Source organism: Pipistrellus hanaki (assembly GCF_964339955.1).
Source record: "Pipistrellus hanaki genome assembly, chromosome: 1".
NCBI classification, from domain to species: domain Eukaryota; kingdom Metazoa; phylum Chordata; class Mammalia; order Chiroptera; family Vespertilionidae; genus Pipistrellus; species Pipistrellus hanaki.
In genome coordinates, this window is record NC_140503.1 from 152,617,877 (window position 1) to 152,901,193 (window position 283,317).

General features: G+C 38.4%; 2 protein-coding genes across 11 annotated transcripts; one reads left to right on the top strand and one right to left on the bottom strand.

Annotated features, from left to right (window-relative positions):
• Positions 1-13,597: 13,597 nt before the first annotated feature.
• Positions 13,598-42,698, top strand: HPGDS (hematopoietic prostaglandin D synthase). Of its 8 annotated transcripts, none has more exons than XM_084897283.1 (6): positions 13,598-13,772; positions 26,270-26,411; positions 29,668-29,760; positions 30,612-30,721; positions 35,167-35,265; positions 39,251-42,698. In XM_084897283.1, exons 2-6 carry the CDS (start codon positions 26,279-26,281, stop codon positions 39,413-39,415), a joined length of 600 nt encoding a protein of 199 aa, XP_084753409.1. In that variant the 5' UTR covers positions 13,598-13,772; positions 26,270-26,278; the 3' UTR covers positions 39,416-42,698. The 8 variants fall into 8 exon arrangements, with proteins under 8 accessions (XP_084753409.1, XP_084753411.1, XP_084753415.1 ...); XM_084897285.1 differs by having other exon boundaries at positions 13,625-13,772; positions 35,167-35,296; XM_084897284.1 differs by lacking the exon at positions 13,598-13,772 and adding an exon at positions 18,647-18,825.
• SMARCAD1 (SNF2 related chromatin remodeling ATPase with DExD box 1) lies at positions 41,855-133,767 on the bottom strand. 3 transcript variants are annotated; one of them, XM_084897074.1, is made up of 24 exons: positions 133,597-133,767; positions 132,645-132,898; positions 114,073-114,220; positions 108,481-108,649; positions 104,606-104,672; positions 98,795-98,898; positions 86,545-86,646; positions 85,273-85,354; positions 83,443-83,828; positions 72,429-72,628; positions 63,191-63,281; positions 61,323-61,422; positions 60,335-60,394; positions 60,157-60,232; positions 55,766-55,901; positions 55,101-55,238; positions 52,434-52,529; positions 52,219-52,336; positions 51,871-51,992; positions 49,413-49,601; positions 48,207-48,325; positions 46,914-47,096; positions 45,868-45,977; positions 41,855-43,197 (listed from the first exon to the last, which is right to left on the bottom strand). In XM_084897074.1, exons 2-24 carry the CDS (start codon positions 132,832-132,834, stop codon positions 43,136-43,138), a joined length of 3,048 nt encoding a protein of 1,015 aa, XP_084753200.1. In that variant the 5' UTR covers positions 132,835-132,898; positions 133,597-133,767; the 3' UTR covers positions 41,855-43,135. The 3 variants fall into 3 exon arrangements, with proteins under 3 accessions (XP_084753200.1, XP_084753201.1, XP_084753199.1); XM_084897075.1 differs by lacking the exon at positions 133,597-133,767 and adding an exon at positions 133,231-133,445 and having other exon boundaries at positions 98,795-98,895; XM_084897073.1 differs by lacking the exon at positions 133,597-133,767 and adding an exon at positions 133,231-133,445.
• Positions 133,768-283,317: the final 149,550 nt, after the last annotated feature.

Below are 283,317 nucleotides of genomic sequence, written 5' to 3' on the forward strand. Positions count from 1 at the left end.
TGTACTCTGCTACATCGGCTGGTTTGTTGCAAAGCTCTTCTCTTGCCAACCTTGGCAAATATTTATGGGCAAAGTGTTCTCAAAATACCTCTTTTCTTGAAAAGGAGCAGTATATTTTCTATGCGTTATTTTTTTATTTTCAAATTTCTCCCCTTGTTGTAATTAGCTGAAAGGATCACATTGATATTTGTAGAAATCCCTCACAACACTATTAGTCAGCTATTGTGCCATACTGTCGCATAACAAAATCTTAGTGGCTAACAGCAACATTTTAGTATCCTCATTCATAAGCATGTTGTAGGGCAACTGGTCTAGCTTTGCTTGAGACTTTCTGTATTTTCATTCTGGGACCACTGGCTACTCAGAGCATTTCTTCTTACAACAATGCACAGGAATACAAAAGGGAAAATCAAACTGCAAGTATACTTTTGTTGTTGTTGTTGTTGTTAATCCTCACCTGAGGATATTTTTTTCATTGATTTTTAGAGAAAGTAGAAGGACAGGGTAGAGACAGAGATAGAGAAATATTGACGTGAGATAGACACATTATTGGTTGCCTCCACGCACATGCCCCAGGGCCAGGGATCAACTGAGGTACATGCCTTTATTTGGAATAAAACCCGGGACCCTTCAGTCTACAGGCAGATGCTCTATCCATTGAGCAAAACTGACGAGGGCCCAACTGCAAGTATATTTACACCCGCTGGTTGTATCACATCTGCTAGTATTACACTGGGCACTGGAAGTCACACAGCCAAGTCCTAAACAAATGGTGAGAAAGTATACTCCAAAGCAAATTGTACAGATTTATGTCCAAAATACTTACTGTGGGGGGAGAGGAGACATGGCCAAATGAATTAAAGAAGGTCTCTTGTCCTCTTGCTTTTGCCTGAATATTGTCCTTATTTGCACGCAGAGCCAAAGTGACGTTTTCTTCTCTAGCACATACTCACACGGAGATTAAATTTACCAATAAAGCAACAAATTTATCATCACCAACATAATGAATTTTGTCCCCGCACTAACAAATGTACTTTTACTTAGAAACGTTAACAAATATCTCTACAAGAAGGAGAGAATAAAATAGAAAAAGAAAGAAAAAGCAGAAAAAATTTTAAAGAGAAAAGTTATAAGGCAATTCATTTTATTTTATTTTTTTAAATATATTTTATTGATATTTCACAGAGATGAAGAGAGAGGGATAGAAAGTTAGAAACATCGATGAGAGAGAATCATCGATCAGCTGCCTCTTGCACACCCCCCACTGGGGATGTGCCCGCAACCAAGGTACATGCCCTTGACCGAAATCGAACCTGGGACCTTTCAGTCCGCAGGCAGACGCTCTATCCACTGAGCCAAACCGGTCCCGGCAAGGCAATTCATTTTAAATGCCTCTGTTTCATTCTCTTTTAGAATTCTCACTTTAAAGAATTTTCATTCTATTTTAGAATTCTCTCTTTTATCTCTCATGGGCCTTAGCATTCCACATAGATTGTAAACCTTAGCATTTAACACACTTTGTCAGGAACCCAGGTAGCAGATATTGTGAGACTAGAATAGAAGGAAAAGAGATGTGCAGCATAATTGACTGAGAGCATTTTCAAGCAGTTTCCAGCATCCGGGCCTGATCAAGCCGGGCTTTCTGAGGGTCTTCCCACCTGGGGAAGCGTGCTCAAGGGTGGTGGAGGAATAGCTTCCCAGTTGCTGCTCAGAGGCTATCGAGGCTGGAACACGTTCAAGAATGTTCCCCAGCTGAAACCGGTTTGGCTCAGTGGATAGAGCATCGGCCTGTGGATTCAAGGGTCCCTGGTTCGAATCAGGTCAAGGGCAGGTACCTTGGTTGCAGGCACATCCCCAGTAGGGGGTGTGTGGGAGGCAGCTGATCAATGTTTCTAACTCTCTGTCCCTCTCCCTTCCTCTCTGTCAAAAATCAATAAAATATATTTAAAAAAAGGATGTCCCCCAGCCTAACGTCATCTGAATTATACTGGGTGACATGGCTCTTCCCCTATTTGCATATCATCCTTACACAACATTTTACGGTGCAGAGTTTTTCTCCTCTGTACTTTTGTTTTTGATATACTTTTTCTATTTTACTTAACCTGCCTTAAAAAAATGCTGGCTGTGGCAAATGAACAAAAGCTATGGCAAAGTTTTTCCTTCTAGATCTCCTCACAAATTCATGCCCCCACCCATCCTACCAATTCTTCACTCTCCTCCCCTAACCTCAGCCCCTTTCCTGAGGGATGGCTCAGCCCAAGTATTCCTATGGAGAAAGCAGGAACTTTCCAGATGAGAATATGCAAATTTCTATTTAGACTACCTGGCAAAGATTGGTAAAAAATACAACAAATTTTAAGCTCATTATTTAAATGAGTAGAAATCATATTAAAAACTATTAGCCAGAGCAAAACTTTGATAAGGGGATAAGGGGTTTAGAACACATTAGAACGAGAGAAAAACAGTCTCAGAGAAAATGACTAATGGGGAAAAGATAAGCAGCTCTTGGTAAGATTGGCCAACATTGTTCAGTTAATTTGTATTTCTCAATTTAATTTTATCTATTTGCAGATCTAGGGGGAAAAAGTGAAAGTATTTATACCAGCTATATGAAATTTCAAGTTCATAAATCTAATAAAACAATGAAGTAATTAGACTTGTAAGGAATGTGCCACCACATGTCTCTCTTTCTTCTGAAGAAACATCCCTCTGTGCAGAACAGTTGTAAAAAGAATCTTTGTGAAGTAGCAGAGCTGAATTTGAGTACTAGAATCACTAGTAGCTGTATGACTCTGGGTAAGCTACTCACTCTAAGTCTTAATTTTCTCATCCAGGACTAACAATGTCTGCATTACAGACATGCCGTGTGCCGTAAAGCACCCTCCAACTATCCCTATTAAGAAATAAGCATGTTTGAATTAATTTCCTCACTTTAACTTTTTATGGAAATTATTTTCCAACACCACACGTTTATAAGAAAAATATTCAATAATTAGAATTCTCAATTTTATCTCTGATATCCTACAAGGTCTCTGTTTTCCCAAGATACCCTCCCCTCCTTTGCTTTTGAAGACAGAGGTTGGTGAGGGTTTGAGAAAGGGCAGGGCAACAGAGGTCCAGTGATTTCGCTGCTGACTTTTATCACTTCCCTTGTTTTTGGTTCTGAATCTCACGGACACTTTTGTGGGACTTGAGGCCCTGGTGTCTCATGGGTTCTTTAGGGTTATTGAGATGGCTTCTCCTCAGTGTATGTCCTCCCCACTTTCAGGAAAACTTGGGTCATAACTGACTATATGAGTTCCATCAAGTGCCGCTCTTCCATTTGCCAAAATGTCTTTCGAAATGTATCTTACTGTCTCCCCTTTCTCTTTATCCTGCTAACTGTACCTTTTGCGTACTTTTACTTGGTTATTAGTAGGGCTTGGAGATATTACCCTGTATTGTGAATATGTCATGCTAAACCAGCTTAAAATTTTGGAAATTTAAACAATAGGATTTAGACAAGATATGAATAATAAGAAAGAGAAAGCAATTTTTCAAATGTTAAATGAAGGTTGTATAAGAATTGTATCCTTTTGGTTTCTGGAGATCAATTCATATATTTAATTTGAGCGTTTCCTCCATATAATTCTTAAGACAATGCAAGAAAAATCTTTTTTTAAATATATTTTTTATTGATTTCAGAGATGAAGGGAGGAAAGAGATAGAAACATCAATGATGAGAGAGAATCATCGATTGGCTGCCTTCTGCACATCCCCTACTAGCAACCTGGGCATGTGCCTGGACTGGGAATCACACTGTGACCTCCTAGTTCATGGATTGATGCTCAACTAAGGAACCACCCCAGCAGGGCAGAAAAAAATCTTAAATACTTATTTTTTCAAAGCACATTTTCAGGAATTTTTGTTATCCTTATTCTTTGAGTTCATAAACAGAGCTTAATAAATAAGATCCAGAGAATGGGAACTAACATAAGACTACACACTCAACTGGCTTAAGTTCAAACTTTACTTTTTGAAGTTCAAAGGGTGTTAAAAGATGCCTTTGGCTTTGATAGAAGATAAAAGATGCCTTTGATTTTTTTTTTTTAAAGAATGCAATACTTTGCATTTGTAAACCTAAAAAAGATGAACCGTGATCAGCAGTTGAATCCTGGTAGCTCATGTGTGTTAGAGCCTTGTTCTCTTAAGCTGCGTAGCTGAAGGGCGCTTCTTTCTGACCTGGTGTTTAAAGACAGGAAACAAATAGAAATTTGACATGGGGGGAGGAGGGGGGTAGGCTAGCACCGTATCCAATGAAATAAAAAACAAACACTTGATTTTGAACATTTACAAACATAGTATCATATGAACATGAAGTTTAAATCAATATAATATACAGTTTCATATGAATTTCTATTTATTTGCCAAAAAGAAAGCCTGTGCTTCCCAGTTGGGCTAACAAAATACCTGCAATTAGAAAATCTCCCTTAAGGTAAGGTCTGCTCTCCTTGGTCTGGCCATTACAGAAGTTGAATGAGGTCACTCAATATTTCATGAACCGCTAAAACCAAAATATCAATTCGTTAGAATGTACTAAGAAGTACAGATGCCAAATAAATCACAAAATTCTTAATAAATTGTCTTTCCAAGTGTTGCATCAAATCCCATGTTATACGGGCCATAGAAACCATGTTAATATTTAAGATGTATTCAGTTCTTTTCAGAATGACAGTTGTTAACAAAGAGCATCCTATCTGTAATAATGAAAGTGTAATATGCAAATTGACTGAACAACTGAACAGCAGAACAACTGTCAGGATGACCTCCCAGGCAACCACACTACGACATGCACTGGTGCCAGCCCAGCTGAGGTGAGTGCAATGCGATTGGTCAGCAGGTTCGCCATCGCCCCACCATCGCCCCACAGAGAGAGGCTCAGGCCACCCTCTGTGGGGTGATTATTGAGGGGCTCTAGGGAAGGGGGGGGGGTGGCAGACACGGGCAGTGACAGACCAAGGTGCAGAAGGGAGCGGGGCCATGAGGCAGCCAGGCCAGGAGGTAGCCGGGGCTGCAGAGGCCTACCTTTGCACAAATGTCATGCATCAGGCCTCTAGTATAATAAAAGGCTAATATACAAATCAACCAAACAGCAGAATGACCTGTCAGTATAACACGCACTGACCACCAGGGGGCAGACACTCAATGCAGGAACTTACCCCTGGTGGTCAGTGTGCTCCCACAGGGGGAAAACTGCTCAGCCAGAAGCTGGGCTCACACTGGCAAGCTCATTGGCAGTGGTAAGCTGCCTCTGTGGCAGCACTAAGGATGTCCGACTGACGGTTTAGGCCTGGGGAGCGGGCCTAAACTGTCAGTCAGACATCTCCTGAGTGCTCCCGGACTGCAAGAGGGCACAAGCCGGGCTGAGGGACACCTCTGAGCTCACAAATTTTGTGCACCAGGCCTCCACTGATCAATAAAAGGATAAGTCTTTACCGAAAGGAGCATTTCACAGTCTCTGACAGCACCTTCTATCTTTTTTTCCCTATGTTTTATTGATTTTTTTTTTTTTACAGAGAAGAACGGAGAGGGTTAGAGAGTTAGAAACATCGATGAGAGAAAAACATCAATCAGTTGCCTCCTGTACACTCCCCACTGGGAATGTGCCCACAACCAAGGTACATGCCCTTGACCGGAATCGAACCTGGGACCCTCGAGTCCGCAGGCCGACGCTCTATCCACTGAGCCAAATCAATCAGGGCAGCACCTTCTATCTTAATGACAGGAACCTGAAAATTGTCTTACAAATTTTTTTTCTTTTTAAGTATTCTTACCCGACCCCAAAAAGCACCTGTCATCAAAGCAAATCTTGCCCAGCCGGTTTGGCTTAGTGGATAGAGCATCGGGCTGTGGACCAAACGGCCTCAGGTTCGATTCCAGTCAAGGGAACGTTCTTAGGCTGCAGGTTCCTCCCTGGCCCGGGCCCTGGTGCTGGTGTGTGCAGGAGGCAATCTATGTGTTTCTCTCTCATCAATATTTCTCTGTCTTCCCCTCTCTCGTCCACTCTCTCTGAAAATTAATGGAAAAAATATCCTCAGGTGAGGATTAAAAATAATAAACCACAAAGTTTCTTTCTTTTTTCTTTTTTTTTTTTTTTCTTAAGGAAATCTTTATAGTGCTGGTACTAGTGTTCAATACATGTTGGTTGCATGAATGTTAATCAGGCTATAATCTCATGTTAATTACTCATTTATGTGTATACTTTTCATTCCTTGATTAAACAGAAGTACTTGATGGAAGCAGGTTGTTCTTTGAAAGAAAGAAGAAAAAAAAACTTTGAGAGGAAATCAAATGGATTTTGAGGAAGGAAGCAAATGGGCAAAAGCTCAAAACCATTCTAGAAAAACAATTCTAGAAAAAACCATTCTAGAAAAAGCTGTGATCCAGCACTGTTGTGTCTGACTGATGTGTTACATGGGCCATAGAAACCATGTTGATATTTAGGATGTATTCAGTTCTTTTCAGAATCACAGGTACACATACCTTTTCATTGGTGTTCACAGATGACAAATTTATTTTCTATTTTTTTATATCTTCACCAGAGGGTATTTTTTCCACTGCTTTTCAGAAAGAGCGGAAGGCAGAGAGTAGGAGAGAGAAGGAGAGAGGGGAGGGGAGGGAGAAACAATAATATGAGAGGGACACAGCCACTAGTTGCTTCCCACACGCATCTCAACTGGGGGTAGGGAGTGAACCCAAAACCCAGGTGCATGCCCTTCAGTGCCAATGCTCTCACTGTTAGGGGCAGAAATAGAATATTGGGGGCCAGCTACAATTATAAGAAATATTAGTCATGGTCTGTTAACCGTGATGGTTCTGTTCTGACTAGAGAAAGAGAGAAAACACATTCTAGCCTGGCTGGGAGTTGCACGCCCTGGGACCTGCAGTCCATCCTTCTTCAGAGAACTGCCTGTCATTATGGAAAGATTTACAACCTCATGGCTGAAACAACCGAGTCCCAGAGGCACCCACTCTTTACAGCCCTAGTCCCTATGGCCTGTTATCTGGTCCCGAGGCATTGAGAGGCGTCCGCCCTCTGTGACTCCCGCCCCAAGCCCGCATGACTGGTAACCTGTAATGATCCTATCCCGTCTACTTCCCCATGCCTGTAATTCCTACTTCCCCATGCAGTCTTTGTCCTTCTACCCAGCATAAGCAGCTGGCTTATAGGGAGAGACAGAGCAGATTTTTGTGGATGACCTGCTGCTCTCCCATACTGTCGGCATTATTGTTAAAAAAAAAAAAAAATGCTCATTTATGATTCAGTCCTGCCTCTGCTTAATTGGCTGAAATAGCCACAGGCAACCTGGACCTCTTGGTTGTCTGGCTACAAACCACTGAGCTACACTGGCCAGAGCAGAGATGACACTTTTTTTTTTTTTTAAATCATTTAATCATTTAATTCCTTGAAACCTCAGGCCTAGTGACAATTCTGGATCTTTTTCCCAGACGATAGTGGTTCATTCTAATTGAAGTCCATGGATCCTTATGAGCTATTGAAACTGTTTCCATCCAACAGAACGTACTGCTGCCAGAAAGCACCATTTCCAGCCTTGGTGGACTCAGTCCCAGAATTTTGGAAACAGCTGATAGTTTCTCTCCATCTGGCTCAGGCTCTTGAAGAAGCAAAGTATTCATGTCACTGTGGACGAGAGGGGCCACATGCTGGCCTGACAAGCTCAGGGGAGGCCTGCATGGCAGTCTTGCAAACTCAGAGACCTAAAGAAACCACAAAGGATGTTCTGAAATTAAACTTTAACTAAAAGCAGTTACGGTGGGCAGTGACGTCCTAGGCCAGTATCTTCACTGACAAGATCAACCTTTGCCTTAACTGAGCCTATCTGTCATTTGGCATCTATGATAACATACCCTTGAAATGTCTGGGTAACTTGTAACTTCTCTTTTTCTGGAGCCCCTGGGACACAACCAAATGTGGTGGACACCAGGACAGATATACCTCACATTCCTTCATTATCATGTCAGTTGTTCCTGCAGCCACCTAAGCATGTGTCCATCATTTCACTTTTTATCCAGTCCCACGGGTTTCCCACCGCTTTGCTTTATCCCACCTCATTAATCCATCTCCAATGGATTTCACGTAATCCATCTCTGTCCCTCCTTTGATCGCAATGTATAAATACAAATGTAACCTGCCATTCTCAGGAGCATTATCTCAATTCGTTGAGGTTCTGCTTCCTGGCATATGTTGACATTTTGGCTCAAATAAACTCTTTACAGGTTTCAATGGTTTGATTTTGTGTGTGTGTGTGTGTGTGTGTGTGTGTGTGTGTGTGTGTTTACGTTAACATAACAAAAATGTATCTTAAAGGCCAGAAAAATATTTTCTTTAGCGTAAGTTTATTCATTAGTTTCAGGATCTTTTTGTTATTTTGGTATAAATGATAATGATTTCTTCTTTGTTTAAACAATCTATTTTTTTAATCTTCTTGTTTAAGTCTATTCTATAAAGGATTGAAGCTTCATCCCGCTTCTGCAGTCCTCTCTTAGAGTTCTTCTTTCGCCAGAGCTCCGTGTCCCTTACAGCAGATGTTCCTCGCGTCAGCAGAAACAAGATGTCCTTTGTTCTAAGCAATTTCCTCTTTGCATTGCAGGCCTGCCTGAAAGAATTTTGCCAGAGATCCTACATGCTTGATATGAAGGCATGCAAAACCAATTTCTCGAATAAATGGTGAAAAAACCTGCTCAGAAGAAATAATTTAGATCAGAAATGTACTTGATGTGTCTTGTCAGGCTAAAGAAAGTTACACATATATGTCAATATCAATCACTCTTGAATATTGGATCTGCTGCTTGTTGGTTTTGAGACCGTGGCAAATTAAAGCATTGAGTACCAGGTCCAGGAGCAGCACAGATAGCAGGGTTTGCTATTTTTAGTGCCCTGTAGTCCTGGAATTTCTCTGATACTTTCTTATTCTTCAAAACCTTCTTTCTAGACTTCATGAGGAAAACACACCCCTTCAGATTTAATGTATTTTCAAAATATGCAAAAAATACAAATACACAAATCATTTTAATAGGTACACTTCGGTTGCTTGCCTTCTTGATAACTTCTGGGAAAATGCTTTAACCTTGCCAAAAATGTCTCCTAAATTACCCTTTTGTCTCCATTACTCCAGTGCTTGTAAAAACGAAGTCTCTGCTGTGGCCGGGAATTAGCAGAGAGGATGGCCTTCCGTTGACCTGAGTGTTTCGTCTTTGTTACTAGATTTGAGGACAAAACTCTGCCTTTGGACTTAGTTTTTAAGTAAAACAGCGAAATGTTTTAGAGGTGAGGGGAAGGGGGCGGGGTTATGTCACTGAATAATAGAACAGAATGTGACTTCAGAGGTAACGAGGCCAACTCTCCTGTTTTCTAAAAGCTAAGGCTGAGAGAGGAAACGAGGCTTTTCTGGGTCAGGATAAGGAAAGGCTGAGGTGAGATTCAGTACGTGGTCCTTTCTCCTACTGTGTATGATATAGTGATACTATAACAGTAATCGATTCTGGAAAACTCTTACCAAGTTAACTTACTCTAATACTGTGTGCAGGGGCCTGATGTGGCAGGGATCTCCCTTTTCCGCGTCCCGCATGGAAAGAGAGATGAACGAACCGGTTCTAAGTGGAGGTGGCCAGGGATTGAGAAATAATAGAAATAAAGAGAGAGGACATAGAAATAGATTTCCAGCTGGGACCTGGGAGGGCTGCTGACCTCCTCTGCTGGAGAGACAGACTGATGACCTCCTGAGCCACGCAGCACATCCATTTATTCTCCAATCCATCAAGGGGGTTTCACAGGAAAACAAGGAGCCTGGGAGAGCCCAGGTTCCACCCACTCCTTCCTCCTGGACAAACACAATCCAGGAACTAAGAACATCTCTGCACTCCCAGGGCGGGAATGCAACTGACATGACTCCGCCAATATCCCAGGCCCAGTCAGCAACAATCTAAAGAATGTCCAGGCGTCTTCCCATTTGGCCCTCTACACTGTTAATGTAAAAAACCCATTGAAACCTGTAAAGAACTTTTGTGAGTTTGAGCCAAACTGTCAACATATGCCAGGAAGCAGAACCTCAACAATTTGAGATAATGCTCCTGAGAATGGCGGGTTACATTTGTATTTATACATTGCCATCAAAGGAGGGACATAGGTCGGTTACATGAAATTCATTGGTGATGGATTAAGGAGGTGGGATAAAGCAAAGCGGTGGGAAACCCCTGGGATTGGATAAAAAGTAAAGTGATGGACACATACTGAGGTGGGTGTCGGAATAATTAACATGATAATGAAGGAATGTGTGGTATCAGTCCTGGTGTCCACCACATTTGTCTGTGCCCCAGGGGCTCCAGAAAAAAGGGAAGTTACAAGTCAACCAGACATTTCAAGGGTATGTTATCATAGAAGCGAAATGTCAGATAGGCTCAGTTAAAGTAAAGGTTGACCTTGTCCGTGAAGATACTGGCCTTGGGCGTAACTGCACACCATCACTGCTTTAAGTTAAAGTTTAATTTCAGAACATCCTTTGTGGTTTCTTTAGGTCTCTAGTTTTCAAGACTACCATGCAGTCTCCCCTGAGCTTGTCAGGTCAGCATGTGGCCCCTGTCATCCACAATGCTTATTTTTCCTATTCTTTATTATTATTATTGTTGTTGTTGTTGTTGTCGTCGTCGTCGTCTAAAGTTTTACATTTGTCTTCTTTTTCCCCAATTGACACCCTCCCGGCCACTCCCACCCCAGGCAAGCCCCCACTGCCCCAGTGCATGTGCCCATTGGTTATGCTAATATGCATGCATACAAGTCCTCTGGGTGTTCTCTAACCATCCCCCCTCCCCTACCATTTGTCTCTGGCTCTATTCTTGTTCATCAAATTATATCCCACATATGAGTGAGATCATGTGATATTTATCTTTCTTTCTCTGGGTTATTTCGCTTAGCAAAATGCTCTTCAGTTCCATCCATGCTGTTGCAAATGGTAAAAGTTCCTTCTTTTTTATAGCGGATTTTCCCCATTCTTGACAGAAGAGTGAAAGTGAACCCATGAATAAGATTCAAATGTTTGAGAATTCATACATCCAGAAATGTTTTCATGGCATGCCCTAGTCCAGTGGTCGGCAAACTGCAGCTCTCGAGCCACATGCTGCTTGCTAGCCGCGGTTTGGCGCTCAGTTGACTAATGACTTTGCTGACCACTGCCTTGGTGAGTTACATAACTGCATTCAAGGACATGCACACCATTTGCGATGTTACTTTGTGGGAATTAAATGAGACAATGTATGGCAAGCACTTTGCTCAATGCGTGGCCCATAGGAAGCAGTTAGCAAACATGAGCTAATTCATACTACAATTACTTGCTTACATCTGGGAGTCCTCTTTCAGCCAAAGAGCTGGGCAGAAAACATTTCCTCACAATTTTGGAGATAATTAGTGTATCCTTCTTCACAGCATTTGGGGAGTCCAAAAAATAAAAATTAAAAAATAGCATGGTCACCATGGAAATCTGGGGAAACAAAGACACTAAAGATTTGCAAATGGATTTCAGTTCCCTAAATAGGTTGGAAGCAGAAAGAGACACACATTCCATTTCCTGCCTTGTCCATCCAGTTTAAATACTTTCTCGCTCTGGTATCTCAAAAAGCTGAGTTTAACCGTGAAGCCCTTTGAAGAAAGCTCTGTGGGCTTCTCCCAGAGACTTCCTTCTTTCTCTCGCAGCAGAGCAGCTGGCCAAAGCGGCAGTGGGCTTGTCTGAACACTTCCCCTTTACCGAAGGAAACAAACAAAGAGGAACTACATGTGGGTTGTTTTTTTAAAATATATTTCTTTTTCTATTATTAAAGAAATAGGCCATCGCCACTAATATTTATCAAGCAGAAACCACCTGCCAAGCAATGCACTGAGTGCAATAGTTTGTCCAACCAAAATTCCTGGGAAGTTTACCTAATTTCCCCATATCTCTCTTTCCTCATCCATAAGATGGGGATTAAAAATGATTCAGGGAAGAGCAAGAAGAGTTTTAAAAATATATTTTATTGATTTTTTACAGAGAAGAAGGGAGAAAGATAGAGAGTTGGAAACATTGCTGAGAGAGAACCATCGATCAGCTGCCTCCTGCACACCTCCCACCGGGGATATGCCTGCAACCAAGGTACATGGCTTTGACCGGGACTGAACCTGGGACCCCCAGGTCGATGCTCTATCCACTGAGCCAGACCGGGTAGGGCAAGAAGATTTTTTTTTTTTAATGTAACTTAAAACTCAATGAAAGTTAAAAAAAAAAAAAAAAAAAAAAGTGTTAACATTGTATAGCTCCAAATCCATTTGCATCTGATAGTGACTTACTGAATCTATTTGGCAGGTAAGGGGCTGTCATTATGTCTTTGTAATTACACTTTGACAGATAATTACACTATTTCCATTTCGCATGTTTACAATACGTGGTGTGCACACAATTTATAAAGTTTAAAGCATGTGGAAATAGGAAATACTGCACGGCTGATTGGATGCTGCTGCTGCCTGGGAGTATAATTTTCTGAAAGTTGAAAGCGGCCTGTCATTCAATGCTTCATGGACAAGCTATGAGCCCCGTGGTGCACAGAAAGATCACTGGATCTTTTCACTGAGCCATCCTACTAGTCTAACTGCAATTAATTCCTGCACTAAGGAATAAGAAAATGCATTTAAAAAAGATTGCACACTTGTTACTAACCTGTATAAGGATTATCAACAAGCTGCCTTAGCTGGTTTAGCTTAGTGGATAGAGCATCGACCTGCAGACTGAAGAGTCCCAGGTTCGATTCCAGCCAAGAGCACAGGCCCAGGTTGTGGACTCAATCCCCAGTGCAGGGTATGCAGGAGGTAGCTGATCAATGATTCTCTCTCATCATTGATGTTTCTATCTCTCTATCCCTCTCCCTTCCTCTCTGAAATCAATAAAGAAATATATATAAATATTTTTAAAAGATTACCAACAAGCTATATCAGAATATCCCATTCCAGGTTTACTTTAAACAATATGACTCTTTGGAGAAGTGAGTATAAGTATCAATACAATATACTAGCAGCTAGGAGACTTTGTAAAAATTGAATTGTGGGGAAATACACATTGAGACCATTCATTGATTAAATATGTATTAATGTCGACAATGTGCTCTGCACTCCCCCGCCCCAAATCGGAGGACACATAGTAAACTAAACAATGAACATGCTACGGGGCAGACAAGCGAAAGACGCTGTGCTGTCAGGCACTGCCCGAAGGAACATGCAGCAGGTGAAGGATGAGGTGCTGGGATGTTCCGGGAGGAGGTGGTGAGCCGAGGATCCTCCCAACAACCTACTGACTTGAAGAAGCCAACCACGTGCACATCTGTAAAGAGGGTTTCCTCACACCAACATTTGCTCATTCTCCAGGAGCCCGTGTGTGAGACTTTAAAAATAAATGGGCAATCCTTAGCAATAGGCACACATCACACCGTTATATTTGACTTTACCGCCTGTAGGCAAATCTCTCTTTGGTATACACAGAGATCCTATAAAATGCCACGAATAGAGAGCTCTTTGCAGGCTTGAACTGATTGGCAGGCATATTTTATCTAAGAAATGAAGAAGGAGACTTAGGTGGAAGTAAGTCACTTCTGCTCTCATTGGTTTGTGACCCTGAGCTGCTCATCATATAAACCCAAATGTCAGTCACAGAGGAGGGTGAGAAAGAATCTAGAGACTCCACGGAGACACGGCACAAGTAAGTGATCTGATCGACCTTCTCTAAGATAAGAAACGAGATCCCTTTTGCTGTTGAAGGTTTTAGTTTCATATTCTCTGTGTGGTGGAGTGACTATCTTTTCTCACCACTTCACTTGCTCCACAGCCTCTCTGTGTCAGTGGCCGAGTGGAAATCAAAAGGCAATTTCTAAGAGAAATACAGGTACTGGGTGGTTTTAGAAGATTTTTAAAAGATCCTTCAAGTGGGTTTTAACATAGGAAATGCTGTCAATACCCGAGGGGAAAAGCTTGTCCTAGTCCCAGGTTTGTGAATTGTTCCAGAATTTTCCCAAGTGATGTTTTCAGTGTGTGAAGCAGTAGAGAAGGTCACCGTTTTCCTTCCTTCCTTCCTTCCTTCTTTCTTTCTTTCTTTCTTTCTTTCTTTCTTTCTTTCTTTCTTTCTTTCTTTCTTTCTTTCTTTCTTTCTTTCTTTCTTTCTTTCTTTCTTTCTTTCCTTCCTCTCTTCCTTCCTTCCTTCTTTCTTTCTTTCTCTCTTTCTTTCTTTCTTTTTTTTTTTTTTAAAGGTGTAGGGGTTTTATTCTTCCCTATCCCCATGTAAAGTAGGTATTATTTTTATTAGGAAGAAGGAAGATGGACATGTGTGGGCAACGTTGCTGTGGCTCTGTCGGAAGGAATTAGCGTTAATACTGAAACCTTCTCAGCATAGTGACTAGCACACGGGGAGTGCTCAGTAGCTGTTGGCCATGATGATGACAGGTCTTTCCCCCAGGGCCAGACAGGGCAAGAGAGGCGAGTGAGGCAGTCAGGGCACACAGTGCAAGGGGCACTTAGTCTCGGGGTTGGGCACACGCTGACCCTGCACCTGTTGGAGACCGAGTACCTCCCTAGAAGGAAGGGCCTCTCTCAGGCAAGAAAAAAAAAAGTTCAGGTATTTTATTTATAACTAGAGACCTGATGCACGAAATTTGTGCAAGGGGATTGGTCCCTCCCTCCCCCCCCCCCCCCCACCACCACAGCTGCTGCCTCTGCCTCAGCCTCTGCCACTGCAACTTTATCCAGAAGGTTGTCTGGAATTACATCAGGTCTAATTAGCATATTATGTTTTTATTATTATAGATGTTTTCTATCACTTTAAGGCTCATTTTATTGAAGTGTCCCCGTGATTTGCCAAGAATTGAATTCTATCATCAGTTGGTTTCATACATCCTTTAAGGCATTTGCCTCAGGCCGGAAATTGGAACTCACAGTTCCCAAAGCATATTTTAATTATTCCTCGTGCTTTGGATTTCATGTGAGGCAAGTGTTTAAAATGATTGTTTAGTTGGTCTTTGATAGGAAAATAGATGTCTTGACTTGCTAATTAAAAATTAAACATCTGGTATTTGATTCAAATCCATAACTTACTCAGTTAACAAAAATTTTTATATTTCTCTATTGTCCCACAATTTAACTCCAACCTGGCAACTTTTCCAGAACAGAACTGGAAATGCTCAGGCACACTGGGAATGAGGGAAATTAGAAAGCCTTACCACCAACTGTTAATGGGTTTCATGTCAATATGTGCAAGAAATTCTCACGCAGACAGTAACATCTCATGTGATTGCTGTCTGAATACAATTGTTGCATTTCAAAACACTGCAGTCTAGTCAATGAGAGTACATACATTATGCTCTGATTATTACTGGTCAAGTTTGGTTGTAACAAAGAACAGAGGGCAAATTCACAAGCAATCTTTGTTTTTATACTAAAAACTCAGAGGCATAAAAAAAACACTAACATAAAACTGTATCTCCAATTCCCAAGTATGTTCAAAGTTGCTTTTATTTAAAACTAAGAGCTCGCTCATGTAGGCCAACACTTTCATGAATAAAATAAATTAGGGTAAATAGCATTTAGATTCTGGATTGAACTGTAATATGGTTAATAATCCCTTACTTGTAAGTTTTCTATCCATCAAAATTACTCCAAAAATCCTATTTCTTTTTTTCAGTTACCTGCTGAAATCTTAATGGGCACAACCATAATAATTGAATATTAGTCTCCTTTGCCAAAGAGTTACATTTGTTGTGTTTTGTTGTTTGTTTGTGGTTGTTTTTTGTTTTTGTTTGTGTGTGTGTGTGTGTGTGTGTGTGTGTGTGTGTGTGTGTTAATCCTCACCTGAGGATATTTTTCCATTGATTTTTAGGGAGAGTTGAAGAGAGAGGGAAAGACAGAGAGAAACATTGATGTGAGAGAAACACATCAATTGGTTGCCTCCTACACATGTCCTGACCAGGGCCTTGGCTGGGGAGGAGCCTGCAGTCAAGGTGTGTGCCCTTGATTGATATCAAACCTGAGACCCTTTGGGCCACAGGCTGATGCTTTGTCCATGAGCCAAACTGGCTAGGGCCAGAGCGTTATATTTGGATTGTGGTCACCTTTCTGGCACAAACACTAGAATTTTTTAGACTGTTTCACTCCTCTTACAACAGTGTACAGAATAAAATATTGGCTTAGTTAAAACAAAATGGTTTTTATTATGATAAAAGTTTATTTTATCAACCTACTGCTACAATAAACTATCAAAAACTACACTGAAATGTACTATGGTAATATGAAGTACAAAGAGCTACAAAGCTAGTAGAAAGACAGAACTTTTCAAAAACACTAAAATATTTAATTTCTAAACTAGTTTAGCATATATTAAAGGTAAATCTTCTTTTGCATTTAATGGCTAAATTCATATGCATTCATATGTGAAAGTTTCTATCCAGGGTATTTACTAGTCATTATTCATATGGTGTGTTTTTAAGAAACTATGTATCTTGTTTTTTCAAAGAGAATTCTAAGGGGGCTTTTTATTTGTCTGCTGAATCAAGAACTTTACATGACCTTTTTTGGAATAGAAAGAAGGTAGTGGTTAGTTTTAAGACTAAAGGAGTTCTTTAAGCACAAACAACTGTTTAACTTCCTGTTTCTGTATCATTTCAGGAAATAATATGCAGCTCTCCCTATCTATTGGGATTCTTAACACAGAATGACAGTGGAAGGACTCAGCAATGAAGCTAAGAGGAAATAAGAGGCCAGCGCAACACTAGAATTTGCCTAGGCCAGTCAAATCATAGTTAGGTCTATAACCCACCTGGGTGTTATTTGCATATATTATGTGAAGTTGGAATCTGATTTTCATGTATTAGGTGAAGTTGGAATCTGATTACTATGTGTATTTTTCCTCCTTTGTCTCAGAGCCATTTGTTGTTGTTGATAATCCTCACCTGAGGATATTCTTCCATTGCTTTTTAGAGAAAGTGGAAGGGAGAGGGCTAGATAGAAACATCGATGGGAGAGAGAAACATCTATTGGTTGCCTCCTTCACATGCACAAACCAGGGCCAGGGATCAAGCCTGCAACCAGGGTACGTGCCCATGACCGGAATCCAACCTGGGAACCATCAGTCCATAGGCTGATGCTCTATCCACTGAGCCAAACCAGCCAAGACGACTCTGAACCATTTGACTTCATCCCTTTGTGTCCCCACTGAAAATGTCGTATCTGCTTTGTGTTATCGGAGGTTCTGTTTTGAGATGCTATGCAGATCTGTGTGTCTAAGTCCTAAACAAAGATCACATTACCTGAATTGCAAGGTTTTCTATATGTCCTGCCATCTGGCAGGTCCAGTCCTCTCCTTCTCTCTTCATTTATCTCGGCTACTTGGTCCTTAGCATTTCCATTTGAAATTCAGGATCAGGTTTATCTTGGATTTTTGAATATAGACAATCATTTTGATTATAAATAAAAATAGTTTTTATCTTCTTTCCACTCCTTACAGATGCTATCTTAATGAATTAACCAGGCCACCTGGGACTATGTTGAATGGTAGTAGGGTCTTGTTATTCCTGACATTAAAGGAAATGCTTCTATTTTGTTTTCCATTATGTATGATGTTTGCTCTGAGGTTTTTGTAGAGACTATTAGGTTTAGAAAGTTTTTCTCTATTTTCAGTTTGCCAAGAGGTTTGTGTTTTGGGTGTTTTTTTTTTAATAGATTTTTTTTTTAACACAAATGAATCATTAATTTTTGTAAAGGGTTTCTTTGCATCTATTGAGAATATGATTTACAATTTTTATAATTTATTACTGTTGTTTATTATACAGATAGATGTTTTGGTGATGGCATATCTTCCATTCCTGGAATAAATGTATCTTGTCATTATATTTTATTTCTCTTTACACTCTACTAAATTTGAACAGCTAATAAGTTATTTAGGGTATTTATATCTCTGTTTATAAGTAAGATACATCTATACTCTTCCTCTTTCAATATATCTTTGACTTTTCTTAATTTTTCAATTCCCTGAAACTACTTGTAAAGGACAAGAATTACCTTTTCCTTGAAAATTAAGTAAAATTCTCCTGTAAAATCATCGGGGCCCTGTCTCCTTGATGGGTGTGACTAATTACCAATTTGGTTTCTTTACTGATTATTGTTCAGTGCAGGCTCTTGGTTTCTTTTTTATTTGTTTGTGTTGATGTATAAACCTCTCAAAATTTCTCCACTTAGATTTAGTGACATAAAGTTATTTGTAGAGGTAGCTTATGATTTTTAATGGTCTGCTTTACCTGCTATGATCTCTTTTTTATTTGTAACATTAATTATTTTGTGGATTTTCAGATCTTCTCCTCTTAGAGGCAGCAATTTGACCTTTTAAGACATATTATAAAACTGGACGCCAGACCCTAGTTTCAAGAGCTACATCCCTTAACCAAGTGCTGAAAGAGGGGCAGCTGTGGGTTCAGCAAAGCCAAAAGCAAGCCCAGAGTGCAGAGCTTGCAATCCATGTTGCAGCTGGGCATAGTTCAGCATCCAAGCTAATTAAAGTCCATTAGTTCATTGTGTGGAGTCCCACGTGGCCGTGAGTCATGTGGATGAAGGGGGGCACAACCCCCTGCAACAGGAGTCAGGAGCCCAGGCAGCACACAAGAGAAGAGAGCGTGCTCCTTTGTCTGGAAGTTTAAATATTCAGGCTTCGCGCACTTGCAGTGGCCACACCCATCCTGGCCACTAATCTGTTTCCAGGTGTGAGTGGGAGACAGGTAGGCACCCTTCTATGTTACTCAGATCTTACTGGGCATGTGTCTCAACCGCCTTTGTCCAGTCCCTTCCCCGCATTGAGCAGCAAGGAACAGACTGGAGAGTGTCAAATGCAGCTTTTTGGCAAAGACGTGTGAATGGCCTGCCTCTATTCTTTGGTCTTCTCTTGCTCCTTCCCTGTTAACTAATAACCAGATTATTACAACGGCATTAATACCATGTGCCAGCACCATATTTTACACACAATAGGTTCGTCACCATTTTACTGGTCAGGAGACTGAATCTAAGAACAGGTGGCTTGCTCAAGACCATTCAAGTAGTGTCAGGAGTGGCTCCAAAACCATACCTTGCCTTCAACCTTGATCTTGTTCCTCACTGCATCCTTTGGTGGGGGCTGGGATAGGTTTTACCGTTGTCCTTTTGGTCCATTATCTTTATGAAATAAAGTCTTTTAATAAAGTGAGATTACTGTGACAATGCTAAATGCAACAAGGGGGGGTGGGGATATATTATTCTAGACACTATCCCTATTTCCTTATCTATTTTCATTGGCCATAGAAACATTTACTTAAAATTCCTAAAGCTTTACAAGCTATTGAAAGGATTTTTAATTTTTTTTTTTTTTTTTTTTTCAGAGATGATCACTGTTTAATACATTCAGATATGTCCTTTTAGATTTTGAAATCTTTTGACAACAGTTAAAACAGCACATAAATGATACAAAGTGAAAAGAACTCAGTACAGGTTATATCTACAATGATACTGAGATGTAAAGTTATGTATACATTAATGTGTGTTAAAATAAAATATACAAAAAAATGTTAACAGGTTTATAGGATTAGGATGATTATGATTTTCTTTTCTTTTCTTTTCTTTTTTTTTTTTTTTTTTTTTTTTAAATCAATCTTTATTGTTCATATTATTACAAAGGTTCCTCATTTCTTCCCCCCTCCACCAGGTTCCCACCCCACCCTCTGCCCCCTCCCCATCCCCCATTGTCCTCATCCATAGGTGCACAGTTTATGTTCAGTCTCTTCCTCCCTCCCTTTCCCCGATAGTAAATCCCTTTTCAGATAGTAAATCTGTTACTTAGCATTTTCTCATATCAATAATACCTCCACATGCCCAATGATACACTTCACACAAAAGACATTTTCAAATAGGTCAACCAGCCTCATCCAGGCCCCACCCAAGGCACTCACAGATCAACACCCCAGCGCTATACTAACTCAACACATCCAGATCTAAGCCTTCATCACTTGATTCAGCAGACCCTCAAGTTCCCGCAAAAGTTTCCAGCCATGTCTGAGAGGCAGCCGTGGGCAGGTACAGGCGAGGAGCGAGCTGTTTCGGGCCTGGCTGCTCCGGGCCTGGCCTCTGTTGCTTTGGTTCGTTCCACAACCAGCTGCTCCGGGTCTGGTCACTGCCGCTCCCGACCTAGTTGCTCTGGACTTGGCTGTTGCTGCTACAGGCCTGGCCGCACCCGACCCGGCTGCTCTGGGACCGGTTGCTCCGGTCCCAGCCGCTCCGGGCCTGGCCGCTCCCAGCCTGGCAGCCACTGCTCCTGGCCTGGCCGCACCAGACCCGGCTGCTCTGGGCCTGGCCGCTCCCAGCCTGGCAGCTGCTGCTCCGGGTCTGGCCGCTCCCAGCCTGGCAGCCGTTGCTCCTGGCCTGGCCGCACCAGACCCGGCTGCTCCGGGCCTGGCCGCTCCCAGCCTGGCAGCCGCTGCTCCTGGCCTGGCCGCACCAGACCCGGCTGCTCCGGGCCTGGCCGCTCCCAGCCTGGCAGCCGCTGCTCCTGGCCTGGCCGCACCAGACCCGGCTGCTCCGGGCCTGGCCGCTCCCAGCCTGGCAGCCGCTGCTCCTGGCCTGGCCGCACCAGACCCGGCTGCTCCGGGCCTGGCCGCTCCCAGCCTGGCAGCCGCTGCTCCTGGCCTGGCCGCACCAGACCCGGCTGCTCCGGGCCTGGCCGCTCCCAGCCTGGCAGCCGCTGCTCCGGGCCTGGCCGCACCAGACCCGGCTGCTCCGGGCCTGGCCGCTCCCAGCCTGGCAGCCGCTGCTCCGGGCCTGGCCGCACCAGACCCGGCTGCTCCGGGCCTGGCCGCTCCCAGCCTGGCAGCTGCTGCTCCGGGCCTGGCCGCTCCCAGCCTGGCAGCCGCTGCTCCTGGCCTGGCCGCACAAGACCCGGCTGCTCCGGGCCTAGCCGCTCCCAGCCTGGCAGCTGCTGCTATGGGCCTGGCCACACCAGACCCGGCTGCTCCGGACCTGGCTGCTCCCAGCCTGGCAGCTGCTGCTCTGGGCCTGGCCGCTCCCAGCCTGGCAGCCGCTGCTCCAGGCCTGGCCACACCAGACCCAGCTGCTCTGGGCCTGGCCGCTCCCAGCCTGGCCGCCGCTGCTCCGGGCCTGGCCGCACCCGACCCGGCTGCTCCGAGCCTGGCCGCTCCCAGCCTGGATGCTCCGTGCTTGGCTACTGCTGTTCTGGGCCTGGCTGCTCCCAACCCGGCTGCTCTGGACCGGGCTTCTCCGGGCCCAGCCACTCCGTGTCTGGGTGTTCCTGGACTGGCCACCCTGGGCTTGGCCGCCTCTGCCTCAGGCCTGGCTGCCACTGCCCCAGGTCTGGCTGCTCCAGTGCTGGCCGTTGATGCTCTTGCTCTGGCTGCTGCTGCTCTGGGGCCTGGCCACTGCTGCTCCGGGCCCAGCTGCCACTGCCTTGTGCCTGGCCACTCTAGGCCTGGTCGCCGCTGTTCCAACATTCTGTCCCTTTTTTCTCTTTTTTTTTTTTCTTTTTAAAAAAACAAAAAAACAAAAAAACAAAACAAAACGCATTTATGTTGCAATGTTGGCTGGTGCGTTGAGTTCTGACTTAGTCTTTGATTTTTCAAGATCTTCTTTGTATTCTTTCTTAAGTAATTTTACTATCATTTGCTCTCACTTGATTTCTTCACATTGAGAACTTCTTTGGTTTCTTCCTCCTTGTCCTGGGAGCTCAGCAGGTTGGCCTGTGGCACCCCTTTGTTCTCCGCGGGCTCCCACGCTGCTCCAGCCTGTTGCCGGGGTCGGCGCTGCCCAGGAAGCAGCCCCCATCCTTGGCTCCGTTGCCAGCGCTCAGCAGTCGAAGGCTCAGGGGCACCCCCCCCACTGGGGGCCCCGTCGCCCGGCTCCTTGCTGGCGCCCGGCTGGCCGGTGTCCGGCAGGGGCTCCTGCTCCTCGTGGCGTTCCTCCAGTCTGGAGCTTTCTTTCTCCCTCCCACTAGGGGAGTCCAGGATCAGAGTCAACAGACTGTCCTCTGCGCACAGTGTGTGCGACTCCGAGGGCTCGGCCTTTTGCCGCGCTCCCAGGACTCCACCTCACAGCTCCGTCTCCCCCTGCCCGAGCCTGGGTCCCCAGGGACTGGCCCAGACCTGGAATTCTGGGCGGTCTGGACTGAGGCTCAGAGCTGCCGCCGGAGGCTTTGTTTGTTTCTTCCGGCTAGGGTAATCCAGCATCAGAGTCAACATTCAGTCCTCTGCGCGCCATGTGCGCGCGACTCTGGGGGCCCCGCATTTCGCCGTCCCCCGGGATTGTCTCCCCCTGCCGGAGCCTGGGTCCCCAGGGTCTGGCCCATAACTTGGGGCTCAGTGCTGCCGGTTCGGGGGTTCAGCCCAGGCTGGGGGTTCTATTTCCTTCCTACTAGGGAACGCCAGGCAGCACCCAGCCCTCTCCTCCTCTCCGGCTGCGACCTCTCCGCGCGCGTGCGTGCGAGCGTGCAGCATGTCTCCGTACCTTAGGCTTTTTTTCAGCTTCTCTGATTTTCCTTCTGGTTTTCTCCCTCCTTCCTATTGTAGAGTTTTCAGTCAGTCGACTACCTGTAGCTCTGGGCAATGTCCACTCTACATTTTAGTTGTATTCCCTTGAAATTGTTGTGAGCTGCTGCGGCTAGGTGTATACCCAAGCAGCCATCTTGGATCCTCCTGAAAGGATTTTTAGAATCAGCAAATGTTTCCAACTGCATTTACCTTTACTCATTTTGTTGTTGTTGTTGTTGTTATAAAAATGAGCACATATACCCTGAAAAACAAAAGTCTTCAATTTTGGGATTTGTAGCTGTAGAAATCAAGGAGACAGACTCTTGTTCAGTAGAAAATATAATTATGCAAGTAACTATAAGAATGTGGTGTGCCGGTACAGCTTCATTAATGAGTTCCGACTGTTGAAAGGATGTTCTGGAAGGAGAGATAAGCAGTTGTCAGATGTTCACAGACCTGTGCCAAATCTTAGATTTAAAGATATATTTGCAGAGAGGTGTAGATAACTCCCATCTCTGCCAAGAGTTCTAAAATATCTTCTGTGCAATCCGGAGACAGAGAGGCATTGATCAGATCATCAAACCTCAGAGGGAAGGTAGGGGAGGGTGAGGGTAGCGGGGAGAGATCAACCAAAGGACTTGTATGCATGCATATGAGCCTAACCAATGGACACAGACACCAGGGGGTGAGGGCATGAGCTGGGGGCCGGGGGGGGGGAGGGGGGGGGGGATAAGGACACATGTAATACCTTAATCAATATTGATTTTTTAAAAATAAAATATCTTCTGTGCTTGAGTGAAACGAACTATAAAGTAGCATAATGTTGCAAATTAACAACAATACAATCCCTTTGTTTTCATGCAGAATTGAGGAGTGAGACACTGATTTTTATGTGGCATTTGACCAAATGAGAAAAGGTTACATGTTTACATCTTAATGTTGACCATAATGGGCATATATGAACCTATATGTACATATAATGTTTATAAGAATATATCATTTATTTATTTTTGTGGAACCCTTTACCTAAGACAATGAAAATCAATTTAAAAATTGTGTAAAATGCTTTTCAAGTAAAAACTGCAGCAAAAAATGACATTTTTCCCACTCTGAAGAATTTTTTTTTTGGGGGGGGGCTTATTTTAAGATTTAAAACTAATAGATTAAAGGATTACAACAATTATGCTTTTTATTTCCTAGATAATAATTTTTCCTTTATGATTACATAAAATGTTTCCTTTTATCAGAAGGATACCTACTATTTCACAATTTTCATTTATTTTTTGTGCTCTCACACTTTCCCACTATTTGTTTCTAAGCTCAGCATTTCTTTTCTTTTTTTTCTTTTTTTTCTTATATATATATATATATATATATATATATATATATATATATATATATATATTATTGATTTTTTTACAGAGAGGAAGGGAGAGAGATAGAGAGCTAGAAACGTTGATGAGAGAGAAACATTGACCAGCTGCCTCTTGCACACCCCCTACCGGGGATGTGCCCGCAACCAAGGTACATGCCCTTGACCGGAATCGAACCCAGGACCTTTCAGTCTGCAGACCGACGCTCTACCACTAAGCCAAACTGGTTTCGGCTAAGCTTGGCATTTCTAAGAGACTTGAAAATAGTCTCATTATTCTGATGGGCAATTCCTTTAGTTTCCCAGCTTTGAACTCCCTATGTGCATTCTTTCCCAAAGGAATTCAGGGCTGTCCGTGTTGGAATATTTATAGTTGACTCCAGTGAATTCCTGTCCACAGAGAACATTCCCTCACATATTGAGACGTGTGGCAAGCACTGCCTTTCACTTGGGTGGGAACTGGATGGCTAACGGGATAGGACAGGACACAGAATGACCAGGGGGATGTTTTAGCAAGGAGCACCCCTCCACAACCTCTACACATGGGAAACCCGGGCCCAGGGAAACGATTCCTTAGGAAGCACCATCCCATCATTTCCTGGGCCCTGAGGGGGTCTAGACAGTCAACCAGACCACGCTTTCCCGTCGTCCTCCCCACAGATAGATACCTTGAATGCACGCGCCTAAAAGATGAACTTGGTGATCTAGATTTTTATGATTTGTGTTTGACCTTTCATTTCATGTGACTTCAGATGGAACTTTGAGGCTTGAGTCAGCTTTTCTTTTTATCTAACAGTCTAGTAATATCATTGAAAGATTTCCTTAGTAGAGAATAAAATGTTTAAACACACCAGCTTAGTAAATAATTGTTACTTATGATTTTTATTTATACAATTATTATAATTATTATTTTTAGTGTGCTCTATTCCCTCTAGAACCAGTTCAAAGTTATTGTTATTATTAAGTAATAATTATTAAGCATGTAGCATTGTTCTAAATGCTTTACATGTATTAATTCATTAAATCCCCAAATCCATATTACTATCTTTCTCTTTAAAAGGTGTGATTTAAAATTCAGTGAGATTTTGTTGGCTAGCTCAAAAATACACAGTATCTACATGAAAGAACTGAATTTCAAATGAAAATGTTTCTAATTATTATACAATTACAGTACAGTCTACTATTAGTGCTTAAAATAATTAATTGTTTCAATACAATGGAAATGAGCCTTGACTGGTGTGGCGCAGTGGTAGAGAGTTGGCCTATGCACCAAAGGGTTGTGGGTTCAATTCCTGGTCAAGGGCACATACCTGGGTTGCAGGTTCATTTCCTTGGTCAGGGCACATGCTGAAGGCAACCAATTGATGTGTCCCTCTCACTTCAATGTTTCTCTCCCTCTCTATTCCCCTCCCTCCCACTCTTTCTAAAAATCAATGGGGAAACTATTCTTGGGTGAGGATACAAAAATAAATAAATAAATAAACAATAGAAATGAAATTATACAAATCATAAAAAATACCACAAAATTATATAATGACATGCATCTAGCCAGTAGAGCTAGTATTAGGAAACTCTCTGAAATATAAGGAAAGTTTGCTTGCTTTCTTCCTTGCTCCTCTACAGGGGGAATGGAGATACATGTTCACCATTGTCCCATCCCAACAGAGGTCCCCAAGATGGGGTATGTTTGTAATGGTGCAAGCAACCCAAGAAAGCCAGCAGCATGGATCAGTAGGAAAGAAAAGAGAGCAATGTTTCCCTAAGCCTTTGATTCCCAGAGGGAAAAGCCATGGGTGAGGGAAGAGGGGTGAGAGGTTGGCATGGCTGGCTCATGTTCCTGCTGGGTGCACCCTGCCCCTTCCATCCTTACCCAATTGTCCTCACAAACTCAGCTGTGCCAACAAAGCAAACAACAAACCAACTGTCAAACACCATCTATTACAAGGGACTAAAGGCAGGGCAAAGACATCTTAAAATGAAGAGTTCTGACTCCATCCTCTGAAGGTTGGTGGGCAGATACCCTCTTACTCAGAAGACTTTTAATAATAAGATTAAATTTGGTTATTTCACTGGAATGTTCCAGCTAGTTCTTAAAAAGAGTCATGATGTTATTTCAAGTCATCCCCATATGTTACTAGGATAGTGATTTATAATCATGGTTTTGAAATATCTTTTAATATCTCCTGTTATCTCAAAAGATGCCATAAAGTTTTCAAATTTTCCCCAAAGAAAAATGTTGAACATCTCTAGAGGGCTGTAAAAATAATCCCTCCATTTTTCTCTTTCCAGGATTACACAATGCCAAGCTACAAACTCATTTATTTTAATATGAGGGGGAGAGCAGAAATTATTCGTTACATATTTGCATATTTGGACATAAAGTATGAAGACCACAGAATAGAACAAGCTGATTGGCCTAAAATCAAACCAAGTAAGTAGCACAAATAATAGTTGATGAAAATGTGGGAAAAATATGTTTCCAGAATGTTTTCTTTCTTCAGGGAAATGAAAAACTAAAGAATTTTAATCTCACATAGCTTTATATTGAAAGAGCAGTGCAGGCAAGCTAAATAAATGCTATGTGACCCAGAAAACTTCGTATTCAAGGAGAATATACTAACACCACAGAAAGAGAATATAAAGATAAACCAATATGAAATTTTGTCAGAAGAACTGAAATGAGGATACTGAAATCACTTTTTTTTTTTTAATCCTCACCTAAGGATAGTTTTCATTTATTTTTAGAGACAGTGGAAGAAGGAGGACAAGACAGAGAGGAAATATTGATGTGAGGGAAGCACATTGTTTGCCTCATGCACCAACCCCAACCAGGGCCCAGGCCCGGAAGGAGCCTGCAACCGAGACATGTGCCCTTGAGTGGAATCGAACTCGGGGCCTTTGGTCTGCAGACTGACACTCTGTCCACTGAGCCAAACTTGCTAGAGCTGAAGTCAATATTCTTGATAATTAGAGTTGCTATGGATCTCTATGCTTTAACAAGGGATCAGATGTGCCCCTCTAACAGAAAATGAAACTCAAAATAGCATAAGTAATAAGAATAATGACTTGTATCACAAAACTGAAAATCCAGAAGCAGAACAGGCTTCCAAGGATGGCTTTATTCATTTTCTCCTTAGCGTGTTGGCTGTATCATGTGGCTGGTAGCCATGTGCTTACTGCAATTCCAGCCGCACAGCCTTGAACGGCAATGCTCAGAGGATATATTAGTATGGGAAAGAGTAAGAGAGAGAACTGCTTCCTTAAGTGTTCCCAGAAGAATAAAGAAAAACTTTCCCAGAAGACCTCCGCAAATTTCCCATGTCTCGTTGGCACAAATTGAGTCACATGTCCTTTTCTGAATCAGTCACTGGCCAAGAGGATGATGGGAAGACCCTGAGAACCATTCAGCCCCCCTCTGACGTTGGGGATGGAATCAATTTTTATGAGGCATGTGACTCTATAAGAGAGGGTGGATATGAAAACAAAACTGGGATCTGTTTGATCAGAGAAAAGAGCAGATGGACAAATCGGTCAAGTAACCCAATCAAAACATGCTACTTAGCATTGAGGACAATGGGGAAGAATTGAAAATATAACATTTAACAAACAACAGTGTGTGGTTCTCAATAAGTAAGTCATCCTGTAGATGTTATCTAGAAATATCAAGTACTAATTATGTCTAAAGTCTACATATTTATGCTGGATTATTATAAAATCACATAAAGATGAAGTTGAAGAAAATAACTCTTGGGTCCTTGAAGACTGTCTGGCACTTGATAAATACTTTACAGCCTCTATTTCATTTAATTTATCTAGCATGCCTACATGGGATATATTATTTTAATTCCATAATTGGGATAACTGAAACACACAGAGTTTAGGTAATTTTTCCAAGTTCACAGCCCTAGCAATTTTCAAACATAGGTCAATTTAATATGATGAACCAAGTTTCTTGTACTAGATAATGTTAACCACAATAATACTATGATAAATGGTATGTGAACATTAAGTATTGCTACGTGCTTTTTGGAATTATGAGTTTCTTAAAAGCTACTCTTTTCGTTATCAGAGAATTCTTCTCCAGTGGGTTAGAATATTTTGTTTTCTGTTTTTATGAAAATTTGCCATTAATGTCCAAACGTTTCTTCCAATATCAGGATTTTTATATGGGGTTTTTAATTCTATGGACATAAAATAGGTGAAAATTAACTCCATCACTAAGTCAAGAGATAGAGATAATACATTTAAAATGCCACCTTTTAGATATGTTTTTAGATTTTTCTTTTAGTGCCTTATAGCCTATTTTGCCTTAACTTTTCATTGTTAATGAAAATGGAATTGCTGCATTTTCTTAATATTTTAAAATATATTTTTATAAAGTTGAAAAGGATCTTAAAGTTTATGATAGTTAGGATATAGTTTCAAGTAACAGACACTGAACTCAAAAGTGGTTTAAAGAGGATAAAATTTTATAACATTTGCATAAAATCCCACAAATATACACTAAAACTCTTTTTAATATATATGGGAAAGCAATTAAAATAATAAAATAGTTATAATTATATAGTAGAACTATTTTTATTTATCTTCATTTTAGAAGTTTTCTATAATATATATTGCTTTCTGACAAAAACATAATAGATTTGATAACAATAAAGTAGGGCTTACAGGTTAAATATTAATATGCTATCTGCTATGAGTCTGTCCTATGTTTGTACAAATATGCTTGCTGCCTTACTATATACTTCAAATAGTCCCTCATCAAAAAGAGAATTTTGCTAAATTCCTTACCATAATTCACATGTAAGTCAAGCTTCCATATTATTCAGACTATGATTTTATTTTTATTTTCTATGTATTTTATTGATTTTTTTTACAGAGAAGAACAGAGAGGAATAAAGAGTTAGAAACATTGATGATAGAAAAACACCAGTCAGCTGCCTCCTGCACACCCCCCACTGGGGATGTGCCTGTGACCAAGGAATATGCCCTTGAGCAGAATCAAACCTGGGACCCTTCAGTTCACAGGCCAACACTCTATCCATTGAGCCAAACTGGTTAGGACTCAGACTATGGTGTTAAAGAATAATTAATGTGATCGCTGATTAAGGCCTCAAAAATTAATGAAGCTTTAAAAGAAAGGTGTTTTTTTAATTAAGTAGTAAGCATATGTAAGTATATGAGATAATGCATGTATAATATAGAGTTTTACTGTATACTTGGGTTTTCAACCTGGTTCTGTCATCAACTGTATAGAAGGTCTTTTAACAAACAACTCTTAAAAAACAAAACAAAACAAAAAAAACAGCCGAAACCATTTTTGGCTCAGTGGTAGAGCGTCGGTCTGCGGACTGAAAGGTCCCAGGTTCGATTATGGTCAAGGGCATGTACCTTGGTTGCGGGCACATCCCCAGTGGGGGGTGTGCAGGAGGCGGCTGGTCGATGTTTCTCTCTCATCGACGTTTCTGGCTCTCTATCTCCCTTCCTCTCTGTAAAAATCAATAAAATATATTTAAAAAAAAAAAAACCTTGTAAAATGTAAAGATTCCACTAGAGGATGCTCAATAAATATTCAATAATTCCATAACTTTAAGATCATGTCTTATTTCCATAATAATCAGTAAAAGAAAGGAGAATTGTAATAGATTTTATTATGGAAGTTGATTCTTTTCTCTTTTTATTTGAAGCTCTTCCATTTCGCAAAATCCCCATTTTGGAAGTTGATGGACTTAATCTTCACCAGAGCCTAGCAATAGCAAGATACTTGACCAAAAATACAGGTAGTATATATATATTGTGTTTTAAGATTTTAAATGACTGAAAAATATATATATATATTATATTTATTAAACAAGTTTATTTTTTAACCAAAAATATGTATATATATTTACACTTTATGTTGCACTAACACATATTTCAACAAATGAAATTCTTTGGAAGTTTAGAAGAGATGGAGATTCCTTCTGACTATGAAGATTTGACTTTGAAGTGAAAATGACATTTGAGTTGAGCTTGAAGGATCCCAAGTTTCAGGCTTGATCCCCAGTACCCCAGTGATTCTCTCTTATCATTGATGTTTCCATCTCTCTCTCCCTCTCCCTTCCTCTCTGAAATCAATATATTAAAAAAAAAAAAAAAAAAAAAAAAAAAAAAAAAAAAAAAAAAAAACTTAAAAAAAACCTGTCTGCAAAAATGAAAACAACTACTTTTGAAAAATAAATGAAAATTAATATACTCGTTATTTATTGTAGTATTGCTTGTATTAGCAAAAGATTGAAAGCAAACCTAATCAGCTCAGGGTAAATAAAATGTGGCACTTCTACTAACGGAAGTTCCATGGAGCTGAAAAAAGAGCAAGGACACCTTAAGTGACGTGTAAGGAGAAATCATTAGGACAAATGGGAGAGGCACATAAAGAAACAATGAAATAATATAAAAGAAATTAATAAAACAAATTAATAAAAAATATGGTATAATAGTTGGTAACAGAAAATAAGATGGATAGGGGCAAGAGTGCAAGTTAGTCTTCACTGAGTACTGTTTTGTGTTGTTTTGAATTTTTGAGCTATATGAATCTATTGCCTACTAAAAAAGTTAATGTTGAACATATTTGTGGGCCTCTATTCTACAGATTTGGCTGGAAAAACAGAACTGGAACAATGTCAAGTTGATGCTATTGTGGACACATTGGATGATTTCATGTCACAATTTCCTTGGGCCGAGAAAAAACAAGATATAAAAGTAATGTGATCAGTTTGCTATTACTGTTATTAATCAGATCCACTTTGTCAAACATGATGTTAGGTGCTTTTTTAAAGTCCCTTTTTATCAGAGTTAGACAAACTTATAGCTTAAAAATGTCAAATTATATTAAAAAGTTTCAAACAAAGTACAGTGATTCTCTCCCCTACCCTTTTCACAATAACCTCTAAGAAACAACACTCTTTTTAATCCTTTTAGATGTTGCTCTAGGATTTTCACATCTCCATATATCTATAGGATATATAAAAGTGGCTTACTTTAATTGACTTATTTTAGATTCTGTGGACATCTTAGTATAGTAATAAGAATTTAAATCTTAGCCCAGCCGGCATGCTCCGTGGCTGAGTGTCAACTTATAAACCACATGGTCACCATTCTATTCCAGATCAAGTCACAGGCCTGGATTTCAGCCTTGATCCCAGTGTGGGGCGTACAGGAAGCAGCCAATCAATGATTCTCATCACTGATGTTTCTATCTCTTTCTCCCTCTCCCTCTCTGAAATCAATAAAAATATATATTTTTAAAATAATTTCACTCTTACACAATCAACCTCTCTGCTTCCTGTAAATTTCCAATCTAAATATATAAAAGCCTAATATGCTAATTGACCATTTGACCATTCAACCAGTCACTATGATGTGCACTGACCACCAGGGGGCAGATGGTTAGCTTGACCAGTAGGTTAGCTTACTGCTGGGGTCCTGCTGATTGGGACTGGGCAAGACTGGCCAGACACAGTCCTGGAGCACTCCTTTGGTCCCTCCTCACCCCTGATCATGCATCGGTGTGATCCCTCAGCCTGGCCTGTATCCTCTTACAATCTGGGACATCTGAGGGGATGTCAGAGAGCTAGTTTTTGCCTAATCCCCACAGGCCAGGTCAGGGATCACACTGGTGCACAAATCTGTGCACTGGGCCTCTAGTATAGTTATAATTTAAAAAATTATATCAGTATCTCCATGTAAACATACAAAACTGTGCATCGTGGTATAGTTTTTTAAAAAATGTTATTATTGATTTCAGAGAGGAAGGTAGAGTGAGAGAGAGATAGAAACAGAATCATTGATTGGCCACCTCCTGCACTCCCCCTACTGGGGACTGAGCCCACAACCTGGGAATGCGCCCTGACCAGTAATGAAACAGTGAACCATGCTGGCTGGGCCATAGTACACTTTGATAATATTTCCTTTCTCCCTTTTCCTCTTCAAAGTTAGTAATTGTCTTTTTTGCATTTGCTTTATTCTTGTTAAACCTTCCCATACTATTCTGTAACCTACCAATATAGTTTTCCACAGAGTCAGTGATATGATAATCTATTATTCTCATTATTTTCCTGTTGATATCTGGCCAGAGCCTCTGTAGAGCTGACTAGGTTTTCTGCACAGCTCTCATACTTCCCTTCACTGCCATCCCAGGGTTGTCTTTCTTTTGAGTTGGGGTCCTGTCTCTTGGATGCCATCCTCTGACTTTATTTCCTCTTTTGTTTATTTGGGGCACATACTCTGGTTCCAAACCTTGAAAATGAAGGTTTGATGACAGGAGATATGACCGTAGATAGTATGGATATGTCCCTCTTTTGTGTCTCTGGTTTGGTTGCTCTAAACCGGTGGTCGGCAAACTGAGGCTCACGAGCCACATGCAGCTCTTTGGCACCTTGAATGTGGCTCTTCCACAAAATACCATGGCTTGGGTGAATCTATTTTGAAGAAGTGGCATTAGAATAAGTTTAAGTTTTAAAAATTTGGCTCTCAAAAGAAATTTCAATCGTTGTACTGTTGATATTTGGCTCTGTTGACTAATGAGTTTGCCGACCATTGCCCTAGCTACCCAGTGCACAGTTGTCTCATCCTGAGATCTTTCTCATCTTGGATTCTTCATTTAATCCTCTTCAGGGCCTTGTTTTTGTGGAGCAATCTTCTAATAGCTTACTGAGTATAGGGAAAAGTTTGTGACCTTAATTGTCTAAAAATGTTTTTATTTCATCTTGATACTTGATTAAAAATTTGACTGGCTATAGAATTCTGTATTGAAAGTAGTTTTTCTTTAGTATTTGAAAACATTTAGCTATGGTCTTCTAGCTGTTGAGAAGTCCGAATCCAACCTAATTACCGACCTTTTGTATGTGACTTTTTTTCCTCTAAAGCTTTTTGTTCCACATACCAAAGACTTCACTGATTGGCAGTCTGTCAACTTATGGGCTTTCCCTTATATGTTTCTCTATTTGGTACCCTTCCGTGGCCATGTCACAGAGGAAAATGTTCTTTGCGTGTTTATGGTAAGGGTATCTTTTGTATTAGAATAACAATTCTCTTACCACCTACCTCAAAAAAATATTTCACAGGATGCTACCCAAACACATGAATAAATTATATGAAGGGAGAATGTGTTTCAGAAATATTGCAAAGAGCTACAGACTGTCTGATTAATAAGCAGAACCTGGCTAGTATACGATGAAACTGCATAGGTCTTGTGTATTTTATCCCCTAGTCTCCTTGTAGTGGATTGTACTGCTGCCATCTTGTGGTCAGATAAAATTTTCAACAGCAGAATATTGCAGTAAAGATGGATGATGAAAATAGTTCTCTTATTCCATGTGCTTTAAAAATCTATCAAATACACATAATTATAAGTGTTTTAGCACTGGTTGCTGGTGATTCAATTTACAATTTTAAAAAATAAATTTAAATTTAATTTGAAAGAGAAAAAATGTCTCTGGACATTGGTCACCCTGATAATCCTTGATCTTACCACTAGCATTTCTTTGGTAATGCAATGTGTGTTTCCATTTCCTCATCTGGAGAACAGGGGCAGCGGTCAGATGGAGGATGAGCAGGCGTGAAGGGATGCTCGTGGCGCATTTTCAATACTAAGTGGTTTTAGTAGTGTGGATTTAAAAATAATGCTTTGGGGAAATACACAATCCTCTCTAATTCCTCTAAAAGCCATTTGATGGGATACTATAGCAATGACTTCTCAGGGTGAAGAAACGCCTCATAACTCCCTGGAGGAGGCAGTAGGACAGTACAGAGTCCACCAAATCGAAGAGTGGCTATCTAGGCTCTATTAGAAAATGCATTTTAAAAAGTGCTCACTTGGGAAACTGCACACCTAGAATGTCTGATCAAAGTTCATCTTCTTTGTTATTTTGATGAGTATTATTTAAAATAACTTCAAAAAATACTAATGATTATCCTGTTTGGTTATTCATTAGACTAAGATGACCAAACACATAAAGAGAACCTGGGCTAAAGGAGAAGTCAATGGCACAGAGATAAGATTCTTATTTGGTACTGCATATACACAGTCATTGGTATACCTTACTTGTGGACATGCACATTAGGGAAAGTAACAAAATTACCCAGGTGAGATTCAGGAGGTTTAGGAAAGCTGTCCAGCAGTTACATCCCACTCTGTTTAACTCCTTCTGGTTTCTAACTATTCATCTTTCCAACTGATGCTGAGCTGTGCTGAGCTACAGGAAGTGTCTGCCACCCAGCTCTGGGCCCATTGTGTCAGCTCAGAAATTCTGTGTAAGAGACAGAAGAATTCACACTCTTTTATTTAAAACTATGGATATATTAACCACAAAGAGAGAATGTTATGTACCTAAGTGATATAGACCAGTAAAGAATATAAAATCAACATAATGATTAGATATCCACCTTTAATTTGTAAAATCTGGAAAATATATATAAATATGTAATAACTAGAGGCCTGGTGCACAAAATTTATGCACAGGTAGGGGGAGGCTCCCTCAGCCCAGCCTGCACCCTCTCACAATCTGGGACCGCTGGTTCCTAACTGCTCACTAGCCTGCCTGCCTGATCACCCTAACCCCTCTACTGCTTGCCTGCCTGCCAGATAGCCCCTAACTGTTCACCTGCCTGTCTGATTGCCCCTAACTACCTCTGCCTCAGCCCCTGCCACTGCAGCTTTGTCCAAAAGGTTGTTCAGTTGTCTATTCTAATTAGCATATTATGCTTTTATTATTATAGATGCTTTTGCAAATTATACTCTGCAAATATAAGGCATTATGTTACAGCAATCCATATTACCTAAGTTATGATGCCAGGAAGTAAATCAACAAATTGGTAAAGTAGTTATCCACTACCTGACTTACCTTAGTAAAGGCACTCCGCCTCCCCCTCCTCTCCGGCTCCGTCCTCTCTGCATGCCGCGTGTCTCCGTACCTTGGGCTTTTCCAGCTCCTCCGCGCCTCCTTCTGGTTTTCTCCTTGCTTCTCGCTGTAGAATTTCCAGTAAGTCAACCTTCCTGTAGTTCTGGGCAATGTCCGTTTTATATTTTAGTTGTATTTTATTGAAATTGTTGTGTGCGGCTGTGGCTAGGTGTTCACCTGGGCGCAGCCATCTTGGATCAGTCTCTTCCTATTTTCTTAAAAGTGATCTTTTTATTACTCTCTTAGGAGCAGATGTTTAATGAACTACTTACATACGATGCACCCCATCTTCTACAAGATTTGGATACTTTCTTAGGGGAAAGAGAGTGGTTCATTGGTAACTCTGTGAGTATGTTTTACAGCTTAAAAAGTACAAGTAAGTATATATAAATAAAGATATATATATATATATATATATATATATATATATATATATATATATATATATATTCTTCATTTATTTGTGAAGATAAACCAAAGATATAAAAACTTATGGGGGGGTGGGGAGAAAATTACCCATTAGGAGGGAGTAAGAGAGCAGAGATAAAAGCTAACATTTTTTGGTAGGCTTAATTTTGAAATCAATAACTAAAATATTTCATATAATTATATAACAATAATAACAAAAACATCTTTAAAAGTTATCACTGCAAAGTGAAACAAATAAACCTGTGTCAGATTGAGGTATATAGTATGTAAGTACCTATGTATTCTATTAGTGAAGAACCACTTTGAAGAATAGAGCTTCAAGCCCAGCCAGCATGGCTCAGTGGTTAAGTGTAGACCTATAAACCAGGTCACAGTTCAATTCCCAGTCAGGGCACATGCCCAAGTTGTGGGCTTGATCCCCAGTGTGGGGCGTGCAGGAGGCAGCTGATCAATGATTCTCTTTCATCATTGATGTTTCTATCTCTCTCTACCTCTCCCTTCCTCTCTTAAATCAATTAAAAAGAAAACTAAGAAAATATGAAGCTGTAGCTGATTTGTCTCAGTGGGTAGAAGGTCAGCTCAGACTGAATGGTCCTGGGTTTGATTCTGGTCAAGAGCATGTACCTCCATTGCAGCCTCTATCCCAGCATGCAGAAGGCAACCAATCGATGTGCCTTTTTCTCATCAATGTTTCTCTATCTCTCCCTCTCCCTTCCACTCTCTAAAAATCAATAAAAAAAAATATTCTTGGGTGAGGATTAACAAAAAAGAAATAGCATAATATGAAGAACACGGAAATTTGACTATATATGCTATTGAGAACCTTTCACTATGGGAGAAAGAAGATAGAGATATAAGATCAATAAGGTTAAGTAAACATTCTATTTCTGAGTGTAAACTATATGCAACAGTATATACTCATGTTGTACTTTATCTTAAGATAAAGTATAAGAAAAATTCATTTAGTATCTCTTTTTCAACAATGACCAACACAGTTGTCCTGGCCACCCCTAAGCCTGAGATTCTGGTCTTCAAATACTGAAGGAACCAGGGCTTCTTGGAGAAAGGCTCATTCTCAGTTTGGGACAGGAAATGTAAAAGATTAACTGGGAATTCCTTGTCATACCAGAAGGAAATAAATTCTCAAAGCCAACAGGAGTTGTGTCCAAAGGTCTCAGAAGTCAACCTGAAGAGGCTCCTACTGGCCAAAGATAATTCAAGCTGCAGTAAGAATGTTAACTGCAATGGACTGAAACAAATCAAAATGAATGAATCCATGAGTATGACCACCACAACCAAACACACAGACATATACAACCCCCCAAACCAAGTTTCACTGGTTACTTTTAGAAGATTCTACAGAGCCAAATTATTATTATGAAAACAAACAGAAAAGTGGGAGGTTTGAATAAAACCAGTTGTTGTATCTCAAGATAATAAAAATTGATGGCCAAATTTGTCTTCATAAAAACATTTTAGTCAATAAATTAGGAGAGATTAAAATAAAATATCACTGCCCTAGCCAGTTTGGCTCAGTGGATAGAATGTGGGTCTGCAGACCAAAAGGTCCCAGGATCAATTCAGGTCAAGGGCACATACCTTGGTTGCAGGCTCCTCCCCGGTCCTGGTCAAGCCTCCTGCAGGAGGCAACCAATCAATGTGTTTCTCTCACATCGATTGTTCTATCTTTCACTCTCTAAAAGAACAATGGAAAAATACCCTTGGGTGAGGATTAACCAAAATAATAATAATAATAATAATAATAATAATAATAATGAAATATCATCATCGATGTTTCTTTGTCTCACCTTTTCCCTTCCACTCTTTCTAAAAAATCAACAGAAAAATATCCTCAGGTGAGGATTAACAACAACAACAAAAATAAAAATAAAAAAGAAAGAAAAGAAAGCAAGCTACTAGTCCACATTTGAACTTCACTTTTTGAGCCAAAGTAATGTCATCCAGATTCGTTTCTAGTCACAAAGGGGACAAGGATATAAAAAAAGTATACAAAAGTAGGACCAGCCTGTCATCATCATGGTCAATCTTATAGTCAGACACCTTTATTTTAAATCATCTGATGTGATACAATATAATGTGTGTTAGCCAGAAATACTAACTTAAAACTATGAACTCTTGCCTTGGCTGGGTAGCTCAGTTGGTTAGAGCATCATCCTGATACGCCAAGGTTTTGGGTTTGATCCTGGTCGGAACACTTTTAGGAACAATGAATTCATAAATAAGTGGAACAACAAATCGATGTTTCTTTCTCCCTCTCTAATATAGATAAACTAGAGTCCTGGTGCACGAAATTTGTACACTCGGGGCTAGGGGGGGGGGCATGTCTCTCAGCCCTGCCTGTGCCCTCTCACAGTTTGGGAGCCCTGGGGAGATGTCCGACTGAAGGCTTAGGCCTGCTCCCTGATGGCTTAGCACTGCCGTGGAGGTGCGAGAGGCTCCTGCCACTGCCACTGCACTCGCCAGCCATGAGCCTGGCTTCTGCCTGAGTGGTGTCCCCCTGTGGGAGTGCACTGACCACCAGGGGGCAGCTCCTGCATTGAGCATGGTCATTGTGCATCATAACAACTGGTCATTCCACCGTTTGGTCAATTTGCATATTAGCCTTTTATTATATAGGATACAAATTAAAAAACAAACAATAAATTCCATAGGTATAACTTACACCCTATTCCTTTACATTCTGCAGTGTAAAAGAACAAGGTAAACAAGGAGATGATCACACAAACCATGAAGTAAGGACATTGTATAGGACTAGTGTGGAATCCTAACTAATTCAGTGATTGAAAAAAAATGGTGCTGTTCTAAATTAAAGGGAGTTAAAGGACACAACCAGATAAAATGCATGGTCTTAAAATGGATTCTGCTTTGTCCTATGAAGAACATTTTGGAACAGATGGAAAAGTATTGATTGTGTATTAGATAAGATGAAAATATAGTCAGAGAGATGAAGATTAATCAAGTTATAAGAGTATGTACTGTAAGATCTCATCTTTCTAAAAATGCACACACACACAGAATACCACCTTATATACAGAAGTTAATATTAGTGCCCTCTGAATGTTGGGAATATGGTGTTATCGGTAATTTTCTATCATACACGCTATTGGACCTTGAATGCCAGATTCTTGAGTTTCAATTTCATAGAAATGAGCACTGAACTCAGTACAAGATCAAGCAGATGGAGTTTATTGAAAAGAGTTTGTGCACAAGGGATTTGATCAGAAAAAGAGAAGTTCTTGTAAATGGTTAGTTTGGCATGGATGCAGGAATTGGGAATGAGGATGTGGTCAGTTGTCCCACAAAGGTCATCTGGTGGCAGTTGATCCTGGGGTAGTCAGAGGATGTTTTTTGTTTAAAACATATTTTTACTGACTTCAGAGAGCAAGGAAAAGGGAGAGAGAGCTGGAAACCAATGATGAGAGAGATGCTCGGCCCCCTACTGGGCATGTGCCCTGACTGGGAATTGAACGTGACCTCCTGGTTCATAGGTTGATGCCCAACCATTGAGCCACACCCACGGGGCCACAGGATGTCTTCCGTGGTCAGTGGGCCCATAATAATGCTTGTACAAACATTCCAGTTACCATGTACTTGACAAAACAAAAATTTTGCAGACTATGATGTTAAGAAAGGATGTTATCGCCATACAATCATTCCTTTAAGGATGTGGTTAGGTTAATTTTAACTACATAATTTTACTGAAGCCAGGAAGTCATAGTCAGGCCTGTAAGATGGAGTTCAGATGTGACCCCTATACTGTCTCACATACATTCCACTTTTGTAATAACAAAAGATTACTTTGAATTAAAAACAAAACTATTTTTTAGATTAAGAAGTTATGCTTTTACATTGACGTGGAAATTTGTTTCCTTTCAATCAGGTAACTTGGGCAGATTTCTACTGGGAAATTTGCAGCACTACCCTTTTGGCCTTGAAAGCTGACTTGTTGGACATCCATCCCAGGCTGGTGGCATTACGGAAGAAAGTCCAGGCCATCCCTGCCATTGCTGACTGGATACTTCGAAGGCCCCACACCAGACTCTAGTCTAGGGGTTCCTGCTGCCTCCAGGAATGACTTGGCTGTTCGCTCCCACCAGATAAGAAGCTACACCAGCCTGTCCCCCCTCCCCCACTCCATCAAGACTCCCATTTCCCATATTCTGTTTGAAAAGGAAAAAAAAGGACATTTAGTTGTCAGTATCCATACCCCCACCCTCCACCCCTCCACCCCCCGACAAGAATACTTAGAACACTTATAACCGAGAAAAAATAGTTTAAGACCTCACCTTGCACCAGTTGTCATGCATTAATTTTGGCCACAATAGCTTATTAAATAACACATCCCCCCCTGAAAATGGTTTGGATTTCAGTTACCATGGTAACTGTGAGTAACTGTATTAAGTATAAACCCTGTTGCTAGCTCTTCAGCCCACAAATCTCTATGTAAAAAAGATGCACAGCAAGACCATGACCAATGATGTCACTTCATTCAGTCTGTTAATGGTTGGTCCCTGCACATCTGTGTTATTCACCTACAGACAATAAAGTGTTGTTTATTGGCTGCTTGTTTCTCTGTGATAAACCATCTTACAAAAGTGGGTAATTGAATAAGGGAACTCACTAATGAAGATGAAAATGAAATATAGTGGCAACCATACTTTGGTAAAAACTGCTGTTTGAATTTTAACCCTGCTAAGTCTGGCTCCTGCCTGATTAAACACGGAATACATACCTCAGCTTCCAGGTGGAGACCTGGAGGCTAAGGCAATTTTCCCTTGCCTGGGACCAGGACCACAGGAGATTGATTCCCACTGACTCAGTAGCTTCAGGGATAGAAACTGTAGATAACCTTTAGAGACTAACTGCTGAGCTCTGCTTCTGTGTTATCGGCTAAAAAGATAAGGCCACATTCCAATGTCCAGCAGGATGTGACTAGCAGCTACCCTGCAGGCTAACCCCAGTGTTTGGAACATATTCTTTAGGATTTAGAATTTAGAACAAAGGAAAATTCCTGTGGTTTGAACCTTTAAAAGGGACTGCCTACCCCTGAAACGGTGCAGTTGTGTGGAGACCACCTGCATGTGGTGCTCTTGCGGCTGTCCTGGCCAGATATTTCAATAAATCCTTGCCTGCTTTTTTTTAATTAATCATCAGCCTCCGGTGGTCTTATTTTGAACCCAGGTTTTGACTCCACAACAGAAAATGCAATAAAGAAATGAAAGTGAAACAATTTTTGGACTGGAACCGGATTCTTTGTCCGCTGGAATCGAAGAATGAATCCACGAATAGAGGCTAGTATAGCAAAGGCATTTATTATACAGCAGAGATTATTGACAAACAAGTACAGACTCCCACGTGGGGAGGGGGGGACGGAAGGGTCCCACCGGCTTCCTGTTTTCATTCTATTATCCCATCTGCAACCTAAAGTAAATGTCTCCTCAATGAGCAAGTGAAAGAATATGAATGATTCAGAGCAGAAATTGAATTGCATATTATAATCAGGAAAAAAACAACAACACATACTTTGGTAAGAGTTAAAAAAATCAATTTAATTTCATGAACTATTTAAGGGTCTCACTTAAGGTCACACAAATAGTAATCAAATCTCTTGATAACTCCCATTTAACCAATATACAATAACACCAATAACTGGGAACAATATTAATGTTTCAATATCAGTACTTTCTGGCATCAATTTAAGACTATAAGCGTCAGGAATATAATTGTGAAAACATATAAAGTGTAGGTCTTTCCATCTTTGCGTGACGTACTAAAAAAGGCTGCTTCAGTTGGTCAAGATATTACTCCAGTAACCATGGCCTCATATACTCCCTTTACTAATCAATGGGTTGTATTTACTGACATCAGCCAAATGAAGGCACTCATGAGAACAGATCCCTACATAATAAATTCCAGTTTATTAAGAAACAGACAATATAAAGCATGTAATATGACCTAATTTGTGCTCAATATTTTTATTTTTAAGGGTAAAGATAGGGTTAAAAACTATTAAAAAGGGTGTGAAATGCAACTTAAGATCACAAATATTTTTATTAGGCCCCAGACATAATAAAGCATTAGAGGGAGAACCCAACTACATTTCATTGAAGATAAAAATATGGTTTTAACAAAAGAAATAGCCTCTCAATGAAGATACATTAATACAAAAAAGTTATGAGAAATCTATTGTAATATTTTAAAAGGTAATATTCTTAAAAAATTGACAATAATTTGGGTACTGTGATGCAGGAGGAGCCAGTAATATTTTCCCGATTCCTTTTAGTCCCCATACTAAAATAAACGGAATATCTTTAATATACCATCAAGATTGGGTACGTGTACTGAGCCATGATTTTTCAGAGTCCACAATATCTGAAGAATCACTATCAGAGTTTCATTAGCCTTCTAACTACAGAGGACTGTATTACCCTAGAATCTTAGCAAGTCAGGATGCCTGGAAAGTATAATCTCCAATTAACAAATCTTTGATTTATAAATAACTTTATTTATAATGGTATTTACATAATAAAAACAAAACACATGAAACTCAAGTTATACAAAAAAATTTATGTGTAATAAAAACAGCAATATAGACTGACAGGCAAAATTTTAAAGAAAGACTTAATAAAGAGTTAAATATCAAGTAGACAACTTTACTTCTAAGTTTCACTTTGTCACCCACACTGAATTGGAATTGAAAAATGGCTCTCTTCAGGAGGTCCTGTACTGGAATTTCTGGAACCTGGTAAATCATACTTTATAAGAAGGTAAAGGTAATGACCTATTTCCATGCAGTACCTAATGCTTCCTTAACATGAAGTCACATTCAGTCTGCTTTGAAGTGAAATAGCCTGTTAATCTGTTCTGCCAGGCTAGAAAAAAATGTCACCAACATTTTGCTGATGTGTGGAGATGTGGCAGAATAACCACTATTTAGAGAGTAAAAAGAACTGGAACAGAAATGACTGGGCAACAGTTTCAAGAGAAGCAAAAGCCAGGAGAGGGAAATCAATGAAAACATGCACAGGAATGGGCAGAGTAATATACGCACAATTAACGCAGTTGGGAAATGAACAGAAGGAATTAATTATTCCATGGAGCAAGATAAGGGCTTAGATACTATTCACTGGAAAACAACTTAGTGCCTAGCCAAATGTATTTAACGGAAGTAGTTGGGAGGACCTGGGGTGTAAGTATATGGAATGCCACCTTTAAATTCAGGTTGAGTTCTTGTTGACAGTGGTGAACATCTGCTTCAAATAGCAATAAAATGAAAGCTATATAATCTATACAGCTGTATTTTTTAAACCTAACGTAATAAAAAAGAACTTCAAATAAGACAAGCAAAAACAAGACATAAGCATTGTCAAATAAGGCACATGTAAAAATCTACACACATTATCCAGTGAAAGACAATATATATATATTTGGAGGTAGAAATAATTACAAAAATACTGACATTTCTAAAGCATTAGCATATTTGTTACAAACAATCACCAACTAATCCCCATTCAGAAAACTGTTTTGTAAAATGATTATTCAACATCTTTACGACTACATATTTGTGGCTTTTATTGAAACTTTATATGTGAGCTTCGGGAGAATTCAGTTAGTGGCAAAAAAGTTGTCCATACTATGAGAAATGTAATATGGAAATTATAAAAAGTTACAAATGTTCACAAACCCCATGGTCATCATAATGTAAATGTCCTTGAATGCACCAAGTTGATATTTCCTCATCGATCAGGAATTCACAATTCTTATTTCATAGGCCCATTGACGTTTTGAGTAATGTGGCTATATCTGCTGGCATGCTTCCTTCGTCTCCTGCAGGTTAGAAAGTAGCATTAAGAGTTTAATAAAAATACTTTTTAATATTTCATAAAATATATTCTTTCTCTCCAATTTTTGCTACTCTGGTGAATTCCTAATCATCTTTCAAGGCCCCGTTTGCTTCAGTGGCATTTTCTGTTAAAATATTTCCAAATATGTCTGGATGGTGTGGCTCAGTGATTAAGTATCCACCCATAAACCAGTCACAGTTAGATTCTATGTCAGGGCACATCATCAATGTTTCCATCTCTCCCTCCCTCTCCATTTCCTTTCCGCTCTCTGAAATTAATAAAAATGTTTTTAAAAAATCTCTTCGAATTCCTCTGTACATTAGAGCTGCTTCCTCTGTGCTCATGCTCCTATTGACAGTATGGCATCACAAACTATGTTGCTGATTTGATATCCTATCTAACAAAAAAGTAATATATGCAATATGTAAATTAATCATCACTCTACTACACCCACAAACCACGCCCACAAGCCAATCAGGAGTGAGTATGCAACTTAACACAATCAAGATGGCTGCGGCCATGGAGAGAGCAGGAAGCTTGGGTTTCCCTGGTAATGGAGGAAGCCAAGCTTTCCGCACACCCTGGCTGGCCTAAGCCTCTACTCAAGGCTACAAAGTTTCAATTATAGAAGATAAATAAATCCCAGATACCGGGGCCTCCACTTGGGTTGCCGGGGTGTGTGTGTGTGTGTGTGTGTGTGTGGTGGCAGCCAGCCTGCAAACCACCCAGGCCCCCGCACTGGCCGCCCCACGGAAACCCCCACCCTGATCTGGGACACCCTTCAGGGTAAACCAGCTGGCCCCACCATGCCCCATGCCTCTATCCTATCTAATAAGAGAGAAATATGCAGATAGAGCATCACAAACAAGTACACACAAGATGGCTGTCACCATGTAGACACAAGATGGCCACCACAAGAGGAGGGCAGTTGGGAGGGACCAGGCCTGCAAGGGAGGACAGTTGGGGGTGATCAAGCCTGCAGGGGAGGGCAATTGGGGGTGACCAGGTCGGCAGAGGAGGAAAGTTGGGGGCGACCGGGCCAGTAGGAATGGGCAGGTGTGTGTGTGTGTGTGTGTGTGTGTGTGTGTGTGTGGGGGGGGGGGGAGAAGGACCAGGCCTGCAGGGGAGGGCAGTTAGGAGCAAACGGACGACAGTGGAGCAGTGAGGCATCAATCAGACGGCAGGAGTGGTTAGGGGGTGATTAGGCTGGCAGGCAGAAGCAGTCAGGGGCAATCAGGAAGGCAGGCATGTGAACAGTTGGGAGCCAGCAGTCCTGGATTGTGAGAGGGATGCCAGATTGAAAAGGGTGCAGGCTGGGCTGAAGGACACCCCCCACCCGTATGGTAATACATTTCAGTGTAGTAATTTGATAGTTTATTGAAGCAGTAGGTTAATAAGATAAACCTTTATCATAATAAAACATTTTAACTAAGCAAGAATTTATTCTGAGCAGTGAAACAGTCTAAAAAATTCTAGTGTTTGTGCTAGAAAGGTGAAATAATCCAAATATAATGATCCCAGCGTGGGACTGGGCCTCAACAAGCAGTCGGACATTCCCCTCACAATCCAGGACAGCTGGCTTCCAACTGCTCGCCTGCCTGCCTTCCTGATTGCCCCTAACTGCTTCTGCCTGCCAGCCTGATCACCCCCTAACCACTTCCCTGCCGCTTAATTGATGCCTAACTGCTCCCCCGTCACCTGTTTGCCCCCAACTTCTCTCCTATGCTGGCTTGATCGCCCCCAACGGCCCTCCCTTGCAGGCCTGGTCCCTTCCAACTATCCTCCCCTGCTGGCCATCTTGTGTCCACATAAGAGCAGGATCTTTGACCACATGGGGGAAGCCATCTTGTGTACTGGAGTGATGGTCAATCTGCACATTACTTTTTTATTAGATAGGATAGAGGCCAGCTAGTTTGCCTTGAAGGGTGGCCCGGATCAGGGTGGGCTCCCTTGGGGTGTGGGGCGGCCTGAGCAAGGGGCCTATGGTGGTTTGCAGGCCAGCCACGCCGCCCAGTGAACCAAATGGAGGCCTTGGTATCTGGGATATATTTACTTTTTACAATTGACACTTTGTAGCCTGGAGCGGAGCCAAGCCTCCTGCTCACTCCATGGCCAGCAGCTATTTCTGTTTGGATTTGTTTACCTTCTATAATTGAAACTTTGTAGCCTTGAGTGGAGGCTTAGGCCAGCAAGGGAAGGCGGAAAGCTTGGCTTCCTCCATTGCCAGGGAAACACCTCTTTCCTGCTCTCTGTGGCTGTAGCCATCTTGGTTGGGTTTATTTGCATACTCGCTCACATTGGCTGGTGGGTGTGGCTTGTGGAGCGGATTGATGGTTAATTTGCAGATTACTCTTTTTATTAGGTAGGATTATAGATACAATTTTAACTTATTTCTGGAATGTTTTGGTGTCAGAGATAAGGAATAGAATAGACAGAATTTTCCAAAATCAAAGTGTTTATTTACATCAATTCTGGCAAAATTATCTTAGTTATTGCTGTACTTTTGAAATGAGTATCTCTCTTTTCTCCTATACCATCCCTAAACTGTATGCCAGTTAAGTACACCAGATCATCTTTGTTACCCTTTTGTATTACTAATTTGTTGTATTTCCATATAAATAAATACTGAAGTTTCTGCTTATAAACAACTTACCTTCATCTACTGTGGTCATATCTTGCTCTAGTTTCAATTTCTGTTGGTTAATTTTTAGCATAGACTCTTCAATCGTTCCTTGGCTTATTAATTTTATAACTAGTACTTCTCTAAATAATAAAACATATGTCCATTGGTTAATAAATATAAAATGTTTAGATACATATGAACTATATAAATCATCTTAGAGTTCTATAAGAATATTTTTTAAAATGTGTAACAAATATGTACATAACTTTGAATTTCTTTATTCAAACTACTTCAAATGGACGTTTTCTGAGCATGTCACTTTCAAACATCCTTTCTTACTAATCCAAGAGAAGTGAGAAATAATTTGTACTTTAAGTAGTACTGGGTTTACAACAATCAGTTCTGGGTTCAGATAGGTAATCCCATTTTAAAAAGGAACATGCTTTAATTATTAGATTCTAAGAAATAATTACATGGGAGGTTTGAACCCCACAATAGGTACTGATCCCTATTTGGTTTATAAATGAATATATCAAAATGTCTTGGAAATACTGTCAAATACTCTACAAAGAAAACATTGTCTGCTGTTTATATGTGAAAGTAGAGTTGAAGTGTAGGTATTTTTTCACCTCTACATATGGTCCTATGTATGACCAATGTCAATATTAACATCACCTAAAATATCTACAACTCAAAGAATCTATTTCCTAAGAGTAATTGGGTAGCAAAAGTATGTATATTACCAAGTCTATCTGATTCTTAAATGGTCTAACAAGCAAGTATTTTTAATTATAAATCATTTCAAAGGCACTGGCTCGTTGATAATACCACCTTTTTATTAGGTACAGAACTATTTGGGTTGGGGTGGGAGGCTATTTTGTTTTAAAAACTAGAAATTGAATAGGTTACACAGTGAAGTTCATATTCAACACTGCTGCTATAAAATACACAGCAGCCATGCTTTGATAAAAAATATACAAACTAAGTCAGGACAGCTGACAGACTATATTCTCATAGTCCATACACAATAAACTTGCATTTTATTAAAAAAATAAATTTCAACTGAAAATACTTACTTTGTCTGGCCTACCCTATGGCATCTATCTTCTGCTTGTTTATCATTGTAAGGGTTACAGTCAATATCGTGAAGTATAACAACATTTGCTGAAGTCAGGTTTATTCCTAAGCCACCAGCTTTTGTTGACAGCAGAAATACAAAGATATCCATATCGGTATTATACTCATCAATTAAATGAATCCTGTAGGATAAATATATTAGGTTATATCTCACCCAAAGGTATAAAACTGAAATGAAAAGAATCACATCACATGAAAAATAAACTTGAAGATGTAAATGCATGGTTTTTGTATTATAGCTACATTACCTGCAACTATATTATTGAAAGATCTTCCCAATTCATCAACTTCTTTTCTATAACATTTAGCTCTACTAATTCTTACTTAATTCAACTATTCAGATTTGATTAATTCCTGAAGGACTATTTTGTCCTTTGTTTAATGATTCTGGCTTCTCTGAATTCTACATAAGGCTTTTCAATCTTTAACCTTCTCCAAAGTCTGTCAACTGCTACCTACTAGTAGACAATGTAAGTATGAACTGAATCTCAAGATCAAGCTGTACTGGTGTAATCTCTTTTAGCATGACTTCCTCACTGTAATGCAGAGGGGTAGGGGAGGTGGGGGAGGGAATTCACTCTGGCTGATAAAAAATAAATCAAGCCGAAACCGGTTTGGCTCAGTGGTAGAGCGTCCGTCTGCGGACTGAAAGGTCCCAGGTTCGATTCCGGTCAAGGGCATGTACTTTGGTTGCGGGCACATCCCCAGTAGGGGGTGTGCAAGGGGCAGCTGGTCGATGTTTCTCTCTCATCGATGTTTCTAGCTCTCTATCTCTCTCCCTTCCTGTCTGTAAAATATCAATAAAATATATTTTAAAATAAATAAATAAATAAATAATGCAGTTAAACACTCTACAAAAAACATTCCTTTTTTGAAGATAACCATTTTTAACCTTTGGAAACTAAACATAACTTACTCTTAAAATATGAAAGGCCAAGATTTTAAAACAATTTTAGTTTACAGATGCTTTAGACTTTGATTTTTTAAAGAGAAAAACACTACTAAGTATACAATTATAGAACTGTTTCAAAATATACTTTCATGCAATTCAGACCAAAGAAAAAGAAAAAAGAAGAACTGTTCCTCATCTTTAGGTAATAACTGGAAGTAACTACATATAAGACTCAAAAGCAATACAATTCTATCAAGTGTTCTAGACATTTAAAATGCAAATATTTAATCTAATTTGAGGGTAAGGTGGATAGAAATTTTAGAAGGTAAAGTATACCAACCTTTCAGAAATCTGAGTCTTTCCATCTAATCTGAGGTACCTATGCTGATGATGTTTTAAAAGAGCCTCTAAAATATCCAGCATCATGGTAAATTGGCTAAATAATACAACTCTATCACCCTGTGAAAATACATATATGTATTAAATACATGGGAAGAAAAATATAAATATCTACTGTTCAACTGCTTCTTTAATAAAAATCAAGTAATCATAACTAAGGTAAAAATCTTATCTTAGTTTGTATATAAATTAATTTCTAAACTTAAGAACTAAATTCAATTTTCAGATTTGATTTATAAGGACAATAAGTAGGAGTGGCTACAAAGTACTATTTGGATTGTGATCTTACAAATTTAAGCTATTTCACATATAAACTGTAGTATTACTTAACCATTTAACATAATATCAATCATGCAGATTGAGTGTTACGTATGAAATAATGACAAGATTCTTTTTTAAAAAACACCAATATAGACATGTTCTAATAACTTCTATTTTTCTTTTGGAGGTTCGACTGAGGAAAAGTAATCAGAAAAATATACTCCTATATACCGTGGAAATTCCTTATCTGCAGGGAATACATTTCAAGATCCATAGATGCCTGAAACCAGGGATAGTACCAAACCCTACATATACTGTTTTTCCCTCTACATACATACTTTCTCACTTAAAGGAAGCACTGTACAGCTTGTCTTTGTCATATTCAAATTACTAGCATCACTACTCTTGCACTTTGGACCATTAATGAATAAATTAAGGGTTACCTGAACACAAGCACTGGGTTACACAGCCGTTCTGATAGCCAACAAATAGATGTGATAACTGAGAGAACTACTGAGTGACTAGTGTACATAGTGTAAATATGCTGGCATATACTGATTCATGTCAAGGCAAGACAGCACAAGATCGCATCACAAAACTTACAATAGTGTGCAATTTAAAACTTACGAATTGTTTATTTCTGGGATTTCTCCATTTAATATTATTGGATCATGTTTGGCTTTTGGTGACTAAAACCACAAAAAGCAAAAGGGCAGATAAGGGGGGGAACTATTGCATCTTCCCCAAATGCTCAAAATACATATTTCTAAAAGACTGCAGAACAGACAACGGCTAAAACTTTAAGAAAATCAAATCATGCCAGAATTGTCTTAAGAAGTTTAACTAATAGGGAAAACACAAAAGGAGTAGCATTCTTCTTTAATACCTTCTCTTTTAGTTCAGACAAAATGCGTGCCAAAACTCGGAATTTTCCAGAATCTAAAATCAAGTCCATGTCTAACTGGAAGTTATTAATGTGCCGATACTGTTTACAAAGTACATGTAATTCAAAGTCTGTCATAACTTCCATATCTTCAAAGATCAGGTCAGGGTTAGCTTCACAATGTGTAGGTTCCTAAAAGCAAAACATACAATACACATACTTCAAAATTAAGATAATTTATTGTTCATATCTGATAAAATATTTAAATCATAGAAATTTTAGGACCATAGTTGTAACAAAGAAAACCAATATTTTTTAGGTACAATAATTGGGGGAAATTCCTATATTTTAGAATTACATAATGAAATATTTACAGATGAAATAAAATCTGGAATTTATTTCATAATAATCTTGGGGAAGGGACTAGATGGAACAACAGTAGTGATACCGTTGTGCAATGCTGGTGGGACTGCATAGTGGTTTAAATAACCATGTGTTTAAATAATCACAATAACACTATGGACAACAATATGGAGATATATCAAAAACTAAAAACAGATCTATCATACAACTCAGTAATTCCACTTATGGCACTTATCCGAAGAAGACAAAAACACTAATTTGAAAAGATATATGCATTTCTATATTCAGTGCATTATTATTTACAATAGCTAAGATATGGAAGCAATCTAAGAGTCCATAGATGGATGAAGAAAATGTGATACATACGTACAATGAATATTACACAGCAATAAAAATTATGAAATCTTGCAATTTGCAATAACAGGGTATTATGCTAAATGAAATAAATCAGACAAAGATAAATACCATCTGGTATTACTTAGATGTAGAATGTAAAAAAACATACAAAAGAAAACAAATGAAAAAACAAGAACAGAATCATAAAAATAGACCAAATGGGCAGTTGCCTGAGGGGAAGGGGAAGGGAGAATGGTTAAAAAAAAAAAGGGGGGGGGGGGGGGAAATATAGTCAGTAATCTTATATAATAAAGAGATAATATGCAAATGGTCATTATGCCCTCATAATCCATCACCAGGAGGCGAAGGGGGCAGGGCCTCGATGCGGCGTGTGTGACGTGGAGGTGAGGCCCAGTGGCTTCATACAGCGAGGCCTGGGGGTCCCAAGACTGCGCAGCATGGAGGCAGGACCCCCAATGGGTGGACGGGGCCTACCTCTTTGGGGTGATCAATTGTGGACTCCTACACTGTGAGAGGGCACAGGCCTGGTGGGGTGATCCACCCCCGCCCCCCACCGTCTGGAGTGCATGAATTTCATGCACTAAGCCTCTAGTGATGTAATAAGTTTGTGGTAGCAAATTATAAACAGTATTAGTGAGTGATCACATAAAATATAAAAATGTCAAATTACTATAAGGTACACTTGAAATTAATATAACACTTAAATAAATAGATAAAAAATAAACAGAGTAGTGTCATTCCAGATAATAATTGCAGAAAACGTGTGAAGGTTATATGGGCAGAGGATTTCATTATACAATTCTCTCTACTTTTATATGTTTGAAATTTCATAGTAAGTTTAAAATAATAGTTTAAAAAAAAAATCAAAACAAATGGCTGCTGCCCAGCCAGGGGGGTCAGAGGTTGAGTAATGACTTATAAACCAGGAGGTCAGGGTTTGATACCAGAAGATCAAAGATAGATTTCCAGTTGGGCATATATCCAGGTTGCAGGCTCAATGACCAGTGTGGAGTATTCAGAAGGCAGCCAATCAATGATTCTCTCATTGTTGATATTTCTAACTCTCTCCCTCTCCTTCTCTGAAATCAATAAAAAATATTTTTTTTTAAAAAGAAAAAAAATATATATATATATATTTTTTTTAAAGCAAATTTTTTTATAAAAAAAACTTTTAACAGGAGAAATATGAGTAGTTGCTAAAGAAGAATGAGGTAAAAAAATAAAGAGTAATGGTTAAAACTATATACAAAATAAAGGATAAAATGGAAAAAAAAAAAAGAAAAATTACTATGTAGGTCATAAAATCTGAGAAATCTTTTGGTAAAAAAAATAAATAAGTATATTATGAAGACTAGATCAAGAATTGGCAAACTTTTTCTGCAAAGGGCCAGACAGTAAATATTTTAGATTTTGTAGGCTAAATGATCTGTTTGGCAAACATTCAACTCTGCCCTTTTATTGAGAAAGCAGTCACAGACAACACCAAAACAAAGGCTGTGGCTGTTAGAATAAAACTTTATTTGTCCCTCTGGAGATAGTTGGCTGATTCCTGGTCAGTCCTTAACTTTTATGTCTCCCAAATTATCTTGAACTTGGACTTAAAACAAGTTTTTTTTCTTAAATGTGGTTAAAGGGTTAATACGCTTATTAGGTTCAATGGTCTGACTTTTAGCCTAACAATTTAACCTCATGTTTAACAGTGGTAATAAAGCTTAGTGTTAGCATAAGATGGAATCTTTACCTTTAGCATAAGCTGGGACATTTCCTTGAGTTTTTCAGCTGTGTAATATTGGCGATGTAATAAGGGATGATTGGCCATTTTTCTCAATTGCATCATGACATTGCACATTTCTGTGTTTTTTTCTGTGATCCAAAGAGACAGATTTTTTAAAAATACAAAAAAACAAGCTGACAGCTGTTTGTTGAAATATATCTCAATGCAAAGAGCTAAAATTATATTTCAATGCAAACAAAGAGCTAAAAAATTAACACTAACTTAAAAAAATGAGTGAAGCCCACTATGAGTAAACAAAATGCAGCCCTAGGACAAGATCATTTTTCACGAAAAATTATGAAAATCAGGTTATACCCAAGTTATTGATAGACTTTTTCAATTTGCTGAAAAGACCCAGGTAGAGTTGCTCCTGATTCTCCGACATGGGACACACCTCAATCTGGTCCTTCTTGGGGGGCAGCTGCTTGAGAACCTGAGCGAGGAAACCAGTTTAAGTAAAACAATCAGATAAAGACGAACACAGACTTTTAAAAATCAATCATAATAAAAAATATGCAGAGAAGAGTTACCTCATCTTTTACTCTTCTGAGAATAAATGGTTTTATAATCTGTTTTGCGTGTGCTATTCTCTCCTTTTCGTATATACTTTGCTCATCTGCTGGTTTCTAAGTAAAATAAGAACATATCCTTTTAGAAATTATATTCATTTAAATGGTGACAATAACATTATACAACATGAAATTTTTGTTTTGCATAGAAACTCCATTTATTTAGATGGAACTTCACATTTATATTATATACTTCTTAAAGCTACATAAGTATTTTGAGATTTCATGACATGTAAATTGTATATTCTCCTGAACTGCTCTAAGTTCACAATGTTTTCAGAAGTCATTAGCTGATGAGTTGTTACTGATTACCTAGAGAACATAATGAAAATGTGTGTGCGTGAGAGAGCCCAGGGCGACAGCGCCGAGCCGGGCAGAGAAACTCACAGCCTCCCTGCCTCTCTGGCCCAGGCTTAGGGGTGAAGCCACCAGGGCTCCTTCCCCTTCTCAGCCTCCCTCCAGGGTCCCTTTAAGACAGGGCTGGTCCTCTCCTCTCCGAAGTTAACCCCTCGAAATCCCAGTGGCCCCCTCGGCTGCCAACCCGGTGGGTGGAGGAGGCGGGGGAGCCAGGGCAGGGGAGAGGGTTCGGAGGTCTGGGAGGGAGAAGAAGACAAGGGAGCAGGGAAGGCGGCCACGAAGTGGAGTGGAGCTGGTGAGGAGCCCTTCCTGTGCCAGGCGGACGGAGCCAAAGCCGGGAGCCCGGAGCTGGGGGGAGGGCCGGGGACAGCCCGGCCCTGCCCCCTCCCCCTCTGTGTGCCCAGCAACTTCTGAGCAAAGTTTGGCAGAGATCGCGCGGAGCCCGAGGATGGGCAGGGTCCCGCTGGCCTGGTGGCTGGCTCTGTGCTGCTGGGGCTGCTTGGCCCCCAACGGTGAGTGATGGGGCCTGAGGGGCAAGACCACCTGTGGAGGGGCTGGGGGAGGCGGGAGAGGAGGGGTGGATGGCAGGTGGTCCAGAGCTGGCTCAGGGAATTTTCTTGGAACAACAGAGAGGGAGACAGGGAGACCTGGAGACACAGAGACAAACCCAGAGAGGCCCCGGGGACACAGCAGGGCTCTGAGAGAGGAACAGCGGGACAAGAAATAGAAACTAGGAGAGTCAGAGACAGAAGAGATGCACACCCTGAGAGACAGACACCAAGGAGAAGCTGAAGGCAGGGGTTGGTGCTGGGCTTGAGTCGGGGCTCTGGGGAGAGGCTGAGACGGGGGCTTCCAGGAAGGAATGTTCCAGAAAGGAGTACTCAGAACGACAGTGGGATGGCGAGGGCTTGCCACCCCCCCCCCCCCACACACACACACACACACTTGTCCCTGCCCCACCATTGTCTGTCTGCTCCATCTCTGGGACGAGGCTCTGTCTCAGGCTCCAGCTCTACCATCTCAGTGCCTCTCCCTCCCTCTCCCTCTCCCAGTCTCTGCCTTTATCTCTCCCTGTCTCTATCAAAGTCACTGCCACCACTCCCACCCCCCCACCCCCAGGGTATCTCTTCATCTCTCACCCTCTGTCTCTCTCTGGTCTCTGATCCTTTCTATCTCTGACTCCCTCTGCTCAACTTTTCTCTGGCTTCTCTCCCTGCCATCTCTCCTTTTCTCTCTCCCTCCCTTCCCCTCTCCCTCTCCTTCCCTCCCTAATAAAAAAAAAAAAAAATCGATAAAAAAAAAAAGTGTGTGTGTGCGCGCGCGTGCACGAGAGAGAGAGAGAGAGAGAGAGAGAGAGAGAGAGAGAGAGAGAGAGAGAGAGAGAGAGAAAGAGAAAAGGTGAGATGTAGGGTATGAGAGAGGTAAAACACTTGTATTTAATTGTGGAAAACGACCCTAAAAGAAAACTAGTACAGGTGATGCGAATCATGTGATCTAAAAGAAAATGGGCATAGTTATTAGTCAAAACTGGTTAATTTTGAAGAATTAAAGAAATGTGGAATTTTATTCTAAAATGTAAAGGTATCCTTCATATCCTATGAACTGCTAGGTCATCAAGTGAGAAAAAATTCATCAGTGAAAGTTAAAAAGGCAGTTAATTGTAGCAGAAGACTATCATAGAAAATGCATGCAAAATATGTTATGACAGAAGAATTAAGAATCTATATTAACATTGCTGTATGAAAGAACTTAGGAGTTTTTGAAGACTGTATTGTGCTTTTTCTAAGCAATCAGGAGAAAATTAACAAGATTTTCATCTAAACAAATTTCTTTATTGTAACTTTTAGAAACTGTTACTATTGTATTTGTGAACTTTTATTTCAAAACGTATGTTGCAGGATATGAATTTTCCATCTTTGCCTACTTCTAAAGTTTAGCCATTTAAAAAAATGCCAATTTTCCTGACCAAAATTTTAATAAAGAAAAAGCAATGATCAAAACTTTTCCCAAATATTATACATCAGAGCCTTCCACTAATTTAGAATTGTTATTCTTCAGAAAATTAGCATGATAAAAACCAAAACTTTTAGACACAGATTACAGAAGTCACCAATTCATTTCTCAGTGGGTTTCGCTGATTTCTCAACTTATCCAAGAATAGGATATTGACTATTTAAATTTCAAAATGAAAACAAGAAAAAAGACAAAATAGAATAACCTAGGTAAAACACAAAGTAACATATTTGGGAGAAAATATGAATTTATGCTTACTGTCTTAGAAGAAAACATCCTTCGTATTTCACTTGTGCTACTACTAAACATGTGTGGCATAACAAAATTCAACAGCGACATGAGTTCTAATAGATTATTCTGTACAGGTGTGCCTGTGAGCAGCAAACGGTTATTTGCCTGTGAATGAAGGTAATTAAGATTAGTTGGTTTTTTAAATCATTGACACATCCTTATTTGTCTACCCTCCTCAGTGGTGGTGGGAGGGGATTAATACCATTATTAATAATGTAACTTTCTCTAATGAAAGATGAGTAATTTAAAAAATTATCATCTATTGTAATTTAAGGCAGAATGAATAAAACTAATGGTTTCACTTTTTAAGTAGGTAACTTACATCCTTAGATCACTTTACGAGGTAATGAAAATAGATTATATTTAATATCACACAGGACAGAGATGGTAAATAGAGGTTCATGAGCTATGAACGGTTTTTACAATTTTAAAGGGTTGTAAAAAAAAAAACAAAAAACAAAAAAACAGCAAAAGAACAACAGAGGTTAAATAATCCACAAAGTACTAAATATTTCCTTTTTTGGCCCTTTACAGAAAAAGTTTGCTGACCCCTGATATAAAATACTACTTACATTAAAATACATAATATGTAATGTTATCTTAATTGGAAAAAGTCACAAACACTCTCTTACATTAATGGTCATAAGGTGCTGGTAGCGAATAGAGCCCATATTCTTCAGCATATGGCCCTCATCAAAAATTGCGTAATTAAGTTTTAGTCGTCGAAAGAGACTACGGTCATCAGAACTGCTGATTGCACAATTATACCTGTCACCAAAAGAAGAGAGAAATCTCTAGGGTTATACCTTTATGAGCCTGGACACTAGTAAGATTTATTGCTTTGTACAATTATTTTTATTTATACACTTTTAATCACTGGTATCTAAAAGATACCAATAGCTGGTGCTCAAATAAATACTAATGTATTGTAAATTATCCAGTAATTATTGATGTACATGTAACCAAGTTTAAAATAGGCCAGGCCAGTGTGACTCAGTGATTGAGTGTTGACCTATAGACCAGGAGGTCTAGTTTCAATTTCTGTTCAGGCACAAGCCTTGGTTGCAGGCACAATCCTCAGTGGAGGGTGTGCAGAAGGCAACAGATCAGCCGAAACCGGTTTGGCTCAGTGGATAGAGCATCAGCGTGCGGACTGAAAGGTCCCAGGTTCAATTCCGGTCAAGGGCATGTACCTTGGCTGCGGGCACATCCCCTGTGAGGGATGTGCAAGAGGCAGCTGATTGATGATTCTCTCTCATTGATGTTTCTAACTCTCTATCCCTCTCTCTTCCTCTGTGTAAAAAAATCAATAAAAAAATTATATATATAAAAAAGGCAGCAGATCAATGATTCTTTCTCATCATTGAAGTACCTATCTTTCTCTCCTACTCTGAAATTAATAACAAAACAAATTAAAAAGCCTCCAGAGATAGTTATAAGAAAATTTAAATGTTATACTGCAATCAGACAACTTCTGCATACCTAGGAAGAAGCCAATTTTGGTTTAATGTATATGTAATCAGCACTTGTTGTACACTTCACTTCATTAATTGTTATATTTTAAAAATCAGCAGAAAAAAGGACATTAAGATATTTCTGTTAAGAACATATTACTATATTAAACCAGCACATTAGATACAAGAAATAACAGTTAATAGCAACTACAAGAGTATATAAAAATATTTTGAATGAATTACTATTATTTTTTTAAATATATTTTATTGATTTTTTACAGAGAGGAAGAGAGAGGGATAGAGAGAAACATTGATGAGAGAGAACCATTGATCAGCTGCCTCTTGCACACTCCCTATTGGGGATGTGCCCGCAACCAAGGTACATGCCCTTGACTGGAATCAAATGTGGGACCCTTCAGTCTGTAGGCCGATGCTCTATCCACTGAGCCAAACTGGGTTTCGGCTTGAATGAATTATTTTAATCATGGCCTTCTTAAAATACATAGTTAATATGACAGCATTAAATTTTCTACTAGATGTTTATGCCAATTAGCTATTAATGGTTAACTTATTCAGTTATATTATTCATCCTTATTTCTAACTCAAAATTTTCACTGAGATTGCATTGCATTTATTATTAATACTTGCAAGATAGAAATATTATAAATTATTTTGGTGGAATACCGTAAATGTTACTTTACTATTATTTTTTAAAGAAATGCTTTTTATTTTTAAAATTTTATTTAAGTACTAGAGGCCTGATACCTGAAATTCCTGCACAGGGAGAGGGGTGTGCCCCTTAGCCAGGCTGCACCCTCTCCAATCTAGGATCCATCGAGAAATGCCCGACTGCCTTTTTAGGACCCATCCCAGTGTGGGATCAGGCCTAAATGGGCAGTCGGACATTCCTCTCACAATCCAGGACTGCTGGCTCCCAACTGCTCACCTGCCTGCCAGCCTGATCACCCCTAACTGCTTCTGCCTGACAGACTGATTATCCCCAACCACTCCCGCCAGCCTGATTGATGCCTAACTGCTCCTCTGCCGGCCTGATTGGCTCTAACTGCCCTCCCCTGGAGGACTAGTTGCCCCTAACTACCCTTCCCTGCTGGCCCAGTTAGTTACCCTCAACTGCCCTCTCCTGCTGGCCCACTTGTGGTGGTCATCTTGTGTCCACATAGTGGCAGCCATCTTTGACCACATGGGGTGGCCATCTTGTGTTGGAATGATGGTCAATTTGCATATTACTCTTATATAGGACGAAATTTGTGCACGGTGTGGGAGGGTCCTTCAGCTCAGCCTGCACTGTCTCCAATCTGGGTTACCTCTCACAATCCAGTACTGCTGGTTCCCAACTACTCGCCTGCCTGCCTGCCTGCCTGATCACCCTCTAACTACTCCCCTGCCAGCCTGATTGATGCTTAACTGCTCCCCTACTGGCCCAATTGCCCTTAACTGCCCTCCTCCACCAAACTGGTCACCCCTAACTGCCCTTCCCTGCTGGCCTGGTTACCCTTAACTGTCCTCCCCTACAGACCTGGTCCCCCTTAACTGCACTCCTCTGCCGGTTCAGTCACCCCTAATTGCTCTGCTTTGCCAGCCTGGTCGCCCCCACCTGCCCTTCCCTGCAGGCCTGATCCCCCCAAAATACCTTCTGCTGCAGGCCTGGTACCCGCCAACTGCCCTTCCCAAAAGGCCTGATCGCCTCCAACTGCCTTTCCCTGCTGGCCAACTTATGGTGGCCATCTTGTGTGTTAGAGTGACAGTCAATTTGTATATATCCTTTTATTAGATAAGATTGTTGGTATATAATACTATGTTAGTTTCAGGTGTATAATATTTTTATATCTTACAATGTGATTACCTGCTAATTTTAGTAATCATGTCACTATACAAACTAATCACATTAATAACTATATTTCCCTTCACCTTTTTTACCGATCTCCCTAAACAACTCCTGACAATAATCCCTCTGCTATTTTTATGAGCCTGTTTTCATGGGTTTTTAAAGATTACACACATATGTGAAACCATATGGTATTTGTGTTTCTCGATTTGATCTATTCACTTGGCGTAATACTCTTTAGATCTATACATGTTGTTGCACAAGGCAAGATTTCGTTTTTTTAAAATCTTCACCCAAGGATATTTTTTCCATTTATTTCTAGACAGTGGGAGGGAGGGAGGAAGGGGAAAGAAACATCTACATGAGAAACATCAATGTGAAAGATACATCAATTGTTTGCCTTCCTTATGAGCCCCTAGTGGGGCTGGGGAAACCTGCAACTTTGCCTGGGAATTGAATCTGCGGTCCTTCAGTCCAAGGGCAGTTGTTTTAACCACTGATCAAACCAGCCAGGGCAGATTTCATTCTTTTTTATTGCTGTGTGATATTTCATTTTACATGTACATATATACCACGTCTCTTTTATCCATTCATATATAGGTAGACATGTAGGTTGCTTCCAAATCTTGGCTATTAATAAATGATGCATATTATCTTCTCAAATTAGTGTTTTTATTCTCTTTGGATGATAACAGCAGTGGAATTGATAGGTTATAGAGAAGATCTAATTTTTTAAGGAATCTCCAGTCTGTTTCTATAGTGACTACACCAATTTGCAGTCCCACCAATAGTGTATAAGGATTCCCTTTTCTCCAAACCCTTGCCAAACACAGTTGATTGTTGACTTTCATTTTAACTTGTGTGAGATAGTATCTCACTGTGGTTTTAATTTGCATTTCCATAATTGATTAGTGATGTTGAGAATCTTTTCATGTCCTTTGTTCATTTCTTGTCATTGAGTTGTATGAGTTTAAAAGTTACTTTAACTTACAGAATATTATAACAGCACACTTGCAATCAAGTAGACAAAATCTTTTTATAACCAGCCAACCAAACAACTAATGTACTACCGTGTTTCCCGAAAATAAGACCTACTTACAGGTTTCCTTCTGAGTGACATATAAGGCATCCCCCCAAAAATAAGGCCCCCCTAGGCTCTGTCTCAGAATGCTATAGCTAAATATGAGAGATTTGGTCCACTGATTCTGAAAGAAATGGAGTCACAAGAAATTCACCAGGAAATTCAGGAATTGGATTGTTATGATGATGTTCCAAAAGATGATGACATGATGGTCATTGAATAAATAAGTAAATTCTTGATACTGTAGGATTCACAGTTTGTCTGGTTTGTGTTGACAACTACTGTACTACCATACCGTATACAGGTAATAAATTTCCTTTATTTTCATTTAACAATAAATGTGTACCGTATTCTTCTTCATGGAAAAATAAGACATCCCCTGAAAATAAGACCTAGAGCATCTTTGGGAGCAAAAATTAATATAAGACACTGTCTTATTTTTGGGGAAACAGGGTAGCAAAAAACTGCTATCTTGCTTTTATACACGAAACTGAAAAAATGCCTGATCCTCATTGTAAGTAATTCCATTATTTTAGTTGCACAATTCTTAGCATAAACTTTCCTTCATATTAATAATATTTTTTTTTTAAACTTAGAAGCTAGACAAATTTTTTTTCAAAAAACTTTTTTCTCAATACTTACGTGGTCACAATTACATTGTATTCTTCATATTTACTATGAATGTTATATCTTATCTGTTTACGTTCTTCTTGAGAACCTAGAATTTAAAACAACATGCATTTTGATTGTACTTACTGTACTTTACTGTATGTTAAAATATTAAAAATTTTTAAATTAAAGCAAAATTACATATTCTTACCATAGTAACAGAGCACCTTCAAAGTGGGGCACCATAAATTAACTTCCCTTAACCAGTTATCTATGAAATAAAAGATATTACTTGCATCTGCTACAACAGGATATGTGTATGAAATAAAATTAACACTACAGTTTGACAAATTTTACCCAGAAATTATTTTATAAAGTAATACAAGGTGATTTTTTTTTTTTTTAAATTACAGGACCTTCCCAATTTATTCCTGATGATTACAACTGTTTGATATGGCATCAAATAAAGGGCAGAGAACCAACCATTGTATTTATAGGTGATTAATGATTTGCAATTTAAAGAAATATCATTTTTGGTTACATTCATACATACATTCCCTTACTCTATTCTACATTCAATCAATTGATTAAGAATGTAACACTAATTTGAATGCGGATGAACTGCATGGTTTCTGACACAATAAATGTTTAATTATAAATTTAAATGCACTTAATTTCTCTTAGTTATTCATCAAAACAATTTATAACTATTATGAAAACTAAATTTTATCAAATGGTCTTTGATCTATAATAATTGACTTACATTTGAGGTTTTATTCTTTAAAATAGACTTCTAGTACATTCACTCACACACATACACACACACATACACACACACACACACACACACCACACCGAGACCACAAAAATAAATATTTATCTCCACAAACTAAGAAATCAAACATACACACTTTTCTTCTCCCTACGTTAAATAGGATATAGTTAAGCCCTAGCCTGTTTGACTCAGTGGATGGAGTGTTGGCCTTCAGACTAAAGGGTCCTGGGTTTGATTCTGGCCAGGACACATGCCTGGGCTGTAGGCTCGATTCCCCTGAGTGGGGGGCATGAGGGAGGCAGCCCATCAATGATTCTCATCATTGATGTTTCTACCTCTCTATCCCTCCTCCTTCCTGAAATCAATAAAATATGTTTTAAAAAATAGTATACAGTCAAGTATGGTTGTCCACAACACTACAAACCTATAGTTGACGCAGGAACAACGATCAAATGAGGACCTTTATTACCCTCCTGATAGAGGTATGCCAGAAATGCAATGGCTTGAATAGTTTTTCCTAGGCCCTAAAATTCAAAAGACAATATATGAAATGTAAAGATAAACAAACAAACAACAAAAAAAAACCCCAAATAAATACTGGAAAATACAAAGAAAAAATATATTTCTGGTTTTGATTCCCTATATTGCAACACTATGAGAATTTCTATTCTCAGTTCTCAGTTCGTAATGAGATAAAAGAAACAAATATCCAAGGGAAATTGTAACTTAGTTTAATGTGCAAGATGTATCCTAACTTCTAGTTACTATATGACATACATTAATATGGAAGACCTTTGTAGTGCATATAAAAGATATAACTTTGGTTAACTATTTATATAAAGCAAACATTTAATACACACTAGATAGACTAAGGACAATATTCTAATGACTAATTAAATATATAACCTATTACTCAACAATTCCACCCCTAAGACCATATTCAGGATATATGAGAGAGTATTTCCACAAAAAGACCTAGGTAAGAACGTTCATACTAGTTTTATTATAAGAGCCAAACACTGGAAATGACTTAATGCCCATCAACATGAGAATAAACATGTTATAGCATACTTATACTATGGACTTCTATATGCCAATATAGTAGCTGATACATGTAAATACTCGAATGAATCTCATTAGCTTTGTATCAAAAGAACCAGAAATAAGCAGTATAATACCACATGGTTCTATTTATATAAAGTTCAAAATTAGAAAAAACTGATATGGTGATAGGTGTCCAAATGGTGATGGTAATAAAGGAACTTTCTGAGATGATTAAAATGTTGATCTGGGAGGTGATCACACAGGAGTACATATATGTAAAAATTCACTAAGGCGAGCATTTGCATGTTTTATTGCAGCTAAATTACATATCAACTAGAGGCCCGATGCATGAAATTCAAGCAAAGGGGCGGGGGTTGGGGGGTGTCTCTCAGCCCAGTTTGCACCCTCTCTAATCTGGAACCACTTGAGGGATGTCCGACTGCCCATTTAGGCCCCAATCCTAGCAGTCAGATATCCCTTTCACAATCCAGGACTGCTGGCTCCCAACTGCTTGCCTGCCTGCCTTCCTGATTGCCCCTAACCACTTCTGCCTGTCAGCCTGATCACCCCCTAACCACTCCCATGCCAGCCTGATTGATGTTTAACTGCTCCCCTGCCAGCCTGTTTGCCCCCAACTTCCCTCCTCTGCCAGCCTGGTCACCCCTAACTGCCCTCCCCTGCAGGGTTGATCACCTCCAACTGCCCTCTCTTGCAGGCCTAGTCTCTCTCAACTGCTCTCCCTTGCAGGCCTGGTCCCTCCCAACTGCCCTCCTCTGCTGGCCATCTTGTCTCCACACGGGAGCAGGATCTTTGTCCACATGGGGGCAGCCATCTTGTGTGATGGGAGTGATGGTCAATGTGATTTGGGAAAGTACAAAAACTCAGACATCTAGTAAAATAGTGGAAATGATGTTGATGAAGTTCTGATAAATGTATGAATTTATTTACTAACAAGGTCAGGTATCTATGATACATTTTAATTTTAAAGGCAGCTATGGAAAAGCGCATACAGTACAATCTTATTCATTAGTTTGATAATCAGATAGACAATAAATCCATATTCATTTGGGGTTGGGGTAGGAAGGCGGCTACAGCTAAGACAAGCAATAGAAAACTAGGAGGGGTTCAAAGGGATATAGATACTGAAGTGAGGGAAGTAAACTACAGTAAAGGGGAAAATTTCAATTTTTTTTTAATGACAGCAAGGATGTCTTTTAATGAAAAATCCTAGAAATAGTTATTACTTACCATTTCATCAGCCAAAATGCCATTGAGTCCATGTTTATGTACCAATGCCAACCAATTCAAACCAACCTTCTGATAGGGTTTGAGTGATAAACTGATAAAGAGAGAGTTACCAAGAGTTATACATTTATACTTCCATTAGTTTTTCTCACATGAGATTTAGATTTACAATGCACACAAAAACTGAAATACTAGATCTAATCTTACCTTTTAATTTACTGTTATGAACTATATATATATGTACTTAAAAAATCAATACAAAATATAATGGTTTTTTTCTGTCTTGTCAAATTTTATTCTGTATTTGTTGATTTATTTCTTCTGGCAATAAGAATTAAAAAAATATTCCCATATTTGATCATAATGTAATGTCAACAAATTAACTAAATAACTGCAATATTAACTATAATAACATTTCTAAGTTAATGTTTATGCTAAAAAATGGTATCGTACTGATTTGAATTTTAGTACATTAAGAAACTTAAAAGTATGAAGACAAAAATGCATGTGCATAATTTGTCTATCTCACTTATAAGCCTTTTCTCATTCTCATTAGGACGGCATACAACACATCTAACATGAAAACCTAGAACAAGGCCATGCCCCCCATTCTTGAGCATTTTATCCTGTCCTCTTTAATTTCCTGTTACACACATTTTATCACATGGAAAAGCTATGGAAATAAGTATGGCAAAATATACAATTAATGGGTAGATTCTGAAATCAAGATACCACTACTAGAAAAGGTAAAAGACATAGGATAGAATGATAGCCTTCTTAAATCAGAATCTATGTTTCAACAGTGGGGGATTACATCCATAAAACATTTTTTATTTGAAAAAAATTAAAAGTATACGCAGGGGGAAAATCAGCAGTATTGCTAAAATCTTTATATTCAATAGTTCATTTTAAAGTTCATTATTTTTTGGACAAAACATTTTTCCTATGCTGCTCGCTACAAAATAATAAATACAACATATCATAGATATTTTAACTTCCAGATCCAAATGAATTCTTTCTACTACAGTAATGATGAGAATAAGTTCCAGTATTGGAATGTTCACAAATTTCAGACACTTTGCTATGGGCTTCACATGCATTATTACTTCATTTCATCTACATTATAAAGTAGGTGCTATTATCATCTCTATTTCCCAGATGAGAAGTTCTCTGGAACTCAGAGAGGTAACTTGTCCAATGTCATGTAGCTAACAAAACCCATGTGTGCAGTGGCAGAGCCAGTATCCAATCTAGGACCGATCCAGTGCTCAGTTCCTAACTATTAAACAGCAAACATGAAAGAGTTTTCTCTCTCTCTCACTCTGAACCTCCCTTTCCCGCCCCCCCCCCCCCCCCGACTCTATGGTCAAAACTGAGGCCCCTTGTTATTTCTGAATCATTCACAATGCTTAAATCATCCTATACACATGCCATCAAAGTGATGAAACGTGATGAGGTCAGCACACTACTTCACTTATAAATATATTCAAAGGTAAACATGCTACTCCAATGTAAATCACAAAGAGCCAAAAAATAATGTTAACAAATAAAAGTTACTGAATTTCTTCATTATCAACACATGCTGAGAAACAAGTCTATTAAAATATTTTTCACGCCGGCACCGGTTTGGCTCAGTGGATAGAGCGTCGGCCTGCGGAGTGAAGGGTCCCGGGTTCGATTCCGGTCAAGAACATGTACCTTGGTTGTGGGCACATCCCTAGTGGGGGATGTGCAAGAGGCAGCTGGTTGATGATTCTCTCTCATCGATGTTTCTAACTCTCTATCCCTCTTTCTTCCTCTCTGTGAAAAATCAATAAAATATATTTTTTTAAAAATATTTTTCACTACACATAGAACTTTAAAAAATGATGAGGAAATTTAAAAATATACTAAATAAAATTTTTCATTTCAATAAAACTTTTTCAGCCACAATCACAATGCAGTTCTGATAGCTGTTTTGATTAGGACATTTAACTACTTTTGAATTATTTGTTTTAAAAGTATAAGTATTGGGTGGTGGGCACACAGTGCAATATACAGATCTTGTAACATAGAAACCCATATACCTATGTATTTGTGTGTGTGCAAATATATTTGCTCCTTTGTTAAACTTATCTAAATTACAAGTAGGAGGATCCAAGATGGCAGCCGATGGGACAGTAGGATGCAAGAGTGTGTGTGAGTGATAGCGCAAAACTAGAGTGCATGGATGTGCAGGAAGTGTCTGTATTTGTGAGTGAGGGACAGCTATATTCCACAGAGACTGTTGGGAACTGGCGAAACAGGCTTCCCTGGCCAGGTAGTCTCTACTACTGCTGAAATCTCTCCCAGTGCGGCCGGCTCTGTCACACAGACCATGCCATCTTAAAGGGGAGGGCAGCCGTGATAAGAAGCCCAGCCTTATCTTCAACAGGGGAGACATCGGATACCTCCCGGGACCTTACAAGCAGCTGCCTTAGCTGCAAAACCACAAACACCAAGACTCCAATCCAATCTCCCTGGCCACAGGAGCCTAAGAAGTTTGTCCAGAGGGAAACAAACTGGCGCCAAATACCAGGACTATCCCTGTGCCTTCCCACAGAGCAGATAGAACACCTGAATCGAAAAACATCCACCTGGAATTAGCAAATTAAACACAGCTGGTTGGGCAATCTGTGGACACAAAGATCAGAGATCGCCTAGGACAGTAGTCAGCAAACTGATTAGTCAACAGAGCCAAATATCAACAATGATTGAAAATTTCAACGACTCAAAAGTACAATGATTGAAATTTCTTTTGAGAGCCAAATTTTTAAACTTAAACTTCTTCTAATGCCACTTCTTCAAAAAAGACTCACCCAGGCCGTGGTATTTTGTGGAAGGGCCACACTCAAGAGGCCAAAGAGCTGCATGTGGCTCTCAAGCCACGGACCTAGAGAGAGCTCTGCCTCCTCAGATTTAGTTGGGTGTTCGTTGTTTGCATTCACCTCAGTGCTTGTTGTTTGCATTTTTTTTTATTAGATGTTGTTTTTTTGAGTTTTTCCCCCCATATACATATATTTCCCTCCCTTCTTTTCTTTTCTCTTATGTTTTTTTCCTTTTCTCAATATAATTTCCCCCCCTCAATATCATTTTTGCACTCTTTTCTCTCCCTTAATTGTCTTTTGACTGGTGGTCACCTTTAATTGGAGTTTTTGGTGTCTGGAATACATTTGTATTTGGTGCCCCACGCGTTATTTCTTGTCATGTTGCGCCTTTAAGTCAACCCAGGAAAGAGAGAGCTACATAATCAGACACCTTGAGAGGAGAGAACATGGGAAGACAAAGAACCAGCCTGCACACAAAAGAAAAGGAGGAACCACTGAAAAAGGAAGAAAACAAAATGGAGGCAAGCAGTATGTCAGAGAAAGAATTCAGAGCAAAGGTTATAAGGATGCTGAAAAAGATGAAAGACAAATTCAATATGTGTAAGAAACAAAAGGAAATGAAGAACCAAAAAAAGAAAGAAAAATGACATTGCTGCAATAAAGAACACAGTAGAAAGAATCAACAGTAGACTAGAAGAAGCAGAGGACCACATCAGTAAGCTAGAAGAAAGAATACTCAAGCAAAACAGAAACTGGAAAAAAAAACAAAAACCCTTAAAAACAAAAAAGGGGCCGAAACCGGTTTGGCTCAATGGTTAGAGTGTCGGCTTGGGGACTGAAGGGACCCAGGTTTGATTCCGGTCAAGGGCATGTACCTTGGTTGCGGGCATATCCCCAATAGGGGGTATGCAAGAGGCAGCTGATCGATGACTCTCTCTCATTGATGTTTCTAGCTCTCTATCTCTCTCCCTTCCTCTCTGTACAAAATCAATAAAATATATTAAAAAAAAAGGGGGGGGGCGCTAAGGGAACTTTGGGACAACATAAAACAAAACATCTAAATCAGGGGTCTTCAAACTACGGCCCGCGGGCCACATGCAGCCCCCAGGGGAGTCTGATCCTGCCCGCCAGGTTTTTTGGGCAGTGAGCGCAGCCAAGGTGTTACAGTAAGAATTAGTAGTTCATATAGTCCGGCCCTCCAGCTCTCTGAGGGACCGTGATCTGGCCCCCACTTTAAAAAGTTTGAGGACCCCTGATCTAAATAATAGGGGTCCCAGAAGAAATAAAAAACTTGTTTGAAGAAATAATGACAGAAAATTGGGAAGTAGAAGAAACTCACATAAATACAAGAAGCTAACAGAGTCCCAAACAAGACCAACTCAAAAAGACTGACACCAAGACACATTATAATTAAAGTATAAGCACAGTGCACAAATTCAGGCATGGGTGGGGGCTTGGCCAATCAGGAAAGAATGAAACTGGGCCTGTTGGGAGGAGAAAACAGGGGGAGAATGGCTGGCCAGCTTGGGGAAGGGCCTGCTGGTGACTGGCTGGGCAGGCCCCACCCATGACTAGGGCTGGGGGCTGATTGGGGTGGCGTTTGGCTGTGGGTGGTGGGCTGGTCAGCCCCACCCCTGTGTGGGGGCCAATCGAGGGGATCTGGCTGAGGGAAGAGGCCTTGGGTCAATCGGTTAGTGAGAGCTGATTGGGGTGGGGAAGGCTGGGAGAAAGGGGACTGCAGGCAGTTGTCCAATTATACTCAATTAATATTTGACAAAGAAAGCAAGAGCATACAATAGAGTTAAGACGGTCTCTTCAATAAATGGTGGTGGGAAATTTCATCAGATACATGCAAAAAAAAAAAGAAAGAAAGAAAGAAAGAAAGAAAGAAAGAAAGAAAGAAAGAAAGAAAGAAAGAAACTAGATCACCAACTTGCACCATACACAAAAATAGATTAAAAATGGCTAAAGGACTTAAATGTAAGATGGGAAACCATAAAAATCCTACAAGACTCCATAGGCAGCAAAATAGCAGACATATCATAAGTAGCAATATTTTTACAAACACAGCTCCAAGGCAATGGAGACTAAGGAGAAAATAAACAAATGGGAATACATTAAAATAAAAACCTTCTGCGCAGCAAAAGAAACCATCAACAAAACAACAAGAAAGTCCCCTGCATGGCTGAATACATTTTCAATGACATTGCAGATAAGGGTTCATTCTCCAAAATTTACAGAGAACTCATACAACTTAACAAAAAGAAGATAAATGATCCAGTCAAAAAATGGGCAAAGGACCTAATAGACACTTTTTGAAAGTGGACAAACAGAAGGCCCAGTGACATATGAAAACATGCTCAAAGTCACTAATCATCCAAGAGATGAAAAAATCAAAACAATGAGCTACCATTTCACACCTGTCAGAATGGCTATCAACAACAAATCAACAAAAACAAGTGCTGGCAAGGGTGTGGAGAAAAAGGAACTCTCGTGCACTGCTGGTGGGAATGCAGACTGGTGCAGCCACTGTGGAAGACAGTATGAAGTTTTCTCAAAAAGTTAAAAATGGAACTCCCATATGACCTAATGGTCCCACTTCTAGGATTATATCCCAAGAAACCAGAAACACCAATCAGAAATGATATATGTACCCCCTATATTCATAGTAGCACAATTTATAATAGCTAAGACTTAGAAATAGACTAAATGCCCATCAGCAGATGAGCGGATTTAAAAACTGTGGTATATCTACTAGTACACAACGGAATACTACGCTGCTATAAAAAAGAAGGAAATAGTACCATTTGCAACACCATGGATGGAACTGAAGAACATTATGCTAAGCAAAATAAGCCAGTCAGATAAAGATGAATATCACATGATCTCACTCATTTGTGGGATATAATGATCAGGGTAATTTGATGAATAGGAATAGATCCAGAGACAAATGGTGCGGGTGGGGTTGGGGGGTTAGAGAGCAACCAAAGGGCTTGTATGCAGGCATATTAATATAACCAGCGGACACAGACGCTGGGGTAGTGGGGGCTTGCCCAGGTTGGGAATGGCTGGAGTGGAAGGGGTCAATTAGGGAAAAAGGAGACATATGTAAAACTTTAGACAATTAAAAAAGAAAAGAAAGGTAAGAATTAGAAACAACAGGAGTACATACAATGTGTTAAATCTGAGTTTAAAATACAGAAAAATACAGGGCTACAGAGCCTGGTTTGAAGTAGTTCATATGAAACAGATCAAGGATGTTAATTGACCAAAGTTTTATGTCCCATGAGTGTAACAGCACTGCCGAAAATACTGCCACAACATTGGTGTGTATCCAAACTACTATCGATAAAATATCTGCATCAACATAGTATTTTGAGTTAGTCAAACCACACCTACAATATAGATTTGCATTCATACCACTGTCAAATGGTTTCATAGCAACTGTGTAGGAATAGGACAAGGAATCATTCTGTCAAGTTGAGGGACAACAAGATCAAAAGAATTTTGTTAAATTTAGCCCAGAAAGACAGGACATTTTATATTAAATATTGATAAATCTCTTCAGTTAAAACAGTTTAATGAATTTTAGATAAACAGATGGCTACATATCTATGATAAGAATAAAAAAGAGCATATATTGAGTTTTTTATCTTTTTTCTCTCATATATTTTAACTTTAGGCAATTTTAGTTTTGACATTTTAAGATAAAGATTATGAATGCAGTGATTTTGATATACATATGAAAAATCTTATTTTTCCCTGCAAAGATCTTGATTTTAATGAGGAGTTATGGTATGTCTGTATTTCCTTGATCTCTAAAAGTCATTTTCCATCTTATATAATTCATATAAACTTGTAATAGGAAAATAAACACAATATATTTTTGCTTCAAAGTAAACTTCACTACAGAGATTTTGTTCTGTTAAGGCAGCTTATTCATCAGCACAGTCTAACATTTTCTTTTGTGCTAATAAATCCTTTCCAGAGGCAAAGACTACTTCTTGATGCCTGGCTAGTGTAACAAGTAAAATTGCTTGTCCAATTCCTACCTTGGCTAAAAACAAAAACCAAGACAACAAATTTCACCCCCTAAAAGTGCATCTATAAATATTCTATAGAGAATATCTATAAAGGTTTTTAGATGTTGTACCTTGGACTAGATCCAATAAAAAAAAACCTTTTTTAAAGACTACTTTTATCATCTATTAAATATTCCATTAAAAATCCTCAGTCTAATGGAAAGGGCAATTACAAACAATAGGACTTTGTAAATGTGGATTTAAGAAAAAAAAAATTTTAAGTGATGCAATAAAGCACTTGATTTTTAAAACTCCAAATTATGATAAAGTAGACTCAACTGGGCAAGTCTTGTAGAGTGAAGAACTCCCCATATCCAATGCTGTAGAACAAGAAGGACCAGCTCCAACTACACTTTTAGGAGATGAATTTGCTGACTTGACCATAGTTCTTTCTATGCAACAGAGAAAAGAGCTTCTTTGTGGGAACTGCATCACGTTTCCCTACACACCATCCCATAGCACCCTAGAAGTCACAGAAAAGATTGTAGCTTACTATTAAAGGCCAGTAACCACACCTTGACTTTTAATTAACCAGAGATCAGCATATATGCTTTGATCATGAACTTAGAACACTACAAAAAGAAGTAAATAAAATCACCAACTAAGGTAATTAATTTTAAGGAGATCCTAGTCTTTTTTTTTTTTAAATCCTCACTCCATGATATGTTTATTGATTTGAGGTATAGGGGAGAAACATTGATCAGTTGATTCCCATACACGCCTCAACCAGGGATTGAACCTGCAACTTGGGTATGTGTCCTAACTGGGAATCAAACCTGCAACATTTTTGGTGTACAGGATGACATTCCAATCAACTGAGCCAACTGGCCAGGGCCCTAGTGCTAATCTTATTTAAATACCTATCAGATATATACTGAACAGATGTACCTCATAATTCATTCTAACTACTATTCTCTGATTTTTGGAACTTAGATTGTTTTTATGTTTTTGCCACCTATAAATATCATCACAGTAAATAATTTTGCACATTTTTAAAAAAGGGAAATATTCTGAACATTCTGAGTTCCGGAACCACTCACTTAAAACTTAGGGTTTAGTTTTTGCAAGAATTGTAACAAGGTATTTACTAAGAGTTAACAGTTTAGGGGAACAATCTTTCCTTATATAATTTATTTAATAAAAGTGCCCTTTTCATTTTTGATGTTGTTCTACCCTAAAAAAAAAAAAAAGACAAATCTGGGCTATTGAAAGCATTTAAAATATATAAAATAGATAGAGGATATTTTAACCATTTCATTTTATTTATGATTAAAAATAGGCCCTGGCTGAATAGCTCAGTTTGTTAAGTCATCCATATACACCAAATTTATGTGCCAGGTCAGGGCACATATAAGACTCAACCAATCCCATCTAATAAAAAGGGAGTATGCCAATTTCCTGTCACACCATCGCAAAGATGGCGGCACCCATAGCCACAAGATGGCGGTGTCCAGCCCCCTCAGCCCTCCTCTCCCCAGTCCTTTCAACCCTGTGTGTGTGTGTGTGTGTGTGTGTGTAGGGGGTGGCAAATAGGCACTGCAGCCGGACCCACCCTAAGCCCCCCAACCACCCAGGGCCAGCCCAAGGTGCAGGCAAGCCTCAGATGGTAGCGGCCCAGGGCCGCCCAAGGCTCAGGTAACCAGGGCTGGCCGAGGCTTGAACTTAGGCAGTGGCAGCAGCAGAGGTGTGATGGGGGCATCACCTTCCCCTGATCACTGGTTGCCTTCCGCCCCTGAGGGCTCCTGGTCTGTGAGTGGGGGCAGGCCGACTGAGGGACCTCCCTCGCAATGCATGTATTTTCATGCACTGAGTCTCTAGTAAATGCATAATAACTAAGTGGAACAACAGATCAATATGTCTCCCTCTCTATCTCTCATTCTAAAAATTAAAAAAATAAAGACATTAAGCTAATACAGGAATTTTTACATTGATGCAATTAAGCAGCTGATTTTTTAAAATATTAAATTATGGAAAGGCATATCTAAAACCACCTTTTCAGTGTCTGTGATTTAGAAATTATCTGTATATGTAATCAGACAAGAAAACCTAGGTCACATATGACCATGATATTTCCTCTCTCTAATTTATGGTATGATGGAGTAAAATATCCTAATTAGGGGAAGGAGGGAAGTCAATGGAAAGCAAATCACATAGGTGTATGTGCTATCTAAAAAACTTTGGGCTTCCCTTTTAACGTTATTAATTTTCATATCACTTCCACATTTAAGTTCCCTAGGCATATTATAGAAATAAATTTAGAAATTTTATACAACTGTAGTGAAATAATGAATAGGTGTGTACAACGAATATTACCTTTGATTCAAAATAGAGGGTTGTTCTGTGTTCCATCCACCTCCATTTCCAGTGAGCATGGTAACTTGTTTCGTCAATTTATTTGAAATGTCTTCACATTTGTTCATAAGCCTTATAACTACATCTCTTTCTTGGATCAATGTTTTACAGTGCCATATCAAATCTTCTGATAAGCCGTTAGTTTTGGACATCTTTGTGAACTATGGCATAAAAAGAAAACAAGTTAACAGTTCAGATCTAGTAAACAGAAAGCCAGTATCATTTTCTTTCTTTTAAGGAAACAAATTTAATTTAAAAATTTACTAATGACCTTAATCAAACGCTAAGAAAACCTGATTCTTCATATTTACATTTATATTTATATTTCACTTTGACAACCTGTAACCTCAAACTTAGCACACTGACATACAATATCTTTCTCCCCAGAATGCACAATTCCATACTTATAACTGTGACCATAGTAGCAGTTTTCTTATAATGTCTCAAGTTTTGTCTTTAAAATCTCAGATTCACCTTTATTACCAAAGGTAATAACACCAAATGTAATAGCTGCATACCTAATCTCTAGCCATTTTTTCCCCTTCCTATGACTATGACATATTAGTAAATGATTAATCTTCCTAAAACATATTTTCCCCTATTTATCATCAGTACAATCTCTAAGCTTTTAAAACTCCAATTATTTGTTGTCACTTGATATTCCACTCTTAAGCTTAGACTATTAATTGGAAAGATAATGCATGAATCAAAAGTTAACTATGACTGCCAAAACTGGTTTGGCTCAGTGAATAGAGCGTTGGCCTGTGGACTGAAATGTCCCAGGTTCAATTCTGGTCAAGGACATGTACCTTGGTTGCAGGCACATCCCCAGTGGGGGGTGTGCAGGAGGCAGCTGATCATTGTTTCTATCTCATTGATGTTTCTAACTCTCTATCCCTCTCCCTTCCTCTCTAGAGAAAATCAATAAGATATTTTTTTTTTAAATTAACTATGACCAATTCAATAATTTGATAGATTTTCCAAAAATTAATTTTAATACACCTGTTTTAGTAAGAATTTCTTTTAAAATGTATTTCTACTTATTTTTCTAAAGGACACAATGAATACTGTATAATGTAAAAGCTATAATAGAATTAAAAATTTTCCTAATAGGTAGTTGAAAATATATATGCTGAAAAACATTACAAAAATCCTTAGTGAAAGGATTAGAAAACTAAATAGCTATCTGAAAGCTAGGTGGGCAAAAAGAAAAAAGTCCACAATCCAGAATGGAATATAGAAAATTAAGTAAAATCATCTGTTAGGATAGAACCACACATGATTTTGATTCATGTCAATCTTATTTAGCATATTCTTTCATATTACGAATCACATTAACAATTCTAAATAATCTTTATGAATTTATTTCTAAATTCACAGAGAATCTCAAGCAATAGAGATTAAATGTTTGTATGATATACTAAGATAATTTCATAAAAATGCAGTTTATAAAAATATACGTTTTTCATATCTAACCTAGAATAAGTTGGCAAGGAAGAAAATCTCTAATCTATTTGAAAACCAATGTACTGCAGAGTTAAAAATAAAAATTGATTATTTCACAAAATGGTATTGTGAAATATAAAGTTATTTGCACACTACTTTACATTTTCACAAGGAAAACATTCATAATCACAATGTGACCTCCCACTTCTCTGCTTTCCAGAGAAAAGCAGGATATATGAGAATCAGTGACTTAAAGATTTTAAGGGGGTTCCATCAGAACAAAAAACCATCTCATGCCTACTGACATGAGTGCGTGTTTGTGAAAGAACCAACACAAATAACTATGAAATACAGAAAGAACATGTATTCTGTACTTTTTTATGTGCTATAAACTACTAGATGTCTTTTATTCTCTAACATTAAGTCCTCATGGCAACTACAAGATCAGTCTACCAATTTTGGATCAATAAAGTGAAGCTTCAATTTTTAAGGTGACAAAGATAAGAGATTCTAAAATCCATTTTCTTTTCTTTTCACCATAACTAGTACCTTCCTAAATAAAATTTAAGACCTTATAGTTAAACAAAAAAATTTTTAAACTATAACCAACTACCATTTATTATAGCAAGTACTACCCTGATTGGTGAAGGTATCTGGTATGTAGACACAGTCCCTGTCCTCATGTGGTTTATGGTCATCAGAAAAGACATGCAACAAATAATTTTAAGTGTTAACAAGTGGTATTATAAGGGAGACAACAAATTTAATGGGCACTTTTTTCACAAGGAGACTAATCAAATCTAGAATCTAGGAAGTCCTTTCAGAGTAATAAGCTCAGAAATAAGAACCATTTTGATTCACAGAAGATCAATTCATTAGGACAGAACCTAGAAAAGTAAGAGATAAGCTAACATTACAAAAAAGGAACAACCAGACACTAGTGTCTCCCGATGAAACAACACAACACCAACCTTGTAATAGTGCTGGTGGGAGCATTTAACCTTTCAGTTTTAACTTCACAGAAATTCACTGGTTCAGAAAAACATGTTTGTGCTAAATTATACCAGAGAGGTTTAACCAGAAGTCTAGGAAGTTATAGAACAAATGATCCAGTTTTTTTTCCCCCACCAAAGATACTACAGGAAAAGAGATAGGTGGATAAAGAACCTACAGATTAAAATAGTTACAAAGGCCTATCAAACAAGCTTAATATGTGAACCTTATTTGGATCCTAATTCTAACTAACTCTAAAAAAATAAACAAAAAAATATTTATAACATTTATGAAATAGTAATTTGAATATTTGAATGGGTATTTTCTAATATTAAGGAATTATTGATGACATTAGGTGTGACAATGTTACTATGGTTTTAAGGGATAAAAAACTTTTTTGAGTATGCATTTGAATTTTTAGGAATACAAACTGAATTCTGAAATCTTTTTACACATAGTAAGAGATGGAATATAGGTAAATAAGATCAGACATCAGCTGGTAACTGAAGCTTGTGATAAACACATGGGAGGTTCGTTATACTATTCTAATTTTTATGTTTGAAATTCTCGTATGGCATTGAAGTACAACAGTCGAAGTTTCCCACTCTTCCTCCCCTAATCCCATACAAGCCAACCAACATTAGAGATGATCCAAATTACTGCTGCTAGTTTAGAATTTAGGTCTATCTGATAGTGAGCGATATACTACACTGTCCATGAATATAAAAAGTAGATAGTTTTTCAAGGAGAAAGTTTGAATGATGAATCTGATAGGATATAGTTCAGTTATGCATAATAATGAAGCCAAAGCATTAGAAGTGTAAATAAAACGTAAGTGTATTTCTCTGCCATACAAATGAGGACCAGAGGAAGGAGTTCAGATACGGTACAGTAGTTCCAAATCAAGAATTCTATTTTGCCGAAACCGGTTTGGCTCAGCGGTAGAGCGTCGGTCTGCGGACTGAAGGTTGGATTCCGGTCAAGGGCATGTAAATTGGTTGCGGGCACATCCCCGGTAGGGGGTGTGTGCAAGAGGCAGCTGGTCGATGTTTCTCTCTCATCAACATTTCTACCTCTCTATCTCTCTCCCTTCCTCTCTGTAAGAAAAATCAATAAAATATATTAAAAAAAAAAAAAAAAGAATTCTATTTTATTCTTCAGTATCCTTAATATGTGGTTCTCATTATCACAATAACATCTCAACCAACAGGAAGAAAAGATCCTTAAAGAACATTTTTCAAAAATTGTAATATATCGCCGAGACTGGTTTGTCTCAGTGGATAGAGCGTCGGCTTGGGGACTGAAGGGACCCGGGTTCGATTCCAGTCAAGGACATGTACCTTGGTTGCGGGCATATCCCCAGTAGGGGGTGTGCAAGAGGCGGCTGATCGATGACTCTCTCTCATCGATGTTTCTAACTCTCTATCTCTCTCTCTTCCTCTCTGTACAAAATCAATAAAATATATTTTAAAAAATTGTAATATATTTATATTTACATCCTATTGGATAGAACTTTGCCAAATTATCTACCACAAGGGAGGCTGAAAAATGTAGTCTTAATATATTGTGGATAATATGACCAGCCATAAATCTGTTTAAAAGCCCTAAGGGAGTTAAAAAAGCGAGAAAAATGGTTTGATCAAAAAAGTTTCACACAATATGGCTAGAACTGATATTGGAAGAGAAGCAGAAAACAACAAGTGCATATACAGCACTTCCAATGTAAAGTATTGTGGATATCTGCAGCTAACATTTTCCAAGAGCTTAGACTTCCATATGGGACAGTACCATAACTATAACCACTTACAGATGAAAACATAGAGAAACAGAGAGAATTTGCTTAAGGTTATATAATTACTAGAAAATGTCAAAACTGGGATCTAAAACTAGGCCATCTAGCTCCACTGTATTATTCACCCACCCCATGGTAAGCCCTTACAAAACCAAGGGAATAAATGAAAAGATGTGCGTGAAATTCAGAAACAAGAGATCAACACAACAGAGACAACAGGATTCCTTAGTTATCAAGGAAATGAGATCTCAAGGCCACAGCTGATCAGCTTGCCTATAACACAACAGTCTAATTCAGGGCTGGTCATAAGACACTAAAAGATACTTCCTCAAGAATATAAAACTGACAGGATATCTGAAGTATCTAAAGACTGAAGGTAAATTCAGACAGCTGGGGAGGAGTACAGAGTTGAAGTAATAAGTATACAGAAAACGAAGCAAACAGAAAAATCAAGGCAACAAACAACTAGAAAAAACAAAACAGTAAGCATGGAAATAAAGCAATTTATGTAGTATACTACATGGCTCAGCAATGAAAAGCATTTACATAGTCATAATGTAGATACTAAAAAAAATCTCTAAGATTGCATATTAACTTATATTGGTAGGGTTGGGGAATAGGAAATGGGCATGAGGTGAGATAGATAATGAGAAGGGAGCTAATCCTACATTAATATTATGATTTCTGTTATGTCAGCAGATAAGGCCTGCAACTGAAAAATAAAAAATAGGATTATGTTTTTATGTGTGTTTTTTTGTATTAGCTAGGAAAAGTGAAAGAAGTTATCTGTAGTATGAAAAATAGACTGGGGAGTGGAATAGATATGGATTTTGGGGCAGTACAAGCCTATTTTTTTTTAACTTGTTAATCTAAATAGATGCATAAGCCTGTCTGACATGGTTCAGTGGTTTAGTATCAACTTATGAACCAGGAGGTCACTGTTCAATTCCCCAACAGAGAACATGCTTGGGTTGTGGGCTCGATCCCCAGTATGGGGTGTGCAGGAGGCAGCTGATCAATGATTCTCTCTCAATATTTGATGCTTCGCCCAGGCTGGCATGGTTCAGTGGTTGGGCATCAACCTATGAACCAGGAGGTCATGGTTTGATTCCTGGTCCTGGGCTTCGGTTCAATCTCCAGTGTGGGGCATGCAGGAGGCAGCCAATGAATGATTCTCATCACTGGTGTTTCCATCTCTCTCTCCCTCTTTGAAATCTGTATATACCTATATATAATATACAAAGTGGCCAGATTATGATCTCTGAATGCATAATAATCTGGCCACTCAGTGTGTGTGTGTATGTCTGTATATGCTTGGCGCCTGTGTATGCAAATTTATTGCCATCTTTGTTGTGTTAATTTGCATACCACTCCTGATTGGCTGGTGGGTGTAGCATAAGTACAGTCAATTTACATTTGTCCATAATTAGGTAAAAAAATATATATATATATATATGTATGTGTGTGTGTGTATATATATATATATATATATATATATATATATACACACACACACACACACACACACATATATATATATGAGGCCCAGTGCATAAATTCATGCATGGGTGGGGTCTGGCCAGCCTGGACAGGAGAAGGGGACATGGGCAGTTGGCCGGCCTGCCTGCTGGTCGACCTCCTGGTTGAGGGGACAATTTGCAATTAGCCTTTTATTATATAGGATACACACTGATTGACCAGATTATTATGAGTTCAGAGATACACACACACACACACACAAATACACAACAGTAGCACTGCGCACGAATCCATGCACCAGTAGCTCTCTGCGGGGCCTGGCTGCTCTGTGTCTGCTGCCCAGAAGCTCTCTGTGGCATAAGGCCCATCCGTGCCCCAGCCTGGCCAGAGGCACATCCACAGCCAGGCACAGAATGCTTGCCTTATCACTGTGGTGACGAAGAAAGCATTCCACCCATCCGCTCATGCTCCCTGCTCTGAGCAGACACCCCCCATGGACTAGGGTACTCTGGCAGGGCTGAGAGGACTGGGCGCTGCCATATTTGTGATGGAGTGATGGTTAATTTGCATATTGCCCTTTTATTAGATAGGCTATACATATTTGATGTTTCTATCTCTCTCCCTTCTCTGAAATCAATAAAAATACATACATAAATTAAAAAGTATCAAAATACTTTTTTAAAGCCCTAATTTTTTTTCCTTTTAATTATTTTTATTACTCAAAAAATTTGTTTAGCTTTTTGATTCTGTGTTTGTGCCTTCAACATTTTCATAATGATTTTCTGCTCCTCAATAAAGAAAGCGTGCTTCATCCAGTCATGAACACACTTGGCACACATGGAACCACCACAGGCCCTTTTTTCCTCTTAGACAACCTCATTAGAACTTTAGGTCTCACAGCATGGACTCCGAAAAGTCGGCCTGGGCACACACCACATGCAGATTTGGGTGCTTTCCCAACCATCCTGGTATAAAGAATTGTATTACCAGGGGTTTGGGACAGCCTAATGTAGGCTAGCCTCTGACAGTATGTCAAATGCTGGACCATGGTGAATGGAAACCACGGTCTCCAGAAGAGGAAAAAAAAGTGAAAACCCTAATATTTAATTCCACAATTCCTTCACTAAGTACGTGTGTATGTAGGAGGGAGTGGGGGTGGGAAAGGAGGTCTAAGAACACCCTTATTATTATTTTACTATTCTTTGAAGACATAAAGCATTTAACAATTCTGTAAGTTAGTTAGCTTTACCAAAAAATTTTTAAAGAAATACCAAGTATTCTGTAAATACAGGATCTGCTAATAAATCTAAGTTATTAATGACATAGAAATATGATCCTATTTACATGTTAAATATAAAAATGTAGGTATAAATAGATGAATGCTAAGTAATTAAGTAGTGGGTATTTTTGTTAGAATTTTTATTAAATTTAACTTTCTTCCTTATTCTTGCAAGTACTCTTTCAATTTTAGACAAGGAAAACAAATTATTATTTTTTTTAATTGTAAAGCTATTTTTCCAGAAAGAAAGAAAAAATGGTAATTGCTATTTGCTAGAAAATAAATTACATGAGAAAAATAGTATCAATATGGCCCAGGTTACTATCTCTTTGACAAAAAATTCAAATACCACTCTAAGAATTTTTGTCCTTTCAAAATAGCCATAAACTGAAGTACCTCTCTCTTGCCACGGTGTGTCACTCTTACAGCACAATTTTTTTTTTAAATTTCTATAGGAATAAGGATATTGTTTACCCGTAGATTTGATTCCTCACCTAACAAGTAGCAGTCTTGAAAACAGAGTATTAATCTTATTCATTGCTATAAATACCTGGCACCAGCTTACAAAGTATTCAGAATAAATTTATAATAAAAAAAAGTTTGTCAAATTCAAAAAAAATTAAAGCTGAATACTGTACAAGCATTACTGAAGCCACTCTATCAGGAAGAGAGCAGTAGCTATTAAAATACTGTAAGTGACAAAATCAGACAGAATTTTATAGTACTACTGAGAAAACAAAGCAGAAAAAGAAAAGCTGTGGTTGGTAGTCTAAGTTTCTAGTAGATCGGAATAGCTCAATGAAGAGCTTAAATAAACTAAAAAATGAACTCAACCTAGGTTGCCTGGTTAACAATCAAGAAGGAAAAGTATATCTATTCTGATCTAAATGGTAAAGAGGTAAATGCATAAATGAAGTTTTCAGGCAGAGCTATTCATGAATCAGTTACTCATGAATAAAGTATACAGATCAATGTATAGACAAAATTGCATCTCTAATCTACCTTATACAAGGCTAATAAAAAATTCAGAAATAGTTGGTGAACTGATGCCATCAAATGTGTGAAATTTGGCAATAAAAATCCCAATTTTAACACATTAACAGTACATGTTTTAAGACTAGTGACATTTTTGGTTTGCTGTATTTCCAAAGTTTACATGATTTAATGATGTGGTTTATTAAAATAAACATATACTTTACTGCTATTAAGCTAAAAAAAAAAAAATAAGTAAAAAGAAAAAGTTATGAAGAAAACTTTGACAAACAATATTTAAGTTCGGGTTCAAAGAAAAAAAATGAGTATAATGCTGAAAACATAAACATAGACACTCATCTAATGCACTGATTTTTTTTTTGTTAAAAACCAAATTTTCCTCATGTAAAGTGAGTGTCATTAGTATATCTAAGATCATTTTAATTTTTTAATTGCAATTCTCTGAAAAGAAAGTCCTAACAATGATTCACAACTATTCAAATAACTTTTGTTTTAAAAGGCAGTGCTAACATGATTTTCACATTCAAATTATTTTTAAAATAAGACAATGAAATACTAATGGTTCCATTTAACCCACCAATGTTATAGAAAATTCAGTTTTAACCAAAATCATATTTAAAATGTAGGTGTAATTAATATGTTGGCTTAGTAGGCATTTAATGAAATATTAATAAATATTGCCAAATTCCAAATACCGAAGACTAAATAAGTTTCAATAATAATGTTAACAGTTTACTAGACTTTTGCATGCTGTTCTTATTATATGTGTTAGGGCAAAAGTAGGCTTACAGTGGTTCATATGGAAAATAATGCAATAATTGATAAATAACCATCCAAGAAAAAACTTTCACATAAGCACAACTGTAAACCTACTTTTGCCACCCCTTGTATAATGTATTGTAGTTTCCATTAAGTATGACTGAGTAACATAATTAAAATTTCAACTAATTCTCATAAGTATTTCTTAAAATAGCAGCTATGAAGACAAAGCAAATGTTTTCTTTTGTTTCATTTTGAAGTTGTTCACACTTATGCTATTAAACCGCTTTGATTAATAGGGAAGGAGTAATTATATAGCTTTTTACCAAAATATTTGACTTTTTCCTTGATAATTTCAAAATATTAAACTGCTCTACAACCAGTCATATTCAAAATTTTAAAGTAATTGAAAGTATAAACTTACAAGTTCTAAGCCAATTAAAACTCAAAGTTTATATACACTGACTTGCTAATTTTAAACTACTCATTTAAAAAGCATTTTCTTTTTCCTAGTTTTTTCAGAAAAGCCCTGAATACTAAACTCAAGTAGCAAATTTACTTTTTAAAATGTTACATAAAATAATCAACATTTACATGCATAGCTAGCAAAAAATAGTCCTGGTATTCAACTTTTAGAAAGGGGACAAGGTTTAAGCAGGTAACACACAATCTATAAACTCATGTTAAGACTAATTTAATCTATGCCAATTAATTAGTAGGGGAAATATGCTTTCTACATGTTAAGTTGCTGAATATTTTTTAAAGCATCTGGCACATACAACTGGTTTAATTTACTGTTATTGTAAGATATTTGGACAAGTAGTTACAGTGACTAAATACACTAGTGCGGATAACTGCATTCCTTATTAAGTAAGTTAGAATCCCAACAAGCCTGAGCAGCAGAAACCCTGCAATAACAGAGGAGACTATTAAAGATGAAAAGAAATTAAAAAGGAAGAAAAGATGAACAAGAAAGCCCTTCAGCAAATACTTGAACAAATAAATCACTCAGGCAAAGCTGAACACGTTTGAAGGGCCTGCTTTGACAGATGTTCTCTACAAAGGCTTCAAGGCAAAACAAATGACTTTTTTTCTACAGCTGAGAAATACTAGTTATTTTGTTTCTATATTTTTCATGTATTTTAATTTTTTTAAACATGCTTTTACGACCAGTGTTTAGGAACCCTCCGATAACACCACTTCAAGACATTTGTCAAGGGAATTTGTTTGTCACAAGTACAAAATTAATCACAAAAGCAACTTCTCCCTAAGTTAGCGAATAAAAACTTCATGAACATTTATAAAGTATCAAGGGTCAGTTTATCTTCTAAAGCTATAAAAAATAATGTATACCGTTTTCACAGCAGGGCCTATACACAATTCATACTATAAAGTCCACATTCTCACAAAAGTTGAAGCAACATTTAAAAAGAAAAGAGTATGAATAAGATTTGCTGACTGTTCAGATTTACAAGACTCAAAATATAAATATTTTGACTAAAACTTGTTTATAGGAAATCAAATTCCAGAAAATGATCATGCCGAGTGTACTTACCAGTGCTTATGCCTTCCCTTCCCCTAACGCTTGAATTCTAGGCTTCCACACTTTTCTACCTTTCCAATTAAAAACGCTGCAGCCTGCTATACTCCATAAAATGGCCGCGTTGTTTAACCAAGAAAAACATGTTAGAGCTGTCACTTTTAAAAGAAAAAGAAAATAAACAATTGTTTCTTTTGTGGAGAAGCATAAAACACCTAGGCTGGCATTTTGAATTATGGAGCTCCCCTGGATGTTGCTACTGCTCTTCAAGTAGTTGCAGTAAAATTTCTGCCACATTCTTGCTTTCTGCATGGTGTATCAGCAGTAACAGATCAGAACAGGCTAGCAAACAACTCCTTTCTAAATGTAAGCTCTAATTTTTTCTTCTGCAGTGAAATGAACCAAGTTCCTATGCAAAAGAATGAGTGACAGTATGCCTAGCCAATCAGCTTGAGTTTTTTTTTCAAGAAAATCACCCCTTAATTCATTCAAAATTAGGTCATATGACACTATTTGAAATACTATTGGCTTACAATGAAAGTAATGTTTGCCTCTACAGAGGATAAGGCCACCCATCTATGCTTCCCTGGGCTGAAGACACATTGAGTATAAACGGTACTGTGAATTACACACACACACACACACACACACACACACACACACACACGCGCGGAGATAAAGAATGTAGCCTTACCAGAGCTTCCCAACTATTAAAGGGCCGGAGTTCTATTATCTTCTGAGCCTTTTTCTGAGAACACTGAGGAATCAAAGTAAGTTCAGCAATTGAAGCATCTTGAAGGAAGTGAAGAATTTTACCTTTATAACCATCCTCCATCACTTCTTCACCACTACTATAGTCCTCATCTAGTGAACTACCTGCATCAGAACCTGAATCATATTCAGAGTCTTCAGTAACTCTCTTCGGATTGAATACATTTTTTTTACGTTTCTTGTTAAAACCATTTTGTGCTTTCATGGCATATTTCTGTTTAAGTTTTGCTTTAGCTATACTTTTAGGATAATTTTGACTTCTCGAAGAAACTTCTTTTCCATTTGGAAACTCACTTTGTGAAGCATATTCTGTGTACAAAGAAAGACAAAAATAACTAAATTACAAAGACATAAATTAAACAATGTAACACTTCAAATAAGAAAAATATTTAAACATGTGTATTTTTCCTTCTGAATACAAAATTCAACTATAAATTATTGTTAAATCTTGATACTAAGAGAAATACTGAGTATAATTTGAAGTTATTCAATAAGTTAAAATAATTAGTTTCAAAAACAGGTGATAACTTCTTTTTCAAAGTGTATTAATTATAAATCCACATTTTCTAAGAAAGGTCCTAAAAATATAAATGGCAGCTGCATACCCACATGTCCCAGATGTTACTTTGCAGCCATCCCTATGACAACACTGATGGGTATAGCAATAACAAGGCTCACCCAAATTAAAACTTTCCATATTATAATTAATTTTTCCCTTACTACCTCTAAGTAGTCTGTTTATCATTACTTAGTAAAAAGTATTTAAATATATTAAAAGGCACCACTGCTTTATCACTGATTAATAAATCATATTCCAAATTTCTAACATGCCTGTGATTGAAGGTAATTTTAATGTGCCAATAAGAAAATATGTACCAATTAATTTTTACACAAGACTTTATTATTTAGAATGTCTTTGTTTTACTTACTCAAAGAGCTTTTAGACTTACACATTGATTATCATACACCTTCATTCTTGTGCATATATTAAAAAAATAAAGCAAGATAAATTGGGTAATTTCTTCACTTCATAACCTATCTCTTCTGAATCAATTTTCTGACTCAGAATTGGTGATATCAGTGGCTTTCTTTACTCCACACAATATCATTCTCTGTGCCAACAAAAGCATTTGTAGTATAGCCATTCTTAAAAGGAATCATTTTCAAAACAAGAAAAACCTAAAGCCAATTATAAAGAGCTAGTATACTTAATTCCTGCTTAAGGATGTTACTAAACTTGAGTGATTCAACTCTTCCCCACTATTTCTCATAAACTATGTGATTCCTAAGGTTAGTGTTCCACCAGGGATTTTCTTCCATGCCAGTGAGTCCCATTTTTTAAGTTTCTGATATTGGTACTTTTGACATTCATGCAAGTGCAGGCTAGGACTTCTACATAACAGTGACACTGGCAATCATTAATATCCATTCAGAGCTATTAAAATGCAAAAAAAATTTGGTGTGTGTTTTTTTTATATTCAATAAAACATGATAGATTACAGTAGCCATAAATATCAAAGAAAGTTATCCAAACAGAAAAATATATTATTATTTCATTTTACACTATCATAAAGAATAGGCCAAAACATTTGGGAACTGGCCATTTAAATATTTTTTTTCATTACTGTTTCTAATATCTTTTACAATCCCATGCTCTAAATATTAGATAATAGATTTACTATTTTCTTATAAACTAAAATATAAACTGTAATGGGAGTATGTATTTCTATAATAACACAGAATGGACAATTACCTTGATCGTCTGCAAACACTCTTAAAGATTCTAAGGCTTCTGTGTACATCCATTCATGTTCCTTGAGTACATCCCTTAGTTCCTAGAAATAAGTTATGGATGGTTCGTTAAAAATCTAAAATTAGCAGTTCAGAGAAAACTTTTAAGACCTTTAAAAATAAGAAAAGCATCTGATTGCTTCACATTTGTTTTCATGCCGCTTTACAAATGCTGTCTGTGTATATAATTTCACCTTCACAGATATATAACAGTTATCAAAGGGAAGGACGTTTGACTTCTTTTGCATTTTTATTTTCCCAGTGAAATGCTCTGAACATTAAAGGATTAAAAAGTGTTTGCTCAATTAAATTTCTATATACACCTGGGCTTTTACAAACTGTAAATTTCAAAACATATAGTTCCAACATATGTAAAAAAGCAGTATAGCAATAAGATTTTGCTTTCAGCTCATCAGAATTAGCAGATGTACTACCTGTACATATGCCTGAAAAAATCAAATGCAAGTATTCTAAATGTTAAACAAATAATGTGATTCCATATTCAATCATATGATTAAACTCTGGTCCTATTACCACCACCATGCTTTGTATGAGTCTTTAATGACTCAAAGTATTTTCACTATCTGGAAAATAGAACAAAGCTTACAGAATATTAACACAATGAAATGAAGTATTACACTTTAAAATTGCTTTTTTGTTGTTGCTAATCATCAATTGAGGATATTTTTCCCATTGCTTTTCAGAAAGAGTGGAAGGGGGAGGGAGAGAGAAACATTGATGTGAGAGGCACACCCATTGATTGGTTGCCTCCTGCATGAGCCCCAATCAGGCCTGGGGAGTGAACCCACAACTGAGGCATGTATGCTTGACTGGGAACTGAACCGAGGGCCGACATTCTAACTACTGAGTCATCCTGGCCAGGGCTACAACTTTAAAATTTTTATGAGAAATTAAAAAAAAATAGAACAGGAAAAATAGATAAATCAGCTGACTTGGGGTTATAGATGGCTCTCTAGATAATTTACATTTTATACATAAGTTAACAGTTGTTACTACAGTTATATTTGTTATGATTATGGTTTTAATGCTGATACTATAGTTCACAAATATGGTAAATAAACAATGTAAACAATTAACAAGCCATATAAAGATACTTTAAAGAAAAATATTTAATTAGAAAAATGTAAAACTCATTCATAGCTTTTATATCTCAAACACTATTTTGTAATACAAACTCTTAGTACATGCTGATTAAATTTCAGTAATTACTCACCGTTCTACCCAAATGGGGAAATTCTTTTTGCAATTTCAATACAATACTTTCCTGCTTTTCCCAAATACTTCTAGATTCTGCAGACTCATTTGATTCCTCTCCCTAATGAGGAGAAAAAGAGAACCAATTTAAGAGATTATCAATAACCAGAGGTTAAAGACAAATTACATTTCTATTTTGACTTGATTTGGAAGTTATCACATTCAATCTGAAGAATCCAAAAATGTTTCATTTTGTTAACATAAAATGATAAATTTATGTGGTTAAGGATTTAAAAACTATATATATTGCTGGTATAAGATCCCTGAAAGCCCTTGATTGCATATCCAACAACTGACAACTCACAGTTCATTCATACAGTGGTCAAAATGAGATAAGTCTGCTAAAAAATAAAAAACTAGAATGTTTCTCAAATTAACCTGAAATAATTCAGGTATATTAAAGTCTCTACAAGTTATTGGAAAAAGAAAAATATTTCATCTGTGTTCAGTTTCATACCTCCAATTTCAAATACTGAGACTTACTTTTACTTCAGTCTTGATTCATAAAATGGCTTAAGTGTAAATTGCTCAGACAGAACATAAAAGTGACACAATGGCCCTAGCTGATTTGGCTCAGTGGATAGAGTATCGGCCTGGGGACCAAATGGTCCCAGGTTTGATTCCGGTCAAGGGCACATGCCCAGTGTTACAGGCTCAATTCCCAGTAGGGGGCATGCAGGAGGCAGCCAATCAATGATTCTCATCATTGATGTTTCTATCTCTCTCCCTCTCCCTTCCTCTCTGAAATCAATGAAAATGTATTTTTTTTTTTAAGAGACACGATTAAAAAAAAAAAAGACAAAAAACTTAGGTGGGCTCTGGTCAGATAGCTCAGCTAGTTGGAACATCATCCTAATATGCCAAGATTGCAGGTTTGGTCCCCAGTCAAGACACATAAAAGAATCAACCAGGCTTGGCCAGCATGTGCAGTGGTTGAGCATCGACCTATGAACTGGGAGGTCATGGCTGGATTCCTGGTCAGGACACATGCCCAGGTTGCTGGCTCGACCCCCAGTAGAGGGCGCATACAGGAGGCGGCTGATAGCTGATTCTTATCATTGATGTTTCTAACTTTCTCCCTCTCCCTTCCTCTCTGAAATAAATAAAAATATATTTTTAAAAAAGAATCAAACAATGGATGCATAAGTAAGTGGAACAAATTGATATTTAAAAAAAAAAAATCAATTAAAAAACCCTCTGTGAAACTAAACAATATATATATTAAACATCAGCCAAGACCGGTTTGGCTCAGTGGATAGAGCGTGGCACTCGGGCTCAAATCTGTTTCTGTGGGTCCAGCAGTTATGAGTCAGTCCTGTAGTTATTTTTCTGGTTCCAGAATGAAAAGCTGGGACAGACATATTTGGCACTGGCAGAAACCCCGTATTAACTCCATGAATAAGGACCATCATTTCAGGCAATACCAAACCCAAGTCCCCAGTTTAGCCCTCTAAAGCAGCAGCAGCAGCAGCAGCAGCAGCAGCAATACCATTATTCCGGAAGGAACTGCAGAGAGTGACACCACTGTCCCATCCCAATGCAATGTGCCTCCTTGGCCTAAAAGCTGGATGGGTCTTGGAAAATTATTTTGGGTGAACATAAACAGATGATGACCCCAATTGCAGCTGCTATACCAGATGTAGTATTTTTAATGGAGCAGATCAATATAACTATGCAGTTATCAATCTGGCAGATGCTTTTCTCTCCCCTATCGCGATTAGAAAGGGCAAGTAGAAGCAATTTGTTTTTACCTAAGCAAGTCAGTGATAGATACACCTTCCCAAGCTTCTGGGTTTTGGTTACTCTCCTGCTCTCTTTCATAATAAAGTACTCAAGGACTCTTACTGTTTTCCACAATCCACAGAATATGACTCTGTCCCTCTACACTAGGGGTGTCGAAATCAATCAGAGAAGGGGCCAAAATCTAAAATCCAGCCTAAATCGCGGGCCGAATGGTTTACTGAACAGTCATAAACTGACAATGTCATAAACTGACAGCGGAGTGCAGTGATGACAGCGCGATGCGGGCCACTTTGCAAGGCCTGGCGGACTGGATTTGGCCCGCGGGCCTTGTGTTTGACACATGTGCTCTACACTAAAGACATATTGACTGGACTTGATAAGCAGGAAGCAATGGTGCTTTAGATGGCCTTAGGAAGAAATATACACCCCAGAGTGGGAAATAACCACCCTCAAATTCTGTGCCCACCACTTTCAAGATTTTTATGGAGTGTGTTGCATATTCTACTCTTAAAACAAAAAGAAGGGACAACACTTGGTTGGCCTCTGGATATTGGTTGGCAAGGTATAATTCACTGCAGTGTGTGCTGCTCTACTCTGTTTACAAAGTAGCTCTTCACATTGTCAGTTATGAACAGGGCCCAGATTAAGAGAAGGCTCTGTAGTAGGCCGAGGGTGCAGTACAATGTGCTCCACCAGTTGGGTTTCATAACTACTGAGCACATGCAATGATTCTTAAAAGAACCTGGATTAATAAGGATGCTGCATGATGTCTCTGGCAAGTCCTAATAGAAATCCCAGCACAGACTCACATGGTTTTGAAGGTCAGATCTGCTTCTGCCGATAACTACTCCATTCTGCTATAACTTTTATACATTTCCAAAATTACTATGCTGTGCAAAATCATGAAAATAAAAACTACAGTGTTAAAAATGGCATAAATCTGAATTGAAATTTTCTTGGGGATGTCAGCACTGTAAAGTCTAGTTGCAGATATGAGTTACTGTGAAGTGACAGGGGGAGGGAGGGGTGTGTGTGTGTGTGAAAGGGGGAGTAGGCTGTCTGAAAACCAAAAGAAAGTTGCACCAGCTATAGAAGGGCACGACGCACTGTATTTCTGTTATCTCTCCTATACTGGTTGAAACTATAAATAGTGAATTAAAAAACAAAGCAAATAAATCTATGGAGCTGTTAAGCTTCTTCCTTTCATACTGAAGTTGCCTGTATAATTCCAAATTCAACTGGATGCCATGCAACATGACTCTCCTATTACGTTCAGCAGCAAGCCATTACCTTCGAACCAGTCTGTTTTCAACAACACTTAAAGGACCTGATAACTTGATGTGTTACAACTGACCCAGAGAAGCCCTTAGGTTTTTATCTTCTTCACCTTCTGCATCTACATAACCATCAGGTGCAACCTATTTCAAGTCATCTGTGGCTAGATCAGGATTGGGACCCTTGAAACTTTAACATCTCAATTTTCTACTTCCTCAAAGCCAACCTGTTTTCCTATGTCAACACACTTGTTTTGAATTTTAAAAATTTATCTGCAGAGTTACAAATTAAGGAGAACTTTCCCCTGTATTTAATGTAACACTCCATTGTATCGCTACAGGGTTCTATAATGGTAGCAATGCCTTCCTGATGTTAAATCTCTTCCAAAACTTTATAACCATATCTCCATACTCACCTTCAGTAACAGCAAATAGCATTTTAAATGCTCACTTCAAATAATAAGCCATAAATGCTATCATATTTTTATCAAGAGGCTATAACTGAGAAAATTTTTTTTTTGGAGGCAGAAAGAAAAAAAAGAACTTTTTGTTCAGTCTCAGATAAACTAAGAATTTTCAAATATAATTTTTTTTTTTTTTCATCTTGGAGTTTTGCAATAATCCTTTGTAACAGGGAAGAGTTAAGTAAAACTCTCAAGGCAGATTTGGGCACTCCACCTGTAGTGAACTCTAAGGTCGACTTTAACTATTTTTTTTAAAAGGCTCATTTTGGTAAGTGATCAACTACTACTGATTTCATCAGTTCCAAGTCTCTACTAGGCACTGGTACCAAACATCACTGTAATGCTACCTTTCCAAGTCTTAAATCCTAGAGTATGTTTTCTGACACAATCCAGGACTGCTGGTTCCCTACTGCTCACCTGTCTGCCTTCCTGATTGACCCTAATTACTTCTGCCTGCCAAGCTGATCATCCCCTAACCACTCCCCTGCCAACTTGATGAACACTTAACTGCTCCTGTGCCAGCCCGATTACCCCTAACTGCCCTCCCGTGCCAGTATGGTCCCCCCCAAGTGCCTGCAGACCTGGTTGACCCTAATTGCCCTCCCCTGCTGGCCTGGGTTCCCAACTCTCCACTTCTGCCAGCTTGGTCACCCCTAACTGCCCTCCCCTGCTGGCCTGATCGCCCACAACTGTCTTCCCCTTCCGGCCATATTGTGCCCATATAGGGGCATCCATCTTTGACCATATGGGGCGGCCATCTTGTATAATGGAGTGATGGTCAATTTGCATATCACCACTGTATTATATAGTATTCACTATATTCCCTTTTCCCCATTCACCCATCCTCACTCACACCCTCTCTCCTCCCTTCTTATAACCATCGCTTTTGGACTGTTCCTATGAGTCTGTTTTTTGTTATGTTTTGCTTTTTAAGATTCCACACATAAGTGAAATCATTTGTCTTTCTCTGCTTGACTTATTTCACTTAGCATAATACCCTCATCCATGCTGTCACAAATGGCAAGGTTTCATTCTTTTTTATTGCTGTGTGATATTCCATTGTATACCACACCTTTATCCATTCATGCATTTATTGGTATCTAGGTTGCTTCCATACCTTGGATACTGTAAATAATGCCTCAATGAACATAGGAGTGGCATGTATCGTTTCAAATTCATGTTTTATGTTTTCTTCCGATAAATACCCAGAGTGGAATTTCTGGATTAAATAATATAATCATTTTTTAGTTTTTTGAGGAAACTCTATAGAAAATTTCTTTATACCTGTTCTTATTGACTTCACAGTATTTGAAGGTGGTCCAGTCTTATATTTTTATTTTTGTGACAATGTGGATTCATTTATACCTACTGCTCAGGATATATCACGTTCTCATTTCTTTCCAAATATTTGTTTCAAGCTTCTTCTCTATACTTAAAACTTGCCTTTTGTATGCACTGTTTGCTATTTTTGAACCAGAATGCTTAGATATGTTTGGGGTGTTGAGTGACTGCTTTTCTCAAATGGTGAAATTCACAAACGTGACACAATAGTAAAACACAATTTTGTGGGGTAGCAAATACAGTGAAATGAGGCAGCTAGTAGATGTTTTGAGGTATATGTGTTTTGTGTATTCCTATGTAGTCCAGTTCAGCTTGGTATAGTTTTCTGCATTCACCTGATACCTATCATGTAAAATTCTTGGGAATGATCAAACTGTTCACTTAACATATTTACTGCATTGGAACAATTTTCATTTAGAAAATAGAATGGACTGATCTCTCTTTGTGAAACATTATATTGGCTTCAAAAGAAGGTAGGAGCAGAATGGTTGATTATGGGACATCAACTGATCAAGAGATTTGATCTGGTATGTGATTTGGGTATCTGATCCACCAAGCCTAACTCTGAGCATGAGCAGAAGCAAGTGGAAATTGTGTATTTGAGACTGGACTTGACTTACAAATAAGTTGCAAGTAAGGTTCAAATAAGTTTCAGAGTCAGCCAGTATGTATAGCACTTCAGGGAACTCTATTTTTTAATTGAATTTATTGGGGTGACATTGGTTAATAAAATTATATAGATTTCAGGTGTGTGGGAAATTATTTATGATCAGATTTAGTGAGGGGAATATCTTGAAATTGGTTTTCAAAGGATTTACATAATTGTTAGAAGCTAAAAGAGAACAACTATACACATAATCCTATTTAAGAGGGAAGACCTGTCTACAACTTAGGGCGGTGCACCTTGTTGTCCATTTTATATAGAAAGAGAGGGCAAGAGGTACAGATCAATGATAATCATGGCCAGTAGCAAAGGAAAAGAACAAGAATGGAAGACTAGTGACCAGAAGTCTGGGGGAAGAGGTACACTGCTAAACTTTTCAGGCTTTCTGAAAACAGAATGCAAAGCAAACAGTGTTCCATGTGAATGTTCAGCAAAGAGCATGTATTGTAAAGCAGATTTAAAATAACTATTTTGATCTATTCTGTGAACACCAATAAGATCTTAGCCTTTTGGATCTTGTTCAATGGTTCTATATAACAGATGGCCACTGCAATAGGAATTAAAGCTGTCCATACAGGTCAACAAGGTAAGACTTTCCCACATCAATATTTATGACTATTGCTACTACTGAGTACTCAACCTGGGAAGAGCAGAGGCCAGCACTGAGTTCCCATGATAGCACTGTTCCTTGAGCAATTCAGCCAGTTGTTGGTGGGAAGTTGATTACTTCGAACCTCTTTCATCATGGAAGAGATTGTAACAGAAACTTGTGTGAATTTACCTTCCCTAAACATCTGCTTCTGATAACCCAATTATGGGTTGAATTGTGTGCCTCCAAAATACATATTGAATTTTGTATCTCAGTACTACGAATTTGTCTTTATATGGATATAGGGTCTTTCCTGAGGTAATAAAATATAACCGAGGTTATTAAAGGGAGTCCTAATATAATGATTGGTGTCCTTATAAAAACGAGAAATTTAGAGAAACACAGGGAGCATGCATTGTGAAGATGAATCTCTATATACAAGAAAAAAAACACTAAAGTTGAGAGCAAAATATCAGAATCCAGGAGAGAGGGATGGGACAGCCCTTAGAAGTAACCAATCCTTTTGACACGTTAATCTTGGACTTCTAGATTCCAGAACTGCGAGACAATATATTTGTGTTGTTTAATCTACCTAGTCTGTGGTACTTTACTATGGCAGCCCAGAGAATTAATACATCTTATACAGATACTACAGGCCTGGTGCACAAAATTCATGCACGTGTGTGTGTGTGTGTGTGTGTCCCTCAGCCCAAACTATACTCTCTCCAATCTGGGACCTCCCTCACAATCCAGGACTGCTGGCTCCCTACTGCTTACCTACCTGCCTGCCTGCCAGGCTGATTGACACCTAACTGCTCCCCTGCCTGCCCAATTGCCCCCAACTACCCTCTCCTGCTAGCCTGGTCACCCGTAATTGCCCTCCCATGCTAACCTGCCCCCCCCCCCCATGCCCGCCCCTGCAGGCCTGGTCCTCCCCAACTGCCCTCCTCTCCAGCCTGGGTCCCCCCCAACTGCGCTCCTCTGCTAGCCTGGTTGCCCACAACTGCCCTCCCCTGTAGGCCTGGTTGCCCCCCAACTCAATTGCCCTCCCCCGCAGGCCTGCTTCCCCCCCTCAACTGCCCTACCCTGTAGAACTGGTCCCACCCAACTGCCCTCTCCTGCTGGCCTGACTGCCCACAACTGCCCTCCTTTGACAGGGCAGCCATCTGTGGTCGCCATCTTGTGTCCACATGGGGGCAGCCATCCTGTGTGTTTGAGTGACTGTCAATTTGCGTATTACTCTTTTATTAGTGTATAGAAAGCCTCATTCTCAATCATAGTACACTGTAACACAACAATAATTCTGACTAGAAGCTAATTTCATCAGAAGAAAGAGATTCATGCTCAGGAAGTTCACTGATTTTACTATGTGCCTTAATACCTAGAAGCAGCTGACTTACAGATGTAGTATTGTTTAGTGAAAGTTCAGCATGTGAACTAGTAGATAACACTCTGATATGTTGTTCATTAGGATGTACAAGCAGGGTAAATGTTCTGAATCAGCATATTTGATGGTATTTTCAGACAGCCCTTATATGTAGATCTAAAACTAAAACATGGGCCTTTGTCTCTCACACTACAGCATTTCCTCATACCTAAAAACCTACTCACAGAATTTTTACTCCCATCAGTATTGCCCTGTTTCCCCAAAAATATGACAGTGTCTTATATTTTTTCTCCCAAAGTTGCGCTAGGTCTTATTTCAGGGGATGTCTTATTTTCGGGGAAATACAGTAGTTCCCAAAAGAAGAATGTTTCTATATAGGGACATAACGAATGTCTAATTAAATTAGGGTAAAGAAGGCCACCTGGCTGTTTTGGTCTTCTTATACTATCTAAATCACAGCAAAAGACAGAGGTTAGTTGTGGCATTTTATTTTTATTACCAAGAAGAAACTGTTTTCTGAATGAAGAAATGGGAAAGATTATGTCTGGTTTTACTGGGAGGCCTCTTATTAGTTCTATTCATAAAGTAAGTAAAAGTTAATAAAAAATTAGAGCTGCCCTGCCTGGTGTGGTTCAGTTGGTTGAAACGCTGTCCCATGCACCAAAAAGTGGCAGGTTCGATTCCCAGTCAGGGCACATACTGTTGTGGGTTTGATTACTGATCGGGATGCATGGAGGAGACAAGCAACTCATGTTCTCTCTCACATCATTGTGTATGTCTGTCTCAAAAACTCAAAAAATTTTTTTTGAATAAAACAAATAGTAAAAAATTACATCAACCCAGTAAAATTACATAACCACTATTATTTTAGATAACTAATTAAATATCAAAAGTCATATAAGACCAAAAAAAAGTCATTTAGAAGAATTATAAATAGTTGCCACTGGGAAGGATCAAATGTTCCTGGTGGTGGTAACAACTGTTTTTAATAAGTATTATATAACCACTAGAAGCCTGGTGCAAGAAATTTGTGCACAGAGGGAGGGTTCCCTCAGCCCAACTTGCACCCTCTCCAATTGGGAACATCCCTCTCGCAATCTGGGACCACTGGTTCCTAACTGCTCACCTTTTTGCCTACCTGATTGCCCCTAACTGCCTTTGCTTGCTAGCCTGATCACCCCTAATTGTCCTCCCCTGCAGGCCTGGTTGCTGCAACTACTCTCCCCTGCTGGCCTGATCAAGCCCCCAACTGCCCTCCCTTTTCAGCCTTATTTCCCCAACTGCCCTCCCCTGCTGGCCTGATAGCGCCCCCAACTGCCCTCCTCTGGCCAATTTGGTTCTGATTGATCACTTTCTAGGCCAGTCAATGTCAAAAACTCTGCCTGCTAGGCAGCCATCGGCTCCCCACAGCATGCAGATTTGATTCTGATTGGTGGGTTTCTATGCCAGTCAGTGTCTAAAGCTCCGCCTCCTTGGCAGCCTTGATTCTTCACAGCATCCACATTGGGTTCATATTGGTCTGTTCCTATGCCAACCAACATCAAAAGCTTCTCCTAGGCAGCCATTGGTTCTTCACAAAACCCACATTTAGTTCCGATTGGTCAGTTCCTATGCCAGTAAGTGTCTCTAGGTCTATCAATGGGGCCTTCTTAGAAAGGCGGGACTGAGGCCTGGAGAGAAATAGAGGCACAGACGCCGGCCAGACTGGGAGAGAAATAGAGAGGCAAGTGGTAATCAAAAGTTGCCTCAGAGGAAAAACCAAGATGGCAGCATACATAAATACCTGAAATTGCTACCTTGCACAACCACTTCAAAACTACAACTAAAAGATAAAACAGAGATCATCCAGAACCACAGGAAGGCTGGCTGAGTGGAATTCTACAAGTAGAAGGAAAGAGAAAAGCACGCTGAGACTCAGAGGAGCTTCGGAAATAAAGTGCAGAGGTACGAAAGCGCGTGCCCAGAAAGGGCTGGCAACTGAGAACACAGTTGTCTTTTTCAATCAGGAGGAAGACACAAACTCCCGACTGTTCTGAACTCCAGTTACAGGTGAGACTCTGGGGACCCAGACTCATACAGGGAGAAACTGGACTGTCTGGCTTTGGGTAGAATTCGAGGACAGCTTTCTCTCAAAGGTGCTGGCATCTATTACTGCGGGACACTGAGACCCAGGGGCCTCTTAGGACAGGGCAGATCAGCCATAGCTGTGTGCTCTGCCCTGAGACCCCGCCCAACCAAAGCAGTGTGCAGAGGCTTTTGCGTATGAATGGCAAGGCCCTTTGCAACATAAAATTATCTAACAAACTGCAGCTGAGTCAGAGAGACCCAGAACAACCAAAAGAAGGCACAAGGCCCCACAGCAGCTTGCATTGCTTCACAGCTGGACCTCATCTGGGCATCTCCAAACAAAGAAGAGGAATCTGCATATCTCTCTGTAGCTGCTGCTGGGTGGCCTCAGGCAGAGGCTACATTTGCACTTCCTTGGAGATCCAAGAGCCAGTGTATCCAATGGTCAGAATGGGACCATCCAGATTAAAATTCAGATCCATAAGGGACACACTCAATGGGCAGACTCAGTGAGCACCAAAGCCCTACTGAAGCAAGTCCTGCCCCATAAGGGTGTCTCAGCACAAAAGTTCTCCCAGCATAGACACAGGTGATTCTCATAGCCAATTGACCTGGAGGTCAATTCCTCTCAGTGATACCAACAACAATCAAGACTTAACTACAAGGCTGAGCACACAGCACACAAATGGGTGCACCAACAGTGTGCACCTCAGGTAACTGGGGAGGCTGAGCTACTGGGCCCTATAGGACACCTAGCACATAAATCCACTCTATCAACACAGGGACCCAACCAAAATGCAGAGACAAAGAAACAGGTCACAAATGAAAGAAATGGAGGAAAACAAACGACAGGATATAAAATGCAAAACCATGGTTATAAGGTTTTTCAAGAATTTTATAGAAACCACCGATAAATTTAGTGAGACCCTCAAGGATATTTAAAAAGACCAACTAGTAATTAAGCATACACTGTCTGAAATAAAGAATAATATACATACATCCAACAGCAGACCAGAGGATCCCAAAAATCAAGTCAAAGATGTGAAATACAAAGAAGCAAAAAACATTCCACCAGGAAAAAAAAGAACCCAAAAATATGAAGATAGTGTAAGGAGCCTCTGGGACAACTTCAAGAGTACCAACATCCGAATTATGAAGGTGCCAGAAGAGAGAGAGCAAGACATTGAAAACCTATTTGAAGAAATAATAACTGAAAACTTTCCCTACCTGGTGAAAGAAATAGACATACAAGTCCAGGAAGAGCACAGAACCCCAAATAAAAGGAATCCAAAGAGTACCACACCAAGACACATCATACTTAAAATTCCAAGAGCAAAAGATAAAGAGAAAATCTTAAAAGCAACAAGAGAAAAACAGTTAGTTACCTATAAGGGAGTACGGTACCCATATGACTGTCAGCTGATTTCTCAATAGAAACTATGTAGGCCAGAAGGGAGTGGCAAGAAATATTCAAAGTGATGAATAGCAAGAACCTACAACCAAGATTGCTCTACCCAGCAAAGCTAACATTCAGAATTGAAGGTCAGATAAAGTTTCACAGATAAGAAAAAGCTAAAGGAGTTCCTCACTGCCAAACCAGTATTATATGAAATGCTGAAAGGTATTCTTTAAGAGGAGGAGGAAGAAAAAGGTAAACATAAAAATTATGAACAACAAATACATATCTACTATGAACAAGTGAATCTAAAAATCAAGTGAATAAAAAAATCTGATGTACAGAATAATCTAGTGAATATAATAGAATCAGAAGCATGGAAAGAGAGTGGACTGACAATTCTCGGGAAGAAAGGGTGGTGGAGGGTGTGGGAAGAGATAGAAAAAAATCATACACCTATAGATGAGGACAGTGGCGGGGGCAGGTGGATAAGGACAGAGTGTGGGGTAGGAACCAGGTGAAGGAGAGTTATGGGAGGGGGGAAAAAAGAAAAACAATTGTAATAATCTGTAGAAAAGATTTTTTTAAAAATATATTTTATTGATTTTGTACAGAGAGGAAGGGAGATAGAGTTAGAAACATCAATGAGAGAGTGTCATGGATCAGCTGCCTCTTGCATACCTCCTACTGGGAATATGCCCGCAACCAAGGTACATGCCCTTGACCGGAATTGAACCCGGGACCCTTCAGTCCTCAAGCTGATGCCAAACCGGTTTCAGCAAATAAAGATTTTTTTTTAAAAAAGCTGCCACAGAGGCAACAGATCAGTCCCTGCTTCTCTCTTCAGGCCTCTCTGGTCCTGATTCACAGCCCCCTCAACAGTCAGTGCTGAGCACCAGGTCTGCAGTGGAAGTAGTCAGGACTCACTGCCACTTGGTTGAGCATCGGTCGTTACTGGTAGTTACAGCCCAGGTTTTTTATACATTAGGAGGTTTTTATATATTAGGATACATATGTATAACTTTCATGAAAAAATTTTAAAAGTATAAATATATGTCATAAGAATATTCAAAAATTAATTTTATAACTAAGAGGTGAAAAATTAATACTAGATAAATTAAGAAGAAAACAGTCACAAATGAAATGCAAAAACTGATTCTCTGACTTGGTATTGAGACAGAAAAGGAAGATTCCTTTAGGTGGATTTTCAGGTCTGATGTTCCTAAACAATATATTCTGTGCTTAACCAGGTAATTTTGATAGTGCAATTCAAATGTAACTTACATGATCCATTCTCTTCTTTTTTATGGTTTGATTACCATTACATTCATCTTCCTCATTTGAGTCTGAAGAAGAAGACAACTTTCTTTTCCTGGGTCCACCACCTTCTACAACAGAGAACAACACTCAAAATTTGTACAGGTAAGTATAAGAATTATTAGTGCAAAAGAAAGCCAAAGTGTTATCATAATTAATACATTTGTAGATTGTTCTCTTGACATCAGGTCCAATGTTGTTTCCTTGACATAAAATGTCTACTCAACAAATATCAACAAAATTGAAGGAAAAGTGAACAGAGACTCCAGTCCTTCAAAAGTAGAAATCACTATAATAATGCATTTGTAAACCAACATATTTAATGCTAAAAACATACATCACTAATTTGACAAGTAATTCTTCACTGTAATATTCAGAGGAAGGGGTTCTCCTGAGTGACTTATTGTTTATCGGTAAGAAAAAGTTGAGTCCCATCAGTGTAGCTTCTCTGAATAGCATCACTGACATCAGTAATTGTATTCTATATACCAGGCATTGTAGAGGACTTTTATAGTAGTAAACTGTTGCTTCATTTACCTTCAAAAAACCCCCTACAAACTAGATAGTATTCTCATTTAACAAATGAGGAACTGAAATAGATAGCGCAAGCAATTAATGGTCTTAACTTAAAAATAACAGTAAGACAAGCATCTAACAGTAATGAAAATCTGCATATTCTGCCAAGACTAAAAGAAAACTACTCACTGTATATGATTTTAAAAAGCTGTTACTTACTTATACTTTGTATACATCGACATATTGCTTAAATACTTTTACTTTCTGAGTAAATGCTTTAGACATACTACTGTGCTAATATAAAAGCACCTGCTATAATTTCACAAAGGTTTAAGATTTCAATATTAATTATATCAGTACCCTAACTATACAGTTAGAAATAAAAGATGTAGAAATATAATATTCAAAATAAACACAAACTTGACAACTTTTAAGTTGTAAGCCAGAAAATTTCATAATATGGCTGTAACAAAATAACTGAATGCTTAATTTTTTTCAATTTATTTCATAAAGTAATTGTGCATTATACATTTGCCAACTAACTCCTACCATCCACTTTAAGAAAGGGGAAGTATAACTACCACCTCGTCATTACCCATATATGTGTTGGGGTTAAGTGAACACTATTAGGAATAGTCTAAGTCTGAAAGAACTTCAAACTAGATCATTTGAGTCAGACATATTTATTTACTAAAAGAATAAAAACTTTGTTTTGTCAATAAAAAAATTCTTTAGCCTAGCCCTGCTGATGTGGCTCCTTAGCTGAGAGTTGACCCACGAACCAGGTCAGGGCTCAATTCCTGGTTCAAGGCACAGGTCCTGGTTGAAAACTCAATTCTCAGTAGGGGGCATACAGGAGGCAGCCAATCCATGATTCTCTCTCATCATTGATATTTCTATTTCTCTCTCTCTCCCTTCCTCTCTCTGAAATCTGAAATCAGTAAAAATATATTTAAAAATAATAATTTTTTAGCCATATATTTGTCAATACATCTTTTAATTTTGGTGAGGGGAGTGTTAATACCATAGCACCAAATCTTTATATGTGTATAAAATGGCAAAATGCCAGAATGTGCAATTAAGTGTGGGAGAAAATATAAAAATAATTTTTTTTTTTTACAAAAGATTACATAATGCTTTAGTTACCTATCTCTAAACCTATCCTATTTCTAATTATTAGATATTTAATATGCTATACTATATATCAATGTCAAATTATGTTTCATGCATTTTTATCTTTTATTAGAAGTACCCTTCATCAATTTCAAGGGGAAAAATCAGATGTACCTCTTACCCCAGATAAAAATAAATTTCATATAAATTCAATATTTAAAAACAAAAGCTGAAATAAAAAAATATGGACAAATAAAACAAATAGGCAGTTTAACAGAAAAACAAAAAGAGGCCCACCTTAGATGATAATTTTTTGATAATAAATGGACACAGGGCAAATAGTACGAATTGATAAATTGTAAGCTTTCTGGAAGGCAATCTAAAAAAATACATCTCTGAATTTTAGTTCTGTATAGCTTTTAGTTCAACAATTCCTTTTCTAGGTATTCTTTCCACGGATTTCATGGAAATGTCTGCTTACGCATATACACAAAAATGCTACCAAAATGTCTTAATGCCCAAGATATTAGACAAATTAGGATACACAAATATGCCACTATTATAAAAGAGGCAAATATTTAAAGTAACATGGAAAGATGTCTCTAATAAATGAAAATGTTACAAAACAGCAGATATAACAGGATACATGAATATGTTTTGCCTATTCTCATACATATAGAGAAATGGAAAAAATGGCAATGGAAACTCCTGACAATATGAATAAATTCATATTGGTACCTTTTTTTAAAAAAGTAAAATTTTGCATATTATTTTTTATAACTTAGTATTCAAAATAAAAATATTCAGAAAGCAATGTATAAAATATATCCTTAATGCTTAATATGCAAATTGGTATTTTCTACAAAAGATAAACTTAATGTAAAACTTATGTCTAACATCATAACTTCTGGAACTGTCTAAGATCTTTTACAGGTATTTAAAAAAGCCTTTTGTTGAAAATTGTCCAAATACACCCAAAATAACTTTCCATCTTAATGATTTCATATATTGAAAGTTATCTTGGCAAGATAGAGCCACCATACCTAAAAAATTCATAGTACTAAAAATGAAGATGACTGATATGACTAATACGTTCTAAGATGAAGTATGGAAGGAAGTTTACTTAAGAAGCAAAAAACCCCAATTTCTTTGTCCCATGTAACTCGCACTTGACTTATATCAACTGGTTGCCTTCCCTAAATTCCCCGACTGGGGATCAAATCCACAACCTAAGTATGTGCCATAACCAGGAATCAAACCAGCAACATTTTGATGATGCTCCATCTAACTGAGCCAACAAAGAAATTCTGGCCCGGCTGGCGTGGTTCAGTGGTTGAGCATCGACACTTATGAAGCAGGAGTAAAATAGCTTTATTGTGTAAAGAAATATGCAGATTTAGTGCAAGCTCCATCAAAATCCCAAAGGCATTTTTCAAAGAAACAGAACAAAAAAACATCAAATTTGTAAGGAACCATGAAGACTCAAAACAGTAGAAGCAATCCTGAAGAGTTTTGGAAAAACAAAGCTAAAGGTATCACACTTTCTTGCTTTGAAATTATACTACAAACAGTAAGATACTGACAGAAAATAGTTACACACACCAATGGAACATGATTGAGAGCCCAGAAATAAACTCACATATACATGAGCAACTGATTTTTTACAAAGGTGCCAAAAACATACCATGGAAAAAGGAAAAAGGAAACCCCTTCAATAAATGGCATCGGGAAAATTGAAAAGCCACATGCTAAAGAATTAAACTAGATTTCTATTTGACACCATTCATAAAAATTAACTCAATATGAATTAAAAACTTAAATATAAGACCTGAAAAAATTAAAAATATAAGATCTGAAAGAAAGCATAGATACATAGGTACATAAATACTAAACTTAATGGATCTTCATCTCAGAGGTTTTTTATGAACTTGACCTCAAAGGCAAAAGAAATAAAAGCAAAAATAAATGAATGGATTCTGTTGAATTAAAAAAAACTGCACAGTATGCGAAACTGTTAACAACAACAAAAAAGGCAATCAATGACTGGGAGAAGACATTCCCAAATGATGCCTTCAATAAAGGGGTAAAATCCAAAATACATAAAAAACTCACATAACTCAACAACAACAAAAAACAATCCAATTAAAAAACGGACAGACATGCTGGACAGACAATTTTCCCAGAAGACACAATAGCCAACAGATATACTATGTAAAGATGCGAAAATTCACTAGTTCTAAGGGAAATGCACATCAAAACCACAATGAATTAATACTTCATACCTGTTAAAATTGTTATTATCAATATGACAAGAAATAACAAATGTTAGGGAAGATGTAAAAAAACCTTCATTATTGTTGGTGGGAATGTAAATTGGTATTGCCACTATGAAAACATTATGAAAGTTCCTTAAATAAATAAATAAATAAATAAATAAATAAATAAATAAAAATAGAGCAACTATATGACCCAGTAATCCCTCTTCTGGTAATCTACCTATAAACTTTGAAAACATTTATTTGTAAATACATATGTACCTTTATGTTAACTGTAGCATTACTCACAGTGGCCAAGACATGGAAACAACCTGTCATTGGTTGATATGGTACATATATACAGTGGACTGCTACTACTCAGCCATAAAAAGGATTGGATACTCTCATTTGTGACAACATGAATGGATCTTGAGAGTATCATGCTAAGTAAAATAAGTCAATGAAAAAGGACAAGAGACAAATAATTTTACTTACATGTGGATTATAAAGAAGAAAGTAACAAATGGACAAACAAAACAAACTCATAGACATGACAACAGTATGGTTGATACCAGAGGGCAAAGGGGATCAATATATGGTGATCAAAGGAGATAAGATTTTGGGTGGTAAGCAGTATACAGAATTGTACAGGTCTTGCTGAAACCAGTTTGGCTCAGTGGATAGAGCGTCAGGCCTGCAGACCGAAAGGTCCCGGGTTCGATTCCGGTCAAGGGCATGTACCTTGGTTGCGGGCACATCACCAATGGGGAGTGTGTAAGAGGCAGCTAACTGATTATTTTCTCTCATCGATGTTTCTAGCTCTCTATCCCTCTCTTCCTCTCTGTAAAAAATATTAAAAAAAATAAAAGAAAAAGATTGTACAGGTCCTATATAATGTTTCCTAATAAATTTAAAAATTGTTCCCTAATAAATTTTAAAAAATGTAAACCAGTATTATAATTACATTGGTAACCTAATGTGTGTGTGTTGTATAATATTATGAATAAACAATGTAAAAGTTGAAAATTACACAAAGCAAATTTAAAAGTGCTTAATGGAGTATGGGTTTGCTTTCCTTCCTTAAATACTTTTTTAAGGAAGGTAATAGGATTACAAGTTATTTTTACCTGTTTGGTGTGTACAAGTTTAAAAAAATCAAGATGGCATTTACTTTAAAAAGTGCTTTTATATTGCAAGCTCCTTGAAATGAATTTACTTTGTATCCCAAGACTGGAACTTAGCATAAGTATTTACTAAATGAAGGAATGATGATTTCCAGCTAGGGCTTTCCACAAAACTTTATGTTCCTACCGACTCAGATTTGTAGACCTGTAAATAAAACCACAATGCAATTAGAAAGGATACTTAAGAAAAAAATATATACCTTCCAAAGCATAGTTGTTATGAAATGTGATCTATAGAAAACAAGGAAAATTACCACAGGAAAGCTGCCTCTCCCTCTTTTGGAGGGAAGAAGGAGAGAGAATCAATTGAGAAAACTGGATTCCGAAATAGCTATATGAACTCAGATAAGTCACTTAACCTTAAGATTCAGTTTCTTCATCTAAAAATGCTGAAGTTATTAATATCTCATAAGTATCTTATAAGAATTCATGTAGGAACTTGGTAAATTACAGAGCAACTAGAGGCCCAATGCACGAAATTCATGAAAGGGTAGACCTTCGCAGCCCTGCCTGCCTCAGCTCTCACAACCCCAGTCGCCTCGGCTGCTGCCTCGCAGCCCTGGCTTCATCCAGAAGGTTGTCCAGATGGTAATTCCACTGTTCAGCAGTTCGGTCAATTTGCATATTATGATTTTATTATTATAGATATCAAAAATTAAAAGATATTCTTAAGTAATAAATCAATATAGTTTGAAACTAAGTCAGCATACCTGCATCACCAAACATCAGCAAGGCAGCAGCAATTGCTCCATCCATTGTGCTGGTTGATTCAATCAACTAACAGAATGAAAAAAATAATAATATTTTTAAATTAGCACTAAGAACTGTTTCATTTATCAAAATATTGAAGAACAAATATATTAAGTATGTATAAAGTTGGGAAATATGTATGTCCGTTTTAAATTCGTTAAGTCCTTTGATAAATTTTCAGGCAACCTGGTTTATTGAAAAGTCTGGACTTATCTAAGCCTATCTTAAAATGTATCAAATTCACTCATCACTGCAAAGGAAAAATTGAAACATAGTCATATATATACAGCATATTCAAGGCTTTTGTTATTTTAATTATAAAATTATACATTGGAGCCTTAAAAACTTTCTATTTATATTTCCAGGCCCTGAGGAGAGTGCGAGGAAAGGAAGGATAAGAGAAAATAGGGAGAGAGGGAGACCAACAGACATTTATATTTTTCCCTTTTAACTGACATTTAGCAGTGGCTATTCACATATTATAATTGTAGAGTCATTTTTTAAAAATCTAATACTTTCTCGATGAGTGGGTTAAAGGGCTCTTTTGATTTTTACTCTACCTCTGAATTGTTTGAATTTGTTCAAGAACATATTCATGTATTACTTATGCAATTAACATCTTCAATATATTTTCACACTGTTCTGTAACATTTTACATCTCAGGAGAAACTGAATAGTCCATAATTTTCTCTTACTGAAGTTTCCTATACTTCCAATGAGTTCTTTGATTTAAAGATCTGACTTTTGCCTCAGCTGAATGGCTCGGTTGGTTGGAGCATTATCCTGTACACTAAAAAGTTTGCAGACTCAATTCCTAACCTAGGTAAGTATGGGAGGCAACTGACTGATGTTTCTGTTTCTGTTTCTTTCTCTCTCTCTCTCTCTCTCTCTCTCTCTCTCTCTCCCCTCCCTCCCCCTCAAATCAATGTACATATCCTCAAGTAAGGATTAAAAAATTTTTAGCCCAGCTAGCATGGCTCAATGGTTGAGCATCGACCTATAACCAGGCCACAGTTTGCTTTCCAGTCCAGGCATATGTCAGGGTTGTGGGCTCGATCCTCATTGTGGGGAGTGCAAGAGGCAGCTGATCAATGATTCCCTCTAATCATTAATGTTTCTCTCTCTGCCTCTCCCTTCCTCTCTGAAATCGATAAAAAATATATATATTTCTAGAAGCATAAACAGACTGTTGAACCTCAGAGGGAAGGAAGGGGAGGGTGGGTGAGAAGAGATCAACAAATGAACTTGTATGTGTATATAAGAGGGTGATGGGGGAAAAAGGAGGACCTATGTAATACTTTCAACAATAAAGATCTTAAAAATAAATTCTACTTTTTAAAATAAGCGATATTTTGTATTTAAAAAGTTTCAAATCAAATGAGAATGCTGTTTTCTATACCAGTTTTCTAATCTTGGATCCTTACATATCCTGTAAGTCCCTTTTCCTTTTCAAAACATCCAAAGCATATGCATTACAAATCTACAACTAAATTTATATTTTATAACTTCAATTCCTTTATAAGGGTCTAAAAACCTTTGCAAAGTAATTTATAAATGCCACCATTAAGTCTCTTGAAATGACAGAGATCACTTGATATCCAGATTACCTCGAGAGTGCTCTGCAATGGAGGGAGTGATATGTTAAATCCCAGAAGTTTCTAATTAATAAAACATACAAATAAATTCTGTGTATTTTCTCATTAAAATTATAAAATAAAAAGGGGTGGGGAGTAAACGATCAACCAAAAGACTTGTATGCATGTAAATTGGTATAAGCACAACCAATGGCCATGAACAATCTTTTCTTCTTTTGCTGGGGGGGAAGGGAGGAGAGAGAGATCACATAAGGAAGCAAATAATACTGCTAGCAGGAAAAAAAGTACACCCAAGATAAATAACAGCAAAGTTTCCTTTATCTAACATTAAGAAGGTATCAAAATGATTATTGGGGGAAGAGATTCATGTTAAAAATAACAGGGAATAGAATAACTTAATCTATACTTCATAATTCAAACTAGCAGGCCCAGAAAACCTTCAGTTCAGACTTGTTTGGTTTGTCCTCAGTGTATTTTGTTTTTCTTTAATTACTATAAAAAGGAATGATGTCCTGCCGGGACCGGTTTGGCTCAATGGATAGAGCATCAGCTTGGGGACTAAAGGGCCCCAGGTTCGATTCCGGTCAAGGGCATGTACCTTGGTTGCGGGCATATCCCCAGTAGGGGGTGTGCAAGAGGCAGCTGATCGATGACTCTCTCTCATTGATGTTTCTAACTCTCTATCTCTCTCCCTTCCTCTCTGTACAAAATCAATAAAATATATTTAAAAAAAAAAAAAAAAAAAAGGAATGATGTCCTGATAAACATGGATGAACTTCAAAGTGGAGACAAGCCAGTCACAATAGATCACCCTATATAATAAAAGCCTAATATGCTAAACGGCCATTCAACCAATCAAAGCATAATATGCTAATGATATGCTAAGATCACTCAACCACTTGCACTGACCACTGGGGGGCAGACAGCTGACCGGTTGACTAGTCGCTATGACGTGCAGTGAACACCAGGGGAAGTCGCTCCAACCGGTAGGGTAGTTTGCTGCTGGGGTCAGTCCGGCCAATTGGGACTGAGCGAGATAGACCGGACATGTCATGGAGCCCTCCCGCAGGCCCTCCTCGATTGGGCAACCTCCTGCGTCCCACCCCAGTCCAGATCATGCACTGCTGGGGCCCCTACCTGACCTGAGCCCTCTTGCAATCTGGCTGGCCAACCTCCCACAACCCTCCCAGGCCTGGCTGTGCATCGGTGGGGTCCCTCAGCCTGGCCTACATCTTCTCCCAATCTGGAACCCAGGAGATGTCAGAGTAGGTTTTGGCCTGATCCCACAGGCCAGGCCGAGGGACCCCACTGGTGCACTGGGCCTCTAGTATTAAATAAAAATTCATCCTTTTTACTTTATTTGAAAAATCACAATATCTGATAAAAATGGGCTATTGATGACTATCACATAGTCATATCCTGCTGCAGTTAAGGAGCAGCTATTCCTTTTAGAAACAGCATGTACTATATACATTTTTAAAATTTAAATTCTTTATTGTTTAAAGTATTACATAAGTCTCCTTCTCCCCCTCACCCCCCACTCCCCTTAACTTCTCCCTGATCACTCCCACTCCCCAGCACAGGCCCTGGGGCCACCAACTATCTGTGTCCATTGGTTATGCTTATATGCATGCATACAAGTCCTTTGGTTGATCTCTTATCCACTCAACCCCTGCCTTCCCTCATAAATTAGACAGTGTGTTTGATGCTTCTATGTCCTTGGTTTTATTTTTGTTCATCAGTTTATGATGTTCATTATATTTCACAAATGAGCTATTTATCTTTCTCTGACTGGCTTATTTCACTTAGCATAATGCTCTCCAGTTCCATCGACACTGTTGCAAATGGTAAGAATTCATTCTTTTTTATAGCAGCATAAGCATGTACTATATTGTATGCCAGCAACCCATTGTCTTTATGGGGTTGGGTGGAAGGCTCCTGACATTTGTGAGCTCCTCTGGAAGATTAGCAGGGGAGGGTGTTCCCATTTTAAAACAATTCAAGCACACAAGAACTAACAAGCTATGTATGAGAGATATTGAGGAAAACTTATTATATTATCTATAGATGAATGACCTTACCTATTATTAACTCTTTCAAGTAAATCCCTGAATAAAAGTTCAAAATTATCTTAAAATATAAAGTATCTTTAGAAAAATGACTAAATATAGCACTAGATACAATAGAGATATTAAACACCATTACAGCTACAATAAAAAGTTACTAAAAAGGGGTATAACCTTAAGCAAGTCATTGTCATTTCTTTGTGGGAAGAGTTCCTTCAAGGTCTGAAGTTTAGCATCTTTAATGTCTTCCAGTTCTGAAGGGTCTTCCAATTCTGAAATAGCATTATTTCTACCTCTCATGGCAGGAAGGCCTTGGGAATCTTCATCTTCAGATGGCTCAGAACTAAAATTATTTTCAGAGAAAAACAATTTAATGTATTGTTAATGCTATTGCATTATAATTGTATACACAGGTATATATTAAATATGGCCCCTCTGCAGTATTTTTAGATATTAAATGAAATTTCCATCTGTCAGAGATTAAAACAACACAATGTTTTTCATTTCAAAATGTTTATGTATATAAATTTAAATTTACATTCCCCAAATCTGCATGTTCCGAAAATGTTTCAGATTATCCAAGCTGGGATGAAAAAGAAGAAAACAAAATAGCAACATTTATTTCTTTAAGACACACATATATTCATTGCATGCCCACTTATCTTTCCTAGGTTTTTCACCTATATGCTGCATATCAGATGAATGTTGTCATTTTGTCCCTGAGAAATTATAGAGACCAGATGAACAGGAAAAAAAAATAATTTTCCTGGCTTACGTGACTAGAATCTCAGTGTTAAAATCAGAATAGCCCCATCAATATCAGAATCTCTGCCTGAAACAAAATATTTCTTTAGCAGACAGGGAGCATTTACTCCAAGTGAGGCTTTATTCTACAACTAACTTTAATCATGTTTCATTTCAGCTGATATGTTTAGCCTATATAAAAGACATTAGGGGCCAAATTTTACTCATCTATCTCCCAAACAAAAAACCTCCATTTGAAATTTCAATTTTCTATTATGACAGGCATTTTGGAGATCAGAGTGCAAATTTTGCTGTGCAGCTAGTTCTATTTTTTGACAGCTCTCTTGGACACACATCCAGAATCTGTAATTTACTAACTTCTCAAGCACTATCCTATCTAATAAAAGAGTAATATGCAAATTGACCATATCTCCGCTACGCCCACAACTCAACCAGGAGCAAATATGCAAATACACTCAACCAAGATGGCAGTGGCCATAGAGTGAGCAAGAGGAAGGCGTGGGTTTCCCCTGCAATGGAGGAAGCCAAGCTTTCCGCCTTCCCTTGCTGGCCCAGGTTACACTCAATACTATAAAGTTTCAATAATAGAAGATAAATAAATTCCAACAGAAAAGGCTGCCGCCATGGAGCTGGAGAGAGGAGAAGGCTGGAGTTGCCCCTGGCAATGGAGGAAGCCAAGCTTCTGAAGCCCTAGCTGGCCCAGGTCTCCATTTCAGGCAACAAAGTTTCAATTACAGAAGATAAATAAATCCCAGATCCCAAGGCCTCCACTTGGGTAGCCGGAGGTGTGACCAGCCTGAAAACCACCACAGGCCCATTGCCTAGGCCTCCCCACACTCCAAGGGAACTCCCACCCTGATCATGGACACCTTTCAGGGCAAACCAGCTAGCTCCCACCAATGTACCAGGTCTCTACCCTATCTAATAAAATAATAATATGCAAATTGACCTTCACTCCAACACATAATATGGCTGCTCCCCATGTGGTCAAAGATGGCTGCCCACATGTGGGCATAAGATGGCCACCACAAGATGGTCATCAGGGAGGGCAGGTGGGAGAGACAAGGCCTGCAAGGGAGGGCAGTTGTGGGCAATCAGGCCAGCAGGGGAGGGAAGTTGGGAGGGACCAGGCATGCAAGGGAGGGCAGTTGGGGGCAACTAGGCCTACAGGGAAGGGCAGCTGGGGGGGCGGGGGACCCAGGCCTGCAGAGGAAAGCAGTTGGGGGGGAATAGGCCTGCAGGGGAGGGCAGTTTGGGGTGACCAGGCCGACAGAGGAGGGCAGTTAGGGACAATTAGACCGGCAGGGGAGCAGTTAGGCATCAATCAAGCTGGCATGGGAGTGGTTAGGGGGTGATCATGCTGGCAGACAGAAGCGATTAGGGGCAATCAGAAAGGCAGGTATCGATGATTCTCGCTCATCGATGTTTCTAACTCTTTATCCCTCTCATTTCCTCTCTGTAAAAAATCAATAAAATATATTAAAAAACAAACAAACAAACAAAACCAAAACAAAACAGAAAGGCAGGTAGGCAAGCAGTTGGGAGCCAGCAGTCCTGGATTGTGAGAGGGATGTCCCACTGACCGTTTAGGTCCGATCCCACTGGGCAGTCAGACATCCCTCGAGGGGTCCCAGATTGGAGAGGGTGAAGGCTGGACTGAGAGACACCCCTGTCCCTTGTGCACAAATTTCACGCACCGGGCCTTTAGTTCATGTTATATCAATTGTACCTATTAGGGCACTGACCGGAACATGTATTTTAAGCTTCTAAGTTGACTTCTTGAACTTTGCTCTGAGAAACTGCAATCAATCTCTTCCTTTGTCACTAGGCTTGTCCTTGGTATTTGAAGACAATTACACGTGTCTCCCTTTCTATTACATCCAAACTACTCAACTTTGAATTCTCACTCTGCCTCACTATGTTCATGCTTCCTATCTGATTATCTCCTAGTCCTTAGAGAAAATACAAGTATTCAGTTTGGAATCCTTTTACAATTCCTGCTCTGGATGACCCCTTTCAAAGAACCTTGCTCTTCTGCATGACAACCTAAAGCTAGTGAGCAAGCTCATGACCATTCAGTGGCACAAACTCATGGATCTCTTGATGTAATAAGTATTCATGCAGATGACAAATCTAAACATGCCTTGAATTTAAAGTCCAGTTCACAACAAATGTTACAGAAATAAATTCAATACCATCATGAGGAAATAATCAGAAAAATCTTTTGTCTCTAAGAAAAGACAATCTCCTCAGTAAGTTGAAACCCTTAAAAAAGAGAAGAGGAGAGGAGTGGACTGATTATCAAGAAGAAGAGAGTTAAGAGACATAATATCCAAATGCAGTGGATGTTCCTGGTTAGGATCCTGGTATAAAAAACCAGCTATAAAACACACAGGGGAGGGAAGTTGAAGGCCATCAGGCTGGCAGGAGAGCGGTTTAGGCAGCAATCAAGGAATGATACTAGAGAATCATTCATTGATAGCAGTATTGGTTTTTTGGGAGGAGGGGGATGTATAGCCAAGGATCAAAGGTAGTAATGTTGGAATGTCTATAATTTAATATAGGGTGTCCCCAAAAAATGTATACACACACTCTGAATAAAGGCAGTGATTATTAAAATATATTTAATTTTCAAAATTGAGCTATCAGCTGTTAAAGTATACATACATTTTAGCAGGACACCAAATAATAATAAAACCATAAGAATAATTATCAGCCCTAACCAGTTTGGCTCAGGGATAAGAGTGTTGGATGCCTGGTTAGGGCACAGACAAGAAACAACCAAAGAGACCATAATAAGTGGAACAACACACTGGTGTTTCTCTCACTCCCTCTCTCTAAAATAATCAATAAAAATTAAAATAAAAAATTAACCCTCTGGCCCTAAACAGTTTGGCTCAGTAGATAAAGAGTGTCGGCTTGTGGACTGAGGGGGTCCCAGGTTCTATTCCAGTCAGGGGCATGTACCTTGGTGTGGGCACATCCTCAGTAGGGGATGTGCGGGAGGCAGCTGATCTATGTTTCTCTCTCACTGATGTTTCCAACTCTATCCCTATTCCTTCCTCTCTGCAAAAAATTAATAAAATATATATATTTTTAAAAAGAATAATTATCAGCGGTTAGAAACAAGTTTGCCACAAGAATTTTTAAAACATGCAATACTTGACTATTTAGTCAGGGGCACCGACCTCTTTTCTGTCAAATATAAAAATAGTCCAATGTGAATAAATGAAAATTATACCTCATTTTTTTGGTGAGATTGGCAAAAAATAAATGTATTTTTGTGTGTGTGTTGCAGAATGTTAGTAATTAGTTTATGGTGTGCCATGAGATGAAAAAGGTTGAAAATCATTGATAATAGATGCAACTAAGAGAAAAAGTTTTAATTGTTAAATCTAAATCCAAGAGATCTGTTTTCCAGCTATACTAGTGTGCCTTGGTGATTTCATATAATCATATGGCTTTAAATATCAAATCTATATACTGGAAGGAGACTTGACTTGGTGAGGTGAACACATTATACAGGGCATGGGTTATGCAGATTTGGGGAATTGTGCACCAGAAGCTGTACAATTAATAACCACTGTCATCCCATTAAAGTCAACAAGTAAAAAGAAAATCTATACTGACAACTTATAAAATTAGGTATGTAATCTAGATCTTTCCCCAGAATTCAAATGTCATATTCAATTGCCTACATGCTATCTCCACTTTCATTTCTAAGAGCCTTCTCAATCACAGCATATTGAAGACAGTCTTCTTATCTCAGTTAGTTGTTAATTCCACTCTTCTAGTTGCTAAGACCAAAAATCTTCTGGTCATACTTTACTCCTTTCTTTCCAACCCCACATAAAATCCATCAGGAAATCCTCTCTGCACTACCTTCAAAGTATATGCAGAATCTCACCACTTTTCATCATTTCCACAAGTAGTTAGCCTGATCTAAACCTCCATCATTTCTTGCCTGGATTATTAAAACAATATTCATGTTTCTACTACTATTCCCCTACATCCTCAAACATTGAAGTCAGACAATTTTACTCCTCTATTTTATTAGTTTCCCATCTCATCCAGAATAAAAGAAAAATAGCCTATGGGCTTACCATGATTACGCACCTCCTTTACTCATTGTAACTATAGGACCTTTACTCTGCCTCATTTGCTCCCCCTCCCCATTTTCCTCAAAAAAATGCCAGGCGTAAAACCATTTTAGGATCATTAAACAGGAAAATTCCCAATGTCTGGAATACATCCTCTACCCCCCTTTCCATATAGTTCACTTTCTTTTCCCCTTTAGGTCTTTGCCCAATTATCGTCTTCTCAATGAAACCTTTTTACTAGCTGTGCTCTTAAGAAACCATGCATCCCTGGACCTGAACTGTGTATTTCCTTTCTCCTTTACCCCACAATATCTATTATTTGGCATTTTTTATGTTTATTATCTTTCTCATGACTACAATAGAAACTCTTTGCTTCCTCAGAAAATGTGCCCAAGAATTGTTAAATGATTTGACTCTCGGACTTAAGAACAAATCACAAAGCAGTTATAAATGAGCAAAGGTATTTGTTAAAACAATTTTTCTATCTATGGAAAATCTATACATATACAAAAGCCTAACATGCAAACTGTCTACACGGGAGTTCAAACGGGAGACCAACTGCTCACTATGATGTGTGCTGACCATCAGGGGTGGCACAGAATGAAGGAAGGCACCAGCCAGCAGCTGGAAGGCCCCAATTGGCCTAGGGATCCTATCTATGAACGAATTTCATGCACCAGGCATCTAGTTAAAAATAATTATCTATTTGCTCTCAATAACTTTGAAAATCACCATTACCCAGAAACACACAACCTCTGTACGTTTCTACATTAGCAAAAAGTAACCAAGATATAGTAGGAAAAGGCAAAAAAAAATAATAATAATATATTTATAAGTAAACTTTTCTCAAAAAAAAAAAAATCAGACAATGCAAATATAATGAACCTATTTAGCTGCTTACACTATAATTACTGTGTCTTTGGAGAAGTTTGGAGAATCAGTATCTTCACTATCAGAAGACAAATCAATATACTGTATTCCTCCTTGATTCTTCAAATCTGATATTGGTTTTCTTTCATTTACTGTAGTTTCTGGAACACTAGAATCTTCTGGAGGGAGAGAGAAAAAGAGAAAGACATTTTGAGCAACTTGAAAATAAAGCAAATTTTTTATAATTAGAATCATGAGCTAAATATCTTTAACTTCATTCATTGTTCCCATTGTAAAACCAAAAATTTCTACCATTTTTTAAAGAAAAAAACTACTAACCAGAGCTAGTATTAAATGATTTTCCATTTCATAGGTTATTCACTAGCATGATCCTGGTGAAAATCAGATATTAAACATTTAGTCCAGTATTGGCATAGAGCTAGTATCCAATAATTGTCTTAAGTCATGTGGGTATTATGGGCTAAATTATATTTGCTCCAAAATTCATGTTTAAATTTCAAACCACAGTACTTCAGAATGCAATGTATTTGAGATAGGGCCTACAAATAGGTGACTGGACAAAATTAGGCCTTGAGGGTGGAGTCCTAATCCCGTAAGACTGATGTCCTCATTAAGAGACAGAACTAAAGAAATGCTTGTCCTAGGCTGCATGACTCAGTGGTTGAGGGCCGACCTATGAACCAGGAGGTCACGGTTCAATTCCCGACCAGGGCACATGCCTAGGTTACAGGCTCGATCTCCAGTGTGGGGCGTGCAGGAAGTAGCTGATCAGTGATTCTCTCATCAGTGATGTTTCTCTCCCTCTCCCTTTGTGTCTGAAATCAATAAAAATATGTATTTTTAAAATCCTTGCATGGAGGACACATCAAGAAGGTGGCAATCTGTAAGCCAAGGAGAAAGGCCTTAAAAGGAGCCAAATCCGCCAACATTTTGATTTTGGGCTTCTGGCCTCCAGACCTGTGGGAAAATGTCTACTGTTTCAGCCACGTAGCCTGGGATACTTAAGTTACGGCAGCCCTTACAAACTAAAAAAAGTGGCATCATCTGTCCAAAACAGGTGAATATTCTACTGAGGTCTCCTCTAAGGATGGAGTTCCAAAATTATTCTCCCCTCTCCCAGCAAAACTCCCATTCTCCCTTATATGTTCGAGGAGGAAGGTATCAGATTTAAGGAATTCACATTAAAGTAAAAGTAGTCAGTTCCTTGGTCTAGTGCAGTGGTCAGCAAACTGCGGCTCATGACCCACATATGGCTCTTTGGCCCCTTGAGTGTGGCTCTTCCATGGCCTGGGCAAGTCTATTTTGAAGAAGTGGCATTAGAAGAGGTTTAAGTTTTAAAATTTTGGCTCTCAAAAGAAATTTAAATCATTGTACTGTTAATATTTGGCTCTGTTGACTATGAGTTTGCCAACCACTGCTCTAGTGAATATCTATATAATAAAGAGCCAGGGTCATAACAACCATTACCACAGAAGGCTCAACCAGACCGGAAGTCAGTGCTGGGTCTTCTTTCTTTCAAAGTCTCTTAATATAAAATGTAGAATAATATTTTCAAGGCCAGTCATTGAAATACCTAAGTGTTTGGGGGGTCTAAAAATTCTGTATTAGGAAAACTAGTTTCTTTCTTTCTTTCTTTCTTTCTTTCTTTCTTTCTTTCTTTCTTTCTTTCTTTCTTTCTTTCTTTCGTTTCTTGAACTTATTTATATATTCATCTTTTATTTTCTCCTCTTATTTTATACAGATTGTAGCACAAAATATATGAAGACACAACAATTTTTAACGTTTAATATATGCGTAGTTAACAAGACAAAAGAAAAGTGGTTTACTCTCCATAATGTACTCAATTACTTAAAGCTTTGACTGGATAGTTTTATTCTATATATAATAAATACCATCAAAATATATACATTAAACATGCATTCTGCCCTAAACCAAGTGGTATTCAGAGGAAGTGGTTTGATAACATGGAGGTTGAATAAAGATTATAACAGCATTTCTCAAAATCAAGTCCCCTTTGTACTTCTAAAAAAATTAAAGGCCCCAAAGAGTTTTTTACGTTGGTTATATAGCTATATTTATATTAGAGAACAGAAACTGTAAAAAAAAAAATCAATAAAATATATTAAAAAAAAAAAAAACTATATCCCCCCTTCCTACTCTGATCTCCTACCAAATTTAGTGAGAAAAGAGCTACACTGTTTTACATTTGTGAAAATCACTAATTTAATAGATTATTAGATTTTCTTATCTGTTTCTTCAATTAATTTGCTATAGTATACTGTTTTTGTTTAGGTTTATAAAGAAAATCAGACCTATACAGTGATAAAATTAGGAAAACGAGTATTTCCATAGCTTTTTTACATTACTGTAGATTTTCCTCTTTGATTCTAAATCCAAAGTTGACAGGTGGTAGTTTTTTTTAAAGGTCAATTGCAGTTTGGAAGCAGAAACCATATGAATAAACTTTTGCATTATGTTCCATTAAAATTCACTGGTCTAGCTAGGCCAGTGTAGCTCAGTGGTTGAGCATCAACCCAGGAACCAAGAGGTGACCTGTTCAATTCCTGGTGAGGGCACATATCCAGATTGTGGGCTCAATCCCCAAAGGGGGTGTACAGGAGGAAGCCAAGGAATGATTCTCTCTCATCAATGATGTTTCTATCTCTCTTTCTCTCTCCTTCCCTCTACAAAATCAGTAAAAAAAACCAAAAAAACAAAACCTTAAATAAACCCATTGGTCTATATTGTACTTTAATAGACCTTTAACCCCAACATTATTTTGTAACATTGGGTATAGAGGTCAATTGGAAAATACTGGTTAACTCCCTGATTAATGCAGATCTACTAAATGTTGACATATTTTATATATATATTTTAAATAGATTCAATAATATCACCACCAATCTCTAAATAACTAGATATTGTCAAATTCACAGTTGTGGATACTAGTTTTCCAAAATCCAAACTTTCATTTGAAAACTAGAATTTTATCACTAGCAATAAATACTATCAGTTGTCTTCCTTGTTATCGCTATTCATTTTTGAGAAAATGTCTGCATAACTATAGTTGTCGGTAAATCATCCTTTTAAGTAAAAATAGTGCTCTGTGAAAAAAAATGACAAGTTCAGCTCACAACTCTAAACAATCACTCAAATGCTTTTCTTTGAAATAACATTGTATATCGGTATGCAACAAAAGATAGTTCACAATTTGTTTCACAAAATATTATAAAAGTGCCTACTGATAAGTTGAAGTTTATTTAAAGTAATAATTTGTACTTCTTTATCAAGAACATTCCTGCCCTCGTCAGTATGGCTAGTGTTAAAAGTGTTGGTCCATGCACTGAAGGGCATCAAGTTTGATTCCTGGCACATACCTGGGTTATGGGAACATGAGCAGAAGGCAAAGAGTCGAAGTGTCTCTCTCACATCTATGTTTCTCTCTCTCCCTCCCACTCTCTCTGAAAAGTAATGGACAAAATATCATCAGGTGAGGATTTAAAAAAAAAAAAAAAAAAAAAGAGCATTAAGTGAAACTGGCATTTAAGGCCCGGAGCAGCAGCTGCTAGGCTGGGAGCGGCCAGGCCCGGAGCAGCCGGGTCTGGTGCGGCCAGGCCTGGAGCAGCAGCTGCCAGGCTGGGAGCGGCCAAGCCTGGAGTGGCCAAGCCTGGAGCAGCCGGGCCTGGAGCGGCCGGGCCTGGAGCGGCCGGGCCAGAGCGGCCGGGCCGGGTGGGGCCAGGCCCGTAGCAGCAGCAGCCAAATCCAGAGCAACTAGGTCGGGAGCGGCAGTGACCAGACCCGGAGCAGCTGGTTGTGGAACGAACCAGAGCAACAGAGGCCAGGCCCGGAGCAGCCAGGCCTGGAACAGCTCGCTCCTCGCCTGCCCCTGCCCCACGGCTGCCTCTCAGACATGGCTGGAAACTTTTGTGGGAACTTGAGGGTCTGCTGAATCAAGTGATGAAGGCTTAGATCTGGATGTGTTGAGTTAGTATAGGGCTGGGGTGTTGATCTGTGAGTGCCTTGGGTGGGGCCTGGATGAGGCTGGTTGACCTATTTGGAAATGTCTTTTGTGTGAAGTGTATCATTGGGCATGTGGAGGTATTATTGATATGAGAAAATGCTAAGTAACTGATTTACTATCTGAAAAGGGATTTACTATCGGGGAAAGGGAGGGAGGAAGAGACTGAACATAAACTGTACCTATGGATGAGGACAATGGGGGATGGGGAGGGGGCGGAGGGTGGGGTGGGAACCTGGTGGAGGGGGGAAGAAATGAGGAACCTTTGTAATAATATGAACAATAAAGATTGATTTAAAAAAAAAATAAATAAATAAAATAAATAAAATCCTCAAAAAAAAGAAAAAGAAAAAAAAGAAACTGGCATTTAAATTTTTTTAAGAATACAATGACTACTATACAGTTTGGAGTCTTGGCCTTGATTCTTGTTAGGCACCAGCAGTATTACTTACCATTGCTTTTGAACAATGAGTGCAAATATTGACATAGTGAAAAACGCAAGAAGCCAAGACCAGTTTTTGGCTCAGTGGATAGAGCGTCAGCCTGTGGACTGAAGGGTCCCGGGTTCAATTCCAGTTAAGGGCATATACCTTGGTTGCGGGCACATCCCCAGTGGGGAGTGTACAGAAGGCAGCTGAATTTTTTTTTTTAATATATTTTTATTGATTTTTTAGAGAGGAAGGGAGAGGGATAGAGATCTAGAAATATAGATGAGAGAGATACATCGACCAGCTGCCTCCTGCACACCCCCCACCGGGAATGTGCCCGCAACCAATGTACAAGCCCTTGACCAGAATAGAACCTGGGACCTTTCAGTCTGCAGGCTGACCCTCTATCCACTGAGCCAAACCGGTTTTGGCAGTAGGCAGCTGATTGATGTTTCTCTCTCATCGATGTTTCTAACTCTCTATTCCTCTCCCTTTCTCTCTGTAAAAAAATTAATGAAATATATATTTTAAAAAAAGGGGGAAAAAAGAAAAAGGCAAGTAATGTCTTAGTATGAAAATAGTTTTGACTGAAGGAGCCCAAAGGTTCAGAGACCACACTTTGAAAACTAATGGGATACAATAAAAGCTTGTTTATATAAAATATCAACTTTCCAAAAATAGTCACTAATCTAGAATTAGAATAGTGCTAAATGCTTAGATTTGTTTGGACTATTTTTGGAAATAAGCAACAGCAAAAAATATCTAAGTTATTCCTGATGCAATGATGCTTTTGACCCAAAACCAGCCAGCATTTTTAAGCAGCAGCACAAAGGAGAAAAGGTCATATCACACAAAATACAAAAATGAAGATACGGAAGGTGAAAAGAAAAATCAATTATAAAGACAATAGAGGCCAGGTGCATAAAAATTCATGCACTGGAGGAGGGGCGGTCCTTCAGCCCAGCCTACCCCCTCTCAGAGCCTAGGAGCCTTCAAGGACAGGAGGCGACCCAGAGATCAGGTGAAGGCAACACCCCATTACACGTCTGCTGCTGCCACTGCAGGCAGGGCAAGCCTCGGGTGACCCTGGGCAGCTGGGCAGCCACAATCTGAAACTTGCCTGTGCCTCAGGCTAGCCCTAGGCAACTAGGGGGGCTGAGGAGACTGGGGACTCTAGAGGCAGGCACACCTAGGGGCAGACCCAGCCTCACCCGGCCGGCCACCCTGGCAAGGCAGAGGGGACTGGTTGTCACAATCTTTGAGGGCAGGACAATCAATTAGCATATTCCCTCCTTATTGGCTGTGGGCGCTGCCATCTTTGTGACAGTATGAGGGTCAAATAGCATGTTCCCTCTTTATTAGATAGGATTAGACAGTATTGAATTCTAACATTTGCTAAATGTCTTCTGTGTTTAAGGCACTGTACCAGGAAGTGGGGTATATAAAAGAAAAAGAAAGGGCAAGTTATAGTCCAATTTTCACTAAAGAAAACAAGTAATAGTAGCTAAATAGCCATGAAAATAACTATTATGAGGCAAAATCTGAGAGAGGAATAAACAAATTCCTATAGGAACGTGAGGGAAAACAGTCTGTCCTTTCATTTATGAACAATTAAAAAGCTTAGTATGTTTCAGGGATAGAATATGATGCAAGGAGACTACCGGTACAAGGTTCCAGGGCGTAATTCCAAATGAAATTCCCCATTAGTGGGCAGCACAAGAGAAAACAATCACACATTCCAAATTTTTCTAGTATGCTTATACCCATTCTCATATCTAAGTCTACCATGAAACAAAAGCATTTGAGCATGCCACTGATTTCACGAAAGTGGTTCAAGATCAAGGACCACTCAAAAACAAAAACAAATCATTATAAGGAGATTATGTGTGCAAAGAGAAATAGTCTAAGTCAATTTGAAAGTTCACAAATAAAGTGATTTCCCAAAATAAAATGAAAACACATAAACCTCTATACCATTTGCAGACTTAACAACAGTAATGCCATTTTTGATATTCTAGTTGCGTGAAATGGCTAAGTTCTTTAACATGGCAACTGACTTTCAAGGCAGTTCCTTTAAATACCAAGTAACACGTCATGTATTTTTCCTTTTAAAAGGGTTATTACCAAAACAATAGATTATAAAATTTGAAGTCTTTGATTTGAATGTCAGAGTAGATAGAGAAATATCTTCAGCATCTTTAAAAGATGCATCAAACTATCTCTCTGATGAAAGCTCTAAAAACAAAGGATACATTAAATATAAAACTGAAGAGTAGTTTCTAATACATCATTATAAGATAAATAAGAAAACATTTCATGTTTAAGTCAAAAGAAAAGAGAGATACAAAATAATGTAAAGGAAAAGTAAGTCATGCTATTAGTAATGGACAAGGCAAAAGTGTCAAACTTGAGATATTTTTTAAAATATATTTTATTGATTTTTTACAGAGAGAAAGAGAGAGGCATAGAGTTAGAAACATCAATCAGCTGCCTCTTGCACACCCCCTACTGGGGATGTGCCCGCAAGCAAGGTACATGCCCTTGACCAGAATCGAACCTGGGACCCTTCAGTCCACAGGCCGATGCTCTATCCACTGAGCCAAACCGGTTTCAGCATAAACCTGAGATAATTTTAATAATAAAATTTATATCTGAAATAAAAATATAACTGCCCAACTGGTGTGGCTCAGTGATTGAGTGTCAACCTATGAATGAGGTGGTCACAGATTGAATACCGATCAGGGCATATGCCCAGGATGCAGGATTGATCCCCAGTGTGGGGCATGCAGGAGGCAGCTGATCAATGATTCTCTCTCATCATTGATGCTTCTATTTCTCTCTCCCTTCCTGAGATTAATAAAAATATATTTAAAAAAATAAAAATATAATTGACATACATCTCAACTAAATACTAACAATGAAGTGCATAAATATTGCAGTATATATAGGGCAAAAAGTTAACAGAGATAAATATGAGGCTTTAATCTCTTCTATAAGCTCTGAATAGAGGAGAGAGCACAGAAATAATTGATATAGAACAATGTTTTTAAATATTTTTAAATGGGACCCACTGTAAGAGACACATTTTAGATTATGACACTAAACCCACATATTGTTAGATAGACACATATAACAGAAACAAGTTTCAAGGCTTTACTATAAGTATAGCAAATTATCCTATACCAGAGGCCCAATGCACAACATTTGTGCACTGTGTTTGGGGGGTGGGGAGACCACCCTCAGCTTGGCCTGCACTCTCTCACAGGCTGGGACCACTTGAGGTGTGTCTGCCTGATGGCTTAGGCCTGCTCCCCCGTAGGAGCTCACTGACCACTAATGGGCAGCTCCTGTGTTGAGCATCTGACCCTGGTGGTCAGTGCATGTCATAGCAACCAGTCATTCTGTTATTCAGTTAATTTGCATATCAGGTTTTTATTATAGCTATAATAATCTATATACACTGAATGGCCAGATTATGATCTGTGAATGCATAATCTTGCCACTCAGTGTGTGTGTGTGTGTGTGTGTGTGTGTGTGTGTGTATTAGAGGCCCATGAATTCGTACATGAGTGGGGCCTGGCCAGGGGGAGGGGACATGGGCAGTTGGCCAGCCTGCCTGCTGGTTGAGGGGACAATTTGCATATTAGCCTTTTATTATATATGATGATATACACTGAGTGGCCAGATTATTACGCATATAGAGATCATAATAATCTGGCCACTCAGTGTATATAAATCTCTATATATAAAAGCCTAAGTGACCATTACAACCAGGTGCTTGATGTGCACTGACCACCAGGGGCCAGATGCTAAACACAAAAGATGCCCCTTGGTGATCAGTGCACTCCCATAGCCAACCTCCCACAGTCCCGCCTCCTGGACTTGGCAAGACAGCCCTGATCAGCCCCAAAGGTGGCCAGGCCAAGAGACCCAACCCATGCATGAATTTGTGAACTGGGCCTCCAGTAAAAGCATAATATGCTAATTAGACAGGACGGCTGACCAACCTCCCAACAAAGCTGGGGCTGGGAAGGCCGAGGTTGCTGCCACGACTGTGAGGGCCGAGCCCCTTGCACAAATTTTGTGCATCGGGCCTCTAGTAGGATAGTAAAACCCTAATATGCTGTGTCCAGTTAGCCATTCAACCAATCAAAGCATAATATGCTAATGATATGCTAAGGCCGCTCAACCGCTCACAATGACATACACTGACCACCAGGGGGCAGATGCTCCAACCGATAAATTAGCTTGCTGCTGGGGTCTAGCTGATTGGAACTGAGTAAGACAGGCCAGACATGCCCTGGAGCCCTCCCGCAGTCCCTCCCCGGCTGGCCAACCTCCCACATCCCACCCTGGCCCCTATCCTGCACCCTATCACAATCTGGGCTGAGGGACCCCCCCAACCCCCCGCTTCAGCTGAGTGCACAAATTTCATGCACTGGGCCTCTAGTACTTTGATAATTTTCCATTCATTGTATTGCATTAAAAAATTAGTAATATGGCCCAGCAAGGTTGACCTCAGTGGGGAGAGTGTTAGCCCTTGGACTGAATGGTAGAGGTTGTACCCTAGGCCTCAGTTGGGGTGCAGTCAGGGTTCATGTGGGAAGCAACCAGTCAATGTATCTCTTTCACACTGATGTTTCTCTCACTCTCCCTTCCACTTTCTCTATAAAGAACAATGAAAAAAAAATATCCTCAGGTGGCCCAGTGGCATGGTTCAGTCAATCTATGGACCAGGAAGTCATGGTTCATTTCCCTATTAGGGCACATCAAAGGGTTGCAAGCTCAACCCCCAGTGTGGGGCATGCAGGAGGAAGCTGCTCAGTGATTCTCTCTCATCATTGATTTTTCTCTCCCACCCTTCTACTCTGAAATCAATAAAGATATATTTAAAAAACAATTGTATCCTTGCCTGACAAGCGTGGCTTAATGGTTGAGCATCAACCTATGAATCAGGAAGTCAAAGTATGATTCTTGGTCAGGGAACATGCCTGGGTAGTGGGCTCGATCCCATTGGAGGGGCATGCAGGAGGCAACCAAGTCTCTCTGATCATTGATGTTTCTATCCCTCCCTCTCCAAAATCAATAAAAATATATTTAAAATATATAGACTAGTATATCGAGTGAGGATTTAAAAATGATTTAGTCGGTTCCAAGAAATTGATTTTATGATACCTTTGTGATCCACAGTGAAATAAAATGACACAAATAAATATTAAAACTCATCTTTTAGATGGCACTTCATTATATCTAAATTCAGATCATGTCTTCTTTTCACAAACTCTTAGAATCATTACAGCAATTGTGTATTAGGCCACAAAACTTCAGTAAATTTGCCAAAGAAGTACTGAAGTCTGCATTTAGAAGTAAATGTTAATGAAAACATTAAAGCAAAATTTCAGCTATTTGAAAATTTAAATAAAAACCATAGCAACCACTTACTTGAAACTTCAGGCCAAAAAAGAAAACTATATAAAAATCAATAATATACTATATGTATAACACATAGAACAAGATTTAAAATAATGTGGTAGCCCAGGTTGTGTGGAGTGGCACAGTTGGTTGGAGCATCATCCTATAGACCAAATGAGTGCAGGTTTGATTCCCGGTCAGTGCACATGCCTTGGTTATGGGTTCAATCTCTGGTCAGAGCACATACTGGAAGTAATGAATGATATTTCTTTCTCTCTCCCTCTCTCTCAAAAACCAATAAGCATATCTCAGGTGAGTGATAATAATAATAATGTAAAATTAAAGAAACAGATTAATGGCTCATAAGATACAAATGGAAATTTAAACTAATGATGATATTTCAAATATAAGAAAAAATATTTCTTATTAAATATTTCTGAAATGACTTGTCAAAGTCACATAAAAAGCAAAGGAGAAAACTGTGTCACCCTTTCTTTAATCCTTATAATAAATTCCCAATGAAATTAAGATTAAAAAAGATAACCTAAGTCCTGGCCAATATAGCTCAGTTGGTTGAGTGTGGTACCATGCACCGAAAGGTGATCATCAGTTCAGTTCCCAACTGGAATACATTTGGAAGGCAACGCATGGATATTTCTCTCCCCTATCGATGTTTCTCTCTCCCCCTACCTTCCTCTCTTTCTAAAAATCAATAAAAGCATATTTACACACATTAAAAACACAACAGTCAACATAAAACCCAACTCCTATCCAACAGTTTAGCTATCAGAAAAAAAACCAAAAAAAAAAAAAAAAAAAAAACCACCAAAACAAAAAAACAAGACCAACAGAAAAATAACAAATGCAGACAAAGCTGTGAAGAAATTGGAACCCTGTGCACTGCTGGTGGGAAAATAACAATTTAAGCTGCTGTGGAAAACATATGGTGGGTTCTTATATGATCTAGTAATTCCATTTCTGGATATATACCCCAAATAACTCACAACAGGGTCTCAAAGATGTCCTTGTACACTTACTTCATAGCAGCATGAGTCACAAGAACCAAAAGATGAAAACAACCCAAGTATCCATCTTTGAATGAATGGATAACAAAATTAATGTATATATACAATGGAAACATCATCCTATACATGGATGAAATGTCATTCACAAAAAGACAAATGCTGTAAGATTCCACTTTTATAATGTGCCAACAGTAATCAAATTCACAGACAGAAAATACAAGGGTAAGCCCTGGACGAGTAGCTCAGCTAGTTGGAGCATCAACCCAATAAGCCAGGATTGCAGATTCGATCCCTGGTATGGGCACATACAAGAATCAACCAAAATGGCCCAGCAATGGTGGCTCAGTGGTTGGTTGAGTATTGAACTATGAACCAGGAGGTCATGGCTCAAATCCTCTCTAGTCCTCGTCCTCTAGTCCTCTCTGAAATCAATAAAAATACTATATTAAAAACAAAAATCAGCCGAAACCGGCTTGGCTCAATGGATAGAGCGTCGGCTTGGGGACTGAAGTGACCCAGGTTCGATTCCAGTCAAGGGCATGTACCTTGGTTGCGGGCATATCCCCAGTAGGGGGTGTGCAAGAGGCAGCTGATCGATGACTCTCTCTCATCGATGTTCCTAACTCTCTTATCTCTCTCCCTTCCTCTCTGTACAAAATCAATAAAATTTATTTTAAAAAAAATCAAACAATGAATAAGGGGAATAACAAATCAATGTTTCTCTCTTTCCTCCAATCCTTTCTTCTAAAAATCCATCAATTAAAAAAAAAAATTAAAAGCACAAGCGCAGCTGCCAAGGACTGGGGGTAGCAGGATAATTATTTATGAGCACATTTCAGTTTTGCAAAATGAAGAGTTTTGAAAATTGGCTGCACAATACTGTGTGTGTATTTAACACTCCTTAACTTGTACATTTAAAAATAGTTGATGGTAAACTTTATGTTATGTACATTTTACTACAATTAAAAATCAAGTTAACACAGTTGTACTAAAAGAAAATATGGTAAAGTATTTAGGTGGTAATGCCTGTTGAGGATCTAAAACCAAAAGTCTTAAAGAATAAACTGACCACATAAAAATGTAAAATTTCTCTATGGCAAACAACAAACGGAATTAGAAGAAGAAAATTTAAGTTATAAATCATTGCCCGAGCTCAGTGGTCAACTCATTAGTCAACAGAGCCAAATATCAACAGTACAACAATTGAAATTTCTTTTGAGAGCCAAATTTTTAAACTTAAACTTCTTCTAACGCCACTTCTTCAAAATAGACTTGCCCAAGCTGTGATATTTTGTGGAAGAGCCACATTCAAGGGGCCAAAGAGCCGCATGTGGCTCGCGAGCTGCAGTTTGCCAACCACGGCCCTAGCTAGTTTTGCTCAGGGGATAGAGCACTGACCTGCGGACTCAAGGGTCCCGGGTTCAATTCTATCAAGGGCACTGCCCAGGTTACAGGCTCGATCCCCAGTGTAGGGTGTGCAGGAGGCAGCTGATCCATGATTCTCTCATCACTGATGTTTCTCTCCCTCTCCCTTCCTCTCTGAAATCAATAAAAATATATTTTTTTAAAAGTTATAAATAAATCATTTATCAGAAAAAGGAAAAAAAAGGAATACAGGAAAAATTTAAATTAGCTAATACAATGAAAACATAATTAACCTTAGAAATAAATACTAAAAATAAAGCAATTTAATTGCCAGCTAGCCTGTTAAGGATTAAACTGGTTCACAATATTTTGGTCTAATATTAAAAACCAGACATCTGAAAACCAAGCTGGCCCTGTCCAGTGTGGCTCAGTTGGTTGTGCACTGAAAATGAAAGTCACTGATACAAACTGGTAAAACTTTTGTGAGAGTAATCTGGCAATTACTAAAATGTTATTTTTATTCCCCCTATTCTGCCAATTCCATTTCCAGGAATTTCCCATAAGATTATACATAGGCAAAAATATCTGAGTAAAAGGATAATCACTACAGCATTTTTTGACAGCAAAAAGAAAAAAAAAAGACAAGAAACAAAATAACCATGTCCATTAATGGGAATCTACATGAACTACAATGTATCTATAAGGTAAAATAGTGTAGTCATTTAAAAATGAGGTATAGCATATTTTACATGAACTGACATGAAAAGTAAATGCTCTCTTCATTACACAACATTGTATCATTTAACTTTTTAATAACACTATAGATTGAAGAAAACAATAGGTAAGCATGTAAAGAGGTATAGAAGGAAAACACAAGCAAAACAATGTACATTTTAAATGTACTTATGGTTTTTACTTAAGTATTAGAGGCCCAGTGCACAAAATTCATGCATGAGGATGGGGGGGGGGGGGTTCCCCTGGCCCAATCTACACCCTCTCCAATCTGAGACCCCTTGGGTGATGTTCCAGGGATTGGGCCTAAACTGGCAGTCAGACATCCCTCTCACAATCTAGGACTGCTGGCTCCTAAAAGCTTGCCTGCTTGCCAACCAGATCACCCCTAACTACCTCTGCCTGCCAGCCTGATTGCCCTAACTGCTCTGCCCAGCCAGTCTGACCATCTCTAACTGCCCTCTCCTGATGGCCTGGTGGTCCCCAACTGCCCCCTCATACTGGCCTGGTCACCCCTCACTGCTTCCCTCTGCTGGCCTGGCTGCCCCTTACTGTCCCCCCCCACCCCCCAGAACACCCTTCCCCACTCCCCGCTGCCCTCGTCGCCCCACGCAGCCTGCTGTTCAGTCGTTTGGTCGCCCCTCACTGACCCCTATGCCATCCTGATCATGCCACGCAACCTGCTGTTGGGTCATTGAGTGAGGGTGCATATTCCTCTATTATTAGTATAAATAAATGAGTGCTTGTATTTTTCTATTAGAACAATTCATCACTAAATCTTTTACCAAGAACTGATTTTCAAGTACAGATATTAAGAAACCAAAATGATTACAGATTATTCACATTTTTTTAAGATATATTTTATTGATTTTTTTACAGAGAGGAAGAGAGAGGGATAGAGAGTTAGAAACATCTATGAGAATCATCGATCAGCTGCCTCCTGCACACCCCCTACTGGGGATATGCCCACAACCAAGGTACATGCCCTTGACCGGAATCGAACCCGGGACCTTTCAGTCCGCAGGCCGACGCTCTATCCACTGAGCCAAACCAGTTTCGGCAGATTATTCACATTTTGTATCACACATCTAAAAAAGACTAAGTAACACCCAATGGTTATAGAATCACGACACTAAAATAATATATTCTGCATTATCATTCAAAGAATCATATCCATTTTACTTTTTGCAGGGACTTCAAAGAACCTCTAGACAGAGGAAGTGAGGTCTAAAACTGCTGATGTACCCAAGATGATATATGTGACAAAACAGTGATAACTGATATAATTTTAAAAATTTCTCACTTGTAAACAACTGTTACTTTCAACAGGACAACCACATTGAAATGGTAACCACTTTAGAAGACATTTATGTCATCAAGAAAAGAAATTCATCAAGCACATACTAAAACTTTCCTTCATCCCAACCTCAAAATAATCTATGAGCCAACCTATTTTTATTTCATTCACTACTCTCCCCACTTTAAGTAAAGTATCTCCACAAATATATTCTATTTTCAATAATCCTGAAACATCTTTTCCTGAAACTGCTTCTCTGTCAAGCTGTTTCTCTTTCCCTTCATAAAGAGTAGTCATCTCCTTGCCTTTCTACTGAAACAAAGGCCAACAATAACTTTTCATTTCCAAGAGAAGTGGTCCCTGGTCAGTCCCTATCGAACTTGACTTCTCTACATTTGATATTGTTCACACACTTCGTTTTTAACTTCCAGGATACTATCATTTCTGACTATGCTATTCATCCTTTACATATGTCACTGATTTCCCTTCCTTTGATCATCATTATTGATGTTTCTTACTATACAACTTGCTTAGGACATATTTTGTTAACTACCACACTATAATTCCAAAATTGATTTCTTAGGCTCCAAACTCGGATATACAACCATCTACTAAACCTCTTTATTGAAACATGAAAAGTAACTCAAACTCAACTTGTTTCGGCATTCTCTTCCTAAATGTACCACCTAATTCAGTTGACAGTGTCAATTACCCAGCTGTGTAAGCAAGATTTACCTTTCAAGTTCACCAAATACCAGAAAATATATCCTATCTAATAAAAGAGTAATATGCAAACTGACTAAATTTGGGAACTGAGCTAGACCCACAGACCATGCCCACCAGCCAATCAGGTGCAAGTGCGAAAATTAACCCAACTAAGACGGCTGTGGCCATCGAGCGAGCAAGAGGCTTGGGTTTCCCAGGCAACGGAGGAACTGTACAATGAACTCCTGGTTTATAGGTCGGTCTGATTCTTAATTTTTAGAGGCATGCCCAATGGCTTACAATAGGTACTTCATATCTGCTCTAATATACAAAACCACCATTTTTTTCCAATTACCTAAAATTTTTTAACAGTCACTTTATCTCATTTCTATTAGCAATCTAGTTTTAAATCCTTGACCTTACTTGAAAACTCTTCACATTTCTTTCTTCCTTGTTTCTACTGCCATCACTAAGTTTGAATTATAAGTTTCCTAAATGATAACTCTCTTTAAACCCTACCCTGTTAGATTCACTTTTTTTTTTTTTTTTTAGTAAACAACTTTCTCTCATCATTTTACCCTTTTACCCTTTAATGGATCCCTAGTATTTATAAGGTAAACTAAAAACTTCGCCTTAGTTTTCAAAATTCTCCAAAATTCATTGTACCACTTACAATACTCTCTTCTTTAAGCAAAGCTCTAGCCAAAGCCGGTTTGGCTCAGTGGCTAGAGCGTCGTCCTGCAAACTGAAAGGTCCCGGGTTCGATTCTGGTCAAAGGCATGTATTTTGGTTGCGGGCACTTCCCCAGTAGGAGGTGTGCAGGAGGCAGCTGGTCGATGTCTCTCTCTCATCGATATTTCTAACTCTCCCTCTCTCTCTTCCTCTCAGTGAAAAATTAATAAAATATATATTTTTTAAAAAAGCAAAGCTCTCTCTCTATTCCTAACAAGATGAATTCTCACCATTCCAAAAACAAACTTAATTTTTATATTTCCCAGTGTCATCTAGACTGACCATGATTCCTAAAGGTAACCTCAGTTTTTGAGATGAATTTATGTACCAAAGAAAAAATCCCAATAAAAAGGAGTAAAGTCTCAGACAGAAAAAAAAGTAAAGTAGAAAAATATCTCTGATTAGAAAAGGCAATTAAGCCCTAGCTGGTTTAGCTCAGTGGATAGAGCATTAGCCTGTGTACTGAGGGGTCCCAGGTTCAATTTCGGGCAAGAGCACATGTCTAAGTTGTGGGCATAGGGGTCTTGTAGGAGACAGCCAATCAATGACTCTTTCTCATCATTGATGATATTCTCTCTCCCTCTCCCTTACTCTCTGAAATCAATAAAAATATATTTTTTAAAAGGCAATTAAGAATTTTAGATTACTGCCGAGACCGGTTTGGCTCAATGGATAGAGCGTCGGCTTGGGGACTGAAAGGTCCGGGTTCGATTCCGGTCAAGGGCATGTACCTTGGTTGCGGGCACATCCCCAGTAGGGGGTGTGCAAGAGGCGGCTGATTGATGACTCTCTCTCATCGATGTTTCTAGCTCTCTATCTCTCTCCCTTCCTCTCTGTACAAAATCAATAAAAAATAGTTTTAAAAAAAAAGAATTTTAGATTACTAATATTAATAAATAACTATAACATTCCATTGAATCCCAGTTTACAAAGTGCTTTTATTTTACGTAGATCTCAATTTTAAGTGACTTATCCAATGTCCCATTTAACTAAAATGATGAACAAAGGCTTTTAAGGACTCAAAATTCCAAGCCTACAACCCTCTCTGCCCTAACTACATAAGAAACACATGAATGTATTTACTGTTAAAATAGTAAAGTACCTGGATGTATAGACTATAGCATGTTATACAAATCAAATTATCTGTTTAAAGAATAAACAAAGGGCTATCTCTCCTGTGCTTAAATCCTTCAGTGCTTCCCACAGAATTCAGAGAAGTTCAAAGCTCTTCAGACAAAGAAAGCCTTTCAAAAGTTGACTCCTACTTACTGCTTAACCCAACCAAACAAATCTTTTCACCATGTTCCATTTATAAGAAAGTATTTAAAAATGGTTTTCCAATGACCGTGCAGGGACTCGGCCAACATTGACCACTGCTACATTTAAACAGAAGAGTACCAAACAAAATAGAGACATCAAGAGTTAAGACATACATGTCATGAATTTTGTCAGGACCACATTAATTTTAAAACTGCTTGTGAAATACAGAGTTTTGCATCATAGAGATTATTAGAATAAATCTTAAAATAAAACTTCTAATATTCCTTTCACCCTCAAGAATTAGATTGCTTGGCTCTGGCCAGTGTTGCTCAGTAGTTAAGAGTGTCAGTCTGTGCACAAAGGATCTCAGGTTTAATTCCTGGTTAAGGGCATATACATGGGTTGCTAGTTAGACGCCCAGTCCCAATTGGGGTGTGTGTGATTGTGGTGCATGAGGGAGGCAACCAAATCAATGTGTCTTAACACTGATGAGTTTCTCTCCCCCACTCCCCTCTTTCCCCTCTACTCTAAAAATCAGGAACAGACTGATGAATCTAAGAGGGAAAGGGGTAGAGACTAGTGGAAGAATTTATTTGCATAACCCATGAAAACAGGCAATACTGCAATGGAGGCATGGGTGTGTGTGTGTGTGTGTGTGTGTGTGTGTGTGTGTCTCGAATGAGGTGCAAGGGGTCAATGGGGGGTGAGGAAGACATCTGTAATTCTTTCAACAATAAAGATAAAATTTTAAAAATGTATACTAATGAAAAACAGTTAAAAAAAATCAATGGGAAAAATATCCTCAAGTGAGAATTAACAAAAAATAAGGGGTAGGAGGGAGGGGAAGGAATTAGATTCCTTGGATTTGAGTTCTGGTTATACCTACTTCCTAACAATTTAACCTCCCTGGGTCTCATTTCTGCAACATGTGGGTAATATCTCATAGGACAGTGGTGCCAATTAAATGAGAATGTGAAGCACTATGTCAAAACATAGTAAGAATTCAAATATATTCTAATTTGTAACTGTCCAATGAATAACAGATTAAAATGGAAATGCTAATTTGGGGCTTATTCTCAAACCCTATTGTCCCTGACAACCTGCTGGAGGCTAAAATGGCTCATTCACCACCGAGAATACCAATTATTCTTCTGCACACTGGGGATCTCCAGGAAGTCAAGGAGTGGAAAAATCTGAATGTGTTCCGATCTTTTGTTCACAGAGGTTGTCTTGAGACGCCTTGAATAAAGCTAGCCCACAGGAGGTGATCAGTATTTTTTGGAGAAATACTGGAATCAGTGGCAACATCTGGCCAAGTAACTGGGTGACTCATAGGACTGACCTAAAGATGACCTGAATTCTGATTTCAACTTCCATTGTTGGGCCATATTCCAAGAACTCCTATAAAAGCGAAGCAGCTGCGAATGGATGCTCCGTTGGAGGTACATGGTGCCCACGACCGTCCCAATACTGTTTTTAAAAGGGCACAGTGGAAGACAATGCATTAACACGTGTTACATCAAGAACGAACACTGGCATCTCTTCTGCCTTTCCTCTTCCAAAAATCTCTCCTGATGTCTCCCCTCCATCTGCAACACGGTAACTCACCTGTCTTTTCAGTTATATCTGAGTCAGGGCTGGCTGCCCTGCTAGCCTCCCCTTCAGCGTTCTCCTCCTCGGCACTGAGAGAAATGGGTGAAGAAGGGCCAGGCTGGGAAGGTGGAGGGGTTGCTTCGGGCGCTTCCTCAATCTTATTCCTTTTTTCAAAACGAAAACGGTCCAGGTTGAAAAGATTCATCCTGGCAGCAGCAGCAGCCGCCACCACCACCACCTTGTGGGATGGGGAATTTAAAATGAACTATCTACGGGAAACAGAAAAGAGAGAGGAAAAAAAGGAGGCCATGAACACAATATACAACACAAAGCCGGAGCAGTTCCATTCCCAGGGCAAATCGGGAGACCGCAGAGGTGCCAGGGGCTCAGGAGGACGATTATGGCTGCGCCGCCTCATTGTTAGGCCACTGCGGGGAGAAGGTGGGCAGAGGTGGGCTCCTTTTTCTTTTTCTTCTTCTTACCCTCCCCCACCCCCCCAATCTTTCCATTGCTCTTTTCACGCCCCTCCGTTCCCCACCCCCACCCCCCGCACCCCCCCTCCTTCCTCAAACCACAGGCTGACCCCCGTGCAACCTCTTACCGCAGCACGCGCGGGCACGTCCCCCGCCAACCCCCCTGCGGGCCGCGCGCCCGCCCACGGCGAGCGGCGCCTGCACGACGGCGCTGCCGGCCCGGGGAGAGGACGTGCCGGGGCCCGCGCCGCGGCTCCGCGGGGACACAAAGGGGCCGGCGGCGGGGAGCGGCGCAGGCCGCGCTGGCGGGCACCCGCCCGGAAGTTGACGCGGCGCGAGCCCAGCTGGGAGGAAGCGGATGGGACCGAGGCGGCGCGGGGCAGGTTCGGGGGGTGCCTCCGCATCTCCGGGGGCGCTCCCTCGCCCGCTGGCGCTGTCTCTTGTCTCCTTTCTCTCTCTCTCTCTCTCTTTCTCTTTCTCCCTTCGGTACTTACAGTCTTGCAGGCTCGGTGCGATGTAACAAAGGTTGAAAAAAAAAAAAAAGAAAAAGAATAGTAATCGCGGGCGTGGGCGACGGGAGCCGGGCCGGGCCTTTCCAAAATAGACCCGGAGGAAAGCCTGCGAGCGCGCAGTGATGACGCAACGCGCAGCCCGAGCTTTTTCTTCTCTCCCCGGCGTGGCCCGAGCGGAAAGGGGTCGTGCGCGCGCCGTTGTCATGGTAACCGGAGCCCGCCTCTCTCTCTGCCCGGGAGGAAGCTCCGTGGGCTGGTTTCTCCGGCGTGGCTGGAGAGATGTTAAATGGAACAATAATAAACAGCACAATGACAATAAGTAGCCTCAGCAGTAACGAGTGCCACGGTGTTCGATATGTTACAATCTGTGTTGTAGGTAGCATACAGATAGTATAGTAACAATGTTGTAGTAATAATGTTGTGCTAAGTGTTTCATGTGTATGGAACCCTTTAAAAAAAGTCTTTATTTATTTATTTATTTATTTTTTTTAACCAAGTAAGGAACCCGAGGCCTGCAGATGCTAAGTAGTTAATTCGTAACGAGTAAAAAAACCGGGTATGTTGAGCTTCAAAGCATACACACTTGCTTCCTCACTGCTGACTGGATTGTTGTGTGAGTAGACTATGGCCATTCACTCACCTATCTTGGTGGAAGTATTACCCGAAGGATATTTATTCCCGTTGTTTTAACACTAGACTAAACAGGCACTTTTCTGAGTTGTAATTTGACCCTCTTGTTAAACAAGAAATCATTATACATCATTAATCTGCCAAATATATCGGTCGTTGTAAATTTAAGTTGGCATTCTGTTGCATAAATCAGTGTTTTGAATTGTAACACAAACCCACAGATTTATCAAATGTGGGCACACAATAAAACGTGTATCTGGATTCATAAAATTCAGTAACAAAGCTTGAGAAATTGGAATTTCACCCTGGCAGGGTAGCTCAGTTAGTTGGAACATCCATCCGTACACCAAAAAGTTGCAGGTTCAATTCTGGTCTGGACACATATTTGTAAAAAAAAAAAAAAAAAAAAAAAAAAGAGATGCTTTCTTACCTCTGAATGTTAAACAAAAACTTCTTTTTGTTTAATATATTCTTATTGATTTCAGAAAGGAAGGGAGGGAGAGAGAGATAAAAACAAATGAAGAAAGAGAATCATTGATTGGCTGCCTGCTGCATGCCCCCCACTGGGGATCCAGTCTGAAACTCATGCAAGTGCCAGGACCCGGAATCAAACCCTGATCTTCTAGTTCATAGGTAGATGCTCAACCACTGACCCACACCAGCAAGGCAACAAATGCTTTTTTAGTACAAATATGTCCCATGCAATATTTGAAACAACTTATACTGAAAAATTATTTGTTGTCTGTGTGATATTTTAAGAAGGTGTCCTGTATTTTATTTGGCAAATTTACCCGCCCCCCATTGCTTAGTTACCTTTGGGCCGAGGGGCCTTTTACTACATGCTAGGTCTGTGGATACTAGAAGCACTGTTGGCCCTCAGCAAGAAGGACCTGGGGAAAAGTTGGTTATCCTTCTTGGAGCTATGTGAGCAGAAAATTTCAGAGCCCAGGTGCTCAAAACCACTGTGTAAAAGTTAAGGCACACTTTACAAAGGGACAAAAAAAATAATCTGTCTAAAGTTATGAGCTAAACTAAATGCCAGAGGTAATTATGCAACATCTATAAAGATCTGGAGGGGAATTATTGTGACTCTTTTTCTATATCACATAAATATTATTCATTTATGGAAGAAAAAATCAATTTCATGTTTTTAATTCCTGGAAAATATATTTTTATTAACATGTATCTAAAGACATAAATCCAGATGACAGGGTCAAAAAAATTAGGATTTCAAAAACAGAGATTCATGGTATAAAAATATTCTGTTGAGACTAAACACAGTTAGGACTTAATAATTATAATATGGTGTATGAGCTTTTTGTTGTATAGTTAACAACCACAAAAATTTTCAAAATATTTTTATCGTTAGAGAGAGAGGAGGGGGAGAGAGAGAGAAGCATTGATGTGAGAAAGAAACATATTAGCTGCTTCCTGCATGCTCACTACTGGGGATAGAGCCTGAAACTCAGGCATGTGCCCTGACTGGGAATTGAACCAACATGTTTTTGGTGCACAGAACAATGCCCAACTAACTGAGCCACACTAGCCAGGGCACACAACCACAAAACTTTAGTTGCTTAGAACAATATCTTGATTGGCTTGTGTGGTTCAATTTCAAGCTACAATGCCTTTCTGCACATAGTTCATGCTCAGTAAGTATTTGTTGAGTGAATAAATGATGATAATAATTAGGTAAAATGCCTAAGCATATAGATAACCACAAAAGAATGTTTTAAAAAGCTGAGTATCTTCAGAATGATGCATGCCATGAAAGAACAACATAAACCCGAGTTTTAAAATTTCAGATAAGAAGTGACATGCTGGGGTCTTTCTGCAATTGCAAGGGTTCACGAATCTGGAGAAGGGCCGTGTAAATTGAATAAAGAGACAAGACATGAAATATAAATTTGGGAGGCATGGGAGAGCCAGGGGAGGCTCCACTTTCTAGTGAATAGACTCTCTGAATGTTGGGATCCACAGCTTTTTATTTGCTGGGAAACACATTGGCCCTTTAAGAATGCAAACAGGTAAAGTTTGATAAACAGGAAAAGATTATCAGGTTAAGGGAAATTCCTTCAGCTATTCCACCAGCAGCAGGTAAACAGGAAAATATCACGTTAGGGGAAATGCCTACAGCTCTTCTAGCAGTAGGTAATAATATATGCAGTTTTTCATCCCTGCTGAAGCCCCAAGATCCATCAGCTTTCTGATGAACTTCTTGGATAATTATAACCTGCTGGAATTAGCCTCCAGAAATGACATAATTCAAGAAAGAAAGAGAAATAAAAGAAAAAAAAAAATCTTAGAAATGAAGATTAACCTCGATGTAACACATAGATAAACATAACAGATAAAACCTTAAGTTAAGTAGAGTAAAAAGGGAAAGAAACTAAAATAAAAATAGAAAGGTAAATAGATTTAAAGAGAAAATAATGAATATTCAAATTTAGCAAAGAAGATCCAACATAATTACAATAGGAGTTACTTAGACAAAAGCAAGTAACTGACCCATAAGGGTCAGAAAACTATATTATTATCACAGTTTTAACAGTTTTAACAGCAAGTCTTTATGACAGAAGAAAATGGGATAACTGTATTTAGGATGTAAATAAAATGTGTTCCAGGGGTTTTATATTGAGCAAATGTGCCTTTCAAATATAAAAGCTCAGATAAGCCAAAACCAGTTTGGCTCAGTGGATAGAGCGTCGGCCTGTGGACAGGTCGATTCAGGTCAAGGGCATGTACCTTGGTTGCAGGCACATCTGCAGTAGGGGGTGTGCAAGAGGCAGCTGATCGATGACTCTCTCATCAATGTTTCTAACTCTCTCTCTCTCTCCCTTCCTCTCTGTACAAAATCAATAAAATAAAAAAATAAAAAAAAAGAATGGGTTTCATAAAACCTGACAAACAATGATGTAAGGACAGATTGAGGATTAACTATATAGTTACACTAGAAGCCCGATGCATGAGTTTGTGCACATTGAAAGGAAATTTATTAGAATAAATATTTTAATATCACTATTCTCCCTTTCTCTATAATAGAAGTGTCAACCAAATTCACGATCGACAATGACAGATGAAAACATATAATAGTATAGTAACAATGTTGTGCTAAGTGTTTCATGTGGTGCCAGTGAGAGCTTTATATCTATATATATATATAAAAGCCTAAGCAACCAAACAACTGGTCATCCAAGTGATATGATGCATACTGACCACCAGGGGCAGACACTCAATGGAGAAGCTCCCCCTTGATGATCAGTGTGCTCCCAGAGCCAACCTCCCAGGGCCAGTCAACCTCTCTTGGCCCTTCCCCATAGCGGGCCAATCTCCCATGGCCTATTCCCCTGGCTGGCCAGCCCGCACCCCACCCCTGATTGGCCTAATCGCTGGCCAGGCCGAGGGATCCCACCCATGCACAAATTCATGCACCAGGCCTCTAGTTTATAGATAAACTTGCTTAATTAGACCTGCTTTCTGATTTAGCTAAATGTTTTCCAGCCCAGTGAAGCACCCCAACTTCTCTTCCCAGTAATTGTCAGCAACATAGCGGTAAATATTGACACAAAGCAGATTGTTAGTGTAGATCACGCAGGGAGAACAAAAGGTAAAATATTTAACTCTAACAGTGTTTGGCCATATTCTGTGCAGTCAGAAAACCTGAAGTCATTTTCAAGGTCCAGCATTTCTTTTTTTCAGTCAGGTCAAGTTTCTAAACTTTCTAAATCTCTGTTTTCCAGCTAATGAAAATAAAATAAAATGTTACTGAGTCTCCTATCTACCTACTCCAGGACTTCTGTGAGTATCAAATGAGATGAAGCATGGGAAAACGCTTCACAGACATTTAGTTAAAGTGTAAAATGTTTGCACCTGGCTATAAAGCAAGTTGTTTTCCTGGGTTGAAGAAACTCCAAGGAGGCTAGTCACTACAGAGAGGAAGCAGGCATTGCTACATCTTGCTATTACCTGGTGCCCACAGCGACCGTTTCTGGGCTGAGCTGTGGGCTGAACTCTGCAGCATGGGGTCTCAGCAGTGTTGGCTACAATTTTGTGGGCTTTTGCTTTGGGGTGGTGGCGGGGCCTGTGTCCCACTTGGGGGAAGCCAAGTGTTGCTTTGTTGGTACCAAGTCCACAGTGCCAGTTTCTTTGTAAATGGCAGCTCCTGTGTTGAGTGTTTGCCTCCTGGTGGTCAGTGCATATCATAGCGACCAGTCAGATGGTTGGACGGACACTTAGCATATTAGTCTTTTATATATATATATATATATTTATATTTATATATATATATATATATATATATATATATATATATATATATATATATATAACAAAGACAATATGATGTTTAAAAGGAAACATTATAGTATATAATGCTTATATAATCTGCCAAAGCACACCTGTTAAAGTGGAGGGAGAATGATAAAAACATATAAAAATATTTTTTAACTTTTCAGTAACTGTATTGGAGTAAGTGTGTTAGCATTGTTATTCTAAGACTGGGTAAAACAAATGAGTATTATTTTCTTTTTGTTTGAGAATCAGGATTATCAAGAAGAAAGAAGAATAGATCTGATACAGAGCAGTTGGGGTGCAAATCCTCGAGTGCAAAGTAGTCCTTTATTTGAATTGGATTTATCAGTAGAAACTTACCATGATCTATATAACACAGGTTATATACATCTAGAACGTGTGTGTGTGTGTGTGTGTGTGTGTGTGTGTGTGTGTTTTCTATCTATGACCACCGAAAAGGCCTTGGAACTGACCAGCCCAATACACATGCCTACCTCTAAGATTATGGTCTTGAAATTTAATTTAACACTAAAGGAAATCAGAGCTTTTTTTTTTTAAAAAGGACAGATTCCAGTTTGGGACAGGAAATGTTCAGGATGAGCCTGGAATATCTTTCTGTATCAGAAAGCAAGGAAATTATTAAAGACCACTATTATCATTTCAAAAGATTCAGGAGTCAACTTGAAGAGGCTTCTACTACTGACCAAAGATGGGGTTCTTTGAACTTCAGTAAGACCTAAAATTGCAATTTTTCAAAAGCCATCAAATATACAAGTTCTTTATGGTATTAAAAAAAATAATACAAGTGGTTGTTTTTGGAGAATGAAGAAGACAATTCATTATCATGAAAACTGGTAAGTAGAGAAAAAGAACCAAACTTTTATTTTGCCTTTATTCTGTGAAGGATTCATTAAGAAATCAATCAAAAAGTATTCCAGCCCTGCTGGTGTGGCTCAGAGGTTGAGCGGCAACCCATGAACCAGGGGTCACCATTCAATTCCTGGTCAGAGCACATGCCTGGGTTGTGAGCTCAATCTCCAGTAGGGGACATTCAGAGGCAGCTGATCAAACTTGGTCTCATCTACGTTTCTAAAATCTCTATCACTCTCCCTTCCTCTTTCTATAAAACCAATTAAGACTCATATAAGTTAACAAAAGGAAGATAAACAACCCAATCAAAAAATGGGCAACAGACCTAAATAGATACTTTTCGAAAGAAGACATAAGGAAGGCCAAGAAACATATGAAAACATGCTCAAAGCCACTAATTATCCAAGAGATGCAAATCAAAATGACAATGAGGTACCATCTCACACCTGTCAGAATGGCTGTCATCAACAAATCAACAAACAACAAGTGCTGGCGAGGATGTGGAGAAAAAGGAACCCTCGTGCACTGCTGGTGGGAATGCAGTCTGGTGCAGCCACTGTGGAGAACAGTATGGAGCTTCCTCAAAAAACTAAAAATGGAACTCCCATTTGATCCAGTGATACCACTTTTAGGAATATATCCTAAGAAACTAGAAACATCAAGGAGAAGGCTAAAAAGGGCTAATTCCAATGTAACCCTGATATTTGGGGGTGGGTATGTGGGGAGGGGTGCTAGCAATCTGAATCCATGCCAGTAAGCCCAATGTACATTCTTGATAACCTATAATTAAGTCACTACCTCTTTCCCAGAAACTGGTCTTGGAGAACCTGTTACGGAGGCCATAAAACTTGTGAACAGTGCACTGCCCTGGAGGGAGGGTTATTAACACTGGTGCCAGGCCAGCCCATCAGGTATGGCCTGGAGACCCCGACACCTGGGAGACCCCCAACACCTGGGAGACCCCCTACACTTGGGAGATCCCCAACCCCCAACAGCTTCTTGCAAAGCCTGTGAAAAGGACCAGAAGCATAATCCATATTTGCAGGACAAAGACCCCAGAAAGATATAGAAGAGAAGCCCCTGCATGTTACTTTACTCAGATTTGGGAAGTTATTCCTCTGGGTCTGCCGGCATAAATAAACAATGTCACTCCTTTTCTCTAAAAGCGTTACTTGGGGTGTTGTTTTGTTTTGTTTTGTTTTGTTTTTCTTCTGCAACACCAATCAGAAAGGACATATGCACCCCTATGTTAATAGTGGCACAATTCACCATAGCTAAGATTTGGAAACAGCCTAAGTGCCCATCAGCAGATGAGTGGATTAAAAAACTGTGGTACATCTACACAATGGAATACTACCCTGAGGTTAAAAAAAAAAAAAAAAGAAAGAAAAGAAAGAAAGAAAGAAAAAGGAATTCTTATCATTTGCAACAGCATGGATGGAACTGGAGAGCATTATGCTAAGTGAAATATGCCAGTCAGAGAAAGATAAATATCACATGATTTCACTCATTTATGGAATATAATGAACAACATAAACTGATGAATAAAAACAGATCCAGAGACAGAGAAGCATAGATCAGACTGTCAAACCTCAGAGGGAAGGTAGGGGAAGGTAAGGGTAAGGGGAGAGAGATCAACCAAAGGACTTATATGCATGCATATAAGCCTAGCCAATGGACAGACAACAGGAGAGTGAAGACATGAGTGGGGAGAGTGGGCAATGGGAGTATAAGGATACACATGTAATACTTTAATCAATCAATAAATTAAAAATAATCCTTAATTACACAAAATGCTGATTAAAAAAATAAAAGATATTCACTTTCTAACTTTCTTTTTTTTAATACATAGTTTTTTAAAAATATATATTTTATTGATTTTTTACAGAGAGGAAGGGAGAGGGATAGAGAGCTAGAAACATCGATGAGAGAGGAACATCGACTAGCTGCCTCCTGCACACCCCCTACTGGGGATGCACCCACAACCAACGTACATGCCCTTGACCGGAATCAAACCTGGACTTTTCAGTCTGCAGGCTGACGCTCTATCCACTGAGCCAAACAGGTTTCGGCTCACTTTCTAATTTTCAAAAATAAATAAAACCAATTAATAAAAAACATATATATATTTTAAAGGGGTATTCCAACTAGTATATGAGAAAGAAATGATAAATTTGAATCACTCAGCAAGCCTGGCCCAAATTCCTGACCTATAAAATCATGGATACAATTAAATGGCTGCGGGGGCTGATCAGCAGCCCTTGAACGAGGGTTGAACACATGGGGAAGAGGCTAAGGGATGGCCTGGCCCAAGTGACCAGGCAGCCGCCATTGCCTGCCTCCTTAGGCTTTTATAGGAATTTTTCTTTAGATACAATCTTGGGAGGACACATGTGTTTACATTGTCCTCTTAGGGATTAAGCATGTGATTCCAGTAAACACCTGGGGGTCTGCACATGCACAGACTTATTTGTAAAGGTCAGGAAATAATTAGGGGTGCTACCTTCAATGCTCCCCTAAGTTTTCCCTAAGTCAAAATCCCGATAAACAGGGTAGGTGGCTTTCACACACACTTCGCTTTAAAAAATAAAATTATATATATATATATATATATATATATATATATATATATATATATATATATATAACACTAATTTTTTATAGAGAGGAAGGGAGAGGGAGAACCAGAAACATCAATGAGAGAGAAACGTGGATGATCAGCTGCCTCCTGCATACTCCCCACTAGGGATGTGCCCGCAACCCAGGTACATGCCATTGACCAGAATCGAACCTGGGACCCTTGAATACGCAGGCCGACACTCTAACCACTGAGCCAAACCGGCCAGGGCCACACACTTCCCTTTTAGCAGCATTTCCTCCTTACAAACTTTCTAACCAAATCTCATGCTTCTCCACTAATGGCCATTGTTTTAAAGCACTAAATTTTGGATGTAGTATGTTAGGCAGTAATGGGAACACACCCAAACATTTTCCTACGTTTTTTTCTCAAGTGTATTGATATTTTAATGTAGAATTAAGATGTTCCTTATTTTCCCATCTTAAAATTCCTTGACTCAGCAATGGTCTGGAAATCTTAGGCCCATTTCCTAGTCACCTCAAATTTGGAGCAGCTGAATTGAAACACCATAATCTAATAGGCTTTGTGTGTCCTCATAATTTCTCTCTGCCTTTTTTTGCCAGAAGAATTATTTCCTACAATAATACCAACTCCTCTTTCTCAGTAGTATAAATGAGATTAAAGACACCTCTTTTTTAGCTCTATATACTTAATCACTGAAATGCATTATCATTTCTAATTTGTCTGATGTTTTATGTGATTAAGATGAAGTTTTACAACACTTGGAACTTATATAATTTTTTAACCAGTTTTTACCCCAATAAATTCAATAAATTTAAAAAAATTTAAGTATGTTTTTATTGATTTCAGAGAGAGGAATAGAAACGTACATGAGAAACATTGATTGGCTGCCTCCTACACCCAGCCTACTAAGGATTGAGCCCACAGCTCAGGCATGTGCCCTGACCAGGAATTGAACTGTAACCTCCTGGTTCATGGGTCGACACTCACCCACTGAACCACACCATCCAGGCAATAAATATTTTTTAATTAGAAAAAAATAGTAGTTTCACGAGTATAGACCATGAAATAGAACTTTGTGAATAGGACTACTCAAATGTGGTGACTAAGATTTCAGAAATAAATTATTGCTTCAAAGGTCCCTATGGGGAGAGTATTCACCTTTTAACTTAAAATGACTATTTATGCAGGACTGACTGCTGCAATGGGTAATTTTAAGTGTCAACTTGACTAGGCTAAGGAATGCCCAGCTAGATGGAAAGACATTATTTCTGGGTGTGTCCTTAAGCTTGTTTCTGAAAGAGATTAGCATTTGAATTAGCATTTAAACTAAGTAAAGAAGATTGCCTCACCCATTTGGGTGGGCTTCAGTCAACCCATTAAAGGCCTGAATAGAACAAAGAGGTATAAGAAGGGAAAATTCTCTCTCTCTCTGCTTCCGCTGGAATATCCATCCTCTCTGACCTCTTCTCTGGCCCTTGTACTAGGGTCTTGGATTGGAACTTCATCACTAGCTTTCCTGCACCTCCAGCTCTCAGAGTGACTTCTCAGTCTCCAAAATCGGGTGATGCAATCTCTCACGATGCACCTCTTTACATATGTACATATCCTCTTGTTTCCGTTTTTTCCAGAAAACCCCGACTAACAGAGCTGTCGGAATTCTGTTAATTACCTGCTAGTTTTGAAATGGGCTCAGTGAAAATGTTTGATGGAATCCTCAAATGCCTTCATTAAATAGGAGGAAAGACTGTGGGAATTAAAAAAACAATTTTTTTGGCTCTATATTTATCAAAACAAAATCATAAAGCAATTCAAAGAAGGAGCCACCCTTCCAAATTTGAATTGAATTGAACAAGAAACCAGGCAAAATCATAAACAGCAACAGAGATTAAAAATGAGATTTGCAAACCTGGTTTTCTTCTTAACTTGATATCTTAAAAATGTAAACCACACTTGGTTAGTAATGGAAACTTATGTAAACTAATCTTACCTCCCACACACAAATATGAAATGGAAAAGACAAGATACTAGATTATTAGACTAAATGGGTCTTTCTTCTTCAAAAACAAGAAACTAAACCAAACATTACCAATTTGTAAGCAAATACTTCTTTTTTCCAGAGTGATCATATATATCTTTATTGATTTCAGAGAGGAAGAGAGAGGGAAAGAGAGAAACAGCAATGATGAGAGAGAATCATTGATTGGCTGCCTCCTGCACATCCCTCACTGGGGATCAAGCCCACAAACTAGGAATGTGACTTCGACCAGAATCAAACTTGGGACCCTTCAGTCCGCAGGCTGATGCTCTATTCACTGAGCCAAACCAGCTAGGGCCAGAGTGCTCATTTTTAATTTGGGGAGATAGACGGAATGTCATGAACCTATTTTGAGAATATGATTTTTAAGAAGCTATGAAATGTATTCCAGAAAACTGCATATGCACACAATAGATTGTACATAATTCAGGAGGTTCATGGAATCCTTAGTGCTCCATGAACTTCACATTAAGAAACACTGAAACAGAGGTCTTCAGTTTTTGTAGCTGGTGGAATATGTGATGATGATTCCATCCCTGTATGCACCTTTTATTTTATATTATTTTTAAATTATTTATTGATTTGAGAAAGAGAAAGGAAGAAAGAAATAGAAACATTGATTTGTTATTCCATTGATTTATGCATGCATTGATCGTTCTTATGTATGCTCTGGCAGGGATTGAACCCACAATCTTGGTGTGTAGGGACCATGCTCTAATCCAAGCATGTCAAACTCGTGGCCCATGGGCCACATGCGGCCCGCAACAAATATTTTTTCGGCCCAGCCAATATAGCAGTATATAAGAAATGATTTTTTTTTTTGTTGTTGTTGTTGTTTTTTAAAATATATTTTATTGATTTTTTACAGAGAGGAAGGGAGAGAGATAGAGAGCTAGAAACGTCAATTAGAGAGAAACATTGACCAGCTGCCTCCTGCACATCCCCTACCAGGGATGTACCCGCAACCAACGTACATGCCCCTGACCGGAATCGAACCTGGGACTTTCAGTCCACAGACCGATGCTCTACCACTGAGCCAAACCGGTTTCGGCGTAAGAAATGTTTTAATAAAAATTTTGTAACTTAATTTTTATGATATCCTGTTATACGTAATCCTATATAATAAAAAGCTAAATTGTCCCCTCAACCAGGAGTTGCACCAGGGGTCGAGGCCAACTGGCCAACCACCCACAATCTTAGGCGACCCCGCTAGCCTGTCACGACCCACAGGTTGAGAACCGCTGCAGTAGAGCCTAAAGCCATCGGAAAACACAGATATTTACATTATGATTCATAACAGTAGCAAAATTACAGTTATGAAGTTGCAACAAAAATAATTTTATGATTGGGGGTCACCGCAACATGAGGAACTGTATGAAAGGGTCACAGCATTAGAAAGGTTGAGAACCACTGCATAGGGAACACTTTGATAAGATCATAATGTGAAACATTCTATGACAACCGACCTGGACTTGTCAAACAAAGTTATAAAACAAAAGCAAAATGTTGATAGAGGGGTGTTCTAATGAACAGGAGTTTAAAGGAACCTGATAACCAAATGTAATATATAAACATAGATTGGATCCTTAAAGGGGGGTGATATTTTAATTTTGTAAAAGACATTTTGGGGCCAAAACCTGTTTAGCTCAGTGGATAGAGTGTCGGCCTGCGGACTGAGAGGTCCCAGTTTCAATTCCGGCCAAGGGCATGTACATTGGTTGCGGGCACATCCCCAGTAGCGGGTGTTGCAGGAGGCAGCTGGTCGATGTTCCTCTCTCATTGATGTTTCTAGCTCTCTATCCCTCTCCCTTCCTTGCTGTAAAAAATCAATAAAATATATTTTTTAAAAAGACATTTTTTGGGACAATTGAGGAAATTTAAATATGGACTATAAATATTATGAAATTATTGTTAATTTTCTTAGATGTAATAATGGTCCTGTTTTTATGAAGGAAAATATCCTTATCAGGCTATTCATGCTGAAACAATTTAGGGGTAAAGATGTCTGCAAGTTACTTCCAACAGTATAAGGAGAAAAAAAATTACAGATGTATAGACAGAAAAAGAGAAACTTAAATTAAGTGTAGCAAATGTTAACTGATAAGTCAAGGGAAAGATTTGTAGGCAATATATCACTTTCACTGCTTTCAAAGTAAGAATTTGGGGAGGGAAAAATAAATAGATTTAAGTTTTACTGAAGGTCAGAGAGCATGTAGTAAGAGTTCAAGTGAGAAACAACAGTGATTTAGACCAGAATGGTGATAGTGGAGATGGAGAAAAGAGGATACATTTTGAAACATAATTATAAAATAGAATTGGCAAGATTTGTTGATAGTTTGAGATGTGGTGGGGGACGTTAGCTGGGGGAGAGGAGAATTCTGGAATGGACAATGATGTAGATATTGGCTCTCTTGAGATAGGGAATAAAGGAGGGAGGAGGAGGAAGAGGTGAAAGAGCTAGGCTGGGGGAGATGATGAATCAACTTTGGATGATGACAACCACCAATCAGGATCTCTGGACCTTTAAACCACATCATCATATAGACCACCCATTTCTCCCTAGGTGACATTTAAAAAAAACCCATATTTTTAGTGATTTGAGAGAGGAAGGGAGAGGGAGAGATAGAAACATGATGAAAGAGAATCATGCCCCCTATTGGGGATTGAGCCCGAAACCCTGGGAATGTGCTCTGAATAAGAATTGAACCATGACCTCCATGGAGGAGAACTTTTTTATTTATACTTTTTCTAGCTCTTTTGTCTCCCAAATTTGGAATGAGACTTCCGGGTCTTCTGAGAAAGAAGGCCCACATGCTGGGAAGGAACCGTGAAACCATATCTCAAGGAATGGCCTGACAACTCTGTCTGGGGCATAGTTTATGGAATGGGATTAGTCTTATTTTCCTTATTATTTAAGCAAGCAAGCATTTACAGAAGCCAAACTAGTAGGGTTAAAATTTCAAACAACAGTTTTTATGTAAGATGGATGCTTCAGTTGGACTCAGAATTGGTCAAAATATCATCAGGGACCCAGATTTTTTTAACTTCTTCTCCCACTTCATTAACAGCATTCCAAGCATTTCATCCACATGTTTTCCAGAAGCTGCACAATTCCAAATGTCACATCCACTTTCAAGGCAAGAAGAAAGGGCAGTGCAATGAGCTCTCCCCCCCACCCCCCCTTATTAGAAATCCACCCAGATGGTTGCCCCGATTAGTTTACTAAACTGAAATGGGTCACTCCTGGATCAAAGAGAGGCCAGGAAAATAAGAAACCTGGTTTCCCTGGCCCTGCAGCAGAAAGTGACAAAGAGAAGAGGGTTACAAATGTTTTCATGTTGACAACAGTATTTGCCACACATCCCAAAGTCTTTATTTTATTTTTATTTTTTCCATCATCATTTAATCTCAATAGTCTTTTAATTCCTATTTGGTAAAGAAAATTACTAGCCTTAAATTCAAGAATGCAAGATATTCTCTCTGTCTGAAATGTTCCCATATCTTCCTACCAAAAATCATTTGAGTCTTCAACTCCATTTCCAATGTCACACTTATTCTCAGTTTGGATAGTACTCCCACCCTATCTTCAATTCCTCTTGCTTTAACCTCCATATCTTTGTATGCCAGTCTCCAATTCATTCTCTAAAAATCTCACATCAGCTTTGCACACTTGAGTAGCTCTTCATTGCCCTAGGACACTGGTTGGCAAACTCATTAGTCAACAGAGACAAATATCAACAGTACGACGATTGAAATTTCTTTTGAGAGCCAATTTTTTTTTTAACTTAAACTTCTTCTAACACTACTTCTTCAAAATAGACTTGCCCATGCTGTGGTATTTTGTGGAAGAGCCACACTCAAGGGGCCAAAGAGCCAAAGGTGGCTTGCGAACCGCAGTTTGCCGACCATGGGTCTAGGATAAGGTGTAAAATTTTCAACCTGGCTCACAAGCCTGTAGGTGTCCTAGCCCCTTGACCTTTGGGTTTCTCTCTGGTCTTGTCTATAGCCATGACCTCCTCACCCCAACTCCAATCGTATTGAACTTTGTTCCCCCCATGCACCATTCTCCCTTTCCTTTACTAGCCTTTACACAAACTGTTGTCTTGCCCTGAAAAACAGTTCCTTGCATTTTGATGATGTCTAGACCTACTTCAGTTAGATGAGTGTCATTTCATGCCCTTCTTCAACCATTCTCAGTGTTCTTAGATCATGCAGTGTTTCCCCTTAGGTGTCATTACCACACAGGGCTATCATTGCTTATATGATTCCCTGTCACCCCTCATGGACGCTAAACTGTGTGACAGAATCTATTGAAGTACTCTTAGAGATAGATTCTTTATAAATCTTTTGGGACCAAAGGAATGAATGACCCAAGCTCAGATTGAAACTCACCAAGTTGAGCTGACTTAAGTAAGAAATAATTAGAAAATAAATAAATATGCTTTTAACAATTTGATACAAATTGTTACAAACACCTTTCATAGAATTGATTTTGGGGATTCAATTATAGGGGGAAAATGGGGATCAAAATGTAATTCATTAAATGTGAGCACTTAATAAAATTCTGGGAAAGATGTGTTAACAGCAAAATCTCCAATCTATTTTTGTGATATTCAGCCTACGTAACAGACTATTTAAGTGTACTTATTCATTTGATGAAGGAATTAAAAAGTGAGGGAGAAAAATAATTATTCCAGCAATTGTTTGTCATTACAGGTCTGAACTGCCAGAGGCACCAAGCCACCCAAAATCTGTATAGCATGAGTCACAAACCAAACGTGTCTTTACTGTGCCTGGATTCCAATTCCTAATCACAAAGTTAACTATGAATGTGACAACACTTTTAGGTAAAAGAACTGATTATGCAAAGGATATGTACCCTCACACCCATTTGAGTATTCTTTAGGAAAGAGAGTCATAGACTATTGAAATAAAATAGTTCACTAATATGCATTCATGTTCTAAATAAGCTCTCAGGCAATAAAAGTTTTTAGAATAATTCTCTCCCTCCCCCCAAATTTTATATTCCTTGTAAGATAAGGAGCAATTGGGTCTACAGATGAATTCTGTTGTGGTGCATGATAGGTAAACAAATATTTTTTGACTAAATTAATTAGCTCAAATAGGTATAGATTCTAATCCAGCTTGAACTGCATGAGAGTAGGTCACTTAACCTAACACGGTACTATAATTAATATGTAAGTTATGTGATATATTAGAAAGTGATATTTTCACCCTGGCCATGTAGCTCAGTTGGTAGGAGTGTGGTACCCATAGGTCAAGGTTACAGGTTCTATCTTTAGTCAGGACACGTACAAGAAGCAATCAGTGAATGCATAAATAGAGCAATAAATTGATGTTTCTCTCTCTCTCAAATCAATTTAAAAAAGTGATTTATTTTATTTATTTATTGGAAAGAAAAGCAAAAACCAAGATTGAGGATATCAAGAGTAGGGATGGATGCTTATGTGAGTGCTTATGTTTGACATATCTGAGCCTTCAGTGAAATACTGCAATTATTATTCCTTTGTTTCTCATATATAAATGAAAACATTTGGTTCAATGATTCCTAGTGCTTGAAAAATATTTGTGTTCCAGTTTATGATTTTGTGACTAATGGGCTCTTACAAATTCCTTGAGGTTCTTCTAAGTTTCAAAAAGTTATTTACTTCTGTGTTATTTAAGATTATTTTTTGTTTTTATGTTGTGATTTCTATAAAACTGACTTTAATGATTTGGGAAATATTAAATTGATTTTTTAAATACACTTGTTTTAAAAATAAACTCAAATAAAAATTTTAGTTTATTTAAGAAAAAATATGTAATAGTATCAGATAATAGTTTTCTGTCAGACCAATTTCCTTTTTTAAAAAAATATTTTTTTATTGATTTTAGAGAGGAAGGAAGAGGGAGATAGAGATAGACACATCAATGATGAGAGAGAATCTTGAATCGGCTGAATCCTGCACTCCCTCACTGGGGATTGAGCCCACAACCCAGGTATGTACTCTGACCGGAAATTGAACCATGACCTTCTGGTTTGTAGGTCGATGCTCAACCACTGACCCACACCAGCCAGGCAGGCCAATTTCCTTTAAATCTCATCTTTGTGGTAATTGATTCATGATTTTTTAAAATATATTTTTTATTAAGTTATTATTTTTGTACATATATCAATGCCCCCCCTCCCCAGAGTTTTGTGTCCATTGGTTGTACTTACATGAATGTATACAATTCCTTCAGTTGATCTCTTATCTCCCCCAGATCTCCCCAGCCTCCCCGTTGTAATTTGACAGTCTGCTTGTTGCTTTACTGTCTCTATATCTATCTTTTGGTTCTTCAGTTTATAATGTTCTTTATCATCCATAAATAAGTGAGGTCATGTGGTGTCTCTCTTTCATTGACTGGCTTGTTTCACTCAACATGATGTTCTCCAATTCCATCCAGGTTGCTGCAAACGATGAGAATTTTTTCTTTTTTATGGCTGCATAATATTACATTGTGTAAATGTACCATAGTTTTTGGATCCAATCATCTGCTGATGGGCACCTAGGCTGTTTCCAAATCCTAGCTATTGTAGATTGTGCTGCTATGAACATAGGGGTGCATATATTCTTTCTGGTTGATGTTTCTAGCTTCTTGGGATATATTCCTAGGAGTGGGATTACTGGGTCAAGTGGGAGTTCCATTTTCAGTTTTTTGAGGAAGCTCCATACTGTTCTCCACAGTGGTTGCACCAGTCTACATTCCCACTAGCAATGCACGAGGGTTCCTTTTTCTCCGCAACCTCGCCAACACATGTCGTTTGTTGATTTGTTGATGTTGGCCATTCTGACAGGTGTGAGATGGTACCGCATTGTTGTTTTGATCTGCATTTCTCGGATAATTAGTGACTTTGAGCATGTTTTCATGTGCCTCTTGGCCTTCCTTCTGTCTTCTTTTGAGAAGATTCTATTTAGATCCATTGCCCATTTTTTAATTGGGTCATTTATCTTCCTTTTATTAAGTTGTGTAAGCTGTCAGTAGATGTTGGAGATTAAACCTTTATCAGTGATAACATTTACAAATATGTTCTCCCATACAGAGGGCTTTCTTGTTTTGTTGATGGTTTCCTTTGCTGTAAAGACCTCGAATAGCCAAAGCAATCTTGAGAAGAGCAAAGTAGGAGGGATCTCAATACCAGATTTCAAACTGTATTACAAAGCCACTGTTCTCAAAACAGCCTGGTACTGGCACAAGAACAGACATATAGATCAATGGAATAGAATTGAGAACCCAGATATCAACCCAAATCACTATGCTCAGTTAATATTTGACAAAGGAGGCACGAACATACAATGGAGTCAAGACAATCTCTTCAATAAATGGTGTTGGGAAAATTGGACAGATACATGCAAAAGAATGAAACTGGATCACCAACTTACACCATACACAAAAATAAACTCAAAATGGATACAGGATTTAAACATAAGACGGGAAACCATAAAAATACTAGAGGCATCCACAGGCAGCAAAATCTCAGACATATGCCAAAAGAATTTCTTCAATGATACTTCCCCTAGGGCAATGGAAGCTAAAGAGAAAATAAATGGGACTACATCAAAATGATTCATGATTTTTTAAAAGTTTTTTTATTTCAAGAAAAACCATCTTAAATATGATAATGTTACATGTAATAAACATTAATATCTCAAGAAAAACAATTTTAAATATGACAATGTTACATGCAATAAACACCACTTATTCAAGAAAATGATCTTACATATAATAATATTACATGCAACAAAGATTAATATTTCACATATAAAAAGATTTTAAGTATGATAATATTAACAAAACTATACTAACATAGTATGATATCACAAAAGTTATAGGAAATATTAAAAATCTTTTATATTTGCAAATCTATTATATTCTAGAATATTTTCCCCCTCTGGTTCTATTTTTGTTCATCAGTTTATGTTGTTCATTATATTCCACAAATGAGTGAGATAATATGATATTTAGCTTTCTCCAACTGGCTTATTTCACTTAGCATGATGCTTTCAAAGTCTATTTTGTCAGATATGAATATTGTTACTCCGGCTTTTTTTTTTTTTTTTTCCATTTGCATAGAAAAAATTTTCCCATCCCTTCACTTTCATCCTGTGTGTATCTTTTGCTTTGAGGTGGGTCTCTTGTAGACAGTATATAGTTGGGTCATGTTTCTGTATCCATTCAGCTACCCTACACCTTTTTTGATTGGAGCATTTAATCCATATACATTGAGAGGTACTTATTTATAGCCATTTTAATTCTGTATGGCTAGGTTTCTCTCTCTCTTCTTCTCAGCAGTCCCTTACAGCAATCCCTTTAGCATTTCTTGTAATTCTGGCTTGGTGGTGATGAACAACCTTAGCCTTTTTTTTTTTTTTTTTTGTCTAGGAATTTCTTCATTTGACTATCTATTTTGAATGATAGCCTTGCTGTATATAATAATCTTAGTCTCAAATACCTGCTTTCCATTACCTTGAGTACTTCATACTATTCCCTTCTGGCTTGTAGAGTTTCTGATGAGAAATCAAGTGTCAGCCTTACGGAAACTCCTTTGTAGGTAAAATTTTTCTTTTCTTTTGATGCCTTTAATATATATATATATATATATATATATATATATATATATATATATAGTCTTAAACTTTTGGCATTTTAATTATGATGTGTCTGGGTGTGGGTTCATTTGAGTTCTTCTTGTTTGGGGTTCTCTGTGCCTCCTGAATTTATGTGACTTTTTCCTTTACTGGGTTAGGGAAGTTTTCTGCCATTATTTATTCAAACAACTTCTCTATTCCTTTTTCCCTTTCTGCCATTTCTGGCAAACCTATTATTATAATATTGTAATGTTTCACATTGTCCCACAGCTCCCTTAAGCTGTCCTCCTTTTTCAAAAATTTTTTTTTATTTTTGGTTCTCTGATTGCGTCATATTTTCACCTCTGTCTTCTAATTCACTGATTCAAACTTACCTTCCCCTAATCTGCTGCGTATTCCTTCCAATGTGTTCTTTATTTGTGTAATGTTATTCTTTATCTCAGATTATTCTTTTTTCATAGTTGAGCATTTTCAACAGCATTACTCTGAACTCTGTTTCAGATAAATTTCTTATTTCTGCTTCATTTATCTCTTCTTCTGGAAAATTCACTAGTACTTTCATTTTGGGGTTGTTTCTCTGTTTCCTCATTTTGTCTGTTTGGGTTTGTGACTGCATTAGGTAGATCCTTTACTTCTCTCAATCTCTATTTCTGACTAATTGGATCAGGCAAAGACTCAAAGCCTCCTGAGACCACCTCTGTCTACAGACTAATACAGTATGGACTTGAATTGCTCCTAGGCAATCATCCTCAGGTGTGGCAAGAGTTTTTCAACAAGATCGGGGAGTTGCTTCTGCCTGGAGGCTAATTGTTACTTTTAATCTCTTAAATGGTCTCTGGGCAAGATGTTTTCCAATAGGGTGTGTTAACTGTCTTCCCTCCAGGCAAGTGAGATGTTTATATTGGAAAGATATCCTTCTATGTGTGAGGGAATGACTTAGCCCAGGAAACTTGGGATGTCTACCTTCTGAGTTCCATCCCCTCAGTCCCCAGTCCTGGGATCTGCTCTCACAGCTCCAGTCTGCTTCACCTTCTCTCTGCCAGAGTACAAGGTGGATGGTTCCACAGGGAATTTTGTGCATTGGCCCTTAAGAGGGTGCCCAAACTTTCAGCTGCCACTCCTTGGCAGACAGCATCCCACTGCTTTTCACAGCTACCGTGTTTCCCCGAAAATAAGACATCCTCCGAAAATAAGACCTACTTACAGGTTTCCTTCTGAGTGAAATATAAGGCATCCCTCGAAAATAAGGGCTAAACATGAGAGATTTGGTCCACTGATTCTGAAAGAAATGGAGTCACAAGAAATTCACCAGGAAATTCAGGAATTGGATGGTTATGATGATGTTCCAGAATATGATGACATGATTGTCATTGAATAAATGAGTAAATTCTTGATACTGTAGGATTCACAGTTTGTCTGGTTTGTGTTGACAACTACCGTACTACCGTACCGTATACAGGTAATAAATTTCCTTTATTTTCATTTAACAATAAATGTGTACCATATTCTTCTTCATGGAAAAATAAGACATCCCTTGAAAATAAGACCTAGTGCATCTTTGGGAGCAAAAATTAATATAAGACACTGTCTTATTTTGGGGGAAACAGGGTAGATGTTATGTGGGTACCCTCCTCAGTTGGGGCTCTCTGCTGGGAAGCCCAGCTTCAGATTTAGATCCCAGAGTTCTTAGTTCCTTCCCCGCCCCCGCCCTCCCCGTCCACACACACACAGCTGAGATATCTCTCTGGTACTTTCACTTGCCATCTGTGGGTGCCCGGCCAACCCTTTTGTGCCTCTGCCCCTCCTATGAGTTCTTTGCTGCATAGAGACTCATAGGAGGAGCAGACGCACAAAAGGGTTGGGTATTAGGGTTCTCTCCCATGAGTTTTCCATTGATTATTCAAGAAGCTTTTCAAGAAGCTATTCAAGTTACCCATCAGTCCTTGGGTATCAGGGTTCTCTCCTGTGAGTTTTCCATGGTTTATTTAAGAAGCTTTTCCGTATTTCAGTTGTAATTCCAGCTTGTTCCTGGAAGCATGTCTGTGCAGCATCCTCCTACTCTGCCACCATTTTTAATCCAAAAGAAGGAACTCTCACCATTTGCAACAACATGAGTGGACCTGGAGAGCATTATGCTCAATTCATGATTGTTTTACGTTTTTCAATAAATAATGGCACACAGCTCCATTCTAACAGATTCCTGTTTGAAATTGACACATTATCATTATTGTCTTGGAAACAAACATTTGTAGCACGTGTGTTAGGGCCTGTCTCCAAAGATTGTTGAGTGTCATTAAAAGTAGGTTTTCTTCATTGCTATAAATTGCAAACTAGAATTCAAACTGTCAGTCCTAGATAAGTTTCTACATGAATATTAATTTTTAAATGAAATGAAAGAAGGAAGAAAAAAGAGAAGTCCTTGAATGTTTAAATCAGCTTAACTATTTATAGTAGATGACTCAATAAAGCGTATATATAATGCATGATGTTTCTATAGCAATCTTACTAGTTCTTTGCCTGCACAAGTATCTAAATTCCAGCAAAGAAAAATACACAACAGTTGGAATATTTTAATAATATTCCAATCTTCATCCTCTTCTATTTATTTTAGATGATAAAATTATACTTTCACAAGTTCCAGAAACTTTTGTAGAAAAAAAATCAATAGTTTAAAAAATATATATGTACGAGATTCTATTGTCACATTAAAAATTATTTTCCAAGCATAGCAGTTTAAAATAACAAACATTTATTAATTCACATCATTTCTGAGGATCAGGAATCTGGGGATGACTTAGATGGGTGATTCTGGCTCAGAGTCTCCCCTAAGATAGCAATCAAGTTTTTAGTTGAGGCTGTAGTCAAGCAAAACTGGAGGATCCACTTCCAAGCTCATTCAGATTGTTATTTGCAGACTTCAGGTGCTCACTAGTGAGCCTGACAATGACAGGAGCATCCCTGATCAAGGGGTCTGAAAAGAGAGTGATGGAAGTTTTATAACCTTATGTCATTACTGATATACCACTCCTTCTGCTGAATTCCATTGGTCACCCAGGCTAATGCTAGTGCCATGTGGGAGCGGACCATACATGAGAACTAGGAGACAGAGATCACTGGGGGGAGTCAGCTTGGAACATTGGTACCACAATATATATAACTACTAGTCATCAATCTACCAACCTAACTGCCAGATTAGAGTCTAGTGACTTTATACCAAAGTTTTATTGGTGGAGTATTTAGGCAAACAATTACTTCTAACCATTTTTTTTTAACCAAAAATCTAGCTTTGCGTTGATTTTTTCCTTGCACAAAATTTGTAATACAACTTCGACATGCTCTTCATTAAATTGTCTGAAAACACTTTTTAAAATAGTCCCAAAGATGAGAAATAAATAAATGTATACTGTTCTGAAGAAATAATTGTCTTAAACAATTGTCATATTTGACCAATGGCATATCTCAGAGATCAAGAACAAATATTCCAAAAACTTATATAGAACCACAAAAGACACTGAATTGCCTCAGCAAGCTTGAGAAAAAAGAACAAAGTTTCAATACTTTAAGGCCATAGTAATCATAACAGCATGGTATTGGCATAAGAATAGGCATACAGATCAATGGAACAGAATAGAGAGCACAGAAATAAACCCACACCTTTATGGTCAATTAATATTTGACAAAGGAAGCAAGAACATACCATGGCGTAAAGACAGTCTCTTCAAATAAAAGGTGTTGGGAAAACTGGACAAATACATGCAAAAAAAATTGAACTAGATCACCAACTTACACCACACACACAAATTAACTCAAAATAGATTAAAGATTGAATGTAAGTTGTGGAAAGGAAACTGGACAACCAAGGGGTCTGGACTGTCACTACTTGAGTCAATTAAGCAGAGACAATTGAACTGGCAACCTTTTGGTACACTGGACAAAACCCAATCAACTGAGCCACTCGGCCCTGGCTAATCTTCCTTAATTTCAGATGCATAAAATAAACCACAAAACTCATTAACCAGAGCATTTCAGGTCTTGCTTCAATTTTAGATCTTCTGGCAATTAATGTCAGTTTGGGCTCAAATAAATTCGTATAAAATTCTCTAGAGTTTCAATAGGAAATTATTAGAACTAAAATAATTTTTCTTCTACCAGACCATTTGTCGTAATTCTTGCTGTTCTAACTTTTGCCCAATAATGCTAAATTTTATAATGTAGTTTGTCTCTACCAGGTTATAAGCCCTACTGTCACTCAGGGAATACCACCCTTACACACCATTGCCACCTCCTTCCATAAAACTAGGCCTCATCTTCCCACAGACAGCAAGGATCTCTTGGCTCTGAAGGAAAAACTTTGCTCTTCCTCAGCATGAAGCAGTTACAGAAGAGACCTTGCACCCCTTTTCTCTGAAAGAATTCAGAACCAAGATCCTTGAGGGGATGTGGTAGACAGTGAGACAGACCTGAGCAGAGCAAGGACGATGGCCCAACAGGAGGAGAAATGGGCAAGACTCCGAGGCATGCTTCTCATAACTCCAACTGCTCTGAAGCTGGCAATGGAGAAACCTGTGTAGAATGGACCTTTACACTTTGCTGAGTAGGAGAATTCTATTGATAGTATATAGAATTATTTCATTCATTTTGGGGAGTCCCACACAGGGACCTTTATATGTTGGGACCCATTGTCTGGGAAACGGATGCAGGGATGTTTCCTCTAAAGCACATGTGTCAAACACAAGGCCCGCGGGCCAAATCCAGCCCGTCAGGACTTGCAATGTGGCCTGCACCGCGCTGTCATCACTGCACTCCGCTGTCAGTTTATGACATTGTCAGTTTATGACTGTTCAGTAAACCATTCGGCCCATGATTTAGGCTGGATTTTAGATTTTGGCCCCTTCTCTGATTGAGTTCGACACCCCTACTAAAGGTTACTGCAGTCATTCCCTGTGGCAAATGTCTGACTGTTTGAGTTATTGTCTTTCTGTATCTAATAACCACAATATGAATTGTTCTGACAATTTCACCTTTCCTTATAGTAATGGACATACTAAGCTGCTTACTAGTTGGTTTCTATTATGTGGGGTAACTTTTTATCCTTGCTAACAGCACCAGGGGGTCTTTATGCCTCAGGAACATCACAGCGTCTGAGGCAAAACAGACTTTCTGAAGGCCAGGGAACCTGGCTGCAAGGCGGCTCTCCACCCGGGCTGTGGAGCCCTGCTGCATATATTGCTCTGCCATCTTTGTTATGCTGGTAATGGTAGAAGTGACCCAGCTGGCTTGTAGCCTGGTAAAGCCCTGAAAACCTCTTCGAGGACTCTACATGGGATAAATCAAGAGCTGAGCCAGGTCAGGGAGACAGTTCTAGAAAATTGAACAGCAATAGATTATTTGCTCTTACAGCATAACCATGGTTATGAGGAATTTAAAGGAATATGCGGTTTTAATCTTTCTGACAATTCTCAGTTGATAGAACATATATCCATGACCCTGCATTTGGTGTACCCCATCCCTGAGGATGGCTTTCAAGGCAGAAGCAGATGCAGTCCACCAGGATGAGGCTTTTTCATCTAAAACTAATCTCATAAATATGAGATGATTGAAATAGCAGAAAAACTATAATATTAGGGACTAGCTATGGTTATGAGAAATATTAATCAAGCTCTGTTAACCATGCTTGCCTTGTGTTGGTTAAAGAAGGACAGTGTGACCTGGCTGGGAGTTGTAAGCCCCCAGGGCTTGGGAGTCAACCTTGGAAGGGGGTCCATTCTCATGGAAAGATTAACAACTTTGTTGTCCAAACAATGGAGTTCCACTCCAGCCTCCTACTTCCCCAAACCTGTAATCCCTACTTCCCCATTCCTATAATCCCCAAGTAATCTTTGTTTTACCCTGTATAAGCAGCTGGTTTATGGGGGGGCTGCAAAGCAGATTTTTGTGGATGACTTGATGCTCTCCCATACTTCCGGGAGTATTGGAATAAATGCTCTTATGTGATTCTAATTGGTTGTCAGGTACATTTGGCTATAAGAGGGTAAGCAGTTTGGGGGTCATTTTAAAAGAAGAGGATTACTTATTAGATATTAAGAGTGAAGGGTTTTTCATGGCTGACCATTTCCTGGAACAAGCTGGTTGATAGGGTGCTTTTTGGTAGTCAAATTATCATCTCGTTCCAGTCCTGGGAAGTGGCTGCCATGACAAACAGTTTCTCAATTATGTAATATGAAGAGTAGAAAAAGTTGGTTCATTCATTTCACTCTGGGTGGCGGAAAAACCTCAAAAACTTTAGTAGATGAAAGAATTGTGTACGCATTATTTAGCATCATGATATTACGGTATGCGTTAACTCCATATATTTTGGGGAGAAGATTTTTTAAAAAAGATATATTTTATTGATTTTTTTACAGAGAGGAAGGGAGAGGGATAAAGAGTTAGGAAAATTGATCAGCTGTTTCCTGCACACCAGTTACTGTGGATATGTCTGCAACCAAGGTACATGTCCTTGGCCAGAATTGAACTGGACCTTTCAGTCCGCAGGCTGACGCTCTATCCACTGAGCCAAACCGGTTTTGGCAAGGGGAGACAATTTTTAAAGATAGCCACCATTTTTATCATATGTATTATATATAGATATGCATGAGGTTTATAAATTGCTACAGAGTAAATTCTCCAAAATCACAGTAAGACCAGCATCAATAATTCATCCTATTGGTGGTAGAGTCTTATGCACAACTCCAAGGACAAAAACATTTTTTAGATTTCAATGAGTAAGCATGCATGGGTCTCAAGCTTCTGGACTAATATATTATAAAAAGGAACGGAGAAGACCAGGTAATTTAAAAATATGCTTAGGAAAAATTGGCACCCCTTTAATCTTACATGTGTTTGAAATCGCTGCCATGTGCTTTGCCTAGGTAAAGCAAAATTTTCCATAAAAGGAATCTCTGCCAGAAAATGTGCCTGGTAAATCACAGTCTTTTCAAAGCTGCTGGAGATAAGGGGAAAAATTACTAATGTAATTGCCCATCTAATTAATTCTGGGCACTATTAATAACAATTTTTTGCTTTTTTTGGCAGGAAGGTTTCTTTTTCTATTTTTATTAATCCTATCTCAACCCATTTCAAGAAGATTCCTTTCGTTGTATAGGCAAGAAAATATTCTCTGCCTCCTTTATGTAACTTAAGAGCCTCTACTTAAATAAAATGCCTTAAGGAAGAAGAAATTGCAGAGGAGGTAGAAAGAGTGAGACAAGAATAGGGTAAAAGGACTTGGTTGTAACAGGCACATTCGTGAGAACCTTTACAGCCTAAGAACTTCTGGAGGGTGGGGTGGGGTCATCCTGGGATTAATTATGAAGGGATCCTGTCACCTAGGAGCTTGAGCATTTTTTTTACGCGTGTCTCTGCAACAAAGGGGCTATTGTGCTTCAAACAAGTTCCAAACAGTGTCAGAGAAACCAGGCAAAGGGGCCAGAGGGGTGGTTGCTTACTGAAAATTTCAGTAGTATTTTCAAGGTAATTGGCTTAATTACATGCCCAAACGAAGTTGTAATTTTAAGGGAACCACAATTAACAGTGATTTCTCTTACACCTCTGTAATTAGTTCTTTGTTCTTTCAGTCTTGTAGCTAGATCTCTGAGAGAATAAAGAGGGCCTGAAATGTGAAACAAAAGGCACTCTGGACTCAAGGATGGAATCAGGACTACATAGTCACACTGGCTATGAGAGGTTAAGAACTAAATAAAATGAATTCCAAGATGATTAGCTTGTATTGTATATAGTGCTCCAGATAAGGCAGTTTAGCGAGCCGTTAAAAGCAGGGCCTTTGGAGCCAGGCGGCTGGGGTTTATTGCTCAAATTTGCCATTAAGTGTGTGATCATAGATATAACAAACAAGAGCCACCTATATTTGTTCTGTTTAATAAATACAAAGTATTTACAGTATGGGATGAAAGCAAAGCTATACACCATTAACCACTCTAAATATGATTTGTGTCTTCTTCAATTTCCCCCCAAAGTTATTCACACTGGTAGATAACAGACACATGCATAATACCAATAATATTGGTTTCCAATTAAAAGCAATAATTTAATGATTTAACATGAACTGTTTTCTAGGTTAGTACATATAAGTTTATCTCATGAAAAAGATGACTATAGCATTTCTTAATCTTATTAATTATTGGTTTATTAAATGGGCATTTCAGTTTCCATTATTTTGCTATTTTGTTGGTACATGAACATTTTTTTTTTAAAAAAAATATTTTTTATTGATTTTAGAGAGGAAGAGAGAGGTAGCATTGATCACCTGCCTCCTGCATGTCCTCCAGTGGGGATTGAGCCTGCTACCTGGCCATATACCCTGTCCAGGAATTGAACCATGACCTTTTGATTCATAGTTCTATGCTCAACCACTGAGCAACACCAGCTGGGACAGTGAACATATTTGTACATGAATATTAAGGTTGTTATTTCTGTAAATTAGATTTCAAACTGATGAATCAAAGAGTATGTATATAATTAAATTAATTTAAAATATTTTGAGATATAATTGACAAATAACATTATAATAGTGTCAAGTGTACAACACAATAAAATAGACAGGAGACACCTTTTTTTCTCTGGCTGCTTGGGGACCGGCTACCCTCATAATGACACAGTAACTATCCAGACCAGGAAGTTCATGACCAACAGACTACTTCAGGGGAAACAAATGGTCATTGATGTCCTTTACCCTGGGAAGGCAACAATACCTAAGACAGAAATCTTGAAAAAAAAACTAGTAAAAATGTATAAGGCCACGCCAGATGTCATCTTTGGATTTGGATTTAGAACCCATATTAGCAATGGCAAGACAACTGGCTTTGGCATGATTTTAGATTCCTTGGATTATCCAAAGAAAAATGAACCCAAACATTGACTTGCAAGACATGGCCTGTATGAAAAGACCTTAAGAAAACAGCAAAAGAAATGCTAGAACAGAACGAACAAAATCATGGGGACTGCAAAGGACATTGTTGGTGATGACAAAAAGGAGTACAGATACCTCAGTGAGTTTATCTGTAGTAATTGTGCAGATTTTTCATGAGAGTGTCGATAAAGTGAAAACTTTAAAAAATAGACAGGAGACAGATTAGCAAGGAAAAAATTAATCAAATTTAATACATACGTATGTACGGGAATCCAGCACATAGGAAAGAGTCAGAGACCCCGCATGCAGGAGAGATCCAGAGATAAAAGGGGAACATGGTTATATGACATTCTGAGGCAATCATATATGTTATAAAGTGTTCTCCCAATATTTCCAGTACCTACTTGGCACCACACATAATTATTAAAATATTATTGACTACATTCCCTATGACTGCAGTATTCTGTAACTACCAATTTGTAGTTTTTGTTAGCTGGGTTCTAGTCACCTTTATTGCAGGTTATTAATATGGCAAACACATTTCTATTCAGTGGCTTGTGTGTTGTACCTGGTTGTGTTGTATTTTGTGCCTTTAAATCAAAGCAGGAGAGAGAGAACTACACAACCAGACATCCTAAAAAGAGAGATCACAGGGAGACAAAGAAACAGTCCGCATATGAAAGAAAAGCAGGCATCACCAGAAAAGGAGGTAAATGAGTTAGAGGTAAGCAACCTACCAGAGCAAGAATTCAGAGTAATGATCATAACATGGCTAAAAAGAATGGAAGACAAATTTGGCAATATGAGTAAGAACCAAGAGGAAATGAAGAAGAACCAAGAAGAAATGAAAAATGACATTGCTACTGTAAAGAACTCAATAGAAAGCATCAAGAGTAGACTAGAAGAAGCAGAGGACTGCATCAGTGAGCTAAAAGACAAGATGGAAAAAAATACCCAATTAGAGCAGCTTCTGGAAAAAAAATTAAAAAGCAGGACAGTCGAAGGGGACTTTGGGAAAATACAAAACAAAAACAATATTAGAATAATAGGGGTTCCAGAAAATAAGGAAACTGAGGAAGACATGGAAAACATATTTCAAGAAATAATGACAGAAAAATTTCCTGAGATAGAGAAGAAAAAACCCACACAAATCCAAGATACTCACAGTCACAAGCAAAATGAATCCCAGAAGACCAACACCAAGGCACATTATAATTAAACTGGCAAACACCAACGACAAAATAAGAATCTTAAAAGCAGCCAGAGAGAGACAGAAAGTTACATATAAAGGAACCCCCATCAGACTAGCAACTGATTTCTCCACAGAAACTCATCAGGCCAGAAGGGAATGGGATGAAATATACAAAGTCATGCAAAGGAAGGGTCTGAATCCAAGAATACTGTACCCAGCAAGGCTATCAATCAAAACTGAAGGTGAAATCAGGAGCTTCACAGACAAAAACAGATTAAGGGAATTTATCACCACCAAACCAGCAGTGCAAGAAATGCTAAAGGGTCTACTGTAAAAATAAAGAAATAGAAAGCAAAGAAGGAACACAGGGGTATAGAATAAAAATGGTGTCAAATAAGTACCTATCAATAACTTTAAATGTAAATGGATTAAATGCTCCAATCAAAAGACATAGGGTAACAGATTGGATAAGAAAACAAGACCCATATATCTGTTGTCTACAAGAAACCCACTTCAGAAAAAAAGATGCACACAGACTGAGGGTGAAGGGATGGAAAAAGGTTTTCCAGGCGAATGGAAATGAAAAAAAAAGCTGGGGTAGCAATACTTATATCTGACAAATTAGATCTCAGAGTGAAGGACACAACAAGAGATAATGAAGGTCACTTCATAATACTAAAGGGAGCAATCCAACAAGAAGAAATAACCCTGGTAAATATATATGCACCCTATATGGGAGCACCCAAATACACACACACACACACACAAAAAAGAACATTAAGGGAGAGATTAATAGCAATACAATCATAGTAGGAGATTTTATTTTATTTTTTTATTTTTATTTTTTAAAAATATATATTTTATTGATTTTTCACAGAGAGGAAGAGAGAGGGATAGAGAGTTAGAAACATTGATGAGAGAGAATCATCAATCAGCTGCCTCTTGCACACCCCCTACTGGGGATGTGCCCACAACCAAGGTACATGCCCTTGCCCTGAATCGAATCTGGGACCTTTCAGTGCACAGGCCGACACTCTATCCACTGAGCCAAACCGGTCCCGGCCATAGAAGGAGATTTTTATACACTACTGTCACCTTTGGACAAATCATCTAAACAAAAAATCAGCAAAGAAATATCAATCCTAAATGATTCACTAGACCAGATGGAATTAATCGACATCTTCAGAACATTCCACCCCAAAGCCACATACATTCTTCTCAAATGCACATGGGACATTCTCAAAGATAGACCACATGTTGGGACATAGGCAAAGTCTCTTCAAGTTCAAGAAGATAGAAATCATATCAAGCATCTTCTCAGATCATAGTGGCATAAAACTGGAAATTAACTACAATATAAATAATCCAAAGAAATCAAACACATGGAGACTAAACAGCATAGTATTAAACAAGGACTGGGTTACCAGAGAAATCAAGAAAGAAATTAAAAACATCCTGGAAACAAATGACAATGAAAACACAACAATCCAAAATCTATGGGACACAGCAAAAGCAGTTTTGAGAGGGAAGTTCATATCCCTACAAGCCTATTGCAGAAAACAAGAAAAAATGGTAACAAATTATCTAACTCTACAACTCAAAGAGTTAGAAAAGGAGCAACAAGAAAAGCCCAGTGTAAGCAGAAGGAAGGAAATAATAAAAAGCAGAGCGGAGATAAACGACATAGAGACCAAAGAAACAATATATAAGATCAACAAAACCAAGAGCTGGTTCTTTGAAAGGATAAACAAGATTGATGAGCCTTTAGCCAGGCTAACCAAGAAACAAAGAGAGAGGACTCAAATAAACAAAATCAAAAAGGAAAGAGATGAAATAACAACAGACCCCGCCGAAATACAAAGGATTGTTACAAAATACTATGAACAACTCTATTACAACAAACTGAACAACCTGTAGGAAATGGACATATTCATAGAAAAATACAACCTTCCAAAACTCAATCAGGAAGAATCTAAAAATCTCAATAGACCAGTGACTTGGGAAGAAATTGAAACAGTCATCAAAAAGCTTCCAGCAAAGAAAAGCCCAGGGCCAGATGGCTTCACAGGAGAGTTTTACCAAACATTCATGGAAGAACTAAAACCGATCCTCCTCAGACTATTCCAAAAAATTCAAGAGGAAGGAACACTTCCAAACTCCTTCTATGAAGCCAGCATCACCCTAATACCAAAACCAGATAAAGACAACTCAATGAAAGAGAATTTACAGGCCAATATCCCTCATGAACATAGATGCCAAAATCCTCAACAAAATTCTAGCAAATTGGCTCCAGCAGAACATTACAAAGATCATACACCATGACCAAGTAGGATTTATTTCAGGAATGCAAGGATGGTACAATATCCACAAATCAATAACTGTGATACATCACATAAACAAATTGAAAGATAAAAATCATATAGTCATATCAATTGATGCAGAAAAAGCATTTGATAAAATCCAACATCCTGCTGAGACTGGTTTGGCTCAATGGATAGAGCGTCGGCTTGGGGACTGAAGGGTCCCGGGTTCGATTCCGGTCAGGGGCATGTACCTTGGTTGCGGGCATATCCCCAGTAGGGGGTGTGCAAGAGGCAGCTGATCGATGACTCTCTCTCATCGATGTTTCTAACTCTCTATCTCTCTCCCTTCCTCTCTGTACAAAATCAATAAAATATATTTAAAAAAAAAAATAAAAATCCAACATCCTTTCCTGATAAAAACTCTCAACAAGGTGGGAGTACAAGGATCATATTTCAACTTAATAAAAGCTATATATGATAAACCCACAGCCAACATCATACTCAATGGGCAAAAACTAAAACCATTCTCTCTAAGAACAGGAACAAGACAGGGATGCCCACTCTCGCCACTCCTGTTTGACATAGTACTGGAAGTACTAGCCATTGCAATTAGACAAGAAGAGAAAATAAAAGGCATCCAAATTGGAAAAGAAGAAGTAAAGTTATCCTTATTTGCAGATGACATGATGTTGTACATAAAAAACTCAAAAGACTCCATTAAAAAACTAATTGACTTAATAAATGAATTTGGCAATGTAGCAAGATTCAAAATTAACGCCAAGAAATCTATGGCATTTCTATACACCAACAGTGAACTTACAGAAACAGAGACTAAAAAAAAGAATATAAGAATCAGACACACTCAGAACAGTAGCCCTGAGCAGCACTCCTGCTGTCTCTGATACTCCGTATTGGAGATCGAACCGAAACTTGGGCATGTGCCCTAATAAGGAATTGAATTGTGACCTCCTGGTTCATGAGTTGATGCTCAACCACTGACTAGCTGTTCTTATTGTGGTTTTAATTTACATTTCTCTAATGATTAGTGATATTGAGAATCTTTTCATATGTCTATTGCCATCTAAGTGTCTATTGAGGTCCTTTGTCCATGTTTTAATTGGATTTTTTTTTTTCTTTTTCTTTTTGGTGTTGAGTTGCAGGCTTCAATTTCATTTTTCTTTATTGATTAAGGTATTACATATGCATCCTCATCCCCCAATTACCCCCCTAACACCCCCCTCCCCTCTACTCATACCCTCACCACCTGTTGTCTGTGTCCATTGGTTAGGCTTATATGCATGCATACAAGTCCTTTGATTGATCTTTCCCCCTTATCCCCACCCTCTCCTACATTCCCTCTGAGGTTTGACAGTCTGATCTATGTTTCTTTGTCTCTGGATCTGTTTTTGTTCATCTATTTATGTTGTTCATTATATTCCATAAATGAGTGAGATCATGTGCTATTTATCTTTCTCTGACTGGCTTATTTCAATTAGCATAATGCTCTCCAGCTCCACCCATGCTGTTGCAAATGTTAAGAATAGCTGAAACAGGTTTGGCTCAATGGATAGAGCGTCAGCTTGGGGACTGAAGGGTCCCGGGTTCGATTCTGGTCAAGGGCATGTACCTTGGTTGAGGGCACATCCCCAGTAGGGGTTGTGCAAGAGGCAGCTGATCAATGACTCTCTCATTGATGTTTCTAACTCTCTATCTTTCTTCCTTCCTCTCTGTACAAAATCAATAAAATATATTAAAAAAAAAAAAGAATACTTTTTTTTTTCTTTTCTTTTCTTTTCTTTTCTTTTTTTTCTTACAACAGTGTAGTATTCCATTGTGTAAATAAACCATAGTTTTCTAATCCACTCATATGCTGATGGGAATTTAGGCTGTTTCCAAATCTTAGCTATGGTAAATTGTGCTGTTATGAACATAGGAGTGCATATATCCTTTCTGATTGGTGTTTCTAGTTTCTTGGGATATATTCTTAGAAGTGGAATTACTGGGTCAAATAGAAGTTCCATTTTTAGTTTTTTGAGGAAACTCCATACAGTTCTCCACAGTGGCTGCACCAGTCTGCATTCCCCCCAGCAGTACAGGAGGGTTCCTTTTTCTCCGCATCCTCACCAGCACTTGTCATTTGTTGACTTGTTGATGATAAGCCATTCTGACAGATGTGAGATGGTATCTCATTGTCATTTTGATTTGCATCTCTTGATGATTAATGACTTTGAGCATGTTTTCATATGTCTCTTGGCCTTCCTTCTATCTTCTTTAGAAAAGTGTCTGTTTAGGTCTGTTGCCCATTTTTTGATTGGATTGTTTATTTTTCTTTTGTTAAGTTGTATGAGTTACCTGTAAATGTTGGAGATTAAACCCTTATAGGTGATAACATTGGCAAATATGTTTTCCCATGTGGTGGGCTTTCTTGTTTTGTTGATGGTTTCTTTTGCTGTACAGAAGCTTAAGACCTGTACTCGGCAAACAATAGGACACTGAAAAAAGAGATAGAGGAAGACATAAACAAATGGAAGAACATACTGTGTTCATGGAGTGGTAGAATCAACATCATTAAAATGTTCATACTACCCAAAGCAATCTATAGATTCAATGCACTCCCCATTAAAATACCAATGACATATTTCACAGACCTAGAACAAACTCTCCAAAAATTCATCTGGAATAAAAAAAGACTTAATAGCTGCAGCAATTCTGAGAAGGAAGAACAAAGTAGGAGGGATCTCAATACCAGATATCAAGCTGTATTACAAAGCCACTGTTCTCAATACTGCCTGGTACTGGCAGGAGAACAGACATATACCAATGGAATAGAATGGAGAACCCAAAATTGACTTAAGCCACTATGCTCAATTAATATTTGACAAAGGAGGCAAGAACATACAATGAAGTCAGGACAGTCTCTTCAATAACTGGTGTTGGGAAAATTGACAGATACATGCAAAAAATAAAATTAGACCATCAATTTACACCATACAAAAAAATAAACTCAAAATGGATAAAGGACTTAAACATAAGATGAGAAACCATAATTCAGCAGGCTTCAATCTTAATGTCACTTATCAAGAGGTCTTTGGAGACATCCTATTTAAATTAGATCTGGTTTTACTCTTTGTAACCAGCATCTTTACCATCTAGTGCTTATCCTTTAGTGATTATACCATGCTATAGTATTGTATTTGTTTTAGGTTGCAATGTTTCCTTCCCCTACTAATTTCTCAGAGCTCAGCAGAACAACTTGCCTTTAAAATGCAGTTGGTAAAAACAAACAAACAAACAAACAAACAAAACACGACTAAATGAAGTAACTTTTAACTGAGACCACAAGGATTTCTAGTACTTAGCTTAGTAAGGGTGTGTATGAGTGTCATGAATATTGGATTAGAAATTTACTTTACTCTGTTTTGTGAAACATAGGAATATTCAAATATATATATATATATTTGTGAATATGTGAATATATATATATATATATATATATATATATATTCACATTTTTTTTGTAAAGAAGCCATGTTTTTCTGATATATGTATATATTTAATTATTAAACCTGGATCATTAGAGGTGTAGAAAAATGAGGTAGATAAAAATCTTAGTGAAATTAATTTTGGGGTGATTCTGTTGTATGCAGGTGTTGGATAAGGTGACTCACTCCTAGTCTGTGATGTTCTGGCTCCTACAAGAATGCAGAGAGCAGAAATCGGGATGAGTGGGCTGCTGATATGATCTATTACTTTGTTGAATAAAGGAAAACAAATCATTTTTAAAAGTGTATTATGTTTTGAATTTCAACATCTTTTCTGTGTCTTTTTGTTAATAAAGTTGTTAGCTAATTAAGGATATTAACCTGCAAATAATCATTGACTTAACTTTTTATTTTTCTTTATTGATTTTAAAGAGAGAGTAGAAGGGAGAAAGAGGGGGAAGAGAGAGAAACATTGATTGGTTGCCTCCCATATGCACCCTGACCAGGGACCGAACCCAAAATCTGGGCATATGCCCTGACTGGGAATGGCAACCTTTCTGTGCATGGGACAATGCTCAACCAACTGAGCTACACAGGCCAGGGAGGCAATCATAATCATTGACTTTTAAGGACACATGCTTTGACAAAGAAATGTGAAAAGGAGTCTCACAAGCCTACTGTTATCGAAGGTACTTTTTAAAAATATAATTCTCTATTGCTGAAAATATTACATATGTCTTATTTTTTTCCCCCATTTCCCCTCTCCAGCCCGCCCCATTGTCTGTGTACACGGACCATGCATATATGCATACAAGGTCCAAGACAACTTTTTTTTTTTTTTTAAGTTTTTATTGATTTTAGAGAGAAAGGAATGGAGGAACATAGGTAGAAACATCTATCTGCTGCTTCCTGCACGCCTCCTACTGGGGATCAAGCCCAGAACCTGGGCATGTGCCCTGAGCTGGGAATCAAACCGGTAACCTCTTGGGTCATGGATCAATACTCAAGCATTGAGACACACTGGCCAGGCTCAAAGGCATCTTTTGCTAAAATATTTCAGTCTCAGCTACCTCTATAGCTGAAAGGTCTGTTTCTTATGGAATTATGTCATCATAAAAGAGAACACAGATTTAAAGGCAAGTTAGTCCTGGATTTAAATCCTAGGCCCATCACTTACTGTGGAAACACTATAAATTTTTTTTAACAGCTTGATTGAAGTATAATTTAGATATCATAATGTGGGGAGCGGTCTCGGTTTGTCAAAGTCCCGAGAAGACAGTGTTTCACAAGGTGGGCTGTCTGGCACCCGCTCCCTTGGCTCCCTGAGGCTTGCCAGTGTGCAGACAAAGCAAGATATTATGAGGCAGTCCGAGTGTGAGAAAAGGGAAGTAAGCAGGATGGTTGGAAAACAAGGAAGCTGGCTATAGCCACAAGGCAGGTCAGAAGGAAGTTGGTAAGTCTGTACAGTCTAACAAGAAAAAGCGGTGCAGATCTAATAATAAAATTGCTTATGCTCACCTGATACTTATGTAATCATAACTGCATAAATATGCTGAGAGAAATAAACTCGGTGCTGCAGTCTTGAACTGTTTGCCCTCCTGATCCCATCTTTTGTCTGTCTCTTTGTTTGTCACCTTTTCTCCATCCTCACCTCCCTTTCAGATACTGTTCGACTAAAGCCGGCAGGCCCAGCATCATAAGATCTAATCATTTTAGTGTATGATTCAATGTTATTTTTTTAGTAAATTTACAGTAATTAAACAATCACCACAACCTAATTTTGCAGTATTCCCCAAAGGTCCTTTCTTCCCATTTTCAGTCAATCCCCAGGCCTCAGGAGGCACTAATAAAAAAAAAAAAAATTGTGTCTATAGTTATGCCTTTTCTGGGTATTTCAAATAGAGAGAATCCTAATATTTGTAGCTAGCTTCTTTCATTAGGCCCACCTGTTTCAGTATTTTGTTTCTTTTTATTGCATAATAGAATTCTACTATACAGATATAGCACATAGTGTTTATCCAATTCAAATGTTGATGATCATTTGAAATTTTCCAATTCGGTAGTTATGAATAATGCTACTATAAATATTCATGGTCAAGTCTGTGTATGAAAATGTATAAATCTAAGAAAAGTAGAAATCTAAGTTTGTAAGGTAAGTTTAATTAAAAAAAAATATTTTTTATTGATTTCAGAGAGGAAGGAAAAGGGAGACAGAAACATCAATGATGAGAAAGAATCATTGATTGGCTGCCTCCTGCAAGGGATTGAGCCTATAACGAGGGCATGTGCCCTTGACCAGAATTGAACCTGGTACCTTTCAGTTCACAGGCTGATGCTTTATTCACAGAGCCAAACTGGCTAGGGTATAATTTTTAAAGAAACTTCTAAACTGTTTTTCAAAGTATCTGCAGTTTGCATTTCTGTATAAATTTTAAGATCAGTTTGTCAATGTTCATTTAAAAAAAGATTGTTGGATAAAGAACCAAGATGGTGGCATAGATAAACACCTGTACTTGCTGCCTCTCACAACCAAAAGACAGAACAACTATCATCCAAAACCATGGGAAAGCTGGCTGAGTGGAAGTTCTACAACTAGAGAGGTAAAGAAGAAAGTGCATTGAGACTGGTAAGAGGTGTGGAGGCATGGAAAGTGCTGGCACCTGGGTGTGCTGCTTTTTTAATTGGGAGGGAGATACCAGCTCCCACTTGCTCTGAACTCCAGTTCTGGGCAAGACTTGGGGGGGACCTAGACATATACGGGGAGAAACTGGACTGTCTGGCATATGAGCAGGAATGTGAGGGTGGATTTCCTTCAGACAGAAGTGCACACAGTGGTCATTTTTCCTGTGCTGGGACCTCTCCAGTGCAATGTTGACTGGCAGCCATTGCTGTTTGATTCACCCAGGTGATTCCCTGAAACCTTGCGCCACCCAATTTGTAACCCCACCCAAGTGGTGCACAATGGCTTTTGCATATGAATGGCTTGTCCTTCTCAGCTTAAAACCTGTCAAATGGGCAGCAGCTGGGTCAGGGAGCCCCAAAACTATCAAAAGAAGGCCTTGCTTCACAGCTGGGCCTCATGTGGGCATCTCCAAACCTAATAAAAAGAGGAGGAATCTGCAGATGTCTCTATAGCTCCTGTTGGGTGGCCCCAGGCAGTGGTTGACTTTGCAACTCCTTGGAGATCCAAGAGCCATGTACCCAGTGGTCAGAGTGATTCCATACCAGATTATAACACTTCACATCCATAAGTAACACATTCAAGGAGCAGGCTCAGTAAGCACCAAAGCCCCACTGAAGCAAGTCATGACTCATAAGGGTGTCTCCTGCACAGGAGCTCTTCCTCTGAAGTTGCAGCTGGTCCCTACAGCCAGTTGGCCTGGAGGTCAATTCTTCCCAGTGATACTATCATCAATCAAAGCTCAACTACAAAAAGACTGTACATATACAGCCCACAAAGGGGTGCACCAAGAGTGTCCACCTCAGGTGACTGGGAAGGTTGAGCCACTGGGCCCTATAGGACACTTATTACACAAGGCCACTCTATCAACTCAAGGATATTAAGTAGCTACCCAATACTTAGAAATAAACACAGGAAAGCAGCCAAAATTCAGAGACAAAGAAACATGTCACAAACGAAAGAAATGGATGAAAGCAAAATACAGGGTATAGAATTAAAAATCAGTTATAAGGTTATTCAAGAATATTCTAGAAACCTCTGAGGAACTTAGTGAGACCTTCAAGGATCTTAGTGAGAATGCAAAAAACAAAACAAAACAAACCCCCCCCCCCCAAAAAAAAACAACAAAAACAAAAACCAAACAAACCAGTCAGAAATTAAGCATACACAGACTGAAATAAAGAATAATATACAGAGATTCAACAATAAACTACTGTGTTTCCCCAAAAAATAAGACATCCTCCGAAAATAAGACCTACTTACAGGTTTCCTTCTGAGTGAAATATAAGGCATCCCCCTGAAAATAAGTACCCCCTAGGCTAAACATGAGAGATTTGGTCCACTGATTGTGAAAGAAATAGAGTCCCAAGAAATTCACCAGGAAATTCAGGAATTGGATTGTTATGATGATGTTCCAGAATATGATGACATGATTGTCATTGAATAAATGAGTAAATTCTTGATACTGTAGGATTCACAGTTCGTCTGGTTTGTGTTGACAATTACCGTACTACCATACCATATACAAGTAATAAATTTCCTTTATTTTCATTTAACAATAAATGTGTACCGTATTCTTCTTCATGGAAAAATAAGACATCCCCTGAAAATAAGACCTAGTGCATCTTTGGGAGCAAAAATTAATATAAGACACTGTCTTATTTTCGGGGAAACAGGGTAGAGGATCCCAATAATCAAGTCAAAGATTTGAACTACAAGGAAGCAAAACAAAAAACAAAAAACAAACAAACAAATAAAAAACCACCACAAAAAACACCCAACTGGAAGAGCAAAAAGAAAAAAGATTCCAAAAATATGAAGATAGTGTAAGGAGCCTCTGGGATAACTTCAAGCTTACCAATAATCTGAATTATGGGGGTGATAGAAGAAGACAGTGAGCAAGATATTGAAAACCTATTTGAAGACATAATGACAGAAAACTTCTCCTACCTGGTGAAAGAAATAGACTTACAAGTCCAGGAAGTTCATAGAACCCCAAACAAGAGGATTCCAAAGAGGACCACACCAAGACACATAATAATTTAAATGCCAAGGGAAAAAGATAGAGAATCTTAAAAGCAACAAGAGAAAAACAATTACCTACAAGGGAGTACCCACATGACTGTCAGCTGATTTCTCAACAGAAACTATGTAGGCCAGAAGGGAGTGGCAAGAAATATTTAATGTGATGAATAGCAAGAACCTACAACCAAGATTACTCTACCCAACAAAACTGTCATTTAGAATTGAAGATCATATAAAGAGCCTTACAGATAAGAAAAAGCTAAAGGAGTTCATCTCCACCAAGACAGTATTATATGAAACACTGAAGTATATTGTTTAAGAAGAGAAAGAAGAAAAAGGTAAAGATAAAAAATGATGAACAACAAAATGACAACAAATACATTATCTATCAACAAGTGAACCTAAAAATCAAATGAATAAAAAATCTGATGAACAGAATAAACAGGTGAATGTAATAGAATCAGGGGCATGGAAAGAGAGCAGACTGACAATTCTTTGGGGGTAAGGGGTATGGGGAATGCAGGAAGAAATTGGACAAAGAGCTTATACCTATGGATATGGACAATGTGCCGGGGGAGGGAGAAGAGGCAAGGGCCTGGGGTGGGATGGGAACAGGGTGGAGGGGAGCTATGGGGGGGGGGAGGGGGAAAGAGGAACATCTGTAATAATCTGAACAATAAAGATTAAAAAAAGGGCTGTTGGAATTTTGATCAGGTTTATGTTGAATTTATTATGAGATTAATGTGTATTTTGTTCTTAATTCTATTCATGAGATATCACATTAATTGCTATTTGGACACTAAACCAACCTTGCATTCCAAGTTTTAAATGCCACTTAGTCATGATGCATTATCCTATTTGTATATTGCTGATATATTGTTGAGAATTTCTGTGTGTATATTCATGAAGGATATTGGCTTATAGTTTTGTTGTGATATCTTAGTCTGTCTTTGATATGAGGATAATATTGTTTTCACAGAATGAGTTAGAAAGTATTCCCTTCTCCTTTGTCTTCAGGAAAAGTTTGGGAAGAAATTATAATCTTTATTTTTATTTTTAAAAGTATTTTATTGTTTCCTAACTTAAAGAAGCATTAAACAGTACAACCATGCTATTAAAGAGTATAATAAATTACCATTGTAAGGTTGAAAAACATTTTAAAAAATTTCTTTATTGATTAAGGTATTACATATGTGTCCTTATCCCCTCTTTATCCCCCCAACCCCGCCCCCCCCCCCCCCTCAGGCACTCACTCCCTATTTTCTGTGTCTATTGGTTAGCCTTATATGCATGCATACAACTCCTTTGGTTGATTTCTCCCCCTTATCCCCATCATTCTCTACCTTCCCTCTGAGGTCTCATGGTCCGATTGATGTTTCTCTGTCTCTGGATCTCTTTTTGTTCATCAGTATATGTTGTTCATTATGTTCCATAAATGAGTGAGATCATGTGATATTTATCTTTCTCTGACTGGCTTATTTCACTTAACATAATGGGCTCCAGTTCCATCCATGCTGTTGCAATTGATAAGAACGCCTTTTTTTTTTTTTTCTCATTGCTGCAGCAATCTTGAGAAAAGAGAATAAAGTAGGAGGAATCTTAATACCAGATATCAAGCTGTATTACAAAGCCACTGTTCTCAAAACACCCTGGTACTGGCACAAGAACAGACATATAGATCATGGAATAGAATAGAAAACCCAGAAATCAACCCAAACCACTATGCTTAATTAATATTTGACAAAGGAGGCATGAATATAAAATGGAGTCAAGACAGTCTCTTCAATAAATGGTGTTGGGAAAATTGGACAGATACATGCAAAAAAATGAAACGAGACAACCAACTTATACCATACACAAAAATAAACTCAAAATGGATAAAGGACTTAAACATAAGACCGGAAACCATAAAAATATTAGAGGAATCCACAGGCAGTGAAATCACAGACATATGCCAAAGCAATTTCTTCACTGATAATCTTTCTTCTTTAAATGTTTATTAGAATTCATCCATGAAGCCATCTAGACTTTGGCTTCATTTTTTAAAAATATATTATTATTGATTTTTTTACAGAGAGGAAGAGAGAGGGATAGGGAATTAGAAACATCAGTGAGAGAGAATCATCGATCAGCTGCCTCTTTCACACCCCCTGCTGGGGATGTGCCAGCAACCAAGGTACATGCCCTTGATCGGAATCGAACCTGGGACCTTTCAGTCCGAAGGCCGAAGCTCTATCCACTGAGCCAAACCAGTTTTGGCTGGCTTCATTTTTGTGGGAAAATTTCAATTACTAATTCAATTTTTTTATGTATTGTAGATATATTAGATTATTTGTTTTATTTGAGTCAACTTCAATTAGCAATAATTAGGAATTTGTCTATCTTAGGTGACCAGTTTGTTTGCATAGAGTTGTTGATAGTACTCCCTTATGATGATTTTAATTTGTATACAATCATTAATAATGTTCCCTCCTTCATTACTGATTTTTGTAGTTTGTGTTTTCTCTTGGTCAATTTTTATTATTTTTTAATATGAAGATAGTATTCACCTCATAGAATGAACTGAATTATTCTCTTTTCTATTCTCTAAAAGGATTTGTGAAGGGTTGGTATTATTAGTTCAGTTTTTGAAGTCATCTGGGCCTGAGCTTTTCTTTGTATGAAGATCCCCCCCCCTCCCCACGCCCCGTTATTGTTTTATTTTTCAATTAGAGGCCCAGTGCATGGATTCGTGCACCTGCGGGGGTCCCTCGGCCTAGCCTGTGGGGATCAGACTGAAACCGGCTCTTCAACATCCCTTGAGAGGTCCCAGATTGTGAGAGGGCAGTTCTCAGGTGACACACTCTGGAATTGAGCTCCCTCCTCTCTGGTTCCAGGTGTGTCACCTGAGAACCACAGCTGCTAAGTCACTGCAGCTTGGCAGCTCTTGGGTTGAGCGTCTGCCCCTGGTGGTCAGTGCGTGTCATAGCTTAGGTCGAACGGTTGCTTAGGTAAATATAAATATAAATATAAATATAAATATAAATATAAATATAAATATAAATATAAATATAAATATAAATATGATATATATCTAAGCGACCATTCAATATTAATTTCAAGTGTACAGCGTGGTGGTTAGATATTTAGATAACTGATGAATTGATCCCCAAGATAAATCTAGTGTCCACCTGACACTATACATAGTTGTTATAATATCCATGACTATATTTCCTATGCTTTATATCCCTGTTTTGTAGCTGCCAACTTGTATTTCTTAATCATCCCCCCTTTTTATTCAGCTCCCAACCTCCTTTCATCTGGCAACCATCAGTTTATTCTTTGTATCTTATGTTTGTTTCTTTTTTTTGTGTTCAGGTTTTAAAAATTGTATTTATTTATTTGAGAGAGAGAGAGAGAGAGAGAGAGAGAGAGAGAGAGAGAGAGAGAGAGAGAGAGAGAAAGAGAGAGAGAGAGAAAAAAATTTGTTGCTCAATTTATTTATATACTCATGTGCCCTGATTGGGGATCAAACCTTCAACACTGGCATTTTGGGAATATGCTCTAACTAACTGAGTTACCCAGCCACTCACTATTATTCTTGAATTATTTATTATTCCCTTTAATTCTGTTACTTTTTGCTTTATATGTTTTGAGACTCAGTGTTAGATGGGTATATGTTTGTAGTTGTTATATCTCCCCGATGAATTGATGTTTTCAAAAAATGTTTTTAAAAAAATTGATTTTAGAGAAAGAGGAAGGGAGAGGGGGAGAATCATTGATTGGCTGCCTCCTGCACACCCCCTACTGGGGTGGGGATTGAATCTGAAACCCAGGTATGTGCCCTTGACTAGAAATTGAACCCATGACTCTTTGGCATACAGCCGACACTCTAATCACTGAGCACACTTGTCAGGGTGAATGTCAATCTTTGTCTCCAGAAATATTTTTGTTTTAAAGTCTATTCTGCCTGATGTTACTTAAAGCCTGTTCTGCTTGATATTAATATACCCACTTACAGCTCTTTTATGGTTACTAATGAAATGATATATATGGGTGTGACAAAAGAAATGTATACATACTTTGAATAATTCTTAATTTCAATAGGCTAAATCTGAAAAGAAAGAAACATCAATTGGTCAGCTGTTAAAGTGTGTATACATTTGGATAGAACCCACAACCTGGGAATGTGCCCTGAGCAGGAATCAAACCTGCCACCTTTTGGTGTACAGGATGCTCCAACCAGCTGGGAGATACTGGTCAGAGCAGTACCTCCTTATTGTTGCTTCTACTCACTTCCTTTATTACTCAAAGGTCATTTATTCTTTTTGTTTATTCATTTGTGTTTTAATTTAAAATGTATTTTTCCTTTTAGGTTATTTATTCTTTGAATAACCTACTCTGTTATTTTTAATCGACCAAGAAACATATCATAAATACCAATATATTAGAGTCAACTAATATATTTTTAATAGACCAAAAAACATAAATACCAATATATTAGAGTCAACACTTTTGGTGTTGACTGTAATATATTGGTATTTATGTTTTTTGGTCTATTAAAAATAAAATATCCCAATTGCAAAGCAATCAGGAACATACCAGTTTTCAAAAGAGAAAATTTATGAAAGATCATTTTTAAATCTTTTTTAGTATAAGGAATTTATGGAATTTGAGACCTGTAATTTCTCATCTCAGGTCAGATCACTAATATGAACATTATTCCAGGAGATAGAAGTAAATCAATGTCATAAAACAGAAAAAAACATTTTCATTGTGTGAAAAGTAATGGTGAATACTACAAATATTTGTATTAAAGTGTATCAATGGCAGATGGGATATTTTGACCTTTTATGACTTTAAGAAATACCTTGGAAATACTGTTATTTATTTAATGTTTCATATAACTAATTCACTTCCAAGTATTTCTGAAGAATCATACATTTATATAACCCTCACCTTTTACCACCTAGAACTGGGGAGCTTCCAAACCTTTGCATGCAAGCTGTTTTTAAAGAGAAAGGTAAATCTCCCTTAATCCAATGCCTTTGAAATGTTGTAAGTAGTTCATTACTTAAAAAAAAAAAAAATAAAAAAGAAGAATAAATGAATATCTTGGATTAAATACATTTTTTTCTTGTTACAAGTAGATACAGAGCCTTGTCATGTTACTGCTTTATTCTAAATATTAATCTATAGCAACGGTTTTAATCTTTCACATTTCATGGCACAGATGAACATATTACTACAATTCTGCAGCACACTAAAAATATGTTATATATTTTTTGCCAATCTGGCAAAGAATAGGTATAATTTTGTTGATTTATAAAAAGATAATGAAAGTAATCACTTATCGTTTTTGCTCCAAAGTGACTTAAAAAAAACCCCACACCAGGTACCTATATTTGTATATAAGGATTTCTGTTACCAAGAATTAACCAATTATAATGTTCTCCAGGTCTATTCATGCTGTTTCAAAGGATAAGATTTTCTTCCTTTTTATGGCAAAGTAGTATTCCATTGTGTAAATATACCATAGCTGTTTTATCTACTTATTTACTGATTGATACTTGGGCTGCTTCCAAATCTTGGCTATTGTAAATAGTGCTGCAATGAATATAGGGGTGCATATATTCATTTGAATTAGTGTTTCAGATTTCATTAGATAAATTCCCAGAAGTGGTACAAACTGAACTAACAAGAAAAATAAAAATAGACTCGTAGAGAGCAGGCAGATAGCTCTGGTAGGGTGGAGGGTATGGAGGATGATGGAGGGTTTGAGCAAAGAAGAAAAAAAGACAAAGAATTTATGGACACGTACAACAGTGTGGTGATTTCGGTGGGCGGGGGATGGTGTTGCGATGGATGAAGGTGGAAAAGGGAATAGAAGGGATAAATGGTGATGGGGAAAAAAGAACCAATCAGATGCAACCTTATTATGTGACATGACCAATAAGATGCCAACTTTATTATATAACCCATATATTTATGGTTTAAGACAGGGCATTCACACAGGATGGCTATTGTTGTATTGGCTATTGTCAGTTGTTTTTTTTTTATTTGACAATATAAGGGAAAAGAGGTCAGTGCCTCCGACGAAATAGACAGGTATTGAATTATTTAAAATCTTGCAGCATTCAGATTGGAAATCACTGATCTATAGTAACAAGCTGATTCACAAGAGGGCAATTTTTTGCAGCTTGCTTTCTCAAATGTACAAGTCAATCTAGCCCTAGCTGGTTGGGCTCAGTAGATAAAGTGTTGGCCTGTGGACCAAAGGATCCAATTCAGGGTTCAATTCTGGTCAAGGGCAAATACTTGGATGCAGGTTCCTCCCCAGCCTGGGCCCTGGTTAGGGCTCCTGCAGGAGGCAACCAATCAATGTGTTTCTCTTTGTCTTTCTCTCTCTCTTTTACTCTTCCTAAAAATCAATGAAAGAATACTCTACTGAGGATTAATAACAACAACAACAAAAACAAAAACAAATCAATCTAAAGGACAATATCAAGATCTATAATGTATGATAGTAATGCTTACAATTTTGAATAAGAATTTACCTAAAGTTGAGGTTCTAATAATTTGGTTCTAATTTATTCACTTAATATATATATATATATATATATATATATATATATATATATATATATATATATATATATTAAACAACAATTATTTATTATATAGTTTACAAGTATGTAGATTAACTGGGAGCCAGCTCTTCTTATCTGGGTTAATCATATGACTGGAGATGGTTGGTTACAGGCTCTGTTCTGGTCTTATTTGACTGGGTCATATGTCTTACCTCCTCCACCTGAGACTAGAGGACCAGGCCTGGTATTATATATTCTTTTCATGGTGAAGCAGAAGCACCAGAGTGTAATCTGCAACATGCAAGTCCTTCTGAAACTTTAGTTGTTAACTATAGCAAGTTACATGGCAAACTTGCAATCAAGGGATAGGGAAACATACTCTGTTTCTACTGTGGTAGGAAACTGCAAAAATCAGACCGCCATGGACATTGAGGAAGAAAAAAGAATTAGGTACATTAATGCATTCACCCTCAGGCAATAAACAAACAGATGGGATTTGAGGTTTTTGCTTAAATTTCTAGTAGGGGAGAGACAATAATACATTAAAAAAACCCAACAAACTAAGATATTGAAATAGTTTCAGATAATTACTAGTCCTGTGAAGAAAATAAAACAAGGTAATATACTTGTGGGTAGTGGGGAACAAACAGGGTAGTCAGTGATGGCCTCTGTTTTGGGGATCAAGAATAGGGTTAGTTGTTTAGTTATATTCTGATTTATCCCACTGATGAACTTTGTTGAAGACTCTTTGGATCTAACATAATAGTGGTCACTTCCATCTTCAAGTTTGGTGAGAGTGCCTTTTTAATTTTCTAATCCAGTTTTTGGTAGAAATATTAGTTGGAGCAGCTCTTGGCTTTCTTGAGAATCAAAGCTTCCAAGTCTTTCTCTTATTTAACTTGGTGTGTCACCAGGCGCTCATTTATACACTCATCACATCAGGTTAGCGGTTAACACTAGATATTTTTCTCTAGGATTATAATCATTAATCCATGTCTTTCATTTCCCAGTGTGTGTTCCATGGGATATTAAGCTCATAAAATACTCCATAATGGCCGAAACCAGTTTGGCTCAGTAGATAGAGCTTCGGCCTTCGGACTGAGAGGTCTCGGGTTCGATTCCGGTCAAGGGCATGTACTCTGGTTAATATATATTTTTTTACTAGGATCTTATTCCCTTTACTATTATTAGCATCATTAATGTTATTTTTTAAGGTTTTCAGACCTTAATCACACAGATTTAAGAGCTAGGATTGCTGGCTAATATACTCTACCATTTCCTAATTGTATAGTTTTGGGCAACTAAACTCTCTGTGTCTCCTTTTCCTCCTACATAAAATAAGGACAAAATAGAGCCCACCTTGCAGGGTTTTTATGAGAATCAAATAAAATGGCATACTATTTGTGTGTTTACTATTTGTAGGAGAGACCCTATTAATCTTAAGGATCTGCTGGTAAAAATAGCAATACTAATAGCACTTACCTTATATTTGTGTAGTGCCTTAGACATTATGAAAGTTTCACATTTAATACTAGTAGAAACCCTGCTGTAATTAATTGATACTGGAGCCATTTGCAGCTCTGCACATGGAGTGCGTTTATGTTAAGTTGTTGCATTCTCCATGACTATTCGGACAGGGCTCAATTGTCTGCTCCAGGGCATTCCCCTTGCCCTGACGTTGCAGAGCAACTCCTTCACCTCTCTCCTCCCTTCCACCCCTCTCCTCCCTTCCACCCCTCTCCTCCCTTCCACCCCTCTCCTCCCTTCCACCCCTCTCCTCCCTTCCACCCCTCTCCTCTCTTCCACCCCTCTCCTCCCTTCCACCCCTCTCCTCCCTTCCACCCCTCTCCTCCCTTCCACCTCTCTCTTCCTTTCCACCTCTCTTCTCCCTTTCACCTCTCTCCTCCCTTCCACTTCTTCCCCCTTTCATCCTCCCAAAAACTTTTACTGAACCTTTAAAGAGCAAATTCATGAAACACAAATATTACATTAAAAAAACACACAGATTGTTTCATTTTATGTGCTTACTCATCATGTTCATAAAAATGCAGAAGGAATATTATATTCTAAGGAGTATCATTTGAGAAATACTAAACTTTAGAAGCTGCTGCATAATCTTAAGAGTGAGGTATTTTTTAGGAAGTGGATGAAGGATATTTCCAAATTTGCTAGTCTCATGGAAAAAAGTATGAATGATTATTTAAATGAAAGCCAAAAAGTTTCCAAATACATAATGTATTATTTCAATATTTTTCAAATTATTAAGATATTAATTTAAGAAGTTTATAATTTTCTTAACGGATTTGCCTATATTTAGAAGTATTTTACCTACATTTTGAACAATAAATGGTTAGATACCAAGTTAAGTGTGAACTGTAAGATTCACAGGATAACTACTTCAGTTCCCTCAGCCGAACCTACAGCTAGTCTCTATTATTGTGATTGACCATTAGGTAATTATAAAAGAATTTCAATTTACAGTGTTACTTAATGTCCACTAGGGGGGACCAAAGCACACACAGGAGTACATGCTCCTATTCCCCAATGTGGTGAAAAACCAAGCCACTTCACACTACCCCTCTGATATTCCCAAATTATTCTTCAAAACTTCCTTTTGCTAAAAGGCCAACTCTGTCAGGACATACACACAAATCTATGGAAACATTGAGGAATCAATAGTGGACAACAGTTTAGAGTAGAACAAAAGTTTGCATAGAGTCTTTGATGATTTGAAAGTTTAGTCAATTCATAAAAAAGCACTAAACTTATTTTGAAATTGTTTATCTTTTAATAAAAAGGTACCAAGATGAACCCTGATAAGTTTTCTTTTAAAACACTTGACCCACCCACCCTGCCAGTGTGGCTCCGTGGATGAGCATTGACCTATGAACCAGGAAGTCACGGTTTGATGCCCAGTCAAGGCACATGCCCCGGCTGCGGACTCGATTCCCAGTGTGGGGCATACAGGAGGTAGCTGATCAATGATTCTTTCTCATCATTGATGTTTCTCTCTGTGTTTTTCTTATTCTCGCTTCCTCTCTGAAATCAATAATATATATATATTTTAAAAATTTAAAACAATTGACTCATTTGACTATAATACTAAGGTGAATTTTGAAATATCAATATGACTCCATAAAGTAGTAAGTTAGTATATTTTAGGTCATGATGAATATTCAGAAGCAAATTTTTATTGGAACCACGTCCAATTGTTTTATTTGTCAGGGAATTACTAAGTCAACAAATCCTAAAATTTGTTTGCAATTTCTAATTTAAAATATCTTATTTTGAAAATATTGTTTTCCAAAATGGAATCAACACGTACTTTAGAACTCTGAATTTCAAGTTCAGTATTTCTGCCATTGCTTTGAAATCTCTGATTTGTAAAAGATTTTCAAGATATGAAGCAATGTATTTGCATACTGTTTGTTCTAACTTTCTTAAAGCAGTGAGACCTAATATTCCAAGAAAAACAAAAAAGATTTTATTTACTGTAAATATAATTTAATAATCTCATATTGAAATATTTTTCAAAAATTAAAGGTAAACAGTCAGTTAAGAATGTAGAACTATGGATCCTAAACTATGTTTTTATAAAAGCAGCTTGAATTTTATTGCTAAGGTAGCATGAAAAAAGTCACACAACATGGGAAATGAAAACATAGCTTATTTAAAATGACAATTATAACAGAACTATTAAACCTCAAAGATCCATATCACATCTATTTCTCTGCAAAATACAGGAAGGTATTGCAGAAATGAAACGTCCACTAGATGCCACACTTCCTTTGCAGAGTGAAGCAGTACTTTGGCTTCTTGGCAACTTAATGCAGATGCTATTGTATCTGGTAACAGAGCCTAATTCAAAGGCCTTTTTCCTTATATTTGCTCTCTGATGCCCTTTTTCCATTAATATGCCTAATCATCCAAACCTTGCAGAGGAATGGTAGCTTGTAAAGTTCTATTAAAATCCTTCTGAAGGAGTACAAGGAGCTTACATTTACTGATTTTAAAGATCAAGCCATTTTAAAACAGAAAAAAAAAAAAGATCTATCATTTATCACTGACAAGTGTGGTAGGCTGAATTCAATAATGAAATGAGTAGAACTCAGGGTAGAGGTAGGCAGGGAGGGAGGGAAATGGGGTGCATCTGCAAGTGTCAACATTAAAAATAAAAACAAAAAAGTATAAGACATTAATTTTACAATTAATGCTGTGAGTTAAACCTAACAGGACTATTGAGAATTCTGAGTACTTATACTTAGAGTCACAGTATTTGATGTATCTGTGAATTGTTAATTATGGCATCTTTATGGGAATATAATCTAAGGTTAGTATTTGGTGATATAACATAAATAGCATGCCTTAATCATGTGACAGTGTGAAGCTGAAGCCCATTCTTTGTCTTCTTTCAGATTACTAGTCACCTGAGCAATTCTTTTCTAGGAAATTACAACTTTATAGCAATTGTGTTTTTCTTATTCCCAAAATCTTTTGCTGATGTGATCACTGTATCTGATCATTAAGGAATCTAGAGTAAATTTCAAAAAATCACACTCAAACTTCCTGGCTGGTGTGGCTCAGTGGATTGAACATTGTTCCATGGCCCAAGAGGTCCCGGCTTGGATTCCCTGTCAGGGCACATGCCTGGGTTGCTGACTCAATCCCCAGTAGGGGGTGTACAGGTGGCAGCCAATCGATGTTTCATTGATGTTTCTATCTCTTTCCCTCTCTCTTCCTCTCTACCTAAAAATCAATAAAAACATATTTAAAAAATAAAATCACACTCAAACTTATTTTAGTTGCTGGAGTAACTAGTGAATTTACCAGTTGGTTTGGAATTTTTTTTTTTTTCTAAATGGATGTGTTTTAAAGATTAATTTTCAGATAAATCCTTTTCAATATAATCTGTATGAAAAGGTCTCTCTTGATAACTGACATAAGATGGATCAAATTTATGGAATAAAATAAGTTCTACAGAGAAGAAGAAGAAAAAAAAACCTCAACCAAACAAATCTCCAAACTAAGCAACAAAAACAAACAAATTAAGGAAACTGGTTTGAATTGTCAATCTGAAAGATTTGTATATCTGTACCAGGATGTTATAAAAATAATTCCTGTTATTTCACATTTTTCCTAGTATTTTTTTCCTATATACATAGCATCTATTTAAAATAAAATCAGTATCTTTATTGATTTAAGAGCGGAAGACAGAGGGAGAGGGGGAGATAGAAACATCAATGTCTAGAGAGAATCATTGATTGGCTGCCTCCTGCATGCCCCACACTGGGGATCAAGCCTGCACCCGGGCATGTGCCCTGGCCGGGAATTGAACTGTGACCTCTTTGGTTCATAAGTTGATGCTCAACTACTGAGCTATACCAGCTGGGTCAGAGTCTCTATTTTTAAGATCCCATTCACTGAGAAACATATGCAATTTGTGATAACTTTCCAAAGGAAACTAAAGAAAACTGATGAATCAAAATGTGCTTTTGTAAAAAGGATTCATGTAAACAGAGCAAGATAACAACGTTTGACACCTGCTACAAGTTACTGTAAGAATAGATTGCTGTTCACTCCAGTTTCTTTATGATTGTCTTTTAATAGTGAGCATTGAAAGCCCAAAATGTTATTTATAGGTGAAGGACACCTAGAAACTAAGTCCTCAAGAATAATTTCCCCCCACATTTAAATGATGCTACTATGGCAAATATACTACAATTTATTTCCAGTGATTTCTTAGGTAAACAGAGTCTGCTTTAATGACAAACTTTACCATTAACCCTTGAATTCTTCAAGGAAATTGTATCTGTATCAGAAATCATATAGAAAGAAACTGTTAGACAATGAACATAATTGAGCATCAAGAATATCGTTTACATCATTTTAAGCACCTCAAAAAGTATAAATAAAGTGCTTTCCAAGTGTCAAAAATATAAAAATAGAAATAAACGGAGGTCCTAGTTGGTATAGCTCTGTTGGTTGGAATGTCATCCCGTGCACCGAAAGGTGTCAGGTTCCATCTCCAGTGAGGGCACGCCCCCTGATAGGGATCAAGCCTGCAACTGGGCATGTGTCCTGACCGGGAATCAGACCCTGACCTCCTGGTTTATAGGTTGATGCTCAACCACTGAGACTCGCTGGCTGGGCAACGTCTTCCTTCTACTGATGTAATTCCTTCCCTTTCTCATAAATAACCATTGCTTTTGTCTCCTAATTGGAGCATTATTTGGGTTTCTGCCTGAATCAATGCATAGCTAGTAGCTATTCTTATTGATTTTAAATAAATGCTTGTTGTCTCTCATTGTGAAAGGCTTTTTTATTTTTAAGTTAATACAACTAGAGCTAAGCTAAACTAATGCATGTTGGTGATGAGTGGAATGTATATAGATCTGGATCCTGCTAAAAATGAAATCAAAGGTGTGTGTCTCAGGGTAGCCAGGTGCATCTTGTGGGTAGAGGGCTCTCCTTAGGCAAGTAACAAGATCTTAAACATCTTATTTATTATTATATTATTATTATTTTTTAGTCTTTTGTTCTTTTTGTTAAAATCTTAAACATTTTAAACTCTAATAGCAGAATATGTTTGTTGTATTCTTAAACAATACAGAAGTATTAATAGGATATCTAAACAAGCATTCAAGTTGGAATGTGTTAGTATTTTTTTTAAATTAAATTATTATCTGTGTACATATCTTACCATTGCCCCCCCCCTCCCATGGAATGTGTTAGTATTAATGTTTTTCTATTTTTTTAAATAAGTTTTTATTGTTCATATTATTTCAAATGTTCTTTCCCCCCCACCCCCCACCATTGCTCTCCTCCACCAGGTTCCCACCCCACCCTCTGCCCTTTCCCCACTCCCCATTGTCCTCATCCATAGGTGCACAGTTTATGTTCAGTCTCTTCCCACATCCCCCTCTCCCCTTTTCTCCAAGAATCGTCAGTTCACTCCCCTTCCATACCTCTGATTCTATTATATTCAACAGTTAATATTGTTCATCAGATTTTTTTAATTTCCTTGGTTTTTAGATTCACTTGTTGATAGTTACGTATTTGTTGTTCATAATTTTTATCTTTATTTACTTTCTCTTCTGAAAGAACCCCCTTCAGCAATTCATATAATTCTGGTTTGGTGGTGATGAACTCCTTTAGCTTTTTTTTATTAGTGAAGCTCTTTATCTGACCTTCGATTCTGAGTGATAGCTTTGCTGGATAGATTATCTTTGGCTGTAGGTTCTTACTATTCATCACCTTGAATATTTCTTGCCATTCCTGTCTGGCCTGCATGGTTTCTGTTGAGAAATCAGCTGACAATCGTATAGGTGCTCCTTTATAGGTAACTACCTGTTTTGCTCTTGCTGCTTTTAATATTCTCTCTTTGTCTTTTGCTCTAGGAATTTTAATTATGATGTGTCTTGGTGTGGTCCTTTTTGGATTCTTTTTGTTTGGAGTTCTGTGCGCTTCCTGGACTTGTAAGTCTAATTCTTTCACCAGGTGGGGGAAGTTTTCTGTCACTATTTCTTTCAGTATGTTTTCAATATTTTGCTCTCTCTCATCTTCTGGGATCCCCATAATTCTGATGTTGGTTCACTTGAAGTTGTCTCAGAGGTTTCTTACATTATCTTCAATTTTCTGGATTCTCTTGCCTTCTAGCTTCTGTGGAGGAGTGTCTTCTGGTTCTTTATCTTCCAAATCTTTGACTTGATTCTTGCAATCTTCCATTCTGTTTTTAGGATTCTGTATAATATTTTTTATTTCAGACAATGTATTCTTTATTTCTTGTTGATCCCTTATCATTTCTTGTTGATCCCTTATCATTTCTTGTTGACTCCTTATTAATTCTAGTTGATCTCTTTTCATATCCTCATGGGTCTTATCCATCTTTTCTAGGAAATTCTTGAAAAACTTTATAAGCATAGATTTGAACTCTATATCCAGTCGCTTTTTGTCCTCCATTTCTTTCGTTTGTGATCTATTTTGTTGTTGCATTTCGCAGCTACAGATGGGGCGGAGTTTCAGGGTGGAGCCTACAGCCTTGGCTTCTGTCACCCCCGCCCTATGTGGCTCCTGGGTCTCAGGGTCCTTCAGTACTTGCTGCAAAGCGCCTCTGAGACAAAGGTGCCCTCGATTTTCGCCTGCTGCCAAACAGTCTATGCTCTCCCCCAATGAGCCCGGTATTGGGGTTCAGTTCAGTTGGAAGTGGAGTTGGAGGTGGCGTTCAGAGCAGACTGGAGCCCCAGTCTCCTTCCGGCCAGGGCAATCCTGTGGCACAGCCGACCATCCCTTCTCTGTGCCCACTGTGCGCGCCGCCGGGATCTCCTTTTGCCGCTTCCCCGGGGTTCCGCCTTACAGCCCAGCTCCCTGTGGATGAGCCTGGGTCCCCGGGATCTGGCCTAGAACTGGGGTTCAGAGCAGTCAGAACTGGGGCCCAACACAGTTGGAGTTTTATTTCCTTCCCGCTAGGGAATGCCAGCCAGGCACTCGGCCTCCCTCCTCTCCGGCTCCGTCCTCTCCACGCGCCGCGTGTCTCCGTACCTTAGGCTTTTACAGCTCCGCCGCGCTTCCTTCTGGTTTTCTCCTTGCTTCTCGTTGTAGAATTTCCAGTCAGTCGACTTTCCTGTAGTTCTGGGTAATGTCCATTTTATATTTTAGTTGTATTTTATTGAAATTGTTGTGTGTGGCTGCGGCTAGGTGTTTACCTGGGTGCAGCCATCTTTTTTTTTTTTTTTTTCCTTAATGTTTTTCTATTAATATAAGTGTACATTATAGAAGGAATTTCTTTTTTTTAAAAAAAATATATTTTATTGATTTTTCACAAAGAGGAAGGGAGAGGGATAGAGAGTTAGAAACATCGATGAGAGAGAATCATCGATCAGCTGCTTCCTGCACACCTCCTACAGGGGATGTGCCCACAACCAAGGTAGATGCCCTTGACCGGAATCGAACCCGGGATCTTCCAGTTCGCAGGCCGACCCTCTATCCACTGAGCCAAACCGGTTTCGGCTAGAAGGAATTTCTTAGTAATAATTTGAATAATTACAATTGTTAGAGAATAATACCTATTATCTACCTACTACGTGTGCACATCCACTTTCAGGCCTTTGAGTACAACAGGAAGAACTTAGAAGCTCCTAAGGGCCTTTATGTCTCTTGGAGATAAGAAAGTCCTAAATTTTGGTTGCTCAGATACCTTTTTGGGTTTCCTGGGTCAGCATACCTTATCTTCTCTTTTTGCTCACACCCTCAGTCATCCTCCACCAGTTAGTAGGATAAACAAACATATTTTATTTTTAAAATGTTTATACTTTATTAAATTGCAAGACAAATTCCAACAAAGGGGTGAGGTCTGTGATTGGTTTAAAAAAATATATTTTTATTGACTTCAGAGAGGAAGAGAGAGGGAGAGAGAGGGAAACATCAACAATGAGAGAAAATCATCAATTGGCTACCTCCTGCATGCCCCTTACTGGGGCTTGAGACTGCAACCTGGGCATGTGCCCTGATTGGGAATCAAACTGTGACCCCCTGGTTCATAGGTCAGTGCTTAACCATTGAGCCACAATGCCTGGGTTCAGGAGACTTTATATAGTCTTCCTACAAAAGTGTTGGAAAAACAGAAAAGTATTTAGTAGATCAGCCCGTAAGTTTAAAATTGGACTGATCCTCTTTCTTCCTATGTTCTGATTCTATGCCCATGTTCAGACCCATCCTGCAGGAGGTATTAGCATTGAGCAAACCTGACCAGGCTCAACTTCCATGGAGGCTTCTTTGCCTTGGCCATAAAAACAGGAGTCTTGAAAGTACTTGAAAGTACAATCATGTTAGGTGCATGCAAGTTCTTTCATGGCCCTATTTTTTGTTGTTGTTAATCCTCACCCAAGGATATTTTTCCATTGATTTTTTTAGGGAAGAGTGGAAGAGAGAGGGAAAGACAGAGAGAAACATTGATGTGAGAGAAACACATCAATTGGTTGCCTCCTATAAGAGCTCTGACTGGAATTGAACCCAGGACTCTTTGGTCCACAGGTTGATACTTTATCCACTGAGCAATACTGGCTAGGGTTCATGGCCCTATTATTATTATTATTATTATTTTTTTGCTGCAAAAAGATTTATTGTTTCATTTGGTCCCATGTATGGGAGAGGGCTCCAGGTGGTTAAAAGAATGGCTAGTAGTTTCGGGAAGAGGCTCAGGTAAAAGCCAGACACCAGGGGAAGGCAGAAGGGCCTCTCAAAGGCCTCTGGGCTCCAAAGGCTCCTAGGTGGACTTGCGGGTGAGCCTTTGGAAGAGATACTCGCCCCACCCAGCCTTGGGTGGCCAGCCTGCAGAGGGGAGTCAGGTGTCACCCATCTTCTTGATGAGTTTCACCTCCTCACCCGGAAGTGGTTCTCCTGGAAGTCACAAATGAGGCTCTGCGAGGGTAGAACCCAGGGCCTGCAGCTCCAAAAGGGCCTGGTTAGGCTCCTCTCCAAGGCCAGGGTGGCTTCCATGGCCCTGAGTTTTGCACACTCATCTGGGGAGGATTCAGCGCGTCCTGGAGGAGGATGTGGCCACCGCGCTGGTTTTCAACTTTAAGAGACGCTCAGTGCCCCTGACTCACGGAAGAAGCAGCCCACAGAGAGGTAGGTGTGGGAGGCCGCAGAGGCAGGCTGGCCAGGGGTTGACCCCAGCTTCCACCTCGGTGGAATAATTCTGAGGAATGTGGGAGCTCGTGGCTGTTGGGCCACAAGGAAGTTAAGGTAGCAGAAAACCGGTGTGTTGGCTGGTCCCGCAGGTGGGTCTGAAGGTGGGGACTGGGTGAGATGCAGGAGGGTGGCCGGAGGCTGGAAGAAGGGGCATCCCTGGGTCTGTTCGGTCCAAATGCTGTTGAATCAAGAGACAGATTGGGGATCGCCAAGGTCACTGTCCCTATTTTTAATATCATTGTTCTTTTCCATTAGTAAAGAAAATTACATTGAATTTTTTTCATATGACAGCATTATCTTTTGTGCATATTATAGATACTGATGTTTATATAGTTATAGAAATTTACACTAAAAGTAAATTATATTAAAAATGTATTAGATATTATAAAAGTAATACATACATGTAAACTATTTAAGCAAAATAAATTTACATTACACAGAAAATGAAAATATTTCTCCTCATAACCCTGTTTATTTTCATTTTATAATTATTATTTTAAAAATGTTTTTATGGATTTTTTTTTTTTTGAGAGAGAGAGGAAAGGAGAGGGAGAGAGAGAGAAACATCTATGTGAGAGAGACACATCAATTGGTTGCCTATTGCATGAGCCTTGATGGGGCTGGGAATGGAGCTGCAACCCAGATAAGCACCCTTGACTGGAATTGAACCCAAGACCTTCAGTTTGTGGGCCCATGCACTATTCACTGAGCCAAACCAGCTACGGCTGCTTTTTAAATATATATATATATTTAGTGATTTCAAAGAGGAAAGGAGAGGGAGAGAGAGATTGAAACATCAATGATGAGAAAGAATCATTGATTGGATGCCTCATGCCCCACACTGGAGATCAAGCCTGCAATAGGCATAGGCCCTGATCGGGAATCGAGCCATGACCTCCTGGCTCATAGGTCAATGCTCAACCATTCAGCATTCAGCCACACCGGCTGGACTCATTTAACTCAATTTTGAGCTCATAGAGTTGGGATTCATAGAGATAAAATGACATACACAAGGTCACCTATCTGGTAAGTCTTAAGTTTGTCAACAAAAACAAATCAAAGACAATGTTAACAAATACCAGAGGATATCGTCCAAGGGATACTTGAGTAATATTTTGTCAAAATATCCATAAGTAAGGAATATTCAATTATGTATATAAACATGGGGAGACTGTATAATGCAGCGTTTGAGAGCAAAGGTTTTGAAGTCAGGATGTACCTTAGGCAATGTATATAGCTTATCTAATCACTAGTTTCCATTTGTGAAATGGGCATATTTGTATCTACCTTAAAACTTTCATAATGTGAGAATTAATTTAATATTATGATGTGAAGTACTATATACAGTGCCTGGTTCGTAATAAGGCCATCATAAATGGTAGCTGTTGTTATTATAAATATACAAATCATTAAGTCATTAAGACACTCAAGTTTGTCATGTTTCAATATTTGGTTTTGGACAATCCTGGTGGTGACCTTGGATTGAGTCTTCCATGGCTGGTCCTAGATTGAATCTAGACTAAGAAGCAGACAACCTAATTTTATTTACTTTATGCTTCATTTTTCCTTATTTCTGTAAATGCCATAAATATTTACAGATATCATATTAGAAACTGGTTAAGTAATTTAATTTTTAAGAAGATCCCTTCTGATGATAGACATTTGAAAAGAAAAAAACCTTTACACATAGACATTACTTAAACACTTCCTCATCTGACCAGTGTGCTTAGTGGTTGACGTCGACCTATGAATCAGGGGGTCACAGCTTTATGGGCTCCATCCCTAGGGGGTGGAGGGAGAGACAGGTGTGCAGGAAACAGCTGATCAATGATTCTCTCTTAAACTCAGGGGACTCTTCCATTTCCTTCCTCTTTGAAATAAAAAAAAATATATAAATACAAATAAATTCAATATACAATAAAACATATTAAAAACAATAAATAAAAACTTCTTTACTCTGGCCAGGAGGCTCAGTTGGTTGGAACATGTATGTCACTGTCCATGGATTGTGGGTTCCATTCCCAGCCTGGCCACCTACCTAGATTTTGGGTTTGATTCCTCATTAGTACTAGAGGCAACTAATCAATTTTTATTTCTCACATTGATGTTTCTCTCTCTCTCTTCTTTCCTCTCTTTTTCTGTAAAAATCAATAAAAACATATCCTGGGGTAAGGATTAAAAGAGAACATTTCTCAATCATTTTTACTTGCAACTATTAGACATTTTATTATATGAGAGTTGCAGATAATTATAAAGGCCCTGAAACAAAGGACATGAAATAAGAAAATATTCAGCATTAGCAAAACTTGCTTTAAAACTGTTTAAAGGGTGAAAGGTAACTCAGAAGAAGCCAAAGGATACTAAAATATTCTGACTGACCCTATCATCACAATGAGTGGCAAGCTGGTACAGTTAAGAAGCGGAAATCCATTCAGGTAACCAAAAACAAAACAAAACAAAACAAAAAAAACCAAACACCAGCTGTAGCCCCCCAGCTGCAGATGGAAGAAAGAAACATTACAGAAGAAGCATCTTAACTTCTCTGTACTGTAGTTTTGGTGAATGACCATTGTAATGTCGCTGATATGGGAGCACATTAAGAAGAAAAGACAAGATCAACACCGTGACCACACCGCAAGCCTCAGGAAAAGCATTGTCCGTTTATTGTTGAAGGCACACTGCTTAACATTTCACCGAGGAAAATACACATTGGTATTTCAACAGCAAAGTTGCATCTCCAAAGTTTTCCTGTTTACAGAAAAATTCCGTGATAATCAACTCAACTTTCAATTAAGCGATCTCTCTGTAGGCATCTTATTTAAATAATCAATACACAGAATCTACATAGAGATTTTTTAAAATAAGTAAGAATTATGATTTCTGAATTTGATTTTAGCATATTTGCATACTATAGCATGACTCTAGAAAAATTCTAGATGTGATTTTATCTCAGTAAATAAAATGTTACTAGAAGATAATGTAACTAGGTTTTATGTAAGAGTGTAAATTGTTATTTGTAATATTATTAATATCCTCTAACGAAATTGTTATCATCTATTATAGATGAAAACAAAGATCATTTGCATATTTATTTTGGAGGCAATCATAAAAGAACATTACTTAAACCTTATATATGCAAAATGAATTACTTGGTATTCCAAAGTAATTCAAAGTAATTGTGGGCGTACTTGTACCAAGGAAAGCTGTCTAAGAGGACAGGCCCAAGGCACAACAGCAGCATTACTGGCTCCTCCAAGCAGCCCCACCAAGGAGCCTTCATCTTTCTCGGGTGAGACCAGAAGCAGTTCAAACTCCATTGCCCATTCAGTCCCCAGAGACTTCAAACGAGGGATCTAATTATGATGGTGGGTGCTGGGTTGTTGACTTGTGTCCACCATAAATCAGACTGGGTTTGCCTCCAGTTCATATTATAAACTCCAGTGAGTGACTCTCAGGTGGCATGGCTTTCATTCAGGCCCACATGGACTGAGTTTCAACTGGTGAACTGACATTATGCAAGAGAAAGCTTGTTACTAGCCCCCTGAGATTATCAAAAGCCAGCAATTACTTCTTTGGTGACCTACCTTAGGCAGCAAATAACCTTTAGTTTTATATTGCCTTTTATTTTATTTTATATTTTGGTGATCTCCATGAGGGAGATCCCATTGATATTTAGAGAGAGTGAGAGGGACGGGGAGAGACACAGAGAGAGAAACATTTATGTGAGACACATCATGAACCCCTCATGAACCCCTACCAGGGCTGGGGATGAAGCCTGCAGCCAAGATATGTGCCCTTGTCCAGAAACAGACCCTTCAGTCTGAGGGCCCACACTATCCACTGAGCCAAAGCAGCTAGGGCTATATTGCCTTTAAAAGAGCAGAGTTTCATAGTAGTTAAAAAAAAAAAAAAAAAAAAAAGTCTAAGCAATTTAACATAGATAGCTAAATAATCTTTCCTCTACAATGTTATTTGATTAGATGAGTAAGTAAAAACTGAAGTTTTTTAAAAAAAATATTTTATTGATTTTTTACAGAGAGGAAGAGAGAGGGATAGAGACTTAGAAACATCGATGAGATAGAATCATCGATCAGCTGCCTCTTGTACCACCCCTGCTGGGGATGTGCCCGCAACCAAGGTACATGCCCTTGACCGGAATCGAACCCGGGACCTTTCAGTCCACAGGCGGACGCTCTATCCACTGAGCAAAACCAGTCTCGGCAAAAAACTGAAGTTTTAATTGTCAATGATCTTACTTAAAAAAACATACTTATATGACTTAACTAGGTGAAGTATGTATTTAAATGACTGAACACTTGAAAAAATTTACCCAAGACAAAGAAAATTGTAAATTTAGAGACTTAAGAGATAACACATTTTAATAAAGGACATTATAATTGGTAAATATTGCTAGGATATTATAATGCTTATTTGCTGTTGCTCAACAAGCAATCTTTTTGTGAATTAGGTTTTACTCCGAGATGCTGCATTTCACAGAAGAGCATAATTAAATATTGGGTAAATGGCTTACCTTTTGGAAGGAATAGGAGTAAGAAAAGAATTTTGCTCTAAACTCCTCCAAAAATTTACATTAAACATTTTAAACTATATATTGATTTTTAAATAGAGAGACCTGAGCTCAGTCCAAATTATACTCAAAATATAAACATTTGTAGTTTTAGAAAACATATTATTCTTTCAAAGCCTTGCCAGTGATCAAAGGATTGCAATATGTTTTACTTTTGCCTCTATGTATGTGTATTTTATATACTAATGACTCTTTTAATCTTGTAAGAACCCCATCCAGCAATGAATCACATTCTTTGAGTGAATAATTCAGTCCTTGACGCCAACCTCTGAGGGGGAATATTGTGGTCATGCTGTCTGAACACTGTGGTAGCTATGGCTACCTATATAATTCTTCGCAATGAAAAAAAGTGACAATGACATTAAATTTAATCAGGTTCCCCTCTTCGGTGGTTCCCACTGGGATGAGCCACTAGTGTCTTGCCTTAAATATTCAAAGGCCTTCCTGAGTAGTTTGCATGTGTTCATATACTGGGACAATGTCCTGCTAATACAGAACAATAGATCTGTCATGTATTTCTCCTGCAAGTAGCTGTGAGTCTAAAGTTACCAAATATAGGGTTTAAGGGTTGTCTTCCCCTCAGCGACTCTCTTTACTCAAGTCTTAACAATTGGCAGTAAGGGAATGTACATAGACACTAAAGTGTAATGAACTTGATATTCTGAGTTGGAAACTCAAATGGGTTGAAGAATTGTGTTTGCTAAATAATAATAAAGCTGGCTAGCTTCCTAAATTTTCAGTCACACTCCATGTGATATAAAAACACACAGTAGAGAGTGTCACATGGCTGGAAACACATAGCTTAACAAATATTTAAGGACAGCAGCTTATATTTATGCCCTTGTACCTTTGCAGAGCACTCAAGTGTATATCACTTTCTTTTAAATCATAGATGAGAAATTATAAGATATATTTTATGCTGATTGTGCATTCCTGGGAGGATGGTAAGCTATTTTTTAATGTTTAAAGCATGAAAACAAACCAACAAACAAACAAAAACAAACAAACAAAAAACCCCATAAGGATGTTCATTATAATCATCACTAAGTGTCTGAAACAGATTTTTGCCATTTATTACAATCTCTCTGTTTGCTAATAACTTTGACATTGGAGAAAGGGAAACAAAAAAAATTTTTTTTCAGGGAGGCAAAACCAACTAAACAAAATAACAAAAATGACTCCCCAAAAACATTATTTCTCGGAAAACACTGCACTTTGAGAGTAATTGAATACATGACACTTTCTACTATCTAAACAGAGTACACCTGTCTTGAGTAATATTTAATTCCTTAATATATGATATTAAAGAGATCCTGACTACCCTTGGATAACATTAATTAATATATTTTATGGCATAGTATAAATTACTAACAATATTTCCAAGGTATACCATAGCCATAATAAAGTTAAAGGCGAATTTAAACAATTCTTTCAGACCTTTTAATATGCTAGCATCATATTCTACCTGCTAACTTTCTTCTATTACATATAACATAAAATAGAGCTAGAAATGGAGTCTGTGGTAAATGCTGAACTTTTTTTGTTTTTTTTCTACCTTTTTGTCTCTTTTATTGAGTTTTAGATTCTATTGAAATCTTAGGTCCTTTGTCTCATAGATATGCACATATAATTCCTAGTAACATCAATTTCATTGCATGAAAATTGTTAGTTCTTTCCACAATTGAAAAGAAGATTGATTCCTTTACAGCTTTATGTTATCATTCACGAGGTAGGTGTTTGAAGATAGACAACTTAAAACTATTTCTAATGTCAAGATCCGAGTCAAAGAAGTGAGCTTATCATAAATCTACAAGAAATTCTTCCTCTAATGACATGTCGTTGACCTCAGAGTCATGGAAGAGTTCAAGGTCAAGCAGAGAGACACTCACAGTGGTCAACTATTTTTGACTGACTGACACTTGTTTTTTTAACCTTTGAAAACGTGATTTCATGTTTATCAAACTTTGACATAAAGCATTGTGTGCAATGTAGAAATAGGGACCTTATGCTATGGCTCTCTACTATACATTTGACAGACAATATATTGGCATCCTCTTTAGGACAGATCAGTGTCAAGGGGGCAGAGGTCAGGAATGAGCAGTCTTATTGAATAGGTTTCAGTCAGAGAAGACAGGTTCCACAGGAAAACTGCCTTCCCAAATGGTCCCATCTGTAGACCCAAGACACTGCAACTCAACTCTCTCTACCCTTTTTGTTGTTTGGCAACAGGGAGATGGAACAATCACTAACCTATGCACATATGCCGAAGATGACATGAAAGCATTGTTCAGTATACAATGGAAAGGAATCCAGAGAGAGTTTTATGTAGGTGCCAGGACTGACCCCAGAAAAAAAAGTAGTAGGAAAAGTTTATCTTTATGACATTTTATGCCTCAGCATTCTATTTTTTCCTTCACATGATTACTGTTTTTGAATATTTCTTGCATTTTGTTAGTAAAGTGTTAGCTCATAATCGCTTTGTGCGACCTATTCCAGAAAATCTGAATATGTCGAGAAGTCTATTATTTCAGTCTTCTTAATCTACATAGTATTTACCCAGCTCTTCATTCTCTCCTTTCTGTCTTTCCTCCTCAGTCCTTGTTTTGCCTATAGCAGCTGAGGTTTGAAGAAGTCACGCATGTGTTTATTTTATTTTTGCCAATGGGTTTGTTTGCATGGAATCCTTGACTCTGAAGGAGTTATCCATGAAAACTTATTGGTCTTTGCATTAGGTTTGGTGATTCATTGGTACTTCTTATATTTCAAAGAAATCACATTGATAATTATTTTATTTTGAAAAAGGAACCTTTTAGAAAGGCTCCCCTTAAATAATATATGTTTCTTGAGGAAAAATAACCAAAGCAAAGCCTCATTATGTAAAGACTTCAACTGTGACATTTGAACTGTAATCATTAATTCACCATATAAATTATACTGCGTTGAATGCCTTGTATGTGAATCTCTTGTAGTTGTTGTTGAACCCTTTGGAAATAAGCTGCAGATGTCATGATATTTTACTTTTAGATATCTTAGTATGTGTCTCCCAAATGCAAGGAGACTCTCCTACAAAATCTCAACATTACTTTCCCCCAAGAATTAAAAATTAATATAATAATAGTTTATAAAATATAGTCCTTATTCAGATTTCCTCAATTGTCCCCAAAATACCCTTTATATAGTTATGATCCTTCCTCCCTTCTTACCCTCCCTTTCAATGCAAGGTCCAAGCACATGTATATACTTACATTTACATTTAGATTAAATAAGACTATTTAAATAATCCTACTACCACTGTTTTATTATGATCTTTATATTTTTGCAAAGGCCAGACCAATTGTCTTGTAGAATGTTGCACAATACATTTTTTTTTTTCCTGATTATTTTCTCATGATTAGGTTAGTGTTAATCATTTTTGGTAAGAATACAAAATGGGTTATACTGGAGAGATTCACATTGAAATGATATTTTTTTAGTTGTGAAATGTAGGTACACATTCACCAATTTTGAATTGCCGATTCAAAAATTAAAAATTCTATGTCCAGTAGAGTGAAAATGACTTTATATTTTATTAATTACCGATGAAGTAAAACATTATTTAGTTTTTAAAATATTTTTATTTTGTGAAATTGTTGGCTATTTATTTTAACCATCAAATAATTTAGCTTAATAATGTACTTATACCCATTTTATCAAATGAAATGCAAATATTTATGAAGGGACTCTCTAAGTGTGAAATTGAAAATAATAAAATAAACCTTTTTTTTGTAGTTAATAGATGGTTTCTAGGTATTACCTTAGCTTATTAAAAAGTATCCCATGTAAATGATGTCTCTTATATAGCATTATATAGTTAACATTTTCTACTTTATACTTTGCTTTATTTTAGCTTTAATCATTGGGCATCTATAAAATGTGTTTACTGATACACATACATCAACTCTCTTAGTAACCAAATATTTTTATGATGAACATTGTGAGTTAAATTAGAAAAAATTCTTAGAATTTCATCATATCAACACTTGATATAGGTATAGGCAGGTATATTTTCAGAACTTAAAACTGTCAAAAAATTTTAGACTCTAATAGTGGTAGAGAAATCTGCTGGAAAGGGAGATGAAGATAGGCTGAAATCAATTACATGGCAGGCTGATCCTCAATACAATTTGAATAATCTAACTTAGGTTTACTGTAGAATATGGAGATTAGAAGAAAAAGTAGTCTATAGTATCCACTCTAAGAAAGATACCCCCGACTTTAAAGTTTCAATAACCAATAGAAATTTATATATTAGAAATATAAACTTATATGTTTATTTGCATAACTTTTACTGATGATATCACATGTCCAAAATATGTATAAAACAACCCTATCTACTAAAAAAGTGAAATATGTAAATTGACCATACCTCCACTATGCCCACAAGCCATGCCCACCAGCCAATCAGGAGTCAGTATGCAAATTGACCCAACAAAGATGGCAGCAGCCACAGAGCTGGAGGAGCAGGAGGAGCAGGAGGCTTAGGTCACCCTTGGCAATGGAGGAAGCCAAGCTTCCTGCCTGCTCTGGCCAGCCCTGGCCTCTACTCAAGGCTACAAAGTTTCAATTATAGAAGATTAATAAATCCCAGATACCTGCTTCCAGCCAGCCCTGGCCTCCACTCAAGGAGGTACTGAAAAAAAAAAAGCAAAAAAGGAGGGACTGGGAGCTTGGGTCTCCAAGGACCATGGCCAGCCTGCAAACAGCCATAAACCCCTCTCCCAGGCTGGCCAGGTACCCCAGTGGGACCCCTACCCTGATCCAGGACACCCTTCAAGGCAAACCAGCCAGCCTCCACCCATGCACCAGGCCTCTATCTATACTAATAAAAGGGTAATATGCTAATTAGGCTAGAAGACCTTCCAAGAGACCTTCTGGACATTCTTCTGGACAAAGCCATGGTGGTGGGGCCGAGGTAGAGGCAGTTAGAGGCCAAGAGGGGAGGGCAATTGTGGGCAAACAGGTCGGATGGGATGGCAGTTGTGGGTGATCAGGGTGGGGCCATTGGGGGTAAATAGACCAGCAGAAGGTCCAGTTGGGGGAGAACAGGTCATCAGTGAGGGTCATTTGGAGCTGGGGGGGGGGGGCAGTTTGGAGTGAGTAGGCCAGCAGGGAGGCAGTTGGGGGTGAGCAGGTCAGCAGGGGAGGCAGTTGTGAGTGAGCACACTGGCATGGGGGGCATTTGGGGGTAAGTTGGCTGGCGGCAGGGGGAAGTTGGGGGCAAGCAGGCTGGCAGGCAGAGTATTTAGGGGGAATTAGGCAGGCAGGCAGGCAGGTGAGTGGTTAGGAGGCAGCAATCCTGTAATATGAGAGGGATGTCTGACGGCCAGTTTAGGCCTGATCCCTGTAAACCCTTCGAGGGGTCCCAGATTGGAGAGGGTACAGGCTGAGATGAGGAACACTAGTCTACTTATAAAGGTTAAGGGTACTCATAATATTGGAAAATCCACTTAGTATTTTAATCTAATCTTTAATATAGATACAGAAAAAGTTTGTTAGGTGATAAGCATGTTGATCTGTCCTTCCCCAGTCTAGTGCCCATGTGAATTTAGGTCAGGTCAGCATCTCAGTCTGTCTTTAATTCTCATCTCCTTGTTGGGGAATCCTCACAGTTTGTGCAGAGATATCTGCTTGATGTGAGGCAGAAATCCCTTCCCACTGTGGAAACTGAAGAGGTCAGTTTTTTATCCCTGATGCAGCCATGCGCTTTAAACCTGGCCAATCAGATACTTCTCTCTCTCTCTCTTAGCATGTTGGAATATTGCAGCGTTTTTCAACCGCTGTTCCGCGGCACACTAGTGTGCCGCGAGATGTTGCCTGGTGTGCCGTAGGTGCAGACAAGACAAGAATTTTATAATTTTTCACTATTTTGTTTACTTAATATTTCATAATAAAGTAATTATAAAATACTTTCTTTGTGTTTATTTGATTCCTATTCAAGAGAATTACTTTATATATAGTCAATATAGGCACAGAGTTAAATTTTTTAACATTTTCTAATGGTGGTGTGCCTCGTGATTTTTTTCATGAAACAAGTGTGCCTTTGCCCAAAAAAGGTTGAAAAACACTGGAATATTGAATGAAAGAGGGTAGCAGAAGGTTATTTATTGCTTCTGTGGTAATCTGCTCACCAAATAAAAGCCTTCTTGTGGATTTTTTTTTTTTTACCTTACCCTCAGAAGTCTCTATCTCCTATTTAAAAAATCTGATTCTTTTTTTTTTTTTTTGCTCTTCATTTTTCTCCCTCATTTTTTAAATTAAGGTATTATATGTGTACATATCTTACCAATCCCCACCCCCCCATTCCCATACATGCCCTCCTCCCCCAGAGTTTTGCGTCCATTGGTTATGCTTATATGCATACATACAAGTCCTTCGGTTGATCTCTTATCTCCCCCATATCTCCTTTATCTCCCCGCTGTAATTTGACAGTCTGTTTCTTTTACCATCTCTGTATCTATCTTTTTGTTAATCAGTTTATAATGTTCCTTATTATCCATAAATGAGTGAGATCATGTGGTGTTTTTCTTTCATTGACTGGCTTGTTTCACTCAGCATAATGTTTTCCAATTCCATCCAGGTCACTGAAATTGATAAGAATTCCTTTTTATGGCAGCATAGTATTCCATTGTGTATATGTACCATAGTTTTTTTGATCCAATCATCTGCTGATGGGCACCTGGGCTGTTTCCAAATCCTAGCTATTGTAGATTGTGCTGCTATGAACACAGGGGTGCATATATCCTTTTTCATTGGTGTTTCTAGTTTCTTAGGATATATTCCTAGGAGTGGGATTACTGGGTCAAATGGGAGTTCCATTCTCAGTTTTTTGAGAAAACTCCATACTGTTCTCCACAGTGGTTGCACCAGTCTGCATTCCCACCAGCAGTGCACGAGGGTTCCTTTTTCTCCTCAACCTCACCAGCACTTGTCATTTGCTGATTTGTTGATGATAGCCATTCTGACAAGTGTGAGATGGTACCACATTGTTGTTTTGATTTGCATCTCTTCGATAATTAGTGACTTTGAGCATGTTTTCATGTGCCTCTTGGCCTTCCTTCTCTCTTCTTTTGAAAATATTTTATTTAGGTCCATTGCCCATTTTTTAATTGGATCATTTATCTTCCTTTTATTAAGTTGTATAAGCTGTTGAAGATTAAGTCTTTATCAGTGATAACATTTGCAAATATGTTCTCCCGTACAGTGGCCTTTCTTGTTTTAAAAATCTGATTCTTTAGCCTCAGTCAAATATCTTCTACTGCTGAAACCGGTTTGACTCAGTGGATAGAGTGTCGGCCTGCGAACTGAAAGGCCCCAGGTTTGATTCCGGTCAAGGGCATGCACCTTGGTTGCAGGCACATCCCCAGTAGGGGGTGTGCAAGAGGCAGCTGATCAATGTTTCTCTCTCATCGATGTTTCTAACTCTCTATCCCTCTCTCTTCCTCACTGTAAAGAATTAATAAAATATATAAAAAAATTAAAAAATCATCTACTAAAAATACATTTTCATCTACTAAAGTTAGTCATAGTCAGTTGCTATGGTATGTAACTAAGAAACATTTCTACTAAAGACAATGGGAAAAGTTAAAGTTTTGTAAATTTACATGATAATCTGAGGATATAACACTGAATTGTAAAGTTTAGGTGATGACAAATGAATGCAGTAAAGCAGCAAAGAGATATCAACTTTAGCCCATCAACAGATTGGTAATTACAAAATAGTCACTGGGGTGTAAAATACATCATTGGAAATATATCTTATCTAATAAAGATGGAATATGCAAAATGACCATAACTCAGTGACAAAGATGGATGTGCCCACAACCAATAAGGAGGGAATATGCAAATTGACGTGACAAGGTGAGAGGCAGAAGGTGGCTCTGGCTGGAGTGAAGGCGGTGCTTGCAGCCAGGGGAAGGAAGGCCCATTCTTGTACGAATCTTCGTGAATTGGGCCTCTAGTTTAATAATATTGTAACAACTATATATGGTACTAGGTGAGTACACTTTGTAAGTATAGGATTGTCTAACCACTATACTATACCTGAAACTGCCACAAAATGATATTGAATATAAACTGTAATAAAAAAAATTGATTTAGCCCATCAAATTAGCAAGGATGAAAATGATAGAACTGTACATCAAGAAGAGAAGGGAAGACTTTCTTATGCACTGTTGATAGGATGTAAATTTATAATACTAACCTATAGTATAGTTTAGTATAAATCAGCATTAAAATGAGCGTTATCTTTTCATTTAGCTGTCTGACCATGTTAAAAGGTACCATGTTCTTTCTCTTTTCCTAATGTCAACTCATCTTAAAACCAGGCTGCTTTATTTCATTCTTATTTTTAAAATCTTTACTGTTGAAAGTATTAAATATGTTCCTCCCACCCCCAAAATCTATAATGCTTTAAAAAGGAGACTAAAGTTTCCCTTAAGTAAAAAAAGGAAAGTGAAAAATAAAGTTAGCTCTAGGTGCTAACTTCTAAAAAGGGAATTGCCCTTATTAGAAAAGGTATCTGCATAAGGATGTTCACTGAAGCAGTTTGGAGAGCACACCATTGGCAAAAGCCCAAATGCCCATTAATAAGCAATTGTATAAAGAAATTGTAGTGCATCTACACAGTATTATATTTTGTAGTCCTTAAATAATAGCAATACCTATATTTGTTGACAGAGAAAAATATCCATGACATCTTTTTATACTTTTAATTTTGATTTATTTTTTAAAATGTGATAAAATTTGAATGTTATTTTAAGGGACTCTGAATAGCCAAATAAATATTAAAAAAAAAACAAAACAAAAAAACACCCAAAGTTGGAGGTCTTATACTTCCTAATTTTGAAATTTACTATCTATACTAATAATAGCCTAGGGCTGTCACAACCGGATGGACGACCACTCATTAGGAAGTGCATGGAGCACCTCTAGGTTGTGCCTCCATGGCCCACAGGCTCCTATCACAGCAAGGCTGGTGGCCCAGTGGGTGGGGTGAGGCAGGCGCAGAGAGCAGGGCCTGGCTGCCAGGCACTTGGGCCCACAGACAGAAAGCAGGGCCTGGCTGCCAGGCACTGTGGCGAGTGAGTGAACCGGCCTGCAGAAAGCAGGGCCTGCCAGCCTCAGTGCACTGGCAGCCCCGTCTCTGCACGTGAGCTGCAGAGGAAACACCATTTCTGACCGCTCATTGGTTAAGCTCCCGTACACCACTCAAACTTTTCTTGGTAACTTGGGTAATAAGAACCCAAAAGGTGACCTAGTGTTTTTCCACCTCACTCCTGGAGGAAAAAAACGAAGGTCCACTGCTAGAGGAGCTAAGAAATGTCATATCCTGCCCCAGCTGGTTCGGCTCAGTGGATAGACCCTCGGCCTGCCGACCGCAGGGTCCAGGTTCAATTCTGGTCAAGGGCATGTACCTAGGTTGCAGGCTCCATTCTGGCTGGGGCCAAGGTCAGGAATCATGCAGGAGGCAACCAATCAAAGTGTCCCTCTCACATTGATGTTTCTCTGTCTTTCCCTCTCCCAAGCTAAAGAAAAGAAAGAAAGAAAAAAAGAAAGAAAGGAAGAAATTTCATATTTTATGAAAGAGACATTTTGAAAATGCCTAGAGAAAGTTGTCTTTTTTTTTTTTTGGTGAAGGGACTAGAATCCATGTTGATGAAAATTCCTTGGTGGCTGTGTGAGGGCTGGCAGTGGCAGCAGCAGCAGCAGTGGGGCGATAGGGGTGGCACTTTCCCCTGATCAGCCCAATTACCTCTTTCAGAGGAAGGCCAGAATGCAGCTTAGGCCCGCTCAGGCCTAAGCCATCAGTAGGATAACTCCTGAGGGCTCCCAGATTGGAGAGGGTGCAGGTTGGGCTGAGGGACTCCCCTCCCGTGCACTAATTTCATGCATTTCATGCACCGGGCCTCTAGTGAAACTATAATAATCAAAACAGTGTAGTATTGGCAATAAAGACAGATGTACCCACCAATAAAACAGATTAGAAGTCCAAAAATAAACTCACATATATGGTCAAATGATTTTAACAAGCATGCTAAGACCATTCAAAGGGGGAAAGTCAGCCTCTTTAACAAATAGTGTTAGAAAAACTGGATATCCTATATAATGAAGTGTAATATGCAAATCGACCAAATGGCAGACTGACTGGTAACTATGATGTGCAGTGACCACCAGGGGCTAGACCACATATGTGAAACACAAGGCCCGCGGGCCAAATCCAGCCCGCCAGGCCTTGCAATGTGGCCCGCACCGCGCTGTCATCACTGCACTCCGCTGTCAGTTTATGACATTGTCAGTTTATGACTGTTCAGTAAACCATTCGGCCTGCGATTTAGGCTGGATTTTAGATTTTGGCCCCTTCTCTGATTGAGTTCGACACCCCTAGGCTAGACGCTCAATGCAGGGAGCTTCCCCCCCGGTGGTCAGTGTGCAACCACAGGGGAGTGCTACTGAGCCAGAAGCCAGGCTCACGGCTGGCGAGTGCAGTGGCAGTGACGGGAGCCTTTTCTGCCTCCGCTGCAGGTGGGTGATAAGAAGCTATGGGTCCAGGACTGCGAGAGCCCCGAACTGTGAGAAGGATGTCTTACTGCTGGCTAATCTGGCAGATGGACATCCTCCAAGGGGTCCCATACTGCGAGAGAGTGTAGGACGGGCTGAGCACCCCTCCCCAGTGCATGAATCTCGTGCACTGGGTCTCTAGTCTACATATAAAAAATTGAATTGGGCTGAAACCGGTTTGGCTCAGTGGTAGAGCGTCGGTCTGCAGACTGAAAGGTCTCAGGTTCGATTCCAGTCAAGGGCATGTATGTTGGTTGCAGGCACATCCCCGGTAGGGGGTGTGTAAGAGGCAGCTGGTCGATGTTTCTCTCTCATCGACTTTTCTAACTCTCTATCTCTCTCCTTTCCTCTCTGTAAAAAATCAATTAAAAAAAATTGAATTGGATTTTAATCTAATACCATATAAAAAAATTGACTTAAATGAATCAAAGACATAAGTTTGAGACCTAAATTAGAACTAGACTTACTCTATGAATAAGCAGTTCAACTTATGGATATACCAGAGGCCCAATGCATGAAAGTCGTGCAAGGGTAGGCCTTCATAGACCTGGCTGCCAGGGTCCTCTCAGCCCTGGTTGCCTCCTGGCCCTAGGTGCCTCATGACCCTGCCTGCCTCCTGCACCCACCTTGGCCTGGCACTGCCCACATTTGCTGCCACTCTCCCCACCCCGTTCCCCAGTTCAATGGAACCCCCTGATAATCTTCCATAGAGGGTGGCCTAGGCCTCCCTCTTTGGGGCCATCTCGAAGACCCCCTCATTGATTGCCCCATGGCCAATGGCCTGGGCCTCCCTCTGGATGGTGATCGATTGTGGAGGCTCCCTCCCCCCCACCCCCCAATCTAATGCCCCGCAGAGCCTGAGCCTCCCTCTTTGGGTCAATCGTGGGGTGATGGCAGGCATATTGCACCTGCCTTGGCTGGCTTGACACCAGTGCGTGTCATAGTGTGGTTATTTGGAAGGTTGTCAGGACAGTGGTTCTGCTGTTTGGCTATTTGGTTGATTTGCACATTATGCTTTTATTATAGATAACCAAAATAATTGAAAGCAGGATCTCAAAGATATTTTCTCACTCATGTTCACAGTGACACTATTCACAATAGCCAAGAGATGGAAGCAACTCAAGAGTCCATTGATAGATGAGTAAACAAAATGTGGACACACACACACACACACACAAACACACACACACAAACACACACACACAGTTCAGCCTTAAAAAAGAAACTGACTGTTATGGATAGAATTTTTTGTTCCTTACAAATTTGTACAATGAAACCTTATCCCTAAGGTGATAGTATTAGGAGGTATGGCCTTGGGGAGGTAATTAGGTTTATAAGAGGTATTGCGGGTGGAGCCCATATGATGGAATTAGTGGCCTTCTAAGAAGAGGAGGAGACTAGAACTCCCTCTCCACCATGTGAGGACATAGCAAGAAGTTTTCAAACTCAGAAGAGGGTCTTCACCAGAACCTGACCATGCTGGTGCATCAATCTCAGACTTCCTAGCTTCCAGAACTGCAAGAAATAAGTACCTGTTGTTTAAGCCACCCCATCTATGGTATTTGTTATGACCACCCAACCTGACTTGGACATGACACATTCTCCAACATGAATGAACCCTGAGGACATTGTGATCATATAAAGACTGGCTTAAATCATTGCTTACGTTGTTCTAGTCTTATTCATTAGTTCTTTCATATTGGCTTCTGTGTCATTTTTTGTGTGTGTGTGTTTGGCATTTTCTTACTTTCTAGCAATAAAATATGCTCCTGAATTGGTCATTTGGCCGAGGACCTGGTTCCTTTTATTGGAGAATTATATTAGAAGCCAAGTTTTGGTTATTGAATATGTTAGTTGCTACTGGGAGAGCAGGAAATCATTTGTCCTAGGCCTTCTCTGTGTACAAAGCTAGGAAATATATGTATACATATTGTGTACATACACATATGTAATACTTAATTATTTTTTTATCTATCTATGTCTATATTAATTTAAAATGAGTTATTCTGATGTCTTCATATCTAATGTGGAGACACATGACTCATTCTTATTTATCTATTTATTCATTTAATAACTATTGTTGAAAGTATTACATATGTCCCCTGAGCCCATAAACCCCTTCTAACCCACTCTTGACCCTCAACCCCAGGCCTTCACCACCCTATTGTCTGTGTCCATGAGTTACACATATATGCAAACAAGGTCTTTAGTTGACCTCTTTCCACCCACCCACCCCCACCTTCCCTCTGAGATTCAACAGTCTGTTCCATGCTTCTATGTCTCTGGATCTATTTTGTTCATCAGTTTATTTTGTTCATTAGATTCCACATATGAGCGAGATCATGTGATTCTTGTCTTTCTCTGACTGGGTTATTTTGCTTAGCATAGTACACTCCAGGCCCCTCCATGCTGTCTCAAAGGGTAAGAGATCTTTCTTTTATGCTTTTGTATAGTATTCCATGATGCAAATATACCAGTTTTTTTTTTTATCCACTCATCTGCTGATGGGCACTTAGGCTGTTTCCCAATCTTAGCTATTATAAATTGCTCTGCTATGAAAATAGGGGTACATACATTCTTTCTGATTGGTGTTTTGTGTTTCTTAGGATATATTCCTAGAAGTGTAATCACTGGGTCAAATGGCAGTTCCTTATTTAATTTTTTCACTCACCTGCCCTCTGAGCCTGCTACAATCACAAACTTTTTTTCTATTCTCAACTTAATAACAAATAAAAATGAAAAAATGTCCTGAACACATCAATGGATACAAATAAGTTTTGGGGGTGGGGATTAAAAATGCTATCTATACTAACAGTTTCTGGACTTTTGTCAAGCTGGTTAAAGGTTCATTATCCACCCATATTTTCCAGGTAGATTTTTGTAAACTCTTGCAAAAATGTCAATTGTCTAAGAATCGACCATCAGAATTTGGGCAGGGGCACTGGGAAACCCTTTCAAGGGACTGTGACTTCCATGTGTAATTTGCCATCCCTTGTGAGGCTTCCTGGCACCTGTACCTGTGCTTGGGACCTAGCCCTCCAGACACAGCAGATGAGAGCGTAAATAAGGGGAACTTTTTACATCTCAGTCACCCACATAAACTCACTCTCCCCCTCTACCAAGTGAAAGTCTTCTCCTGTTTGAGAGGCAGAGCATCCCTATCTTCCCCCTCCCCACCCGGGCCTGGCTCAGCCTTTACAAAGGTCCTAATCAGGGGTCAGAAATCTTTAAGACATAAAGAGCCACTTGGACCTGTTTTCGAAGGAAAAAAAACACCTGGGAGCCGCAAAACCATTGCGACATTTAAAACAAATATAACACTGCATATATTGTTTCTTACCTTAATGCTATAGTATACCGGATCGTGCAGTTAGCTGTCAATCTGAAGAAAAAAAGGATTTTTTTTAGTTAACAAAAAGAGCCACATGCGGCTCCGGAGCCGCAGGTTGCCGACACCTGTCTAACTCATCTCCAGAGATCTGCAGGGGGCTGCCCCAGAACACTCAGCTGTATACATGCACAGGAGGGAACTGCCAGAAGCCAGGAAGAGAACCAGCCAAAAGGGTTGGAGGGCACTGTACCCAGGGCTCACATAGGGCCACTTGAGAGCCTGCTCCCTTCAGCTAGAATAGAAAACCTCATAATCACAGGGTGTTGGTGAGGGCTCTTTGCTTTCTCCCCTTTTCCATAGGCAGGGAAGTGGTGAGAGGCGGAGCAGCCAGTTTAGATATCCTGTAATTAGATGAAGAAACATGTCAAGGATGGATGGACTACCCTATCAGCCTTCGACTATACATTTCTGATTTCGAGAAAGAATAATAAGCTCCATAGCTGGTTTGGCTCAGTGATTAGAATGTCAGCCTGAGGACTGAAGGTCTCAGGTTTGATTCTGGTCAAGGGCATGTACCTGGTTTGTAGGCTTGATCTCCCACCCTCTTGGAAGGAGGTGGAGGGTCACGTGAGAGGCAACCAATTGATGTGTCTCTTTCACATCGATATTTCTCTCTTTCTGTCTCTCCTCCTCACTTCCACTTTCTTTAAAAATCAATAGAAAAAAAAAATATCCTCAGGTGAGAATTAACAACAATAACAACAAAAGGACAGTAAACTTCTTTATATATAAGCGGTTTTCTTAGTTTGGGTTACCCCCAAAGCATACTCTGAGACAAGGATTTGGATGCAGTTAACTTATTTGGGAAGCCATCCCAGGAAACAAAGATAAGAAAGAAAAGGCAATAAACAGTGCCCTAATGTAAGGGTAGTCAACAATGTGGGGTGGCATCAATAGTGTCTGAGTAATATAGTATTATTCTTTTAAGTATGCTTTCTCATGTAAAAGTAGTCCGATAAAATGGAATTTTTCTTATAAGAAAGTTATAATTATTTACTATTATGCTCCTGCCATATAGGACTTTGCCATTTCAGAGTCACTGCTTTTTTCCATACTGCTTTTAGGCATAAGAATAAGCATCATGCAGCCAGATTTATTGATGCCAATTACATGTCATAGATTTGGTGTGAAAACATTGACTTATGGCCTTCATAATTTTAGTAATTACCAACTGTGGCATTATTTGATTCAATTTTCAAGCTCTAGTTGGTCATTTTCCTATTTATTAAGGACATTCTGGCATCGTGGGATAGCTGATTATACCACAAATTCTTGGCTCTTTATTACAGGTCACATTACAAATTCCAAGACATGATACCTTAAATATTTTTATTAGTAGATATAATACCTGTTTTATATTGGGGTAATAAGTTACATGCCTAGACCATGGCCTTTGGCTTCTCATTCAGTGCACAGTAGGTGTAAATTAATATATCACAGCTCAGCTTTTCTGAGGGCTATAACTAGAGTGGTCCTACCGCTGATTTGCAGTTGGGAAAATCCTCTTCTAAAAGAGCCACCACTTTGTGCTTATTCCCAAATTTAAAGATTTCCTTCTTGGGTGTTCCATATGGTTCCACAGCTTCTACTTTACAGAACTCTTTAAGAGAGGTATTAGAGAAGTTCAAGAATTTCAGGTAAGAAACTGTTTATTTTTACATTGTTGGTAATTAGGAAGCTAATTTTTCATTACTAAGGTTCGAGAAATGTACTTTTGGGAGATGTTAGTATAAGATTTGATAAATATTTCAAAAGTTATTTGGGAGGCATGAAGAATGTTAAAAAGTTTTAAAGATTCTATTTTGAAAACAATATAAATGGAAATAAAAGAATATTATTAAAATAAATGTTGATTTTTAAAACATTTCTTTAATGACCATTTTAGATGTACCATCTAAGCCAGTTTTTAACATTCCTAAGATTCTGAAAATTAGATTATACAGTTATTCCCTCCATTACAATGAGGGTGTCAAAATCCATTACTATTAAATTCCACAGTTAATGCCCAAACCAGTATATATTTTGCAGTCATAGAATAATACTGCTAAGTGAAGCTTTACGAAAAAAATTATTGCTATACACTGTTTTTGGGAGGATTAGTTAGTATAAACTTATATATAAAATAATTTGCTAGTATCTCTCAAAAATTGAAATACATATGCCTTTGGTCCAGTAATTCCATTGTAAGAATTTATCTTATTTGAACTAATATGCAAAAATATATATATATATATATATATGTATGTATCTCCATGGGTGCTCATTTTAGCAGATTGCAATGTAAGAACTGGAAGCAACTTAAATATATGTCAATAGGGAATTATTAAGTACAATAACGTATGCAATAACATTTAACTATTACAAAGAATGAAGTCTTATGTGCCAACATAAAGAATTTCTTAATATGTATTTTTAGGGAGAAAAGATACTATAGAATACAGGCATATTTTGTTTCTCACATGTATAAAATAAATGTGTATGTGTGTGTATTCTTGTATATGCCCCCAAATTTTATAATGAAAGCCAATCGATTATTAATGTTACAAAAAGTGAGACTTGAAGTTGGAGTAGAAGAATATATTTATTTTATTAGTCTATTTGAATTTATTAAAAAGTCTCACATGTATATGTTGCTTTTATAATAATTACAATAAAAGTGATATTTATAATAATTACAATAAAAGTTTCTCCAATGGAACTATGGAGAAACACAATAAGTTCATTGATATCTTAATATTTTTCAAATACACTACCTGCAAGGGATGACTTAAATTGATACTTGTTAATTTTCTATTCTTTCTAATTTTGCTTCTTTTAATTTGGTTTGTTTTGATTATTTAGTCTTGTTTTTTTAATAATAATTTATCCTGATCCTCATTAAATAATACTGTTTACTAAAGAAGTCTTATATATATGATAACCAAAAGTAGCAGGGACGATTTAGTATATTTTTCAACACGTTACAAAATAGTAAATGACACAGAAGCAACAGGCAAATTCCATTCTGGCAAATTCTTCATTATGAGTACAAGGAGATGGGAGGTGGGGGTGAGGGTGGGGGTGGGGAGTGGGGTTTGGGGGAGAGTTGCTGCAGGATTTACTGGCAGCTGCTTTGGTGGGAACCATGGGCTCCTGTCTTTCCCTATTACACTTAGTCTCTGAGGATGGGTAAGTATGATGTTAGTCAAGCTTTCTCAGAAAGTTCCTCACCAACAAGAGGCCTTACAATTTTAGGGGTGCTTTGAGAACCACTTCTAGTTTAGAAGGAGAGGCTTATTTGCTTTGTGCAATTTTTATTAAAAAAGTATTTTAAAATAATTTTATTGTAATTTATATCTTGGGAAGTGTTGGAAGTATAAAGATCTAATATCAATCCTTCTATCCATTAATCAGTCAAACATCCATGATTGCAGCTTCCAGGAACAATTGTTAGTATTTTTTACAATTTAATATGTTACTGCATCTTAAGAAACATAGCTCTGTTATATGTATCATATGTTAGTCTTTTCGCTTCAATTATCATATGTCTTTCCTCTCATTGCTAAAAACTTTTCCTTGCCCTGGCCTATGTGGTTTAGTTCATTGGGCGTTGCCTTGCACATGCAAAGGTTGCCGGTTTGATTCCTGGTTTGATTCATGGTCAGAGCACATGCCTGGGTTGGGGGATCAGTTCCCAGTAGGTGGTGTACTGGAGGTAGCAGATCAATGATTCTCTTTCATTATTGACATTTTTTCTCTTTCTCTTCTTTCCTTTCTGAAATAAATAAAAAACAAACAAAAGTAATAGCAATAAACCTTTACCTTAACATATTTTTTCAGTATGCTTAATATTCCATTCTGAATTTATACTTTGTACAGCTATAAATCTAAATTTGGATATTTTAGTCAATTTTATTTAAAAATATTTAGCCATTATAAAAAAAATCACTAAAAACTTTTTAATTCTCCTCTATGGTTCTGGTGATCATTTTTATTTGTTTCCATTTCTTTTTAAAATTTTTGTACACATTACAGAATAAAGCAGCCATTTAAGATTTTATTTTCGTTTACTAAAAGTTTCACGTATATACTCATATAGGCAAATTAGCCATCTCAGATTAATTGAGGAGTATTCAGAATTCTCAAGGGTAGCTTGGACTGGAAGCATTTGCAGCTATTTATCTTTTTAAACTTTATAATTTTGTTGATATTATTATGTACCCAACTCCCTGCTCCCTGCCCTTTGCCCACCTCCACCCAGCCCTCACCCCCCTTCCCTCTGGCCATCACCATACTGTGGTCTGTGTCTGTGGGTTATGCATATATGTTCCTTGGCTAATCCCTTCATCTTCTTTCATCCAGTCCCCTTATTTATTTTATTTTTTTACATCTTGAGGTTTTATCATGTTCTGTTCTTTCCTTATATTTTTTGCTCTTTTTCTTTTAAATCTTTTTCATAATTTAAAATGTGCTTATTTTATAGTTTCTTTCAGATTATCTTATTACCAGAACTTTTTGGGTCCTAAGCTCTCTGTTGTAACGCTTGCTGTATTTATGTTGGAGTATTTCCTTTTTGGATTTGTACTTTGGAGTTCATATAATCTTTTCGATGATTGTGTGTAATTATTTGTCCAGGCTAGAGAATAATGCTGAAGGAAAATAACTGTCAACCAGGAATCTGTAATGCTAATACAGAGTAGCTTTGCATTTTCCTCTACCGGCTGTTCTAAATTTAATAGTTGAAAATGAATGTATATGCTAAATTTTTTTTTCTCTTAAGGATTCTTATGCCACAAGATAACACAGACTGAACAGTCACTTTCACAAATCAATTTTTTAAAAATCTTATAGAGCTCTTGGAAGGCGCAATTTCCTTTTTTGTCTCTTGAACTTTTGGTGGAATCCTTATCTTACACTGAAGAAGCGGTCTTTTGGGATTCTAAGTTCACGAAAGGTTTTATTTCTACCTCTTCCCAGGGAATGGGTTCAAGGCCACATCTATTATCCATGTATGGAAATGGAAGCCGTAGCCTCTGCCCCTGGGTCTATAATTCTCCCACATCTCCCCGACTCATTCCATTTGTCTTGTGAGCTGCCAGTTCTGCCTTCTCTCTGGCACCTGAATGTTCCTCTTTCTTTCAATAGACATCAGCTATATATTTAAGTCTTTTTATTATGTATGTACTTGGCATTTTCATATTTTTAATATGTTAACATTATAATTTGTTTAAAAATTTTTGTGTAGGCTGCCATGTTCAAGGTCAGCCAAATATTTGTTCTAAATATATGGAAACATTAAGAGTGTCAACATCTTATTTTTCATTGATATGCTTGGCCGTTCAGAATAAAAATTCAAGGGGATATATAATACTTTGTTTGATAAGTACTATAAAGTGGTAAAATGTGAGAATTTAAAATAAATTGTGAAAATAAAGGCCATGGATGCTAAAACTGAGATGCTGTATCCACAAAATATTGTTCTTGCTATTCTAATTCCAATACATTAAAAGTGATTAATTGTAAATTCCAACTGTAAATCAGTCCCAATTTTTCTAATGAAGGGTTGACTGGGATGTTAGAGGTAGTAATGGAGGAGAAGATACTTACAGGTTGCTTATCATAACTTTGAGTTTCACTTGTTTCTTCTTTGACATTTAAGGCAATGTTTTATTTTGGGTGTCAGAGTTGCATGTTCAGTGGAAAGAAATTTTTCCATTTTTCCCTTCTTGTGGAGACTCAGGTACATGAAGAAAGGGCAAGAGCACAGTGATGTGAACAAGTTCTTTTCTAAGGAGACATAAGTTCAGACTAAATAATAAAGCTGCTCCTCAATGGAACAGTAGTTCAGCTTCTGTCACTACATAGTATGAAAAGTCAAGATGAGACATGACTTAATTTCTTAAGAATCTTGTTGAAAAAAATTGGACTTAGCACAGTGCTTATGTGTGACGATGCACAACTGCCACTATTTGAAATCAACACAGAGATTTCAGAATCACTTGAGGTGAAAACACTCCACGAGACTGGAAATGTGAGGAGCTCTTCTCTTATCTAAGTAGTTCAACTTCTGAGATGCTCAGGCACAAGTAGAGGAGATAATATTATTCCCAAAGTGTGAAAATAGGGTAGTGGGAATTTTTCTATGACGTGAGCCCCAATTTACAGAAAACAAATCCTTGCTTGAGAGGGAAAGAGCAATGTTACTTTCTGTAAATGAGCCTCTGTGAGTATCCTCTGTTGATGTGTTTGCTCTGGTAGAAATACTTTTATTCTCTATGATCCACTTAGGCAACCGTACATCTTCTTTTTGTTGGATCAAAAAATTGTCCAAGTCCAGATGATTTTTGTACTAGTAGTGAAAGCATATTCTTTATGTGTAAAATATTCTATTCCTTGCTTTTAATTCGCCTATCCTTTTTTTCTAAGCCAGTTTGCATCTTCTGTGCTAGGCTTGGGAAGAACTCATGGTTATCTTATTCTTTGAAAAGGCAGGGGTGACATTGAGTCACCTGAGTTCTATCTTTGGACAACAATGACAAATGGTCACTTGCAGTGCAAATATCAAGTGCTCAGAGTGCGGGGTCAGCTGCTTTACACGACACCTAATGTGACTGTCATTTCTCAGGGTCCCCAGCCAAAGGCAGGGTGGCGACATGGTGTACCCATCACTAAGGTGCCATGTCTGGCATCTAAATAGAGCTCAGTAATTCCAGCGGAGCCAAGTTATTGGAGATCTAATTGCCATTGTCTAATAGATTCTTTTGAGGTCTTTGTGTGTTGCCTTACTTAAATATTCAATGTATCCAGCTGGAAGCAGTTATTAAAAATATAATTGTTTTGCAAATTTTTATTTTTCAATTCCGAAACATCCTCATGAATTAATAAACAGCATTCAGATAAAATAAGAATATTCATCAATAATGCAAGGTGTTTTTTTTGTGTCATTGGGGGGATATAACCTTACTAGGCGGATGATCAGAAACTCTGGGGAAATAACACATCCTCTGTAATACATTTCCATCTTGAATATTCTAGATCACGTTTAGTTGGAGCGTGTTTTACTTTACTTTGGACAACAATGTTTTTATTCATACCTTTTTTTTCCCCCCCAATAGAGTTTATTTGAACTTGCCATCTTCTTAAGTTTATTCCCAGTTATTACTTTCCTGCTTGCCTTTCCAAAGCTGGCTATGAATTTATTATGACCACACAGTGGGCTTTGAAAAGAGCAAGGCTAATTTTCTTTAAAGCGAGCAATAGTGGGCTTGTTCCCAACTAGGGGAATAGAACATAACCTTCCTGCGACAGTTAGATGTCCCCCAAAGACTGACTGATGGTCAACAAATGGGGGAAATATAAACTTTCTCCGAAGGGATGAATGCTTCGGTAAGTGGCCTGATTGACAGCTCTGGACTTGCCCAGTGGTCCTGTCATTTGAGGGACCCTACACGTTCCCCCTGGGTTTTCTGAAGTCTCTCTGGTGTCATAAGGGGACAAACCCCTGTGGTACTGCCAGGCCCCTCTCTGTCAGAGGGCTAAGACCTGGACTAATTCATTGCGGTGCAGTTTAATTAAACGGCACCAGAGTTGTTTCCCTGGTAAAATAAGTGTGGGAAGAGAATGTGTGTCAAAAGGGACATGCCCCTTACTGTGTGTGCTTTATTGTTACACCAGAGCTAATATATTGTGGGAATTCCCATGGAGTCAATGATAAACTGTATTAGCGAGCTCCATAAAATAGGCATTCTACTAGTGCAGGTTACTGTAGCTCACAATTCTATTAATCCTTCTAATTTATTATATTATAGCTGTATGTGAGGTCTCATAAATTTATTATACTCCTTTCATCTAAAAAACCCCCACAACCCAGCATGCTTGTTTCTCCCCTCAAATAAAACATCTTATTATTTGTTGTGTCTGTCTCTAAAAATGTAATAGCCACTTGTAAGAAAATGTAATTACTGGCTGAGAAATGTAAACTGCATTTGACATGTCTTCTGCTCTAGAATTGAAAAATTCTATTAAGCCTTGCTGTATGAGTACAAACACTGGTGCATGAAGAGCCATTGGGTTTTTATTTCCAGTTTCCTGGCAGTAAGTTCACAGAAATGACACCTTTGTCATTTTCACCGTTTTCGTCATTTTGTTTATGACAAATGAATTTAATTACAGTACTCTTTCCTCTGCCATTTACACTGGAGGCCAGTAGAAGGGCAGAGATAACTGCTCCATGCATTTCATTAGACTTGGCAATCTCCAGTGCCAAGTACGATGCCTGGCATATATTAGAGACTCAAAAGGTATATGATAAGTAAATGACATGAATGCAGTAGAAAATTTTGTGATTTCCTTGTGCAAATCTTCATATAATTCTTTACCTATATATTTATTAACATGCTTATTAATAACGGTTTATTTTTTTATCAGGTGCACTTGCACAAATGTCTGGCTTACTGGTAAAAAGGATAATACCTAAAAATGTAGGAATAAGTTCATTAAGTATGCAATTTTAGTAGCTTACATTTCCTTAGTTTTAGAAAACTTATCTTATAAGATAGAGCTTGGGCGCTGAGAATAAGCCAGAGACTCTGTGGGCTGGCCCTCAGGTGACAAGAAGAAATGTGAATTGAGAGACACTCATATCCATTGCTGGTCAGAATCATGCCTGTGCTATTTGTAAATAAGCTGAGATGAACTTAGCAGTATTTCACTTTTAATTAGGGAACCTCCTTTTGTCATCCTGGAGTACAAAGGCAAGTGCTTATTGCCACAGAAAGGCTGGGCATAGGATAGAACTTTATCCAGGTGACGTCACTATCTCAGACCCCAGGTGAACAGCAAAAATAACCTCCAGTCTTCTTAGCAACTTTTGCATTAGAGCACTCTGTATGAACAGAAGTGACAATTTTAGTACAAGTGGTCAAGATACAAAAGAAACAAAGATGCTTGGTATCGTGAGTGTATTATAGAAACTTGAGAGATCAAATCAAGCTGGGGAATGGAATTGCTGTTTCACTTTAAAATGATTTCTATTATGAGACAGTTGGGGTAAACAGTGATAAAGCTAGCTAATTTTCTAGTGTTGGCTAGATTTCCCATGTTCCTGTTTTGTGAATGAAGACAAATCTTCTCTTTGATATCATTATTTTCCTCATCGTCATCAGAAAAACAAAGTCTTAAAACAGGTGTGATAACAGTGCCCAGAACTGCCAACATGGGTTGTCCCAGTAATACCCCAGGCCTTGGTCCTGGGTGCCTGGGCAAATGCACGGGCAGTATCTTGTCACAAGAAAGATCAAAGTTGCTCAGTGATCACTGGCAATTGTGTGGCATAGCATAAGGGCAGGATTTTTTTTGGAATTTATCACTCCTAGATTTGAATCCTAGCTCTATCTCTTAATAACTATGCAAGTACAAAAAATTGATTGACTTTTCTGAGCTTTCATAATAGAATTTTAATGTAAATTAAATTAGATAGTACATAGTATGTGCTTAGCATAGTTCCTGGCACATAGTAACTTTTCAATAAATAGCTGTAATTACTCATCATTATTATCTTTGCTCCCAAGGTATGTGGGATAATATGGCAAATCCTGCCACATAGATGTTTGTTAATCTTCACCCCAAAATATTTTACATTCATTTTTTTTTTAATGTTTTAGAGAGAGTGGAAGAGAAAGAGAGAGAGAAAGGAAGAGAGAGAAACACTTGCATACAAGAGAGAAAAAGCAATCAGTTGCTCCCTCTCACACAGCATGACCAGCTTGGGCATCAAACCTGTATACCAGGTACACACCCTTGACTGGGAATCAAATGCTCCACCCTTGGTGTCCAGCCAATGCTTTTATCACTGAGCTGTATCAGGGCCCACAGATATATTTGAATAAAACAAGTTTCCTACTATTGAATTCTTAATTATTTTTACATTTGAATTTATATATTATACCTCAAAAGAACAATGAATTAAGTTGTGGATTATGAGGGGAGCAATCCTGCCATTAATTTGCTCTGAGATTTTAATATCTTCCATCTCTTTTTACTTGTTTTTACATTTTGAAATGGATCAACTCTATTTCTCCACAAAGCAAATGACAGGTACATGTTTAGATCCCTACTCCACTCCTAATTTGCATATTAAAATACTGCACCAAGGAAAATGTGCCCTCCTCACTCACTAACTACAGAATAAGTGGTCTTAGAGAAATAAAAGTGAGTAGTTTCTAGAACCTGACAACCAGAAGGGATTTAGGACTTTATTTAGTCTTAAATCTTTCATTTCATTAGCATCTCCTCTATTTGGCCTAATTATAAATTGTGCTAAGCACTACATCAAGTGTGGTGTGTGGGTTATTTAACTGAATCTTCATAATATACCTAAAAGGAAGGTGCAGTCATTACCACTGACCAATGGATTAGGACACAAAATATTTGCAAGTTTATGTAGCTCGCTCCAGGTCATACATGTAGCAAATGGTAGACAGGTATTGCAGATGTAGTAACCACTCCAGTTCTGTGCATCTTGCTACTTTGCAATATCTGAATCCCCAGCCCAACCCCTGTGTAGACCGTTTCTTTTTCCTGACAGTGTCTAGTGAATGCAGGCTCTTTTGGTCAAGTCACAGCAGATGTAAAGTTTAAGAGAGGTTGATTGGCCTTAAGGCAGAGTAGCAGGGGGACCAACTTCTTTAGAACCACTATCTTAATGATTACTTGAAGATGAGATTTCTCACTCTTGGAGGCCCATTTAAGTTCTTATCTCTCTCTCTCTATAAAAGCCTAAGCGACAGGCTAACTTTTCCAACCGCCTGACTGGTAGCTATGATGTGCATTGTCCACCAGTGGACAGATGCTCAATGCAGGAGTGGAAACCACAGACATGGAAACATGGAACAGTCTGGTGAATCTCAGGAAAGCGGGGAGGGAAGAGGGTGGGAAGAAATTAACCAAAGATCTTGGTATATGCATACTAGAGGCCTGGTGCATGGATTCATGCACCAGTGGGATCCCTTGGCCTGGCCTATGCCCTCTTGCAATCCAGAAACCCTCAGGGGATGTCATAGTGCCAGTTTTGGCCTAATTTTTGCAGGCCAGGCTAAGGAAAGGCTCCGCAGATGACCTTGGAGCTGTGGTGCTGCCCCAGGTGCTGCAGGCTGGGAGGGACGATGGGAGGTTGGCTCCAGGGCATGTTCGGCCCGTATTGCCCAGTCCTCCCCTGCTGGCTACCTTCTAATTAATTTCCTTTCAATGTGCATGAATCCATGCACCAGGGCACTAGTTGTAATATAAAATACCATAAGTCAAATATATAACATGGTGGTTTCTTATATGTTTTCAAAGAACAAAGTGAAGTCTAATAATACATGAATAAAATATGTAAATACTTGAATGACTTGAAGACTTATTTTACTAAAAAAAAATTAGGAGTTCTGGCCTAGTAGCTCAGTTAGTTAGAGCATTATCCTGATAGGCCAAAGCTGGAGTTTGATCTTTAGTTACAGCACATACAAGAAATAACCAATGGATGCATAAATAAGTGGAACAACAAATTGATCTCTCTTTCAAATCAATAAATAAAATAAATTAGAAATGACATTTATTCCTTTTATAATTTGAAAGCACAAAGATTGCTTCTGTATTGGCAAAACCAATAGTTTTTATAAAATAATGGTTTCAGTTTTGCTATGAAAAAATATGATAAAGATAGTGAAATTAAAAGTTTTTAAAATGTTATATTTCATTTTGATAATAGGAAAATAGAATAAACACACATTTAAGGATTTTAAACACATTTTTATTAATGTAATGCAAATTACCATTCTGGTTATTTAGGAATCTATATATATAAAAGGCTAACATGCAAAGTGTCCCTGCAGGAGTTCGACCAGGAGACAAGTTCACTTGATATGACGTGTGCTGACCACCAGGGGGCGGCACGGAACAAACGAAAGCCCCTGTTGGAAGCTGGAAGGCCATGGTCAGCCTTGATCACCAGCCACGCCTAGGGACCCTATCCATGGACAAATGTCATGCACCAGGCCTCTAGTATAGGTAAGAAAAGCTTATCTTCTCCTGGATTGAAATAAAAGAACATTTTTTTTTTTGACACAATGATTGACACAGCATTTTATATATAGTGTCACTCAAAAGTAAATAAAGCATCTTTTTTTTTTTTTTTTTTTTTTTTTTTACATTTAGTAATATTATTGGAGAATCAGTAGATATATATGAAGTATTAAGTGGATAGATTTAAGGTTTGATTTTTTGTAATTTAGGTTTTTTAAAAAAAATTGTTTATTGTTGAAAGTATTGCATATATCCCCTTTTCCCCTCCTTCCCCCCCATTAACTCTCTCCATGCCATCCCACTCCCCTGCCTCAGGCCTTCAGCACCCTATTGTTTGTGTCCATGGGTTATTCATACATGCACACAAGGTCTTTGGTTGATTACCTCCCACCCACCCAACCTCCCCCACCTTCCCTCTGAGATTCTGCACTCTGTTGCAAGCTTCCATGTCTCTGGCTGGATCCACTCCATTCATCAGTTTATTCTGTTACTTAGATTCCACATATGAGTGTGATCATGTGATACTTGTCTTTCTCTGACTGGCTTATTTTGCTTAGCATAATACTCTCATGTCACTCCATGCGGTCTCAAAGGGTAAGAGATTTATTTTTATTTTTTTAAATTTTTTACTGCTGCATAGTATTCCATGGTATGAATGTACCACAGCTTTTTTTTTATCCACTCATCTACTGATGGACACTTGGACTGTTTCCAGGTCTTAGCTATTGTAAATTGTGCTGCTATGAACATAGGAGTGCATATATCCTTTCTTATTGGTGTTTCAGTTTTTTTTTTGTTTGTTTGTTTGTTTTTTAAGGATATATTCCTAGAAGTGGGCTCACTGGGTCAAATGGGAATTCCATTTTTAATTTTTTGAGGAAACTCCATACTGTTTTCCACAGTGGCTGCACTAGTCTGCATTCCCACCAGCAGTGCATGAGGGTTCCCTTTTTACCACATCCTCTCCAGCACTTGTCATTTGCTGTTTTGTTGATGGAAGCCATTCTGACAGGTGTGAGGTGGTACCTCATTTTCGTTTTAATTTGCATCTCTCTGATGATCAGTGACTTTGAGCATTTTTTCATATGTCTCTTGGCCACCTGTATGTCCTCTTTGGAGAAGTGTCTATTTAGGTCCTTTGCACATTTTAAAATTGGATTGTTTTTCTTAATTTTGTTAAATTGTATGAGTTCCTTATATATTTTGTATATTAAACCTTTATCAGATGTATCATTGCCAAATATGTTCTCCCATACAGTTTAAAAAATAACTATAATGTACAATAGAGTAGCTGTTAATAGAACTATGTTCAAAATAGCATGCATTTCTGCTTCTAATCTTTGCACAATTGTTAGCATATTTATAATCTTTATAAACTTACTTAATCTCAAAATCTTAGTATTTTTATCTGCAAAAAAGGAGATAAAATTCTTGACATATACCTGGTACTTAAAAAAATTTCAAAATTAATTTCTAAATAACATTAAATCACAGATTTATAACTTTAAATCATATGGAATTGTTAGAAGGGAGAGATCATGCTACCTCAGGCAAAATAGCACTCCATAGAAAGAACAATAACTCTTAAAAATGAAAGAAACATTGTTAGCATCATTTTCTTATTTGTAAAAATAACTATAGACTTTCCTTATTTGCAAAAATAACTATAACTTGCTTCTGTAGGTAACGAGCAAATTGAAGGCACGCTCTACATTTTGCTAAACCAAGGAGGTCCACCTCCCTTAATATTTGCCATTCTGTTATTTTAGATCTTAGCTTGCCTTTGATTTGATGCTATGTTGCTAGGTTCTTAGGCAACATTGCAGTTGCAATTTAGGTGCCTGCATTCTTAGGACTTCTCATGTGACTATTAAACATCTATAAACACTCATGCCTTCTTCTGGTATATAACCCAGAGTCAGAGTGAACATCTTAAGACAGAGTGCCCAGGAGAAGAGTAACATGATCTTTGACCTGCTTGTGACATACTGTATAAAGATTTTGGGAAATGCTGTCTAGGGTAATCCATCATCAAGCCATTTGGTATAACCTTGATGACCCTGTTCTTTTAGCACAACTATAACCCTGGTGCACCTAGTGTTTTGAAAATTTATATTTATTATACAAAGACATACACCCTAAAAAGAAATAAAAATACAAAATGTAAGTTTGTCAGGTAAATTAAAGGGTAGATGTGTGAAAAAGTTGCCTTGTGTTAAAGTTGCTCAGTAGCTGTTGACATTTAAAGACCATGGGAACAACTTTTCCAAGTCAATCAGCCAGACTTGCAAGTGACCACAAATGATGTATTTCTCTTGGTTGTCATTAAAAGTGTGACATACATACACATCTCTGAATATACTTTGTAGTTCCACAGTGTTCATGGTAGTTTTCCATTTTGATTTGAAAGATATTTAAAACAAATTAAAAAAAAATAACCTAGATTCAAGTAAATGAAAGCAAGGAACAAAAACTGAGCAAGGCGTAGAAACCTTTGTCATGTGATAAGTGAGCAGTGAGTAATGGTAGCATATTAGCCTTTTATATACAGAGAGATTATTGAATTTATTGGGTGACATTGGTTAATAAAATTATGTTGGTGTCAAGTGTACAATTCTAAAATACACCATCTGTGTATTGTATTGTGTGTTCGCCACTCCAAGTCAAGTCTCCTTTGATCACCATTTATGTTGATTTACCCTCTCCAACCTCCCTTCACCTCTCTTTCCCTCTGATACTAACCTTATTTTGTCTGTTTATAAGTTTTTTTTGTGTGTTGTTTAATCCCTTCACCTTTTTCACCCAATTACCCGAATCCACTCTCCTCTGACAGCTGTCACTCTGTTATCTGTATCTATGAGTTGTTTCTATTTTGTTCGCTTATTTTATTCATTAGATTCCACATATATGTGAAATCATATGGTATTTGTCTTTCTCTGACTGGCTTATTTCACTTATCATCATACTCACCAAGTTCATCCATGCTGTCACAAAAGGTAGGATTGCCATTTATTTTTAATGGCACTGGTCTTTTAAGAGGACTCTTGTGTCTCCCTGGTAGACAGAATCCCCGCTGATTTTCACCCAGATGTTATATGGGAGGAGGTACTGGTGCTCTGTGCTGGGGAGCCTGGTGTGGGCTTGAGACCCCATGCTCCTCGGGGGGGAACCTTTTCAGCTGAGGTGTCCCTCTGGAATCCCAGGCCCTGTCTGTTCGAGTGGGACCAGCCCTTTTCCTGTCTGCCCTTCCCACCAATCTCCATATGGCTTCTTCTGTAAAACCTTCTTATGAGACTTCTTTTCAGCTAATCTTCAGCTGGTTATTCAGGTCGATTGTTTTATATTTTAGTTGTAATTCCAGTTTGGTCCTGGGACGAGATAAGCATAGCCTTCACCTACTCTACTGCCATCTTGGACTGCTGGGCTAGGTTCTTGCAAGTTCTAGCTGCTGCATGGGAATTTGATTTCTTCATACACTCACAATATGAAATTGCAGGGATTGATAGAGGCTCCTCAAGTCTCTATCATACACACACACACAAACACACACACACACACACACACACACACACACACACACACACACAGGGCCTCTCCACACTCCTTCAGTCTGGGACAGTGAGAACTGTCTGCCTAGAGGAGGGTAGTAGAGAGTGAGGAAGAACATTTTAATTTTCTTTAGTGCATAGAGCAAGTTAATCAGACTATCGTAGGCTTTGTGGTCGAGTGACATGATATAAGAATTTCCTTTTCTCCCGTGTGCTCTTCCTAATTTTACACCTCTGTTCTTGGAGATTGCCCCCCAGTGAGGCGTGGAGTTGGAGGGGGGTGCGCTGCAGCAGGTCTAGTGTCAGGAGAGGCACACTTTCTCTCTGTGCTTGTGCATACACACACACCTCACTGCTCTCTGCCCCATGGGTTGCAATGTGCTGCAGCAGCTGACGTTTTGCACTAGTGTAAAATCACTGGGTCGTTGTGTTTAGTGGCATGGAAATTCGATGGTGTCAGGTCCCAGAATAATCACAAAAATGCTGACGTATTTCTTCAGAACCTCCTTCCTCTTTTTTCTTCCCCTTTCACCATTGCCAGGGAAAAATAACAAAACAAATCTTAGATTTTTCTCTGGAGCTGGTGGAAATAATGTGAATTATGAGTCAAAGAATCTTGGTTTAAAATCCTTATTCGTGATGTAAGTTTGGGAAACACACACAATCCTTCTGAAGTCGTTTTCTCTGAAAATGGATTTAAGAGCATACTCCTCAAAGTGGTTAAAAGGAGGAAAGGAAACAGAGACAATGCCAGTGCTGACTCCTGATAGATCTAGCTCATCAAATGTCAGTTTCTCCCCCGAACCATCCGTACTTTCTCTTCTTTCTTCTCTACCACTTGATTCAATTGTTAATGCTTTGCAGAATTTCAAAAATATAGGGAATAAAGGAGAAGGAAAAAAATAGTCAGGTAATAATTACTCAAGGGGAGTGGGAAACACACCTAAAGTATAGAGAATATCTTTTGACATTCTGTATAATGTTTATCATTAAACCTTATAACAAGATGATTATTGTTTTGTTTACAAGATCATTGTTTTTAAATAGTTTGTGAAGTTTCATTGGTACAGTTCACTCTAATCCTTGGAAATCACTAACATATAGAAAGGGATCTAAATTCTTTAGACACTAAGTCAGTGGTTCTCAGCCTTGGCTACACAAGAATGTCTGGGACACTTAAAACAATATGTGTAAAGTGATACAACTATTTTAAGGTTTCTAAAAACATACAGATGCTAGGGCCCTGACCTAGACTTATTAAATCAGGGGCTTTGGGTATGAGACCCTTGCATCGTGTTAGAACAAAATTTTCTAACTTACTACAGTGATGGTTGCAAACCTTGGCCTAAACTGTAAATGTCACTATGATGTTCATGCTGTGCTGGATTGGGGTCTTAAAATATAATAATAGTTGTGTAAAGTGACTTTTAAAAAGGGATATAAACCAATTTAATTTGTCAAATTGAATTGACAAAATGTAGAAAGGATGACTATTATTTTAACACATTATGATTATGACAAAATAGAATTCTCAAGGCCCTCAAAATATAAATATGATATATTTCAAAGGGAAGAAGTGAACCGTTCTTTTTGTATGAACCCAGATGGAGTGGCATGGGGAGATTGCTAATTGGGTTCAATGAAGAGTTGAAAAATCTGCATTTTCTTTTCTAATCACAGAAATCATTTCTAGAATCCATATTTCTGAGAATAAGAAACTAAAAACAATACAAATATGACGTGCTAAATTCAAGGAAGCTGCTGAAGAAGTATATTTATTGGTCTGAATTGAAATATTAACCCCTTGGAAACTCCTGACATCTATTTAGTCAGAAATGGAAAAGAGCTATCAGATAACAGAGCCTGTCCTCCGGGGGCCTCCTGGATTGTGTCTAGTGCCCAGATAGAGGATAACACTCTCCTCCCAGCCCAAAGGCCATCCTCCTAAGTACTCACTTGGCAGGCATCCTGGAAAATGGTAGTGTTGTAAGGGCTAAGTTACTCTTCTCAGAGATCTCTATTGGACATGATAAAGAAAAGAAAAAAAACTCAAAGCACAAACTGTATACAATCCAATATACATTTTAAAGGATGTACTAGTGAGTATTTACATAGTGGGTCAGATTTTCATCCTGTGAGATTCAAAAGAAGAAAAGAACTCTTTGAGTTGAGAATCTAGCTTATTGTTTTTAGTGATGGCGTTTAGAGACAAGTGATCCAATAGGCACTACTTTTGAAGATCGTGATTTTATAAGCAATGGAAGTTTCGGGTGTCAGTAACCCATGTAGCACTGGTTTAAGGTGATTGTTGAGAGTTATTTCAAAGTCCCTCAACACTGTTATTTGTAGAAAATAAATCTGACATAAGCCTTTGCCAACAGCAAAGACCTCTCTTTTAGTTACAGAAAACAAACATCTATTGTCAATGCATTGGCAATAAAAAGGCAAAACATAAAAGGAACTCAACCTTTTTCTGGGAATGATTTATATCTACAGAGCAAGGCTTACCAAATAAATATGACTATTAATTTAAAAGGCTATTGAATTTTCTCAAAGAACAATCCCAAATTGTCTCAACAATAAGCGCATTGGTAAGTCACACACCTTTATCTATTTAGTCTGGATTGTTTTTATTTATTTTCTCTTTTTGGCATAGACACCTCATCATAAATATGAATTAGAAAAAAAAAAAAGCAAATTTCTTCACAGGTTATTTGCCAAATTGGTATTGTTGGGAAAATTTCAACAATCTTTAGATGATGTACAAAGCAATGATATTCTTTTTAAGACTAGTTGTTACTGAAATAGGTTTATATATTTTTGTTTTAGAAGTATGCCAATCGTCAGTCACAACATTTTATTTTCAGAAGAGTAAAAAAATAAATAAACAACACCCTATGAGACATTTTATGTGTTCAAAAGTTTTTTAAAAAAAACAAACCCATTTACTTATTTATTGTTAATCCTCACCCAAGGATATTTTTCCATTGATTTTTAGAGAGAGTGGAGGATAGAGGGAAAGACAGACAGAGACATTGATGTGAGAGAAACACATCAACTGGTTGTCTTCTTCACGAGCCCAACCAGGGCCTAGGCCGGGGAGGAGCCTGCAACCAAGGTATGTGCTCTTGACCGAAATTGAACTCAAGACCCTTTGGTCCACAGGCTGACACTATCCATTGAGCAAACTGGCTAGGGTTGTATTAAAAAGTTTTGAAACTTTTAATATTTTCTCTTTTGGTCAGTATATACCATATTTTCCGGCGTATAAGACGATCCCCTAATTTTACAGTTAAAACATAGGTTTAGGCCTATATTCACTGAATAAGACTACCCCCCACTTCTGAGGCAACACCAGTTCTTTTTTTAATAGACCGCCTCTCTGACTCTGGCCAATCTGAGCAGGCTTTTTACTAGAACACAGTGTTGTCTTATACGCCGGAAAATACGGTACCTTAAATTTGATGGTTAAATGCTATTGCCAGCTCAAAGGGCATGACTGCTGCTTGTTCTTAGGGGATTTCTTAGTCTTTTTGAGCCATGACTCAGAGCAAGATGTCATTCAGTGTAGACTCTGTTGTTCTCACCAGAAAGAAGCATCTGCTCTGCAGAGCGGGTGCCCTATCTACCTGCTGTGTTAGGGTCAGAAATGTAGTGGCAGTAGCTTACCATCCAGTGAGGATGGCTGGAAATGAACGTCACACAGTTAGTATTGGACTGGGCTTCCTGCTCATAACCTGGGTTTTAGTTTGGGTGATGATTTTCACTGCAGAGACAGAATTTGGGCAATTTAGAACTCTCTAATGGAAAATACTCCCACTTACAAAATCCTATATAATAAAAGCCTAATATGCTAAGTGTCCAGTCATCTGGTCGTCCGTTCAACCAATCAAAGTATCATATACTAATGATATGTTAAGGCCACTTAACCGCTCGTTAAGACATGCACTAACCACCAGGGGGCAGATGCTCCAACCGGTAGGTTAGCCTGCTGCTGGAGTCCAGCGGCCGGACGTGCCCTGCAGCCCTCTCTCAGTCTCTCTGCAGCCCCGATCATGCACCAGTGGGGGTCCCTTGGCCTGGCCTGTGCCCTCTTACAATCAGGAACTTTTGGGGGATGTCAGTGAGCCAGTTTTGGCCCAATCCCACAGGCTGAATTCATACACCAGGCCTCTAGTATATACATAAATTCCTAAGGCAGTGGTTCTCAACCTTTTTAATGCCATGACCCTTTAATATAGTTCCTCATGTTGTGGTAACCCTTAACCATAAAATTATTTTCATTGCTACTTCATATCTGTAATTTTGCTACTGTTAATGAATCATAATGTAAATATCTGTGTTTTCCAATGGTTTTAGGTGACCCTGCTAGCAGTTCTCAATTAATCCCACTTGGTCATCGTGTATGATCTTTTTAATATAATGCTGGATCAGATTTACTAGAATTTTGTTGAGGATTTTAGCATCTATGTTTATCATGGATATTGGTCTGTAGTTCTCTTTCTTTGTGGTCTCTTTATCTGGTTTTGGAATTAGGGTAATCTGACTTCATAGAAAGAGCTTGAAAGTATGCCTTCCTCTTGAATTTTTTGGAATAGTCTGAGGAGGATAGGTTTTAGTTCTTCCTTGAATGTTTGGTAAGATTCCTCGGTAAAGCTGTCCAGACCAAGGCTTTTGTTTGCTGGAAGATTTTTGACTATTGCTTCAATTTCATTGATAGTTATCGACCTATTCAAGTTTTTTTTTTTAATTCTTCCTGATTGAGATTTAGAAACTTGTATTTTTCTAAGAATATGTCAATTTCATCAAGGTTGTCCAGTTTGTTAGAGACGAGTTGTTCGTAGAATTTTTTTTTTTTTTTTTTTTTTACAATCTTTGTGTTTCTGTGGGGTCTGTTGTTATTTCTCCTCTTTCATTTCTGATTTTGTTATTTGGGTTCTCTCTCTTTGTTTCTTGGTGAGCCTGGCTAGAGATTCATCAATATTGTTTATTCTTTCAAAGAACCAGCTATTGGTTTTATTGATCTTTTGTATTGATTTTTTTGGTCTCTATATCATGTATTTCTGCTCTGATCCTTATTATTTCCTTCCTTCTGCTTACTCTGGGCTTTTCTTATTGCCCTCTTTCTAATTTTGTAAGGTTAGATAATTTATTACCATTTTTTCCTGTTTTTTGAGGTAGGCCTATAGAGCTATGAACTTCTCTCTCAAGGCTACTTTCACCGTGTCTCATAGATTTTGGATTGTTGTGTATTCATTGTTGTTTGTTGCCATGATGCTTTTTATTTATTCTTTGGTCTCTGGTAACCCACTCATGGTTTAATAGTGTGCTATTCAGCCTCCAAGTGGTTGAATTTTTGTGATTGTTTTTACTATCATTAATTTCTAATTTTATGCCATTGTGATCTGAGAAGATGCTTGATATGATTTCAATCCTCTTGAACTTGGAGAGACTTTGCCTGTGTCCCAATATGTGGTATATCTTTTAAAATGTCCATGTGCACTTGAGAAGAATGCATATTCTGTAGCTTTGGGATGAAATGTTCTGGAGATGTCAATTAATTCCATCTGATCTAGTGAGTCATTTAGTATTGGTGTTTCTTTACTGATTTTTTTTTGTTTTGTTTAGAGGATTTATCCAGTGTTGTAAGTGGGGTTTTAAAGTCCCCTACTATGATTGTAATGTTGTCTATCTCTCTCTTGATATCTTCCAAAAGTATTTTTTTAATGTATTTGAGTGCTCCTGTATTGAGTTTATATATGTTTACCAGTGTTATATCCTTTTATTGAATTGCTCCTTTTAGTATGAAAAAGTGGCCTTCCTTATCTCTTGTTATGACCTTCATTTTGAGGTCTATTTTTGTCAGATATGAGTATTGCTATCCCCCCCCCCCCCTTTTTTTTTTCCATTTTCATTTGCCTGAAAAATTTTTTTCTATCCCTTCACTATCAGTCTGTGTGAGTCCTTTGTTCTGAGGTGTATCTTTTGTAGATAGCATATATATGGGTAATATTTTCTAATCCATTCAGCTATTCTATATCTTTTTATTGAAGCATTTAATCCTTTTAGGTTGAAGGTTATTATTGATAGGTACTGTTTGTTGCCATTTTTACTCTTTATGCCTGTGTTCCTCTTCCCTTCCTATTTCTTCTTTTTACAGCAGTCCCTTTAGCATTTATTGCATTGCTGGTTTGGTGGTAATAAAGTCTCTTAGGCATTTTTGTCTATGAAGCTCCTTATTTTACCTTTAAATTTGAACGATACCCTTGCTGGGTATAGTATTCTTGGATTCAGTCTCTTGCTTTGCATCACTTTGTATAATTCATTCCATTCCCTCCTGGCCTAATGTGTTTCTGTTGAGAAATCAGTCACTAGTCTGATGGGGAATCCTTTGTAGGTAACTTTCTGTTTCTCTCTATTAGCCTTTAAGATTCTTACTTTGTTGTTGATGTTTGCCAATTTAATTATGATGTGTTTTGGTATTGGTCATTTTCGGTTCATCTTGTTTGGGATTCTGTGTACTTGTTGGACTTGTGTGAGTTTTCTATTCCTTGCTCAGTTTCCTCTTTTTCTGGCAATGTGGATATTGTCTCATTTTGTGTTGTCCCAAAGCTCTCCTCTCACTTTTTTTTTTTTTTTTTCCCAGTTGCTGCTCTGCTTGGGTGTTTCTCCCTATCTTGTCTTCCAGTTCACTGATGCAGTTTTCAGCCTCTTCTAATCTACTGTTGATGCTTTATATTGTGTTCTTTATTGCAGCAATGTCATTCTTTATTTCTTCTTGGTTCTTCATTTCCTCTTGATTCTTACACATGTTGTTGAATTTGCCTTCCATCCTTTTCAGCATCCTCATGTCCATTGTTTTGAATTCTTTCTCTGACAAATTGCTTGCCTCCATTTCGTTTACTTTTTTTTCTCCTTTTCTTTTGTATAGGGGCTGTTTTTCTGAATTCCCATTTTCACTCCTCTTAGGGTGTCTGGTTATGTGGCTCACTCTCTACCACATTGACTGAAAGGCACAAAATACAACTTGACATTCTCCAGGCATCCTCTGCCCTTTCTGGCTGCAGAAAAGATAGTTAGTGAAAAAAAAAAAAAGTGCAAGATTTCCAGGAAGATTTAACTTATGGCTGAGAGAAAATGAATTAATTTACTTTTGTAAGCAAATATCTCTCAAAAGTCTAATCAGTGTTGTATTCAGGCAGTAAAATGAGAAATTATTGATTTCACCAATATAAAAAAAGAACAATGATATCACTAGCTACTCATTTCATGACCAAGACTAAACCTAAATAGTAGGCTTTTGAAAAGATGGGTCCTGAACATTACATTGTACCAGAAACATTGCACGCAGAGAAAGAACCTGATTTTACTGGACATGTTAATTTTAAACAAAGATAAAAAAAACAACAAACATTTAGCATAAACAGATGAAAAATGCCTGTAATTTCTTATTTTATATAATATTATGACAATCTAAATGTTAGACAAAGTTTATGTAGTGGAATGCTTCCTAGCAAAAACCAGAAAGAGAAATTATAGATCTGTTAAAAAGGAATGAAAACATGAAAACAACTAGTGTATTGCCAAATGTTCTAACAGTTGTAGAATTTCCTCTAATAGGTTTTTTTCTTTTTATTTATTAAAAAAAAAATCTATACTAGTATGCTAGTTGTATCTCACCGTGAGGGGAGGGATGGGGGTGCACATGGCGGGAAGTGGGGGGAGGCAGTGTGTGGTGTCAGGGTGTGAGCTGGGAGCATCATAGGGTGCCACAGCATCCACGGAGCATGCGAGGCATCACGGGGTGGTGGACATGGCCCTGATGGCAGGCTAGGCCTAGAGGACTCTACACACACGCATGATTTAATCGTGCGCTGGGCCTCTAGTAAATCAATAAAAGCGTGTGTTTTTTTTCTTAAAAAAAGCCGCTTATGAAAGGGTTTATATGACAAGGAGTTGTGTCTGACATGACCCTTAGCAGCATGGGATGGTCTGAGGGAATGGTTGAGGCAGAGAATATATCAGGGCAGGGGTACTAGGATAGGCCTCATTAATTCTCACCAGCAGAGAGTATTCCACTGTAAGTCTGTATGAAAATGAAATATGGGATATATATTTAATTATCAGGATGCAAGAGGAGCTAAGGAGCAAAGGCACCTAGTAGCAATTCAGTTAAAGTGAGGTAGCCTTGTGAAGTTAAGAGGGAAGATGAATATTTCACTTGATTCTAACACATTCACTTTGTCTTTCAACTACTACACAAAGATAATCATTTCAGACAATAGGACACTCTGTTTCGGTCTCTGATTAGGCTCTGCCATTGGATTCCCCCATCCCGCTTGGATTAACAAGAATCAGTCAGAGCAGTAATTTCCTATGAAAAAGAAATCCTATCAGGCCCATGTCTGGGTCTGTGGAGCTGATGGATTGCTTCTTTTTTTATAGAGCCAAATCAATTTTGTAGGAATCAGCTTTCAAGTGTATAAATTTCAGTTTGGAAATTATTTCTCGCAATATTTGCTTTCAGTAATTCTTTTTAAAACATTAATTAGCTGAATAAATCCACCAAGGGACACAAAGTGTTTCTGCAAAATAATACGATAATTTGTATTGAAAATGTGGCTGAATACAGAGAAGAAATAAAAGAAACAAAAGGATCACAAAGGGCATAACTATTGTAGCTATTCAAAATATGGGATAAAATATACTTATACTTTCTTCTGTTTAATCTAATATGTCTAATTTTTCATCCCATTTTCCCTTTCTAGCCCTCTATCTTCTCTCAATTTAGACAGTGTCTCTTCTGTTTATTTGTTACAAAGATTTCAGTTGTGAATCACAGTTCATAATAAATGCTGACAGCTTACAGAAAAAACTTTCAATTACTCAGATAAGTTTCAACATTAATAAAAAGTAAGCATTTTCCTGCTAGTATGTTTTTGAGTAACATTAAGGATACAGTCAAGCCTCTTTCTTATAGGCCAACAGATTTTTATTGCTGTGATATTTATATTTTGATCATTTGTATTTTTATCATGCGTTTGTGAGGATAGAGATTCAATTGAATGGATACACAGGGCTGTTAAGATAAATGTAAATATCGTTAATAATCTTTTGTTTAATAATCTTTTATATCAAGAATTAAACGTAGGTTAATTATCAATCAGGGGTGCTCATGCAATTGTTTTGTTTGTTGTGGTAACAGATTTGTGATAATCCAAATACACTAGCTACCTCATTCAATGACAAGACGCACTGGTAATGTACAAAAATAGATGCGACAAAGTATAAAAAGCATTGGTGTTTGAATTCCATGATCCAGGGTTAGTCCCTGGTTTGCCACAAGTACTAGTAAGGTCTTGTTGGAGTAAGCTGATTTATCTGTCTTGGTTCCATTTTTCTTATCTGTTTAGTGAGAATAGTAATTTATACATCAGAGGTTTGTATGTGCATGTGCGTGTGTGCGTGTGTGTATTAAATATCACATGGTACATTAAAGGATTATAGTGAATTTTACTATGTGGGAGTTGAATTCATGTCTTGATACTCATATACATCAAAGAATATTTCCCATATCAAATAAAAATAATGTAAAGATTGTAAGTGAACTCCAGTGTTGAAAATGAATGATCAAAATGGAAATCTAAATTTTTCAAATGTAGCTTTTAGGAGAATTTTGTAGGAAATTACTGTATTTTTCCATGTATAAGATGCCTCCCCGCCCCAACTTTTCCAACCCAAAATTAAGAACTCAATATTTTAAACATTTTGCAGGTTTTCCTCTTAAGGCCTTCTTTTTTTCTGGCATCTTAAGGAGTTGTTCTTCCATTTTCTTACTGTCTAATCAGACACTCAGTGGGAGGAGGTCCAAATTGTCTCTCTGCAGCTCTATTTCATGCTCTGTTGCATAGCTGATTACATTCAGTTTGAATTTTGCAGAGTAAAACAATAGCTTACTGGTATTTATCTTTTTATTTTTTAACATCTTTATGGGCTCAGAACGCTCCAGTCCCTGATGCATCTGTGTACTCTCCAACTCCACTTCCACCTCCAATGACAGCATCAGCTGACATCAGTAACAATAAGGCTCATGATTGGAGGAAGCCTGTTTGGTAAGGTATGGGCAGTTATGCACCTGTGCAGCTCCCTCCTAGGCTGACTTCCATGTATAAGACACCCCTTGATTTTCAGTCTAACAATTTTAGAAAAAAATAGCATCTTATATATGGAAAAATATGGTATGTTTAAAGTTCCTTATAGGAGAAAAACTGACTTTTAAGTTTTACATAGAAAACTTGTATTAAAAACTTCTATAAAACTACATTCCCTCTACTTCTAGCATTCATTACATTGTTTTATAAGTAATTTTCACGTGCTTGGCACTTCTATCAGATTGTGAATTATTTTCTCTAAAGATAAGAATAAAAGAAAGAAGGAAGGAAAGAAAAAAAGAGGAACATGTCTTTATCTCATTAATTTAGTAAACATGTATTGTGTACCTTTTATATGTCAAGTTTGAGGTATATAAAGTAACAAAACATGCCCCTAACTTCTGAGAATCTAGTCTAGTAGGACATACTGGTGAATGAAATAAGAGGCAGCTGGTTCAAATGCTGATAGACAAAGATATACAGAAAGTAGTTGGGAGTGGAACTTTTTATTGATTTCAGAGAGGAAGGGAGAGGGAGAGAGAAACATCAATGATAAGAGACAATCATTGACCAGCTGCCTTCTGCATGCTCCCCACCACTGGGGACTGAGCCCACAATCTGGAATTGAACAGTGACCTCCTGGTTCATAGGTCAATGCTCAACAACTGATCCATGGCAGCCTGGCCATGAACTTATGATTTTTACCCTTCATTTAGTTTATGTGATGTATCACATTTATTGATTTGTGGATATTGTACTAACCTTGCATTCCTGGAATAAATCCCACTTGCTCATGGTGTATAATCTTTTTAATGTATTGTTAGGTCCGGTTTGCTAATATTTTGTTGAGGATTTTAGCATCTATGTTCATTAGAAACATTGGCCTGTAATTTTATTTCTTTGCAGTGTCTTATCTAGTTTTGGAATTAGGATAATGTCGGCCCTGTAAAATAAGATTGGGGGTTTTCCCTCTTCTTGAATTTTTTGGAATAGTTTGAGAAGGATAGGTGCCAGTTCTTTGAATGTTTGGTAAAATTCACCTGTAAAGCCATTCAATTCAGAATTTAAAATTTTTTTTATTACTGCTTCTTTTTCATTAGTTGTAATCTTTTGATTCAGATATTCTGATTCTTTCTCATTTAGTTTTAGATAATTGTATGTTTTCAGAAATTTATCCATTTCTTTCATATTGTCCAATGGTGGGCATATACTTGTTTGTAATATTTTCTTACAGTCCTTGTATTTATTTCTGTGGTTTCTGTTGTTACTTTTCTCTCATTTCTAATTTTATTTATTTGGGTCCTCTCTCTTTTTTTCTTGATGAGTATAGTATGGTTAAAAGTTTGTCAGTCTTATTTATCTTTTTCAAAGAATCAGCTCCTGCATTCATTGATGTTTTATATTGTTTTCTATTTTTTAGATTCAATTTCATTTATTTCAGCTATATTACTTCCACTAGAGGCCTGGCACAGGAAATTTGTGCATTGAGGGGGAGTGGTGGTGGTACTTCAGTCCTGCTTGGCACCCTTTCACAATCTGGGATGCTTGCCTGCCTGCCAGCCTTCCTGATAGCCCCTAACCACTCTTCCTGCCTGATTGCTCCAACTGCTCACCTGCCTGCCTCATTACCCCTAACTGTCTCTGCCTGCCTGCCTGATCACCCCTAACTGCCTCTGCCTCAACTCCCATCACCACAGCTTTGTCCTGAATGGGCAGCCGGACATCACTTTAACAATCCAGGACTGCTGGCTCCCAACTGCTCGCCTGCCTGCCTTCCTGATTGCCCCTAACCACTTCTGCCTGCCAGCCTGATCACCCCCTAACCACTCCCTGCCAGCCTGTTTGCCCCTAACTGCCCTCCCCTGCAGGCCTGAGTTCCCCCTCAACTTCTCTTCCCTGCAGGCCCGTTCACCCCCAACTTCCCTCCTCTGCTGGCCTGGTCACCCCTAACTGCCTTCCCCTGTAGGCTTGATTGCCCCTAGCTGCCCTCTCTTACAGGCCTGGTCCCTTCCACTACCCTCTCCAGCTGGCCTGATCACCCACAACTGCCCTCCCTTGCAGACCTGGTCACTCCCAACTACCTCCCCTGCTGGTCATCTTGTGGCAGCCATCTTGTGTCCATGTGGAAGCAGTCATCTTTGACCACATGGGAACAGCCATCTTGTGTGTTGAAGTGACGGTCAATTTGCATATTGTCCTTTTATTAGATAGGATTAGATAGGATAGAGGCCTGGTGCATGGGTGGGGGCTGGCTGGTTTTCTCTGAAGTGTGTCCCAGATCAAGGTGGGGGTTCCCTTGGGGTGTGGGGCGGCCTGGGGAAGGGGCCTGCGGTGGTTTCCACACTCACCATGCCCTTTGACGACCCAAGCAGAGGCCCTGATATCTGGGATTTATTTATCTTCTATAATTGAAACTTTGTAGCCTTGAATGGAGCCAAGCCTCTGCTCTCTCCGTGGCAGCAGCCATTTTTGTTGGGATTTATTTATCTTCCATAATTGAAACTTTGTAGCCTGGAGTGGAGACTTGGGCCTGCCAGGGCAGATGGAAAGCTTGGCTTCCTCCGTTGCTGAGGGCATCCCAAGCCTCCTGATCTCTTCATTGTTGCAGCCAGCTTGGTTGGGTTAATTTGCATACTTGCTCCTGATTGGCTGAAGGGTGTGGCTTGTGGGTGTAGTGGAGGTACAGTCAATTTGCATATTACTCTTTTATTAGATAGGATTTTCTAGAGTATATTATTTTAAAATGAGTAAAGGATAGTTTGTAATTATTTCTTAACTAAGTCAAGAAAAACTGTGATTAATTTCTTTGGCTTTTTCTCAGTTTTTTATATTTCTGGTATTTGCATTATTATAACACTAGAGGCCTGGTGCATGAAATTTATGCACAGAGGGGCATGTCCCTCAGCCCAGCCTGCACCCTCTCCAATCTGGGACCTCTTGAATGATGTCTGATTGCCCGTTTAGACCCAGTCCCTGTGGAATTGTGCCTAAACAGGCAGTTGGACATCCCTCTCACAATCCAGGACTGCTGGCTCCCAACTGCTCGCCTGCCTGCCTTCTTGATTGCCTCTAATCACTTCTGCCTGCCAGCCTGATCACCCCCTAACCACTTTGCTGCCAGCCTGATTGATGCCTAACTGCTCTCCTGCCATCCTGTTGCCCTTAACTTCCCTCCTCTGCCTGCCTGGTCACCCCTAACTGCTCTACCCTGCAGGGTTGATCACTTCCAACTGCCCTTCCCTGCTTGCCTGGTCCCTCTCAACAGCCCTCCCTTGCAGGCCTGGTGCCTCCCAACTGCTCTCCCCTGCTGGCCATCTTGTGGTGGCCATCTTGTGTCTACATGGGGGCAGGATCTTTTACCACATGGAGGCAGCCATCTTGTGTTTTAGAGTGATGGTCAATCTGCATATTACTCTTTTATTAGATAGGATAGAAGCCTGGTGCATGGGTGGAGGACAGGATAGGGGTCTGGTGCATGGGTGGGGGACAGCAGGTTTGCCCTAAGGGGTGTCCCAGATCAGGGTGAGGGTTCCCTTGGGGTGTGGGGTGGCCTGAGCGAGGGGGTCTGTGGTGGTTTTCAGGCCAGCCACACCCCTTTTTGATTCAAGCAAAGGTCCTGGTATCTGGAATTTATTTACCTTCTACAATTGAAACTTTGTAGCCTGGAGCAGAGCCAAGCCTTCTGCTTGCTCCATGGCTGCCGCCATTTCTGTTTGGATTTGTTTACCTTCTATAATTGAAACTTTGTAGCCTTGAGTGAAGGCTTAGGCTGGCTAGGGCAAGCGGAAAGCTTGGCTTCTTCCATTGCCTGGGAAACCCAAGCCTCCCCCCTGCTCTCTGTGGCTGTAGCCATCTTGGTTGGGTTTATTTGCATACTCACACTGATTGGCTGATGGGTGTAGCTGGTGGGCATGGCTTGTGAGTATAGCAGAGTGATGGTTAATTTGCATATTGCTCTTTTATTAGTTAGGATTACATTTTTTCTTCACTATACTTCTGATTGTTAAATGCCTAGAAGACTATAACCACCATGTTGTCAGTGGACCATATAGCAAATACTGGGTCTAAAAGAATAAAATTAAATATTTTTGTTGTCAACTTGACATGGTCTAAACTCTAAGGTAAAATAATGGCTTCAAAATATTTTGCTTTGGTTTTAGCACCATGCTGACAAGCATCTATCTTATGAGTCTTGGAGGTGTTTTTTCCCCTGTAAAAACTGTGCTATATTATACTTTTATAGTCTATCTCCAAACTTTGGTAGCTCTGAACAATTTATAATAATTGAGTTAGAGATAGAGTAGCAAGTATGGAAGCTTATTGATTAACTTTTATTATTTTGTAGATTATTTATCTATACAATTACATATTTTTAATGTATAAAATAGTGATGTATATATTTACTTTAATTTAAACATAATTAACAATGATCAGTGTTCAGATCCATCTTGTCATAAGGCTCATATTCTAGAGGGAGAAGGATTGACACTAAATGATGCTGTGATATAATTTTAGGTGATAATAAGTGCTACGGGAAAAATAAATGTATGTTTTTGTTGCAGTGAATGCTTTTTAGGGAATCCTGAAGTAAAAGTCTTATGTCACAAACCAAACTCTGGATTTCAAGCATTAATCCCAAAACAGAAAGAATAACATCCTATCTAATAAAAGAGTAATATGCAAATTGACTATCACTCTAAGACACAAGATGGCTGGCAGGGGAGGACAGTTGTGGGCAGTTGGGGTGACTGGGCTGGCAGAGAAGTGCAGTTGTGGGGACCAGGCTTGCAGGGGAGAGCAATTTTTGGGGGACCAGCCCTTCAGGGGAGGACAGTTGTGTGGGTCCCAGGCCCACTGAGGAGGGCTATTGGGGGGACCAGGTTAACAGGGGAGGGCATTTTGAGGTGACCAGGCCTTCAGGGGAGGGAAGTTAAGGGCAATTGGATTGGCAGGGGAACAGTTAGGCATTTATTATCAGACTGGCAGTGGAGTGGTTAGGGGGTGATCAGGCTGTCAGACAGAAGTGGTTAGGGGCAATCAGGCAGAGGCAGGTGAGCAGTTGGGAGCCAGCAGTTTTGGATTGTGAGAGGGATGTTTGATCACTTATTAAATGAGTGGGTGGAAATCCCTAAAGGGGTCACAGATTGGAGAGGGTGCAGGCTGGGCTGAGGGACACCTCCAACCCCATGCATGAATTTTGTGTTCTAGGCCTCTAGTGATCTAATAAGCTTGATATTTAATATTATATCTTACTTAGTGATAACAATTAATGCCCAAAATTCATTTATTTATTCAACAAATTATTTTATTTTATTTGTTCCATCTTCATTTATTCCCACCATACTCTCCTCCACCTCTTACCCACCTGCAATCACCACTCTGTTGTCCGTGTCCATGAATTCTTTTTCTTAACAAATAATTTTAATCATCCTTTACTTGCTAGGATAGTGTCTTTAAAGAAGTTGAATGGAAGAGTGAATTGGGCAGTGTTCAGATCCATCTTGTCATAAGGCTCATATTCTAGAGGGAGAAGGATTGACACTAAATGATGCTGTGATATAATTTTAGGTGATAATAAGTGCTACGGGAAAAATAAAACAGTTACTTAATAATAGTGACTGGAGTAGAGACTCATGTTAGGGGAGGTGTTTAGCGATGACATGACTTGATCTAGAGATGAAACCTGAAGAGCATGCCAGGCAAAAAGAAAAGCAATTTCAAAGCTTTTACATTGGGAAGCAGTTAGTGGACGTGAAGAATACAAAGAGGGTTAGTTTGTGTGGCTGGAACAATGTGAGAAGTGGGAGGAGTGGGATGTGGTGAGGTGGGAGAGATAGACCAGGGTAAATTATTTAGACAAGAAATCATCTTTTGATTCTGAGTGCAAAGAGAAGCCACTGGCGAGTTTTAAGGGGCTTGAAATAATTTTATTTACATTGTAGAAAGTTCACTTGAATTGCTATGTGTGAAAATAGATCTTGGGGCTCTAGAAAAACAAACAAAGAGGGAGTTTAGAGGCTCCTGCAGTACTGTCAAGAAAAGATGACAGTGACATGGACAAGGTGGAAGCAGCAGAGCTGAAGACAAGTGGACAGATAAAGGGGGTATTTTTGAGGTAGAGGTGGTCAGACTTGATGCTTGATTAGGAAAATATGTATACCAGTGAGTTGGGATGTGTAAGAGGTAAAGGGCAGTCAAGGATGTCTGGTAGGAATTTTGTTGGAACAAATGGTTGGAAGATGATACCCTTCATTAACTAGGGGAAACAAGGGCATAAACAAGTTTAGGATCTTGGGAGAATAATTCAGAGCGAGAGATTAAAAATGGAGACTCAACAGCACACAGATCATGAAGTCAGGGACTGGTGAGATTTCAGGAGAGAGTCTAAATCAACAAACGAGTGAGGACCAGCACGAAGCTACTGTGTTTCCCCGAAAATAAGACATCCTCCGAAAATAAGACCTACTTACAGGTTTCCTTCTGAGTGAAATATAAGGCATCACCCCGAAAATAATGCCCCCCCCCCCAGGCTAAATATGAAAGATTTGGTCCACTGATTCTGAAAGAAATGGAGTCCCAAGAAATTCACCAGGAAATTCAGGAATTGGATTGTTATGGTGATGTTCCAGAATATGATGACATGATTGTCATTGAATACATGAGTAAATTCTTGATACTGTAGGATTCACGGTTTGTCTGGTTTGTGTTGACAACTACAGTACTACCGTACCGTATACAGGTAATAAATTTCTTTTATTTTCATTTAACAATAAATGTGTACCATATTCTTCTTCATGGAAAAATAAGACATCCCCTGAAAATCAGACCTAGCGCATCTTTGGGAGCAAAAATTAATATAAGACACTGTCTTATTTTCGGGGAAACAGGGTAGCAAAAGAGGCTGAGAAGAGAGTCCATTTTTATCTTGTGACATGGAATTAGAGAACATAGTGTTTCAAGAAGGAAGGAAGGAAATTGCTGAAAGTTTAAGTCAGATGAGGACAGAGAAATAACCATTAGTTTCACATCATTGACATTGTTTTAACCTTAACAAGTGATTGGAGGGGAGATAAACTTGACTGGGTGAATTGAGGATAATAGGGAGATGATAAAATAAGTCAATAAATCTAGGCACCTCTTTTTTTTTTTTTTTTTTTTTAATAAATTTTTATTGTTCATATTATTACAAATGTTCCTGTTCCTTCCCCGCCCCCTTCTCACCCCACCCTCTGTCCTTTCCCCACCCCCCATTGTCCTCATCCATAGGTGCACAATTTATGTTCAGTCTCTTCCCACATCTCCCTCTCCCCTTTTCCCCAAGAATCATCAGTTCACTCCCCTTCCATACCTCTGATTCTATTATATTCAACAGTTAATATTGTTCCTCAGATTTTTTTTTTAGTTTCCTTGGTTTTTAGATTCACTTGTTGATAGTTACGTATTTGTTGTTCATAATTTTTATCTTTATTTACTTTCTCTTCTGAAAGAACCCCCTTCAGCAATTCATATAATTCTGGTTTGGTGGTGATGAACTCCTTTAGCTTTTTTTTATTAGTGAAGCTCTTTATCTGACCTTCGATTCTGAGTGATAGCTTTGCTGGATAGATTATCTTTGGGTGTAGGTTCTTACTATTCATCACCTTGAATATTTCTTGCCATTCCCGTCTGGCCTGTATGGTTTCTGTTGAGAAATCAGCTGACAATCGTATAGGTGTTCCTTTATAGGTAACTACCTGCTTAGCTCTTGATGCTTTTAATATTCTCTCTTTGTCTTTTGCTCTTGGAATCTTAATTATGATTTGTCTTGGTGTGGTCCTCTTTGGATTCCTTTTATTTGGAGTTCTGTGCGCTTCCTGGACTTGTAAGTCCAATTCTTTCACCAGGTGGGGGAAGTTTTCTGTCACTATTTCTTTCAGTATGTTTTTGATATCTTGCTCTCTTTCATCTTCTGGGACCCCCATAATTCTGATGTTGGATCGTTTGAAGTTGTCCCAGAGGTTTCTTACATCATCTTCAATTCTCTTGCCTTCTAGCTTCTGCAGAGAAGTGTCTTCTGGCTCTTTATGTTCCAAATCTTTGACTTGATTCTTGCGATCTTCTATTCTGTTTTTAGGACTCTGTAAAATATTTTTTATTTCAGACAATGTATTCTTTATTTCTTGTTGATCCCTTATCATTTCTTGTTGATCCCTTTTCATATCCTCATAGGTCTCATTTATTTTATCAGCCTTTTCTAGGAGACTCTTGAAAAACCTTATAAGTGTGGTTTTGAACTCTATATCCAGTCGCTTTTTGTCCTCCATTTCTTTCGTTTGTGATCTATTTGGTTTAGGCATTTTCGCAGGCAGCTTTCCTGATGGGGCGGGGTTTCAGGGTGGAGCCTACAGCCTTGGCTTCCGTCAGCCCCACCCTATGCGACTCCTGAGACTCAGGGTCCTTCAGTACTTGTTGCAAGCGCCTCTGAGAGAAAGGTGCCCTCGATTTTCGCCTGCTGCCAAACTGTCTATGCTCTCCCCCAATGAGTCCGGTATTGGGGTTCAGTTCAGTTGGAAGTGGAGTTGGAGGTGGCGTTCAGAGCAGTCTGGAGCCCCAGTCTCCTTCCCGTCAGGGCAATCCCGGGGCACAGCCGCCGGCCCTTCTCTGCGCGCACTGTGCGCGCCTCCGGGACCTCCTCTCGCCGTTCCCTGGAGTTCCGCCTTACAGCCCAGCTCCCTATGGGTGAGCCTGGGTCCCCAGGGTCTGGCCTAGAATTGGGGTTCAGAGCAGTTGGAGCTGGGCCCCGCACAATCGGAGCTTTTCTCTGCTTCCCGCTTGGGAACGCCAGCCAGGCACTCGGCCTCCCTCCTCTCCGGCTCCGTCCTCTCCGTGCGCCGCATGTCTCCGTACCTTAGGCTTTTACAGCTCCTCCGCGCTTCCTTCTGGTTTTCTCCTTGCTTCTTGTTGTAGGATTTCCAGTCAGTCGACTTTCCTGTAGTTCTGGGTAATGTCCATTTTATATTTTAGTTGTATTTTATTGAAATTGTTGTGTGCGGCTGCGGCTAGTTGCCTACCCGAGCAGCCATCTTGGATTCTCTCTCTAGGCACCTCTTGATAAGTTTTGCTGTGAAGGAGTCATAAAAATGAGGTGTTTAGTGAAGTGAGGTCAAGGGAGTGTTTTTTTAAAATGGATATTATGTTTATTGAAATGATCCAGTAGACAGAAAGAGTCTAATAATACACGGAGAGTCCCAGGTTAATTGCAGACTTAAATTTATTGAACATGGGCAGAAGGGATAAAATCCAGAAAGAAAGAGGAGGGCTTATATTTTTAGGCACTGGGAAACTTTTTTTTTTTTTTTTTTTTTTTTTTTTTTTTACCATTGTAATAAGAAGAAGGCAGGGAATGTGAGTGCCGATACAGATAAGTTAATAAAGTTGGTGGTGGGAAGTTGAGGGAGTTCCCATCTGATTGCTACTCTTTTCTCAGGGAAGAATGCAGAGAGTTGATGAGGTGTGATGGGGAGGGGGTTTTGGAGGTTCGAAGAGAAAGATCTGAGGCTTGTCTCAAATAATGGATATGCAGCAGGACTTCTGGACACTGGTGATTCCAGAAAATTAAGATTAGTGATCATAAATGTAGGGAAAGATCAATCTGCATGGTTGTTGATTTTCTCCAAGAACATTCAACATCTGGGGCAGAAGTGCAGAGAAGATAGGCAGTTGAGTTTTACCAGAGTTGGAGTGTAATTAAATAGGAAAGAGAGAGAGGGGAATAAAAGAGCTAAAAGCAGGTTGATTATAATAATCATTCATGGAATATAGACTGGGGGAGGTAAGAAATTGGGCTGTGAGATGATGGGAATGAAAAACCATTCATTTCCCTCCACTCAGTTGAATAATTGCTGGCATTGGGGGTGGGGGCGGGGAGGGACAGAGAAAGGTTGCATGTCAAAAAGGTGGGAACTTCACACTGAGATTGTTTTCTTCCCTCTGGTATATTTATTAATGTGTTAAGGTCCAAAGTTATGGCATTGGACACAGATAAATGAGTTTGGCTAGAGGAAAAGAGTAGAGAAAAAAATGTAAGAACAGAGACGAGGCAAGGGATTAAGAAAACCAGTGGTTTTCGTAAAATGTTCCCTGGGGAAGATAATACCCTGGGCAATTCTGTCCAAAGCTGAAACAGTCACTATTGCCACACAACCGAATCATCCCTTCCCCTGTCACTTCAGTCATTGAAATCAGTGCTCAGGGCTCTAGCCATGTCTTGGAGCAGTGCTCTCCGAAGCACGTTGCACACAGTAGTGCTCAGAGCATGTTACTTTAACGTTCACATATACATATTTAAAAATAAAACGTTAAGCTAGGAACATACTTTTCCATGTTTCCCTTTTTCAACTACATCGTTTGGGAGGCTCTGCCAAGCATCTGCAGGTTTAAAAGCAGTTCAAAGCAGGCTGCAGAGAAAAGAAATCCACTTAAAATACCCCAGCTTGGTTTTCAACACTCCGTACAAGGTCCGAATGTGATTTGGACACCAACACACCAGGCTACGCTTTGTGCGAGGAAGTGAATGTTAGACTGAAACGGGAAACTGAAGCAGGTCACTCTCCTTTTGTTGCGCTTCTCCTCCTTGTCGAACCACTGGGCTGCATGTTGTTGTTCTTGTTTGTCACCGATAGCCTATCACAAAGCCCCTTCTGTTAGGAGGCCGTACCTGAGACTCCCACCAGCCAGCAGAGCAGAAACACCGAGGTGGAGCCACCTTCCTCAAACCGCTGGCACACAATGGCTGCTGCTGTCACAGCGAGACAATTGACTGGCTCTTATGGTGGTATATTTTTCCCCGTCATATGCATGACAGAAAGTCTAATGGGCCTTGTTCGTTTCTTGAGTAGCTTTCAAGGCCCTATAAAGTGGCCTGTTATCAGTTCCATCAGTGTTCCCAAGATGTCTACCTGAAGGTTAGGGAGCCCCACAGTGGCTGTATTTTCAGCTCTCCAATCAGCAAGGAGGAGAAGAAAGGAATTAGCTGAAAAATTAGAGAGCAAAAACGATTTGTACCCCAGAAGGAAAAGCGAAATGCGAATGGCATCTTGTGATGAATAAAATAATTCACAGCCTTTAAAAATGGAAGGGTTAAGTGGACTATACTTATTTTGTAAAAGACTTAACTATGTGCCTTAACAAAGGACACTGCCCTTAATAATAAAAACTTGATGTAACTGTATACCCAATTTGAGGGTATATTATTCTCTAAGTAACAGTGCTTATTACACCCTGGTATTGTCCTGGAAGCAATATGAGGACATGGCGAAGGGTAGGAAAATAACAACACCAGACAGACACTATTTTTTTAAATCGCCACTCAGAATTTAGGTATGTCTCTGTCATTTTTAAAATATTTAAATGTTGATATAAATGGAAAAGACTTTTTGATATGCAGAAAGAAAAATTATATCTGAGGCTGATAATGCAGTCTACCTGTACATTATTTTTGGCTTCTAGTAATATGTTAGCTCCTAGAAATATTTCCTGGAATTCATAAAACCTTCTTTTCCCTCCTGAGATGGTAAATTTTAGTTGGATCTCCTTACTAAGTATGAGGGCTTAGGGTTTTCCTGCTTAGGTTGTTATGGAGCACAATTCTCAGTTCACAAATTCACTTGTGCAAATTGATTTCTAGGGCTGTGGGCCGTTCATCTGGGCCAATCTGTAGTCTCCTGTTATCTTGCAGGAAATTGGATTAAAGTGGATGGGGTCGTATAGTCCAAGGCAATGCAGTGGGAGGCATCTGGCCAAGGAATCATCTGTGGAGTTGCTGGCCTCCTCTTATTCCCCTAAACAGGTTGCTAACCACTTACATGTTCCTTGTCTCTCACTTACGGCCCTTGTCAAATGGGTGACATTCCCCATCACCTGCCACTATGCTTTACCACATGCAAATCTTTTTGTTTTTGTTTTCAAACTGCTTGAGAGTGTACCAATCCATGAAGTAGTCTGTGGCTTTTCTTCTGTGCAGCATTTCTTCTCTGGCTCCACAGGTATCTGCCCAGAAACAGAGCATGGGGGACATCTCTCCATTACCCACAAACCTCTGCTCTCATAACCTTCCTTTAACTAATATATATTTCAGAGAGGAAGGGAGAGAGAGAGGGAGAGAGAGAGAGATAGAGGTATTTATGATGAGAGAGGATCATTGGTTGGCTACCTCCTATACATCCCATACTGGTGATTGAGTCCTAAACCTGGGCATGTGCCCTGACCGGGAATAGAAACATGACCTCCGGGTTCATAGGTCGACCCTCAATCACTGAGCCGTGATGGTTGGGCTCTCAGAACCTTCTCTTGACGTTTCATCCTCCCACTCTGAAATCTTTTCTTTTTTTAAGTCTTGGGAAAAATACCTCCTTAATTTCCTCATGAATTTTGCGTTGGCGGTATCTTTCATTGTCTCAAGGGGTTAGGCTTTAGAATATCAAAGCAGTAACATTGATCTGTAACAATGTTTTCATCATGATCCAATCTCTTCTGGAATTGAAGAGAATTGAGAGCAGACCAGTTGCCTGGATGAGGGAAAGGAAAAGGGGAAACAAAGTCAGGTGGCCAAAAATCACTTATAGCTCGATAATATTATTCTGCCACAAATGCCGCATTGCTTTTTACTCAGAATAATGCTCATCCATATGACATAATTTACATAATGTTAGTGGTACAATTTTATCTTCTTTCTCACACAAAAGCAGGAATTCAAGCAGACAAACTCATATTTCCCTAACAGACTTATTCTCCTTAAAGTCAGGGAGAATTTGAGTCAATCAGCAAATGGTGGTGGACACATGGAAAATGCCTCTATTGTGTAGCTGGAGGTTATTCTGAAATGCCATTTCTTAAATTTATAAACGGAAATCATGATCAGATATCATGATTGTGCATAAAACACAGTTTATAAATGTGTGCCTTCAGATAATGATTCAAGGAATCAGTCATGAAGGCACATAATACAGGACTGTAAGTTGAGCTTTGGGCTAGGATAGTGCTTCTCAGTGTGGTCTCCAGACCAGCATTATAAGGAACTTATTAGAAATGCAAATACCTCAGGTATACTGAATGAGGAACTCTGGAGATGGGATCTCCATATCTGTGTTTTAACAAGCCTTCTACGAAATTCTGTTGCATGTCAAAGTTTGAGAACTCCTAGACTAGGGGATAGTTAACTGAAATCAAATGAGTGATTTTAGGAGGGTGGCCTCACCCTTGAGACTAAGTTGTCTCATTTAGGATTAAGGATGCTCTGCGTAATACAAGGCGCAAGCATGTTCCCCAGCCAGTTCCACTTGGCTTGTTGGTTGTAACATCTAAACTTGATCTCATCATTCCCTGAAGGTGACTGAGAGGTCTCCGTGTGTTTATGTATATTGCACACTCCCTGAGAACAGTATGCAAGACAGCCTGGCAATAAATCGGCAGCTTCATCTCTTACTATGTGACCTTCATCAATTTTTAATTTTTCAGTGCCTCAGTTTCCTCATCTGTACTATTCACACCATGCTGTAATACTCCCTCATTAACAGAAGTAGAATGAGATAACATTCACTTAAGAAAAGACATCCTAGTTTAGATGCTAACAGCAGTACCTAACAAGTGTGTTATGGAGGTCTGGGTTCAGGGCAGGCTGGGCTCTGCTCTGAGGTTCAGAGCTGAAACACACATGCATGGAAGGAGCTTGTTATCCCAGAGGGAAGAAACAGACATGTAAATTTATAATCTCCAAAGGTATTGGAGACTCACTCTGCACTAGCACCTGGGAAGAATGAGGACACAATAATGGGACAAAGAGTCTTGAAAGGAGTGTTCAAGTGGAGTGATGGACAGTCAACAAGATGACCCTCATGTACTTGTAATGAAAACACCAATAACTCATATCAGTTAACACTCACTATTTACCAGGCACGGCTCATGATCTCAATTACTCTTTTGAGGAACTTAGGAGGCAGATATTTGTATGACCATCAAACTAAGAAACTGGGACTTAACGAGGCAAGTTGACTTGCTCAGGAAAACTTAACCACAAAGGTGGAAGTTCTGACTCAGAGATTTATATTCCTTAGGATTTGCAAATTATGCAAATTAAACTCTTATAAAATGTTTATATCTGTTTCAACAATTCTTTATGTTTCACAAGTTTTAAATAAGAGCAACTAATTCTAAAGAAATGAAGTGACTTGTCCTACTTTTTTATTTTTTATTATTTTATTTATTTTTAATAAAATTTTATTGTTCATATTATTACAAATGTTCCTTTTTTTTTCTCCCCCCCTCCATTGCTCTCCTCCACCAGGTTCCCACCCCACCCTCTGCCCTTTCCCCACCCCCCATTGTCCTCATCCATAGGTGCACAGTTTATGTTCAGTCTCTTCCCACATCCCCCTCTCCCGTTTTCCCCAAGAATTGTCAGTTCACTCCCCTTCCATACCTCTGATTCTATTATATTCAACAGTTACTATTGTTCATCAGATTTTTTTTTTTAATTTCCTTGGTTTTTAGATCCACTTGTTGATAGTTACGTATTTGTTGTTCATAATTTTTATCTTTATTTACTTTCTCTTCGAAAGAGTCCCCTTCAGCAATTCATATAATTCTGGTTTGGTGGTGATGAACTCCTTTAGCTTTTTTTTATTAGTGAAGCTCTTTATCTGGCCTTCGATTCTGAGTGATAGCTTTGCTGGATAGATTATCTTTGGCTGTAGGTTCTTACTATTCATCACCTTGAATATTTCTTGCCATTCCCGTCTGGCCTGCATGGTTTCTGTTGAGAAATCAGCTGACAATCGTATAGGTGCTCCTTTATAGGTAACTACCTGCTTTGCTCTTGCTGCTTTTAATATTCTCTCTTTGTCTTTTGCTCTTGGAATTTTAATTATGATTTGTCTTGGTGTGGTCCTCTTTGGATTCCTTTTGTTTGGAGTTCTGTGCGCTTCCTGGACTTGTAAGTCTAATTCTTTCACCAGGTGGGGGAAGTTTTCTGTCACTGTTTCTTTCAGTATGTTTTCAATATCTTGCTCTCTCTCAACTTCTGGGACCCCCATAATTCTGATGTTGGTTCGCTTGAAGTTGTCCCAGAGGTTTCTTACATTATCTTCAATTTTCTGGATTCTCTTGCCTTCTTGCTTCTGCGGAGGAGTGTCTTCTGGCTCTTTATGTTCCAAATCTTTGACTTGATTCTTGCAATCTTCCATTCTGTTTTTAGGACTCTGTATAATATTTTTTATTTCAGACAATGTATTCTTTATTTCTTGTTGATCCCTTATCATTTCTTGTTGATTCCTTATTAATTCTAGTTGATCCCTTTTCATATCCTCATAGGTCTTATTGACCTTTTCTAGGAAATTCTTGAAAAACCTTATAAGCATAGATTTGAACTCTATATCTAGTCACTTTTTGTCCTCCATTTCTTTCGTTTGTGATCTATTTCATCACATTTTCACAGCTTCCCTGATGGGGCGGGGTTTCAGGGTGGAGCCTACAGCCTCGGCTTCTGTCAGCCCTGCCCTATGTGGTTCCTGAGTCTCAGTAATCCCCAGGGTCCTTAAGTACTTGTTGCAAGCACCTCTGAGAGAAAGGTGCCCTCGATTTTCGCCTGCTACCAAACAGTGTAGGCTCTCCCCCAATGAGCCCGGAACTGGGGTTCAGTTCAGTTGGAAGTGGAGTTGGAGGTCGCGTTCAGAGCAGTCTGGAACTTTTGTCTCCTTTCCACCAGGGCAATCCTGCGGCACAGCCAACCGTCCCTTTTCTGCACGCAATGTGCGCGCCTCTGGGACCTTCTTTCGCCGTTCCTCCAGGGTTCCGCCTTACTGCCCAGCTCCCTATGGATGAGCCTGGGCCCCCGGGGTCTGGCCTAGAACTGGGGTTCAGAGCAGTCGGAACTGGGGCCCAGCATAGTCAGAGCTTTTCTCTCCTTCCCGCTAGCAATGCCAGCTAGGCACTCAGCCGCCCACCTCTCCGGCTCCGTCTTCTCAGCGTGTGAGCAGCATGTCTCCGTACCGTAGGCTTTTACAGCTCCTCCGCTCTTCCTTCTGGTTTTCTCCTTGCTTCTCGTTGTAGAATTTCCAGTCAGTCGATTTTCCTGTAGTTCTGGGTAATGTCCATTTTATATTTTAGTTGTATTTTATTGAAATTGTTGTGTACGGCTGCGGCTAGGTGTTTACCTTTGCAGCCATCTTGGATTCTCCAACTTGTCCTATTTTTAATAGAGAAAGGATTGTAATTGAAGACTCTGACTTTTTTTCTGTCCCCCTTCCACCTCTGCTTTATTTAATTAACCAAACTGCCATCTTCTCACTCATTAAAGGAGAGTGAAAGGAAGGGAGGAAGGGAGGAAAGAAGGGAGGAAGGGAGAAAGGGAGGAAGGAAGGAAAGATGGGGAAGGAGGGGGAGGGAGGCGGGAGGAAGGAAGGAAGGAAGGAGGAAGAAATGAATTTAGGAGTGATACAGGAAAAAGTGTTGTTTTGAACAAAGAGTGCTATAAAGTGAGAAAATAATTCATAACTGGTACGAAGAGGTTCTTAAGGCTGGGTGAACCACCCAATCCAAGTAAGCCAGAGGACTCCCTCCTGAGAGGGCCAGCATTCTCCAACCCCTTTCTTTCATGACGATTCAACTCTCAGTTACTTCTCCCTGTTAATTCAGTTTCTCAATCTCATCCAAAGAGTTTCAATTTATTGAGAAAAATGTAAAGAATCATTCTTCATAATATGATATATAATAAATAATCCATTTATAAATAATTTCAGCTAAATAATTCCATTTGTTAAGGAAATGTACTTTAAAAAGATGAAATAAAAACAATGAAAAATTATTTTTTAAGGAAGGGAAAAAATATAAAAAATCCTTATTTGACATAATGTCTTTTTATGCCAAATAAAGAGAAAATAATTCTTTAACCAGCCTATCATAAAAACATTTAGTGGAAGGCATATAAGGTAAAAGAATCAGTCAAGATTTATACCTTTTAATGATGTACTGCACTTACTATAAAGAAGCCAACTTTAAAAATGAAAACCAATGCTGACTGGCTTTCCTGTTTTACTCCCAGATGAGAAATATGTAAACACTTTGTATATTTTCCCCTGGTTTTGAGACTGACACAATGGACAGGTCAGTAAAGTCAACAACACTTAAATTGTTAAAGATTTTTTTCTGAGCCTTCTGGGAATGGTAAAACAGGATACAGCCTTTTATTCCCATTTCCCTTCATGAAATGTACTCTCTTCTTTTTGGAACACATGATAGTTGCTGTGCATACAGATAGGTCCTAACAATGCGTCGCTGACATTTAAGCATTTCACCTTCTATGCAGTACAGCCTGTTTGTCCTTTTAAACTTGGCTGCTGGGCCAAATGCAAAGGAACCACTGTGTGACTTTTTGCTTATCTCCTGTCCCCAAGCCTACAAAGTTAGTGCTTGAGTGTGTCAGGTATCACCTGGGGACTTAAGAACGAGGCTTTTTACAGTTAACCCAATCCCATGACCTGTACTACACTGCCTTTGATTCGAAGGCAGTTTAGTTAACTACCAAGACTGCCTATTACATTAATCAGAATCAAATTCGCCTGAGATGTGGGCACACAGTAATTCCTAGTTTTCTGCATAATGGCTTTTGGCGTACTACATTACACTCTGGAATAAGTTTGCCGGTGGGAAACAGCAATATTTTTCTTCTTACATATGCTACTTCAATAGAGCTGTTTTTTGTTTGTTTTTTCCCTCTCTCTATTTTTTTTTTTCCTTTTGAAATTGTAAAATTTCAGAAAAATTGCAGGAATCAGTATAATTCAAATAACATCCTGATAGTTTTTAAAAAATATATACTTTATTGATTTTTTACAGAGAGGAAGAGAGAGGGATAGAGAGTTAGAAACATCGATGAGAGAGAATCATCGACCAGCTGCCTCTTGCACACCCCCTACTGGGGATGTGCCCACAACCAAGGTACATGCCCTTGACCAGAATCGAACCTGGGAACTTTTAGTCAGCTAGCCAACGCTCTAAACATCGAGCCAAACCAGTATCAGCCATCCTGATAGTTTTTACTCAATCTTCCCCGTCATCATTTTACCTCATTTGATTTATCATTGGCTCAAATTCTCTCTCACTCCCTTTCTCTGCACACTCTTTCTGCATACACATATATTTGGAACCATTTTGGGGTAAGCTACATATATCATGATCCTTTACCCTTTAATATTTTCTTAAAAATAGGGATATTCTTTTACATAGCCACAGTAAACAACTTCAGCAAATTTAAGATTGATGGAATACCTCTATCAAATCTACTATCCTTTTGACTCCAGTTTTAGGAACTGATCCAATATCTTTCCTCTCTCTAGTAGGGGGTCCACTCTAGGGTGTGGTATTGTACTTAGTCGTCATGTCTTTGTAGTTTTTAAAAATCCTGAACATTTCCAGAAACTTCTTTGTCTTTTATACTATTGATAGTTTTGAAGACTACAATATCCCATTTTTTTATTTTTTATTTTTCAATTATCAATATATTTGAGATTCAATATCATATTAGTTTCAGGTGTACAGCATAGTGGTTAGATATTTATATAACTTATGAAGTGATCCTCCTTCTTTTAAAGGAATGTTCATTTCTCATTAGGCATTTATCCTATGTTAACTTAGGCTTAGCTTCTCACTAGGTATGTTCAGAATACTATGTAGTGATATTATGGCCTTCTCAGGGCATGTCATCTGAAAGCACATGATGTTTATACACTTCTCATTGGTGACGTTAATTTTGCTCATCCAGTCAATGTATTGTCTGGTTTCTCCAATATATAATTTTCATTTCCCCTTAAAACCAATAAGCCAGCGTTTTTCAACCGCTGTTCCGCGGCACACTAGTGTGCCGCGAGATGTTGCCTGGTGTGCCGTAGGTGCAGACAAGACAAGAATTTTATAATTTTTCACTATTGTTTACTTAATATTTCATAATAAAGTAATTATAAAATACTTTCTTTGTGTTTATTTGATTCCTATTCAAGAGAATTACTTTATGTATAGTCAATATAGGCACAGAGTTAAATTTTTTAACATTTTCTAATGGTGGTGTGCCTCGTGATTTTTTTCATGAAACAAGTGTGCCTTTGCCCAAAAAAGGTTGAAAAACACTGCAATAAGCAATCTATGGAAAGACACTTTAAGACCATACAAATAAAGGGCTATTCATCAAAATTTCTCCCCAGATTTATTTTTCATAAATAATTCTTGCCTGATCCAGTCTTTTCTCTGATGATTACAAAATGCTGATTTTCCAGCTCTTACATTCCCTATTTATTTACTAGTTGGCATTTAACCTTTTTAATGTAATTTAGAGTCTCCCTTCTCCCCTACTTATTTATCTATTTATACTTATTATTGATACGAACTTCATGAATTGCGATTTTTGGAATTGTTTATAATTCATTAGTGTACATAATTGCTCCTTGGTTTGACCAGTGGGAACTTCAAATTGTCTCCTGAGTCTTTTGTAACACACTCCAGTATTTACTTATTTGTTTGGAGCACTTCCTTGTTTTGGGCTTAACCAGATTTTCAAGCCTCATTTTGTATATTTCCTGTTCCAGCTTGGACTCAGCCATTTCTCCAAGGAGCCTGATTCCCTTTAATGGGAAATGGTATTATAGACCAAGATCTCTGTGCGAGGTATACCAAGAGGGTTGTTTTTAAAAATATATTTTTATTGAATTCAGAAAGGAAGGGAGAGGGAGGGAGAGATGGAAATCTCAATGATGAGAGATAATCACTGATTGGCTGCCTCCTGCACACCCCACATTGGGGACTGAACCCACAATCCAGGCATGTGCCCTGATTGGAATCGAATTGTGATCTCCTGGTTCATAGATCAATGTTCAACTATTGAGCCACGCTGGTTGGGCCAAGATGGCTATTTTTAATAAACTCAGAAGATGAAAGATATCCTGAGATTTCACTTAATTGAGCTGCAATGTCATTAAATCATTTCAACTTGATTATTCTAAATGTTCAGAAAAAAACCTTAAAGCTTATATTTTTAATTATGGAAGCAGAATAAGTATATACCTAATAAGAATTCTTTTTGATTATTTTGTTTAACACTTTGTAAAGCAATACAAGAGGAAGAGTTCAGCTCTGGTACCCTAGACTAACTTTATTGTTATGTTTTTAGCCACCACTGGGAAGCTTGGGTTTCAAGTAGTATTGTGAAAGTATTGATTTGGTTTATGCTGATGTCCATCAATGTTTCACACAGAAAACATGACTGCATTCAGGAGTAATGACACTCATCACAGGATTATGACTTGTATGGGTAACAGGAGGGGCATATCAGCAGAGCCCATCCTATAGTATGCAAATGCACAGAGAATGAATAGGATTCTTTTAGGGTTATTTCACCAACTCCTTAGGTCCAATTTGACTTTCCTATACACCCTGACTTTTTCATGGCCAAAGCGCTTAGTTTGATTCTCAAAAAGTTTGCTTTAATAGAAGGTTTTCTTCTCTAGACATTTCAGTAGTCTCTTAAGGGGATTTGGCATGTTTTCAATCTGAATATCTTATTAAGGGAAATTATAAATAAAAGGCCTTTCAACCTCAGGTAATAAGCCAGAGTTTCTATATCTGCATTATGACAATGCTTTTCCTTGTGCTAATACTGTTGACCATTTAAATAAACTCAGACTAATTCAGATTACAATAAAACTATAAATGCCACTTTGGATTACTTAAACCAAATAGACATTGATTTAATATAAAGTAATATATATATATTTTAAAATATATTTTATTGATTTTGTACAGAGAGGAAGGGAGAGAGATACAGAGTTAGAAACATCGATGAGAGAGAGTCATCGATCAGCTGCCTCTTGCACACCCCCTACTGGGGATATGCCCGCAACCAAGGTACATGCCCTTGACCGGAATCGAACCTGGGACCTTTCAGTCCCCAAGCCGATGCTCTATCCATTGAGCCAAACCGGTTTCGGCATAAAGTAATATTTTATAAATAGCATAATACTGATAGAGTACAAAGAGCAATGAACAACTTGCTGTCCGATGATAATACAAAGTTGATGATATAAACTAAAACACCAGCTTTCTGAGTCCTGCCACAGAGCCTGTGACGCTGCCACAGGAGCAAGAGCTGTCATGTCCTCTTTCTTCCCACTGCCCATTACAAAGGATAAAGGCCATTTTACTGGTTTAAAATGAAATAAAACACCACAAATATGAATATATTCATCAAACCACAATGAATGTACATACCCATGATTTCCCAGAAAACACAATCATTTAGCCTTCTACTATGTGGAAAGTTTTCCTTTAATAAACATTTGAGTCCCCCAATCGATTGTAAGTCACTGGAATAAAATCAGGGCATATAACATTCTGTACTTTGAAGAGTCTAGAAATGAGGTGACGTGCTTGGCCTTCTTGTTCCTGTTGGGATTGATTTGGGAAACTTCTAAAATTAGCCAAGCCAAAACCGGTTTGGCTCAGTGGTTAGAGTGTTGGTCTGCAGACTGAAAGGTACCAGGTTCGATTCCGGTCAAGGCCATATACCTTGGTTGCAGGTACATCCCCAGTAGGGGGTGTGTAGGAGGCAGCTGATCAATCTTTCTCTCTCATCAATGTTTCTAACTCTCTATCCTCTCCCTTCCTCTCTGTAAAAAATTAATAAAATATATTTAAAAAATAAAATAAAATAAAATAAAATTAGCCAAGAGTCAATGATACAGTTGTGTTAAATATTAATGAGAAAAATATATTTGAGAAATAACTGGAAGTTCTATAAATTTTAGAAGAAACATAATTTAGATATCAAAGATTTTAAATTTAAAAAACTTAGTAAATCCCCTTTAATAACTTTGATGCATTTAAAAAATATTGATATTAGACAATTTTAGAATTTTTGCTTGCTCAATGTTTTTAATCACACTCATTTATCATTTTAAAATAAAAACCTTAAGATAGAAGTAGGTTTTCTTTCTTTCTTTCTTTCTTTTTTTAAATAACATTTTAAATTTCACTTCAATTCTGAACTGCTTCCCCTAAACACAGTATGGCTGATTAGACACATTAGACAGATATCATATTATGGCAGACAATATTTTCCAAGTATTCTAACAAACATATGGCCTGTTCCACTGCCCTCTGTACTACTTGACATTCCACTACTAGTATCAAGAAATGGTGTCTATTTCTCTATCCCCTTAAATCCGGGCAGTCTGCATGACTGTGCTGTCCATTAGAAAGTGGTAGAAATCATGCACCTCCGGCTCTTGGTGTAGCCCTTACCTGGCCTGGCAGCTTTCTGCTTCTTAGGAACAACCACCATGTAAGAAGCGTGATTCTCCCAAGACTGCCATGCTATAGAAGCCCGTTCCTCCTAGAAAGTTGGAGAGACCCTAAAGAATGAGACCTTATCTGAAGAGAGAGGGACACACACACACACACACACACACACACACACACACACACACACACGAGAGAGAGAGTCAGAGAGAGAGACAGAAAGAGAAAGAGACACAGAGAGAAAAAGAGTGGGGGAGGAGAGAGAGAGAGAGAGAGAGAGAGAGAGAGAGAGAGAGAGAGAGAGAGAGAGAGAAAGAGGGGGGGGGGAGAGAGAAAGAGAAAGGGGGGGGGAAGGAGAGAGAGTTGCTGGAAGATACTAAAAAGCTGTAGCTGAAGCCAAGTAGATGAGAGATGAAATACCCTGCTTTTCCAAATTTCTGATCTATAAAATTTCGAGCAAAATAGATGCATTGTTTTAAGTGACTAAATTTTAGGCTAATTTCTTAAGCAACAACAGATAAACCAAACATAAATATTAAATATTGAGGTAATTCAAATTTAATAGGGAGCTTCCAATCTGTAAAGTATGTTTTGTCTCTCCCCCTATGCCATGGTGCAGGGCAATGTGCTGGGTGCTGGTGATAAAAATGGAAAAGATAAATGTTACCTGGTCCTCATTATCCAGTAAGAGAGACACATAAACAACTCTCTAATGCACGAGATAAATGCAATACAAAGTAATATGAGGATATTCAAGGAATAATTATTATTCCTTTAGAAATTAGGCATTATAAGGGCAGGAGTTTTTATCTGTTTGGCACAGAGCAAGTACAAAGAAGAGCTCCTGGTTAATGACAGATGTTCAAAAGATATTTGTTTAATAATCAAATGCCTGACTAATGAGGGAGATATTGGGAATGTAAGTAGTATGGTTTGAAAATAGTCCTGAAAATTTGAGAAAAGAGATGATGTTTAGCCAGATCTTGAAGGATGCCTAACATTTTGTTAGGAGGGTTAGCAGGAGAAAGAATAGAAAGCTCATAGGTAGTAAGTAGGAATGTGCATATGGTGCAGTGGAAATAATAATGATCTAATCTGAAAAATGTTGGCATTCTATAAAAAATTAAAAGAGATTAAGAAAACCTTGAGGGATATTGGGAGTTTAGGTAGAATTAATCTGAGGTTTAGGTAATCCTCATCCAGGATTCCAGATATTTCTCTGACCAAAGAATAATAGAGCCAGAATTGGTTCTTTGAAGCCATTGGCAGCATTTCACTAAGTTTTAGGTTCTTGGACTAGTTTATGATCAACAGCATATCTAGGATGAGGATAAATGGAAAACTCACCTTGCTTATCAACTATTGCTGACTGTGATTTACTGAAGGATCCTGGAACTTTCCTATCTGTCCTAATGCATTAATTCATTGAAGTAAATATTTATATTTGCTGTGTAATATCTAAAAATATGCCAGAGTAGTATCAATTCTTTAGTGATAGGTTTTTATCCCTATTAAAATAGAAGCAATAATAATAAAAGGTAGGAAATCAAACCATATAGGCCATTAAAAGCATCTTGATATTTTAATGGAGCTTAGATAAAACTATTACTTGTTATGTTCTTGAATATATACTATATGCCATATTTAAATGGTTTTGAAAAGCACTGTACAGGAAATAGAAAACAAAAGTGGAAGACATAGATTCTGTATCTGAAATTTGAAAGAAAATAATAAACTCAGAACAAGCCCAAATAAATACACAATCACAAGCAAAATCACAGACCAGTATGGCTCAGTTGGTTGAGCATTTTCCTGTTCACCAAGAGGTCACTGGTTCAATTCCCAGTCAGGACACACGCTCAGGTTTTGGGCTTGATCCCTGGTGGTGGTGGTGGTGGTGGTGGGGTGGCGGTGTATGTAGGAGGCAGCCAATTGATGATTCTCTCTCATCAATGTTTCTATCTCTTCCTCCCTCTCCCTTCCTCTCTCTATAAAATCAATAAAAATATAAAAGAACACACACAAATGAAATCACAATGAAAGTAATAACTAAAGAAAGCAATAAATTTAACATATATTGAATATACATATTAAATGAACTTATGAATGAACCTACCAAGTTAGGGTTAACTTTCAGCTATTTTTGTATCATTCATAGAATTGTTTCAGGAGGGCAGAGTGTAAGATAGTTGTGAGAGTCTACCATTGAATAGGAGGTGGTTAAGGATAAAAAGGGACATACCATTGCAGAAGCAACAATATTCCCAAATAAAACTCAAGCATAAAATTGGTCAATTAATACCAATTGCTTATCAATTGCTGAAAGAAAATGGATAAAGCCTTCATAAAACATTTATTGTAATTTTTTGTTTCAATATTCACTGTTGAAAGAGTATAATCTAATAAAAAAATTCTCTGTTAAGCCATTTTGTTATGAATTGTTTCTTTCTGATAATAATCATATTCTCTCCTCCAATTTAATTAAAAGTACTGATGAACTAAATACCACTGATTTGTAGTTTGTTTTTTTTTTACTGGCCAAGACTTAGTAAACTGATGGTGCTTAACATCTAATAATATCAGAACACTCCCAAGTATCAATGTTAAAATGTCCTTCAGCCCAGCCAGTGTGGCTCAGTGGTTGAGTGTCCATCTATGAACCAGGAGGTTGAGGGCTCAATCCCTGGTAGCGGGCATGCAGGAGGCTGCCAATCAATGATTCTCATCCATTTATGGTTCTATCTCTCCCTTCCTATCTGAAATCAATAAAAAAAATTTTCTAAAAAAAAAAAAAAAAAAAGGCCTTCAAACAAAACTTGGAAGGCGATATACACATGATGTATCAAAGCAGATAATCACTGACATTAACTTTTATATCACTCTTCTGGGTAACTATTATACTTAGCAGGTGACTTAGTTCAATTCTTAAGTAGGTCTAGACTGTAGAACCAGCTGCCTTATGACTGTGATAGCTGTTTAGGGTGGTTACTCATTCATTGATATTTGGTACAAGTCCCAGTTCTGTTAGGCAACAGGTGCTGGTTCTATAATCTCTGCACAAGAGTCAATATTCTTATTCTGTGTTATCACAGCCAGTGTGTTCCATGGTTGGATAAAACTTTATAATACTCATGATGTTAACTGAAAGGCATCAGAACATTGATTTAAAAAAAATGATTTTAGAGAGAGAGAGGAAGGGGGGAAAAGAGAGAGAGAGAAACATTGATTTGTTGTCCCACTTATTTATGCATTCATTGGTTGATTCTTGTATGTGCCTTGATTGGGGATCGAACCTGAAACCTTAGCATATTGGGATGAGACTCTAGACAACTGAGCTACCCAGCCAGGACTGCATAGTTCTGAACTTAGTTTTCCAATAAGAATAGCTAACATTTCTAGAATACATATGATATACCATACTGCTAAGCATTTTATAGGCAATATCTGGTTTAATCCTTAAAGTAACATATAAATATTCTCTTATTAAAGAGAAACGGAGGCACAGCCATACAATTACTAAGTGGTTGAGTAGATTTTCTAAGTCAGGTTTGACCCTAGAGCCATGGTCGGTAAACTGCAGCTCTCAAGCCACATGTGGCTCTTTGGCCCTTGAGTGTGGCTCTTCCACAAAATACCATGGCCTGGGTGAGTCTATTTTGAAGAAGTGGAGTTAGAAGACGTTTAAGTTTAAAAAATTTGGCTCTCAAAAGAAATTTCAATAATTGTACTGTTGATATTTGGCTCTGTTGACCTATGAGTTTGCCGACCACTGCCCTAGAGTATCTATTCTTTTAACCAATGTACTGCCATCAGTGTGGTTGTTTTTATTATATGAACTATATATGATATGAGCTTCTCATCAGATGTTAGAGGCAGAATTAATGTAGGTTGAATGGGGAAAATGATATTTCTTAGTTGTGATTTAACGGACCATGTGTGACAACTATTAACAAGCTAATCTTGATTAATCTGCCAACATACAATATATTCTAAACACATCAATATAAAATAGGAAAATTCTATTACATTTGCATATTTAAATAATGGAACTCTATAAAAACTCACTGAGAGTATACAATAATCGATAAAATTAGTTTTCTACTGCCCAGGCAGGAATATAACAAATATGAATCAGAGTTTTGCCTTAAAAAATCACAATATTAGTATGAAGAAGTTGGATGGACTTAAAAATGTTTTTTTTTTTTGTTTTTTTTTAAAATATATTTTATTGATTTTGTACAGAGAGGAAGGGAGAGAGATAGAAAGCTAGAAACATCGACGCGAGAGTCATCGATCAGCTGCCTCTTGCACACCCCCCACTGGGGACATGCCCGCAACCAAGGTACATGCCCTTGACCGGAATCGAACCCGGGTCCCTTCAGTCCCCAAGCCGACGCTCTATCCATTGAGCCAAACCGGTCTCGGCTAAAAATGTTTTTTTAAAAAAACAATATTGTTTAAATATCTGAAGAAAAGATTAGTAATGGGCAGTTTAAAATGAAATAGTTCTGACATAAAGGTCAATTGTAAAGAAATTTAGGAAGCTAGTTATAAAATTAAAAGCATTATAAACATGAATTAAATATTTTCCAACAGCAGATACATAAGTATATATTCACATACAATCTGATTTATTGTAAAATCTTGCAGTATGACACCAATAAAACCATTCTATATCAGAAGGGACAAACCTCATTCTTCCCCCATATGCCATGTGTTACAGGCAGTTTCATGCACCTGTTGTGGGTGTGTTTCCAGCACTAAAATAATTCATGTACTGAAAAGACATTATAGATACACATTACCTAGAATTCAAAGCTTTTTTGCATAAATATCTCTGTATAAATCAGGAGACTGTAAGCCCAAACAAAAATGCTAAACAAAAGGCAAACAGGTATAACTTTTGAAAGAATTGGAAGAGTTCTATCAGCATATAAAAATTATGACTTCATGTGTGCAAATATCAGACATTAATAGATGATGAAAAGCTTTGGTAATACTAGTTCCATTTATCTTTATGGGAAATACAAATGAATGGATTTAGACCAAAATTATAACAACAAAACTCAGGCTATACACCTTAAAATGTAAATATAAGATCTTATATCAATACCTTATTAAACTTAAACACACTATTGTAAAAAATTAAAAATAGGAGTGTATGGGGGAAAGAGTAAAATGCCAATAAAAATGTCTAAGAACTGACAACAATGAACAGCATTACTCCACAATAAATCCTTTTGCCATTTCTGACATGACTTGGATAAGGAACTCAACCCCTCAAATGTGCGTTTTAGTCCTAAGAAGGCAGGATAAAATTGCTTACTTCTCTCTTAGAAATGCTAAAGGTGATTTCTTACCACTTTACTAAAATGTTACCACGAACATTGCTATTTTAAGCAGATTTTGAATATTGATTAACTTTGTAAATATAAATAGTAAAAATTTTTATTACTCCTCTAGGTTCAGATTTGAAGAATCTTATTGAAATTGGGAAGAAGAGATTCAATACGGCCTTGTCAGTGGTGGAAGAGCTATTTGGTATGTTAGCCCCAAGGAATAAAACGATTGTCACTTTCCCCCCCTACAAGTCTCTTACTCTTTGGGGACTGGTTCTCTTTTAATTTATTGCTCTGTGTTTTAAAAAGTGGAGAGAGGTTACAAACCACGTTTAAAAAGTGTATTAAATATAACTTATGGTAAATTAGTAATACCTCTTGAAAAACCCTGCTATGAGCTCTCCCATGGTGCTTCCTTTGGGGAAAGGTAACTCGATTGTTTTGATTTAAAGGTTCTGTCTAGTTCTTTTAAACATTCCTTTGATGTTGTATTGCTCTGCTAGTAATAGACTGTTATTGCCCTATATTGAGTTTGCAGAGTGAAGGTAAATCTTTCGTGATGTGATTGTGCCACTGCAAACTCAATATTGCTCACAGGACCTTTATAACTCTCAGCTACATCGTGGCAGAACAGCACACATTTTCATTTTTACCTTTTTAGATTTTTATTCTTTGTTCTGGAGCTCAAAGTATGTATGCTTACATACACTCTGTAGTGCTTGTTCTATGAAGCGGTAACACATAAACCAAGAGAACATTGTCACGTAGATTTTATTTTTTTATTTTTTCTGAAATTGTCGATCTTTTTCATTATGTCCCATTAGGTACTCATATACTATGTTATTGAAAACGCAGCACTACTGGGAAAAGCTCAATTCAAATATCTATCCAAGTTTCTAGTTTGAAATGACTCTAAGAGTGTATAATAACACTATTAAAAAGAGATTCTCCCGAAGAGCCCTATCCTACCTTGGAACTCAGATAAATGTGATTTCCCCAGGTGGCAGATCACACACACAAGGTTTGTGTGATCAGACGTATTAACATAGATAACTCAATATTAACTCTGGCCCATTTGATTGAAAGTAGAAACCTTTGTGTAATGGCTTGTGTTATTATTTGCTCCTTTGGATAAGTTTCTTGCCAAAAATACATCTAATTATTTTTCACTGGTGCAGCATTCAACTAGGTTTACAACTGCATGTAAAGCAAGACAGCCCTGCCCCTACTTCTCAGGTGTTCATTTACTTCCTGACACGTGCCTTGCGATTATTACCTTTTCCCCCTGATATGTTAAAGGGTATGCTTACATAGTTTTTGAGAAATAATTAGTTGATAAGCAATTCTGAGAAAAGAAAGAATATCCACAAATAGAAGGGGGTATTTTATACATTACGGTAGGCTGGATTTTAAATAACCACAAGCATTCGGTATATTATTCTGCTAAAGTAGCTAATGGTTATTATTCCAGAAAAGTTAGAATTTCCTCTATCACAAAAAATTTTTCATTATTCTATCCCAAGTTAGTAAAAATAAATAAACTCAACAGTCATCAGTCTTCAGAGATTGGTTAGTATTAGTTACATTGGTCTAACCTTCTTTATGTTTTCTCCTTGTCACTTCTCTTCTTCACTCTGGGCCTCTTGCAAATAAAAATCTTAAGAGCTCTACAGTGGTTTATGAAGAAACTTAAAGACACCAATTTATAGGAATAAAATTTCTGAGGTAATATGCATCATTTATTTTTTATATTTAAAAATATGTTTTTATTGATTTTATAGAGACAGAGGAAGGGAGAAGGATAGAGAGATAAATACATCGATGAGAGAGAAACATCAATTGGCTGCCTCCTGCACAGCCCGTACTGGGGATCCAGCCTGAAACCTGGGCATGTGCCCTGACTGGGAATTGAACTGGCAACCTCTTGGTTCATAGGTGGATGTCAACCCACTGAGCAATACCAGCCAGGCTAATAGGCGTAATTTTAAAAGACAAATACATATTATTCAATGAGGATGAGTTCATAAATAAAACCAGAATTCCTTGGATTAGATCTTAGACGGTATCTGACCAGAAGTTGCAAATGGATGACCTTTGGGCAATATATGGGCTGTCGCTGTGTTTTATTTGATTTAGTTGATAAGCAATTCTGAGAAAAGAAAGAATATCCACACATAGAAAGCCTTAATTTGTTTGTTTGCTTATTTTTTAGTTATGTGCCAGCATTTTAAAATGGAAGTTTTACCTTAGAATATGAATTTCCACCTTCTTTTGAACAATTAGAAGCTCTGATAACACTGGACCGACATTCTCACCAGGGATGCCTCCTTAGGTGGTGGCTTCTACATTTTTTTCTTGGCCACAGTCCCCACGTAGGCTGCTCCATTCCCATTACTGCTGGCCCCTATAGGCACCTGAGTTTGTGGTACCTGTTGCTAGTCTAACTCCAGCAGGTTCTTCAACATTTTCACTTTGCTCACTCTGGCCTGTTGCATTGGCACGTCTCAAAAAGCATTTCCTCCCCACGGCTTTCTTCAGTCACTCACCATTACTTCATAGGACTCTCTCCTGCTCCAGCTACACCTGCCACTTGTTAGCTGGGCGCAATCTGCCTCAGTTGTAGTGATTGTATTTTCAGCTGCTTCCCAATATCTGTGAAACTGGAAAGGCAAAGGCCATTTTTTTTTTCATCCCACACTGACCTCCAGCAAAATGCCTTGCAACTAGGATGTTTTCAATAGATATGTAGTAATGTGGCTATAGATATATAGTGATTTAATGTATATTTTGTATCTGTTAAATCATTGAAACTGGTATTTTGAAAATTTAAATTTTCTATCTAAGTGGTCAAAGAAATAAAAGTGCAGATCAGAGAGTAAAATTTCCTAAAAGAATAACCCAAATTTCATTTCCTAAATATTATAACTATTGCAAGAATTGTTAAATTACAGCTTAAATCTGGCCAATATGATTGAGATATAATTTGCTTCAATCTTATCTCCTACGTCCTGCCTATACATTATCTGTTAGCAGTTTAGCATCACTCTATGTTGTCTTTGACATGTGTGTACATACATGCAGCAACTGCATTTCCAGAATCCCTGACAGCCATGTTCTAGGTTAGGTTTCATGAGGAGGTGCAATCATATTATATCTGCAAGCTGGGGGAGAAGTGTAAGTCATATTTTTATTCCTTTGGCAGCAGCAGGCAAATGTGTGGGCTTCTGTAGATATGAGATTTTGCAGCAGCCTCTGAGCCATTTTTCTAAGGATTATCTGTTTAACAATTAAAATATCTAGAGCATTTCTGCTTTCCTGGTTATTTTACTAATGGAGCTTTTACTGACTCACTTTGAGAAGGAAATAGAGAGCAGGGTACCATTTAGTAAATTTATTTCTGACTTTGGTATGGTCAAATACTTAAAATCTGAGTTTCACCAACTAGAAAATGGTATGAATGCTTATTTCCATAATATAAGGAGTATATTTTCCCCATAAAAGGGGAAAAATGGCATTCACCTGCCCCCAAGGAGAAAGGTAAAGACATCACAAGTTTTCGTTAGGTTAATCGTAAGAAGAATATATTTTCTTTCTCTATAAGAGACTATTTGCAAGACAAGGTTTTAAAAAATATAACCTAGGTTTGTTTAACTGACACAAATACTCATGATAAAAATATTTTAAAGGTACAATAAAAACCACAAATATTTCTTACCCTCAACCTAAGTCCAGAATTTAGCAGTATTCTGTATACCATACACATTTAGTAAACTTTACTCATTTAAACATAGAGGAAATGAAAAGGTGTCTTGCTTTTCAGTAAAATCTGGTGCATGTGACAATATTCCTCCAGTGAAATTATTCTAAAGACCTTCATTATTTGTTGTGGACACTTTGATAAATCTAGAATGAGTCTTGGTTTCTGCTCAGTAAGGAAAATGGCCCTTATCCCCTGCTTTATGCTTTAAATTAGCTAGAATTTCAGTAAAGTTGCTACTGCCACATCTTTTAATTAGCCTGAAATGTAATAAGTAAACTTACTACGGCTGAGTTAGAACCATGAATTGTGGAAGGCTAGTGCATGGAGGCCTGCTATTGCGAGATAGAGGATTAGTAATGCTCACATGAGCCTACCCTTCAAAATCACACCCAGTGTTACAAGACAGAATTGTCTTGCTTAGAATTCTAACTCTCCTTTGGAAAGATGGTTAGTGGTAGCTGACTGCATGCATTTACTCTGCTATGTTCTGGGTCCTTGCTTGCCTGTTCCATTTCTTGCATCAATGGATGTTCCATTTCTTCTCCCAGGTGCGTGGATGTAGGTTGACTTTAAAAACAAACAAACTGATCACACATAATATACATATTGGGATGTATGATGAAAGACATTGGTAATTTGAGGTATTTTAAGTATATTTGGGACAACTAAGCTATATTTTAAAGAACAAATTGATATTGTCAACAAAGTCTCTTCCCTCTTCATCCTTATGGCAACATTTTAGAAAACAAGTGAAGAGAACTAAAAGCAACAGAATAAAATCTTGATTTTTCTCAATCCAACTAATGAGAAATCTGGAAAATGTAATTGACTAAAAAAACCCTTATAACCACAAAGTATTATTTTATAATAGCATTTTTTATTAAGAGAAATATGCTAGCTATCTCTAGTGATTATTCTTGATTCATTGTCTTATAGCTTTTTTAAAAAAATATATATTTTATTGATTTTTTACAGAGAGGAAGAGAAAGTTAGAAACATTGATGAGTGATCATCGATCAGCTGCCTCTTGCACACCCCCTACTGGGGATGTGCCCACAACCAAAGTACATGCCCTTGACGGGAATCAAACCTGGGACCCTTCAGTCCGAAGGCAAATGCTCTATCCACTGAGCCAAATTGGTTTTGGTGAGATTATTATGGCATATAGTAGATTGCACTGAATTAGAACAGCTCCTATCCTTTTGATTTTGATATGCTTAACTGAAAATTAAATTTCTCAGGAGAGAAAAACAGTGAGGAATCATCAGTGTGACCCAGGATCACTTGCAAAGTTCTATGGTCAATGGCTTATTCTTCAGTTTGCTTGATTTTTTAGCATGTTCTGAAACAGCTATTTTCCTCCTTTCTTTTCTCTTTTTTAAATATATTTTATTGACTTTTTACAGAGAGGAAGAGAGAGGGACAGAGAGCGAGAAACATCAATCAGCTGCCTCCTGCACACCCCCCACTAGGGATGTGCCCACAACCAAGGCTCATGCCCTTGACTGGAATCGAACCTGGGACCCTCAGTCCACAGGCCAACTCTCCATCCACTGAGCCAAACTGGTTTCTGCTCTTTTTTTTTTTTTTTTTTTTTTTTTTTTTTTTTTTTAACATTAGTGAATTTAAAATAAAAAACCCAACAACTTCTGAACTTTATCTATATTAATAAAATCCTAGGTGGCCCACACACCCTCATGTCATCACAAGATGTCTGCCCCCCATGTTGTCACAAGATGGCCACCCCACATCATCACAAAATGGTGCCACAAGATGGCCACCACAAGATGTACACATCCCACATCATCACAAGATGGCCACCACAAGATGGCTGGCAGCGGAGGGCAGTTGGGGGGAAAGCAGGCCTTCAGGGAAGGGCTTTTGAGGACAAGATCAGGCTGGCATGAGAGGGCAGTTGGGAGTGACCAGACCTGCAGGGGAGGGCAGTTGGGGGCCCTCAGGCCGGTAGGCGAGGGTAGTTGGGGTGATTGAGCCAGCAGAGGAGGGCAGTTGGGATGATCAGGCCAGCAGGGGAACAGTTAGGGGGCAATCAGGCAGGCAGGCAGGTGAACAGTTAGGAGCCAGCAGTCCCAGATTGTGAGAGGGATGTCTAATGAGTCCCGGATTGGAGAGGGTGCAGGCTGGGCTGAGGGACAACACCCTCCCCCACAATGAACGAATTTCATGCCCCATTGATACATAATTGACATTCCATATTGCATAAGTTTAAGGTGTTCAACATGTTGACTTGATAGACTTACGATTGCTACCATAACTTTAGCCAACATTTACATTGCATCACATAATTATCTTTTCTTTGTGTGGTGAAAACATTTAAGATCTACTCTTTAGCAACTTTCACTAAAGTTGGTGATATAGTATTTTTAACTATGATCAATCACTATGCTATACACTAGGTCCCCAGGACCTATTTATTTTATAACTGGAAGTTTGTACTCTGACCAATATTGCCCGATTTCACCCACTCCCAGGCACTGGTAACCACCAGGCTAGTCTCTTGAAACAGATATGTTTTAATGAAAAGATTTGTAAATATGTAAAACAATGCTACTCTTCTCACTAATAATTTTGTTTTGGAAACTGTACTTATTTTCATTTACATAATTATTTATGTTACACCTAAAGGGTTTGTGTTGTTTTAAAATATTTTAAATGTTTCTCAGTTTTAATTTCTAATATTGTAAATATAAATAGAGCTCACATAAAGCTCTTTGAGATTATCAATACTTTTTTCAGAGTATAAAGAGGTCTTGAGACCAAAAACATTGAGCAATGTTGGACTGAATAAAAGGAGAAAATAGCATAAAATGAGATAGTAGGATAAAATTACTGGCATATTCATATTAAACCTTGGAGGAAAATCCAACAGTAATAAAGAACAGAACATTTCACTTCAAAGGCAAGGATTTTGATTTAATATGTAAATCAAACTGTTAAAAAGCTTACTTCAATAAAAATATGTAAATTAAATATGGAAATCAATTAAAATAGTATACTCCTCTCCTTTAAATAATGCCCCACTCTACCCATGTTTAAAAATCTCCTGAAGCAGTAATAGAAAATCTACTTTAGGTCCTTAAATTGAATAATAATTAAATTTTCACCATATAAAATAACTACAAAAAGAAATCAAAGCATAATAACTCAGAAAAGCAAGCAAGCAAAAAAAAAAAAAAAAAAAAAGACATCAGAAATAGATAAATTTTTTAAAAAGATCTTATGATGAAAATAAACTCCCAACTCTAAGTAAAAGTCAACTTAACTATGACTTTTAGTAAAAAATGAAGAGAAATCAGACAAAAGTTTAGTTTCATTAGGCAGAACAAAATATCAGAATTTACAGAAGCTGCAAGAGGATACACTGCAAGTTAGTCACATAGAATAAATTCTATTATGTGCAAGGCTCTGTGTTATGAACTTCAAGGAATTAGATGAATTGTAAAGAACACTGTAGTTAACACATCTATAGTATAAAAACATTTATACATAAAACATTCATAGTGATTTTGGTGATAAAATTAAGCATAATTTTTAGTGATAAAATTTTTCATAGGATATAAAATAATGAAGAAAGTTCTTAATTCTTCAGAAGTTTTAAATTACTCTGTTAACTAAATATGTTTGAAATGTAGACAGGCATAAGCCTTGGCAACGACACTCATTCATATATCTATTCAAGTCAACTCAATTCAAATCTACTCTTTCATAGATTCATTTAAGTTGTCAACTGATGGTCGTTGGCGCAAATTCAAGACCAACAGGAATCCCCAATTGACATGCTGTGAAGAAGGAAACTTTATTCAGTGCAAAACAGCTCAATCGGACTGTGGAACAGCTCAATTGTGAGACAGGGTGGCTGTGGAAACAGCAGGACTGTGAAGCAGCTCTGGGGCCAGGCCCCTCTCTGACTAAACAGCTCTGCTTAGTGGTCTGCTCTGCTTCTCGCAGGTCGGCTTTGTCTGGTGCTGGTCTACTCCACTTTGCTCTGGTCTGCTCCGTTTGTTGCCAGTCTACTCTGGCCTGCACTGCTCTGCTCTGCTCCAGCAGGACCTCTTCAGTGTTTCAGCTCCTGCTTGGGAAACACGGTCGTCAATGGAAAGGAAAAGTGTGCTCTCAGAGCCAGAGGGGCACTGACTTACAGAAACAAAAGGCCCTGCCCCTGGTCCCTGCTTGGTCTGTCCCCATGCAAAGAAGGACTCCAAATCCTTGCAGTTGGTCCAAAAAGCACTGTCCTGATTGGTCAGAATGGAGCTGATCTCATTGACCAGTTGATGGGGACTTAGCTGCCCAGCTATGGTTTGGTGGGGAAAGCCTCAGTCCAATTGGTTGAGATAAGATTCTAGGAGCTCCTTTGTAAGGCTGTCTCAGATGGCAGAAATACAGTGCAGGCCGGCAGTGCAGGGCAGGGGCAAGTAATTCAGTGTATCGGGTCTAGTAATACTTAATGTCGTTTTTCAACATTCGTTTAAAATCTTGCTTGGCGTTGACTTGTATTGACATAACCTTCAAACACGTGGTATCTACAGAACGTGTGAAGTGCAATTAACAAGTTTTGCTTGAAAAAGTTAGTGTTTGGTTTGGTTTTTGTTGCAGAACTAGGGCTAAGAAGATGGCGGATGAAGAGCATATTCAGCACTGCATGCTTTACGAGTTCCAATTAGGAAGAAAAGCAAGTGAGGCTGCAAAAATCATCTGTAGTGCTCTTGGTCAAGATGCAGTTAGCGCCAGAAAATGCCAGCGTTGGTTTGAGAAATTTCACGAGGGAAATTTTTCGTTAGATGACAAGAGTGGTCGAGGCTGTGTGTCCAATTTTGATCAAGAAGCTCTTCAAGCTCTTTTGGTGCAAAATCCTCAAATTACCCAACAAGAGCTTGCGACAACTTTAAATTGTTCACAAAAAACAATTTCCAATCAATTGTGTGCACTTGGCAAAGTCCAAAAGTTTGGAAAATGGGTTCCTCATGAGTTGACCGACAACAACTGTAATCAAAGAGTCACAATTTGCAGTTCGCTCCTCTCTCGTCAAAACCGTTTGCCATTTTTAGAGCAAATTGTTACCGGAGATGAAGAATGGGTGCTGTATGTTAATTTGAAAAGGCAGCCTCAATGGTTGGACAAAAATGAGGCTCCGCAGCCCACGCCAAAACCTGACTTGCATGCGAAAAAAGTGATGTTGTGTGTTTGGTGGAATTTTAAAGGAATTCTTCATTATGAACTTTTACCATCTACCCAAACCATTACAAGTGCAGTGTATAGTGCCCAATTGGAAAGGTTAGCCCAAGCTTTAAGAGAAAAAGAACCCGCGCTGATTAATCGGAAGGGCGTAATTCTTCACCACAATAACGCACGACCGCATACTGCAAGAATCACTGCTGAAAAACTGTGCCAGTTGGAATGGGAAGTTCTCCCTCAACCTGCATATTCTCCTGATATTGCCCCTTCCGATTACCATTTGTTTCGTTCTTTGCAAAACTTTCTTCTTGGAAAAAAATTTAATAATGAAGAATGCCTCAAAAATGCATTGACCGAATTTTTTGCATCAAAATCACAAGAATTTTACAACAGAGGGATTAAAATGCTTCCTGAGTGTTGGGCACAAGTAGTAGAAAACAACGGCAACTATATTGTTGATTAAATTTTGTTGTATTGTTTAAATAAATTCGATTTTAAAAAAGTATTAGAAAACGACATTAATTATTACTAGACCTAATAGGCTTCTCTCTGAAGTGCAATTTGTGTGAGAGGCTCCTATGCAGAGATGACTGGTAGGCTCTGTTTTTTAAAATTTGAGCCCAGCTGGCATGGCTCAGTGGTTGAGCATTGACCTATGAACCAGGAAGTCACGGGTTTGATTCCCAGTCAGTGCTTATGCTGAGGTTGCAGGCTCGATCCCCAGTAGGGCATGCAGGAGGCAGCTGATCAATGATTCTCTCTCATCATTGATTTTTTTTTCTCTCTCTCTCACTTTCCCTTCCTCTCTGAAATCAATTAAAAATATATATATTTAAAAATTTGAGCCCAGTTAGCCACCAGAAGCCCCTCTTCACAGCTGTCTTCTTTCTTAGTGCTCACATAGTCAATTAATCATTTAATTAAATAAAATATATATATCCTTTGAATATATATTGTACCTAGCACAATATTGTGTGCTAGGTACTTGGTAGCTGGTGAGGATAAAGGAATGAGCAACACAGAACTAACTGCCCTCAAGGAACTGAGAGTTTAATGGTAGAGAGAAGATCATAATCAAACTGCACAGATAAACATACATAGCTGACACTTGAAACAATGTGGGTTTGAACTGCAAGGTCCATTTTAAGGTGGATCCAGGGAAGATCAATTGACCTGTGCACTTCAAAACCCCGTTCTTCAAGGCTCAATTCTGCGGTGGGAATCCGCATGTGCTGAGAGCCCATTGTACCCCAAAAACTGTCACTGAGCTCGGAATGAGCAGCATAGACATCATGAAGTATTTGGGCAGGAGGATCTGACCTAGTTGGGGTTCTGAGAGAGCCTCCATGAAAATGTGCAGTTTGAGTAGATCTTTGAAGGGTGTGTGGAAGAAAGGGTAAAGGAGAAGGTCATGGAAGGTCATGGAGAAGAGAAGGAACTCAGGGGCCCGGGTGTTGAATTCACCTGCTGTACTGGAAAGAATGAGAGAGAGGAAGATCAGAGCCGAGATCACAGGTCAGTGAATGAGGAGGAGTGCTCAGGAGAGGGACTAGGGAAATGCCACGAGCCTGAAAGCTGCTGGCTTTGTTTGCTCTGATAAGTTTAAAGGTTTATTTTGTTGTTTTTAAACTTTATATATATATATAATTTCAGAGAGGAAGGGTGTCGCTTGTTTTTATATTCTCCATCATGGGCAAGCGAGAAAGGTCCTCTCATTCTTCATCAGGCACCACTCCTAAATTCATTCTTCCCCTTCTTTAGCGATCGCAGAGACCAATCTAACCCTCACCCTCATCCCGTGATGTTGTTTGGGGTTTTGCTATCAAATCTCAAACCCATTAATGTGTGGGCTCAAGACCAGGACTAGGATGAGGCAAACCTAGATGACAAAGCTTAAGGGACCAGGTCTCCTAGTGCCAATCCTGCAGTTGCAGGGACTAGAGAATGAGTGCCTCCTCATTTGCACCACCCTAATCCTGGCCCAGTGTAAGCTATTCACAAACTCAGAGAGGGGCACAGGGTTTATTTGTAAGAACTTTCAGCCCATCTAAGCCAATCCAAAGATTTCATTTCTCTGTTCACACCCCAGTAAACAGACACGTGGGGTCCCTCACAGATGGGTAGAGCCGAGTCAAATTATGCTCAGAGACACTTACTCTTTTGAAGAAGAAATAGGTTTTCTTTTTTTTTTCAAGCAAAATATATTTTTATTGATTTCAGAGAGAAAGGGAGAGGGAGATAGGAACATCAATAATGAAAGAGAATCATTGCTTGGCTGCCTTCTGCATGCCCCCTACTGAGCCAGCAACCTGGGTATGCGCCCTTGATCGGAATCAAACCCAGGACCCTTCAGTCTGCAGGCCGATGCTCTATCCACTAATTCAAACCGGCTAGGGTGATACTTACTCTTTTCTTTGCTTATCAATCATTTTATATAAATAAGTTTCAGCTAATATATAAAAGGGCTCAAGGAATTTTTTTTCTCAGCTGAGTAGAGAAATTAGAGATAATTCTTTATATAGGATCATTCATGATTTCCCCTCATACCCAACCAGGTATGAGTGTTTTAACAGAATTAAATATGTCTAATTCACCTTTACATTCCAAGGGACCAGTCTCTGCTAGTGTTTGGCAGCATTTGTAATTGGCCACAACAGTAGTGATCAATCAGAATAGGGTGATTGTCCAGCACTTCTGTGGAACCAGCTTTAGCATTCCTAGGTGTTCACAGATCAGTAAACAATTTTAACTTAATTTTTTTTTAAAAGTGGGGAAGAATATTGACATGGATTTACAAAGTACTTTCTGTTTAAGAAGGACAGCTAGAAAATCAACTACCATTTATTATCGTAATCATTTAACTAAAAGTAAGAATGTCAAAATCCCAGAGGAAAGCAAGATCTTTCCCCAGGAAAGGAAGGTTGGCCTTTTATAAACACCTCCCTCTTCTTTCTCTCTAATTAATTCTTAATATTGTTCTCTCTTTTCAAAACTGACTGGTTAAATCTTTATCACAGACTGGCCCCAGTTCTCAGATAAACATTTGAGAACCACAGATTTTCCAACTTACCTTATAAAAAGCAAGAAGTTGTGATATTCCAGAAAGATGTATGTCTCTTTCACTCTTTAAAATCTTTATGACAGGTAAAAAATATATAGTATTATTCTAATAGCAGAGGTTAAAAAAAACACACATGCCGAATACCACCTATTTTAGTACACATTGATTTATTTTACGTTGACAATCTCCTATGGTAGAAAAAACAAACTTTCCTATGTTTTTGTTGTCAGAGATCAAACAACTTATGTTCCTATCTTCTTTGAATAATTATCTTACTGGTGAAATGTGTGAATCTTTACTTTGAGAAGACTGGAGGCAGAATACTTGGTGATCTCATTCTAAGAAGATCAGTGTCCCATCTAGTGGGCATTAGACAAAAAGAGGTTTTCATGTTCATTTTCATAGCGTTCAGATGTCAATAACATGACCCATTAGATGAACTGCAAGCATAAAGTGTAGAGGAACATCAACAGTCATCATTCAGACTGAGTCGTTTACAGTTCTCTTCTACAACACACCTGCTGCCCCAGATGAAATTCTGCTGCTTGCTCTGTGACGTGCCCTAATTTGCATGGACTTTCTGTGACCTGTAAGCACACAGCAAGTACTCACCTGCCTGAAAGGTTGGGCCCTCTGTTTATATATCATTACCTACTGTAGGCCAGTGTAATAAAGCAAGACAAGCCTAGATAAAAACTGCAGACATTAAAGAGGAAACAGGAATCACAAATGATCAGGCTAAGGAAGAGGAGGAGTGGGGTAGTGAAAGAATAAGACAGAACCAAAGGTCAAATAAATTGATTTATACCCAGGAAACTCCTGGTGAGGCCTGACAATTTCTTCCATGGAGTTAAAATACAGCAAGGTACATTTTTTTCCCCACTTACAGGTCCTGCAAAAAAAAAAAATAAATAAAAAAATAAAAAAATATATATACATACACACACACACACACACACACACACACATATACTGGCTTTGTTGGAGAAAACTTGAGGCCAACAGTGTGTGAGTTCTGAGTGCCCAGTTGGCCAATGGGCCCATGAAGAGACAATAGTATAGGCAGCTGCCAGAGCTTCTGGCAAGTTCATAAGGACACCACTTCTCATTTTGTAAGGGCTTCAAATTTTAGTTGAGAAATATTAAGGTGATAAGTATCTTTTCAATGCACTTCTGTACAGGCAGTTTTAGGATGGAATTTATTGTTCCTTTGAAATAAAACAGATCCCCTATTATATAGGGGTGGGTAAAACTAGAGTTGCAGTTATGAGGATGTGAAGCACCATGTTTATTTTTGTATTATTACTTAGTCTTTACTTATAACTTCTCTTTTAGGTAATGATGGCTTGTAATTTACCTACTTTTGCCCACCCCTGTATAGTAGGAATATAATGGGAACTATATTATGGGAAGGTGGGGAAACCAGATTGGAAGTCAGGAAACGTTGGTTCTGATATTAACTTGGCAAAAAACAAGCATTGTATTGCTATCTGAGGCAATCATAACTATCTCCAGATTTTGGTCCCCACTTGTAAAATAAAAGGTTTAGATTTGATCTGTAAGTCCCTTTCAGCTCTAAAATGTTATAATGCATAATGTATTTTCTTTCCCCTGAGAAAGAATTTTACACACATGTTAATTTGATGGCAATGAATTTCTTAAAAATTCAATGAAATGAAATTTTTATTGACTAAAAATTTACTTCACTGAATTTATAAATAAATTTATACTAAAATTAGGCTAGCATTAATATATAATGCTGCTCCATGTTAAAGCATTCTACAAGTTATATGAAAGTGATTTTGAAGAAAAGACATTATATACTTCATACAGATATGACAAAATAAAGATATAAATATACTGAGTGGCCAGAGTATTATGATCTCTGAAAACATAATAATCTAGCCACTCAGTGTAGATTGACCACAGAGTTGGGATTTTAATAAGGTTTTTCCATGTATAAGAATTGCATTGTGTTGCCGAAACCGGTTTGGCTCAGTGGATAGAGCATCGGCCTGCGGTCTGAAAGGTCCCGTGTTCGATTCCGGTCAAGGGCATGTACCTTGGTTGCGGGCACATCCCCAGTAGGGGATGTGCAGGAGGCAGCTGATCGATGATTCTCTCTCATCGATGTTTCTAACTCTCTATCCCCCCCTCTTCCTCTCTGTAAAAAATCAATAAAATATATTAAAAAAAAATAATTACATTGTGGGTAGTTAGAAAAAAGCAGAGAACTGGAGAATCCAAGATGGCTGCTCGGGTAGGCACCTAGCCGCAGCCGCACGCAACAATTTCAATAAAATACAACTAAAATATATTGTAAAATGGACATAACCCAGAACTACAGGAAAGTCGACTGACTGGAAATTCTACAACGAGAAGCAAGGAGAAAACCAGAAGGAAGCACGGAGGAGCTGTAAAAGCCCAAGGTATGGAGACATGTGGCGTGCGCGGAGAGGACGGAGCCGGAGAGGAGGGAAGCTGAATGCCTGGCTGGCGTTCCCTAGCGGGAAGGAGATAAACACTCCGACTGTGCTGGGCCCCCAACTGCTCTGAACCCCCGTTCTAGGCCAGACCCCGGGGACCCAGGCTCACACAGAGGGAGCCGGGCTGTAAGGCGGAACCCGGGGAGCGGCGAAAGGAGGTCCCAGAGGCGCGCACACTGCGCGCAGAGAAGGGACGGCCGGCTGTGCCGCAGGACTGCCCTGGCGGGAAGGAGACAGGGGCTCCAGACTGCTCTGAACACCACCTCCAACTCCACTTCCAACTGAACTGAACCCCAATACCGGGCTCATTGTGGGAGAGCATAGACTGTTTGGTAGCAGGCGAAAATCGAGGGCACCTTTCTCTCAGAGGTGCTTGCAACAAGTACTGAAGGACCCTGAGTCTCAGGAGTCACATAGGGTGGGGCTGACGGAAGCCAAGGCTGTAGGCTCCACCCTGAAACCCCGCCCCATCAGAAAAGCTGCCTGCGAAAATGCCTAAACCAAATAGATCACAAACGAAAGAAATGGAGGATAAAAAGCGACTGGATATAGAGTTCAAAACCACACTTATAAGGTTTTTCAAGAGTTTCCTAGAAAAGGCCGATAAAATAAATGAGACGTATGAGGACATGAAAAGGGATCAACAAGATATAAAGAATACATTGTCTGAAATAAAAAATATTATACAGAGTCCTAAAAACAGAATAGAAGATCGCAAGAATCAAGTCAAAGACTTGGAACATAAAGAGCCAGAAGACACTCCTGTGCAGAAGCTAGAAGACAAGAGAATCCAGAAAGTTGAAGATAATGTAAGAAACCTCTGGGACAACTTCAAACGATCCAACATCAGAATCATGGGGGTCCCAGAAGATGAGAGAGAGCAAGATATCGAAAACATACTGAAAGAAATAGTGACAGAAAACTTCCCCCACCTGGGGAAAGAATTGGACTTACAAGTCCAGGAAGCACACAGAACTCCAAATAAGAGGAATCCAAAGAGGACCACACCAAGACAAATCATAATTAAGATTCCAAGAGCAAAGGACAAAGAGAGAATATTAAAAGCAGCAAGAGCTAAGCAAGTAGTTACCTATAAAGGAGCACCTATACGATTGTCAGCTGATTTCTCCACAGAAACCATGCAGGCCAGATGGGAATGGCAAGAAATATTCAAGGTGATGAATAGCAAGAACCTACAGCCAAAAATACTCTACCCAGCAAAGCTATCACTCAGAATCGAAGGTCAGATAAAGAGCTTCACTAATAAAAAAAAAGCTAAAGGAGTTCATCACCACCAAACCAGAATTATATGAATTGCTGAAGGGGGTTCTCTCAGAAGAGAAAGTAAATAAAGATAAAAATTATGAACAACAAATACGTAACTATCAACAAGTGAATCTAAAAACCAAGGAAATTAAAAAAAAAATCTGATGAACAATATTAACTGTTGAATATAATAGAATCAGAGGTATGGAAGGGGAGTGAACTGACGATTCTTGGGGAAAAGGGGAGAGGGGAATCTGGGAAGAGACTGAACATAAACTGTGCACCTATGGATGAGGACAATGGGGAGTGGGGAAAGGGCAGAGGGTGGGGTGGGAAGGCGGGGGGGAAAGGAACACTTGTAATAATATGAACAATAAAAATTTATTTAAAAAAAAAAGAAAAAAGCAGAGAACTTACTAGCCAGAGGCTGGGGACCACTATCTCCTGCTCCCTTGACATATCAAGATTTGCAAGCTTTCCCTTATACATAAGTACACTGAGTGGCCAGATTATTATGCATTCAGAGATATGCTTTGAATGATTATAAAGTCAGAGTTTATTAACAAACAGTTCATTTTCAAATTTTAAAATAATCTACAAAAATGAATAATTTTTTTTTCAACACCTGTTTTCAAACTGATGATCATTCTGACCCAGGCACTGCTGGATAACGTGAAGCAATGGTATCACAAACATCAAGAATTATTTTGTTTGTTATTAGTGAAACCTCAATTCATCAACTGTTGCCCCATAAAAAATAGTCTAGTAGCACTTTAGGATAAATATTCTTTGTTTAAAGCTTAGTCTGACTTCACCCATTATTTCAAATCAGTTAAATCTGAAAAAGAATGAAAACTAAGTGAGTTATCAGCTGTTAAAGTGTGTATACAAAAAAAAAGTGTATATACATTTTTTTGGACACTAAATAAAAATACCAAAATAAAAATAAGAATTATTAAGGTTAAATAGAATGAAACATTATCACTGTCATTGTTATGAATCAGTTGTCTATAAAAAAACCTCACATATCTATTTTATTTATTTATTTATTTATTTATTTAATTTTCTTTTAAAGCATTTTTCCTAAAGGTAAATTGCATTAAACCTGGGACCCATCACAGTTAAGAGATCTATAGCCAGGACTAGTCATAATTACAGAAAATTGACTCCTCATTCTATTGAGGATTGTGATTCAGGCTTTCTTGCTCCTATCTAATTCATTTTTAATTGCTATTGGTTTCAGAGAGGAAGGAAGAGGGAGAGAGAGAGAGAAACATCAATAATGAGAGAATCATTGATCAGCTGCCTCCTGCATGCCCTACATTGGGGATCAAGCCCTGTAATCCCAGCTTGTGCCCTGACCCTGAATTGAACCATGAGCCACACTGGCCATGCTTACTCTTATTTTAGATAGAAAGAGATTTCTTTCCATATCTTGGTTGGTTATGCATCTGCAAACTCCACCATTAATTTCTTCTTGTCTTTGCTCTGATCTGTGCCATGGGCCGGTGAAAGGGGATGTTCCTGTCCTTAAACTCAGCAGTGTCCTCTGGCTCCAGTAAGGTTTGGCTACCATAGTCACAGGAGGAAGCAAGCAGACAGGAGAAAGAGTTCAGGATATGTCTTTCTTGCTGCCTCTGGCTTTAGTTCCATGGTTGTCTCCCTCTCACATGGCTTAGCTCTCACTTGGCCTGACAACACTGCTTCTTCCAATTGCCCAGGAGATGTATGGGTGGTATTGGGGTCCTTGCTATTGCTAGTCCCTGGCTGACTCACCATTTCTTACTAGTTCCTTTGATTCTGCCCAGGACTCTGAAAATAGCACCTTCCTTTAATTCTCTCTACTGTCCCAATGAGGGTGTCTCCTGCTGACTGGTACATTGTCTTTCAAACGTTTCTGAAGTCTTCCTGTTACAGATGTAGCAAAACTATGACATTTGTCCCCCAAAAGGTATACTTTGATTTTAAAGTGAGGCTTAATTTTTAGTAGGTCCTGTGAATTTTAAAAAAATGAAAATATTACCTACAAGGAAACTAATTTCTTTGTAGTGGTAGGAAGCCTTTTATTTACCTTTGCCACTAATTGGGAATCACATGCTCGCAGCCAATGCTAAAAGAATTGGTGATGGAACAGTCTCCATTACAGCTTTTTCTTTCTCTTAGACCTTCCTTCTCACCCTGAAAAATAAGTCCATCCCTTCTGCACCTTCCCCCCAAAAAGGAAAAAGAAACCTACCCAAATCTTTTTGGGTACATTAATTCTTATCAGTGCCACTTTATACCTGAAAGAGCAACAATTTCTATTTTGTGATTTTTTTTTTCAGACTCCTTAACATTTATGTGGCAATCGCTAGTATGAGATTGACTTTCCAGTGTTACCGCACAACACATCATAAGGCATCCACAAAAGACTAAAGATACTGGAATAAGCCAACTGATAACTGAGCTTTGATATACTGAGCTGCCATCATCTCTCTTTTCACTTAACGGATTCTTTGAAAGGAAGTTGGAAATAAAAGGCAAGGAGCAAAATGCCCGGTTGCCCAACAGAGATTTCTTTAGACTAAAGATCACCTAACACATTTGTTTCTCCTTCCTTTTTTCTCGTTAACTATGTCTGATCCTGCTGTACAGGGGCTGGTTGATCCATTTTTACCCGTGCTGCTCCACCTTTTTCTTCCACGGCTAACTCTTCCTGGACTCAGAATATTTTTGTAAAGATTTTATCAAAGAACTTCACGCTTTGATTGAGTCTTAGAATCTCCAGTCATAGAGCAAAACTAAGAGGCAGTTAAACTTCGGGATCCCTTTGATAACGTTACAGCACTGTGGTGTTTGGTACAGACAATTACATGCAACAAGAAAACGGCTTTAATTCGATGTGTATATATGTACTACACACCCTGGAATTTGCTACAGGAATAACTGAACATTTCAAAAATCAACGAAGTCAATGCCCATGGTATACTATTTGAGTTGTTTTTTTTCCCCCCTCCCCCCTATGCCATTTCTCTCTCTTTCTCCTTTTTTAAGGGTTAAACTGGGTGGTTTTCAGAGTTTTACAAGAGAACTATTAGTGAAAAACAATCTGATACATTCAACTTACCAAGGCCCTACTCTTTCCCTCTAATCTTTCAGCAGGACCCAGGGGAGGCTAAAGTTTAGATCAGTCTATTCTCCACGAGAACTTTGATTCACTATTAAATTCCGTCTAATGAAGATGACTTTGCCATCCCACGGCCATCAGCGGGCTATGTGTGGGACAATGCAAAACCCACCTTGTATAGAGGAACATTGTTCTTTCTTCTTAGTTACCGCAGTTGAATAGAATCTCATGGAAATTCACATGCACGGGAGACTTGTGAAATCAGTAACAGTATTAATCTCTAGAGTGCCGTGGTGAGTCAGGTTAAGGAAATAGCTATTTTGCTTAAGTACACACTTGTTCATGTCTTACAGCATGTCCTGTTTATGATAAGAGCAAACAGCTGAGAAAGACAAAGAGAGAGATTTTTTTCAATGCTAAAGTTAAGGTAATAACATAAAATATAATGTAACTATTTGCAGAGTATGCATTAATCAGATCGAATCTAATTTTCCTGTGCTTCTTGTCTTGCAGATTAAAAGGGAATATACAAATAAAAGAATTCTGGAGCTTGCTTTAATGCTTAAAGAATCCCTGCTATGTCAATCATACATACTGGAGAAAGCACTTTGATTCTGAAGTCAAGCTATTCTTTTAAATAAAATCATATAATTACAATGCTCACTTTTATTTACTTACTGTGTATTAATTATTTATTTAGTATTTACTCCACACAATACATAAAAATTAGGCAAAATTATGCCGAAACCGATTTGGCTCAGTGGTAGAGTGTTGGTCTGCGGACTGAAAGATCCCGGGTTCGATTCTGGTCAAGAGCATGTACATTGGTTGCGGGCACATCCCCGGTAGGGGGTGTGCAAGAGGCAGCTGGTTGATGTTTCTCTCTCATCAACATTTCTAGCTCTCTATCTCTCTCCCTTTCTCTCTGTAAAAAATCAATAAAAAAATTATATATATATAAATTAGGCAAAATTAAACAAATACAGCATTACAATATTTCTGTGGTGAATATTGATCCAAACTAGTGCCAGAGACAAAGATTTGTGCTTTTAGGAGGCAATGCAGCATAATGGTTATATGATTGGACTCTTACATTCTATCATATACTACTTGTGTAACTTGTGCAAATTATTTAACCTCCGTGGGACTCATGTTACTTATTTGTAAAATGAGAATTACATACTCATTTGTAAAACTGCCTAAGCTGTACACTGACTTGAAGATTTACTGAGATGATACATATGAGGCACTTAGAAGACTAAAGCATTAATTAATAAATGTTACTACTATTAATATTTTATTCATCAGACATTATGCATGATGTCTGGTGGGGAAAAAGAACTTTATAAAGAGATGAAGTAGAAATACTTAACGGGGTAGAGATAAAATAATAGTTTTAAAGTATAACATAATTAATACACATTATTTCACATGCAACAAAATGTTAAATCTTTTAAACATATTTTTATTGATTTCAGAGAGAAAGAGATAGAAACATCAATGATGAGAATCATTGATTGGCTGTTTCCTGCATGCCCCCTACTGGGGCTTGAGCCTGCAACCTGGGCATGTGCCCTGATAGGGAATCAAACCATGACCTCCTGGTTCATAGGTCAACACAACCACTGTACCACACTGGCCGGGCAAAATATTAATCCTTAATATTTATTAATTTGGTTAGAAAAACAGGTGATTCCACTCTAGTTGTGATGGAGTAGTTCCTATTAGACCAACTCTCCCATTGAGAGTAATTATAAACTATGGGAAAAGGAGATTTAAAAAGACAATTACCAGGACACTGTAGACTAAATAAATAGGCAAAAGCTGGAGGGGACTTGCTTTTTGGATGAAGTGAACAGTGCTTATGACTGTGTAGGTTTTTGTTTGTTTGTTGTGGTTCTTGTGTGTATGTGTGTTGTTTTCCTTTTGCCTGAGGGCAGGCTTCTCCGTGATA

Bases quoted from the DNA above. Each gene is read 5' to 3' on its own strand.
- SMARCAD1 (XM_084897074.1), bottom strand. From the start codon at position 132,834: ATGAATCTTTTCAACCTGGACCGTTTTCGTTTTGAAAAAAGGAATAAG. The intron at 83,829-85,272 runs GTAATTGTCCAT...CTTTGTACACAG, and splicing joins AGTGTTTGCAGACGATCAAG to AATATGCTTCACAAAGTGAG. The intron at 43,198-45,867 runs GTAAGTTGTTTA...TCTAACCTGCAG, and splicing joins TATGACCACAGTAGATGAAG to GAGACGAAGGAAGCATGCCA.
- HPGDS (XM_084897283.1), top strand. From the start codon at position 26,279: ATGCCAAGCTACAAACTCATTTATTTTAATATGAGGGGGAGAGCAGAA. The intron at 26,412-29,667 runs GTAAGTAGCACA...TTTTATTTGAAG, and splicing joins TTGGCCTAAAATCAAACCAA to CTCTTCCATTTCGCAAAATC. The intron at 35,266-39,250 runs GTGAGTATGTTT...CCTTTCAATCAG, and splicing joins AGTGGTTCATTGGTAACTCT to GTAACTTGGGCAGATTTCTA.